The following is a 237026-nucleotide window of genomic DNA, read 5'->3' as shown; positions in this document are numbered from 1 at the left end:
AGATTCATACACAGGGCAACTTTTTTGGGCAATGTTGTCATCAATGGTGAGACACAAGGTCCACAACCGATCCTTGTGGACCATTTTCACTGGGAAAGTGTCCAAACAACATTGCTCAAAAAAGTTGCCCTGTGGAGTAATGGTATTAGACCGTGGCTTGCATACTCAAGTGTGTTTTTAAGTAAACTATGTTGTCTAATATTGCCTATCAAATGTAACAAATGATTTGCTCTTATCATCCAATCGTGGTTGTATCTCTCTTTTGTTGTTACGTGATCTTAGTGCTGCATTTGATACCATAGACCACAACAATCCTTTCTTTTAAAAGCCTCAAAAATAATATTGGCATAAGTCTCTCATCAAAGGGCTCATCGACACTACAGACATCAGCACTTAGCCTCAACAAATCATCCATCCTGTAGAGATGACTCTGAACTTAAACCAGATGGAACTCGATAATATTCTGATTGTTCCAAATCAGTCTGACTTCTGACCTATTTTCATCTGGAAACAAACTTTTTTGCATTATTTTCCTGTTATCTCTGTAAAGCTGATTTGAAACAATCTGTATTGTAAAAAGCATTATATCAATAAATGTGACTTGACTTGTACACCTTTGACTACAGCAGAAAAGTGATGCCACAGTCACAATAATTACCTCATGCATCCCATGTTCATTTGACAAAAATTGACAGAATACTCTGATCTAAAATGGTGAACACTGATATTTAAAACAGATTCTGTGTAATAAACACAAAAATCATACAACTTTACAGTATATTAGGCTACCTCAACTCAGGAACAAAAACAAATACCCCTCCACTGGTGCACATTCATTTCCTATCACATTATTTGAACTGCATTAAACCCCCACAATTACTCTTGCAAAACTCTTTGAAAATGAGTACAAGAAATGAAGATGCATTTTTCTAAACATTTTATTGATTACAAACAAGCATCATCTTCTAGGTAAGGATTATAAGACGATTTTCATTATGAATGTTTACTGAAATTGTAACCGTTTCTGTTCCTCTTTCTTAACTTGAAGCTATACTGTCAAAGTCCCTTGTTTTGAAAATCAATCGAAAGTAAATTTGAAATGTCTGATTATGCAAAGCTTACTTCTATACAAACAGTTTTAATATGAGCAGCACTTTCAAAACATGTACAATCACCACAGCACAAACTTACATAATACCAGGGCCACAATTTGTTTGCCAGAGCAAGAGCACAGATTACATATGACAAAACCAACAATGGAAAAACCATGTAAATCATATTTAAAAATGTGGATGCAATCCAGCAATATATGCAACAGGACATTAATCCTCCGTGAACATCATCCGAACGAGGTCAACTTTAAAACACTCTTCTTCAACCAGCTTCTGGGGCTAAAACAAAAAAGAAAAGCAAAACACATTATATATGGATACATTTATCAATTATTTATTTTATAACTAGATTTCACTATGGATTGTTATGTATATTAGGCTACATTAGCAAGAAGCATATAGCAGTCAAATACACTGGTCAAAAACCATTTACTGATATTTACCGTTCCATATCGCAGTAGTGTGGGTACTCCAGTCAGCTTTAGGGTCTTCTTAAAGTCATTATTTGGGTCCTTCCAGCTAGCAAGAACAACAGTGAATGTAGTGGGTGTAGGCAAAAAGCAAATCGAAGCACTATCTTTTATTGGATTCTGTCTATGCATTGTGCACTGCTGTCAAAGTTCATAGTCCAATAAACACAGACGTATGACAGCAATTATACATGGGCAGAATAATGCAATTTCTGAATAAATGCAACATGCAGCTACATACATGGCTGATTCCTGATTAAATTCTAATTGGCAAAATGTATACTTACTATGGTCTATCTCCTACTTGGCAGTAGATGAAGACGGATCCTTCGGGCAGATGAGACAGCTCTCCTCTGACCACTGGCTCTGCTGCAGTGGGGAGAAAAGACAGTTTTATATGTGAATTAAACAAAAAAAACAAAAAACAGCACAACTAACGTTACTGCACATTTTTAATGCACCTTTCACACAGTCGGGACACCAGCTCTTGCCCTGGCCATCTTTATCTCCAGAGAAATAAGCGAATATCTCTTTTCCTTTTCTTTCAGACACAGCTTTAGAAAATTCTTCGTATCCATGAACAGTAACCTCCTCGTATTTAGTCATGATTTATTTCCTGTTATTTAGTGTTTCAATGACGAAGTCCAACTCTGGTTGCAGAAAGCTGACCAATGTGTGCATAGATTGAGATGAGTGTGTAAAACTTCCGATAACATCGACCCTAGAGTGTGAAGTATGACGGAACGGGCTTTTGCTATAATAAGAGTCGAATATTTTAAAATAAAAGTATTTAAGGGGTAGGAGTATATAAGTTTTACTTCTTCCTACTCCTTTTCGCACATATAATAGAAGTAGCCTATGTCAACAGCAAAGAATTATACATATATATATTTTGCGGCTCATTTGTTTAGATTTTTCCGAAGTTTTTTTTAAACATTGTTTTATTTACTTTCTTTTTATGTACGAAATAAAGACTTCAAATTCAAAAAAAAAAAAATTCAAATTCAGAAAGTTTTCCTCCATTTAAGGTTAAATGTAAAACTTCTAATTGTTAAATGTAAGTAGCCTACGTATTAAGAGAAAACAGAACACAAACATACACACACACACACGCACAGATGTAGCCTACAGTAAACTGTTTTCCTCATCGGGACCAAAAAAATTAGCCATAGTATAGGGTTTACCTGGCCACACACACACACGCACACACACGCACACACACACACGCACACACACGGTCAAGAGTTTGGAAACATCACTATTTTAAATGTTTTTGAAAGAAGTCTCATATGCTCATCAATCCTGCATTTATTTGATCAAAAATGCAGTAAAAAAAAAAACTTATTTTTTTTAACAGGGCAACCACTCATAATAGCATTACCGGTACAATAATCTATAGCCCTGATGTCATGAACCAATTTTTCTGCATTTTTCATTGAGAGCATATGACACAATTTAGATATATTTATAAGATGAAAAAATTCAGTTTTACAGACACGTGACTTTCAAATAAAAGGTTGGTGTCAAAGAGCACACCCAGGTTCTTAACCAACGACAAAGACTTGACTGAGCAGCCATCAAGAGTTAAGACAGTATTCTGGATTATCACATGAAGAATTTTTTTGTCCAATAATTAGAATCTCTGTTTTTCAAAATTAAGTAGTAGGAAGTTGCTGGTCATCCATTTATTTATTTTTTATATCAGCTATGCATTCCATTAATTTTGTGAATTGGTAAGTTTCATTAGGGTGTGAAGAAATATAATAGAGTTGAGTATCATCAGCATAACAGTGAAAAAAACAAAACAAATGTCATGCTTCCTAATGATATCTTCCAAGGGTAGCATGTACAGAGTGAACAGTAACGGTCCTAGTACTTAGCCTTGTGGTACGCCATACAGAACTTGTGATCGATAAGACATTTCTTCATTTACTGCTACAAACTGATAGTAAGTATGATTTAAACCATGCTAATGCATTTCCACTTTCCATTTTCTTTCATTTTTTCCATTCAAAATAATCTTATGGTCGATGGTATCAAATGCAGCACTAAGATTAAGTAACACTAATAGAGAGATAATAGATAGAAATAATAGAGACTAATAGAGATAAAAGAGAAACCACAATCGGATGATAAGAGCAAAACATTTGTGGCTCTAATGAGAGCTGTCTCAATACGGTCTAAATCCTGATTAAAAATTCTCGGAGATACCATTTCTTTCTAAAAAGGATCATAGCTCAGTGTGATCCTTCAGAAATTATTCTTATATGCTGATTTGATACTCAGTTATAATCAATGTTGGAGACAGTTGTGCTGCTTTATTTTTTTGGAAACTGGATACTTTTTGGATAATTTATTCATGATTCGTTGTTGAATAAATAGTTAAAAAAAAAACAGAATTTATTCAAAATAGAAATCTTTTCTAACAAAATAAATATTTACTATCACTTTTCATCAATTTAACACATCCTTGCTGAATAAATGTATTAATTTCTTTCAAGAAAAAAAAAAAACTACTGACCCCAAACTTTTGAATAGTAGTCTATATTGTTACAAATATGAACTACAACAAATTTCTATTTTAAATAAATGATTTCGTTAAATCTGCTAAAGCGGCACAATTTTTCAAGGCAAGTTTAATAAGTCTAATGATGAACATGGGTTTTTGAATTTACATAATAAACAAGAAAATAAATGTAGGAGTGGATTATGAAGATGACATTTAAATTGCAAATATGACGTGATGCACGACAACGTGTCTCTAAGGATGCAGGGCGTGTGTGAGCAGCACATCATTTTCCAACAGCAGGAGCAAGAATGGTTCGGTGGAACATTCTGCATCCACTATATTTCTTTGATTATTCAACAGTCAAATATGTGACCACGCAGAATAAGAAAGTGGGACTCTTTTACAGAATCTTTCAACTCTCCGTCATTGGATATCTCATAGGGTAAGAGTTATAATTACTTAATGTAGTCTAACCCTAACAAAACCTTAGTTTTGCTTGGGGTAAAAACAAAAGCATTTGATGTGATGATGCCAGCAATAGAAAAAAAAAAAGACTTTCTCTATCTGTTTCTCTTATTTGAGTTTTTACTGGTATGAGAGGCTAATTTTAAACATGTTTTTGCTCCACAGGTGGGTACTTATTGAAAAGAAACAATACCAGGCAAAAGATGATACTGTCGAGAGTTCTGTGTTAACTAAAGTTAAAGGAGTTGCACGCGTCAACACAACAGCTTCTGAATTATGGGGACCAGAGGACTATGTTCACCCAAAACAGGTCAGTCAAAACACACTGTCTGAAAAAGTTCTTATTAGTTCTGTGTCCGTTATATGATTAATGTTTTGCTTCATTAATTTGATTTTGGCCTTTTAATATTTGTTTTTTCAGGGTGAGGATTTTCTGTTTATAACAACCAATTTCATCGAGACGCCAAACCAAAAATTTGTCAACTGTTCAGAGGTAAAACTAATTTTAACTGTCAGTTTGCCTCACAAAGTCTGTTCCCCGTTTCCCGGACTGTCTAACGTAAGGGGAAACATTACTAGGGCAACAGACTTCGACACATCTGTGCTTTCAACAACACTTTTAACACATCAGCTGTTCCCTAAAAGACATTCCGGTTTTGTTTTATTTTTTACAGTGACATATAGCTGTTAGTTATTCAGAGGTGGATGTACAATAGCTATTCAGTGCAATTATATGCTAATTACTAACATCAGTAGCTGATTACAAATGACAACCAAGCCCTCCTTGCTACCTCAGATTTACATTTTCCATTCAGGCCATTAACATGTAAAAGCACTTTGGTTATCTTTTATCAACGGATGTATGCCGATATGGCTAGTAAAACATTAAAGTGCTTTTTAGCTGCTTCTCTTAAACCACAATGTATTGATTTTATAGGCTTGATGGTTTGGCGGTAATAATTTCAATGTCACCATTTCTTATGTTATCAATCTAAGGTGACATTTACACATGCATTTTCAGCCCATTCTCACCCCCAAGGCGTCACTTACCTGACGCCTTGGGAAGCATTTGGACATGCTTCAATATCTGACGCTTAGGCGCCCTTTAGCGTCAGTAAGATGACGCCCTAGAATCGCGTGTACCCTACCCCCACCCCACACCTAAACCTAACCGCGTCCTAACTGACGCTTTCCTTTAGCGTCAGTTAGATGACGCCGTAGGATCGCGTCATGTAAGTGACGCTAAAGGGCGCCTAAAACGTCAAATATTGAAGCATGGTCAAAGGTGACGCCTTGGGGTGAGAATGCGTTGGCATTTTGGGTTAAAAGGAAATTTTATTTCCAGAATCCAGTTGAACCCTCTTTTCCATCGCAATTGTGTTGTTATTCTGAACCCACAAACTGACTGTAATTTCTATTTTTGACTTCTTAAGTAATTTTATTCAGCATCTGTGCCACAACAAGCTGCTTTTGATGCAAGAGTAAGAATTTTATTTAATTCGGTGCATTTATGCAGAGATAAAATGGTAATTTGGTCCTTGAATAACATAATGGGGAGTTTCATTTAAACACTTGATCCAGACTCACTCACAAAACCAGTCACTTGTTTATCGCCACATTGGCGTAAATGTAAAATCCACATAATGAGGCACCGAAAATCCCCAACACTTATAACCTTATACGTTTACACTGTCAGTCCAAATCTGATTATTTGTTTATTCGATTGTAATCTGATCTAAAATTATTGATGTCCACACTGTCACTGCATCCAAAATCAAATTCTTCCCTACTATATACAAAAAAACAGTACACCAACAGGAGTAGCACACATGGGTAGCACATCCAATGACGTGCGACCAATGAGACAACTCTACGTCATTATGCGTCAGAGCCCGCCAAGTCCACAAATTTTCCATTATAGCAGGTCTTCATTCATTGTCTGTCTGACATATATATTAGAAACTATGTGTCTGTCATGGATTTGCACTGAATTGATTCTCAAAAATACGGAACAAAGTGTGTTCCATATCAGTTCAATGTGGATTCTGTATTATACGGAATATTATAGATGTTTTACACAACAAGGATATATTCCCATTGGGTTTTTGGGTGTTGATGTTTTATGGGAACTTTAGACGTAATGATTTTATACTGTATACAAACTGTGTTATCCGTGACTCTATGTAACAGTTAAGTCATCTACGGACATCTAATGTTAAAGATATTGTTATGGTACAGTTCAGCCTATTATTGATATTTCCACTTCCCTTTTATCCAAAGACACTTAACTATTTGCACTATTTATCAATGGTAAATACACATGCTAAAATAATCTGTCATATACTGTGTCTCACATTAATGGGGTTGTTTGCAAGTCGCAGCAGCACGAATTACGTGACCAGCAACATATTTCTGCTTCAAATATTGTGCTTATAGTTAACAGTGAGTGTTGGTTTCAGACATTATTTTATTAAAGTGCATTTGTCAGTGCCGGACTAACTAAAGAAAAACTCACACTGAAGGCGGTGCGGTTTGACCAATCCGATTGAAAGGGGCATTTCAGCACCGCCCATGTGTACAAATGAACCGATTTGCAACCACAAACTAAAAAATTTAAATCAAGCCAAAATCTAATTTTTCTGTGGTTTTCAACAAGCTGGTTTTCATTTCTCGTTATTCTATTCCAAACAGGTAATTAAATGATCAAAAAGTACACAGATTGTTTAGGCCTACATTTCACATGGAGAGAAAGTCACATGAACCACTTGGAATCCAATCGGATCAGTCAGACTGAAACAGATTTACATAACTGCAATCACATTTGAATGTAGCTCGAAACGGATTTGTACAAATCACATTTCATGTGATTTTTGGACATTCTCTGATTTCAATTGGAAATGCACAAAAAAATTTAATTTGGACTGACAGTCTGAACGTAGCTTTAGACCTTTGGGAAAATAAGCTCCTCACAAAATAACTTCACATTTTCAGTATAGGTCTAAATCTATTTATTGCTAACAGGAGGCTTATCTTCTTTTAGAAATCATTACCCGATGCCATTTGCACTAAGGACGAAGACTGTATAGCGGAAGAGGCTGTTAGGGCTGGACATGGTACTGTATAACTTTAAACTGCTTGATACTAAAGCTACGCTGACAAATAAATATGTGCTCCCCGGTTTTTTAATGCCATACTAAAGTGCTTCATTCTCCCTAGGAATTAAGACTGGCGTTTGTTTGAAAACTGCTGAGCATTCTGATGGCATTTGTGAAATACGTGGCTGGTGTCCCCCTGAAAAAGCTCAGGAGCCGGAGTAAGAATATTTTCCTCACACTCTTTTAAAATCCCATAATATTTTGAACCCAGACAGTGCTATGAAGTCTTTTCTACTCAAAGTATCCTTTTATTTTTAACTTAAGGCCGCGGTCATTCGTCAATCGGCGCTTCCAGTGTCACCCTCTTCATCCTCTCCCAGTGTTATCCTTTTCCATTTATTTCTGTACAAAACAGCTTGTTATGCTGCTTTACATTGCAAAACTGGCATTTCTTACCATAGCCTGTTATTTTAATGTATTGTCGTAATTATTAACACAATTTGTAGCGCAAATAGTTTATGACTCCACTTATTCTCAGTGCCCTGCACATTCATAGAAAATAGCTTATACTTCCATGTTGCAAAAAAGTGTCAGTATATTTTTTCAATAGTCACACTGACACCCCAGTGTTTTTTTTTTTTAAAGCGAAGCCAATGTGGTGAGACAAGCTGAAAACTTTACCGTGTACATAAAGAACTTCATCAGATTTTCCAATTTCAACTTCTCAAAGTAAGACTCTCACTGATGCGTTCATTAATAATGAGTATCCTGTCTATTTTTATGTCAAAACTATTTACTGAATAAAACACTATATATTATTAACACTTAATTATTTCAAATGTTTTTTTTTCTTCTCAGATCAAATGTCAAACCAAACGAAAGTCGAGCATATTTCCAAAAATGCTTGTATGATGAAACTGCTCACCCGTACTGTCCTATATTTCGTCTGGGAGATATTATAAACAAAACTGGACATAGCTTTCAAGAAATCGCTGTGAAGGTGAGAACTAAAAGTGGGTTTAATGTGTGGCATTATGACATTAAGTGCTTATTATGCTGAATCTAACAATTTCATATAATGTCAGGGCGGTTCATTTGGGATTATAATTGAATGGTGCTGTGACCTTGATAAAGAAGACTACTATTGCAATCCTAAATACAGCTTTATTACTCTGGGCAGCAAGAAAACTGGATTTAACTTCAGGTACACAAGTCTTATCAAGTGCTCTTTTTTTCTGAGAGCCCTTATGTTTACTGTGAAAGTAAATGTTTGAAGAATAAATGAAAATGTATAAAAGTATTTGTTATGCTCAAGATCTCCAATAACTGTGTTCTCAGATTTGCTGATTATTCAAATGTTGGAGGAGAAAAGCAAAGAACACTTTACAAAGTGTTTGGATTTCATTTAAAAGTCATGGTGTTTGGAACGGTATGTGACTCAATGACAGCAATCCACAGGTGCTGTATTTATAATTGTGTATAAATCTTTGTGTGTGTTTTTTTTTATCTTTTCCAGGCAAGAAAGTTTTGTTTTATTAATACCCTCATCAGCATAGTATCAGTTCTAGCTTTAATGACTGCTGTAAGTAAATATTCAGATCACTATGATTTTTTTTTTTTTTTGTAATAACATTATTACTTGGTCGTTGGCTTTATCTACACAAGGCCATTGTAACATTATTTTAAATGAGCATTAATAACTTGCAAGACCAAAATTCCAAGTCATAATGTTGTTGTCATACATCATCCATTTTATACAAATTGCTGCTAACAAGATTGTTCTTTTTTCTCCAGGGTTCTTTCTTGTGTGACATCATACTATTGTGCATGATGAAGAAGAGCCCTTTTTATAGGGACTCAAAGTTTGAGAGAATAACAAAGTATGTAACAGAAGCGTGTTTGCTAGAAAGACCTGTGTTGTGTACTTTAATTTAAGAAAAACATCATTTGAGTAATGCATTATACTCTTATTCTTTCATAAAATGTCTTTAAATACATGCAATTGCATGCATTGATCATTTTTATTCTATGTCTCCTCAGGAAAGACAAAGAAAGTCCAGCAAAAAAGATGCCAGAGCGTCCGAAGAGAAAGTTCAGTTTATGAAATTTGCAATAACAGCAATGCATGCAGTGTGAAATATGAGGGAAGCAGGTTTATATTAGCTGAAGTCTAGAAAATGTTATTTAGATATAATGCATGGACTTCATTATGCTGTGTCTAATGGACAGCACCTGTAGAAACGTAATGCATTTTCATCAAGTTTTGCAATGTCTTGTTCTTCATTCACCTCTATTAACTCCTAATGTTATTTGCTCCATAAGATATAATTCTGCCATGTATTGTAAATGAGGGAATTGCTGGTCTTTCACCACTTATTTTCAACTAATACTTAGTCTATCAGCATCAAGCATAAATAATTAGCGTATGAGATGACTCAATACATTTATTCAGAAGGATAATTATAGTCCATTATATTTATGATGGCATTTTAATATGATTTTAGTCATTAACTCATTCAATGGATTAATCATGACTCATTTTTTCTTTTGTCATTTTATTATCATGGCCATTATACTATTAGATAAATAGAAAATGTATGAATTGTTTCTGTATGATTTACTCACTGTATGATAAATTAATCTAATTAACTAATAGTGTTGCACTAACTATTACTGCCACATTACATTTTAAAGTATACCAAAAAGAGTGTTGCTGCTCACAAAGTTACCAGAAGAGGTCACACAATCCTAAATTAGCTTTTTCCCCGCGTGTTTACATATTCATGATTAAACATGTCATTTCCTGATATCCTGATAAAACATGTCATTTCGTTCCTTCCAACCTCAATCCATCTATCCGCCCATCCATCTTATATTTACTACTATAGGCTTATGTATTTATTAAATGTGTCATTAAAATAAAATTGAAAAATAAGTAACAAATCACAGATTCCTGATTATATTGTATTTTACAAAAACCCAAATTTTCATGATTTAGGGTTTTACATTAGTATGTTAGTGTTCTTGTGGGCTCAATAATAATCTTGTCAAAAGGGTTTAGCAGTGTCTTCTACCATGTGCAGAAAACACTTTATTTTTACATGCATTACCACCCACAGAATCTTGACAGATCTGGCACTTGAGTCAGAGCTCAGTTAACCTCAGGGCATTTGTGTGACACAGCTCTAATTGGCTTTGTACAAAACTGTGCCATGAAGCCATTGCCATCTTCAAAGGATACAGAAGTTAACTAAGGATACTTTGGAGTCTTTTGCCAAACTCCGAGCAGCATGGATGGGCAGACTTGGTGGATTTAGGCCACTAAAGCTTTCTAACAGTTCTGATAGATTCTGATGGTATATAACATTATTAGGCTTCAATATATAGGCCTACATTCCACAGAGAACAAGGAACAAGGAGTAATTAATTTGAGATAGAGCTGAGGGGATCATTATGATATTCTTAACACATTTTTTTACACCAAAATTCATATGAAATATGATTCCTCCTTCCACCACCCCATACGTACACGTATACAGATCACTCCATATTATTATTAAATGTTAATTTAAATCAGACTTGTCAGACCAGCCCATTAATGGGTGACAGGCCAAACGTTCCTGGCTTTTACTGAATAACTTTTATGTTACACTAAAAAGTTATATTGCCAGCTACTTTATGTAGGCTAGCCTATATTGCTAACTAAAATAGCTTCAAACAAAACCAAACTAACCGTTACACATCTTAACACAAATTAAGTTTTGAACGAATCTTTTGGATTCCGAGAAAATTCAGTGGTTTGATAATTGCAACTTGTTGCCACTTACTTTGTGTCGACGTGACCTGGCTGCATAAAAATGGTCAATTCTATGACTGATACGGCACGAAATGACAAGTGGAGTGATACAGCCAAAGTCCCATTTGAACCAGTGTGTTTTTAACTAACGCCACTTGACCAATCAAATTCGACGACCGGAACTTACTGTTGTATACTTAATTATACAGTATTTATGAGAACATTAAGCAACTCACACAAGATTTAAGTAACTTAATATTTCTGGTCAGATTTCACAAGCAAGTTATGCTACCACAGGCTGTCTTGTGAGTTATAGGCTATAGTATAAAAATGTATTTCCTTAGTTTAAGTAGGTAGCTAGCAACACTAGCAAAACAAAATGGCTACTGCTTTCAATATTTGAAAAAAATAAATAAAAACTAAAACTTTTGATCAAAAATGTTGAGAATTCAATAGATGGCCCTGAAAGAGTCCCACTGAAGCCATATTTTACACATTTTGTACATGTACCGTACCGATTAAAAAGATGAGAGGAAACCATTTTAAGAAACATGAAATTTGAAAACATTCAAAATGAATACTTCGGAGCATAATTGCCACAGTACTCCAAAACAAATACTTGGCAAATAAAAGTTTTGTAAAGAGTTTTAATCCAGTACTCAAGAATCAGAGAAACAACACACTTTGCAAATGCAAGTCAAACTTTATTTTGGTTAGAGGGGAATGTTTGTGCAACACGTTCCTGAAAAAATGTGTATCTGGAATGACAGTTTTCGGTTACATAAAACAGGTGCGCACTGCTACCATTCAAGTGACATTTTGTTCTTTGGTGGAACAAGATGAGACACAGTCAACTCCTCCAAAAACACACACTCCTGTAGTCCAAAACTGCCATTGTGTTGTTTTGGGAAGGGGTGGGGTGGTGATGGGGGCAGGAGTGCATGTGCTCCATAAGACAAAGAACTTTCCAGACCTTTCCTTTGAATGTTTCAAGGACACTAGGGAGTTCAGCAGCGTAGCTCTCGCCACCTAAACTAGTGATTCAGCAGCAACTATTCACATCCGAACAGATCTCGCACCTGCAGCAGCACACAATGTTCATTTTCTTTTTCTGAACGATATCAGTAGTTTTTAAAGTAGCTCGCTCGGTCCCCCATTCGTGAGCAGTGCACTACGTCTATGGAATGTGCACTAGCGCCAGTCCATTTTTCCATCCCAATGGTCACAAACACTCAGTCCACATCAGCCCAGAGGAGGCACTTCACATAGAGATAGTAACTATTAAAAGAGTAACCTGACATTGTACTCTTGAGCTGTAACAAGGCATGAAATAAGGATCGAAAGAAATACAGGAAGTCTAAACACTCAAGCTTTACAAATGACGTTCGACAGGCAAACGGAATAACTTGTTTCTGCCGATACTCAACCTATTAATATTGCATTGCAAAAAAGGCATAACATAAATTAGACCTTAACTCTATCCTCACAACAATTATAAGAAATCATTTTTTTTGTGGTCAGAATAAAATAGCAGCTTCATGGGAAACGTATTCTGTCGTGAAAGCTTAAACTAGGCTTGCTGTTACTGAAAAACCTTAGCCAGGATGCAAAGCATTTAGTAGAGCTTGCATTTCCAACATATGTGTTCGCCCATGACAGGAAACAGATTTAGGACTTAAACAGGTTTTGCTGCAATGGTAAACAAAGGAAATAAAGATGCTAGTTCAGGAAACATAACATGACATGGTGTGAATGTGAACTGTTACAGCCCAATACTACACATACATTGCTAAATACAAAAAAAAAAAAAAAAAAAATCTTCCTTTCGGGAGTAGGCTCCCCCGATTTAAAGTTTCACAAAAAGATAACATTAATTTATATTCTACGCCATGCCTATTGTCAAGGACAGTTCAGGGATCAAATATTTAAGGCTTTTGAGGGGCAAACAGGGAGGTTATGATACTGGGTGTCACGGCTCCACCCATTCACTCATCTGCAGTTGCTCCACTCGTTACACCAAAGTCTGACAATACCCATGCTCCCCTGCCAGATGGCCTGTCCTGATAAAGGTGGAGAGACTTGTTGGACATAAAAGTCAAGGGAGAATATGAGAAGAGGCACAGGTAGACCTGAGAAAGAGAGAAACTCGCCATGGGAGTTAAACCGTGGAGCATCGGATGGATCAATTATCAGATTCACAACACAACTAAACGTAAAATGTGTATTTTACTTGGGTTGTTTCCCAGCAAATAGACCTAGACTGTCACCGGCGGTGCATTTCAGCTATTTCAGATAAGACCGACGTGACACATCAAGTGCCTAAGGTGGGTGGAAAATGCAGTGGCAGGCTTCAGCTGACACAACAGCGTGTGACGGAGAAGGAAATGATCCCGCCAGGGAAGAGCGGTATGGTGTTAATGATGGAGCAAAAGCAGGGAGCCAATCCGCCCCAATACACAGCATTCACACCGGCTAATCACACCTCTCAGTTACAGTAACACAGCAGTGAAGCCACAGGCTAGCCTGCGGTGCTCATTTATATTGCGCTTACATCAACACACTTCCGTTCCGTCATCCAATTACGGTCAAGGACGTCTTTCCTTTAATGATGAACTAACGCACAAGCGGGTGATGAAACTTCCCAAAGGAAGGATTGGGTCGGCTGCTAAAGTCGGTCTTGCTGTAAGACTTGTAGTGAGTCGAAGCCTGCTGTCACCGTGTCTTTCCAATGAAATTCAAGTAGTAACAATTAAGTTGAGACACAAAATAAACCCCTAAGCTATGCAATTAGGGCACAGCACAAGTCTCGAAGCAATTTCAGTCTACAGCAGTCTCCATTTAAACTGAAATCTAATAAGATACTCAGGAAAAAAAAATAGGATAAAAAGGATAGCGCATTAACTGACACTTCAAAAGAAGGATTAACGTTGTACACGATGTGGCTTTACTCAGCCCAGTGTAACATTTCCATCAAAGACTTTAACCTGATTCATGTTCAACAGTCTGAAAAAGAAACAGTCTTGTCATATGTGCATATCCCAGTATCAGTTTGCACTTTCATATCGATTTAGGATTAGTTACAAAAGCACAATATGTAAACATTGAGAGGAACAAAATAAAAATCAACCTCTATACATTGTACAAGCTGTTAGCTTCGATGGAACAGCCAAAGATTTCAGCATCATGGCACCCCTTAAATGTCTTCAGTGAGTTAGTACTTCAAATCTCAAGTAGGCCTAAACTACATACAAATGGAATTTGCTGAGAATTTCTTCTCAGCTTTTTAAATAATGGACATTTGCTAATCAAAAAAGAAAGAGCGAATAAATATATGCGAGTTATGTGGTACATTTTTCCAATTACATTACACAGACCAGATAGGACTTGGATAAAGCAAAAAAAAAAAAACAGTGCTGATGTCATAAACTGAAGCTGTTATGGCTGTTTTCTTTTAAAAATAGAATAAATAAAAGCCACCCTGCCCCCCCCCCCCCCCCCCAACGGCTAATTATTTAAGTAATCTATGCTAAATTAAAATAATAAAAGAAACCAAAGTGGCACATGGGTGTTAAGATTTGTGGTAGCCACGTAAATAATCACACAGGAAACATTCAGTAGATCACTTGCAAGATGGGGGAATTTTTTCCTTGCGCTCCGACTAACACTGACTAGCGTGAACTGGCCGCAGCTCATCTGTACCCTGGGTGGTGGATGTGGACATTTCTACTATCACCTGAATCTGTGGCCCTGCTGACTGAGGCTCTGTGCATCTTTGACATTGTGCCAGGATTCTGCGCTCGGAAGCAGGGCGCCTGGAAGTCGCCACCCATGTACTCCATGGTCTGCATCAGGTTGGTCTGGCTTGAAATGGACAGCCCCGTCCTGTACTGTGCTCCAGGGGTGCAGTCTATGGAGGCCCCTGAGAGGCCTCCGTGGAACGGCCCCACCAGGTCTTGAGACCCTGAGCTGTCACTGTTTGGCGTGGGCAGGATGCTGTTCCAGTGAGGCTGCATGTAGTGGCCGTTGCTGTAACTCATGGGCATCCCGTTGACCGGAGGAGATGGAGTTGGTTTATCAGTGGGGGGCTTCAAGTTGAAGGACTGGGCCATGCACACCTCCTGCGGGTAGCCCATGCCCTTGGTTAGGAACCCTGGTCCCACTAGGCCTTCTCTAGGGAGATTCTTGCCCTGGTGAGCCGCTCCCTCCGGAAGGTGCTGAAGGTGTGCCAACTGGTGCTGGCCCCAAGGGCCCTGCTGACGTTGTGGCTGGGACTGCTGCTGCTTCATGTCATTGTGGTAAAGGGGCATCCTGTTCATGGCCGCGATGTCGGGCAGATGCAGAGCAGGACCACCTTTGTCAGAGTTGCCAAGGACGCAAGAAGGCGGTGGACCCACAACGTGATGAGTGCACACCCGAGAGCTTGCGTTGATGAGCTGGTTGCGGCTGATGGGACTGGGGTTGGCAATCTGTCCTTCACACACGGAGGTAGAGCCCATGCCAGCCCGAGCCTGGCAGAACTGGTTGATCTGATTGACGATGCTGCTCAAGTCGCTGGGCCGGTTCTGGTGCAGGCTGGCAGCCATGGACAGCGGTATGGTTGAGGTAGACACAGTCACATTGGGAGGGGCATCGGCGTCAGGCAGTTTGCGTGCCATCTGTAAGCCTGCCAGGGGTGGCTGTAAGACCCCCGGGGCCGGCGGCCCAGTGCAAGAGGCCTGTGGCATGGGTTGGGATTGAGAGAAGCCCTGGGAGTGTTGCAGGTTCACCGACTGCGCGATATCAGGCAGATGCCGTAGTCCTTGTGGACCAGGCAATTGTGTCTGCTGCTGCTGCATGAGAGTCTGTTGGTGGTTTAGGGCGTGGTGTGGTACTGGCGGTTGGTGAGCCTGGCTCTGATGTAAAGCCTCCTGATGAGCCAGGCTCTGCTGTGGTTGTAAACTACTCTTCTGCTGCAGGGATTGTGAATGGGCCTGCAAGGCCTGAGAGTGGGCGAGGCTCTTCTGGCCTAAAGGAGTCTGAACGTGTGGAACAGTGTGAGGAACATTTAAAGTGCTGGAACTGGTGTAAAGCCCACTGTGCGGGTTCATGATGAGCTTGGGGAGAAAACGGGCTCGGCCGCCTTCAATGTCCTTGAGGATCCCTTTGACGGGAACTTTGACGATGGCCAAGAGGCCCGTCCGGGTGTTGACCTGAGGTGGGTAGGGGCTGTATCGCTGGCTGGAGGTGTCGAGACCGTTAACGGTGCGGCGAATATGCTTCCTCTGAGGTACTTTCACACTATTGGGGAAGATTTTTATAGTCAGTGGGTTATTGGCAACTTTCTTAGCATAGGCATCCAATTCCGCTGGGGTAGGATAGTGTGCTGATCTCATCCTCTGTGTAGTGTCCCCTGTGAGCAAGAGAAGGCCAAGCGTTAAGGTTAATGCAAGGAATCTGGCGCTCGTATGATGGCATATGACTGCTTAACAGGGCTTTGATGGAGCAGGGTCAAGAGGAAGAGCATCTGTTTCTCTAACAAAAGGATAATCTAGGTCAAACAAACATGCAGCCTAATCAGAACAAAGCTCGTTTCAGTTAATGGCAGCTTACATTTCTGAAGTCCAGTGTTCATCTGCGTGTACGAGAGAAGCTGGAAGGAGAGGTTTGATACCGGCAGACAGGCCAGCATGTCACAATGAGACTAATGCAACATTGGACTTTTACTCCTCATCACACTGTAAAGGAAACATTCATGTCACGAACAAAAACGGATTCACATCAATTGTCTCTTAAAATACATGGTGTAAAAAAAGAAACATTGGCTATTTTCTCCTCTGAGGGCGTCATTAAAGAAATCCAATTTCACGTGCAGACGTAGGTTTAATGGAACACACTCTGCAATGGGACTTAATGAGAGTAATAAATTATAACGGCGGAATTTCTATTTTAATTAGTGGTGGTTTGGCGCAACAGCAGAAGCAATAATCAAAAAGTCTTAGGTTAAAAGAGTCACAGAATGAAAATCACCTCACCGTGAATATCCCAACAAGCTAAGTAAGTAATATTGAGTAGAATGTCAACAAATGACATGATTTACAGCCAGCCGCAAAAAACGGCAATCACAGAAGTGTATAAAGGCCCTACCCTTGCTAATTCACCTGAACATCCATCAAACGCTGTAGCTATAGATCTCTGTAATTGCCTCATTGTAGCCATTTATTTAAATATCATGCATTCAAGCATGACCTTTTTAAATAGCTCCCTGAAACAGCTGGTGTCAGGGCCTACGGTGCACACCCTGCAGTTTGAGTGTCAGGAGTGCGATGCAAACGCATTTTCCCGTCTGCCTGGCAGGTGCCCAGGGGCACGGCAGGGGATGCGGCAACACGACCACAGGCCACATGCTTCCAGCTGATTCATCCAATCTGAGATGTGCAGGTGTCAAAAAGTGCAGTCAAGACCGAGCCTGACATGTTCTGAGCACCCAACCCCCAACTATTTTCATCAGGAAGCTGCTTTTAATTTTACAGTAAACAATGTGTTATCAGCTGAATCTGACACTCACAATGCCTTAAAACACTCTGGACCTATGAAGAATTACAGATGACCATGTACGTCCTGTGATATCATGCCCAAAACGGACCAATGGTAGGGGGGAGTTGTTTATTTAGGTGGTGCTCTTCAAAAAAACCTTTGAACGGAGTTCAATATCTAGACAAACCCACAGTTCAGAGCTCTTACAAGCAAATATCGTATAGCCAAGCAGTATTTTAGGACATTTTAAGCTGACACACATTTAAAGTCTTAATTAAAAAAACAAACAAGCTCTTGATAAGCTGAGCTTCATTGTGACTCCAAAACTCAGTTAGCCAAGCATACAAACAAAGCACTTGAATTCGAAAGTACAATTTGTGATTGCTATCATCCACCCTAAAATAAAACTTTGCTTAGCTACAAGCTACATGCATTAAAATTACCTGAGACCAACACAGACACACTTACACAATTTAGGGTCATTACAGCACACATCTGCCCTGTTGATAAGATATATCAGGATGATTGAAGGTTTGTCGTGGTCATCTCATGCCCAGCTAACTAGCAACCAATCTGAAGGGTGATTAGAGTGATCTCAGCCAGTGTTGGTACCTCTGCCTCTACACTTGCTACTGCCACTAGCATATAGCCTGTCTTCTTTGTGCGAGCCACTGCCCGGCTTTCATCTCACAGCTTCTTAAAACCACATTAAAATGACCAGATTGGATGTGTCGAAAGCAGAACTTACTCTCTGGCTCCGGGATGAGACGTGCGATTGTTTAAAAGAGCATTTTGCTGGGTTATTCGGCACCTGTGCTCTGCTTGTGTCGATAAAGCGCTTGTCTAGTCACTGCTGCTGCCCAGTGCCCACTGCAGCCTATATCCGCGCATGCGCATTAAGCTTTTCCCACGTGTCTTCCTCGCTGAGGTCGAGAAAACGCGACGGTAACTTGGGCTCAACGCGCCACCTACTGAATGGGAATTATACTAGATCCCATTATATTATATTATATTATATTATATTATATTATATTATATTATATTATATTATATTATATTATATTATATTATATTATATTATATTATTAATTTAGCCACTATTTCATTTTTTCTTCATTTAATATTTTCTTCATTTCAGTATGTCACAACGCAAATAATTCTTAGTAGTCTAAAAACATATTATTGTGGTACATGAATATGATAATCATTCAATATAATGGTAGGTCATATATCAAAGTATACCATGCTAAAACCACAGTACTTTTCTGTAAACGTCAATTGCCAAGACAAGTCTTTCTTTCTGTCGTAATTGTAAAATGCAGAAATGCATAAAGTCCCACAGTTTCTGTAAACGTCAATTGCCAAGTCTTTCTTTCTATCTTAATTGTAAAATGCAGAAATGCATAACGTCTATCCCTCAGATATCAGGACTATACAATTAAATAATGAAAAAAACATACATTAGATGGGAATTAGACATGAATACAGTCAGCATTTTAGTAATCATGACAACACGGAGTCTGTGTTTCAAAACCGAGCGAGCTGCCTACCTAGATAGCATTTTAGACATCATAGGCCCTTTCATACGTCTAGGTAGGGAGCTCGTTAGGTTTAGCACACACACACTGGATCACGTCCCGCTCTCCCTTCCTTCCTTCCAGTGGTGGGCAGGGTCGCTTGTGTTGACAAACATTCATTCTCTCACTAGGGTGGGGATCTATAGCCTACATTTTACGAGTCAAAAAGCTGCTAAATAAACGCTTTATTAAACATTGTTAGGAATATACACGAAAGGATTACTGATCGATATTAAATGCAAGTATGGGTTGCTGCCTGACTGTTGGACCAAATGAAGCGCTCGTTGTGTCAGGTAACGTTATCGTAATAATCTATGTTTACAATATCTTGCAACATTAAGACCTTTATATAATATTTCAAACAACTATTTCATTAATTATTTAGTGAAGTGTTTATTTCGTTTATTTATGAATTGTGGTAAATAAAATCATCCAGTCGTGTTAGCTAGCTAACGTTACAGCTAACGTTAGGTTAGCCCAGCCCAGCTCTTCCGCATTTAAACGAGTCATTCATTACTGTTTTAAACAATTTTCGGCATTTTTAATTTCGCCTATTTTCGAAACTTAGTATAAATCCAAACGTAAACGTAGTCTATTCATTTATGAAATTCAGTGTTTACAAATAATTTTCCTCCTTATTAATGCAAATCACTATGTTTGCTAGGTGCATCCCTTTCACTGATACATAACGTACTGACATTGTGTCATAATAATATCATTATAATATAATGATATTATTATGACACGGGGTCATAATAATATCAATAAAAGTGTAACGGGATGACTGATCTATATATTATATAGATCAGTGATCCCGTTACACTCTTTCAATTCAATTCAAATTTATTTGTATAGTGCTTTTACAGAAAGTGCATTTCAGAAATGTACATGGAAAAAAATCTCTCTTACCATGATTTAAGGTTACACTTTTTTGGTAACACTTTATTAAGTTGTCATTGTTACAGTGCAATTAAATATGTAAGTTCTGTGTAATATTATTTAACACCATGTACTTACTATAGGGTTAGGATTTGGTCGAGGGCAAACTTATATGCATCATTTACTGTTATTACTATGGTAAGTGCATGTAACATCTGTAAAAAGGACACTGTAAAATCAAGTGTTACCTGATTTAATATATAATAACTAGTAATTCATTCATACTAATTATACTATCGCTTTCAATTATAATAGAAAGGGCCACTTTAGAACATAGTGAAATGGTTACATTGTGATGATTTTGGCTTTTTTTTAAAAAGTCTGTTTAAAAGTGCCCTGTTTTTTTTTTTTTTTTTTTTACTACACTTAAAAGGTACTGCTATAATAATGATATTTACATGGTACTTCCAATCAGTCGGTTTTCAATCTCTTATATTCTGGTATGACATTCCCTCATTCTAAAATTTTAAACGCATCTATTAATTAATTAAGTTAATAGGCTAAGTATAAATATATGTTAAATTATTATTTAGAAAATATTTAGTTTCTGTTAGATGTAGCCTATTATTTATTTTATTTAAAAGTGATGCTTTACTGTATATTTATTTAAATTCTATTTTACGTTTATCTTATTCCAATTATTTATTGTGTTTAATTTTTTGTTAAATTTTTTCTTGAACCCCAGTTTGAAAAACTATATCCATAGTACATAAATATGGTAATATTCAGTCGGAATATAATGGCATGACTTTAAGTGTAGACATCTTAGCATCTTCTAGTTCACTTTATGTTTGAATCCCCATTGAACTCACTTCATTAGTTCATATCCTTGTAATGTTTGACTATGTCTGTTGAGATGATCATTGCCATCACATGTGTGTGTTCTTGTTCTCTCCAAGGTGCCTGTTGTGGGGCAGATACAAAGACGTATGTTGTGGGAGGCTGGGCGTGGGCATGGTGGCTTATATCAGACACCCAGAGGTAACAACAGTCAAATAAATGAGGATCACATTCCATGTGTGGTGCAGAAAATGCAGTCAAAGTTCACCTTAACCATAGTGAATCAATCTTTGGTTATAATTACAATGCTTAACCTTAGAAACTAAAAGCCGCACCTGGATAGGTGTGTTTGTCTCAAACCAGTTTGGCTTTGCAATGTACATGCTGTATAGAGGTCGCTTGATATATTTTAATCATATACATCTTCTGTCATTCAGATGTTATTCTATTTCCGTTCACATCTTAAATTTCCATGATCAGCTGAATTGGTTGATTTATGAGCTGATCTGATGCTTTTCTATTGAGCTCAGCATTTGCTTCATGCTGTCGCCTTGAACATCTCTCTGACTGCATACAGTTCTTCCTGTCAGCCACTGCTATTGTCCTTTGGCACTTTTGTCCCATTTTTTGAATTCTGCAATGCTAACAAGCCTTGGAATAACAGGTTTTTCTTGCCTTAGGCACTCTTTTTAAAGGTTACGTTTAACTTCTGGTTATTTTCCCCCCCCAGAATTACACTAGAGATTATGACACTACAGCCTAAGTGTGAAGACGTGGAGACAGCGGAGGGAGTTGCCATTACAGTTACAGGAGTTGCTCAAGTAAACGCTCTCTCATGGACCGCTCACAGATCATTTACTGTTGTTTTATTAAATGTATGATTAGATTTCTATCATTAGATGTGAACACAAATGTTGGGGTGATCCGTCCTATTCCTGGAGGATCTACTTTGCAGGATTGCAACCCTGCAGCTAAACACCGGAGGAAGATCTCTGGATCTTAAGGAACAGGATTAGACGCATATTATGTATATATACACTGTATATAGAATATAGTAATGGTATATTAATGATTGGTTCACTTTTGCAGCTTAGTATCAGATATTTGAATTCAATTAAATTATCTTTTTGTACTTGAAAGTTACAGTATATACTTGCATTCAAAAGTTTGGGGTCAGTAATATTTTTGTTTAAGAAATTCATATTTTTATTCAGCAAGGATTTACTAAAAGAAACGTAATAGTAAAGACATTTATAATTTTACAAATAAATACATTTTTCTTTTCAACATTGATAAGTAATTTTTCTTGAGCAGCAAATCAGAATGATTTCTGAAGGATCGTGTGACCGAAGACTGGGGTAATGATGCTGAAAACATCACAGGAGTGTATTATATTGTAAAATAGATTCAAATTGAAAACTTTGTTATAATATTTCACAATATGCCAGTTTGTATTGTTTTGACCAAATAAATACGCCTTTGTGAGCTGAAGAGAAAAACTTCTTTGAAAAACACTTAAAATGTTACTGACCCTCTAAACTTTTGAAAGGTATGTAGTTATTATTAACACTATGCATTCACTTTTATTTCAAAATATTTTTCAGAGTGCAAAAGAAAGCTTTTTGTAGTTTAATGAATTTTACTGTTGTCTTATGTTTTTGTTAGATCAAGGTTATGACTGACAAAGACTTGCTAGCTGTTGCCTGTGAGCAGTTTCTGGGAAAATCTGTCATCGAAATCAAGGCTGTGGTCCTGCAAACCCTGGAGGGACATTTGCGTTCAATCTTAGGTTAATATATTAACAACAGTTATAATAACCTCATTAAAAAACATTCAAATGTGATTCTATGAAGCTAATGTTTTGTTGCTGTTAAAACAATAGGCACTTTAACTGTGGAGCAGATCTACCAGGACAGAGATCAGTTTGCTCAGCTGGTAAGGGAGGTGGCTGCTCCTGACGTGGGCCGGATGGGCATTGAGATCCTCAGCTTTACCATAAAAGTAAGCTATGGGTGTTTCTTAATGCAAAGTCATACTCAGACAATTGGCCCACCTCCATTATAGACCTCAAGGACCAGTGCACATGTAAATCTAACTGTCAGACTAATTTTTTATATATATTAATCCTAAAATAAGTGTAATTTTAGTATTATTTTTATAAAGTTATATTTATTATATATTAATTAGTTTAGGCTGTCAAACGATTAATCGCGATTAATCACATCCAAAATAAAAGTTTGTGTTTACATAATATATGTGGATGCGCTGTGTATAATTATTTTGTATATATATATATATATATATATATATATATAAATAAAATATATATATATATATATATATATATATATATATAAAATTACACACGCTTGCATGTATATTTAAGAAAAAATATGATATTTATATATAATATAAATTATATATAAATCTATATACATTATATACATGAAAATATTTCTTAAATACAAGCATGTGTGTGTATTCATATATATATATACAGTATATATATAATAATTACACACAGTGCACCCACATATATTATGTAACCACAAACTTTTATTTTGGATGCGATTAATTGCGATTAATCGTTTGACAGCCCTAGTATAAATATAACAATGGCACAAGTAGTTTATTTTTAGTTTGTGGGCCTGATTACATGACACTGGTTTCAACTAAATCTTTTAATGTGTTTTGGCCTGTTATTAATCCGTTTAAACTACAAAAACGTAAATTTGTGAAAACGGTGACATCATGTGCATGTGTATTACTTGTTCAGTCTATAGGCACATAGTGTTTCTTTACAAAGTGGACCGCAAATTACTGAATAATAAAGCATTTTTAGTCATTTTCGAGAATCCGTGTGAATGCGGACCGTTTTGACAACGTTGTCGTCTGTACACCAAAAAAAGTACATGGTTTTCATGTATATTTACCTTAAGTTTTAGTAATTTTGATATGTGCTTTTGTCATTTTTTTTGTTAATTATAGTAAACTTTTTCAAGAAGGCAACATTACAATTTTTCATTTAAGTTTTTTAATTCAGATTTAAGTTTTTTTTTCAGCTTTGTCAGTTAATGCAAACTATAACTACTTTTAATAGTTTAAGCAAACAACACACACATATTATAATAAATTTTATAAACTATTCAATATACTTTCGGTAAGTCATAGTTAATTATTATAATCAAAATAATAATAATAATAAAAAACATTAAAACAAGTGATACAATTTAAAATATTACCACTTGTCTTTTTTTTAACAGGATGTCTATGATAAGATGGACTACTTGAGCTCTCTTGGAAAAACGCAGACAGCGGCTGTACAAAGGGACGCCGACATCGGAGTGGCCGAGGCAGAGAGGGATGCTGGGATTAGAGTAAGAGACTTCTGGCTTCACATTCTTTATCGCTAATGAATTATCCACTAGATTTGTGGCCATTCATTAGCTTCTGTTTTCTCCCACGTCCCTGATCAGGAAGCTGAGTGCAAGAAAGAAATGATGGATGTGAAGTTCTTGGCGGACACTAAAATGGCCGACTCCAAGCGAGAGCTGGAGCTGCAGAAAGCTGCTTTCAATCAAGAAGTGAACACCAAGGTTGGATTAAATTTCATTACAGTCCAGGGCCATCATCTTAAATCTTAGTCATCTTGTTAGCCGCCCGGATGTGGGCTCATACATTCATATTTATCAGTCTCATATGAGAGTGACAGTAATCGTGTGATGTGTGTCTCTCCTCCACACAGAAAGCCGAGTCTCAGCTGGCCTATGAACTGCAGGCAGCGAAAGAGCAGCAGAAGATCAGATTGGAGGAGATTGAAATCGAGGTGGTGCAGAGGAAAAAGCAGATCACCATTGAGGAGAAAGAGATTGAGAGGACAGAGAAGGAGCTAACCGCTATGGTCAAGCGTCCCGCTGAAGCCGAGGCTTACAAGATGAAGCAGCTGGCCGAAGGGCAGAAGTGAGTATATAAAAATATTGATGTATTTAGATGACATTGTAATAATGTTAGTTAATAATATATGAAGAAATCGAAATAAATGTTTCATTAGATGCGATTAATGTTAAAACGATTAATCTCATCTAACATAAAAGTATGTTTGTAAATATATCAATTACATATGTATTAGTGTGTCTGTGTATATATACATACGTATACACAAACACATTATAAATGTATAAATATATGTGTGTGTATATAAACAGTATACACACACCCAGACGTATATATATATATATATATATATATATACACACACACACACACACACACACACACACACATATATTATATAAACACACTTTTATGTTGGATGCGATTAATCGTGATTAAATGATTTTACAGCAAAATCACATCTTTACAGTAAAGAGATTAACAAACTACCGAAACACACTTAGTAGTGTAAATTACAAAAACTTGGGACATAATAATATGATCATAAAAATTTGGGTGGGGAATGGGATGTACTTAAATAAAAATTTCGTTTTTTTTTTTTTTTTTCGTTTGATTTTGGGGTGAAATTCAACCTAGTTGTTGTGTAACCGTGATTAAGTGGCTTGCTAGCTGGATCATCCTCTTTGATTTTGAGCCTGCAATCTTTTGGTGTTAGGCTTGGCTACGCCATCTGTGCATCTCTTACTTTTAGAAATTAAATGTTTCACAGATGTGGCACAGATGTTGCTTCGAAGCCAAACGGGATATATGATGTATCTGTTATGTATTTGATGAAATGAATTGTGCTATATTTGAACAGGTTGAAGAAAGTTCTGACTGCTCAGGCCGAGGCAGAGAAGATTCGGAAGATCGGAGAGGCGGAGGCCCTTTCTATCTCATGTGTGGGGAGGGCCGAGGCTGAGAGTATGAGGCTGAAGGCAGAAGCCTACCAGCAGTACGGAGACGCCGCCAAGACCGCACTCGTCCTAGAGGCGCTGCCCAGGGTGAGGGAACTTATTTGGATTACCTTCATAGAGATCCCCAGTTCAGTTGTACAAGATCACTATGGGTACTGAAGGCCTTGATTTCATATTTAGATTTTCTAACTTTGATTTTCAGATCGCTGAAAAGGTATCTGCTCCTCTGGCCAAGACCAATGAGATTGTTATTCTGAGTGGGGACGGCAGTCGTGTGACCGGGGAGGTGAACCGTCTCCTCGCAGAGCTGCCCGTGTCTGTAAATGCACTCACGGGTGTGGATCTGTCCAAGGTGAGAGTGTGTTTTAATCAAATGCTGATTACATGATTTGATTTAAAGGGATACTCCACTTTTTTTGGAAATAGGCTCATTTTACAACTCCCCCAGAGTTAAACAGTTGAGGTTTTCCATTTTTGAATCCATTCAGACGATTTTCTGATATTCAGAAGAATATCAATAACCAGACAGTTTCTGGTCCCATTGACTTCCATACAGGAAAAAAATATACTATGGAAGTCAATGGGACCAGAAACTGTCTGGTTATTGATATTCTTCTGAATATCAGAAAATCGTCTAAATGGATTCGAAAATGGTAAAAATGTTTAACTCTTTGAGGGAGTTTTAAAATGAGCCTATTTCCAAAAAAAAAAAGATGTGGAGTATCTCTTTAAAGGAGTAGTTCACTTTTAAAAAAAACGTTTGCTGATAATTTACTCACCCCCATGTCATCCAAGATGTCCACGTCTTTCTTTCTTCAGTCGAAAAGAAATTAAGGTTTTTGATGAAAACATTCCAGGATTTTCTCCATATAATGAACTTCATTGGGAACCAAACAGTTCAAGGTCCAAATGAGAGTTTCAGTTCAGCTTCAAATGGCTTTAAACGACACCAGACGATGAATAATTGGGTCTTATCAAGGACCCTTCGAGTCATGACTCGAAAAAAGATTTGTTCATTTTGATGAACGAGTTTGAACAGGAGAGTCACGAACGCGCATCACAGAACAGAGCAAGGCAAGCATGTGTGCTTATAAAACTTAAACTTTTTTATATATTTTTTAAATGATTGATGGTTTCGCTAGATAAGACCCTTATTCATCGTCTGGTGTCGTTTAAAGCCCTTTGAAGCTGAACTGAAACTCTCATTTGGACCTTGAACCGTTTGGTTCCCATTGAATTCCATTATATGGAGAAAATCCTGGAATGTTTTCATCAAAAACCTTAATTTCTTTTCGACTGAACACTGAAGAAAGAATGCCATGGACATCTTGGATGACATGGGGGTGAGAATGTACACAGTAAAACTTTAGAGTACACAGTAAAATATAATTAATTAATCGATCAATAATCTCCTGTGTCCTAATGTCCTAAATTGGAAAATAAACCACAAAAGTTGCATTCATATAAATAATAATATTTGTCACCCATTGAACACCCATTATCAGCTGAAATATTTTCAAAATAAATCAATACCGATACAAATTTTTAAAATTGAAATATGAATAAACCGAAAAAAAAATCTCGAATGTAATCGATAACCAATATGATCGAGTACCAATTTATTTTTTTATTCCTACAAACCATGTTAAAAAAAAATGCAGTTGCATTCTTACAGCCGCCATATTTTTATGTCTTATTAAATCCTTCTCTACTTCTACAGATCCCTCTGTTGCAGAAGATGACAGGTGCTCAAGCATGAAGTAAATCAGTTCCGTCTCCTCCATGATATGTTGTATGCACTCACAAAAACTGCCTTTGGAAGACTTGGGAAATCTTTTTTTTTTTTATAAAAAAACAAAACAAAAACAAACAAGTAGATATTTGATACCTCTGGTGCCTTAATGTTTCATAGGACCAGAATATCTGCATGCACTGCTGCTCACACATTCCACAATTCACTCGATTCTCAAATCACTTGCCTTTGTGCTGCATCCGCTGGATTCAATGTAATGTCAGACACCATTAGAACAATCAGTTTTGTTTTGTTACATTCTTTTTTTACTCTGTAGTGACATTACACAGAATTTTATCCTATCACACATTTTATTTACAATTTTATACACTTCATTTTCATCTTTACACTACACAGACACTTTAACACTTAACGGTGAGTCAGCTTTAGATTACTTATTTGTATCCATCCAAAGTCTACCACTACTTTTTCATTCATTTTAGGTCATATTTCTACCTGAAAAGAGGCGTTGTTGCCATGATTTATAACATTCAGGAAGATTGCCATTGATGTGGAGTAGCAAGTAGCATTTAGTGTACTGAGCTCTTGGGCAATAGCATTGCCTTACGGGTAAATATCTGTCATCATAGATAGAAACAAGCCAAGTGCTTCTCTTAATATTAAATGTTGCAGACACATAAATAGACACATGGCATTTATAATCCGATCCATCGACTGAATTATCATTTACTGTAGGTTACCTGAGCTCATCAATAGTTCAGATCACTCTTTGGGACTCTTTTTTTTGCCTGTACATTTTTATGATGTTTGATTGTATGTGTGCTTTTTGTTTAGTTAATTTGTATTTTAGACTCTTATTGGACAACATCTGTTTTTCTTCAGTTATGGAGAGATTTATTATTTGTTGTTGGCGAGCTCTGGAAATCCATCCACTGTAATGCTATGGATGTCGTTTCATGAGAACAGAGTCGAGCCATTTTTAAAATAATTCTGTATAGTTGTATGACAGCCATGCCTAACAAAATCTTTCGAAATATTAACCCTATTTACACTAGATACTGTAATATCTGTCCTGAAATTTATTGAAATAACCTATTATGGACAAAAATGTTCTGTTCTGTAGTAGTTTATCTAGTTTGTGTTCTCCTTTGTCACTGTGAAAGTTGCATTACCTCGTTTTCCTCATTTAGTTCAGAGCGAGTGGCGTGGAGTGGTTTTGAAATGTTTGTACCTTTATTCTGCTGTGTTCAGTGAGTGCAGTGAAGGGACAACAAGTCACTTTTCTTTGTCATTCTAATGAAATCCAAAGAGATTGCACTCCTCTTTGTGATAAAAATTATACATTTATAGATGGCAATGGTTATTATTTGCTTATCGTCCTTTTTTATTTAATCTTTATAAAACTGATTTATTGCTTTATCATTAACACTTTTGTATTCTCATAGAAACAGATTCAATCAGTCTTTTATGCGTGTATTTGAAACACTCAGATTATTATTTTAAAGACGAATTCCGAACTATTAAAGCCATGTCAGGTTTAGCCATTTAGCATTATAGCATCGTAGACTGTTTATGTGCTTTGTACGGCATTGGTAATGAAATGTATGGTGTATTGGATAAATATTATAAGAATCGTAGAACTGTATGCCAGGATGAAGCCTAGGTGTACTTTTGCTTTATTTGGTGAACTGACACACAAACTAACTCCAAATATGCCATTGACAATATGGGGAGGATTTGGTAGTTTTATAAATACTATTTCCACCGATTTAACTCAGCATGTTTATGGTGCATGTATTCCAAATGTAATAAATGTAATGTGAACCTGTCTCTGTCCATGTTCTTTCATTCCATTAAAGTTCTCGTGTAAAACTGTGTGAACTTTATGTAATATAATAATTAGTCGCATCTTTTGCTTTGGCAAAAATGCATCAGTCTACACGCCATCTTTTGTTACGAAACACTGACACCGTGTGGCTAAGATATGCAATGCAGGATTACTCTTACAAAAAACTGTAGTGGTTATGTTTTTTCGTTTACCCCCCAGTGAATCTAATCATCATTTGTAATTAAATTATATTACATTTTAAAGTTACTTTTAATTGAATACATGATTACATAATATATAATTCTTTCTACATTTTACCTTAATGCCGGATGTCATTGTCTGTGGTTTAAGAGCACTTTGGGTGTTAGAAGACCAGCTTTAACAGCAAAGACCAGGTTTAATTTGGTTTTATCGTTCTTTTTTTCTGACATCATATTTGAGGGTGTGACATCATAACCAATAGATGCGACAGGGTGTTCTCAAATATTATATCTTAATGTCTGATTTATTTATTACAAGGCACACCAAAATTGAGTGACACTACACGTATGTACTAAAGTATGTTTTTTTTTTTATTTTTTTTATCTATAAAATCTACTGTACATTTACCAACGCTCTATTGTTTGAGCTACAGGAAAGCTGTAACCCAAATTTGTGTATCGTATTAATCGAGTAATATTAATTTACATGTACTTATAGGGTTAGGATTAGGGTTTGAATGCATAATTTACAGTTATAATGTAACAATGACACTGTAAAAATGTTACCAGAAAATTATCTAAATTATCCACATGATGAAAACCTGTTATATACAATCTAATACATTTCTTCTAGTGTGTGATAATATTTTGTTTATCAAGTAAAAGGCCCAAATTTCACTTTTTCACTCAGTTTGGGCCTCTGAAATCTGAGTGGGTGAAAAACAGATCATATTAAACTCATTTTGAGGCACATGGGACCGCTGTCCATTTGGTGCTGAGCATCAGGTGCCTCATAATAACATCAAGCTTCACATCATATGAGTATGCAACAGAACGAATTAAGTGCAAAACATGTTATCATCATGAGCAGAATATTAGGAGTGTTTCAACAATCTAGTCTTTACTGGTGAAGCCATTCAATGCACATGAAATATTCTGCGTAATTAAGCCTAAATGCTTAGATGTCAGCTCTTTCTTCTAATCCTCTCAATATTTAATCTGCCAGCAAGTGTGAGGAAGACTCCACAGCCCACCAGCAGGAGCCTGTTTCATCACTTTAATCCAGAATTTTTAACTCCTTGAACACACATCCTCAAGGCATGACATTAAAATAACCTCACAGCACTTGAGAGAGGAGGAGAACTCCATGTGTCTTTGTTCAGTGCTGTAAAAAAACACTGCTCTGTCTCTTTGCTGGCTGTGTGGAAGTGTCACAGACAGCGTCTTGACTCATGTTGAAGGGTGAGTGAGAAGTCCTGAGGATAAAGACTCACTGTAATTACTGTCTCAGCTCAAAGCTCTCCTAACACTCCTAGTTAGTGTGCTATAGGGTGACAATTATCAAGTGCAACTGCAATCACCATCTCATGCTAAGAGTCCTAAGGGCATGCAGAATTAATGATTGTTTTATTGGCTTTTTATTTTTTATTATTAAAAAATAATATATAAAATATATTATACATGTGCCATTTTTATTATTCATATTTAATTTGAATATGTATCATTTATTTAAATATTAAAGCTACACTTGTAACTCTTTTAGTTTATTCTTAGCTAAAAACACTTAGTTCTTTCAAAAATATATGTGCTCAATTTACTTCGTTCAAGTAATAAAGTATTCTCGTGAGTGTATAATATGGGTTGTAATGTCGGTCACCAAGTTGCCCCTCCATCTTGAAAGTACATTAGCCAAAGAGGGACATACCTGTTAATTCAAGATTCGCCTTTCACGTTTACGTTTGAGTTAACACTCATGGACGAGGTCGAACTGGAAGCCATGTTAATCTTGGACTACATTGGCCACCGTAGGAGTTAAAACGAAATCGGAATTGAGAGGAAACTAATATTCCCTGGATGGTCATATACCTTTTCACCACTAGATGGGGTAAAGATCACATAGTGTAGCTTTAAATAAAAAAAATTAACAATTATACAATTTTAATATTTGATATTTTAAAATTATTTAAATAAATGATTATTTTGTATATGGTTAACTGTAATCATATTTAATAATGACCCCATTATTAGTTTTATTTGTATTATGTTGTTTATTTCTGTATTTTTCCGGGGCTTTTGTGTCGGTAAACGTTTGTCTTTTAGTTTGGGCACAAAAAATACATATATATTGAAATAATATAAAAATATTAAAATAAATACGATTGGTAAAAAAAAAACCTTATACAATCAAAGATTTTACCAAGTGCAAAACCATGAATAAGTGTTTCTACATCAGTGTTATTCACCTGTCATTTCCCTCTGATGTTAGCGATTCGTTATGGGTAGGGTTAGGGGTTGTTAGGACAACATTTTCAGACAGGATCAATAAAATATGGCATCTTGGCAAAGAGTAACAACAACAACAGAGTAATGATACTAAAAACAGTAATACAACTAAAAATAACGAGATTTAAAAAAAGGAAAATAAATGATGCTCAAAGACAATAAGCAGATTTAAAAATAAAAGTCTTCAGAGAATTCTAATTACCAAAGGAAGAGCATTCCATAACCGTGGAGCTGAAACAGCGAATGCTCGACCCCCCGCAGACTTTTATTTAAATGAGGGCTGCTGAAGAGTACAAGAACCAGAAGAGCAAAGAGACTGAGTTGGATATGGAGAAACTAGGTTACAGAGATAGGGCTCTTGTTAAAATATGGCAAAATTAGAATTGATACGTGCATGTATGGGAAGCCATGCAGTGTAATTGATGGGGAAATATGCTGGCGAACAGTTATGAGTCAGTGAGTCAGTACCCAGACGGCTGAATTCTGAATATATTGCAGTTTCTTAATGGATTTATCAGGAAGACCAGAGTAAAGTGGATTGAAATAATCAAGCCTTGACGTATAAAGGCATGAACTCGCTTTTCTGCATCGGGCAAGGAGAGAGATATCTCTCTAGCAAAGTCTAGCAATATTTACAAGGTAGAAAAAAGCAGTTCTCAAGACCATTTTAATGTGGGCATCGAATGTCAACTGCATATAAAAAATAATGGGATGATTGAGCATGAAAAGATGAAGATGCTGAATTGGAATCAGTCAGTTAATCAGAATCAGGATTCAACACGTACCAGATGTTTGCCGGATCTGGGCCAAAAATATGTTGCTGTCAGAAAATAGATTTTCTCGTTTTTGACACACTGAGTTTAAGGGTGTGTTCACACTTGGCAGGTTTGGTTTGATTAAAACAAATCCTGGTGCTATTGCTCTGTTACACTGTAAAAAAATATTGTTGGTTTAACTTAAAAAATTAAGTAACCTGGTTGCCTTAAAATGTAAGTTCATTGAAATGGAAAAATTGAGTTAATACAATGAAGGAGATTGGTTTAATCATCAGAAACTCAAAATATTATGTTATCTGAACTACATAAATTATTTAAGTTGATTTGACAAAAGAAAAAAATGTTGTGATTACAAATCATGAATATATATATATATATATATATATATATATATACACACACACACATATATATGTATATTTATTTTTTTTTTTTTACAGTGTAGAGCGGTTCATTTGAATAAGTGTGAACGCTGATATCCAAACTTTGGTTTGGACCAAACAAGCGGGTTTACTTAATGTCTTGGCTACAAAAAATAAAATGAAAATATTATTCTTTTATTTTATTTTATCTTTTATTCTTTTAAAATATTATGTCTTTGATAGAGTTCATCAAAGACATATTATGATAATGCAGGGGCATGTGGTCAAACTATATGGGCAAAGTTGTCACAATGGAACCTGCTGAAACATTTTAGCGAAATTTAAACAGTAAAAACAAAACATTAAAATGGTAACGGACAGTATTAACATAATAACACACATTTATAATTACACTGAACAAAATTATAAACGCAACGCTTGTTTTTGCCCCCATTTTTTTAGTGTGGCCAGCCTAAGGCACACCTGTGCATGTCTAATCAGCATCTTGATACAGTATGTCACACCTGTGAGGTGGATGGATTATCTCGGCAAAGGAGAAGTGCTCACCAACACAGATTTAGACAGATTTGTGAACAATATTTGAGAGAAATAGGCCTTTTGTGCACATAAAGTCTTAGAACGTTGAGTTCAGCTCATGAAAAATGGGGGCAAATACAAAAGTGTTGCGTTTATAATTTTGTTCAGTGTGTTTGATGCAATTCTATGCGTCAACCATTCCCATTATAAAAGAAATATGGCAAACCCATAAAAGTTTCTTTGTGGATAACCATGACTTTCCTCTATCACACAATGAGTCGTAAACCACAAGGGAATTGCAGTGCTGTTGCTCATTTTGACGTAAAGCCTTGGAGTGTAACATTAACTTGGTGACTGACTAAGTAACAGATCCAACCAGAGCCTTTATTAAATTTAAGTCTTGAGAGCCCTTCTAAAAAGGTAATTTAAGAGCTTTAACCACTTAGCTGCATCATGCTTTAAGAGGAAAAGAGAAATGATGAAATTATTGATCTATCACTAACTTCAGAGAAGTACATGAGTCACACAGAGCGCTGGGATTAGAAAGTAGCGCCGGCACAACATGACTGCTGCTGACAGCATGAGAACAATCAGCCGACAGCATGCTGCTAAATGGAGAGCCATGACATTTATATTTATACATCTTATGGATGGTGACAGACCTGACACACAGACCAAATGCGTTAAAGCTTCAAACAGAATTAATGCTGTGACCATTACAAGGAGGTCTGATCCTGACCCAGTGTCAAAAACCTCTTGCTCAACTCACAATAATACATCTTAGCATAATAGTGGAGGCTGTTTTCAGTCTCTGAAACAGCAGCTAGCACACTAGCTAGACACTGAAACTGGGTCAAAACACATCACCTGTGAATAATAAAAAAGATTATAACACATTCGACGACATTAAGATTTTACAAAGCAGCATAATAGACCAATACCAAAGTATTACGGAAAGCAAGCTAAATTTACTGGCAATTTAAGAAGTAAACTCAACAAATGGTTGAAGGAGATCCATGCTTGGCATACTAAAATTAGATTTTGAAGCTGTTCCCAGTAGGGCTGAACGATTAATTGCATTTGCGATAAAATCGCGATATGATGAAACGCGATTTTGTAATCACAAGAGCTGCGATTACACTGGGTCACGTGACACGCGAGAGAAAAGCAGTCTGCAAGATAAAGCGTCAACTTGCCACGCTACGCGGTCTGGCGTCCAGAAAAGAACAGTTTATTGTGTTATTTATTCTCTCCTCTCCTCAACAATCCTGGATCGATTCAGAGAATTTCAGAATCGAGTCTGAGCTTAGTTTTTAAACACAGATGCGTGATGACGCTGCGCGTGCTTTAGAAACGAACCGTGTTCTGAATCTGCTTGCTTCTATTTTCTCGCTCTCTCTCTTCCTCACTCACACACACGACACCGCTCGAACCTTCCAAAACATAGTAACGTTATTTCATAAAGTTCGGGAATAAACCGAATTCCCCGACAAATTCCCCTTTGGGGCAATAAAAGGTTTCATTCAATTACAAGGACATTCGCGGGCTTCATTGAACAGGTTTTGCCGCTTTGCTTGATGTTATAACGTTTACACTTGCAGTGCGCGTTCTCTCCCGCGGGAATTTTCTTAACAAATGCTTCACAGAGCCATTATTTATGTATTTTGGAATGCAGTTGGCTTATATTAAAACCATGAAAATCACTGAGAAGGCTGCTTTCATTTTAAAATGCTAACGCGTGCTTTGTGAAGAGCGCTCGTGCATGCGGCCGTGAGCGACTCATTGGTAAATGTACTTGCATGTCAAAATGCTTTTATGACGCGAAATTGATGTAAACACGGTCAGTTATATCTTAAACCAACAGGACAAACCACATTTACAATTTCAAAAGAGATATATGCATTAGTGTGAATGCAGCTTATCGTATCTAAACTGAGGGGAAAATCACTCCAGCTCTTGAATGAAAAACATTCAGACAGCCTACTTTTAAATACTTAGACCACTCTTTGTTTATTGCTTGTAATGTTTTTTTAGGGGTTCAAGCACGAAGTGCTGAAACCCTATTGTAATTGGTAGGATTTTTATTAGGGGTTCAAGCACGAAGTGCTGAAACCCTATTGTAATTGGTAGGATTTTTATTAGGGGTTCAAGCACGAAGTGCTGAAACCCTATTGTTTTTGTATTGATTTTTATTAGGGGTTCAAGCACGAAGTGCTGAAACCCTATTGTAATTGTATTGATTTTTATTATTATTATTATTATTATTCTCCCCTAAAACGCATCGTGCAGCCCAAACCGTAAGGGCTAGAGCTCTGAAACTTTGTCAGATGGTAGTACAAAAATCGAGGAGAGGTTATCAAATTATGAGCCCGATTGGCCCATAGGTGGCGCTATAGCGACCAATTGCGCGAAACGGCTCATAACTCCTAGACCGTAAGTCGTACACTCAAGTGTCTTATATCATTGGAAAGCTGGTCACCTGACGAAAAAAACGTATATCTCCGATTTCATTTTGGGTATGGAAATTTTTCCGCCATTTTGAATTTTGTCGAAAAACTACTTTTGCGAACTAGTCCCTGGTTTTTTGCCCGATCGGAACCAAACCAGTGCAGAAATGTTCTCTGGAGTCTGAAGATCAATAATTATCAAAAAAATGTTGAAATTTCTATTTCCGGTCGCTAGGGGAAGCAAAATAAACGTTGTGGGAGGAGCCTATTTTACTAAATTGGCTATAACTCGAGAAGTAAATGAGATATCTTCACCAAACTCGGTACACATGTGTACGAGTTCAATTTGAGGTCACAGTAAAAAAAATAGCGACGATTGAACACTAGGTGGCGCTATAATATGAAAAAAACATAAAAAGGGCTATGACCACATGACCGTTAGTCCGATTGACTTGAAAATTGGTATGCAGTGTCTTGGACCAAGGCCCCATGTATATCTATGAGGACATTGGCGTATCTAAAAAAACATGGCCGCCATCGGCCAATGAAGTTTGTGCATCTATGAAACAAGGTTAACGAAGCCCGATCGGAACGAAACTCGTTGGGCATGTTTGACTCATGGCCCTAGAGGTCTGTAAGAATTTTGAAAGAAATCGGCCACTAGTTGGCGCTAACGAGTTTTATGGCTCTGTTATCACGTGGTGTTGCACACACCCCCACAATATGTATATCAATTGATAGATCTCCTCACGCTGAACAACTTTGCCTCAAGAACCATTGCTGTCAATCAAATCGTTCGTTAAATATTCACGAATATGTTAAAAACGTACTTTTGCGAACTAGTCCCTGGTTTTTTGCCCGATCGGAACCAGACCAGTCTAGGACAATTCTTTGGACACTCTAGATCAATAATTATCAAAAAAAGTTGAACTGTGTCATTTGTTTTGCTATAACAGGGTCATTAATAAAAGGGGGCATGACAAAATGCACCCAAAAGCCTATAAATCCTAAAGGAAAAGTCAGAACTTCACAAAAATTGATGAGCACATGTGTCATAACTTATTCAACAAGCATGCAAAGTTTCATGGAGATCGGACTATAGGTGGCGCTATAACTGTTAAAAATGTTAAAAACAATGTATTCCCTATGGTAAATTGCCATTATTGAAACTTAAACCTTAATGTCTTTTGATGCTTTTGTGCTTAAAGGCCTTAAAGGCCTAAACTGCTTGAACCCCACTAAATGCTGCTTGCAGCTTTAATTATTATTATTATTCTCCCCTAAAACGCATCGTGCAGCCCAAACCGTAAGGGCTAGAGCTCTGAAACTTTGTCAGATGGTAGTACAAAAATCGAGGAGAGGTTATCAAATTATGAGCCCGATTGGCCCATAGGTGGCGCTATAGCGACCAATTGCGCGAAACGGCTCATAACTCCTAGACCGTAAGTCGTACACTCAAGTGTCTTATATCATTGGAAAGCTGGTCACCTGACGAAAAAAACGTATATCTCCGATTTCATTTCCGGTATGGAAATTTTTCCGCCATTTTGAATTTTGTCGAAAAACTACTTTTGCGAACTAGTCCCTGGTTTTTTGCCCGATCGGAACCAAACCAGTGCAGACATGTTCTCTGGAGTCTGAAGATCAATAATTATCAAAAAAATGTTGAAATTTCTATTTCCGGTCGCTAGGGGAAGCAAAATAAACGTTGTGGGAGGAGCCTATTTTACTAAATTGGCTATAACTCAAGAAGTAAATGAGATATCTTCACCAAACTCGGTACACATGTGTACGAGTTCAATTTGAGGTCACAGTAAAAAAATAGCGACGATTGAACACTAGGTGGCGCTATAACATGAAAAAAACATAAAAAGGGCTATGACCACATGACCGTTAGTCCGATTGACTTGAAAATTGGTATGCAGTGTCTTGGACCAAGGCCCCATGTATATCTATGAGGACATTGGCGTATGTAAAAAAACATGGCCGCCATCGGCCAATGAAGTTTGAGCACCTGTGAGACAAGGTTAACGGAGGCCCATCGGAACGAAACTCGATGGGCATGTTCGACTCATGGCCCTAGAGGTCTGTAAGAATTTTGAAAAAAATCGGCCACTAGTTGGCGCTAACGAGTTTTATGGCTCTGTAATCACGTGGTGTTGCGCATATCCCCACAAAATGCATATCTTTTGATAGATCTCCTCATGATGAACAACTTTGCCTCAAGAACCATTGCTGTCAATCAAATCGTTCATTAAATATTCACAAATATGTTAAAAACCTACTTTTGCAAACTAGTCCCTGGTTTTTTGCTCGATCGGAACCAGACCAGTCTAGGACAATTCTCTGGACTCTCTAGATCAATAATTATCAAAAAAAAGTTGAACTTTGACATTTGTTTTGCTATAACAGGGTCATTTACAAAAGGGGGCGTGACAAAATGCACCCAAAAGCCTATAAATCCTAAAGGAAAACTCAGAACATCCCAAAAATTGATGAGCATATGTGTCATCACATCATTAACAAGCATGCAAAGTTTCATGGAGATCGGACTATAGGTGGCGCTATAACTGTTAAAAATGTTAAAAACAATGTAATCCCTATGGTAAATTGCCATTATTGACTGTAAATGGTGTTTTCCATCTCTGATCATATCATAATGTTAAAACCAGTGCAGTACAATTCTTTGGACTCTCTAGATCAATAATTATAAGAAAAAGTTAAACTACGTCATGTGGATGACTATAATAGGATGGCTTCAACATTTAGTGTGTTGAAGCCATCTATTACTACACTTTCAGTGTCCCTGAAAGCATTGATCTCTTCAATAAACAAGTCAGAACATGTGACATTAAATAATCATGAACATTTACAGACAGATCTGACAAAATATGCCTAAATAACAGTTAAAAAAGTGAAATGATATCAAAATGATGGTCTATTAAGCCAATAAGTGGTGTTTTACTGCCCTCTGCTGTTCAAAATAGTAATTGTCTCACCACTTAACTATAATTAATTTTATGACTTTATTAATTATCTATTTTAACATTTGCAATCACATTTGGTCAAATATTGAACACAATCATTTTTTTGTCAAAGTTTATCACTTCAGTTGTTCTGAATCTTCACATAATTGCTATTAACGTGGTAAATAGCTATACTGTATTCCTAGAATCACATTAAAATCCAATCATCCAAGCCCCAATCACTGTAAATAATGATAAATCATGCTAGAACGTGGTAAATTAATGTACACTATGGTCAGAGGTGTAGTGGTAAAAAAAGAGGTGGGTAAACTATAAATTCTGGTGTATTATTTCGAATAATAAGACACTATGGGCTGTTACTCTAGGGGCTGATCAAATTAAATCATTTACACTGAAAAAACACAATTGCATAAAATAATGTTATGACATTTATTTAAATTTACATAAGAAACTGGGAAAGAATGATACTACTTTTAAACATTTAACACTAAACCGCCAGTAGGTGGTGGCAGGCGACCGTCTTAATGAGTGAGTCATTCAATTCATTCATTCAAACGATTCGTTCAAACGGCTGATCATTCAAGAATGAGACCGATGTTTTTGAATGTGTCTTTGAATCTTTGACTCAATCGATTCGTTCAAAATGCTGAATGATTCAGTAATGAAAACACGTCGAGTGTTCCTGTGACATGTGCCGTGGTTCTGCTGTGATTATTGTTTGGAACTATTTTCGCTGCTGAAACACAACAAAAACAGCCAATATAGCATCTAAAATGTAAGTGATTTAATTTTTTACTGTTTATTGAACTGTTGTAGGAAATCAATGTCACATTTTCAATCGTGATGGTGTTCAGGAAAAATAAGAGACCCCATTTACACCTGGTATTAAAATGCGATCTGTATCCAGACAAGTTATCTGGATAATAAGTACCGATTCCATTTACACCTGGCCACATACATGTGTTTTTGCAAAACGGATATAAATCCGATCTTAAACTCCTGCGTATGCAGATTTAATGGATTGAACGACACCAAAAGCAACAGATATGAGCTGCATTTCGTTGATCATCAGCTAATTTCCAAATCAAAGACATCAATAAAAGAGTGGCAACACCGCTGGTAAGATAATTTCGTTTCTTTACTTGAAGATGATTGTGTGTTAAGCGTCTGTGACTTACTTTCACTTTTATTTGCGATGTTTGCACGTTGGCTCGATGAATAGACGCTCATGAGCGGTGATGGGTGATCCGTGTCGCAGTAGCGCCGTCATATCTGACTATAACATGACATATTGCCTATATAACAAGCTTACTCGTTTATTTTTTTGCCTTTTTGGGAGGAGTAAAATATACATATGTGGTTTCAACAACCAGATTGCGTTTACACCTAGTAAAGATCCGGACACAATGCGAGCCAGACTACCTGCAGATGTGGTCAGGCAGATCCAATCGCGATCACAACGCATTTACACCTTGCATTAACATGCGTTTTTTTATTATCCGGATAACTTATCTGGATACAGATCGCATTTTAATACCAGGTGTAAATGGGGTCTGAGTGTGTTCTGCGCTCATTTGTGTAGATTTCTGCTCGAGAGGCTGCGCGAGGATCAACAGTACAACCTTACCGTCAGTAATAGTCAACAACACAGTAATGCAGCGCAATATAAGAGTTCGTCTTAGGTGCCTGTTGACTTTGGATCAATGCATTGTTTGTGTGTTGTTGCATAAGGAGATAAAGAAATAATACAATTGGTGACAGTGATCAATCAACACAAAAGGAACAATGATATAAATGAACAAAGATATGAGTACTAATCACAATAAAACAGGCTGTAAAAAAATCATTGAAACAAACAATCTTTCAACATGGCTCAGGGCACATGTCTGGCAAACAAATTAATCAATTAGCAGCGCACAGGCTGACAGTGACATTAAATCATAAAAAGGCATAAACAATGTAAACACAATCAAATTAATAGATGGACTCACGTAATTCATGAAGACACACACAGTTATGCATCAAAATGCCAGGAAAGAGTGCAAAGAATGAGCCAAAGGGTTCACAATCAATTTATAGGCAACGGGTGAGTCGTGCATGGTGAAGTGGCAGAGTCTCATTGAAAAAGCGAAATGGAGTTGAAAGAGATTAGAAAGGAAATCTTTTCAATTACTATTATGAATTATTTAATTATATCCATTATGCAATATTGGTTGGTGTTTTTCTATAAATCCAGCAATGAACATGTAACAAGAAAAGTCATTGAGAAGAAAATAACAGTCAGCCATTACCTCATGAACCATGGTTAAACCAACAACTAATAAAATACAATTGTGAACATTATGAACCCCAACACCACGGTGAAGGACGCTTAACAGACAGAATAAGTTAGGGATTACGCAAAGCCTGCGGGTTTATATTCGCTATAACAACCGCCTCGCTCTACATTACCCTGCTTATTACATTGCTACCTACCAAGTAAATCAATAATTTGACTCAAAATATAGATATAAACAGGAGTTTATTGATTTAAAAAACGATTGCCGATAAAAAAGAAAAAGTCCGTTCTGTCTCTACGTTTAGAATCCATGGCAACGCTCTGTTTTTCATGGCAACGGTGTGTTATACTTATAAGCAGCGGCCTGTTATAATAACAGACCGCACTCTACATTAGAATTCAACCAAGCCATATAAGAAACAAATAATTACCGTTACCAAGCTAACAGAGCTACGTAAACAGAGCGAACAGGAGAGCACTCGTCTGCAGACGTCAATAATGGAATATACTCCCGATCAAACTCCGCTTCCCGAAAGTTATAAACTGCCTCTGGAACCTAGTTAAGGTACAAACATCTATTCAACAAAAATAGTGATGCAGTTAAGTGTTTTTTCGCTCAGCCGAGCCCTCTCTGTTGCTGTGTGGAGCAGCCTGTGTCAGTCACCTCTTCCTGAACGTCGCTCACTCAACTCGCGCACTGCGGTCTCGTGAGGAACGCAGCTTTTTGACATACAGTATTTCTTGTTCCCGAACACAAATATTTTTTAAGTATTTGTTCGGAATAAGTATTCGTAAAAAACACATTATTTGTGCCTTTCCGAATACCGTATTCGGCTCCACCCCTAGTACACACTATATTTTGCATAGTTAATTTATTTAACAAATTTCTTTTTGTTAATGTTTTGCAGTCATACTATACATATACTGTACACACTATAAATGTGTGTGTGTGCGTGCGTTTGTGTGTAAGCATGCTTTATGAAGTTAACATGAAAAAAATGGTTTGCTTTAGTGCAGAATATTGGAGAAACAAAGTATTTCAAAATGGAAGTGTGCCAATAAGTGGTCTTCTACTGCCCTCTGCTGGCCACTTTTCTTATTAATAGTCTTTTCACTTGCTATATTGTGGTAAACCATCCTATAACATGGTATATCAAGGTAAATTATGGAAAATCATGTTAGATTCATGTTAAATCATACTAGAACATGGTAAATCATGAAAAATCACATTGAAATATGGTTTATCATGGTAAATAATGCTTGCTACATAAAACTTAATGTCTTTTGATGCTTTTGTGCTTAAAGGCCTTAAAGGCCTAAACTGCTTGAACCCCGCAAAATGCTGCTTGCAGCTTTAATTATTATTATTATTATTATTATTATTCTCCCCTAAAACGCATAGTGCAGCCCAAACCGTAAGGGCTAGAGCTCTGAAACTTTGTCAGATGGTAGTACAAAAATCGAGGAGAGGTTATCAAATTATGAGCCCGATTGGCCCATAGGTGGCGCTATAGCGACCAATTGCGCGAAACTGCTCATAACTCCTAGACCGTAAGTCGTACACTCAAGTGTCTTATATCGTTGGAAAGCTGGTCACCTGACGAAAAAAACGTATATCTCCGATTTCATTTCCGTCATGATAGATTTTCCGCCATTTTGAATTTTGTCGAAAAACTACTTTTACGAACTAGTCCCTGGATTTTTGCCCGATCGGAACCAAATCAGTGCAGAAATGTTCTCTGGAGTCTGAAGATCAATAATTATCAAAAAAATGTTGAAATTTCTTGTTCCGGTCGCTAGGGGACGCAAAATAAACGTTGTGGGAGGAGCCTATTTTACTAAAATGGCTATAGCTCGAGAAGTAAATGAGATATCTTCACCAAACTCGGTACACATGTGTAAGAGTTCAATTTGAGGTGACATTAAAAAAATCGCGACGATTGAACACTAGGTGGCGCTATAAAATGAAAAAAACAGATAAACACCTGACCGTCTGTCCGATTGACTTGAAAATTGGTATGCAGTGTCTTGGTCCAAGGCCTCATGTAAGTCTATAAGGACATTGGTGTATCTCAAAAAACATGGCCGCCATCGGCCAATGAAGTTTGAGCATCTATGAAACAAGGTTAACGAAGGCCGATCGGAACGAAACTCGTTGGGAATGTTCGACTCATGGCCCTAGAGGTCTGTAAGAATTTTGAAAGAAATCGGCCACTAGTTGGCGCTAACGAGTTTTATTGCTCTGTAATCACGTGGTGTTGCACACACCCCCACAAAATGTATATCAATTGATAGATCTCCTCATGATGAACAACTTTGCCTCAAGAACCATTGCTGTCATTTAAATCGTTCGTTAAATATTCACGAATATGTTAAAAACCTACTTTTGCAAACTAGTCCCTGGTTTTTTGCCCGATCGGAACCAGACCAGTCTAGGATAATTCTTTGGACTCTCTTGATCAATAATTATCAAAAAAAAGTTGAACTTTGACATTTGTTTTGCTATAACAGGGTCATTTACAAAAGGGGGCGTGACAAAATGCACCCAAAAGCCTATAAATCCTAAAGGAAAACTCAGAACATCCCAAAAATTGATGAGCATATGTGTCATCACATCATTAACAAGCATGCAAAGTTTCATGGAGATCGGACTATAGGTGGCGCTATAACTGTTAAAAATGTTAAAAACAATGTAATCCCTATGGTAAATTGCCATTATTGACTGTAAATGCTGTGTTCCATCTAAGGTCATCTAATTTTCACATCTTAACGTTCAAAACCAGTGCAGTACATTTATCTGGACTCTCTAGATCAATAATTATCAAAAAAAGTTGAACTTTTTCATTTGTTTTGCTATAACAGGGTCATTTACACAAGGGCGTGACAAAAAGCCCCCAAAAGCCTGTAAATCCTAAAGGAAAACTCAGAACTTTACAAAAATTGATGAGCATATGTGTCATAACATGCTGAAGAAGCATGCACAGTTTCATGGAGATCGGACCATAGGTGGCGCTATAACTGTTAAAAAGCTTTAAAACCATGTATTTCCAATGGTAATTTGCCAGTATTGGCTGTAAATGGTGTTTTCCATCTCTGATCATATCATAATGTTAAAACCAGTGCAGTACAATTCTCTGGACTCTCTAGATAAATAATTAAAAGAAAAAGTTGAACTACGTCATGTGGATGACTATAATAGGATGGCTTCAACATTTAGTGTGTTGAAGCCATCTATTACTACACTTTCAGTGTCCCTGAAAGCGTTGATCTCTTCAATAAACAAGTCAGAACATGTGACATTAAATAATCATGAACATTTTCAGACAGATCTGACAGAATATGCCTAAATAACAGTTAAAAAGGTGAAATGATATCAATATGATGGTCTATTAAGCCAATAAGTGGTGTTTTACTGCCCTCTGCTGTTCAAAATAGTAATTGTCTCACTACTCAACTATAATTAATATTATGACTTTATTAATTAACTATTTTAACATTTGCAATCACATTTAGTCAAATATTGAACACAATAATTTTTTTTGTCAAAATTTATCACTTCAGTTGTTCTGAATCTTCACATAATTGCTATTAACGTGGTAAATAGCTATACTATATTCCTAGAATCACATTAAAATCCAATCATCCAAGCCCCAATCACTGTAAATAATGATAAATCATGCTAGAACGTGGTAAATTAATGTACACTATGGTCAGAGGTGTAGTGGTAAAAAAAGAGGTGGGTAAACTATAAATTCTGGTGTATTATTTCGAATAATAAGACACTATGGGCTGTTACTCTAGGGTCTGATCAAATTAAATCATTTACACTGAAAAATCACAATTGCATAAAATAATGTTATGACATTTATTTAAATTTACATAAGAAACTGGGAAAGAATGATACTACTTTTAAACATTTAACACTAAACCGCCAGTAGGTGGTGGCAGGCGACCGTCTTAATGAGTGAGTCATTCAATTCATTCATTCAAACGATTCGTTTAAACGGCTGATCATTCAAGAATGAGACCGATGTTTTTGAATGTGTCTTTGAATCTTTGACTCAATCGATTCGTTCAAAATGCTGAATGATTCAGTAATGAAAACACGTCGAGTGTTCCTGTGACATGTGCCGTGGTTCTGCTGTGTTGTTTGGAACTATTTTCGCTGCTGAAACACAACAAAAACAGCCAATATAGCATCTAAAATGTAAGTGATTTAATTTTTTACTGTTTATTGAACTGTTGTAGGAAATCAATGTCACATTTTCAATCGTGATGGTGTTCAGGAAGAATAAGAGACCCCATTTACACCTGGTATTAAAATGCGATCTGTATCCAGACAAGTTATCCGGATAATAAGTACCGATTCCATTTACACCTGGCCACATACATGTGTTTTTGCAAAACGGATATAAATCCGATCTTAAACTCCCGCGTATGCAGATTTAATGGATTGAACGACACCAAAAGCAACAGATATGAGCTGCATTTCGTTGATCATCAGCTAATTTCCAAATCAAAGACATCAATAAAAGAGTGGCAACACCGCTGGTAAGATAATTTCGTTTCTTTACTTGAAGATGATTGTGTGTTAAGCGTCTGTGACTTACTTTCACTTTTATTTGCGATGTTTGCACGTTGGCTCGATGAATAGACGCTCATGAGCGGTGATGGGTGATCCGTGTCGCAGTAGCGCCGTCATATCTGACTATAACATGACTTATAGCCTATATAACAAGCTTACTCGTTTATTTTTTTGCCTTTTTGGGAGGAGTAAAATATACATATGTGGTTTCAACAACCAGATTGCGTTTACACCTAGTAAAGATCCGGACACAATGCGAGCCAGACTACCTGCAGATGTGGTCAGGCAGATCCAATCGCGATCCGATCACAACGCATTTACACCTTGCATTAACATGCGTTTTTTTATTATCCGGATAACTTATCTGGATACAGATCGCATTTTAATACCAGGTGTAAATGGGGTCTGAGTGTGTTCTGCGCTCATTTGTGTAGATTTCTGCTCGAGAGGCTGCGCGAGGGTCAACAGTACAACCTTACCGTCAGTAATAGTCAACAACACAGTAATGCAGCGCAATATAAGAGTTCGTCTTAGGTGCCTGTTGACTTTGGATCAATGCATTGTTTGTGTGTTGTTGCATAAGGAGATAAAGAAATAATACAATTGGTGACAGTGATCAATCAACACAAAAGGAACAATGATATAAATGAACAAAGATATGAGTACTAATCACAATAAAACAGGCTGTAAAAAAATCATTGAAACAAACAATCTTTCAACATGGCTCAGGGCACATGTCTGGCAAACAAATTAATCAATTAGCAGCGCACAGGCTGACAGTGACATTAAATCATAAAAAGGCATAAACAATGTAAACACAATCAAATTAATAGATGGACTCACGTAATTCATGAAGACACACACAGTTATGCATCAAAATGCCAGGAAAGAGTGCAAAGAATGAGCCAAAGGGTTCACAATCAATTTATAGGCAACAGGTGAGTCGTGCATGGTGAAGTGGCAGAGTCTCATTGAAAAAGCGAAATGGAGTTGAAAGAGATTAGAAAGGAAATCTTTTCAATTACTATTATGAATTATTTAATTATATCCATTATGCAATATTGGTTGGTGTTTTTCTATAAATCCAGCAATGAACATGTAACAAGAAAAGTCATTGAGAAGAAAATAACAGTCAGCCATTACCTCATGAACCATGGTTAAACCAACAACTAATAAAATACAATTGTGAACATTATGAACCCCAACACCACGGTGAAGGACGCTTAACAGACAGAATAAGTTAGGGATTACGCAAAGCCTGCGGGTTTATATTTGCTATAACAACCGCCTCGCTCTACATTACCCTGCTTATTACATTGCTACCTACCAAGTAAATCAATAATTTGACTCAAAATATAGATATAAACAGGAGTTTATTGATTTAAAAAACGATTGCCGATAAAAAAGAAAAATAGTCCGTTCTGTCTCTACGTTTAGAATCCATGGCAACGCTCTGTTTTTCATGGCAACGGTGTGTTATACTTATAAGCAGCGGCCTGTTATAATAACAGACCGCACTCTACATTAGAATTCAACCAAGCCATATAAGAAACAAATAATTACCGTTACCAAGCTAACAGAGCTACGTAAACAGAGCGAACAGGAGAGCACTCGTCTGCAGACGTCAATAATGGAATATACTCCCGATCAAACTCCGCTTCCCGAAAGTTATAAACTGCCTCTGGAACCTAGTTAAGGTACAAACATCTATTCAACAAAAATAGTGATGCAGTTAAGTGTTTTTTCGCTCAGCCGAGCCCTCTCTGTTGCTGTGTGGAGCAGCCTGTGTCAGTCACCTCTTCCTGAACGTCGCTCACTCAACTCGCGCACTGCGGTCTCGTGAGGAACGCAGCTTTTTGACATACAGTATTTCTTGTTCCCGAACACAAATATTTGTTAAGTATTTGTTCGGAATAAGTATTCGTAAAAAACACATTATTTGTGCCTTTCCGAATACCGTATTCGGCTCCACCCCTAGTACACACTATATTTTGCATAGTTAATTTATTTAACAAATTTCTTTTTGTTAATGTTTTGCAGTCAAACTATACATATACTGTACACACTATAAATGTGTGTGTGTTTGTGTGTGTGTGTGTGTGTGTGCGTGTGCGTGCGTTTGTGTGTAAGCATGCTTTATGAAGTTAACATGAAAAAAATGGTTTGCTTTAGTGCAGAATAGTGGAGAAACAAAGCATTTCAAAATGGAAGTGTGCCAATAAGTGGTCTTCTACTGCCCTCTGCTGGCCACTTTTCTTATTAATAGTCTTTTCACTTGCTATATTGTGGTAAACCATCCTATAACATGGTATATCAAGGTAAACTATGGAAAATCATGTTAGATTCATGGTAAATCATACTAGAACATGGTAAATCATGAAAAATAACATTGAAATATGGTTTATCATGGTAAATAATGCTTGCTACATAAAACTTAATGTCTTTTGATGCTTTTGTGCTTAAAGGCCTTAAAGGCCTAAACTGCTTGAACCCCGCAAAATGCTGCTTGCAGCTTTAATTATTATTATTATTCTGCCGTAAAACGCATCGTGCAGACCAAACCGTAAGTGCTGCAGCTCTGAAACTTTGTCAAATGGTAGTACAAAAATCGAGGAGAGGTTATCAAATTATGAGCCCGATTGGCCCATAGGTGGCGCTATAGCGACCAATTGCGCGTAACTGCTCATAACTCCTAGACCGTAAGTCGTACACTCAAGTGTCTTATATCGTTGGAAAGCTGGTCACCTGACGAAAAAAACGTATATCTCCGATTTCATTTCCGGTATGCAAATTTGTCCGCCATTTTGAATTTTGTCGAAAAACTACTTTTGCGAACTAGTCCCTGGTTTTTTACCCGATCGGAACCAAACCAGTGCATACATGTTCTATGGAGTCTGAATATCAATAATTATCGAAAACATGTTGAAATTTGTATTCAGGGTCGCTAGGGGGCGCAAATTGATCGTTGTGGGAGGAGCCTATTTTACAAAAATGGCTATAACTCGAGAAGTAAATGAGATATCTTCACCAAACTCAAAACACTTGTGTAGGAGGACATTTTAAGGTCACAGTAAAAAAACGGCGTTGATTGGCCACATGGTGGCGCTATAACATTAAAAAAACATAAAAAGGGCTATGACCACATGACCTTTACCCCAATTGACTTGAAAATTGTTATGCAGTGTCTTGGACCAAGGCCCCATGTATGTGTCTGAGGACATTGGCGTATCTCAAAAAACATGGCCGCCATCGGCCAATGAAGTTTGAGCACCTATGAGACAGGGTTAACGGAGGCCGATCGCAACGAAACTCGATGGGCATGTTCGACTCATGCCCCTAGAGGTCTGTAAGAATTTTGAAAAAAATCGGCCACTAGTTGGCGCTAACGAGTTTTATGGCTCTGTAATCACGTGTTGTTGCGCACATCCCCACGAAATGCATATCATTCGATAGATCTCTTTTTATGATGAACAACTTTGCCTCAAGAACCATTGCTGTCAATCAAATCGTTCATTAAATATTCACGAATATGTTAAAAACCTACTTTTGCGAACTAGTCCCTGGTTTTTTGCCCGATCGGAACCAGACCAGTCTAGGATAATTCTTTGGACTCTCTAGATGAATAATTATCAAAAAAAATTTGAACTTTTTAAATTTGCGCATGGTGTTAAATGGTCATTTAGAAAAAGGGCGTGAGAAAATGCACCCAAAAGCCTATAAATCCTAAATGAAAACTCAGAACTTCACAGAAATTGATGAGCATATGTGTCATAACATGCCGAAGAAGCATGCAAAGTTTCATTGAGATCGGACTATAGGTGGCGCTATAACTGTTAAAAAGCTTTAAAACCATATGTTTCCTATGGTAAATTGCCAGTATTGGCTGTAAAAAATTTGAGCACCTATGAAACAAGGTTATCGAAGGCCGATCGCAACGAAACTCGATGGGCATGTTCAACTCATGGCCCTAAAGGTCTGTAACAATTTTGAAAGAAATCGGCCATTAGTTGGCGCTAACGAGTTTTATGGCTCTGTAATCACGAGGTGTTGCGCACATCCCCACGAAATGCAATTTCATTTGATAGATCTCCTCATGATGAACAACTTTGCATCTAGAACCATTGCTGTCAATCAAATTGTTCGTTAAATATTCACAAATATGTTAAAACCTAATTTTGCGAACTAGTCCCTGGTTTTTTGCCCGATCGGAACCAGACCAGTCTAGGACAATTTTTTGGACTCTCTAGATCAATAATTATCAAAAAAATTTGAGATTTGTCATTTGTTTTGCTATAACAGGGTCATTTACAAAAGGGGGCATGACAAAATGCACCCAAAAGCCTATAAATCCTAAAGGAAAAGTCAGAACTTCACAAAAATTGGTACGCACTTGTGTCATAACTTATTCAGCAAGCATACAAAGTTTCATGGAGATCGGACAATAGGTGGCGCTATAATTGTTAAAAATGTTAACAACAATGTATACCCTATGGTAAATTGCCATTATTGAAACTTAAAACTTAATGTCTTTCGATGCTTTTGTGCTTAAAGGCCTTAAAGGCCTGAACTGCTTGAACCCCGCTAAATGCTGCTTGCAGCTTTAATTAGGGGTTCAAGCACGAAGTGCTGAAACCCTATTGTTATTGTACTGATTTTTATTAGGGGTTCAAGCACGAAGTGCTGAAACCCTATTGTAATTGTATTGATTTTTAGGGGTTCAAGCACGAAGTGCTGAAACCCTATTGTAATTGTATTGATTTTTATTATTATTATTATTATTATTCTCCCCTAAAACGCATCGTGCAGCCCAAACCGTAAGGGCTAGAGCTCTGAAACTTTGTCAGATGGTAGTACAAAAATCGAGGAGAGGTTATCAAATTATGAGCCCGATTGGCCCATAGGTGGCGCTATAGCGACCAATTGCGCGAAACGGCTCATAACTCCTAGACCGTAAGTCGTACACTCAAGTGTCTTATATCATTGGAAAGCTGGTCACCTGACGAAAAAAACGTATATCTCCGATTTCATTTCCGGTATGGAATTTTTTCCGCCATTTTGAATTTTGTCGAAAAACTACTTTTGCGAACTAGTCCCTGGTTTTTTGCCCGATCGGAACCAAACCAGTGCAGAAATGTTCTCTGGAGTCTGAAGATCAATAATTATCAAAAAAATGTTGAAAAAGTCTCTTTGCGGTCGCTAGGGGGCGCAAAATAAATGTTGTGGGAGGAGCCTATTTTACTAAAATGGCTATAACTCGAGAAGTAAATGAGATATCCTCAACAAACTCGGTACACATATGTATAAGTTCAATTTGAGGTCACAGTAAAAAAATCGCCGCGATGGAACACTAGGTGGCGCTATAAAACGAATAAAACTAAAAAAGAGCTCTGACCAGCTGACCGTTAGTCCGATTGACTTGAAAATTGGTATCCAGTGTCTTTGTCCAAGGCCCCATGTATGTGTATGAGGACATTGGTGTATCTCAAAAAACATGGCCGCCACCGGCCAATGAAGTTTGAGCACCTATAAAACAAGGTTAACGAAGGCCGATCGGAACGAAACTCGTTGGGCATGTTTGACTCATGTCCCTAGAGGTCTGTAAGAATTTTGAAAGAAATCGGCCACTAGTTGGCGCTAACGAGTTTTATGGCTCTGTTATCACGTGGTGTTGCACACACCCCCACAATATGTATATCAATTGATAGATCTCCTCATGCTGAACAACTTTGCCTCAAGAACCATTGCTGTCAATCAAATCGTTCGTTAAATATTCACGAATATGTTAAAAACCTACTTTTGCGAACTAGTCCCTGGTTTTTTGCCCGATCGGAACCAGACCAGTCTGGGACAATTCTTTGGACTCTCTAGATCAATAATTATCAAAAAAAGTTGAACTTTGTCATTTGTTTTGCTATTACAGGGTCATTTAAAAAAGGGGGCATGACAAAATGCACCCAAAAGCCTATAAATCCTAAAGGAAAAGTCAGAACTTCACAAAAATTGATGAGCACATGTGACATAACGTATTCAACAAGCATGCAAAGTTTCATGGAGATCGGACTATAGGTGGCGCTATAATTGTTAAAAATGTTAAAAACAATGTATACCCTATAGTAAATTGCCATTATTGAAACTTAAAACTTAATGTCTTTTGATGCTTTTGTGCTTAAAGGCCTTAAAGGCCTAAACTGCTTGAACCCCGCTAAATGCTGCTTGCAGCTTTAATTATTAGGTGTTCAAGCACGAAGTGCTGAAAACCTATTGTAATTGTCCTGATTTTTATTATTATTATTTTTCTGCCGTAAAACGCATCGTGCAGCCCAAACCGTAAGTGCTGGAACTCTGAAACTTTGTCATATGGTAGTACAAAAATCGAGGAGAGGTTATCAAATTATGAGCCCGATTGGCCAATAGGTGGCGCTATAGCAACCAATTGCGCGAAACTGCTCATAACTCCTAGACCGTAGGTCGTACACTCAAGTGTCTTATATCATTGGAAAGCTGGTCACCTGACGAACAAAACGTATATCTCCGATTTCATTTCCGGTATGCAAATTTTTCGGCTATTTTGAATTTTGTTGAAAAACTACTTTTGCGAACTAGTCCCTGGATTTTTGCCCGATCGGAACCAAACCAGTACAGAAATGTTCTCTGGAGACTGAATATCAATAATCATTGAAAAAAAGTGGAAATTTCGATTTCCGGTCGCTAGGGGACGCAAAATAAACGTTAAAGGAGGAGCCTATTTTACTAAAATGGCTATAACTCAAGAAGTAAATGAGATATCGTCACCAAACTCAGAACACATCTGTAGAAGGTCAACTTGAGGTCACAGTAAAAAAATCGCGACGATTGAAACCTAGGTGGCGCTATAAAACGAAAAAAACATAAAAAGGGCTCAGACCAGCTGACCGTTAGTCCGATTGACTTGAAAATTGGTATGCAGTGTCTTGGTCCAAGGTCCCATGTATGTGTATGAGGACATTGGCGTATCTCAAAAAACATGGCCGCCATCGGCCAATGAAGTTTGAGCACCTATGAAACAAGGTTAACGAAGGCCGATCGGAACGAAACTCGATGGGCATGTTTGACTCATGGCCCTAGAGGTCTGTAAGAATTTTGAAAGAAATCGGCCACTAGTTGGCGCTAACGAGTTTTATGGCTCTGTAATCACGTGGTGTTGCACACACCCCCACAATATGCATATCATTTGATAGATCTCCTCATGATGAACAACTTTGCCTCAAGAACCATTGCTGTCAATCAAATCGTTCATTAAATATTCATGAATATGTTGAAAACCTACTTTTGCGAACTAGTCCCTGGTTTTTTGTCCTATCAAAACCAGACCAGTCTAGGACAACTCTCTGGAGGCTCTAGATAAATAATTATTGAAAAAAAGTTAAACTTTTACATTTTTCGCACAGTATTAAAGGGATATTTTGAAAAGTGGTGTGGCAAAATGCACCAAAAAGCCTATAAATCCTAAAGGAAAACTCAGAACTTCACAAAAATTGATGAGCATATGTGTCATAACATGCTGAAGAAGCATGCACAGTTTCATAGAGATCGGACCATAGGTGGCGCTATAACTGTTAAAAAGTTTCAAAACCATGTATTTCCAATGGTAAATTGCCTTTATTGGCTGTAAATGTTTTTTTCCATCTATTATGTCAGTGGATAAATGTATGTTAAATAAAACTGAATGCCTTTTGATGCTTTTGTGCTTAAAGGCCTTAAAGGTCTGAACTGCTTGAACACCGATAAATGCTGCTTGCAGCTTTAATTATTATTATTATTATTATTCTCCCCTAAAACGCATCGTGCAGCCCAAACCGTAAGGGCTAGAGCTCTGAAACTTTGTCAGATGGTAGTACAAAAATCGAGGAGAGGTTATCAAATTATGAGCCCAATTGGCCCATAGGTGGCGCTATAGCGACCAATTGCGCGAAACGGCTCATAACTCCTAGACCGTAAGTCGTACACTCAAGTGTCTTAGATCATTGGAAAGCTGGTCACCTGACGAAAAAAACGTATATCTCCGATTTCATTTCGGGTATGGAAATTTTTCCGCCATTTTGAATTTTGTCGAAAAACTACTTTTGCGAACTAGTCCCTGGTTTTTTGCCCGATCGGAACCAAACCAGTGCAGAAATGTTCTCTGGAGTCTGAAGATCAATAATTATCAAAAAAATGTTGAAATTTCTATTTCCGGTCGCTAGGGGAAGCAAAATAAACGTTGTGGGAGGAGCCTATTTTACTAAATTGGCTATAACTCAAGAAGTAAATGAGATATCTTCACCAAACTCGGTACACATGTGTACGAGTTCAATTTGAGGTCACAGTAAAAAAATAGCGACGATTGAACACTAGGTGGCGCTATAATATGAAAAAAACATAAAAAGGGCTATGACCACATGACCGTTAGTCCGATTGACTTGAAAATTGGTATGCAGTGTCTTGGACCAAGGCCCCATGTATATCTATGAGGACATTGGCGTATCTAAAAAAACATGGCCGCCATCGGCCAATGAAGTTTGTGCATCTATGAAACAAGGTTAACGAAGGCCGATCAGAACGAAACTCGTTGGGCATGTTTGACTCATGGCCCTAGAGGTCTGTAAGAATTTTGAAAGAAATCGGCCACTAGTTGGCGCTAACGAGTTTTATGGCTCTGTTATCACGTGGTGTTGCACACACCCCCACAATATGTATATCAATTGATAGATCTCCTCACGCTGAACAACTTTGCCTCAAGAACAATTGCTGTCAATCAAATCGTTCGTTAAATATTCACGAATATGTTAAAAAGGTACTTTTGGGAACTAGTCCCTGGTTTTTTGCCGGATCGGAACCAGACCAGTCTAGGACAATTCTTTGGACACTCTAGATCAATAATTATCAAAAAAAAGTTGAACTGTGTCATTTGTTTTGCTATAACAGGGTCATTAATAAAAGGGGGCATGACAAAATGCACCCAAAAGCCTATAAATCCTAAAGGAAAAGTCAGAACTTCACAAAAATTGATGAGCACATGTGTCATAACTTATTCAACAAGCATGCAAAGTTTCATGGAGATCGGACTATAGGTGGCGCTATAACTGTTAAAAATGTTAAAAACAATGTATTCCCTATGGTAAATTGCCATTATTGAAACTTAAACCTTAATGTCTTTTGATGTTTTTGTGCTTAAAGGCCTTAAAGGCCTAAACTGCTTGAACCCCGCTAAATGCTGCTTGCAGCTTTAATTAGGGGTTCAAGCACGAAGTGCTGAAACCCTATTGTAATTGTATTGATTTTTATTATTATTATTATTATTATTCTCCCCTAAAACGCATCGTGCAGCCCAAACCGTAAGAGCTAGAGCTCTGAAACTTTGTCAGATGGTAGTACAAAAATCGAGGAGAGGTTATCAAATTATGAGCCCGATTGGCCCATAGGTGGCGCTATAGCGACCAATTGCGCGAAACGGCTCATAACTCCTAGACCGTAAGTCGTACACTCAAGTGTCTTATATCATTGGAAAGCTGGTCACCTGACGAAAAAAACGTATATCTCCGATTTCATTTCCAGTATGGAAATTTTTCCGCCATTTTGAATTTTGTCGAAAAACTACTTTTGCGAACTAGTCCCTGGGTTTTTGCCCGATCGGAACCAAACCAGTGCAGAAATGTTCTCTGAAGTCTGAAGATCAATAATTATCAAAAAAATGTTGAAATTTCTATTTCCGGTCGCTAGGGGAAGCAAAATAAACGTTGTGGGAGGAGCCTATTTTACTAAATTGGCTATAACTCAAGAAGTAAATGAGATATCTTCACCAAACTCGGTACACATGTGTACGAGTTCAATTTGAGGTCACAGTAAAAAAATAGCGACGATTGAACACTAAGTGGCGCTATAACATGAAAAAAACATAAAAAGGGCTATGACCACATGACCGTTAGTCCGATTGACTTGAAAATTGGTATGCAGTGTCTTGGACCAAGGCCCCATGTATATCTATGAGGACATTGGCGTATGTAAAAAAACATGGCCGCCATCGGCCAATGAAGTTTGAGCACCTGTGAGACAAGGTTAACGGAGGCCCATCGGAACGAAACTCGATGGGCATGTTCGACTCATGGCCCTAGAGGTCTGTAAGAATTTTGAAAAAAATCGGCCACTAGTTGGCGCTAACGAGTTTTATGGCTCTGTTATCACGTGGTGTTGCACACACCCCCACAATATGTATATCAATTGATAGATCTCCTCATGCTGAACAACTTTGCCTCAAGAACCATTGCTGTCAATCAAATCGTTCGTTAAATATTCACGAATATGTTAAAAACGTACTTTTGCGAACTAGTCCCTGGTTTTTTGCCCGATCGGAACCAGACCAGTCTGGGACAATTCTTTGGACTCTCTAGATCAATAATTATCAAAAAAAGTTGAACTTTGTCATTTGTTTTGCTATAACAGGGTCAATTAAAAAAGGGGGCATGACAAAATGCACCCAAAAGCCTATAAATCCTAAAGGAAAAGTCAGAACTTCACAAAAATTGATGAGCATATGTGTCATAACGTATTCAACAAGCCTGCAAAGTTTCATGGAGATCGGACTATAGGTGGCGCTATAATTGTTAAAAATATTAAAAACAATGTATACCCTATAGTAAATTGCCATTATTAAAACTTACAACTTAATGTCTTTTGATGCTTTTGTGCTTAAAGGCCTTAAAGGCCTAAACTGCTTGAACCCCGCTAAATGCTGCTTGCAGCTTTAATTATTATTAGGGGTTCAAGCACGAAGTGCTGAAACCCTATTGTAATTGTATTGATTTTTATTATTATTATTATTATTATTCTCCCCTAAAACGCATCGTGCAGCCCAAACCGTAAGGGCTAGAGCTCTGAAACTTTGTCAGATGGTAGTACAAAAATCGAGGAGAGGTTATCAAATTATGAGCCCGATTGGCCCATAGGTGGCGCTATAGCGACCAATTGCGCGAAACGGCTCATAACTCCTAGACCGTAAGTCGTACACTCAAGTGTCTTATATCATTGGAAAGCTGGTCACCTGACGAAAAAAACGTATATCTCCGATTTCATTTCCGGTATGGAATTTTTTCCGCCATTTTGAATTTTGTCGAAAAACTACTTTTGCGAACTAGTCCCTGGTTTTTTGCCCGATCGGAACCAAACCAGTGCAGAAATGTTCTCTGGAGTCTGAAGATCAATAATTATCAAAAAAATGTTGAAAAAGTCTCTTTGCGGTCGCTAGGGGGCGCAAAATAAATGTTGTGGGAGGAGCCTATTTTACTAAAATGGCTATAACTCGAGAAGTAAATGAGATATCCTCAACAAACTCGGTACACATATGTATAAGTTCAATTTGAGGTCACAGTAAAAAAATCGCCACGATGGAACACTAGGTGGCGCTATAAAACGAATAAAACTAAAAAAGAGCTCTGACCAGCTGACCGTTAGTCCGATTGACTTGAAAATTGGTATCCAGTGTCTTTGTCCAAGGCCCCATGTATGTGTATGAGGACATTGGTGTATCTCAAAAAACATGGCCGCCACCGGCCAATGAAGTTTGAGCACCTATAAAACAAGGTTAACGAAGGCCGATCGGAACGAAACTCGTTGGGCATGTTTGACTCATGGCCCTAGAGGTCTGTAAGAATTTTGAAAGAAATCGGCCACTAGTTGGCGCTAACGAGTTTTATGGCTCTGTTATCACGTGGTGTTGCACACACCCCCACAATATGTATATCAATTGATAGATCTCCTCATGCTGAACAACTTTGCCTCAAGAACCATTGCTGTCAATCAAATCGTTCGTTAAATATTCACGAATATGTTAAAAACCTACTTTTGCGAACTAGTCCCTGGTTTTTTGCCCGATCGGAACCAGACCAGTCTGGGACAATTCTTTGGACTCTCTAGATCAATAATTATCAAAAAAAGTTGAACTTTGTCATTTGTTTTGCTATTACAGGGTCATTTAAAAAAGGGGGCATGACAAAATGCACCCAAAAGCCTATAAATCCTAAAGGAAAAGTCAGAACTTCACAAAAATTGATGAGCACATGTGTCATAACGTATTCAACAAGCATGCAAAGTTTCATGGAGATCGGACTATAGGTGGCGCTATAATTGTTAAAAATGTTAAAAACAATGTATACCCTATAGTAAATTGCCATTATTGAAACTTAAAACTTAATGTCTTTTGATGCTTTTGTGCTTAAAGGCCTTAAAGGCCTAAACTGCTTGAACCCCGCTAAATGCTGCTTGCAGCTTTAATTATTATTATTATTCTCCCCTAAAACGCATCGTGCAGCCCAAACCGTAAGTGCTGGAGCTCTGAAACTTTGTCAGATGGTAGTACAAAAATCGAGGAGAGGTTATCAAATTATGACCCCGATTGGCCCATAGGTGGCGCTATAGCAACCAATTGCGCGAAACTGCTCATAACTCCTAGACCGTAAGTCGTACGCTCAAGTGTCTTATATCATTGGAAAGCTGGTCACCTGATGAAAAAAATGTATATCTCCGATTTCATTTCCGTCATGATAGATTTTCCGTCATTTTGAATTTTGTCGAAAAACTACTTTTGCGAACTAGTCCCTGGTTTTTTGCCCGATCGGAATCAAACCAGTGCAGGAATGTTCTCTGGAGTCTGAAGATCAATAATTATCAAAAAAATGTTGAAAAAGTCTCTTTGCGGTCGCTAGGGGGCGCAAAATAAATGTTGTGGGAGGAGCCTATTTTACTAAAATGGCTATAACTCGAGAAGTAAATGAGATATCCTCAACAAACTCGGTACACATATGTATAAGCTCAATTTGAGGTCACAGTAAAAAAATCGCCACGATGGAACACTAGGTGGCGCTATAAAACAAATAAAACTAAAAAAGAGCTCTGACCATCTGACCGTTAGTCCGATTGACTTGAAAATTGGTATGCAGTGTCTTTGTCCAAGGCCCCATGTATGTGTATGAGGACATTGGTGTATCTCAAAAAACATGGCCGCCATCGGCCAATGAAGTTTGAGCACCTATAAAACAAGGTTAACGAAGGCCGATCGGAACGAAACTCGTTGGGCATGTTTGAATCATGCCCCTAGAGGTCTGTAAGAATTTTGAAAGAAATCGGCCACTAGTTGGCGCTAACGAGTTTTATGGCTCTGTTATCACGTGGTGTTGCACACACCCCCACAATATGTATATCTATTGACAGATCTCCTCATGCTGAACAACTTTGCCTCAAGAACCATTGCTGTCAATCAAATCGTTCGTTAAATATTCACGAATATGTTAAAAACCTACTTTTGCGAACTAGTCCCTGGTTTTTTGCCCGATCGGAACCAGACCAGTCTGGGACAATTCTTTGGACTCTCTAGATCAATAATTATCAAAAAAAGTTGAACTTTGCTATTTGTTTTGCTATAACAGGGTCATTTAAAAAAGGGGGCATGACAAAATGCACCCAAAAGCCTATAAATCCTAAAGGAAAAGTCAGAACTTCACAAAAATTGATGAGCATATGTGTCATAACGTATTCAACAAGCATGCAAAGTTTCATGGAGATCGGACTATAGGTGGCGCTATAATTGTTAAAAATATTAAAAACAATGTATACCCTATAGCAAATTGCCATTATTGAAACTTAAAACTTAATGTCTTTTGATGCTTTTGTGCTTAAAAGCCTTAATGGCCTAAACTGCTTGAACCCCGCTAAATGCTGCTTGCAGCTTTAATTATTATTATTATTCTGCCGTAAAACGCATCGTGCAGACCAAACCGTAAGAGCCAGAGCTCTGAAACTTTGTCAGATGGTAGTACAAAAATCGAGGAGAGGTTATCAAATTATGAGCCCGATTGGCCCATAGGTGGCGCTATAGCGACCAATTGCGCGAAACTGCTCATAACTCCTAGACCGTAAGTCGTACACTCAAGTGTCTCATATCGTTGGAAAGCTGGTCACCTGACGAAAAAAACGTATATCTCCGATTTCATTTCCGGTATGCAAATTTTTCCGCCATTTTGAATTTTGTCAAAAAACTACTTTTACGAACTAGTCCCTGGTTTTTTACCCGATCGGAACCAAACCAGTGCATACATGTTCTATGGAGTCTGAATATCAATAATTATCAAAAAAATGTTGAAATTTCTTTTTCCGGTCGCTAGGGAAAGCAAAATAAACGTTGAGGGAGGAGCCTATTTTACAAAAATGGCTATAACTCGAGAAGTAAATGAGATATCTTCACCAAACTCAAAACACTTGTGTAGGAGGACATTTTAAGGTCACAGTAAAAAAGCGGCGTTGATTGGCCACATGGTGGCGCTATAACATTAAAAAAACATAAAAAGGGCTATGACCACATGACCTTTACCCCAATTGACTTGAAAATTGTTATGCAGTGTCTTGGACCAAGGCCCCATGTATGTGTCTGAGGACATTGGCGTATCTCAAAAAACATGGCCGCCATCGGTCAATGAAGTTTGAGCACCTATGAGACAGGGTTAACGGAGGCCGATCGGAACGAAACTCGATGGGCATGTTTGACTCATGGCCCTAGAGGTCTGTAAGAATTTTGAAAAAAATCGGCCACTAGTTGGCGCTAACGAGTTTTATGGCTCTGTAATCACGTGTTGTTGCGCACATCCCCACGAAATGCATATTATTCGATAGATCTCCTCATGATGAACAACTTTGCCTCTAGAACCATTGCTGTCAATCAAATCGTTTATTAAATATTCACGAATATGTTAAAAACCTACTTTTGCGAACTAGTCCCTGGTTTTTTGCCCGATCGGAACCAGACCAGTCTAGGATAATTCTTTGGACTCTCTAGATCAATAATTATCAAAAAAATGTTGAACTTTTTAAATTTGCGCATGGTGTTAAATGGTCATTTAGAAAAGGGGCGTGAGAAAATGCAACCAAAAGCCTATAAATCCTAAATGAAAACTCAGAACTTCACAGAAATTGATGAGCTTGTGTGTCATAACATGCCGAAGAAGCATGCAAAGTTTCATTGAGATCGGACTATAGGTGGCGCTATAACTGTTAAAAAGCTTTAAAACCATATGTTTCCTATGGTAAATTGCCAGTATTGGCTGTAAAAAATTTGAGCACCTATGAAACAAGGTTATCGAAGGCCGATCGCAACGAAACTCGATGGGCATGTTCAACTCATGGCCCTAAAGGTCTGTAACAATTTTGAAAGAAATCGGCCATTAGTTGGCGCTAACGAGTTTTATGGCTCTGTAATCACGAGGTCTTGCGCACATCCCCACGAAATGCAATTTCATTTGATAGATCTCCTCATGATGAACAACTTTGCCTCTAGAACCATTGCTGTCAATCAAATTGTTCGTTAAATATTCACAAATATGTTAAAACCTAATTTTGCGAACTAGTCCCTGGTTTTTTGCCCGATCGGAACCAGACCAGTCTAGGACAATTTTTTGGACTCTCTAGATCAATAATTATCAAAAAAAATTGAGATTTGTCATTTGTTTTGCTATTACAGGGTCATTTACAAAAGGGGGCATGACAAAATGCACCCAAAAGCCTATAAATCCTAAAGGAAAAGTCAGAACTTCACAAAAATTGGTACGCACTTGTGTCATAACTTATTCAGCAAGCATGCAAAGTTTCATGGAGATCGGACAATAGGTGGCGCTATAATTGTTAAAAATGTTAACAACAATGTATACCCTATGGTAAATTGCCATTATTGAAACTTAAAACTTAATGTCTTTCGATGCTTTTGTGCTTAAAGGCCTTAAAGGCCTGAACTGCTTGAACCCCGCTAAATGCTGCTTGCAGCTTTAATTTTTGTTTCTCTTTATTTACTAGCTTTTATATTTTGAAGCTATATTATTTTATATAGCCTATTTAAAATTCTTAACATGTAATTGGTTTAATTAAATGTTTTTTTTATATTTATTTTTTAAAGTATGTGTTTTTACACATGTAATTAAATACATATTTTAAGAGTTATTAAGATTAATTAATAAGAAAAAAAGTAGATTGGATCATGAGCTATCTAAAGATTCCCATCCCTACTGTACAATGATTTATTGCTTGTCTTTGTTGACTAATACAGATGGTAAATAACTTTTTTTTAAATCGCATATTAAATCGCAATCGCAATATTGGTTAAAAAAAATCGCAATTAGATTATTTTCCAAAATCGTTCAGCCCTAGTTCCCAGACAGACTCTGACAGCATATTATTGTACATACTATTTAGGCTGTTTTGACAGACAACCTGGCAAAGTCAGACAGACCGGAACAGACTTTAGACATAATAGCCTGGGATAGGTGTAAATGTGAGGCCGTGCAACATTATTTTGTATAACACATCATTTAACACAGAAATTATGAGTGGAAATTTCAAATAAGTTTCCTGCAGGTACAAAGGTTCAGTCTTGAACTCTCTTTACTGTATGTGTCTTCATCTTTTCTCTAATAATCAATCTGCTGCTTTCTGTTATCACTTACTTTGGGAAGTAGTAGCACTAGCAGCTATCAGCAACTTATTCTCACAAACCATTGCCCAATTTCACCCATTTGCTGCTGACCTCATTTGAGACAGTCCCCAGATGAGGAATAACTCACTATTTACAAATGAACACCTGCCCTCTCAGTCCAACCTTCCTTCCCTCTCCACCAAGAGCTCTATTTTGATGAAGCTATTTCATCATTCAGATCCACACAGCTGAGCACATGACAAATAGTCCACGAGTCTGTTCTACAGCAAGATACAGACAACCTGATCTCATGGGAACATAGATGTTACAAGGAGGGGGTTACGTTTGAATCCGTACAATGTGAATCGTACAAAACGTGATTGTTTGAAAAAAGTAAGCATGGATGTCAGAAGGTCGAAACATACCTGCCACTGGGCAGTCTGAAGACGTAGACATCACCATGGCCGTTTCTCAATACAAAGTACGCAAAATTCAGACTTCAGCCGACTGCCGAGTTCGATTCAGGAGAACGAACTCCCGAGGAGGACCGGTTATTCTGCAAATGGAGCGCGCGTTCTTGATCGCGTCACTCAGCACGCTATGGCTACTCCGGTTATCTATATTTTAGGCAACAATAAAACGAAATATGCTACAACTCTGCCTCTTTTCGTCAACAATGAAACGAATTATGTTATAAAACACCACTCTGCCTCCTTTCTTTAAATAAAATCTTAAACATAGCCTAATAGCCATGTGGTTCAGGCAACACATAGGCCTACTACATTGATTATCTTTACTGCATATATTTATAACAACATGAACATGATCTTTTTGTTATCATTTTAAAGATATGAAACATTATTGACATTTTTATTGACTTTTAACAAACAGGGGGGTTGTGTCATTTATTTTATTGTACATATAGTAATATATATATATATATATATATATATATATATATATATATTAAGTAGGCTACATAAAATAAAATTGCACAACGCTGTTTTGTTAAATGTCAATAATATCTAGCCTAAAATGTATAGAAGCTACAAAGCAAACAATTCAGTCAAACATAATTAAGCTCTCTAGGTTATAAAGTTAAAGTTAAATAGCCTAAATATATAAAGATATGAAATTTCACTTTTCTCTCAGCCAAAACGATTTATTATTTATTTTTTTCATTTTTTTGCCATGGAACAAACTATAGATATGATCGATGTATACATAAGACAAATTATAAGCCATGTATGTATGCGATTTCGGATTGAGCCTTTCTGTCCAAAGCAGGTATTTCCAGATGTATCAGGATATTGAATTAGTGTGGGACTTATAATGTCAATTAAAAAGAAACATAAAATAACCAACATGTTGGGGAAAGATCCAACAGAGCCACATTTGATTAATTTGCTCTCTTGTTAAACCATCCACACATACTATTGCCTCCTCGGTTTAGCTAAATTCATGTTGTTCTAATTCATTCGCCTCACTTTAATGTAGTTAAACCCCAATTTAATTACAATGATAAAAGAAATTAGAACAAGTGGCCAAAAATGAGAGAATGTATTTAATTCATGCCCATAATGTCATGTGCAGGGCTTCGTAGAAAGAAAGACAACTTTCTTTCTTTTTTTTCTTTCTTTTTTTTTGGAATAATGTGCACTGAGAAATTGTTGACAATAACACTAGAAATGAGTGCAAATGAAGTAAATACGACCAGTTATGATTTCCTTTTGACTCAAGCTGTATTTGGCTTGAATCTGGTTCAACGGAAGACACAATATCCTCATCAAAACATGTTGATCACAAACTGACCCAATCAAACTGGCCAGAGTCAGAGGATGATGTTGTTATGGGTGTGGCACCCTGAAGTATTTTTAGTGCACTTTCATCTATTGGGTTCCTCCCATCCTTACAGTTTCATCTTTGTACTCAGTATTCAACCTCATTATGCCACTTCCTGTTTATATCAAGTAATCAAGAACAAGAATGTCAGTTCTTTCAAAGAACCAAGGGTCATATAATGCAGTTTTGTGAAGACTCGCCATGCATGCAGAGAGGGAATTATGTGAGTGTGGCGAGATCTACCAAGTTATCGCTGTGTGCCCAGGCACATCAATTCCTTGGGCTATATGGGTGACCTATTTCCTCCTAAACTCGTGGAATTTAAAGGTGCAACAGAGAGGAAAACCACTGAACAAGCCATACAGCTATGTACATTGAAGTCGACAGCTTCAAAATAAACCTTCAAAATACATTTAGTTTAAGTGGTTACATGATGGATGGATTTTACATATGTGAGTGAGTGAGTGAGCTGATATTGAACTCCCCATTAAAACTTCAAAATCCCAGACCTAAGACCCACCTCCTCCTCGCTGAGTGTGAAAGAAACAATCCCCTATTGTGCTATAAATACGGCGGCGAATGTGATTTCACCAAGTTCCACATGTTCCTTGTTGATCCTGGATCAACTTTCCAATCAACCAATCAGATTTGAGGGACAAATTTTCGGTTTATTTTAAGTTTAGGCTTAGAACCAGGATGAAGTACTTACACATAAGTGTCATTCACCTTTCTGATTTTAGGGAAAAGTTATGGGTGGGGTTAGGTTTATGGGTAGGGATTGGGTGGACTACATGTCTTATTTGGATAAATCATGGTGACCCTGTAAATAAATACCGCATGCTTGCCTAAGCATGTTCGGAAAAAAAATTGTTCATCAAAAAATGTAATTCTGTTCATCAATGTTGCCAAGTCTTTCAAGAGAAATTAATTTTCAGGTCTGACAAAATAAGCCTAAAATGAGCAACTTTCTAATCAAATTAAGCACAAGCTTGCATACTGATCACCATTCTCATAGCTCTAAATTTCTCTCAATTCTCAGTTAGCAGGAAGTCCAAATGGCATAACACCTGTTCTGTTTTGTGCTTGCTTCAAAAAACACATTACACAAGGTTTGACGTTAATAACGGTTGTTCTCAAGACTAAAACATTTGATGCCTTTGTCATCAAGCTTGGATAATGCAGGGCACAAATGAGATCCGACATCTCGTATAATGGGTCTCATTCACTAATAATTGCGTGGATTATTTGTTTGTGTACACACAGGAGAGCTTCTCTCAAAAAAATGTAGCCAAGTTCACTACATGTGCTTATGCATGTAAAATGGTTCTTATTTCTTTCTCATGTGGAGTACTCTAAATGATTTGCACAAACAAGCAGAAGCAATTTCTGTATAAACGCACAACCTTTTTTACTGCCTTCCAGCACTCTGAAACACAAGGAGATCTCTAAAGATGCACTGTCGCCTGCAAGCATGCACATCAAGATCCTTCAGTAATGCCAAGTTTGCTCTGCTCAATGCAGTTCATATAAACACACACAACAAAACAGCTTTAAGCCCTTTAAAACTTAGCTGTACATACACATATCTGCTTTTAATGCAGAGAAACAATCACAGCTTGGGCTATAACACACCCTATCTTTCACTGATATGATGAAATAATTTCTATAAAATGTAATCTGTAAATATGAAAATATACTACTCGAGAAACCATTTGGCTGCACAAACCCTGTGAAGAAGCAAGAACCTTTTCAAAAAGAGGAGTTCTTTGTTAGGAACTTAAAAATGGAACCAATATGTTCATGCAAGAACTCCGAGTCCATGGACTGTGAATTTTTAAGTCCACAAAGGTAGCCCATCTTATTTTTTACAGTGCAGATGCATTCCTTTCAGCTCTATAAACTGACTTCACGTCACATTAAGTACTAGACTACAAACATATTATCAAGTCTGCAGGTAATTAAATCATAGGTGAACAGAGTTGAGTGGCGCGTGAGCAGCTCTGTATTTCCACAAAAGCTCCACATGCCTCATCCATTCCGTGTTTTCCATCAGTCTCATCCGAGGCGCTATCCAGCATTATGTGGACAAAACGATTTAAGGGCACATAATCTGCAGAAAACAGTGTGGATGGAACGAGATGCGGGCTGCTCCGGGATCATCGTTGCACGGAAGGACCAACGCATAACAGCGGGATATGAAATAGCGCTTATAATGAGCACTGCGCTTGATGTGGATGAATCCGGCTGGAGATGATGTTGCGTCTGCGGAGTCTCGTATCTGAGGTGAAGGGATTTTACATCTGTTTATCCAGGGCAAACACACAGGTTAAGCCTGACCTCTCGAAACATATTTTGACATTATTTCCAGCAAAGGAGAACAGCTGTGTTTGTCATTGAAGACTTCTTGAATCTGACTGACAGATGTCTTATGATGAATGACTGCAGTTAAGGACCTTTGCTGTGACTCTTTTAAACATACATTTCCCATGTGGATTTTATTCTTAAGAACCTGTGAATACGGATGAAAGCGCACAGGCGGACTCAACTATCAAGTGCAGGATGCATTTTACCAATCCGAAATGGTAAGTGGTTATGGAAATTTCTTCAATTAACTAACAGCCGAATAACAAGTAGCTATCGCACTAACAGTCTCGATGACTCAAGTTGTCAGTTTGCTCTTGGTCAGATAAAGCAGTTGGTAATGGATATTCAAATAATGTAGGCTATAAGTAATTTTCATGCCTGAACATAATTTTTGGGTGTTGTGAAAAGGTAGCCTACATTTACAGACGGCATACATTTAGACAGAATAAATGATTGGTTGGAAAATGTTAAATAATGTTAAGAAACAAAATATGAAATTATTTGGAACATAAGTAGTGGATATAAAAGTAAAAAAATGTTTATTATGGGTTGAGTCGGTCATTATCACCTTGAAATGGTTTGAAAAGACCAATTGGGTTAAATTATTTGATAACTTGTAGATAGTCCATGATATAGATCTGGCCAACAATCAATTTAGCAAGAAGAAGGAAATGGACTATTCAAATTTGTTTGTATATTAGGCCTACTTTATTAGCTATTAACATCCTCCCTCTTATCGATCTCTACCAGTTCGTGGATCTGGAGACCCTTAGTCCATTAAGTCATGTATCAAAAGTTTTTTTTCTTCCCCATAAAAGTATACTCATCTGAGGCATTTTAACATAAACAAAACCATTTTGAGTTGAAAGATGAAGTCAATTAATAATTCTAATTGGCACTTACATGACCATCGAGAGACGGCGGAGTGATGCGATGGACCCTTTTCACATTTCCTGGGTTTCTCAGAAGCGGAAGTCGTCATAGTTGGGTAAACTTATTTAGCGGTGAATAAGAAACTATATTAATTTTTTGTGTTCCCATTTGTTCAAATAGCAAAAGAAGAACTCAACAAACTTTTAAAAAGAGGAAAAAAATAGAGCGAGATTGATGAAGGCGGTCAGAAGAGAGAAAGATATACATTTTACCATCACTCTCACCCTACCGTCACTCTCATAGACGCTGTATTATAGAAACACCCTCACAGCTGGGTTAAATAGTTCTTTGTAATTTTATGCAAATGTAATATAATACAAAGTACAGTGTTATAAATGTACATTAGACTTTGCAGGATTTAAAATGCATCATCACAGTCTGTGAAAAGGGTCCACACACAAAAGTAGCACCGGCGTATATTATGTTTCGCAGTCGTTTTACAGCGTTACACTAGAGTGCAGCGGCCATTATTTTAAAATATTTAACCGCTGAATGACGCGATTGACCAATCAGAATAAAATATTCCACAGAATGTAATGAAATAATTAAATAAATACATACCATAAAAATAGAGTTTTAAAAAGTAAAAAAAAAACTCTTTAAATAAAAAAGTTAAATTTGTGTATTAAATGTCTTTCAAGATGCGATTCTCTGGATTCCGAACACCAACATTTTTCATGGCCTTTGTGATGAGAAGATGGAAAATCTTACTGGTGCTGAATGTGTTTACGGTGGCTGGCTTCATCACTTTTTGGGGCAAGTGCAATTTACGCACAACCAAAGCTGTTGGTCAACAGGCGGCTGCTGATGCGAGAGGACAGACGTATCTGAATGGATCTGCTCAGGAGACAAGCATCTCTCATGATGTGCTCTTGAAAAGACTGGGATCACTGGAAGATGTGGTGTACAGACAACTGAATGGTATATCCTTTCATTTCACAAACAGCTCCACAAAGTCGCTCGCTATACATACTGCATAATACGTACAGTCTGATCATAGTATTATTTACAAAAATGCCTTTGAATCATTTATGTTGAATAGGTTTGTCCAATTCTCTTGGACTCATCGAAGGTTTTGGAGGCCGAGGTAGAGGAGGTATACCAGCCACGCTTACACCGACAGAAGAAAAGGAGGCCAAATACCTGAGGGAGAAATATGGCTACAATGCATTTCTGAGTGACAAAATCTCTCTGGATAGATCAATTCCAGATTATCGGCCCAGCAAGTTAGTACAAGTGACCTTTTTCTTTTAGTATTTTTTTTTTTTACAGTTGCTCTTTGATGTAACTGACCAGCAAATATGAGACATAACCTTTTATAAATTTGTATATTTGTCATTTATTAACAAAAATATATTGTTACAATATATAATGTCTAGATGCATTTGCATATGAGATTTTCCATATACCAAGATTAAATGAGATTCTAAAAAAGCTATTTGAGCCAGGCTAGGCTATGTAATTGTTACAGTGAAAATGTACAAAGAAGCAAACGTGGCTTTCCTTCTGTTAGGAAATGAAAGGGTTCGCAAATTCTAGTGCACCAAAGCTTTAAGGAGGTGATTCGTTTCAAAGATATTGAGAAGATCTTCTGTAAATGTACTATCTGTGTTTTTATAGATGCAAAAAGGCCTTTTATCCCCGTGACCTGCCACAGATTTCCATCATCTTCATCTTTGTAAATGAGGCTTTGTCCGTCATCCTGCGCTCTGTTCATTCAGCTGTCAACCACACACCGGCTCATCTTTTAAAAGAGATCATCTTGGTGGATGACAACAGTGATGACGGTAAGATAATGTTGGCTTTAATCAACAAGGTACAAAAACATATTTAGTGGTTATATTCCAAAAGTTTTCTCTGGTGAACCATAAAATGGTTTGAAAAAACCAAGTCTGTATTTCTATTTACTAGTTGGAAAGTCGTAATTACGATGTCAGTGCGTTCAAATAACTTGGATTGGAGCAAAATGTCGATGTACCTTTTCTACAAAAAAATCAGAAAGGTTTTTTAACTTTACTCGTACAACAATGAATAATGAATGTGCATCAAGAGTGTGTGCATCTTTTTAAAATCCCATTTCTAAAGGAGAACACGCAATTGTGAGTTTATATTTCGCAATTCTGAGAAGTAAAGTCAGAACTGCAAGATGTAAACTTGCAATTGTGAGATAAAAAGTCACAATTATCGAATAAAATGTTTTATTCTGTGGCGAAAACAAGCTTCCATAGATACAATTCCACCCAGCTAACAAAAATATGTTCTTCGAACTTTTACAAAAGTTCCCTCCCATCTTAACTGTACAATAATATCAAATAGTAATTTCATACACATTTAACAAATTTACTGTCAACTACAGATTCTGCTACCATTGTATCTTCCAAGTATTCTCAATAACATGACCCTAATTCGGAAACTCTGGGATCAAAGAAAATCCAGAGTTTCCCACCCAAAATTATGGCCATGTGCATTTAACTGAACGTCCAAAGGGACTTGATCACACCATTAGATTGCTGGGTTCTTTTGGTTCCATCTTGCAACTGTATAGTAATGAACTAAAAACCCTTAAGAACACCATAGAATCCACATAGCAAGTAGAAAAATATCTAGTTTCTTAAACCATTCTAACATGTGCTCTATTTGAGCATGAGTGTCAACACTGAAAAACTGGAGAATTTAGCCAAAGCACCCTTTGCTCACATTGCGCATGGCTATGCTTGTCTATTGTATCAAAGTGTGTGCTCAGGTCTTCCTAGAGAGACAGTTCAATTTCCATCACATTGTTGGCATGAGCCGGTGGCGGAGGGCCAACCGTCCATCAGCGCAGTGGGGAAAAGCCTGCATTTGCTAAAATGAGGGGGCAGGCGAGAAACACACTCATTTCTGTCCTCATAATGTCAGTGATTCACAATTTGTCACTTGACAGTGTTTAACATGGGGAAAAGGGAACACTTTCCTAGAACGTGTTTTCGAGGGGGATGGTGTGGATCCCCGTAGCACAGATCAAAGGTAAGGAAGGGTTTTGGCGTAGGATACAATCCCTCTGGTGTGGTTTATACACAACGACAAGCACTCATGCACCATGAAACGAGATTTCTCCCTCTTTACCGTTTATGTGTGTGTGTTTATGCATGACAGTGCAACTGAAAGGGCCACTGGAGGAGTACGTCAACAAGCGCTACCCGGGTCTTATCAAAATAGTGCGCAATCAGAAGAGAGAGGGCCTCATCCGAGCTCGCATCGAGGGCTGGAAAGTGGCCACCGGGGAGGTGACTGGCTTCTTTGATGCCCATGTTGAGTTCACGCCGGCATGGTGAGAATCTAGCAATTGCTACGTGATGCTGGTGGTTTTATCGATGGTCTTACTCTCACTATGACTCCTCGGGCTTTGTTTACACCTGGTATTAACATCCATCTTGGGTGATCTAAACAAGTTTTCAGCTGATACAGATAGCTATTTACAATCAATAGTAACATGCATTTAAAATGTTTCTTGTTACTTCTGATTGGATATCAAGTGGGGCGTCTCTAAATATGTGACTTCATATACATTAATCGTTTTGTAAGTGGTAAAGTGCGTTTATGAAGTCAAAATAAGAAAGAAAAAGCATAGACTAAAGACTGCAGTCTCTAGTATCAGTCGCTAGGGAATAAACCTTAAAATGGTTTGCTGGTTTCTCAGGTGTGAAACAGGGCATTATTCAGGATACTCACAAGCATACACGCCCCCTCGCATATTGCCTTTCCAAACAAAAGGTGTCTTACAAAATTTAAACCAATGTATTGTTTTGTGTACATAATTAGACAGGATGATTTTCAGATCATTTTGAAGCAAAAACTCTAGGCGACAACATCCATTAGTCAAACGTCTTGTGGATAGATATTTAGTATGTGTTTTGTGGCCTTATTTCCGAAACTTTAAGTTTTAGTTTTTTCAATAACCATGCATAAACAATATTCTCTCGAAAATACTAACGTACATACATGTTGCTCATATATTATGGTAGCCCTGTTTGTGCTAAATAGAGTGTAATTACACCTTTGCCATTAATATGTTTATAAGCAACTGAAAAAATGACAAATGTCATGTCAAAACATCTCATGGACCCCAAGATAAGACAATAAGTTAAGATAGTCTTACATCCTGGTCCTTCAGAAGGTCTAGCTGAACTCCCAGTCTTGCAGAACCAGTGCTTGACTGGTTTAGGAACATCTGAAAGTTAGTAAAACTAACCTGAGAGCAACTAAGACCAGCATCTTAAGACCATACCATATTGGGCTGTTTTAAATGTTTTTCTTTCCCCCAGCATGTCGTCACATGCTTTTTTTGACAACCTATAAATGGGTTTTCTGTCATCAGATTATTAAGCGTTGTGGACCCTATATTTAGTGCTGTGCGCTTCTGTTCAGATGGAACAGATTTTAATAGTATGTGTAAACAGGGTTCATGTGCCCTCTGTTGGTCCATCTAATTGGCTGATGTGAGGTGAGAAACACACACTTACACATTCTCAAGCCAGGACTAGATTTAGCTCCACATCAGAGCGGAAGAAGTGTTGTTAGCACTGTGAAACACAGCTTTGCTTATATTGATTCTAACCTCTACATCCCCTTGTCAGGGCTGAACCTGTTCTGTCTAGAATCAAGGAGAACCACAAGAGAATCATCCTGCCGTCCATAGATAACATTAAAGACGAGACGTTTGAGCTGGAGCGTTATGAGAACTCAGGCCACGGCTATAACTGGGAGCTCTGGTGTATGTACATTAGCCCACCGAAACAGTGGTGGGATGAAGGGGACACTTCTGCACCTATCAGGTATGATCCTACTGGACTTTTCACATTCTGAACGCAATCCTAGGTTTCACATTGTTCATACTATGGGTTATTAATTAATATTGGGTAGCAAGGTGGCAAAAGTTCATATACATATGTGCAGGTTCATTTGCTTGTCCAGCTTTGGAAATGTCACTTCATGTGTCTCTGGTTGTCTTCATTTTTTGGGGGGAAAAAGATAGAAAATAATACAAAGAATATAAGGATAATTCATTGGAGCTTTTTTAAGTGTTTCACTCTAAGATTGATGGTGAACAGAGTGCATAGAAAGTAAATGGGGCTGTACAAAGCATATTAATATTTAATGAGGTAAGCATTGTTTAGTTTGTGATTGGTTTTTCGGTTGCTAATCAACTCACTACAATATTCTAGCACAGTATTTTTTCACATTGTGTATCTTTGGCACTGCAATTCTGCAATCACAGTTCAGACCAGAGATCACAAAAAACTAATGGACGGTTACAAGTGGTCTTAATACAGTGTAAAAGTGCTTACTATATTCTCTTAAATGCAAAAAGATCTCACAATAAAGAATTCCTTTGAAAAATTAACAAAGTCACAAAATCAGTTTGAAAAAAAAAATCAATTTAAAATAAAACAAATATGAAAAATAAATAAAATAAGAATATGTTAAAATATATATACAAAAAACATTTTATTTTTCACTGCTTGCAATTTCATATTATTTATAATTATCTGTAACTGACCTCATCATTTCTTCATTAATAAATCAGTATATCAAAGACAAAACAAAACTGAAAATACAAAGTGTAAAATCTGTATTTTTAGGACGCCCGCAATGATAGGCTGCTCTTTTGTGGTAAACCGGGAATACTTTGGCGAGTTGGGCCTTCTGGATGCTGGGATGGACGTGTATGGAGGCGAAAATATAGAGCTGGGAATCAGGGTTAGTATGCCACCCACATCCCTCCACTAAAGTAGAGCATTCATAACTTAGCCTTCTACGCTCAGTCCACAGAACCTTCATTTAAAATGATTTTTTACCTTTTTTCCCTTTAAAATTATGTCTGAACTAGGTGTGTGTATATTTTCAAATCCCAGGTTTGGCTGTGTGGGGGCAGCATGGAAGTTCTGCCCTGTTCCAGAGTGGCCCATATTGCTAGAACAAAAAAGCCCTACCACAGTAACATCGCCTTTCACACTAGACGCAATGCTCTTCGAGTGGCAGAAGTCTGGATGGACCAATACAAATCTAATGTCTATTTGGCATGGAACCTCCCAATGAAGGTAAACACATAAAATATTTTCACTATTATAATAGGTTGTAATAAAAAGTATAACATTTTGTAATTTTACTTTTTTGTCTCTACAGAACCATGGCATTGACTATGGAGACGTATCCCAGAGACTAGCGCTCAGGGAAAGACTCCAGTGCAAAAGCTTTGAGTGGTACCTCGACAATATCTATCCAGAGATGAGGAGATACAACAACACTCTCTTTTATGGAGAAGTAAGTGTCACTAATGACTAAAGATGGCTCAAATTTGCCAATGTTCTGCAAATATTCATGGGCAAAAGATTTCCCCCCATCAGGTTTCACAACAGTTCAATTTGGTCATGTTGATTCGCCATGTTGATCAACAGAAAGCTGCTTAGTTTGAAAGTGACTTCTGTGTGAACTGTGATTCATACATCGATACACTAATGACAATAGATAAAAAATGTTCACAAATTGACTGAACCTTTACACTTGGTATTGATTGGGTCTCACGGTTGCCAGCCACAGGTTTTATTGGAAGAACCTTCTTCACTTAGTTATTTTTAAATGGTTATTTCAACCAAAAATGATTTACTCACCCTCATGTCCTTCAAACCTGCATGATTTTTTCAATGAAACAAAACTTTTTGTTTTAAGAATGTCCTCAGCACACTTTTCCATACAATGAAAGTGAATGTAGACTGGGGCTGTCAAGTAGAGCCAGACCGATATATCGGCCAGCCGATATTAGGCATTTTCCAAAACATCGGTATCGGCAGTTATAATGGCCGATAAATGAATATTTAAAAAATAAAATAAAAACGGATGAAACACGCTTCAATTATCTCTCCTTGGCCTGTTATATTAAAAATGTATGTTTTACAATTTGCAGTATGATGTCATCTATTGCTAAATTATGGCTCATCATAGACTAGCTAACCACAAATCTAGCTAATGCCACTATCATCAGTGGAAGACCGTTAATGTTAACATTAATGAGCTTGGAAACCACAATGAACTTTTTCTGCCTAAATAAAGTAATGATTACTGTATTTATAACTAGCATATCTCTAGTTTCAGTCCCTGCATTGTAAAATGTAAGTTATCCTTGCGAGGAGTGAACATTTAGACATAGAGAAAAAGTATCAAACGTATCTTGTGCAGAAAAGAAATCCAACAATATTTTATAAAAAAAAAAATAAATAAAAAAATAATAATAATAAAAAAAAAAAAATAAATAAAAAATATATATATATCGGAATATCGGATTTTAAAACCCAAAAATACTTGTATCGGTATCGGCCTTCAAAATCCTTTATCGGTCGGGCTCTACTGTCAAGCTTAAAAAAGTGACAAAAATCACTATAAAAGTAAATAAAGTCCAAACGATTGCACAGTGTGAGGAGTAAACCAAATTTAACATAATTATTTAGCTTACAAATCACCTCAAATCACCACCGCTTACTTCACCTCTCAGGTTATATGTGTTTATTAAAAAATAGTCACAAAATTTAACTTAAGTGAGGTTTGTGACATCAAACTGCCAAAACTGACTGGAATTTCAGTCTGTTCCTCACACAAATGTTCACCATTCACTTCTGTAGTATAGAAAAAAACAAACAATTTGAACCTTCTTCCAATTATCTCCTTTGGGAGAAAGAAAGTGTTATGGTATCAAGGTGAGTAAAATATTTGATCAATTTAACATTGTTATTTAGCTCTTATAATAAAAAGGCTTAGCCAAACATGTTCCATAGTAAGAGAACAACTTATTAACAAACAAAAAGTGGGCCAAACAATCACCTGCTTAGTTTTTTTTTTAATGTTTTCTAGATTCGCAATACCAACGTGACTCATCTGTGTGTGGACCAGGGCATAAAGGAAAACCACACGGCAACTCTGCACCCATGCCATGGCTGGGGCCCTCAGGTAGAGTCACGCTCCTCACAGCTATACCTGACCTCCAATTAACCCCTACTCACCCTGCACACAGGAAATAGGTTACGCCTAGAGGGAGTTCATTGCAACTAAGCAATAAGAAAACATCTCTATTTTCTGTTTTGAATTCAATTGAATTCTATTCTTGACCAGTTTTCTTATCGGCTCTGGTCCCTGATCCTGCTAATAATTATAATAAATTAAATCTCAACATAACTGCCAAAAACTATCTGGCAAACATTATCAGCTTAGGATGCCAAAAAGCCCCTGAATGACTCAGTGACCTAGTTACCAAATCACTGAATTAAATAAATTCACACTATCCCCACTGTGGTCTATTTTGTAGCTGGGTCGCTACACTAAGGAGGGTTATCTTTTCCTGGGTCCTCTGGGAAGCACTGGCGAAGACACTCGGTGTGTGGTGGATGATAAAATCAGCAACTACCCACAGCTCCTGAACTGCGAGAAAGTCTCTAGCGTACGCCAGAAAACTTGGCACTTTGCACAGGTGAAAGGGTCACGTTTTATATAGAGCACTTTGTAAAAAATTGTCCTTTTGCCTTTGGTCAGTAAAATGATTCTTTTTACTTTTGTTCCCTGAAGAATGAATCAATCATCAACCGAGCTACAAGACGCTGTCTCGAGGTAGTGCCGGCTAATGTCTACTTCGGCTACGCTCTGATCCTGCGTTCGTGCACTGGCCAGAAGTGGAACATCAAGAATTTAATGAAACAGGACCAAGGGCAGTGAGTCAGTGCCCTTAGAAAGTTGGAAATCTCAATGGCCTTCAGCAAGTGTTTGGGAACTTGATTCAGTTTTGTGGAACTCTAGCCGAAGGGGTGCGAATCTTGTTCGCGTTTGTTTAGTTTTCGGTCTTGCTACATTCCACGTTACAAAATATTAAAAGATATTTGAGGCACCATTCAGGTTCTGGAAAAACTCTAAACATCCTTTCCAAAAGGACAGTTCTCTGAGGAACGTTGGATTCCATAAGTTCCTGGAAGAACATCAACATTTCCTAAAGTAACCTCAATGCAATGAAAATTTTGAGGCACTAGAACTATAAGTCCCTTTAGTTTGCAATTGGATATTTGAGGTTCAACCATGAGAACAAACATGTGACTCGAATTTTGTGTGCTGAAACCAAAAGACAACTAAATGATTGACTATTGTATTGCAAGTACTCTATACATTATTGTATGCATCATTTAAATCTACTCTTAAATTAAATACATGAACATTTAGTTTGTATCCTGAAACACAGGTTCATGAAGCCTTTATTTAGACTTGTACCATCTGTTTTTCTTCTTCCATTCTCTTGTTTTTAGGTTCCCACTATCAGCAGCTTTGGATCCCAGTCCAATTTCTGTTTTGCTCTTGAAAAAACTTTATTTATTGCATATTTTTTATACAGTAGCCCTTCATGAGAATAGCATTATGATATGTGCAGTTTAACAGTAACTATGGTAACTGAGCTCTATCTTCTGCTGAATGGATCCAGTAGTAGTCATACTGTTATTTTGAACCACACTAAAACAACAAGGCCAGTATGTAGGCGAAGGGAATATGGGAAAATGATCGTCAGGGATTGTCGACTAACTTACACAAGAACACGTTAAATGAGTCATAACCTATGCAACTACATTTTCTTCAGATGTAATTGCACACGTACGTCTTCCATTTTGAATAGGACTGATTTGAATAAAATGGTGAACTGCACAGTTGTAGAGCTCAGTGTCTAAAAGAGGAGTTTAACGCCCTATAGAAGTGCAACTTGCTGCTTTACCTGAGGAATTGTTGGCAACAACACAGCATATCTAAAGATCAAAAACATTTTAGGGTGTCATTTGAATTTGTGGCAAACACTACGATGTTCCAGTGAGGTTGTGTCAAAAAGCACCAGCTGAGCTTCCTCACGCAAAAACAATCCTTCCTTCAGCAATGGTAAGGCTGTTCTAACTTAAAAGAACATCAACTGTGCATACTAATCGACCCTCCGAGCGCCTCCCACCACTGGGCCAAACCTCTCCTGCTGTGATGCTTCTGGCTCTATCAGTGACTGACAACTCCCAGTCATGTGAGCCGTGCCACATGTTTGAGAGCTGTTAACCGCTGCTTATTATGCATTTCCAACTCAAATTAGGCAGTGTAGACAGTTTATGTTGTATGGTTTATGGATTTTCTTTGTAGAGACTTGTTTCATTTTATGATAAGCTGTGAAGCAGTGAGTAATTGTAGGTTCATAGCTCTCAAATACACATAATGACTTTGGACTTCACAGCACAAGCGTAAATCATTTTAAAATATGATACGCCTCCATAGTTCATCACTGTTAATATTGAGCATCATTCATTACTGGTCCATTAACTTTTTGATTCACCCTCAGAGCTGAGAGATATGGCTTATGTTTGTGAATAAGTGTGGTAATGAGTTTATATTTTGGCAACAACAACAACAAAAATCATCACTTACCATTTGTCTGTGCTCTCTCAGTCAATTTTGGCTCTGGTGTTCAAATTTGATTGGACGAGCGCGTATGTGCTCGCACACCCGACCTAGGGCAGATCACAGGTATTTTTATGTTTAAGGAAATTATTAAATTAACATAATGTGCTGTAGGGTATGTAGCCTACTGTACAATGTAATATCCTCATTGAACATTTTACTCATTTAAGAATCTCACCTTAAAATCAATCATCTTCCCCCACGCTGATTTCCGTATTTTGTCTTGTGATTCTGGGGTTCGTGGAATATAATTTAAGTTATTCACGACTTCTTCGTCAGTTTCGTTATCGCTACGCTACTCCACGGCACGATTGTTTTAGTAGGCTAGTGCAAAGTCCACCTTTTAACGTTACTTTTACTGTTTATGCCTTTTTCAGGTAAGAGTGGGCGCGGCCATTTGTAATCTGCCTGGCTTCCGTGCTCTGTGCTTCCGTGTAATTCGCTTCCAACTATAATAGGTGTAGCCTAAATGTAATCTTTTAATTACCATATAAATACGCTGGTTTGTAGTTCTTAACAAATTAGCAGTTTCCTGCACTTTGATTTTTCTCGTTATTTAGGCCTATAATACATCACAAATCACGCACATTCATAGAAAACACCTGTGAAAAATGACGTGGATAGGCCTATTCACAGCAGCGCCATCTTTTACCTGGAATGAAAACAAGTGATCTCTGAGTTGTAGTAGGACTATAGCCTACTCTACTGTTATATTGTTCTGCTAACAAAACACTGCAAACATATCTTTCCAATAAGGAACTTCAGTAGACATAAAACCCCTTACAATATGAGCTGTGGATATGTGATCTAAGAGTTTTTTTATTTACAGATTTGTAATCTGTCAGTGGATGCCATTGAAACAGGCTCACTGTCATTGCACTGCTCTGAATAAGGTCTATTGAAGTAACTCTAAAGTGTGTTGTGACCTGGTCCCTCCAGTAGGTGGAAGCACACGGCATCGTTATGCAATAGATGGAGAGAATTGACTGTCTTTATGAGTTAGTCACTGAATCATTCACTCAGTCGATTCTAAAACCCCACTGCTGTCTGTTGCTCAGAGACTCAGCGGTTGACTCTGCAGTGGCCTTCATTGTGACAGTGGGTGCACAATATCTATGTTTATGCCCATCTATTCAAATCATGCACTCATAATAAAGTGGACCATTTGTTTTTACAGCACTGCATTGATCATGATGATACAGAGTACAACAAAAACAGGGTTATTAATACAGCCTGATCAGTAACGTATTAACGGTGCAATATCATGTTTATTTTATTTTTTAGGAAACAGTAGGAAATCAGTGAAGATGCCACAAATATTACAAAAATGCTTTTTATTGCATAAACTCTATGCATTTGTCCTGTACATGTTTGAATAGGTATATTAAAATCATCTATGGGCAGCTAGTCTTAAACTACATAGATAAATATTCTGCATGCAAGGTGTACAGCTCTATCATTAAGTGAATATGGGTATATACATTTTTTTCTTACAATTAGGCTAATTAGGCTCACCCTTGTTTCCCAAACTCAAGTCTTCATTTGAAATACAACCCACTTTAAATACACAACTCTGTCTTTCTTATGTTCAGTCTAATTTCTTGGGATATTTCATTCACACCATTATTGCCCTAATTGTTAAAAAGGTCATTTCACAATATTGTCTCTAGCCTAAATATGATAATGTGACATAAACGGAAATAATTATTATTAACATTCCTACATTTCTGAAACCCCAACCCAATCCTCCAACTCCAAAATATAATTCATGTATCATTTTTTACATTCGCCACATAATTGTGGAGATCAAAATAATCTAAATATGCAAACACATAGTATATATATTATTTTATCAACCCATCCAGATCTTTAGTTGAATGCTACAAGCTAATGTTAAATTCTGGATCAGACAAGGACATTATGAGGACAAACACAATGAATTCATCAGTTCAAACCACCAGGTGTCGCTATTGTACCAAAATGAAATGCCCACTCGCTTCAACAGCACATGGATCAACATTTGAATGAGGAAAAAAGGGGTTGGACTAACATTATACCTTTATAATTTCAGTGTATTCAGCTTTATTCTCTTCAATACACCGGTGAAGACAAATATGGCTTTAGTCAGAAAGGAGAGCTGGCAGACATGTGTTGTTTTCAGCCGGTCCCTCAGTAGGCCTGACAAGATCTGTGCAGATACCGTTTTAAACTATCATGCACAAACAGAAAACACACATGTAAAGCTCTATTTACAGAGTTCTGCTAATTCACATGCATAATAAAGTAGAAGCAGACCTCAGGAAACGTGGTGGAGAACATACACCAGTGTGTTTTTTTCTACAGGTGTCTAAAGGAGACTGACATTCATGAAACACAAATAAAAGAACTGCATCAGGCACAGAGTTTTAGCCATCGCACCAATGGGAAAGATACAGTCATCTTCCATTATCATTCTTTTTCTTTATACAATCCTGTTTTTGAAGACTTGAAGCATCTTCATTACATTTCTGTGGCTGTACACATCTTTTAAAACATCAACAATGCAATGCTACCGTGGCTTTAATGCAGACACAGAGACTAAGATGCAATATGAACATGTATACACATAACTAAGATTTTTCTGATGGGTTTGGGTGTATGGTTGATACACCGGTAAAACACTGCCCCTATTAAAACAACCCAAGCTCATTACTAGAAAAATCCGAGAGCCATCCTAAACCTTTCAGGAATGCTGAAAAAGTGCATCTAAACAAGTATAACCCTGAAAAAGCAATAAGCCACATCAAACGCCTTGACGTACTGCAAACCCCAAGAAAGCACACATTTTGTTCTCCACACATTACTAGGTTAAGAGAGAACTTGGCAACATTTTCTGATCTAATATTTTATATCTAATGGATTTAAACAGACCTGAGTGTACCACAGTCATATTGGTATCCGAAAACGTAATCAAATTAGCTAAAATTGTTTTCGTTTATCAGTATCTTACTCTTGTTTCCCATTAAAAATATCAAAATACTCTTAAAACAAGATACTGTATAAGATAATATATCTACGCATACACAAACATAATATACATTACAAAACTGAAGCACGAATTAAGAATTTGTTCTCTTGTTTTATATTATTATATTGTGTGCACGATTTACTCAAAAGGATGGTACGAATTAGTAAAACGTGCTAATTACGTCATGTTAATTGATTTAAAATATAGTTTATGGCCACAATATTCATATTTTCCCTTCATGTCGAGTATTTTTTCATTAACACAAAATAAAAATTAAAAAATAAAACGTCTGTAATTTAATTTAACGTTTATAATATTTTATGAAATATATAATTGTTTACAGAATACATATTCTTAAAACTATATAAATCTCCATATTTTATGCAATTTTGCGAATAATGTTTTAAGAAAACTTTGATATTTTTACAAGTAAACAAAGCAAAATATTATTTATTTTAGCAATTCCATCAATGCATTTCTCTTTTATCAAAAGCAACCGACAATGCATTCGGGACTAGAGCTAGAATGATTTATCGGCAGGCCGATATTATCGGCCGATATTAAGCATTTTTCAAACTATCGGCATGGGCAGTTATAATGGTCGATAAATGAATATTTCAAAAATAAAATAAAAACGGACGAAACACGCTTCAACCATGTCAAGAGTGTTGGAGTTGTATAGTTTGTCCACCAGAGGGCACTCTACACCGTCCCTGTTGGCAACACTCGTGTATAACGCGCCACACATCCTGCTGATCCAGGTTGCAGGTAGCTTATAAGGCAATGTAGGGACTAATTAATATTTTATTTATCAGAACTTTAATATATTTCGATGTTCCTCTATTCTGTTGTGACAATAAAAGAAACAAGTTTCTTTTTAAAATGCTTTATCATATTATTTTAGTTAAAACTCATAAATAACTACAAATAACTAATGTTAGGGAAATCTGTTGATGTTTTGTTGCGCGTTTCTGGAAAATTAAAAAAATATCGGCCGATATATCGGAATATCGAATTTTAACCAACAAATATTTGTATCGCCCTACAAAATCCTTTATCGGTCTGTCTCTATTTTTATATATATATATAATTATGTGCATTCCCTGGGAATCGAACCTGTTTCTAGAGCCATGCTCCACCAGTACTGAACAAACATAGTGGGGATGGAATGAGTACTAAATGACGGTATTTCCAATTCTGTGGAAATCTGTGCAACTTTCTGTGGCGTTTCAATATTTCACGTGGGCGTGTTCATTACAAACCACTTCAGAAAAAGCATTAGACATGGTAAGATTGCACAATCAAATAGCAGAACCGATTCGAAATGATCAAAACTATGAGTCAGGCTCATGAATTTTTGAAGCTGACGACTATGAATTTAATTATGGTCTTCAACGAACTCTCCTTCCTCAGCCTCCCACCATCCCCCAAACCAGAGAAGAACTCTGGCAAGAGCAGACATAAATAGTCTCCAGAGTGGATGCTGTAACCCTCCCTCCACAAAGGTGTAATGAGTTGCCAATTACTTTTGCCTTCCAACATCGACATCAGACCCGAATCCAGCAGAATCCCGGCCGAAATATCTGGAGACACGGAGGAGACGGCGTTGCAGGAGAGGTGCTTATGAACTCCTGCGTGTTATTGCATTAGGGAACAGAGGTGGCACGAAACAAGCAGAAAGTCAGCCCTTTAAAGTCCTTGCCTGAGAGATGAGGCCCCGTGTAACATGCTGGCTTGGCTCGCCGCACACTTCCTGCGTCACTTAGTCCGCGTGGAAAAGTAACAGGAGGATACATATAAAAAAGAGAAAAGAATAAAAAGCTCCTCTTTTCAGTAGTGAGGTGTTTGGTTTTGTCTCTCGAGTGTTTATTTGTTAGTTTCAACATCTCCATCGACAGACATGCACATGCAGGCTCGGCCCCGCTCACAGTGGTGTCGCTACTCCATGCCGTTGCGCAGCATCTGATTGGCCGCGATGAGCATGACGCTGATGATGAAGGCCATGGCGAAAGCGCATATCAGGCTCTTGCGCACGCACGTCTGTCGATTCTTCTTTTTAGGATGAACTGCAATGACACAAAAACAGCAATTTAGTCCTGAGATCCTTAGGAAATGTGAATCTGAATGCATTTTCTACTTCTGTCTGAATGTGTAGGTGTCAATTTGCATTCTAGCCGACCGCCTTTCATCTGCCAATATGACTGGTCTAAATAAAGCAGCGTTTCTTGCGCAGCTGCGAGGTGGTGGATACAGTTCACCTGAGCACATGTGGCTGCTCGGCTCACAAGCGTGGGGTCTGGGTTGAGAATGGTGACAGTTTTTTGGAACACACACATGGAGACTTTTTGTGTGCCAGCCTCACTCTGTGATACCATTTTCCGTTCGAGTCCTCTTTCCGGCACAGTCCCGCCCCTCTCCCAATCACTAACCTGGTTACGGCAAAGTGGAGGCATGATAATGAGCAAACATAGGTACTCTTCTGCCTGAGTGTGTTTTGCTTTGAGAATTTGATTTTGCCCGACTCTTGCCTTTCCAAATGGCAGCAGATAGAAGTCGAGATAAAATGTCTCGCAGCATGCTCAGCATGTTTTGTAAGGGTACTGGAAAAGAAGTGCGCTTAATTGCACTGAATGAGCACTTGTGTACTTCAAATCTTAAAAGCATATTTAAAAAAAAAACATACTTGCAGATCATATAAAACTAATGAAATAAAAAGTGTATTAAGTGTACTTAAAGGCACACTATGTAATTTTTCGCCACTAGAGGTCGTTTATTCAAAACTAAGGCGTAGCTTTAATGATGCCTTGATTTCGCAGAATTCATAATTAAGAATAAATTCTTGTCAGTACATTCAGCAGTACTGTCTAACTAACCATATTTGTAAAAACAATAAAAGAAATTATGGAATTAATTGAGTCCTACTAAAGTGGGTCGCTCTAAAGTTCAGATATAACTGCATTTAATATAAATTTGACTCTTTAATATATTTGAAAATCTTTGCAATCAGCATGCAATTGTGTGTTCATACTTAGGTATATTCTTTTAAAGAATATTATTCCATAATAAGTAGGCCACCACATATTTCCAGAAGTACTGTATGCTAAAGTGTTTCATAAGAACAAAAACCCTCTCAACAAAAAGAAATCTTGTGATACTGCTGCTGTAAAGCTTAAAGGGTTAGTTCACCCAAAAATGAAAATTAAGTCATTAATTACTCACCCCCATGCTGTACCAACCCCGTAAGACCTTCGTTCATCTTCGGAACACAAATAAAGATATTTTTGATTGAATCTGAGGGCTGTATCACTCTTCCATAGACAGCCTGAGGGACTGCCTCTTGACGGCCCAGAAAGTCATTAAAAGAAAAGGTTTAAATATTCCATGTGCCTACAGCGGCTCAACTATAACTTTATCAAGCGTCGAGACTACTTTTTGTGCGAAAAAAAAACGTAAATAACGACTTTATTCGACTTTCCATTACTTCCTTATGGGCGCATGCGCGAGAACTGAGACGAGACCGTTCTTCTTCGACTACTTTTTGTTACCGGCTGCTCACCGCTTAGGAGTTTTACCGCCCCCTACCGTATAAGATGACGTACTGATATAGCCGGAGGCGCAAAACGTTCTGTTTACAAGCAGTACGTCATCTTATACGGTAGGGGGCGGTAAAACTCCTAAGCGGTGAGCAGCCGGTAACAAAAAGTAGTCGAAGAAGAACGGTCTCGTCTCAGTTCTCGCGCATGCGCCCATAAGGAAGTAATGGAAAGTCGAATAAAGTCGTTATTTACGTTTTTTTTTCGCACAAAAAGTAGTCTCGTCGCTTGATAAAGTTATAGTTGAGCCACTGTAGGCACATGGAATATTTAAACCTTTTCTTTTAATGACTTTCTGGGCCGTCAAGAGGCAGTCCCTCAGGCTGTCTATGGAAGAGTGATACAGCCCTCAGATTCAATCAAAAATATCTTTATTTGTGTTCCGAAGATGAACGAAGGTCTTACGGGGTTGGTACAGCATGGGGGTGAGTAATTAATGACTTAATTTTCATTTTTGGGTGAACTAACCCTTTAAGTATGCCATTTCTGTGTCACTAGCATCACCAAATAATACGCTAAATCTGTTGCTTGGATAATTCTAGACATCATATAGTTTGTGTTAAAGAATTTGTGTCTCTAGATACATAGTCTCAGTGTGTGGCCTTTTAACAACACATGAGGTCGGCCCAGGTGCCTCCATGAATGATTCATAAAAACACAGAGTGTGCGCATCATGAGCGTTGCTTTAGCGCTGTGGACATCTGTTACTGCTGGTAGGACAGAGACTCGAGGCTTTGGCACAAGGGATGTGCTTGACCCCTACAATGGTAACAATGTCCTAGCGTGTTCTATACGCCAACATATTGAACACTGGAATCATATTTAAAAGAAATTCATTAAAATAGTGCATTGCTTGCTAAAAAGTTTTTAGGATCTAATTGCAGTATAGTCACTTTTTATGGAAAGCAATGTGCCAGAATGGAAAAAAGGTGGTCAAAAAGGTTACTGACATTCTTCAAAATATTTCCTTTTGTGTTCAGCAGAGGAATAACTTAAGGGTGAGTAAATGATGACAGAATTTAGATTTTTGGATGAACAATCCCTTTAATCGGACAATGCAATGTGCTCAACTTGACCTTCCATTTACAGAGATGATAACTAGACACCACTTTCTAAAAAAAACACATGACACTAATGTTAATTGTTGCAACATTTTAACTAATTGAAGTACTATTTAAAATCATTAAAAACTGATAGGCTACTATAAAGACATATAAAGATGAACTATTATGGCAGAGAAGATTCTGCTAATTCTATTCAGCATTTTTTATTCTCTTGATCCCTTGTTCTAATAACTTTGCATTTTATAGTGACGCATGACAAACGAGGGAACGAATTAATAAGTTGTGGCCACGTTTTAAAAAAACAATAAATGAATAAGTCGTGGGAATTAATTCTAAATTTATAATTTGTGACAAAATATATATTTTTCCCCGCGTTATGTGCGGGGCTCTATACAAGATAGAGCTGGTCATATGGCCTTAATGGCCACTATATAAACACATATGTTCATGGTCCTATTCATTCACTAGGTTTAAAATCGTTTTCAGAGGAAAACATCGTTTCAAATGTTCTGAGGCACTCAAAGAGTTGCATAGGCTCAAAATAGTGTGTTTGCGTCATAATTTCAAAAATCATTTTCACAAGTTTCATAAGATGATTAGTTTGTTTCTGGAGATCTCATAATGTAGCGTAGCATATGCGACAGTGAGCTCTTGTGACCCTGTAGATGCAGTGACGACACCCACTCATGAATCTGGAAATGAGCTGCCTACTCAAAATCTAAACTAACATTTTCAATTCACTCCTCTGATTTAATAACCAAGAAATAAGCTTCTAAAAATTGCACCTCATGGCAATAGGCTGTGAATATCACATACTGTAAAAGACCATTAACCCTGTGTATTACTATGGGGAACATTGTGCTATTCATCACAGGATGAGATGAGGTGCAGTGAGATATGCATGAAACAGCAACATTAACATCAGCCCCTATTAGTTTGGAAATTGACTGAAGCAGACAACCCTATAATGAACTCAAGAGAAGCATCTACACATCATAACAAACACTGTTTTTAAAGTTAGATACATATATAGGAGTTTAAAGGAGACCAGGAAACTGGTATTTTGACTGGTGAATTTACTAATGGTCAATTCAGCTTGCATTGACAGAGGGTGCTTTGTTTTCACCGACTGAACATGCTCATCTGCATTTGTTGGTTCACCAGTTCACACTTACAATTAGAGTGGATAAGGTTTAATGTGTATGGTTTAAAGGTCAGCAAATTATCCATGTGACAAAATTTTCGTTATCAAGAGGGTCTGTGTGCAGCCCAAATCTTGTGACCAAGCAGAAGGTGTGTGTACAACAGCGAGCGCATGTATGAGTGACTTGAGCGTGCGCGAGATGGAGTGGAACACAAAATTAAGGACACATTCGGCATGTGCACACTATCTAGTGGTTTTCAAAGTGTTAAAGTAGTAAAAAAAAAAAAAAACGTTTGCTGATAATTTACTCACCCCCATGTCATCCAAGATATCCATGTCTTTCTTTCTTCAGTTGAAACGAAATTATGCTTTTTGATGGAAACATTCCAGCATTTTTCTCCATATAATGCACTTCAATGGGAACCAAACGATTCAAGGTCCAAAAGACAGTTTCAGTGCAAACTGCAAACTGTTCAAAGGGCTTTAAACGATTCCAGACGATGAATAAGGGTCTTATCAAGCGAAACGATCGCTCATTTTAAAAAAAAACAAAAAAAAAAAAACCTAAGTTTAAGTTTTATAAGCTCAATGGTCGACTTGCTCTGTTAGGGTTTGGGTGTGATGCGCGTTTGTGACTCCCCTATTCAAACTTGTTCATCAAAATGAACGAATCTTTTCCTGAGTCAACTCTTTCATTTAGTTCGTTGAATGAAAAAAATGACACGAAAAAAGATTCATTCATTTTGATAAACAAGTTCGAACAGGAGAGTCACGAACGCGCATCACAGAACAGAGCAAGGCGACCATTTGTGCTCATAAAACTTAAACTTTGTTATTTTTTTTTTAAATGAGCGATCGTTTCTCTTGATAAGACCCTTATTCGTCGTCTGGAATTGTTTAAAGCCCTTGGAACAGTTTGCAGTTTGCACTGAAACTGTCTTTTGCACCTTGAACCGTTTGGTTCCCATTGAAGACCATTGTACGGAGAAAAATCCTGGAATGTTTTCATCAAAACCCTTAATTTCTTTTCGACTGAAGAAAGAATGACATGGACATCTTGGATGACATGGGGGTGAGTAAATTATCAGCAAAAGTTTTTTTTAAAGTGAACTACTCCTTTAAGTGTGCGGACGTCCACGGACCCTCCTGATAACGAAAATTACATCACGGGGACGGTGCGTCCGAAATATACTTTCGGATTAATCTGGTGATTCTCCGCATTGTTCTGCGTCTGCCGGTGCAGTGTGAATTGGCCTTAAAATCCATTTCGGGACTACTGACACTCAATGTTTACACTCACCTCCCTCAAACTCTGTTTGACAATTCCCCGAGTTCTCGTTCAAGCTCTCCTCCTCATTGATGATGATGTTCTCGATGTCCTTCATCGTCAGGTGGTCCCGGAAGGCATGAAAAAGGATGTGTTTCAGCTCCTCCAGTGTTATCCGCTGCATGTCAAACTACAAAGACAAATAACACAGAAGCAGTTACTCAACCAAACTCTTTTCAAAAACAAGAATTTTGTGTCATTTTTTGCAAAAGGGACAGTTCACCCCAAAGTGAGTTTTAGATTTGAATTAAACTACAATTTTATTGTATAGTTTTATTTTAAAAATTTCAGGTGAGTACTTAGATGGATAAAACAGCACAGAAGAAAAAAAAAGCAATAGCCTTTGTAATCGAGGAGAAAAAACGCATTGATCAGTCTGAACCCTTTTTACATGGCACTCGATAAAGGGACAACGCAATTAACTGCAAGAAATTCAAAGGACATCTGAGAAAAACTGTCATGGGGAATGTAAGTTGATTTTTATTACTCCTATCCAGAGGGCGTTTATGAGCTCCATCCCTTTAATTACCCGGGCAACATTAGCCCAGCAGATCGATTTTTCAGGAGGATGTAAATGAAACTGTGGCACACTAGCTTAATGCCTTATTTGCAAAGCTGTCAGGTTAGAGAACAAACAGTCATTAGGAACACTGGGAGAACCGCTATACAGTCGGCTACATGTTAATACACCACTAAATCATTCTGCCTTCCCAACCAAAACAGAACAGGGGTAATCTGGTTGGCATATGATCATATAACCTATTCATGATAACAGTATGGTAAATGCCCCAAAAACATGCTATTATAAGAGTTTAAATCTAACTTCACTTTTTTACTTAAACATTCATAAGCACAGTGATACACTTCAGCATGGAAAGCTCCAAATTTGTGACCGGAAGCTCACAGTGCAGTTCTGTGGCTCTGGAGAAAGGCGCTTGACAGGCCATTGCAGCTCGTGAGGAGAGACAGCAGGATATTACAATAGCTGGCAAGCTAATAAATCTGACAAGCCATTAAGTATTCCAGCCTTACTATGCTCACCTCCACAGTAACTTGTCATTTCACTCCACTTTAGCAAGTCAGAAAGAATGAGTGCACATTTTTGTTTTGTAATACTGCATGCAAGCTGAGGTAAACACTGCAGAATAGGCCTACAAATCAGTTTATCTTTGTGTTTGTTTGTAAACCTTATTATCGTAATAGTATGCCCATGAATGTTGACCTGGTGGTCTAATATGTGGTCTGAGTGTATATGACATACATGTATCCACCTTATTTTGACTTCCGATTGATTAGCTACTGTATGGGTAAATAACTTGAAGAATGTGTGCTGCAAACCAGTGTGTTTACAGATTTTTTGTATCCAAATCCAAGGTTAGTTTTTCAAAACTCGTTTCAAAAGTGAGCACAAAATCATAAACTGAGGATCATTTATCACTGCTTTGGCTCAAAAAACATTCAATGACTAAATCTTTCAAATGACATAAAAACACAATACCTACAGGCCAATTTTCACGTTTACATACTCATTTCAAAATGGTTCGACTTAAGTGCTACATTTCTACAGTAGTATCATATTTAAATATATATTGCCAAATCTAAAAAAATGAACTACTATCAAAAGAAATTGATGTATAGCTGAACATCTAAACCGGTGTTTTTCTTTTAATATCATTAGCATAAAAGGCCAAGGGGAAAACATAGGAATCATTTTGCACTATAATGTAAACATGGACTATGTAACAAATACTGCAGTGAATTATAAAAAATTTTTTGCAAAAGAAAACATTGTATAATGCTGCCTGTTGTTAGGTTTAATGAGTTACATCGTGTCAAATCTTTGCCAGTGTTATGGAAGAATGACTTGATTTGAGAAATGTATGAATTAACTAAGCTGAATAAGGTAGGAGAACTGTGTGAGGAGCTTTGGAAAAGTGTCCTATGATAAGTATTGGGAAATGTGCAGAGTATTAGCAATATTTGCATTTTCTGAAGAAAGCCTCAATGGGCCTGTGAAAAATCTAAAATAAACTTTGCAGGGTAAGTTATATGCAATCATATATTGCTTTTTAAGAGCAATAATAATGCACATGCAAAGCTTGTATTCCTGATAATAAAAAAAAGGTTAAACCATCTGATTGTATGGGAAGTAATCCAGGGACATTGATGCAAACCACCAGCCTTTTAGCACCCAGACTAAAGCTGGGATGTTTCTGGGCTTACCGGAGAGAATGAGTGGGCACTAACTGCATTGATGTAACCTTCGGACAACCCACAGACACAGAGACTGAGTCGCCTGAGGGCATCAGATCCATCTGTTTTCATTGGAGGCCATAAGAGTGGGCAGCAGAGCAGCTCATTAAAAGCTCTTGTGATACATAACAAATTCCATTTTCTTTTCTTTTTTAAACACTCTTTCTTGACTGTGAGTATTTTTATACGAGCACTGGTGGCCTGAATGACCTTCAAGGTCATGACTGGCTGTGCTGAAGTCAGGGGTCATCTTTGTTGGGATGGTTGGTGTGTGTGTGTGATGATCTCCAAACAGGCTGATACTTACTGACCTATAGGTCACCTGAGATCTTTTTTAAAGAAAAGACAACCATCCACAGCTTGAAAAAAATGAGGGCCGGTATAGGCATGGGCAGGGGAGGGCTGAGCCCACCCAAATGTCTGCCTTGCCCACCCAATCATAATTTAGGAACAGATCTTAAAATCTGTTTGTATGATTTGTGCATAGGTGGGTTCTGTATTGAAATGTTTAATGAAGAACATTTCAGTAGAATTCCGTCACAAAAATAAGTGTATAAGTGTATTAACTTAAAGTAACGGCATGTTGCGTCACACGCTTCAGTCTGTAGTGAATAAGCAGAGGCTGACAATGACGCGAAAACGGGCAGAAATATTTGCGTGCTATCAAGCTGTGAATTACGAGGAGTTGCATCTTCATGAATATGTTTCTACATATTTACTTGTAGAGTAATACAAGAGTAAATAGAAAAAAAAAACCCACATTCTCTGTGGCATTTAATTGCCCCTTTCCAAACAAATCAAAGTTGCATTCATTGCTAGAGTAACATTTCCATCGTGCTTTCTTCCCAAATTATCAGAGAGTAGAAAAGTGAAAATTTTAGCATTATATTTAAAATGAAAATAAGACAAACATGGTCATGTCATGGAGAAGTGTGTTAGAAAATGTTATAAAAAATATAGATGGATGGATGGATGGATGGATGTTCACTGTAAAAAATAAACCGTAAATTTTACGGTAAAAAAACGGCAGCTGTGGTTGCCAGAACTTTACCGTTAAAAATACGGTAGGAACGTTAATGGTTTTACAGACTTAATTTAAAATTTACAGTAATAAACCCTATTTTATTTTCTGATAAAATGTTGATTTACCAACTTCTTGATATCTGTTTTAGAACATTGTAATACACTGACAATCATCAATCATCATCACAACAGTGATGAGAGTTACTTGAGCAATCACAGCTCATCATAAGTGATTACTTATTTAAGTAATACTTATATATAGAAGCTGCAAAGTGTCATTCACACAAACATTAAACACCATCATGGTAACACACAAGAAATTAAAAAATGCAATAAACATTAGTTTAACAACATTAAATGTAACATAAAACCCTAATGTACATAACTGATTTTAAAAAAAAACAATACAACTATGAGGAACTATAGTTATTTCAACAAAAATACATCAAATGTGAAGTGTCACACAGGGAATTGTGGGAATGTCAATTTACGGTTTTTCACTGTAAATTATACAACGTTTTGTTCTTTTTCACTTTCAAAAACTGTAAATTTAACGGTATTTTAATGTAAAATTATATTGCATGTATTTACCGTATAAAGTACGGAAACTTTCTCTTAACCAATTAACAGTTTTGCACTGTAGCATTTTTACAGTCTTTTACTGTTAAAATCACAGATATTTTTTACGATGGATGGATGGATGGGTAGATGGATAGATACACAAGCCGCTGTAAACTATCTAATGTATGATATGAATGTGTGTCCTGTGGTGGGACAGAGTGTCTGCCTATATCGAGTTGTCCCCAGAGCAGGAGTATCGACAGAGTCTGTTCACCCCACACATCAGGCCGATTTAGCAGCAATTAGTAACACATTAATGTAATCTCCCCTGCTGCTGCAGAAAACTGACAGCTGTGGTCATTGATCCTGTGCTCCAGCTCCACTAACACCACATACTGAAGCCTCTCTGTAAAGAAAGCCAACGAGGGTGTGTGAACCGTGCGAGAGGAGAAATGATTCATCTAGAGAGATTTAAGAAATCTGGATGAAAGACAATCCCATGGTGTGCTAATGTTTGACTTGTTTGATGGTTTAATAAGGAGTTACTGATTTTGATAACATTAAAGTAAAACATTAAAATCATTCTCGGTCACTGATTATCATTTTATTTCTCATATATATATTCTGTCATGACAGTTCAAAGAGAGACTGGCATGGAGATCTGATGGTAATGGATATGGCAATGTGTATGCATGCCATGTGATTGGCTGATTAGATATTTGCGTTAACGAGCAGTTCTACATTATAAAGTAACCAGTGAGAGTATGCACACACACACATATAGGCTATATAGATTAAACAAGTCTGTAAATTTTTCTGTGCTCTATTTTATAGCCGTACCAGAGCCATCTACATTTGGACTCAGCTCAGCACAGTGACCTTGTCTGACTGCTCAGCCATTTAATTTCCACACATCCTCAAGTCCCACTTCAGGGAATTCCAGTAAAATATTATGACGAACATGTTCTTAAGCTAGAGAGAATTTTTGATGATTTATCAAAGAGCGGTACACTTTATGTCCAGCCTATAACCTGGTTTCTATCTGCCCCACTGAGACTGTCAATGTTTCAGCTCTGGCATCGCACACACTTTTCCATGAAAGTCACATGATGGCTGTCTTCTTCTTCAAGACATGGTGACGGGAATAAAGAAAATTCAGCTTTACCATTCTTGGTATGGGCAAGGGGCGTTACTCAATGCATCAATGCACATGACTACATGGTTGACTTTTTTTGCATAATACATTTTTTTTGTCCTTTGAAAGTAAATGGGTTCCACAACAACATATGGATCCAATTGACTTTCATTATATGGACAAAAATTTTCTTTTGTGTTAAGCAGTAGGAAAACATTATACCATTATGGAAACTGCTGATTGGTTGAGTTCATGTAGCATTTTTTTTCAAGTAGAGGTAGACCGATTAATCGGCCGATTTTTGGCATTTTTAAACATAATCGGCATCGGCCAATTTCCAAGTATATCATTAATTTAACTTCTAACAATACGTTATTGTTAGAAGTTAAATTAAATAAAATATAATAAATCTTATATATAAAAATTAAATCATTTAAAGTTTTTTTCTCCTTTTTTGTGATAATTAGGTTATGTCCATTTGTCTTTGTCCATCAACAAACAAAACAAACCAAAAATACATGTTTCAGGACATTTTTTGAGAGGATAAAATGTTTTTGTTGAGAAAGTTTGTCTATGTCAAGTAATTATCATTTCTTTTACATTTTATCTTTCAAATAGAGGTTAAAAACCAAGCAAATATCAGCCAAATATCGGCCAAAATATTCTAATCGGCCGACCCGGATTTCAAAAGATCGGCATGAAAAAAAAACATATCGGTCGACCTCTAATTTCAAGACGTCAACGCCATTTCAAATTCCTACGTCACTGGACTAATTTGCCTAATCTTCACAGTACTTTAGACGCGATGGAAACGCAGACAGCAACAGGTCTGGGGGAGAAAAACAAGTTCCTGAGACAAATTGTAATTTCGGTGGAAGCGAAGCTTATATTTATAGCAGAGCGGCCGTTTAATCTGATGTAACAAGTCTTGAAAGCAGATACTTTCAAGCCATAGATACAAAAGCGTTAAAATCTGCCATGCAGTTCGAATTGACTCTCCCTTACTAGCATTGGGTGAAAGAGATCAGATCCTTGTTGTTGCAACAACTGCTTGGCAAACAGAATTGATCTCTCAGCAGTCAGACCATGAAAAAGGAGCGATCACTTTGGTTATTTAGTTTTCTATTAAGCACATCCTATTGACATACAAAAGCTAAAAGCCCTCGTATACTAAAAGACACACCATGTGCAAATAAAACTGAAGCGCCAATACTTTGAGCCTGTTTTCGACAGTTGGATGGTTACTGACCAAGCCCCAGGCAGGGTGACAGCAAAATGATGTGACCACATTCGATGTGTACACTTGGGGCGAGCAGGATGAGTTTGAGAACGCAATGCACCGGTCTCGTATCTCTCTTTCCACATTAGATAACTCTTTCCTCTGACTGACAGGTGTACGAGTCCTCAGTCCTCTCTCTCTCTCTCGTCTCGCACTCCACAGCGGCTTATATCCGGTCTCTCGATGCCAATTACTGCAACAAGACACAGGTGTTCGTCATTTGCACTTGACCTACCTCCGCTCGTCTCCTTTCTCTCTCTTCCGCTACAGACCTCGCGGAACCCTCACCACAATACTGTTCAGCCATTTGTCAAGACCTCTCCCAGAATCCCTACTTTAGCCAAAAGATGGATCTGCTGTTGCATACAGTGCGGAAATTGACTGGACATATGGTTTGTGTCAGTAATGACAAAAGGATGACAAAACCTTCACATTTAAAGTCTCAAGATGTAATAATCAATGTTTTAAGATTAGAATATCCTCTAGCTTTCTTCTTGGCCATCGGACCTTTTCCCAGTCAGATATCCAGTCTTCTGCAGCTACCCCATGAGTCTGTGCTGACCAGAATGCATATGATTGTGACCTTTCTATGGTTTTATTGTCTGAAATGGCGAGAAATACTGAAGGTGGGAAGTTTCTATAGTGTTCATATTAGTGCCTCCCACAAGAACCATACAATGAAGTGATTGAATCATTATCTTCTCATTCAGTTTCATTATGTCTGCTGTCAGTGAGACCATAATGAAGGAGAAAAGCTTTGTCACAAAAGCCACTTACAAGGCATATCATGGCTCGAAACTGCTGTTTCTTTGTGCTGTGCAACTATTCGAGTGGTTATGAGCCATAGAACGGCTTTTAAAATGGCAACCTACATAAAAGGAAAATCATAAATGAGATCTCTTTAACATCATAATTGCTTCTACTGGATAGCAATGAGATACAGAGCAAACTGAGGAGCTTATAGGGACACAAAAAAATGAACTGACAAAAATGATAACCAAACAGATGACGGTAGCCACTGACTTCCATGGTATGGAAAAAACCCTAAATGGAGTCCATGGCTGCCATCAACTGTTTGGTTATTTACATTCTTCAAAATGTATTCTTCTATGTTCAGCAAAAGAAAGAAATTCATACAGGTTTGGAACAACTTGAAGGTGAGTAGGCTAAATGACAGAATTTTCATTTATGGGTGAACTTTAAGACTCCAACACATATTTGTCTCTTATTGAGTTTCAAAAAAGATCTCAAACTGCTCAAAATACAAACTGCAATCAAAAATAAGGGTTATCATATAATGAGGTCCTCAGCATTTAAATAAACCAGGCAGAAAAGTCCACAAAGTGTCAAAGACACGAAACAAACACTGTAAGCAGATGAAAACAGCACGCAACTGTCACTTCTCTTGTTTTCCAACTGAATCTTTCAGTGGAGAATTACAAATGGATCCAGGTCTCAGCACGTCTCTCCAGCAGCAGAGAAGCATTTGTCAGAGTGCCAGGAATCGTCCCATTTCCATATCTGAAATTAAAACGGGCTCCACAGAAACACCGGTGTTCCTTTGACACACTGCTTTAATATGCACACACTGCTACATGCTGCCTGTGGCAATACATTTTACTAGTACAATGCTCAAATTTATATACACTCGCAGGCTGTCCACCTCTTGTGCACCCGAACAGCATAAACAGCTTTTCAAAAAGAATTAACTATGTGATAAACAAACTAAATAACCTGAACAGGGCTAGATTATGTATTGTTTATTCTTTGGTTCTGTCATGACATGAATGACATATTTCATCCACCAATGAAAATTCATCATTTACTCACCCTTATGTAATTTCAAATGCTTTCATGCTCACCAAGTGGCACTATTTGATCAACAATATCAACCATTTTACTTTATTTAAAATGTAAGTTATTCCTGTGTTCAGATATCATGCTGATATGCTGCTCAAGAAACATTTCTTATTATTTTCATGTATTTTATCATTAGCCAATATTATTATGTTGAAAACAGTTGTGCTGCATAAAATTTTGAAGAAACCATGATAGGTTTTTTCAGGATTCTTTGATGAATAGAAATTTTCAACAAACAGCATTAATTTGAAATCAATATTTTGTAACATTTATAATGTCTTTACAGTTACCATTTTAATGCAACTTTGTTTAATAGAATAACTAATTTGTTTTGTTTTTAAACTATTGAACGGTAGTACATTTTTGGCACTACATCCAGATTGGATTGATCTATTTCACCTATGTTGTGATCATTGTTCTCAAAGTCGAACCCCTCAACATCCCCGAAGCGTGTACAGTCTTATAGCTCGTCCTGGGTCGACATTTCATTCAGTTACATTAGGCAGTTTTGATTTATATGCAACTTAATGTTGATGATCGCGTTATTTTAAATATGCACATGCGTACATTTGCTAATTGCTATCACTTGTTTCTGCTTCTTCTTCGCCTGTGTTTTGACAAGGAGATCATGTACTCTTTCAGGAGACGTGAAATAGCGCCCCTACTGTTTAACAGTGAAAACACGGTAAAGCAGGAAATTTCCGTCAATGGTAGGGATGCGTTCTCATATAAATGCCGGAAATTTTCGCCAATAGGAGTGGAAAGAGTTAATGAATATCAAAAACTCTGGACCAGATTATCACAAATGTACTGGAACATCATTCATACATTGGTAATGAAATCACTCAATCTGATAAATTACGCTCCATGTTTACGAAAAATTCTCCTACTTCTCTGGCTCACTCTTCCCAGCACTCAACATGCCCAGGCTTTGTTAAGCTTGTAGAGAATACTGAAATGTTCAAATGAGAACATTCTCCAACTTAAGGAGATAATTGTATCTAAAAATAACCAATCAAAATTGTGATTATTTCCGCCATGCACTCTGTCCTGCTGGGGAAGGCAGTGTGTCGGTCTGTGTTTGTGCGTACCTGATTGTGTGTGTAAGAGGTGCAGTGCTGTAATTTTCTCTGTGTATGTGAGTGACAGCTGCCGCACTGGGGTTGTGGAAACAGGCAGAGGTAGGAGAGGTTTGCTGATTGCAGAAGGAAAAGCTCTCAGCCCATTCTCAACACTTGCCTCTATTTCAGAGAGCGAAGGAATGAAAAAGAAAATACTGAAGAGGTGACGTGGACGTATTTTAAATAAAAACAATTAGGCGAGCAAAAGTGCACCACAGAAACAAAGAAAGAGAGAGACTGTGAGTGAGGAAGATAATGAAGCAAGGAAAGCCTCTATTGATTTGGAGTTTGTTTTATTCGGATATTCAATATGACATTTAGCATCAGACCGTACGACTAATCAGACTTTTCTGAGGTGAATTAATGCATTAAAGAAAAAAAGAAAGAAAACTGCCTGGTACCATTTAACAGCCCTGAAATATGAACCTACTTGTCAGAAATTCTTGTCAGGTTTCTGTGCTGCTCTTTTCCATAGAGAAAATGAACGGGGACTGGGGATATTTTGATCCAAAAAAGATCCATAAAAGTAGTCAATAAGGCTTGTAACACTTTATTCCAATTTTTTAAATAGCTTTATGTAAAAATCAGACAGGAATTTTCAGTCTTAGTCACTAGTTTTGAATGTGCTCATTCATTTTCACTGAATAGAAAAAAGCAGCTTTATCAATTTTTGTGTTTCAGAAGTCATACAGGTTTGGAACATTGATTTGAATGAATGTTGACAAAATTAATATTTAGGTGAACTATCTCTTTAAAACAATGTAGCATGGATTATTCCTTATCTCTTCCTTCTTAGGCTTCCAGAGAAAGACAAATGAACAATGGCGGTTGTCAATTTTCCAACACACAAAGCACTATGACAAGCCCATCACACAATCCTCAATAAAGCATCATGGATTGAGCCAAACAAAACTGTTACATAGTAACATCATATATTTCCTGGGATGTTACTTTGTTCTTAAGGCCATTGCACACTGAGTCCGAAATTTTTGTATGCGTTTTTTCGTATTCGTGATTCGGTGGCTCTGAATTGTCAAAACACCATTCAAACACTATTCAAACTGCTTGCTACGGATGCGAAAAACGCAGAAAATCAAACCCAATATGATGTTTTTTATGACAAACGAAAGTTTCGGTGGCAGTATGCAAGCGTGAAAGTTCTTAAGGCCAATACACACTAAGTCCGAAATTTTCGTATGCGTTTTTTCCGTATTCGTGATACGTTGGTTCTGAATGATCAAAACACCTTGCAAACACCATTCAAACTGCTTGCTACGCATGCGAAAAATGCAGAAAATCGAACCCGATTGGATTTTTTTTATGACGGACGAAGGTTTCGGAGCCAGTGTGCAACCGTCATTGACATCACGTGAGGTCGAATGTATTTTTTAACGTGCGAAAATTTCGGACGTGAATTTCGGACTCGGTGTGCAAGATGCTGGCTTTGATTCCAGGTCACTTCTCCTCATCTGACACCATTGAGAAAGAAGAATAGAACCATTCACTCCACTTTCAATGCCCCTTTTTTCTATAATCAGCCCTTCCGAAATTATGCAAATGACAGTTTTTTTATATATTGCAGCATACATTACATCATCTCATGCAGAGCTGAAAGACTAAAAGCTTGTCACAGCTGACATTTTACATTCATATGTGCGTTAGACACAAGATTATTCCTAAGACCTTTCCATTTTACGTCTTGCCGCATGAGTCACTGGAGGCCATTGTCATGTTTCAAACTTGTATAACCTCAATTCTCTTACAGAGCAAACCTGCATTATTACTAAAGAAACAAGAAAGAATGGACCCTGTTTAAAATGTCATATTATTGAAATAAAACAGGTTCCAAACGTTGAATTGTTTTTATGATAAAATGAATACTTTTAATGCCAAGAACAACAACAATATAGTTTACTATGTAAGTGTCCATACTAGCATAAGATATATTCCTGTTTATTCTAAGTCCACGCTGTAGTTTTATCATCTGCCACTTTAAATGCTTGAGCTCTTCAAAGCAGTGGGTTCTGATTGGCTGTCAATGTTTTCATCATTCATCAGCTGAAAAGAATCATTCTGAAAACAATATCCATATTCCATTTTTATTATAGTTTTGGTGAGGACTGCTATTCTTTTATTCAAACGATTTTTAGGACTATATCTTTATCGTTATCATTATAGTAATTGTCCTCGGTATGAACAGGCTTTTATTCAGCAGGGACACATTAAATTGATCAAAAGAGACAGTAATGGTTTTTACATTGTTTAAATGAAATGCTATTCTGAGGGATCATGTGACACTGAAGACTGGAGTAACGATGATGAAAATTCAGCTTTTACATTACATTTAAAAATATATTCAAATAGTAAACAGCTCTTTTATATTATAATCGTACTGACCTCAAAAACTTTTGTATGGTTTACTAATATGTGCAAATATCATTTTAAATAAAAACATAATATAGTCACAAGAATATAGAGGAAGAGGCGCCATAAGTATCTTGATGTAGGTACACTGTCTTGCTTTACTGTCACCGCTTATGTTGTTCCTAAAGACTGTCACAACAAGAAGATGATGTTGAGCATCATGAAGGTATAAAAGCTCCATCTTTGAGTTTGCTGCCTTTGTTCATAGCGATTCACCGGTGGAACGGACCTTTTAAGGGTTTGTTTAGTTTGCCAAAAGCAAATATAGTACAAGAGGCAGTTATCTCTAAGTATTTTGTAGTGTATAATGCAGCACTCAGACTATGGTAATCTTTTTTTCTTTTCTTTAACTTGATGGCGGGGTCAAACTCAGTCTTTCTGTAAGCTACACTTAACTGTTATCAAAGTCAGCGCTTAACAGCCAAGTATGGGTCTGAATGAGGGCTGAGAGCTACAGCCATACAGAAACACAAAGAACTTTTCCATTTAAAGGCAAAATATGTACGATTTTTAGATTAAAATATCCAAAAACCACTAAAGCCACTTTTGTTGACTTGTGTGCTTACATTATACCAAATGTTTGCAACAATGTTTAAAACCAAAGAAATCAGCTGTTTTAACCAGTGTAACGGCACGCATGTGGCAAAGCATTGTTGATGTTTAACAAAATCCAACAACACACCTTCTCTGGTTCACCTTAAAGCTGCAGTCTTCAGTTTGTCCTCTTTGTCGCCATCTCTGTTCGAAATCTGCAATTGCAGTCATTCGCGGAATTATAAATTTGTTTTCTTAAATATGTATTTTGGATCATTTTTAACCCCAAAAAAGCTATGGACTGCAGCTATAAGATAACACATGAAACTACAGAAAGGTCATTTCTGGTAAGGAGTCCATTTTTAATCCCTTCTCATATGAATTTTATAAATAAGATAAATCACACTTTTGGAAATTGTTGGAAAAAGTTGGAAATGTCATTAGTTAGTTTTCTTATCACAATAACACAATTAAGTAAAAATAGGAAAACATAGCAATTTTGAATCATTTCAAAACTTTGGTTTAAGTGAATGTAATTTTTGCCGTGTGTCATGCACTGGCAATGACAAAATATATATTTTTAAATATTTTAAATATAGTATGTACATTTTCCTTTCTCTAAACAAGGGTTTCCCAGACTTTTGTGAACGAAAAGCTAATAATTAATTAAATCATAAAAATGCTAAATTAAAATAAATACTTTAATATTTAAACAATCCAAATAAAAACAGAAAAATATTTTATTTGTTTACCGGCATATCATCATGTGACCAATAACTGGCATCAGAGAAGATGAACATGCAAATACACTGATAAATTATTTAAATATAAGCCAAGAAATCTCAGGGGAAACTTCGAATAAATATTTTAGCTCAGAGAGAATGTCTATCAGAAAATGTTTTGGGAATCTCAGCTCTTATCAAATATTTCAAACTAAATACTCTCTTGGGAATATACTTTTTAATTTTAGTAATTCAAGGGTTTTTCCAGTGTCCTCAATAATACTTTGAATTGTGCCAGTCTTTTCTAAAATTCAGTTAACTAACAAAATCATCAATTTAATCATCCTCCAGGAAGTGATATCATTATGAAAGGTTAACAGTAGAAACAAATAATTAAATAAATAAATCTGTATTTGAATTCTGTTTAACTTCAAGTCGACAGCCTCTTGTAACCTAACTCTCACAATGACTATTAGGCACCTTATTAATTTTCATGACACAGGGTAAATCATTAAGCTTTAATGAAGAAGGTTTAAGTGGCTCAGATGGAGCATATTCCTTGAAAATCTGCTATATACCCCATTGAATACTTTACATTTACAATTACTGTCTTGAAACTAATTCATCATAATAAAGTTCTAACGAATACCTATTTCCTGTAGCCTGCAGTGAAAAGATTGGGCTTAAAACACCCAGAAGAATTCTCCAATCACTAAACAAATCAATGTGCTTTGTGCATTATTCATTTCCTTCCATTGGTCAAGGGAACAAATAACTAAAAACAAAAACTAAAACTAAAACAAAACCTGAAACTAAAACAAAGAGTTAACACACATTAGAAAAAAAATCACGAAAAATTAAAGGGTGTTCTTTTATGAAAAACATTTAAAGGGTCAGAAATCTCTGGAGTTATAATGAAGCAGCAGAACAGCAGGTCAATAGGACATTTTTATGAGCAGAGTGTTGCAGAAGTGTTGTGCTCGACTGCAACTGATGGCCTGAGACATTCATTTTACAAGAGGAGTATGAAACAATTACATTTGCAAATTAAAGTTCACACGCTTCCAACTCCAGTACAAAAAGATCAGCATTTTTAGATGGGACAAGAGAAGCAAAATGCACTAAATAGGAACAAGTACAGTAGCTGCCATCAAATTTAATATATTCATTTAAAAGATTTATGGAAATTGTCTTAATCATTACTGTATAGTATATTAGGCCCCAAATGTACATACTGTATATGGTATCATTTGCAGATGCCATTTAGTTCGATATTGTGCTATATAATACAATGGCATTCTGTACCTTGGGTCTTTAGTGACCCTGACGTCATTCACTCCTCATTAATTTCAACCCTTTTAGTATTCCTCAATCAATTAATTATATATATAATGTTTCATAAGTGCAATTAACCTTTATTCCAGGTGGCAATGTCTTAAACACAATGAATAAGTGACACACAAAGTTACCGCAGAAAACAAAAGAATAGGAAGTATCACCAGCAAACCTTCAAATGGCTCAGCTATTTACTACAGAGCAAGTACTGATCGCAAACAAATATTAGTGTCACTGTCACTTGATGGTGGATCTAGCGAAGAAGCTATCAAATCCAAATATTGATTTTTGAAGATGTTGAAAATTAAGAATGTGTTTGATATCGCAAACAGATGCTGAATGTACTGGGAAATGAACTCAGTGAAGGACAATGATGATGGTATAAAACATCTGCTCAAACTGAACCCTACCAAAAGGCTCCAAAAGGTAACAAATTATTTATTATATTCTTCTGTAATTGTTACCCAAATATCAGGAGACTTTTATATTATCGCAACAGGTGGAAATCCATTCGTATTCGTAATATGTAATAATGACTGGAGAAACATTTGTGAATTGGATTCAATAGTAGAAGTGCGAATAAATAATAAATAATTAATAATAAATAATACATTCTAGCCATTTCATTCTTAACATACAGTTGGAAAACGGAATAACACTTGAGCGTTTGAGCAACCGGACACACACATATTTCTCTGTGACGTGTCAACGCCGATCGCTTTGGCCAGATCGTATTTATAGGGGGCAGGGCACTTTAGATTCTAGAAAGCATTTGATTGGACAGAAGAGGTGATGAGATTTTGAAGTCAGTGGTGATGTCATAAAAATCCATGATCCATTTTAGCAGAAGTGAGAGACTAAGTTTTGAATGGTTATATCTCCTAAATGCAAATTTTGTCATTGTTTTGGAACACACCAGCGTATTCATAACCTTAAGGCTTACATTTTCATACTGAAAGCTAAAAAACTTAAATTTTGGTTTCAGGGAGCCTGTAAGGGTTAAAGACATCATGAAATCAAAATTTAAAAAAAAATGTTATGGAATATTGCTGTATGTATTATAAAGGACCTATCTGCGCATATTATTATTTTGTAAAAATTCAAATGCCTTTGTAATCTCTAATCAAAATAACTTACACTGACATCTCTTCTCTGATGATGCATTCAATGGCGCGAGGGCGGGAGAACCTGTCACTCATATAAGATCAACCAATGGCAAACCAGCCAACGATCCAATCATTTCCCAATGAAGAAAATCAAGTCCAGCCCTACATTATTTCTTGTTCGAGGAGCTATTTGTGTCACACGGATAGGGCCGAAAAGACAATCGCAACTTGTTTCATGCCAACTTTAAATGTGACATAAAACTCCAAAAGTGTCTACAAAAGGTTGCCTGAGTGAGAAATGTAACACTGATAGTGAAGAAATCCCACCTATCCTCCCAGATCGCACTTTTGAAAGCACCACAATGCATCTTCTGACGTCATGTCACATCAGTGAGGTGAAGAAACAGCCTTTAGAGCCGATAGTCATCTCAGCCTTACTCAAGCCTGGAAACTCTTATATTTATCACATTCCTTCAAGGACAACCTTTCCCACTCAACCGAAACCATGGTAACATGACAGACAGGTTTATAACATTCGCCAATAAACCAAGCGCACATGAAATGGCACTCATACGGCAGGACTCATTTGAGGATATTGATATCCAACATTTCGGCATTTCATAATCATTTGTGATAATAGCTGTCCGTAATAAACACAGGCACATTACACTAAGGCGAGCACATTCAGTCAATTAGTTGTGACTGAAAGGTAAGTGTGTCATAAGTCTCGAGTTAAAAATGGTGACTGTAATCGCCTACCACCTGCTGCATCTCCTCTCATACTTTATTCCACAGGTTTTCATAATTCATTCCACCTACACGACAATCTCATGTATAAGTTCATGCACTGAACAGCAAAAAATAAAGTGACAGTGAAGGCCAAGCATGGTATAATACTAACTATATGTCCTCTGCATTTAACCCATTCAAATTAGTGCACACATATTAGGAGCAGCGAGTATGTGAACACACACTGCAAACCGTGGAGACACACACACACACACACACAGGGAGTGAATGCTGATTAGGTGCATTGTTCAAGGGCACCTCAGTCTTGGGTATTGAGGATGGAAAAGAGCACTTTTTGTTATTGAGAATCGAACCCACAACCTTTGTTTCACAAGTCTGACGCTCTAACCATCCGGCCATGACTGCCCCAAATAATGTTACTGTTTGTTAAGGGAAAACCCATGTTACTTAAGTATGGAGCAGAAACAACGCAACCTCTGCATCTGTTTTCAGGCATTCAGTCTCTCTAGCTCTGCAAAGCTTTTCTAATATTAATGTGAATGCTATGATCATAACATTTCTTTTTCCAGTGATATTCCTTTGAGCTTTTCTCTTTTGTAATGTCTCTCAGCCATCTCTCTTTCTACAGTCTTTCTTCAAATCTCCCTCTTGGTCACTCTCTCTCTTCCCCCATCATGAGGACACGTCCCTTACTACTGATTGGCTATGTGTCCGATCCACTTTCAAAAGCTCTCAGAAATCGCCAAGGGGGTAATCCACCAGCCGGAAACTGAAGTCTCCCCGGGGCCGCCATTGGCTAACAAGCCTTCACCTGCTGTTAGCATTCCATTGACTCCCATTCATTTTGGCGTCACTTTGACAGCGAATAACTTCACATTCGATTCATTTAAAGACTCGATTTGTCCATCAAAATGAACAAATATTTTCCCGAGTCAATTTGTTCATTTCGCTCGTTGAATGAACCAAATGACACGAAAAAAGGAACGAGTTCGAACAGGAGAGTCACGAACATGCATCACAAAACAGAGCAAGGCGACCATTTGAGCTTATCCAACGTCATTTTTTTTTTTAAATGAGCGATCGTTTCGCTTGATAAGACCCTTATTCATCGTCTGGAATCGTTTAAAGCCCTTTGAACAGTTTGCCGTTTGCACTGAAACTCTCATTTGGACCTTGAACCGTTTGGTTCCCAATGAAGTCCATTATATGGAGAAAAATCCTGGAATGTTTTCATCAAAAACCTTAATGTCTTTTCGACTGAAGAAAGAATGCCATGGATATCTTGGATGACATGGGGCGGGGGTGAGTAATTTATCAGGAAAAGTTTTTTTTAAAAGTGAACTACTCCTTTAAGAGTCTCATAATGTGAAAGTAGATAACAATATAGAATGAAGATTTCAACAGTTTTTGCAACTTTGTGTCATTCATCACTGATTCCCTACTTGACTTTGAAAAGCTCTGAATGCCAGCAACCAACTGGTCCTGTCTAGACTGCTTTTCAAAGCTGTTGCCGAAATCTAACACACAAATATTGAGCAAGATAAATCTCCTTAATGTTTAATAGGATCAACAAATCTAAATCAAATGCATACTCTGCTTCTGACGAAAGACTGATGGAAAACAATGGCTCTATAATAAGCTATTTTTCTTATGTGAAATCCCTTTTTTCCTTTCATTTACAAATCATGTCGTCTACTAAATCAAATAGTCTGCGGTTACAGCTATAGATCATTTATTTTAATATTTCAGAATAGATTAGGGTTCAGAAAGCACCTCATGCATAAACAATACGATTATTTACATTTTCTGATTATTATAGCAATAATAAAACGGGCATAATTCAATGTGGACGCTTGGCCTAAAAAAAATTGTTTATGCTTCCCAAAAGCACTCAAAGACCTTTCATCCGCTCAGATTTCTGCATTTGCATTTAATTTGTGTTCTCTGCATTTGATAATAAAGCATTATATATTGTGAATAAATTTTGTCTCGCAGTTCAGGAAAAGAATAAATAAAATAAAATATCAAATACATTTAAAATATTCATATTAATAATAAAAGAAGAATACAAAAGAATATACAAATAATATTATTATATGATATAATCATATAAGTAGGGCTGTCAAGCACTTGTATATTTAAATCTAAATAATTCAGACATGACCAAATCACTGAATCGTCAAAAAAAAGTTAGAGTATAGTTTTAATTTATTTTAATTTTATTCAGCTTACAGTTAACAGCATTTTCGACAGCCCTAGATACAGTATAAGATGATCGACTTTGAAGATTGCAGTTGGAGTGCCGTCAACGGGAATTGAACGCCTCAGTCTTTGAGACGGGACATTAGTTGTGACACACTGAGCAATTGTGTATTTATGATTTGAACAGATTTTTTCATGCTTCTAATTTTCTCATCATTTCTCATTGAGTGCTCACGACGTCGATCCGTCATTATCCTTCGGCATATCTTAAACAAAATCCTCGTCTCATTAGCAAGACGCAGTGTGGTCTCCCGCCCCGAGGCAGATTAACAAATCTGACACACGGTGGTAATTAAAAGCCAGACATGGGCATTAATTCGCTAATCTGGGCTTGATTTGAACATTTTGGACTTTTATGTGTGCCGGTTTATAGGAGAACCCTGAGTGAATATCAGTTTCATCCTCTCAGATCTGTGGGGAATAATAACGGCTTTGAGTTTAGCCTCTCGTCCCGTTAGATGTCCTCAACTTCTGAGGCTTCAAGCTGTGTCACACAGCAGAGTCTGCATTCATGCTTCCAAAGCAAAAGTTTCTTATGCCGTCGAAAAGAGAGGTACAGAGAACATAAAAACAGAGGGGGTTTGGCTTTAAAGGTGAAGTAGCCCTACAGTATGTTAGATTTTTAAAGTTAAAAATAAAAATATATTTTATGAACGTTTCTTAACGTTAATTGTTCATTGGCTATTATTAGTATGCCATACATGGGTTTATCTCACTCTCAGCCAAAAGTGTAAACATTGAACAGAAGCTTTGCGGGTGAGTAAATGAACACAAAATCTCCATTTTTAGATGAACTATTCCTGTCAAATGCAAATTGCAACATTTGGATGGACACGTTGGACATTTGGATGAAGGGCAGCATGTAGGCGCTTACTACAAAAGTGTTTCTCTTTTACTCTCCAAATGTTTTTGCTACTCTCTCAATCAGTTTAATAATAGTCATATCGATTAATTCCATTTTCCCTTTTTAGATGCTTTTTGCTGTGGCCTGAAATGGCCATGAGGAAATTGTAAAAAGAGTCTTTTATTTTATTTTATTTTTTATTTAACCTTTATTTTACCAGGTAGGCCGATTGAGAACAAATTCTCATTTACAACGGCGACCTGATCTTCAGAATATCCTCACTGTGCAATAGAGAATGAAAAAGTTGTAACTTTCTGTGTGTGTATGTATGTATACTATAAAATGAAATCTATTGTGTACTGTATACACATATTTATATTTTTCATATATATGTTTTTAAGAACCTCTTTTCACAGACACACTGACATTTCATACCCTATAGAAAGGACATCAGAAAGTACATTACAAACATGAAAATCCATTCAATAAAATAAAGTACTTCAGGCACAAAAGCTACTGTAGGACCGATATTATTTTAAGCTGCTAAAAAAGAGACAAGTATAACCCAGGTTTGACTGGAAAGCCACTGAGTGCACGAGAACGCTGAAGTGATGTAGCATTGATGAAATAAGCCTGACGCAGCAGTGCGGCAGAAAATAAATACTTTAGAGCAGAGTCGTCTATGAAGTCTGGGGAATGATTCATAAAATATAATTAAAGCACTGACAGCAACAGAATGCTCCAAAATAACCGCAGGAAGAGCTCTGGATTCTCAGAACAGTATATTTAGATCATCCCTACAGAAGTGGATCTCAACCAGTGGGTCAAGGCCCCAAAATGCACTATAGCTCAGTTCTAAAAGGGTGAATAACAAATGGAAGTACAATGTGAAAAGCAAATAACAGGCAGGAGGCAGCTAATCATCATGAAAAGCTAAGATGGCTAAATAAAAAAAAACATTTATTTCATAATTGAGATCCCCGCCCCCCCACTTTGAATTCTTTTACTTCAATTTAAGGTTAGATTCATTTTTTTTAATGAAAGATTAAAAAGATAAACAATGCAGATTTTATACAGCCAGTTTTGATCATATTTACAAGGGGTACCATTAATTCTGAGCACGTCTGCAGCCTATGGACAATCTCTTTATGAATGTTTTGAAGCGCTGAAGTGGTGGTTGTGTAGCTGTAAATTGTGAGACAGAAAGCTCTCAGATTTCATCAAAAAGATCTTCATTTGTGTTTTGAAGGTGAACGAAAGTCTTACGGGTTTGAAATGACATGAGGGTAAGTAATGACAGATTTTTCATGTTTGGGTGAACTAACCCTTTAATATTTTTGTGGAAAGCATTTTTCAGGATTTGTTGATGAATAGAAAGTTCAAAAGAACAATACTTATTTAAAATATAAATCTTTTCTATTTTAAATATCTAGGTCCACTTTTGATCAATTTAAAACATCATTGTTGAATAAAAGTATTAAATCCTTTTTTTTTTATCTTACAGAACCCAAACTTTTGAACAGTAGTTTATCTAGAATATATATAAAAAAACACTTCCCATAGTTAGTCACTGCATGTCCAATGTAAAATGTTGGTCCTAAAGAAAAACCATTTGAGGAGCACTGCTGTGGGACAACTGTCCCGTCCTCTAGTGACATACACCAGGAATAGTGAAGTCACTCAGGATGTCACTCTCTTTCACCAGAATTGGCTATATAACAGGGAAAACGTCCTTCATAACAGGAAGGTTGATTCCTACTATTTCACACACACAGATGATGGATGGGGAGTCTCAATGATTCTTTCCCCTCACAGCGGGAATGAGCCACTCTTGGGACTAGATTAATTTAGACAGATAACACTGCAAGATCAAACCAAACAACAGAAGGACATTTATCACCTAAATCAGCAGTGAAAGGTTCCATCACACTGAGCATGTGTTAACAGGCCAATAGGGAATCATGCACTGTATATACAATAAGAAAATAGCTAGATTCCTTTTGATTTTACTTAATTACTTTTGGTATTTAAGTATTTTAAAAGAACTAAAATGTCAGTACAGAAATATTACATACACTGATCCCTATAATAACTGTATCCTTGATCCAACAAAGTGGCTATTTACAGTATCTCAGATTTATACTCTGAGGCTGTTGCATGCTTGATTCTGATCAGTTGACTAATGTTCTAAGATATGCAATTATATTTAAGTAAATACATAGCTAGCATAATAGTCATGCGACAATGAAGACTGAAGTTACGATGCTGAAAATCCAGCTTTGCATCGGGAATAGGAATAAATACATTTACATTTAAAAAGATTAAATTAAAATTAACTATACAAATAGTTATGATTAAATAAATGCAGCCTTGGTGAGCAAAAAATACTTCTTACAGAAAAAAAAAAAATCGTACAGATGCCAAACTTTTGAAGGGTGGTGTATACGATCATGCCAACTCACTAAATCAGAAGCATTTTTAATAGGTAATATCATATTATGTATAATGACAAACTTGTGACGCAATGGAAGTGCTATTTAATGTTTCTGAAAATATACCCAAAAGATGCCTGGCATCTTCACGCAGACATTTATAACAGCTTTTAAAAAGTCAGGGTTAGGGTTAATGCCTATTACAAAATGCCCTGATAATTCAAAGAGTGAGTGACTTGGCCTCTGTGAACATTCAGCTGTCAAACTCCTCAGAGATGCCAGCCAAGGTCACAAGCACTTGTCTTAACCAAGTGGAGCTGGCGTGGGCTCTGCTTCATCTTCATCTCACAGCACTCCTAAACCACTCCTATCAACTCAGCCAGATCATGGCCATGCCAAACACTGCTATCACTCACCTCTGAATGAGATTTTTACAAACCTGTATCCTGAATACAAACCTGAACACATAAATCTCACTAATGCAACATTATCCACACAATGCACCCCTACATAACCCACCATTCAGACACTCAGTGATGTCTCCCATTCTTGTTATTCAGCCTGACAGAATAACAAGTGTCATACAAATAAAACGTCTTATGTAATATTGCAATTTTCAGACTCTTTGAAGCTTAGTCCTGCACAACTACCGGTAAATTGTCCTCCACAGCTTCTTACCTGCCAGAATATGCTGTCTATTGTGTTTCCAAGGAAGCCTTCCCGTGTTTCTGAAGACAGGAGCTTAGGTCCGAGTATCGTCATGAACTCATCAAAGTCCACCTGTCCATCACCTGTAAAACACATTAAAGTCAGAATTCTGCACACAAATCCCTAACTATGAACTAAATGGTACTTTTAATGTTTTTACTTTTATTATACTATTGTAATTTTGTAAAAACTTATATGACTTTTATATGACTTTCTTATATTTAACTTTGTAAATAACAAATATGATACAAGCATAATTCTGTTTAAGAATTAACTATGACATGCTTGTAATTAATATATATATATTTAATTATACCTTATTGATTAATAACAAAGTCACAAAACATACCTAAAATGCTATTTTTTCACTTTAACTACATAATCAGGATAAAAATAAAAGATTATTACATGAATTAAAGTTTGATTGATTACATTAAGAATCACGAGAGCAGCTTTAGATTAGGCATACTATACTGGGGTCCTAAGCTGGGACTCATCACTTTGCAGGACTCAGCACTTCACCACGATGGAAGTAAAAAATTACCTCCATGACATTTATTTTTAATAGTATAAACCTTTAAAGACAGACCTACTGAGAGCTACGAGGTTGTTAATCCATTGTATTTGCTTCTGCTAAAGCTTCTTTTTAAAATAATCGTGCTAGACAGCAGAATTACTGATGAAAAACTACATTACCCATGATGCTCTACAGAAAATTACATTAAGCAGAGTCGAAATAAAGCGACACACGCAGCAAAAGATCTTGTTAGCTCCGCCCACTCCCATGAAGAACTGCGAATGCTGTAATTGTTTGTATATATTTGCATATTTTGCAGTAAAAAAAAAGAAAAAAATATATGTTTAGTTTCAACTCAAAGTTATTGTGTACTGTAGTGTTGTGATTCACCTCATACAGTAGCTGATTGTCTTGGTTCATGGCTTTTAACTCTAACATTCTATATTCAGGGTAATTATTATGACAGAGCAAATATATAACACACCAGATTTAAACCCATTAACAAACACATCATCTGTTATGATCAATCCGTCTATAAATGAACAAACATAATGTATTTTCAGTGAGTGAGCGTGGCCTATGCTTGCAAAACTACTTATTGGCTTCCTCGGACAATGTAGCACTCCTGAAGATGACTCAGTCTGACAAACCTCAGCTGAACTCTGAACATTAATGTGAATCATCAAGCGCTGCTGCTCATCTGATTATATCAGCTGGCAAAATCCATCTGCTGTCAGGCAGCTTGGCTCAGTGGCCAGGTGTCATGCTTGAATGTACAGATGTGTAAAATGACAGTCCATCACAGTATCTAATGAGCTTCAGAAGCAGCCTTTACAGTATGCATACTAAAGAAGATTAAAACCATAATAAACAATAATGGATAGTAAAATACTTTGACATCCGACAACAGTGTATCAATTAACACTGACAACAATTCCACTTCTTTTTGGCAAATCACCAATCACTCCATATATTACTGATGATACCATTACTACTTAGTCACATTATTTGATTGTAGGTAGGGTCGCATTTAAACAAAAATGTTATATTTTTAATGACTTTGAAAATAATTTCAAATAAAACATACATTTTGGTTTAATTTTCTACTATATATGGAATAAGCAATTTAGCTTAATTTAGCTTTCACTGAAATTGACTACTTTATGCAATTTTGGATTTTTTTTTGTCTTTGCATTTTCTGTTCAATCCTGTTATACTGTGACATACTCATAACCAAGAGCACATGCATTTTATTTTAATCAACAATCTTTCAAAAACCATATCTGTCACTGATGTTTAGCTCAGGTTTATTCTGTTTTAATATTACGATTCATGGTTCACAGTAGAAGAGTCTTGTTCTCGGAAGGTTTTGGGGGCGAAATAGCCTTATGTTTCTGATAAAGATGACTGGGCAAATACCCTGACTCACAGAAATTAAAATATAAAACTATAAAAATGATGAAAATTGTATTAAAACTGAATTTTTCTGACATAAAAAATATGTATGTAGGGTCCTTAATCTAAAGTGACCAGCCTGAAATCAAAGGAACTGTCCAGTTAAATTTTTTGCATGACCAAATGCTAATGAAGTAGGAAAATATTACTGCTTTATTCATTCATTTCCACTTAAACTCCTCAAGAGATACGCATAAGATGTCAGGCCAAAAAGCCTGTAAATTAGTTCTGCTGGCTTAGAGGAGATGAAACTGAAATTGCTTTGAGAATACAAACCCAGTAAAATAAGCACATTGACAACTAACAGATTCACAATTGATTGTAGAATATTGCTAAATCTGTATGACTATGAGTTACAATCAGAGCATCACATACACATGGATGCTCCAGTCCAACTCAATGTCATTATCAGATCTGAAAACACACACATATATATAAATATACTACCCCAAATCAGAAAAAGTTGGGACATTTTGTAAAATGTTATTTGTTAATATTTTTAAAATATTTTTTATATTTTATATATTTTCGTCTTTTTTTAACTGACAAAAGTACAAAGAAACGTTTTCCAATGTTTTCACTGACCAACATAATTGTATTTCGTAAATATGAACTAATTTTGATTTTGAACGCTGCAACACACCCCAAAAAAGTTGGGACAGAGACATGTTTACCACTATGTCACATCACATTTCCTTTTAATTAAACTTTTTAATCATTTGGGAGATGAGGAATATTTATAACAGTGGAATATTTGCCCAATCTTGTCTGATACAAGACATCCACTCAATAGTCTAACAGCCTAATTCTACTTTTCATGATGCATGATACATTTTACATAAGAGCCATATCTGGACTGCAGTAAAAAGGCAGGCACATCTCTTCTATAGTGCATGTGTCTAGAAACCACTCAGTTGTAGCACAGTAGGCCTGGAAATATGTCATCTTGATGGAAGTCTACAATCTTGATGTCTCTGTACAATCCAAATATATGCCTCCATGTCAATGGTGCCTTCACAATAATGCAAATTACCCATATCGCTTGCACTGATACACCTCAATACCAGGACAGATGTTTGCTTTTCGTCGCTGGTGAAAGTCTGGTTGGTCCCTTTTGTCTTTGGGACTATTCCATTTTCTCCCCAAAACAAGTTGAAACATGGATACATCTGACCATAGCAGACATTTTCACTTTCTTCTAGACCATCTGAGATGAGCTCAGGCCCAGAGAACTCGCCGGCATCTCCACATAGAACTGATGGAAAGCTTTCTCCTTGCGTAACAGAGATTCAAGTGTCATTTTTTGATGCAGAGCCAGACTGTGCTCAGTGAAAATGGTTTTCCAAATGACTCCTGAGCACATGTGGCTGTATTTGAGAGAGTAGCATGATGGTATCTTGTGGAATGCCATCTGAGGACTGCCTTACTCAACACAGACTGAGATTTCTCTGGATTCCCTGAATCTTGTGACAATATTTCGTATGGAAGCTGATGAAAGGCATAAATGCTTTGCAATCTTCCATTGAGAAATGTGATTTTCGGTTTCACTTTATTTTGATGGTCCCTTTAACACATTATGTTGTCTATAAGTAACATTGCACCTACAGGTCTACTAACTCTCAGAGTGATAGTAGAGAATTAGTATGAGAACTGGCCAGTGGTGGAATGTAACGAAGTACAAATACTTTGTTACTTTACTTAAGTACATTTTTCACATATCTTTACTTTACTTAAGTAGAATAAATAGTGCATACTTTTTACTTTTACTTCGTTACATTTTGCAGCAATTATTCTACTTTCTACTCCACTACATTTCTACAACTTCTGTTACATTTTCTGATGAGTTTTTCCCCTGCCAAAAACGTAATCTGACCGTCCGTTCGTTGCACGTTTGTCTCGCCAGTGACGTTTGGTTGCCATAGATATATCAACCCGGTCACACTAAATGCGTCTCACACGCAGTGCGTTTATCGTGCGAAATTTTATACGCGAAAATTTGTCTGTACGTACTAGGAAACGCACCGTGTGTAATATACGTTTGGTTAGGATTATGGCAAGCCAAGAGGTTCAGAATTACACCATAAATTAATCACGTTTTCTGCCAAACATATTTATTAACATATAGTAAGGATAAGCATGATGTGTATATTGCCTAATTTCAAGCTTGTTTCAGAAATGGTGACAATTTTTTTTTTTCCATCATTATTGAACATCATTATAGGAGTATTAGGTTGAATGAGTTAGAATTAAATGTTTTATTAATCATTAGAAAATAGACATTAAGAGAATAAATTGTTATGCATTTAAAATCAGGTACTTTTTACTTTTTACTTAAGTTCGGTTGTCATTGTGTTACTTCTACTTTTACTAAAGGAAATATTTATCTGGTTATTTGTACTTTTACTTTAAGTACTGAGATTCAGTACTTCCTCCACCACTGGAACTGGCTGTGGTTGAGGAAAAACTTGAAGATTGGTTTATTTGTATAGTTTGCATAGTAATTGCAGTTATTACATTCCTGAGAACCAATTCCATCAGACATCCCACCTATCAATCCACCAGAATACCAAATGGAGGTCTGTGCACCAAAGTGGAAAGAGGTAGAACAGGCTGTGAGAATCATCGTCTCCAGGGCCTAATGGAGTTCCCTACAGAGTGTACAAGAGTGCTTCAGGAGTACTACGAATTCTGTGGAAATTGATAAAAGTGGCATGGGAAAAACAGGTTGTACCTAGAGCACGGCACAGAGCAGGGTGAGTCCTTATTCCTAAAGAAAAAGATGCTACAAGCATCAGTCAGTTTCGTCCTATTTCACTATTAAACGTTGAAGGTAAGATTTTCTTAGTTTATGGTATTTTTACTTCCGATTTTTTCTTGTGTGTGGGAAAATAATCACAAATGTGACCATTTTTTTATGTTTGCAGATCTGATAATGTCAGTGAGTTGGACATGAGTATCCATGTGTATGTGACCTGCTATCAGTTCTCAATGGGAAAACAGCAAAATAAACATGCTAAAAATTGTCCTTGAGTTTTAAGGTTAGGGTATAGAAAAGATCATTTATGCAGTACAAAACCAATAGAAGTGTGTTGTTGAGTAAGGGGACTCACCATCCATGTCCAATCTCTGCATGATGATTGCCAGCTCCACTTCACTGGGCATGTACCCCAGTGAGCGCATGGCCATGCCAAGCTCCTGCTTGGAGATGAACCCGTTGCCATCCCGATCCAGGACCCTGAACGCCTCCCGGATCTCTGCCAAGATAAACAAGTGTGCGACTCAACACCTCGAGTGGTTTCTCATTGGTCGTCCTCCACTGAGGAATGATTGCAGTAATTTACCACCTTATCTACACCTGCTATTGCACCAGTGGTGACACACTGCTGCGCTGTTTGTCTCGTCAAAACGCTTGTCAGCTTCTTATTTTACTGTTAATTTGGAAAGCTAAAAAGAGCAGTGAATGTCTGAGTTTTAACCAGCCTCAGAAACATGACTTGAGGCCAGGCTTTTTCCTGGCTTTTTCTTTTGATATGTGCTCTACAGAGGAGGGCTCTGCCACTGAAAAGCATATCTATCTCGAATCACGGAGACGAGCTCCATCAAATGCATATTTTATAAGCATTCCTTCTGTGAGGAGAAAACTTGTGGCAGGAAAGGATTGGTGTTTTAAAATAGAGCTTGAGTGTCACAACTCTGAAGAACACTACAGTTGCACAGCATGTTCGAGCACACAGCAGCACATTGGGTAATTTTGTCTGCGTACTAACGGGAGTTGAAGTCAAGCAACCTGGGAATTAACACGGAGGAAACAAAAGATAACTGAGATTTGACGACATGCTGCACTATTCTCATCCATCTAAATCAAGACTTATGACTACACAGACTTACCAAACAAGTTCTGCAATTTTGTCATATATTCAGAAATTTGATAAGAGGAAAAAGCTATTTTAAAAATAATTTATGCTTTTCAAAAAACAATAATCGATTATTTGGTCTTTTCTTTTTTGACTTATCCTGTTCGACATAACATTATTTTATTTAAAAAAATAAAATTATTATTATTATTTTATTTAAAAAAAAATATTATTATTTTTGTTTAAAAAAAACAAATTTCAAATATTTGTAAAAATATAAAAAAAATATTTTAATTAAAATTTTTATTTAATTATTTATTTAAAAAAATATTTCTAATTTCCATTAAACGGGGAATTTATACAGTAATTTAGGGTTCCTAAAAAAATTTTTAAAATTAATTTCCATGATATTTTTCAGACCAAGGAATTAAACATCACTTTATAGAGATTTCTGGAGCAGATTTCCATTTGAATTTCAGGTATCAATTCTTTGTCAAGGTCATATTCAATTATTCCTTTGATAATCATTTTAAAAAACGTGCACTTTCAAAACGTGGTGTAAATGAATGGCCAAAACATAATGTGACTGTTCCTAAAAATTAAAAAAGAATTTCCAATATTTTGCCCATGATATTTCCAGTCGTTTTCTGACTATTTTATAGAGATTTTTGTGGAAGCGACCAACTCTTTATATTACTAGATTGAAATAACTTTCTAGAGTACACATGTCTCCAATAAGACAAAAAACTCCCTGAGATTGACTTGCTGTTCAATAGACAATTCAGTGCCTCCTTTGTCCTTAAAAAATAAAAAATAAATTCTCCCATGAAACCCAATTTACCAGTAATATCTGCTGCCACCCAATGAATCCCAGAAACAGTCATCCTCAACAGATCGATGTTATGGGTTATCAAATTTTACTCTACACAAGTCCTCATAAAGAGCAATATCTAGTGAGTTATTGAAATGTTTTAAAGCAGAGCATGACTAGAGAAAAACGATACAATTAAGAACATCTGTCCCAGGAATGGGAAGCTCGTAATTGTTATTCAACACAGACACAAACGTACAAAAAGATTGTGTTTGCACAGTAAAGGCATTAGATTTGTTTTTGTGCGTAGAGGCAAAATCATGAATATATGCATACAGAGTCTGTTGTGGATGAAAAGTCTGGTTAAACAACCTTCAGAAACATTTCGTCCTCTCAGTTCTGACTATTTGTCTGAACTGAGAGGACAAATATTTTAGAGATGAATCTGACAGCCATATCCAAACGATGTAATAATCATGCGTTAGGTCAGGTAAGATGCCTGAAGATGCAATTAGATTAAATGCTGCAATATTTAATAGAAATATCTATATTTCTACAAATGTGCTCGAATAGAGACTATTACAAATCCACAGATCCTTTGAAAAACATTTTGCTCATCCAGGAACATAAACTATCTCTGTGATTAAGATGCTACAGAATATTTGCTGACCCCTCCTGATACGATCAATATAACATCAGCAGGCTTCCAGCAGCTGTAATTCACAGTTTGGACTATTTTAGAGCAAAACCAACAAAGTCAATGACTTGTAGCAGGCCTGTACAATATATCTGCAGATGCCCCGCAGTGTTAATATGTCACTTAAACATTCATTTTCAGGCCTCAAGGGTTCAATGTATTACTCTTCAATCATGAGCTCCATTCTGCTGACATAGGCAGCCGTAATTGATTAAGCCTCAGTCTCAGTCTCTTCCCGAATCATGATGAAGAGTGTCAGGGGGACATGGGCTGCTTTGATCCTCGCTTTTATTCAAATTTGGATTTTTGAGTCATGATTTAATGACTGATTTACACATGAAAACCAAAAACACTTCAGGGTTCAGCTTTCATTAAAAAGTTATTAAAAAAATATATAGCCTAATGCTTAAGGGATCAGTAATTCATCCACATTCAAAAATGAATATTTTATAAACACGAGCATATAAATCAAAGATAGATGACGCTATTATCCATTAAACGAATAATATAACATAATAAAGTTGTTTTTTGTCTTTATTTGAGATTAAACTTTAGATATGCTGACTTTTCTGAAAAATTCATGGATGGATGGATGGATGGATGGGAGATACTTTATTGCCCAACAATTATTTGTTGATGATTAAACCATCAAAATATGAGAAAAATATTTTATATTTTGTAAACATAAGGGAAAAACACTAAACTTGGTTATGGTATTCATCTGACAAAATTATTTGGCAAAAACGGCAAACTACAGTAACAGGTTTTGTTTCACTATTCAAAAAGATTCATGGACAAATAAAAAGCATACACTAACTAACATTATCAGTTATTAGTATTTTGTTGGTTCTTTTATAATTTCTTTGTAGCCTACGACAGCCTGGCCAAAAATTATGTCCGCACAATTTAGCATGTTTCATTGCATTATCATAAGCAAAACTAAGAAACACTTACAAATGTTTGATAATATTTGAAAAAAGGGTGAATATATCAATTTTCCTATAGCCCTTCTGCATAAAAGTCTTCTGAAGTCATTTTTCAGTCTGTTCCTCACAAAATCTATCATTTAGCTTCAGAAGACATAGCACATGATGTGCAGACTCCTTTATATGAAGATGAAAACTAGTTCATTTAATCAAAATAATGATGAAGTACCACATGGTTAAAAGTTTGGCCTTCATTAGTGCAAAGCATTTGTGTTTTTGTCCGTAAGGTTAGTACTCACCATCTAGTTCCTCCACAGAGATGCTGGCGAGCTGTTCGCTATTGCTGTGTTCTGACAGTGAGCGACTCAAGAAGTTGCCCTTGTACAGCAATCCTGCCGTCACATGGTGGAACGGCATCTTCTCCCTGAGAGAGAGCACAAGAAAATGCTGAAACAACCAGACCAAAAGACGTGTCAATGATTTTCACATCATACATTCATACATGCTTAAGTTGAGCAGTAATGTCTCAGGAGATGTCTCCACGGTGGGCTCTCGTTGTCTCTTTGTTCAGTACAAAACCATTGGAATATTTCTAATGTTCTGCTTTTGTAAAAGGATATGAATGCCGTTTCAATGCATATGAAGCATATCACAATTATTTAGTAAAAAATATTACAGTCAGTAAAAATATCTATTTTAATATATTTTAAAATACAATTTGTTTCTGTGATGGCAAAGCTGAATTTTTAGCATTACTCCAGTCTTCAGTGTCACATGATCTTTAAGAAATCATTCTAATATGAAGATTTCTTTAAAATAATAATAATAATCTTCTCGACCCAAACTTTTGAACGGTAGGGCATTATAAAATGTAATATAGTAACAACAACAAAAAGTATAACGTTAAGATGTATTTTTCTTATGAACTAATTATTCATTAATTGCTTTTACAATATTAACAGAATAAAATAAACAGGAATAAGTAATTAATGAAAAATGACATATCCTCCTTATATTACATATTTTACCTGACACTAGGTGGAATGACCATTTCTGTTCATCAGATACAGTTACAAGGCGATAGGTTATGATATTTTTTATGATATCTAAATAATGGACAGTGAATTGATCATATCACTCATATAAACAGAACAATTCTGCATACCCAAAACAACAGTAATTGAACAAAACAAAAATATGTAGAGTTCACAAAGTTAACATAACAAAAAAAAACAAAAAAAAATCCGACTGGAATAGCTCTTTGTATTGAAATCTCTCAGATATTGTGCTTAACATGAGCAAAATTTCTCTATTAATTATTCAGCGCAGTCAAAGCCATGGGAATCTTTTGAATACAATGCTATCAGATAGAGATGAGAAACTGAGTTTCTCTGTAATTGGGCTTCATGTTGATTAGTATGAAGTGAGTGCCTTTTGAAACCGTGAGTTTGAAAAACAAGATTGAGTGTCAAAAGCCCACTCAAAATGCACAGCACTCAACATCCTGCAGACCGTTCCAGAGATCAAGATGGATTCTGTGCATACAAAGTACTCCCACAAACAAACCCACTGAACGTTTCACTGTAGTTTTTGGCCCATGGCCCATGTGACAGCTGCTAACCATCCACTAGCCATTATAATGCATCCAAAAATAAATATAAATCAAGCTTTCAACAATGTAAGATTGTCTAAATTAGCCAGTTATAGTTTAAAGCTGCAGTCCGTAGCTTTTTGGGGGTTAAAGATGAAATAAAGCCTTTTCCCGCAGCACTTGACATAATTAAACGTATTAATTTGATGGCGGATCACAGAAAGATTCAAACGACAATCACCAGTGACGCAACACAAAGACTTCGGAGTGCTGCAACCCGATCCATGCGAAAACAAGGATAAATACTGACTGACAGCCGCACACTCTCCGCAACCATTGGATTGATCCGCGCTATGCCATGTCGAGGCACAACTCACGTAAAGTTGATCATTCCGTGAATAACTGCAATTTCAAATTACAAACAGAGATGGCGACAAAGAGGAAAAACTGAAAACAGCAGCTTTAAAGAGTTAGTTCACCTAAAAAAATGAAAATTCTGTCAGTATTTACTCACCCTCATGTTGTTCCAAACCTCTATGTGTTTATTTGTTCTGCTGAACACAAAGGAAGACATTTGGAAGAATGTTTTAATCAGACTACCATAGTAGGAAAAAATACATACTATGGAAGTCAATGGGGAATGAAATCTGTTTGATTAAAACATTCTTCCAAATATCTTCCTTTGTGTATAGCAGAATAAATAAACACACAGAGGTTTGGAACAACATGAGGGTGAGAAAATACTGACAGAATTTTCACTTTTGGGTGAACTAACCCTTTAAGGTGAACCAGAGAAAACACTACTGAGCCCAGTTTACTTTACTGAAAGAGGTTGAGTGTTTCTCTATAAAACTTCACAGCACTGGTTGATCGATATGGGTTTTTCTACTGATATCTAGAGGGTGCCAGATTTAATTCTGATATACAGTATATGGACCGCAATGTTGAGGAAAGATACTTTTAAAAGTTCATGCATATTGCATTACTCGCTAAAAAAATTCCTAATTCGGTTGCTTAGTTACTTTTTATGGAAAGTAATGTTACATTACTGTATTTTTGGCAAATGTAAAAGCCCTTTCACACCAAAAGTGAAATGCAAATTCATGCCTTTACAGTAGAGGATGAAGCTCAAACCTTTCAACTGTGCAGACCAATAACAGAAGAAAGTTCAACACTCTGGCTGCATCCGAAATCACACACTCTCATAGGTGAAAACAGTAACAGTACAATTCACAATTACTCAAAGTAATTTAATGCGTTTCTTTAGTACTCCGATTATGTGACTCAAGTTACTTGTAATGCTTTAACCTCAACACTGATGGCCAGTATATGTGGACATTCCCTAATAACTCATATGTTTGGTAAAATCAGCAATATTGTGAAATACTACTGCAATCTACAACAACTCTTTTATATTTTATTATATTCTAAATTGTAATGTAGACTAGTGACTTTTCAGCATCATTACTCCAGCCTTCAGCGTCACATGATCGGTCAGAAATCAATCTAATACGTTGATTTGCCACACAAGAAACATTTCTTATTGTTACCAATGCTGAAAACAGTTGAAAACTGCTTTTTTTGTGTAAACGGTGCAACGTGATTCTTAAAATGAGTAAATGTCAGCCATAAGGGGACTTGTTTTCATTAGACAACTGTCATGACTGGAGTCTTCATGTGTTACTTGTGTTGGCATTAAAGAAGAAATCTTTCGTCTCTTTTCGGCTGATTTGCAGACAGACCTCTCTTCAGCAGAGCTAAAAGCCTTCCTTCAGAGTGTGGCGCTGCACTGCTGGTGTCCTGCACAGGAACTTAAAGCTCTCATGGGGACAATGTGGTCACCCAGCAGGTTAAATACCACAACACCATCAGCAGAGAGCAAGAGAGAGAAAAGCCACCTGAAGTAGCAGTCAGCATGAAGGGGCATGAGCTTCCAGATCACAGACTACGCTCTGGGATGTGAGCCCACAGTCACAGTATGTGCTGGGCTACAGCCAGTCACCAAAGCAGAGGAAAACACATACAGCTTGAGCTTGTACAGTAGTAGCAGTCTGCTGAAGGACATATCCCATGATGGATGGCAGACCCTTGTAAAATATGGATGGTACATTGGGACAATAGTTTACTCTAATGGGGCAGCTGATTGGGCTGTGCAAAAGCTTTAATGGTTTATGCAAAAGCTTTAATAGTAATCTGGTCTGGTTCAATTCCAGAATCTCTCTATCACAGCCCATTCTCACTCCCAAGGCGTCACCTAACTGACGCCTTGGGAACCATTTGGACATGCTTCAATATCTGACGCTTTAGGCGCCCTTTAGCGTCAGTTAGATGACGCCCTAGGATCGCGTGTACCCTACCCCCACCCCACACCTAAACCTAACCGCGTCCTCTAACTGACGCTTTCCTTTAGCGTCAGTTAGATGATGCCGTAGGATCGCGTCATGTAAGTGACGCTAAAGGGCGCCTAAAACGTCAAATATTGAAGCATGGTCAAAGGTGACGCCTTGGGGTGAGAATGCGTTGTTATTCAACAACAACAAAAAAAAACATTAAATCTTTTTAAAATTTGCACATACGCTTCAGTCTGGACGCTAAGGCTGCTCAATCGGATTTTAAATAGCCTTTTTTTTACTCTTAACGTGACAAACACACACAACGACAACAACAAAACAGCGAAGCCAGCTGAACTTTACAACTTTACTTAGACAGAGGAGGTCTGCACCGCAATTCAATGGGACGCTTATTTGGAGAGCGAAATGTCGCACCTCAATTTTTCCTGCATCCATTTTGAAAGCCTCATCACATACGTGGGTACGCTTACGTCATTACCAAAGCAACCCATGCAGACAGATTGGTTTTGTCTGGACACACGAATCTTATTTGCTCACTTGCAATTACTAATGCGAACAGTCTCCCTGAAAAGATCTGATTTTCGAAAATATCTGATTTGCAGGTAGACTGGACATCTTTTTTGTGGAAAAAAATAAATAAAAATCTGCATGAATTTTGCGGAAGAACATTGTTTTGTTTGTGCTTTGGCTTTGCGTGACTGCGGATGAATATGACCCTTTACAATAGATAATACTTTCAAATGAATGCTGTAAGAAAAAAAAAATATTTTAGAGAGCTACATATGGCAATTTATCCGTATAATAAAATACCGTACACACCTGTTCAGTAATAAAAACCTCCTTTTACAACATTTCAAATCCCTCAGTTCTTGCTATCTCCGAAAAGCCAGGCCAATGTTGTTTTTAGTTTCATTACAAGCTGTCACATTCTCTTTTTGCCAGTGTTTTTTTTTTTTAAGTTACATGAACTTTTGGCCAAATGATTAATAAAAAAAAAAATATAATTAGCCTTTGGTGGTTGTTTATGGTTGTTTCACAGCAATGAAATCCATTTCTCCATATTTACAGGGTACTGAATGGCTACAGCACATATGTCAACACTTTGCACAAGTAGAGCTAAATTGGCCAAATAAATCATTGTCCCCAAAAGGGAAAAGGCGCAGATGAACTGTTTATGGGGGAAATTTTAATTATGGTAATTATCACAATGCCTCCAGGTTCATTAGTATTCAAATCAAGTTCTTGTTTTATAATACATAACTCATAAATCATGGAAACCCAATACTACACATGCAATTCATTTTTATCACTGGCTAACAACACATCACAATCATAAATACACACTTTAAATGCTATAGAAAATGACTGCGCAAAATGAAGTTTCCTTTTGACTATCTACGTAGAACATTGGTGTGTAAAAACGAAAACAGCAAGTTCGTCTGCAAAAACATGTCTCCATGTCTCTATGCATTTTTTATATCCACACCCATGCAACTCCTTGGGGCAAAGCCTGACAGTCTGAGTGTGTCCAGGGGGAAAGTATGACTAATTTACCTGCTATCTCACTATTATACTGTTCACATGATGAATTTAAGTCTACATGACGCCAAAGGGACTGCAATGGCAAAAGTAAGTAGAAGTATTTTGCAGTTAATCTGACACACTTCGCAACTCTGTAGTCTGTCTAAGAGTAAAAGTAAATGTTTTAATTTTAATATATATATATATATATATATATGTATGTATATATAAATGCTGTCCTTTTGAACTTTCTATTCATCAAAGAATACTGAAAACAAATGTATCATGGTTTCCACAAAAATATTAAGCAGCACAACTGTTTTCAACATTGATAATAAATCTGAAATATTTCTTGAGCAGCAAATCAGCATATTACAATGATTTCTGACATTAAAAACGTTTAAAAGATATATTAAAATAAAAAAACACACGTTTTAAATTCTAATAATATACCAATATTACTGGTTTTACTGTATTTTTGATTACAGTAGTCTTGTATAAGAAACTTACAGAACCAAATTTTTTAACGAGTGTAAATATACTAATTTCATGCGGTTACCAATCAAAGCACATCTCTCACTCTTTTGTATTGGCATGATGGATGATGGTTAAAAGTTTACAATATAGTCGCTAAATTAACACAAGCCTGCATTTATAATAGACTATAGAATTAGAAATGTATCTAATAGTAGAAGTAATTGAACTTGTCACCTTGTGGGACACTGTTTGAAAAGTCATTTCGGTTACCCATTATGGAAATGGATGTTATGTTCAGGAGGGATAATAAAGTGTCTGGACACGAAGAGTGTAAGTGGAGGCAGCATCAATCACAATGTGTTCAACTGAGGGCAAAACTTTCCAGTCCAACAGTGCCATTCCCTAGAAAACAGCGGTCGAAATGTCAAAAATATCTTGCCATATATTGTTATTCACAAGATGACAAGAAAAAAAGCCAGCATTCTTTAATCAAATCACAAGGAGCTGTGCTTCACAAAGTCACTGGGAAAAAAAGTCAATATGTCATTCCACATCATGTCAAAATAACTCAATCTTCTACGCCCTAACCTAAAACAAAGGGAAGATTCGGAGGACAGACCCGAAGTTATTAAAATCAATACAAATACTTTCAAGCCAGTGCCAAAACAATACCAAAACAAAATCATCAAATCAGGGCATCTCCAACCAAACTACTCTCACTAAACACACGTTTAACATTAACATTCTGCATGTTTCCTCAATGCTACAAGAGTAAGATCCCGGGATGGCAGCTATCATCTCTGTTCCTTACCCGTACGGATCAAATTCTACAGGATACTGAAGCACAACAGGCTCTTTCCCAGGACTCCCTTCAGCCCTTCTCGGGACGCACGACCCCTCTCCTTCAGACCCCTCCGCCCGAGGGTCGGGATCCAGATCGGTGACCTCCATCTTACAGCACACTCCGGCGGGCAGGCTGTCCCACACGTCCACAGCCTGTCTACGTCCCACCGCTGGTACTCTCCCTGAGCAGCATAGAGTGCCCAGAAACCCCTAGTAAATATTTCAGCAGCCTGGAGCAGGTATTCACTCATTCATCCCTTCATCTGGTCAGGACTCTGGAGAGGGGTGCAGCGGTGTCACCGGTGGGCTCATATGGCTCTGTGACATAAGTAGTCCTGCCTCTGCAGCTCAGTTGAGAACACACACACACACTGCTGACCAGCCCCCCGGACTGCAGTGCCACTCCTGCTCTCTCACACTCTACATCGCTCCTCCAGGTTCATAATCATTAGCATGTCCATCACTTTTTCCCTGAAGGGGGTGTTTGTTGGTTGGTTGGGCAACACCTGACTTGTCAAATGATACTAAGGTGGATAATTTGCCCAGAAACCACCACCTGATTACCAGCAATGAATGATACATACTGTTCTTTGTGTTTTGCACAGGTTTAGGAATGCAGATACTATATATACATATGTATATATATGTGTGTGTGCGTATATATATATAAATAAACAAAAGCATTAATAATAATATTAAATTAAATAAAAATTAAAAGATAAGACATCCTTAAAATTAAAGAGTTATTGCAAATATAATTATAAAAAATATAATACAAAAATATAATTATAAATATTTAGTTGTTTTTTAACATCTATTGTTAAAATTATACAAAAATGTTAAAACATTATTATTATTATTATATTAAAAAATAAGAATGTTAAAAATCTTTAAAATGTAAGAACTTTATAAAATGATTATTATTATTAAATAATAATAATAAACTATTTTATACATATTTTACAGACAATAGATGTTTAAAGATCAGTTAACAAAAAAATGTAAGCAAGCCATTAACCAAGTCGACTGTAAATAAATCATACATTTTCCGTCTGATCGATCAGCCAGTAGCTATAAAGGCATTAAAACAACAGGTGCAAAAGTGTAGAAATAGGCTGCAGTTTCTGAAATCATGCTGCCTTTTAAATCCTTCATCATGTCACACAAATCCACTTCAGACATCAGGCACAGGCTCTCTTACCTTTAGTGGTGATGATGCGCGATTTTGAAAGTGATCCCTTAGATCTTGAAGGGTTGATGTTCCGAGCCGATGTCGCTACAGGATCCAGATTATCCCGCTGCTAAAATCTGGATCATAGATTCTCGCTGAATTATGAGGAAATTCTCCAGATCTCATTCGCGATTTTAGGCTACATAATTATTTTTAGCCATCGGGTGCGAAAGACAGTGGACAGTGGACCTTTTTCCTGATTGTTATCCGAAAAAAACAACACGTCCGACTTCCAGCCAAAAGCAATAAAACCCGTTGGACTTTTCCTCCAACTCCAATCAGCTCTAATGAGCCCCCGGATTTTTCAGTACTTCCATGATCTAAGCGAATTCCTGCTCATAGTTCCCGAGCTCAATTGATTCACATCGCAAAAAAAGCTGCTCATAGATTTTCGACTGCCATACACACACGAGCCTCATAAAAAGAATCAATAAACACCGCTCTCAAATCAGCAGTCCATCTGGATATTGTTGTCCAAGAGCTGTCGCTGGGCATTTACAGTCACAAAACAAGAAACGGCAGGTTCCAGAGAAAGAAGAAGATAGATTCCTCACAGAACATAAATTAACCCATTGAACACACTGACTGACTGAGAGCTCGAGTCAGCGGATCCAGTCTAACTAACTCATCTCATACTGTCATCCATCCGCAGCTGAGCACTGGATCAGGAGAAACTATAGGGAATATCACATCATCACTGGAGGGATGAGACCTATCTATCTATCTATCTATCTATCTATCTATCTATCTATCTATCTATCTATCTATCTATCTATCTATCTATCTATCTATCTATCTATCTATCTATCTATCTATCTATCTATATCTATCTGACACTGCATCCATGATTCATCCATCCATCCATCCATCCATCCACCCATCCAACCATCCATCCATCTACCAATGTGCATCTGCCAATAATCCATCCTTGAATGCATCCATCTATCAGCCCATCAGCCCATATCAGTCCATCCATGCATGCATTAATTCATCCATCCGTTCATCCACCCATCCATCCATGCATTCATTCATTTATAATCTGCACATCCATCCATCCATTAGCCCATAAGCCATCCATGTATTCATGCATGGTTCATCTATCATGTGCACATCCATACATCCATTCATCCATGCACCCATCCATTAGCCCATAACCCATCCATGCAATTATCCATCCATCCATCTGCACATCCATCAGCCCATAACCCATCCATCCATCCATCCATCCATCTATACATCAATGCATTCATCCATTAGCCCATAACCCATCCATCCATGCACATTCATCCATCCATTCATCCATCCATGCACGCATGCATTCATTCATCCATCCATCCATCCATCCATCCATCATGCAATCATCCATTAGCCCATAACCATGCATTCATCGATCCATGCATTTATTCATCCATCCATCTGCACATCCATCAGCCCACCCATCCATCCATCATTTGCACATCCAGCCATCCATCTACTCTTCCATTCATCCATGCATTCATCCATCTTCCCATCCAACCATCCATTACACCATAACCCATCCATCCATGCATCCATCCATGATCTGCACATCCAGCCATCGTTCAGCCCATAACCTGTCTGTCCTATCTATACCTACCTATTTATCCATCCATCTATCTGTCTGTCTATCTATCTGTCTGTCTATCTATCTATCTATCTATCTATCTATCTATCTATCTATCTATCTATCTATCTATCTATCTATCCATCCATGTGCCCATAATCAGCCATGCATGCATCGAACCATTCATCCATCCTTGTATGCATCCATCCATCAGCCCATAACCTACCATGCATCCATTCATGCATGCATTAATTCATCCATCCATTCATTCACCCATCTGCCCATTCATCCATCCATGCATTGATCCATGCATTGTTCCACACATCCATCATCCATCCATCCATGCATCCATCCATCAGCCCATAACCAATCCATGCAATTATTCATCCATCCATCTGCACACCCATAAGCCCATAATCCATCCATCCATGCATCCATTCATCCATCCATTCATCCATCCATGCATTCATCCATCCATTAGCTCATAACCCATCCATGCATCCATCCATCCATCCATCCATCATGCATTCATACATCCATGCATTCATCCATTAGCCCATAACCCATCCATGCATCCATCCATCCATCCACCATGCATTCATACATCCATGCATTCATCCATTAGCCCATAACTCATCCATGCATTCATCCATCCATGCATTTATCCATCCATGCATCTGCACATCCATCAGCCCACCCATCCATCCATCATCTGCACATCCAGCCATCCATCTACCCCTCCATACATCCATCTATCCATGCATTCATCCATCTTCCCATCCAACCATCCATTACCCCACAACCCATTAATCCATCTATCTATGATCTGCACATCCAGCCATCCTTCAGCCCATAACTCATCCATGCATCAATTTATTCATCCATCCATCAGCCCAAACAGATTTAGGTTTGGGAAGGACCCAATATAAAAGTTTTAGAAAGGGCCATTAAAAAATCCATGCTGATTGAGTCTGATGTGATCCATGCTGATCACACATGGACTTGTGGTATGCATTAACATTCCTGTTCATCTTAATGGGAATTAAACAGTTCTGCTTTTGAGTCAATCAATTGTGGTGTAAACATCATGTGGCCAATTACTCTGCAAACACATGAACATGAAGATGTCATGACAATGCTGATTGGTGAATGACAAAACAAGAACACACACAGTCTCAAGCCTTTCAAGGGAGTAGGGAGAATAAATTCTTCGTTTCAAGCTTATGTCTTAAGAGACATAATATTTCACTGGTAAAAAAAAAAAAAAAACTTAATATGACCATTAGCTGATATAAACTTCAGAAGTAAAATATTATAATCTATAATCGTATCATATTTGAAGACCAATTCAAATGAAGACCAAACAAATATGAAAAGGGCAGAAGCCCCATCCCTCGTTTTATACCAGTCCATTAAAAGACTTCAGATAGAGGCTTCAGAGTTTGTTTGTTTTTTTAGATAAGGCATGCCATATAAATAAAAGGTATATTATTTTTATTACTTAACCTGAAATGATATCAATACCTGTGGCTAAAGCAATTTAGTTAGCTGTGTCAGGACACAACGGTGTGTGTGTGTGTGTTTGTGTTTGTGTGTGTGTGTGTGTGTGTGTGTGTGTGTGTGTGCGTGTGCGTGTGCGCGTGTGTGTGTGTGTGTGCGCGTGTGTACGCAAGAGGAAAGCCAGCAAACACTTCACCTTGGAAACTTAAAGAGTGCTGATGAGAAAAAAAGAATAGGAAATGGGCAGAAAACACCACCACAAGTAAGAAAAAAAAATCAGTAAGCAGAAAGGCAATCAGCACAATATGAACCCACAGTCCTGTGAACACTGACAAAGAAGCGAGCCTACTCATTCATCAAAGCACACAGAGATCATGTGTACTGCCAGGAATCAAAAAGAGGGCTTTGTGATTCTGAGTCACGGACGTGATAAGATGAATGGTCAGTCTGAGACACAATGATTATGCTTTTTGCATTTTGGAAAATCACAATCGTAAGCATCTAGTAAGTACATCTATTTTACAAGTAATTGTGAAAGCACTGTGACAAATTGCTTCTCTTTCTCAGTTGTAAGTCACTTTGGATAAAACCATCTGCTACAGTATACATACATGCAATAGATAAAGCTTCATTTACATAGCATCTTTAAAATAATCTTTTAAAGTGAGGCAAAGACCTGAATAAACCCATCGGTTGCAGATCTAAATGTGAGATTGCAGTGGATTGTAAGAAAAAGTTGGGGTTTACGAGAATGAAATGATTGGAGATGTCTGGCATTCGTCTCCAGAGAGAAGTCTGCGATTTCAACTGAAGATCGAGTTGATTAAAAATTACAATAGAAAAAATAAAATAAAAAATGAAACACGCAGTTATGCATGGATTATTCACAATAAGATCAATAATATGAATTTAAACACGCTGACTGTTCCAAGATGGCGGACGCGCCATTGAATGTGACATCTAGATATACATACTGTATCTATGCTTAAAATTACCATCAGCTTATATTGTTAGCTGATTCAAAAGATTTCTAAGCCCCGCACGTTCCCTTTTCACAGTGAACATCTTGAACATGCTATGACCCATCACATTGGACTACATAACTAACACAACTGAAACCAATTCACTCAATCTCACACACACCGCACACACAGTCATATAATGATGTGATAATTAAAATCCCCCTCATTTCTCGGCCTGAGTGTCCTCTAAATTCTTCCACCAGCTGACTCACACACAGGGCCTGAATCGGTGACTCACACACACTTTGTGAAGCATGCTAGGATTTTTCTCCAGACATCAGTCACAAAGAGAAGCACAGGATAAGCTGACTTCAAAGTTAAGACCAAAATGAACCTGACAACCGGCTGATATTGATGACGACACTTTAAAAAAGCCCTTCCTCCGAAGCAAAGCTTAAACTTTAGCAATATAATAATCATAACTGGAGAGAACATTTTTAATACTGGATTACCTGTCATATTACGCTGCTGAATGGGGAAACAGCAGCTAAAGGTAGAACTTATTGGAGCTGAAAAATGACTCCCGTTAAGAAATAAGGAAATCGCAACGCTATTCCTGTCAGAGCGGCAGTGAAGATTTACGGAAGTGTAGCCGTTCCAAACACACAAGCTTTTTTTACCTGTCTCTGGAAATGTAGTAACTGCAGAGTGATGAGAAGCTTTTTATCCGGTTTAATGCTCGTCTCAATTTTGCTTCACAAATTCGGTGTCAGAATCTATGAATATGCTTTGAAAGAAATGAAAAAAGAGATTCATTCATTCTCATTAGCGAAGTAGGGCAACATGATACGCTCCAGCTAGCGCACTGACAAAAACGTAGCGTGCCTGTTGTTAAACGAAACTTGTTTAAAGCAGCAGTGAACAAACTTTTTTTTAAATTATATATAGGCCTACAACTTTATATTTAGAGGTATGCAATATTATAGTTAAGAGCACTATCCCACTAAACCAGAACTGACCGCCTACTGTTCATGCACAACAATCTAAAACTCAAGCATTTCCAACAATGGAAAACACGCAAAGCTAATACCTTGCAAAATTAAAGGCAACCAGCCGGAACATGCTGAGTTTTCACTGGGAAATTGTATTATAATGAAGGATTTGAGGGATAAAAATATTTGCGAGGGAAGTAAGTCTGAGCAAGGGATGGAATATGGCGTGTGTTGGGCTGAAGAGAAGATAAATGACACACAGGTGTGTCTCTGAGCTCTCCATTAAACACTGGTTAATAACTGGTGCTCTGCTCACTGAGGCTTTACCGGTCTCATGCTGTGTGTGTCAACACCTGTTAAAGATGCACTGTATCTTTGTTAAAACAATGCCATCTTGACAGCATGACACCAAAAATTTCCATCTTACACCAAGCATCAGGCAAATATCACTAATATAGTAGGCTAATTTTGATTTATTAATGAATATTTTTTTAAAGAATGGTTTGATTTGATTAGCTAGAAGCCATATCAACCTGTAGCCCCAATCTAGTTGTCCACTGAAGCTTACCTGGTCAGTTCTTGGGAAAACTAGGGCCCTGTCCCAAATGGCCCACTTCATATGCTCTTTCAACCCGGTCTCATCCCAAGACGTCATATAACTGACGTTTTGGGACGTCTTTTGACCATACGTCAATATTCGCCTTTTTAGGGCCCCCTTAAACGTCGGTAGATGAGGTTATGGGATCCTAACTCTACCCCATACCTAAACCTAACCCTAAACCTAACCCGTCACCTAATTGACGTTAAAGGTAAAGCGTCAGTTGTATGACGGCCCGGGATCGCCATCTACCGACGTTTAAGGGGGCCCTAAAAAGGCGGATGTTGACGTATGGTCAAAATACGCCCCAAGACGTCAGTTATATGACTTTTTGGGATGAGACTGTGTTAGCTCTTTCGCTCTTGTGGACTTCCAATGGCTGCCACATGCGCATGCCTGTTAAGTCCGTTACACCATAGGGTGTCCGATTTGTCATTTTAGGCACACAAGCGCCCCCTTTTGCAGTCGATATGCACCCTTGATGCGCACTTTTGCCGAGCCTACACTGATGTGAGCTCCACAGAAGACTGTTGACTCATAGGAAGACTGTGAGTTCTCATGGTGTCATTTGGGACAGGGCCTAAGTTGCTGGAAGAGGAGATTGAGGCCAGCAGGGGGCGCCCAGTATAGCGACTGGGACACCACGGTCAAAAGAGCACAGTCCTTCGGATGAGACGTTTAACCTGCCTGTCTGTGGTCATATTATAAATCCCAGGATGTCCTTCGAAAAAAGAGTAGGGGTTAAACGGCCAGATTTGCCCATTGGCCTCTATCCATCATCATGGCATTCTAATCATTCCCATGATAGACTTTATCACTTTGTCTCTTCTCCAAAAATAAGCTGGTGTGCAGTGGCCATTCTGGCACAATATGGATGCCATCACATCATTCCAGTGGATGCTGCACATTGGTGGTGGTTGAGGTTCAAAATGAATTACTAAAAAATACAAATAGGCTGAGACTGGTGCAAGAAGCGCAGGGTTTTATTGAGGACAGCCTGTGTGTGAGTCAGCTACAGGGACAGAGACCCTGCGGTGCATGAGGACACATTTAGGTGTGACACTGTGTCAGCTGGCATCGAGCGCCCAGCCCGCTGTCCCTCTTTACCTTAAGAGCAGCTTTTCCAAACGGTGGCATATTCAGACATTCATCTTTAAATTAAGAACTTTGTCTTTATTTACTCACTCTTTTGACACTAATCTTCTGTGGCACACAAATAGACCATATGTAGCCCGGCCCCTTTTCAGCACAGCACTCGTGTTGCTCTCTTGTCTTGTTTGTATTTCCAAAGCATGAAGGTAAGATCTTACGGATTTATAAATGAACTGCTCGTTTTAAAATCTTGTCCGTCTACTGACATTTGTTATGACTTCAAATATTATTCATTGACTCTACAGTAAGTAAATCCACTTCAACAGCTAATTACTCTTAGACAGCGATGCCATCGAAATATCCAAATGTACAAAAACAAAATTCTAAAGATGGTGGCGTGCTTGTTTCTCTGGTGCATAATGTCTTTAGAGGAACTCTGAAGTCTGGTCAGTCCATGAAATTACAATGGGTCTGTCATGTGGACTCATAATGGTGACGGCATGCCTGTTAAGTCCACAAAACCGAAGGGTGTCGAATTTGAGACTGAAGTTAAAGTTACTTACTGATAATCTCCTCCTCCAGTGAGCAGTTAACCTGAGAATCAGGTGAACTGTCCCTTTAAGGATTCCCAGGCGCTGTGAAAAGACAACAATCTCCTGGCGGGGTCCCTAACAGAAAATGTCACAATCTCTGTCCCAGTAACATTTTGAGAAAAGGGATGAAACCGTTAGCAAAACAAGTGCTACTTTAAAGATGGTAAATATCTAAAACAAACACACTGCTTTGCCATGGTATTTCAAAACAAGACAAAACAAACCAAATAAAAAAAACAAGAAAACAAAACTAGATAAACTAAAAAACAAACCAAACATAAAAAAGAATAGAACACAGATTAAAACAAAACGAAAGCTAAAAAGATAACGATAAAACAAAACAGATCAGAATAAAACAGAATAGAACAGAACAACAACAAAACAATACAAAAACAACAACAACAACAACAGAAGTACCATGACAGGAGTCCGATCAACGGTTGGAATAAAACAGCAGACAAATTGAACTGCATCAAGCTCTTCTTTTACCTGACAGACTTCAGTTTTTTAGACATAATATAATAATGCTGATATTTACACTTGCTTACTTTAAGAGAGAGAACATTATGTGAATAGATTACTTTGTAAGCGGCTCATCAACACGAATCCTTCAACGAGCCGCTGTGCATCTGTCACTTTAAGACAACCCGGAAGTTAGCGGCCCATGGGTTCCCTCGATCGAAAAGCTATGCATTTTCCCCATAGAGTTTTGGAAAAGAGTCTCTTTCAACAAAGAGTTGTGAACCTTACACGTTTTGTCTATCAAGATAATCTTTACAAGTTAATTCAAAATTTATACATTTTGAAGCCAATATAAAGTTTTAAAAAACCACAGGTTATAACTGGTGTGTTTTATGTCATAGATCAAAACATGGAAATATTTAGAGGCTTTGTTAACCAGACCTTATTTCAGGTGATTTAGCAAAAACTCATTCAAAAAACCCATAGATTTTAGGGGGAGGGAACCGGAAGTGCTAAAATGCTAACTCCCGCGTTTTGGCCTACAAAGTGACGTCATAACTTCGGCACTGCTTGTTTTCATATGACGTCACGGCACTGCGTTGCCATGGCGCGAAGTACAAATTGAGGGCAGGAAGTGATAATCTGTATTTAGAAAGCACTGTAACAAACTCAAAATGCCTGAGTCATTTCTGGCTACTTGAATCGATCAAACCACAAGGAGTTTTTATCGTGTACCAAAAGTTGTTGTTCATAAGGGGGGGAAATGCAAGAAATTGATCGAAAAACTCTGTAAAAACGGCTTGCAAACCTACGTCTGCGGTCGGGAGGAGGCGAATGGGAAAATGCGCATGTGTGTTTAACGTTAGCGATCACTTCGTCAAAGGTGAGTTAATACAATTTAAGTGACTGTTTGTGTAACGTGTAACGTTTCCGAACTTTGTAAAGTCAAAGTATGTCTGTAAGACAAGGTAGTTGCTGATATCTAGCCTCAATGGCAGGAAAATATTTCAATTCAGTTGAAAAATCGCTCCTCTTCATAACGTAAGGATCACGTCCAACATATGTTTGATTTTTTGTTTATTTCTTTCTCTTGTAATAGCGTGTAAAGTAGTACAGTACGGACTTTCCCCCATCTCGTCCATTGCGCTCTTCACTCCCTGCCATCTGAATTCCACGCATCATCATAATCACGTGACTGAAACCCAGCTATTGGATCAGAGGGTAAAAATCATATTACTTTACAAGCTATTTGCTATGTACTGCCTTAAGAACAAATGGTGCAACTGAATAAACTACAGAGTTAGTTACAAACTAGCTAGTAATTACTAAGCCTCTAGTGTGGACTTTACATTCCAGTTGAAGAAAGAACTTACGAACGTCTGGTGCCTACCCTGTTGTTTAAGCGGTTTCATGACTAAGCGCTGTAAGCTGGCCATTTTTACAGTGTGCACAGGCAGTAATGTTGTAGATATCCTTATTCCTTCATGTATTATTATCCCCATATCACCGGTCAGGACCCTGTGATGGCAGGAAGACCTGAGACTGCCACATAATTAACTGACAGCCAGTAATAGAGGCCATGCACCCATTCATTTATTCACTGGGCACTTGTTTATGGGCATTAAGATGGATTATGTGCAATATGTGGGATACATTTTGTGCGCTAAATATATTAAGTAGATTTTTAATTAAAATGCAAATCTTCCGGCAAAGAAACATCAGACAAAACTGCGTTCCTTGCAGCCGTGCGGTTAATTGACAGTTAATAAGGGTATTAGTAGAGATGATTCTCCTTTTACAGTCTCTGGATTGGTACCGATGTTGCACTTACAAACAATAAGAATGAAAAAATAAAAGCTGTTATGAATTTAGTATTCTTTAAGAAAGTAAACAGAAGCATATTCTATCAGGGTCTTCACTTGCATCCCTCTCTGGTAGGTGAGAGCTTTGAGATCTGTTGCTGTCATTTTAAGCAACTTCCTTTTTGGCAGCTGACATCTCAGTTTGGCTCCAGCTCCAGTGAAATCTGTCTGTTTGACAAGAAGCCCAGAGCTTTGGGTTTCTCAGCCACAAAACAGAGCTGCCATTGGCTCCTGACCACCTCAGTTGTTCAGGCAGTGGCTTAGTGTTGGATTGAGAGAAAAGGTAGAGAAACAGCAGTGATTGCTGGGATTCTGCCAAGTAGGACATGTTTCTGGATCAACAGCTTTTGTTGGCCCTGGAAAAAACATACCTGTCTTCTCCCTATAGACCTAAACACTACAACTAAAACTAGCGCACACTGTAAGACAACTTCATCTAGTCAACATAATTACTGAGGGTAATGGCTGTTAAGTGTTTTTTTTTTTTTTTTGGTAAGATAATCATAACAAGGTTTGAAGAGTTCAGATGCAAAAGCCTCTAAGTGCCATTTGAAATTTTCCTCTAGAATGATCATTTTTATCAAGCTTGCATATTTAAGTTCAGTGATTTCACTTAAATGGCAATGATGATTACCTATTAATTGTTATTTAAGTGAAATTACTGAACTTAAATATACAAGTTTGATAAAAATCATAATTAAAGAAGAAAATTTCAAATGGCATTTAGAGGCTTTTGCATCTGAACTCTTCGTTTGTTGATAAGAAAAGCAGAAAGCTGGAACCGGCAAACATTCAACGTAACTTTCTTTTAGTGGTTTCATTTTATTATTATTAAAGTAAAGCGACAGCCCCTCATGGACGACTACAAACTAAAATAAAACCCCAACACCCAGCTTGTTTCTTCCGTCACTGTCATCACTCTTCTTTTTATCTTTCCGGAGCTCCTCCGTGGGATTCAAGACCGGTGTTTGCGCACAGGTGATGCTCATTAACACTCACGCGACTGGCCTAACTCCATTTCCAAGGCTCTCAGCCCCACCCCACTTGCCACAATAAAAATACGATTATTTTAAATACCCAATCATAGTAGATAATTTAAGGAATGACTTGCATACACACAAAAAGTTTGCATGCATATGGCTGAACATGAACAAACTTGCCATTATGTGCGAACCATAATGTACGGTTAAATTTCCATAAAAACGCAGCTTAGGGACATAGAAAAACGAAAGGCTTCACAACATCATAGTGCAATAATTAGATAGTTGTATGAGGAGTAATTGTGTAACATTTTAGTCAGAGAAAAAACATTACTAAAATTGAATGTGAAAAAGAATGCGACAAATTTAATATTTTCTGCACAAGAAAAAGACTAAAGCTAAAACAACTAAATCTAAAAATTACCACTCATCATCACCCTTTTATCTTTTAAATATCAGACTATTCTGGTACAAAACAGTCCAGATTGTGACTCTCTTGCACTGCATGACTTGGTGGGAACATCTGTGAGACACAATCAAAGTTGTCACAGATCCTTTGAAACATTTTAAACTTAAAATCTAGCCGTCCCAGTCCCAAGCCAAAGTGTGATGAAATATATCAGTGTATTCTTTTTTATTTTTGGAGCCACAAAGACATTAAAGTAGTGTTTCAGATCTTCTGTGCCTTTCAGCTCTCAATTGAGTTCTCATCTTTTCATGACAACATTGTCAAGCTTAGGGTCATTTCTTTTGCTCTTGCTCATCAGAATTAACCTACTGTCAATATGTTTTTCCCCACTTAGCACAGGATGTTAGGTCCCTTTAGAACATTCAGTGGACAGTTGGACTTGAGTCTAAAAACAAGCTGAGACAGAGATATTGAGACTGGAGGCTCATGCTGTTCTAGTACAGCTCGTCTTCCCCCCCCCCTCTGTAAACAATTGAGGGTTTAGTTTACAGAGGGACTGAGGCACTGAGGTTTAGGGTGCCATAGCCGAGAGAACTTGTGATGGGGAAATTCATTAGTAACAGAGTGCATTTTTTGTTTTGTTTAAGCTCATAAAAAAACACGCACTTTGAAAATGACAAATTCCTCAATTCTGCACATACACACACAAAAGAAAGAATAGTGTGCCTTTAAACTAGATACGCCTGATACCTGATACTCTTGTTGTAAAAAGGTATACATTTCCACAGCATTACTATCAGTCAATCACTTGTGAAAGCATCCAAATCAAACAATTAAACTGCTGTATAAGTCAACACAACTTCCCAGATCCCAATTCCATTTAGAATAAAATGCCCTCGCGGACCAAAAAAAAAAAATCCCTTCGGCTTGCTAAAGTGACTGAAATGCATGAGGAAGACACTGTGTCACATTAGCCTAGATCAGCGCAGCACCTATTTCACAGAGGTGTGAAATAGCTTTTCTGTCACTCGTCACAGACCATTACACTCTCTGTTTCTGTTATGTTTAAACAACTAGGAGACAAGGCACTTTAAAGGCTGGGATAAGAAGTGTACTTAAAACATTCCAATAAATCCAATGAACTTCCAGAAGTATAAGCACTTTCCATAGCGAAATTGTCAGAATCCAGAGACGAGAGAAATCATCGTGAACTCAAAGGGATAGATCACTTTGAAATTAATTTTTTGTATGTTTTAGCTTACCTCAAGGGCATCCAAGATGTATGCGTCTTTGTTTCCGCAGTAGTTTCAATTTTGATATTTTTAGGTCAAACCGTCAGTCATATAATGGAGTTTTATGGGGTTCACCTCAAAGAGCATGCACAGAGAAGTCCAAATTAAACATGATTCAATAACTCGTAAATGTAAGTACACATTGATGGCCTAAGACACGAAACGAGCGGTTTGTGTGAGAAAACTAACAGTATTTATATGGTTTTTACCACTTGAAACCATGTCCAAGTGATCTGATGGCACGGGCGCTTCAGTTTTTTTTTTCCGCTTGCGGTTGATATATCGAAATCATCTTTCATTGCGATTTCCTGTATATCTAAATATGTTTAGATCTTCACAGTGAATGGTAACACTTCTGAAATCTCTGTGTTAACAATGAATGACGTACACACGCGAGAGAACCAGCGCTTGCACAGACCGAAGCGCCCGAGCCCTCAGATCACTTGGACGTGGCTGTGGTTACAAGAAGAAAAAACGATATAAATACTGTTCGTTTTCTCACACAAACCGCTCGTTTCGTGTCTTAGGCCATCAATGTGTACTTTCATTTACGAGTCATGAAATCCTGTTTAATTTGGACTTCTCTGTGCATGCTCTTTGAGGTGGTGACCATAGACCTGCATTATTTGACTGTACGGTTTGACCTAAAAATATCAAAATTGAACATACTGTGGAAACAAAGACACCTACATCTTGGATGCCCTTGAGGTAAGCTAAAACATACCAAAAATTAATTTCAAACTGAACTATCATTTAAAGAATAGGATTGCAGCTATTGTTTGACACTTTATTCCTTTTTTTTTTTTGCTAAGAAAACAATAGCATTGCAATTTCGTTCCTTAATATACACCCTGTCAGAGTTTAGAGCAATGGACACACTTATATTTCATAAATAAAAGCTATAAAGTAAGAACAACCCAATGACTGAATGAAAGCAGTATTACTTTGAACAGAGGGATATAAAGCAGGGACTTCTGTGTCTGGTCTTACTGTAATATTATGCCCCTTTTTCTTCACACAAGACCAAAGATTTCAGCTTCATTCAGTTGCAGACATGGCTGTGACCTAGTTCGCTCAGCATCAAGCACATTCCCTTCAGTTACAATACCATTCAAACTCCTTTAGAACAACAAAGACATTTCATAAAGGCATTTTTAATAATAAGACACCAGAAATCAAAAACAAAACTCTAAAAGCATCTGTATGTGCATGAAATGAATAACAAATGAAGTGTGTAGATACTTTTTGGGTGAATTTTAAATATGAATGAAACCCTATAAAGCATGAACAGCAGGCTCACAACCAGAATTACCAAGTTTGCTTTTGTTATATGTAGGGTTGGGTATCGAGAATCGAGTATCGATTGGAACCGAGACTAACTTTTCGTTTTTCCCATAATCGTTCAAAAGTTAAAATTTCAATTCCTAGTTTCGATATTCACAGTCCGCCGAGCGGAAGAAGAAACCGCTGAACAACACCAACGAAGAAGCGTCTACCGGAAGTGTTGGCATAACCACGCGAGTCGAACATGAGTACCTTACGTCGGCGATCCAAAGTGTGGCTTCACTTTTCTAAAAATAACGAAATCTCGGCAAAATGCAAAATTTGTGACAAAAGGAGTATTTTTACAGGAGGAGTATTTCCTTCAGAAAGGCCGTTGGTTTGCAAGGTTAGCTAAACTTTTTTGACCCTGCCTCTTAAAAGAATCGGAATCGTGAATCGCTAGGAACCGGAATCGAAACAAGGAATCGGAATCAGAATCGTTCAAATTCAAACGATACCCAACCCTAGTTATATGCGACTGGCCTGTTTTTTTCAAGAAGTCGCTTATTGATTTGGCAGTTTTTTGGGGGCTTACTTCCAGAATACCTACTTTGAGCATTTGGGCTTGTTAGTGGTTGGCACTCATAGGACAAAATATATGACCACTTTATCATTATTTAGTGTCTGATAACGGTTCTCTGTTTTAATGAGTGCTCTCCCTCTTTTCCCATGAAATGGTGCTGTTATTCATGCCAGTTGGCCGTTTTAAGTTATTACTGCTTATTTCTCTAGTGTAGTACACCTGCCTTTGTATTGTCGAGCGCTCCAGAAGAGCTTGATGAGCAGATTCAGGTGTGTTTGATTAGTGTTGGAACTAAACTCTGCAGGACAGTGGCCCTCCAGGAGCAGGATTGAAGACCTCTCCTCAAGTGAAACCTGTTATAATACAGTAAATAATGATAAAATACAAAATAATCTCTTTGACTTGATTGCAATCTGTTAAATTTGCGTAAAAACATCCAAGACAAAACGCAGAGGATAGCAAGAGACAATGCAGAAGTAAGAGTTGCAATTTCAAAGACTTCAATGTCGTTACAGAGATATTTATGGGGGAGTTCTGATTTAAAACAGCTTTCAGCCGAACCATTACATTCAAAGTCCCATCAGACTCAACCGCCCTCTAAATGTCCAAAAGAACGCACAAATCACAATTTGAGGTGACATGTTATTAACGTAGGTGACTACAGTAAATTTTTCTTTTGCAGTTCTTTCCTCTTGTGCTCTCTAAATTTAGGCCCTAAGGTGGTATGAGTAAATGAAGCCTTAAATTCAAGTTACTGGTTCTTCTGTTCTGTCCTTCGTTCTGTATTCTTACTAGAGTTATTAGGTCCCGAGCTGAACAGGAATTAAATTCTTTATTACCATGACCAAAACTAAAAACAAAAGCTAACATTGATTAAAACAGCGTGAAAAAAATAGTTATCAAGTACGTATATGGAAGGACAGCAAATGTGTACTTGAGAATTACATCCCTAAGGCAAGTCTTGGAACACAAATTGAGCCTTGGCTAAAATAACAAAACCAAAAGTTTTAATCTTGAGGACGGTTAATCAGGTGTTAATCATTTAAAATGCACATTCCTCTACAGACTTAAAGTAGGAAGGCAAGAGTAATATCAACACCCTGAGATATCTTTGGTCTTATTCTTTCTCTGGAAGCGTGTGTCCAAAGGATCAAATCCCCTCTCTCGGGCCCCAAATACGGCCCAGCTGGGGGTCTTGGCCATATAGTCCATTGCAGAGAAGCTTGCAGTGCCTCCGCTCTCATCGTATTCTTGAATGAGCTCCTGGAAGCGCTCATAGTCAATCCACGTCCACCACTCCCCATCGACTTTGAACTGCAGACACACAGGAAAGAAAAAAGGGAAGACAGACAGCAGGTCAGAGTACTGTGATGAATAACACAGAAACACACACACAGACACAGATTTGAGTGAGTCTCCCTGCCTGACAGGCGATCACTTAGACGAATCCAAACATATACACTGAAAACTGGGCAAAGCTCTGTTACTGAACACCAAGACAAGCAAATCAGAGGAAGAGGGCAAAAGAAGCTGCGTTCACAGAACACAGAGCCGGTGGTCTTTCATTCAAAACACTTTTGTAGCCTACACTCAGTTCTTCAAGTCCTCAGAGTCCACACTAAAACGCTGTACACTTCGGTACATTAGGAGTTCAGGCACTCTTCAGCACCCTTCAAAATCGCAAGATATCACCCAACAATACAGGGTGGGACACTCTACAATCTTCAGAACAATTCTGCATAATTGTCCTTATCAAGAGATTGCCATTCTGTGATGGGTTAGAAGTAGAATTCAGTTTAAATCGAGTTAAAATGCCGGATATGTGGTCTTCGGTCAGTCCTTAGGCAAAAAAAAAACTTGATTCAATCAGTCTCGACCATCTCGACTTTGGTTGGACGAGCTTTGAAGGTGTAGGCACAGCCTAGTTCTGCTAGTTTTCCCACCCTATACATTTAATCAGTGCCTCTAAATCGTTCTCCAACACACAGACATAAAGAGACCTAGTGGGGAGCTGCACTGATTACATGTCACACAGTACTGATGAGATGCTGTACTGTGATCCATGCTCAGCATGGTGATGCAATCAGCTGTAGGCACCAAACTCCTGTTCCTCCCATCTTTCGACATGCCCTTTCTTCCTAAGATCTCCTCATTGCCACAAAATCGATTTAGGTGTAGTGTATTTTGCTTTGAGGACAATTGTTGAGGTTGCTGATTGGTCTGCTGGAGGGTAGGGTCGAGGGAAAAGCAAAGTTTTGGAAGTGAATAGGACTATTTCAAGGGAAACATGCCATCTAGTCGAGACCAGAGCCAGAGCAGTAGAACAAGAAAAGGACATGGAATAAGCAGACTTGGCTGTTACAAAGTATTTTCTGCTTGCCTCATTGCACGTATCGAAGGAGAGAAACTGTCCTTTCGACTGCTGAAATGGAAGATGTCCAGTAGATAACAAAGCTGTCAAGAGTGGATCAGACCAGAGCAGGCTCTCTTGATGAGAACAGCTGTCCAAGTTGCTGAAAGCTATCTGCTGCCTCAAAGACAACCCGGGGCCTGTACGATGATATTGGTTGAACAAACTCAGGGTTGCAGGATTAGTTGAGTTGACAAAACCAAACCAAACCAATCCAACCAGGCTTCGTTAGGAACATGATGCTGATCATCAACTTACTCTGTCAATTCAGACTTTGATCCTGAGTTTAGGTATGACATCAGTAGAGAACAGCCCATCACATGCTGAGAAAGAGTGAAACTCATTCAAAACTCATTGAAATGTATTTCTCGTGAGAGAAGCAGCGCAATTGGCTTTATGCACAGCTGCACTACTTCCTGAACTTCAGCCAGCTCCTTGTTTCCTGCCTGCCATTATTGGACAAACTGATTAATTCAGGTGTGCCTGACCTCAGTAGTCACGGCAACAATAATCAGACACACCCGGATTAATCAGTTTGTCCAATAATGGTAGACAGGAAACAAGGAGCTAGCTGAAGTTCAGGAAGTAGTGCAGCTGTGCATAAGCCAATTCACGCTAGAGGACAACTAAAAGAAAAAGTCTCGCTACTGTATATCAGTGCAAGTAAAAGGTGTGAAATTAGTTTATAAAGTTGATAAAGGTAAAGAGAGAATTAAGCATTTAAGCTCACATGTAGTCATTTTATAACTTCATCTATTGATTCTAAAGTGTATTTATATTACCTTTATATATTTATTCATTTAAACTCTGTGTAATAATACTCAAACTAAAATTGTGGGTGTGATTGATTAAGGGTATAATAATAACATAAATATATAAATCATTCACATTTATTATTCTAAATAAGCATTACTAAAAGCCAGACAATTTTGTCTTTAAAAATCATTTGCTATGTAGTGACCTTTAATTTGGAGTAGAAACATGTGGAGTTACTTTATCGCATCAGGCATGTCACTTTGCTCACAGCTGATTGGTCCAAGTTAAGTTTGCAAACTCTTACCTGGAACATAACCTATCCCGGACCAGGGGTGCGTTTCCCGAAAGCATCGTTTGCCAAATATGGTCGCAAGTTCCGTCGTTATCAGCATAGTTCAACGAGTCGGTGTTTCCCGAAACCATCATTCCAACGAACATTCGCAAACAGCATCGCAAAGTTGTGTGGTTTGAACGACAGCTCTCAACCTGTGGTTAGAGGCATCGTTTCTACATTGCATGACTTTGAGGTAATAAATCCTCATCTTGAGCAAAATAAGCAAGCTGACATTCAGTACAACCGGTGTCTTTTATTTAAAATACATACAAATGGAATTTACGTCTTTTAGTTTGTCAAAAGATTGGAAGTAACGTGTGCGAACATGCTCTACTATGTAAGAACGAGACAAATATTGAGTCTGGTAATAAAGCAAAACAACTGAGAACAATTAGAAATATTCCTAAGATGACATGTCTGTAATTTATATAAAACAAATCTAGCGTTAATTGGATCTCAAACAGTTTCATTAAAAGTATTATTACTCCACCACGTGCGAAACCAACGTGGTTGAATGATACTTTGCAACAGTGGGTTTCGGGAAACAGTTGTGACTAGCTAGTTGATTTGTCTAACGATGCATCGTACTATGGTAGTGAATCAGAAAACTATGTCGTTGTATGGGAAACGCACCCCAGGTTAGCCGTGGAGTGTGAGATACTATCGCGATGAACACCTAAAAAACCAAGGGTTGGTACAAACTAAACTGAAACATACCTGTCTAGCCACCTAAACCGGCTTCATGGTATAGGCCCCTGGTCACGTGCAACACAACTGAGAAGCAAACATACCTTTCCACTACTGAAAATTTCAAGGCCACCATGTCCTCTCAATCCAATGCCAAGCATAGAAATATTGTCCTTGTGTCATATTATCTCTGTTTAGCTGCTTACCTGAAGCTTCCTAGAGGCAGCCTCAAAGGCTATCTCAGTCTACAGTAAGTCTGTAAAGCCTTAAGCAGTTTGCATTCTCTGGGGAACCTTCTTCCTCAGCTCCATGTTTTCATTACGGAGTAATTTGCTGAGGTGAATCCCTCCACAGCCTCCTTCACAGACACTCAGCACTCAGAAGATGAAGGCTCCCATGAGACACCACTCGTCTCTCCAAAAAGGCCACGGATACATACACCCATGTGGTGGTTCGGCTCACCATTCTCATATATTACTAACATTAGGAGACTACTTTTGGGAAGTAACTAAAAATAACATTTCTACTAGGTTATTTATACTTAGCAAGATGACTGGTCAGAATTAAAACCACTCTTCTCTCCAATCGCCATCTCTGGGACGTCCAGTTGACCAATATGATAAACGACAGCTATTGTATTTACCGATATATTATAAACAGGTGCTATAACCCTAATCAATATTCTCAGTGTTTGGGTCAGATACATATCCCAAAGGGCAGTAAAATATAATTATGGCTCAGCAAGCTATAGTTTCAAAGCATCTTCCTCAACATAGTCCAAGATGAAGATAGGCAGGAATACTGAACTTTAGATGCCATATAAGAGAGTGGAAATTAAAGTGGAAGACCTTTTATTTTCCAAGGGCAAGATTACTCACATCTGCCACACCACACCATTGAGAGAGTGCACGTGAAGTTCCAATCATTAGTAAAATTGCTTCTGTAGTAGCTAACAGGGAGCACTACGCATATGAAGCCATAACACAAATGTGGCTTTGGGATGCCACATCACCCAACACTGATTTCAGCTGCTCTTTCACTCCCTAAACACTATAAACATCCCAAATTATTGATGGTCTGTTCTGTAAGGTGTGCTAAGGGGTTTCTACAGTCTGATGTAGTTACTGTGAGACTTATGTCACAGTAACTAATGGGATTCTAAAGTTTAAATAAATAGGTAATCTTGTTTATGAATTAATGAATATTCAAAAGGCCAGCTAAGGCTTTTGAAAAATGCAATATGCTTCAAGGCTACACATCATATCATAGGTGCTTGCTAAGCAAATCAGAAAGATAAAAAAGGGGCAAAGACTTAAACTGAAAGAGGGGCATGAAACACATCTACTGACCTGAATATCACACCTGGGCCATAAACTAATCGCACAGAAATCACCAAAAACCACCCTAGAAATGACCTAAAGCCGCAGCATCTGTCTATTGTGTTAGCGTGTATTGCATAGGCCATCCACAATTAAGAAAATCAAGCTTCTTCAACTTGTAAAACTCTTTTAAGGATTTACATCCTTGTTTAACCCTGCATTGATTTCCTTCCTATAGAAAGATGAGCTCAAGGGAAATAGTTCAGAACAAGGTGAGAGAGGGTGGGCTTTATGAGAACACAGTGCACTGTGAGAATATAAGCTGTCACCTTCACACAGGGAAGAGCTGTAAATTTATTCAAACGGCCTTACCTCGTCAAGAACAACGTGGTTAAAGGGCGAATGTTTGCGACCCAGAAATAATAAAAAAAAAAAACGAATGCGGCAGCTAAACAAAGTCAATGCAATGAAATACTGTCGGTAGCCTTCCAAGGACTAATGTGAAAAATGACTTCATATTACAGGAACAATGGCCTTTTTAGCACCCTTGTGAGTAACGGTGGAGCCGAACAGAGGGCGAGAGAGAGTCCCTGTGCGGTCTGCGATGACAAGGGTCATATTCAATGCCTTTTCATTCAGATGTCTGTCACATGCATGTTAAAGAGCTCTATTTGCAGTGCTTAAGGCAGGGCAAAAAAAACCTTGCAGAGGAAGGCAAAGCAACTCAGTGCTAGAGACTGGCTTTATCAAGGTGTCATTTGAATTTCAGAAACGGGACACTGTGATAGTTTAAGATGGAAACAAAGTGATACGTATTTGGATCCAATGGGGGTTTGCTTTTAAAATTTACATCACATTACACCCTTACATTAAAGGGATACTCCACTTTTTTTGGAAATTTTTTTTTGGCTCATTTTACCACTCCCCCAGAGTTAAACAGTTGAGTTTTACCATTTTCAAATTCATTCAGCCGATTTTCTGATATTTAGAAGAAATCAGTAACCAGACAGTTTCTGGTCCCATTGACTTCCATAGTAGGAAAAAAATATACTATACTATGGAAGTCAATGAGACCAGAAACTGTCTCGTTACTAATACTCTTCTAAATATAAAAAAAAAATCAGCTGAATGGATTAGAAAACGGTAAAACTCAACTGTTTTACTCTGGGGGAGTGGTAAAATGAGCTTATTTCCAAAAAAAGTGGAGTATCCCTTTAAGTAGGATGAACATATCTGTAAAAAAATACTGGAGCATCTTCCCCAGTGAATCATTGTGCATGTTCTACCCATAATATAATTGGCTCATAAAAACCACAAGGAGGCTCAAATGCTGTCCCGTATGTGTATGGGACTGACGCTTTTATCCAAAGCGACTTACAATTGCTATATATGTCAGAGGTCGCACACCTCTGGAGCAACTAGAGGTTAAGTGTCTTGCTCAGGGACACATTGGTGTTTCGCAGTGGACTCGAACCCGGGTCTCTCACACCAGAGGCATGTGTCTTATCCACTGCGCCATCACCACACCCACAAACAACAAGCCTATGAAAAGGAAGTCCCTCATTAGTCTTGTGATGCTGTTATCACTGTATAGACACACTACTCTCATAAGTCTTGCATCCAGCCTCCTCGGCTGCCCACCAACAAACCTCTTCGGCTTGTATTCAAACTGCTGATGGCGAGGCAGTGGAGGACTGAGCACCTTCTCATGCCTGTGTGGGCTTGCGAGGAGGTTGCTCTGGGGACTCACACTAACTATGGCTCTCCGCTACTGCGGTACTCATTTATACAGTAGCTGTTATGGTTGTAGCTCTGCATCATAAATTGAATGGAGGGGTTTTAACAGATGTAAACTGGTGAACACATAAAGGGTGTAAACAGGTGTAATTATAGTCCCTTTTACACATAAGAGAGCCCATCATGCCTGGGGAGAGAAAGGAAGCTGAATTAACTAATGGGATATTTAGAAATCAAGATAATATACGAGGAACATGTTCAACAAAAGGAGGTAAACAGAATGGAAATGGAAACACAAGAGAAGTCTGTTGTAGAATAAGGCACTCATTACTTTAAGGAAAAAAAATTGGTTGTCCAAGATTAATAACGCAACCAATTAGAATTGTTGTATAAATGTTGGGTGCTTCAAAGCACAATATGGAGTTAGCTGGGTAAAATATGGAGCAAAAGATGCTTTTCAAGTCCAAATTAAAAAACAGAAAAAGAACAGAACATTTTAACATGGATAAAAAAATTCTGTCATTTATTTAGCATTTATTTTTTTAACACAAAAACGATATTTTGAATATTATTTTTTATAAACTAGTCTGATAAAATGCTTGACAGACAATGAGCTCTGAACATGATGTACTACATACTGTACGAGAGGGTTTTCTCTTGATATGATCAATGTGTGCAAGTCTTGAGTTTCCTATTCTACATTGTCTGTAAATGACTTGTTCTCACGGATCATTAAAAGAAAATGCACCCATATTTGATAAATTGTTTATGTACGTGTTGATGTTTGTGAATAAAGTAGATAAAGGCTTGAATATTGATCCGTTCATTCTAGGGATGGGGCCGATCTGATCCAGTATCGGAACCGATACCATAATTCACGTATCGGATTTTCCCGATCCAACCTGCGGGGATATCCGATATTCATCTCTACATAGATAGATGATATCATATATCATTTATCTATGATAAACTTTGCAGTGCTATTTTACTTTTAATTTGCTATTTTACTTTTGATTACTTTATTATAATTCTTTTTAGACCATACCTGAATAATGTTAGTAGACCTTCCTGAAATTAAAGCACTGCTTAGGCCTGTATAATGTGTATCTTTATTTAATTGTCTATCTTTTGTTTATCTATTGTTTAATATATATATATATATATATATATATATATATATATATATATATATATATAGTGACATACATGCATACATATGTACATATCATACTAGCCTGTAGAGAGGAGTTTATTTCAGCATCATAAAAAATCAACAATAATGATAATATTGAAGCAAACACAGATCTGGTATCGGAAAAGTATCGGTATCAGCCAATATCCAAAGTCAGGTATCGGATGGGAAGTGAAAAAATGTGGATCCCTAGTTCATTCATTATTCTAAGTGATCGTGTGTTGCTTCAGAAGTCAAGTTGCATAGATTAAATCCTTGTTTAACCCTGCTTTACATGCTATCCTGTCCTTCCTATAGTCATTTGTAGAGTTTAATGGATTTGGAACCCATTGACTTCCATAACTTGAACAAAAGCAGCTGAAACATTCTTCCACATCAGAACAAAAAAGGAATACAGATTAGGGACAGCATGAGGGTAAGTAAATGATGACAAAATTATATTTTTTGGACCCTTTCAACCAAACTTAGAGATGGTTTTCCAGTCTTAGCTGATAAAAGCTGGTCTCCCAGTAAGGCTAATCAGGTCTTCAGTTGACCAGCCGTTTTTTCACAACTTGCCCAACTCACAAGAGCCCCAAACCCCTCTAAAACCAGTAAACAAAGCATGACCAGGCTGGGAGGATCTAAAAAGACTGGTTTAAGATGTTTTTTTTTTTTTTTTTTTTTCACTGTGTGAGAACACAGAAATATTCACCATATAATCACATTCAGAAATGTATGTCATTTGATTTCAGAATACAAATAGCAAATCATAAAAGGATATTGAAGCACCATATAACACTTGCTCATAAATATATTTTTTGTTTGTGAGAGAAGAGCGCTGGTAAGGGTTCACTGCCCACGCAAACCATTAGAGAAGCTGTCACAAGAAACGAATGTAAAACAAGAGCCGCTGCAAGACTGACTAGTGCTGTGTCAGAAGACAGCAGAAAAACACAGGAAAGGAAAGTTTAACCCTTCACCTGAATGGCCGTTTAATGCAAGTGCCCATATCAACACTGTCTTTTCAATGACATTTACAGAAATGGCAGTATCATCATTATTTTTAACACCTTTAAGTGGTCGGAGAGAGAAATTACAGTAAGAGCACGGTTTCTGTGAAAGCAGAACAGCAGCTTTGCGCCAAGCTTGTCTGTGCAGGGTTACCTTGTGGTGTGCAAGTAACAGACAATTGGAGTGCTCGTGTTCGCAGGCAATTTCATAATTTGGTAGCAGGTTGGCCAGCTGCTGCACAAAGTAGATGACCTCCTCATGCCAGGGTACGTTGGCCATTGTCAGGCTACTGGCTGAGCTCTCGCCACAGTAAGTCACTCCCTGGATGAAGGGCAAAAAGACGAGAGGGACAAAGGTATTAAATGGCATGCAAAAGTTACAAACATTGCATGATAAAAATCGAGCAAAAGTATACAAATACTGTAAGACAAATTCACTTCTTATCAGGTAACCTATTTCCTTCTGTTGTAAAATATAAAAACTTAAAACAATCTCTTTAATTATAGAGATGCATATTTGTAATATTGGCTACTGATAATTATGTAGAATGTTAGATTTTTTTATGAACATTTATTTCAATAAGAACAAAAAAAACGAATATTTATTTAATTTAATAAGTGTATTATCAAAAAATATCAAATATCAGCCTGTAACCAATATGATACCTAAAAGTATTGTCCATCTTTTAACTCTCAAACCGTATTCACTTTATAGCCCTTAATCCTGTAATTGTGGACAAATGTGGGCACAGAGGACTCAGGTGTGATCCTAATTTTTATTTATTATAAATGTTATATCACTGTCTTCGATAAAGTTTTGTCTATCCATTTATGGTGTTTTTTTTTATTTTGGGGGTATTTTTGAATTTATTTACTCCGAAAAGTACCATATTTTCTATGTAAATCATGCTTATTTTTATGTTTTATTTTTACATTTTTTTTAACTACATTGAAATATCATTCCAATAAGTTCTTAGAGCTAAAGAGCCTAAAGATGAAGTGACTTTGCTGTCACCTGGTGTCTTATTTTGGCTTATTTTAGAATGCTCTAAATTACAGTTTTTCCCATTCATTTCTATGGGTGCCCATTTTTGACCCAAATACAAGATTAAGGAGTTGTTGTTTTTTCACCAACTTAACATTGTAGAATTGAGTCAAAAAAAAAAAAAAAAAAGTGCGCTCAGGAGGCAAACTTAGAAAAAGTAGTTAAAGGTATAGCGGAGGATTTTCTTTTTCCGGGTGGGTAGTCTATACTATTGGTCCACCTAAGTGTCAATCATTCTGGTGATATGTTTACGTAAGGCTGTCGTAGGCTACGTGCTCATCCCTATGTAGTTTTCACTTTCATGTGTATTATGTCGGAGTTACGGTTTCAGCCATTCCTTTGAAAATGGCTGAGGGTTGAAAGAGAAAAAATGTTTACTAAGTGTATGATAAGAAGAGAAAGGCCGCAGAATATAGAAACAAGACCAGAGAGATTTTGGGTGAATATCACACGCTGGCGTGCGCTAAAAGCACAGGTTGGGCTTCTCACTGATGCCGCAGTCGGGAAGATTCTACCAGACAGGTAAAGTTTGTCACGCTATTTGGAGAAATCCATTTAAAATCACTAGTAAAAGTTAATGCAAGCTACAATGCTAGCCCTGGCACGAGTCATGCACCGCATAGACACGGTAAACATCTCAATTTGTCTAAAGTAGCCTTTTGTTCAAAATGGTAAATGGTATCACGCTGAAATATTCTAAAATCTTGTGTGTTTATTATTACACAAATGCAACAAGCTACTTCTCCATATGCAACTATGTATAAAAATAACGTATTAACAATGAGAGATATTAGGTTAAGGACCAACGTAATAGCACTGCTTATATGTTGCTATGTAACGTAATTGCGATTTGCAAAATAGTTTCCTCAGAACGTATTTCGTGTGATACAGGGTTGCACATATCATGTCTTGAGTCCTCGGTCACTCAATCGATCAGTATAATAAGTAAATAAAACACGGAAGGGCATTTGACATGTTGTCTTTTTTATGAATGTTTTTTAGTTAGTTTAGAATTTGCAACATAATTGTGCAAGGCGTATAGACGTTCCCTAGCTCTCGGGAGCAAGAGTGTTGGGTTTGTGCATGTGCATTTTTTAAAAAAATTGGAGAGGGCGGGTCTTCTCTAAAATTCGGAAAGATCCTCCGCTATACCTTTAAGTCTTGTACCGCTCAGATCAAGGGAAGTATTTTTTAAAAATAAATCAAAACTATTTTGCCCACATTTGTCCAGAATACGATTTATTGATTTATTTTTATTTTATTTAGACTCAATATTTAAATATTAGCCATTTATCAGTTAGCAGCCATAACATGAACATATTCCATTTTTTATTGCATTGGTAATACAGACATTTAATAAAAGCAATAAGCTGTTTAAGGTCACACACTACATAGCAAAGGTTCTCTACTTTAGGTTGCACGCAAGACCACTCATCCATTGTAAAATGCAGCTAATATTGGCCTGACTCTGTTTTAGATTTAACTCTGCCTTCCTTTTCAAAAAAAGGGACACAAAAACCCTGTGAATCATATCAGCGCACACACAGCCCAAGGACACAGCGGCGCGTGGAGGCTGATTTGGTATTTCTATGGATGATTGAGACTGAGACGACCAGATCATCCCATTCAACACCTACCTACCAACACATACACACACACACACGACAGCATTTACGTCACACCTCATAGATGTTGCTGTGATCAGGACAAAAAGGCTATGAGGATCTGCATGTACCACATGCTGGGAATCAATGAAAATTCGGTTTAAATTAATAATACAATTTCTGTCATCATGAATTCTGGTGTCTGATTGGATACTGAAACAAACAGATGTCAAGTCAGGTCACGTACTCCATTTGAATCTTCACACACCATGAAAAGTAGCCATTAATAATCCTTTGCAACCAAACAAGTGACGACACACCGCTGGGTGAAAACGAACTCATTTGTAGCACGGCCAGCATCAGTTCATGGGTCTGCTTGTGTGTAGGAGTAGCTGTGCTGTTGAAAAGACATTACTTATTCTGTGATCGAGTGAAAACCCATTCTGTGAGGCTTTATCTCAGTCTTCAGTCTTCATCACTAGGAGCAGTTAGCACTCTATTACGCTGGACAATCGATAGATGAACATCTCCAAGGCGTGGAGATAATCGAAAATGAGACGCCATATGATAGAGATATCAGATACAGAGTTACTGTAAATAATGCATCAATGACTTAAATGGTTCAGAAATGAACACACCACAAGACAAAATAATGGAAATTAAAAGCATTCATTCTAAATAATGTGAATACCGAGTGCAATAATCCATAAAACATTATATCACAAGAGGCATTAAGTGAATGATTCATTCAGAATTTCCCAGTTTTACCTAAAGCTAATGGCTTATAATTGCGTATTAAGTGTAATTATGAAGATATTCATAATGAGAGATTATGTACAATACTGTTTGTTTTTCCATATCTGAAACAGATTATTGTGAGATGTCAAATAATTCATATTCAGAAGATATTCATTAATTCGAACTGAATATTCAGAACTTCAGAAAACCATTTTAATTAGTTTTATCTCTGCACTTTGAAAATAACTTAGTCATAAAATTTCACACATACACATTTTAAAAAAAAAACTATTCATTTATTTTTAACTTTTAAATTATTTAAATATATATATATATTTTAAATAAGTGTTACTTTACATGTGAATACTATTTTTGTGTTATTTTGAGATACATATATTGGTTAGCCTGATCAGTTTCTCTCTCATCACAATGCCATGCAAGCAACACATTACACTCCAAAAAATGCTGGGTTGTTTTGACCCGACATTGGGTCAAATGTGGACAGACCCAAACGTTGGGTTTAAAATGTAATAACAAAATTTAACCCAATGGCTGGGTTTGTCCATATTTGACCCAAAGTTGGATCAAAACAACCCAGCATTTTTAGAGTGTAGTGTACATATTTCCACAAATAAAAAAAGAAAACAGACTTAAAATACACTATAATACTCATAATCATGGTCACACATTTAAAAAGTGTAATGCAGTATTAAAAATTAAATTGCTTGTTTTTCATGTGTAATATGTATTAATGCATTATAGACTTTCCAGGTATAAATACGAGCAGATAAGTATTACAATGCATTTTGACTATTAGTATTCCGGTGCATTTCATTCCTCTCTGATGACAGTGGAGGACAGTGGAAACGAAAGGACAGATTTCTTGCTTTCCTCATTCCAGCCTTGGGCCGTGGCTGATGTTCAAAATTGATTTTGGGGTCTGGTACAGATTTAATGAGCGCAGCTCTTATCTGACAGCTCTGTAACCATAGAAAATAATTATTACCAACAAAGATGCCTTGATAAATCAATGGGGCGAGGAAAGTGAGGGCGTTTCTCCGGCCCGTCTACGCCAACAAACAACGCTAAAAGATTTCCTGTCCTGGTCTAACAATCTGACTCTGGTGAACTGATAAAAGTAAAATTAAAATCCTTTAACTATATTTGGGATTAGTGGTAGATAAATAATGCTGTAACAGCATTGTCCAAAAGTTTGATCTCAGTTTAGTGTCCTCAAATGTCCAACTTCTTGAATGATTAAGGTTGAGATCCTTTAGTAGGCCAGTGCAAACTCCTCTGAGATGCTCTAATTGTGCATTAATAATGGTTTGATCAATAACTGCCTAAAGAGAATGATTCCTCAGCGCTTGAGGAAGGAAAGGAACAGGACATATGTTAAACATGGAGTCCTTAATATTACAAATCCAAATTGTATTACATTTTATTAGGGATTTGCATAAAACATGCCTAAAACCATGTTCATAAGTGCTTTCTGCATCCACTTTCCTTTCATCACTCTCAGCAAACATGACGCTCTCTAAGACGCATTCTTGCCTTCGATCCTGGAATAATGCCAGCTGTGCCATCCTCAAAACAAGTTCAAACCCCTTTAATATAGACCTAGATTAGAGACCTCTGTTTGGGCAGATCTACATACACATATCTGCATCTTTATGAAGTGGAAACTTCCAGCTCAAGTTTACTCTTGTTTCTTACTCCTTTACTGTATATACACAGTAAATATCTCTCTCTCTCTCTCTCTCCAATTTAGAATCAAAAGTTATTGATGAGTCATGTTTTGTTAAAAACATTTTGTGTGCATATTTCAAGCATTAATTCAATAACACTGTTGAGTTATTTCGTAACACTGTTATTAAATGTAATGTTTATCAAATCTCAAAATGAATATCCATATTTCATACTGTACATTACAATGTTGTGATGCATAAATTCACATTTACCATTTAAAATGACTGATTTGGGTTTTATTTGTAATTTAGACATATGAACACTTTAGAATAGAATTAAGTAATGATGCCTGTTTCTAGCTTTACTGTGCAATATTTAATGTGTATTATTTCAAACAAATGTGAATATAAAATGTAATAACTTTAATCCAACAAAACTCAAGAAAACGGACAAAGAAAAACATCAGTCTGGCAGTTTGAGTAAATATTTCACTAGGAGTGTGTAGCAGGTCCAGCAGATCCTGCATTTAACAAAATAAAGAAAGAAGGGCACATAAAGGTGTTGGGAAATGTGAGCGGTAAGGACGAAGCAGCTGTTGGGCGCTGTAATTACTGCCGGGGCGAGGAGCTGCACTCGGGCCGAACAGCTGGAGGGGGCTGAACGCCTCCATAACTCACAAACATATCAAACTTGCTCGGCTACCACCAAACTTAATCAACCTCCTCATACATCACCACTCGGTTGCACGTCTATTAAAGGGATACTCCACTTTTTCTTTTTTTTTTTTTTTGGAAATAGGCTCATTTTACCACTCCCCCAGAGTTTTTTCGAATGTATTCAGCCAATTTTGTTGCATTTAGAAGAATATCGGTAACCAGACAGTTTCTGGTCTTAATGACTTCCATAGTATATTTTTTTCCTACTATGGAAGTCAATGAGCCCAGAAACTGTCTGTTTACTGACATTCTTCTAAATATCAGAAAATCAGCTGAATACATTAGAAAACGGTTAAACCCAACTGTTTAATGATGACTGTGAAAATCAAGTTTCATTTGACATTAGGACGTTAACCCAGAACTGACAAATGATTAAAAGGTGGTGAATGCAGGCTCCGAGATTCAGACAGCCTCCCTTCTCTTGGATAAACTCTGCAACATTTTCCTCACACTTTTATAGCCTTTATTTTATCCCAAAGGCGGCGGCGTAAATCCTCGCCTTCTGCGGTCTATGAAAGTGGGAGATTATTGTTGCTAGGTAACAGCATGTCATAGAAGTTGGCTTTACTTTGGAGTGGCTCTGCTTTGAATGTGAATGCACTGATGCAGGCTCCCTATGGGGCAGGTGCACACCGGTCACACGACTGGCTGTTGACTTGTAATGAGATTATGGGCAATTCTGTGGTTCTTTATGTAACAGCCCCCCCCCCCCCCACCCCCTCCATTAGAAAAAAAAACATGGTAATGTGAAGATATAAGTGCAGGAGAGAAGAAATACCTGAAAGAATTAATGCAAATTGCAGCTGAACAAGGAAAAGAGGAGAAACAAGGATGAATAAAACTGTAATTTAACAGACGTGAAAGATTGATTTTCCACCTGGAGGAACAGCAAGAACTATTTAGATATTCATAAAAACAATAGGTGTCCCTCATCTGGTGTTCTGGGATGCATGAGGTCACGAGTGAATCAGTTATTAATACAATTAAACAAGGACCGTGTTAATGCATCTGGAGTTTGCTGACCTGTGTAATGAGGCAAATAAAAACTGGCTGAGATGAGGATAGATTTAATCAATTTAGTCAAATGCATTAATCTTGAAGACAAGTTGATTAAGTAGAAGAAGGAGTTTATTTGCCGATTAAAAACTAACATTTCATTAAAAAGCCATTAGTCACTAGTTGACTATTTAAAAGCTACAATCTTGGCATTTCATAGAGGACTGACTCAGCCTTGATCTTCATGGATCATTAGATAAATGGGATGAAATGTAAACTGCATTCTGAACGTAATGACTTACGACTCTTCTTTTAATAAACTTAAAAAGGAAAAAAAGTTCACCTTTGATTTTAATCACAATTTTTTCCACGCTTATCTGTCTGTATCTGTATTGACGATATTTGCAGGCACTTTATTTTTTGCATAAATTGTGTGTGTCAGCATTGGTTATTTTATGCTTTTTTGAACTTTTCATACAGTATGTTGTGCAATTCGCAAATGCCTGTATGATTGATTTTGGTTTACCTGGTTCAGAATGTGCCATTGTTTTTCGGTGTTAACACACTAGACGGACTTTGCACACTCTGTCACTCAAGATCACGCATGCTTCCATCGAGATTTGATTATGATTTCCATTAATTGCACATCCTACCAAAAATTCTGTAATCACTGGTTAGACCTAATGTTGTTCCATACCTGTATGACTTCATTGTACTTTTTTTAGAACAAAAGTGATTTTGAAGAACGTGCCTTACAAACTTATGGAACTTAAGCCTTACAAAATGACAAAAACACCCTAAATGTATTATAAAAGTGGTCTATACAACATATGCAATATTTTTAAAGTCTTCTCAAGCTTTGTGTGAAGAACAGACTAAAATTTAAGTCATAATCAAGGCTTGACCTTTTTTTTAACTCACCAACGACTGTAGCTAGTAGATTTCTAAAGTTACGAGCCACTCAGCATTTTCATTGGCCACAATTTTGATATTGTTACCATGGGGAAAAACAGCCGTACAGATATTTTTAATATTATCGAATAATGTGACGGTAGATGTATTAGGCTGCAGTCACTTTAAGACCTGATGCATGGATCCATTAAATTGTTACACATGCATTCAAGCTGTTTAATACCAACAATATTCATCCTGAGCAAATGAAAATAGTGAGTGAGGAGAGGCGGATTTGTATGTGAGTATTGGAAGCGTTTCAGATATTTCAGTGCCGATATGTATCGGAAAATCCATATTCAACATTACACCAATTATCAACACTAAATTGCACTTAGTTAATTATTTCAGACGGCTTTTTAAAAGAGTACAATTGAAAAATGTATATATTACATATAAAATTAAACCCGCCAAAGTGGCTAGTAGAAGTGATTGCGTTATACGCCACTGCTGAAATACAATCACATTTGGTGGGTGTTAATGTCAAGCCCTGATCATATTACTGAAAATATTGATATCTGTCTTCCCCAACCTCGCCACGTTCATGAGATTTCATTACAGAAATTCATCATAGTGAATCATCATAGTAAATCATATTGATTTGATTCATAGGCGAATTTGTAAAACACAAAGTAGACCCAGTCTTCAAAGTCTAAATGGTTTGTTTGCTTACAAACTCACAACTAATCTGCTTCTTGAGTTCAGATCATTGATGTACTGTAGCGGTTGCAGCGGTTCACAGCTCACTCAAATTTTATATCAATAAATATGACTTAAATTTGAGTTTGTTCAAAGCCATCATATTTGAAAACTCCAGCAAAATAACCCAGTCATGGATCAAGTATGTGATGCTTTTGGGTGTTTTCTTTAAAGCTTCAGTGGCAGTTGTAATTATAGAAATAAGAGAGATGAGCATGAGCACATTTTGCAGAATTTCTCCTTTACACGGTTTTGGATTTGGAAACAACAATGTGAGTAAATGACAATAAAACATTAAAAAAAAAAAAAAACTTGACCTGATTTGACCTATTTTAACGAGAAGCAATCTTAACCCAAAAAAAAAAGCCATTCTAAATTGGGTGAAAATACATATTACGCAACGTAACAAATTTCATAACCAAATCCACTAAAACTGTGAAAGATACTTGTTATAGCAATTCCAAGAAGATATTTTTAAAGTTTAATATCCCTTAATAATTTATGTAGCACAGGATGTCAGTTACAACATTTCATTAAGTAGCTTCTGCTGAAAACATTTAATCTTATTTGAGATCAAAATCACTGCAATCTTGATTCATTGGCTTACGGTGAATGCATTAGGACAGAGAATGAATTTAACGAAATGGTCATTACCTTGTTTTCCTGCAAAAAAAGGATTAGGTGGAAATGCTTGGGATTCCAGCAATAGCTTAATAAAGATTTCCCTATTAAACCAAAGAGGGTTCAGAGACCCTCATTAGAAGTGGATGCCTGAATAGGCGGGTGAGAAGCATACCTTGACCTCGATGAAATCTGGCTGGCCAAGGGCGATGAGATCCGAGTAGGCCTTCAGCTCATCCACATTCCATGCCTTCACCAAGGTCAGTCTGTACACCGTTCGCTGTTGCTAGAGGCGGAAACACAAGCGGTCTTATTACTGCTTAATTACTCCAACACACCCGAGTTTGAGAATACCAAATACTTGCTGTATTTCTAAGTAAAACCAGATGATCAATGAAAAAAAAGACAAAAAAAGAGGTACTTTCATCCATCACAAAAATATTACAAAGACAAATTTTATCTTTTGGAATTGCATGCACTCATAAATCACTAAATAAGGAATGCGTTTAAAGAAAATACATTATTTTTAAAATAATTAACATGAGGATTTGATGGTAAAATATTCAAAAAGAAAATTAGTGGTCGACCATGGGCGCATTATCAGCAAAAACAGGAGTGGATCATAGAAAAAAATTTATTTTAGTTTTTTGTCTTTTGTTAAAGGGATACACCACCGTTTTTGTCATATTAAACTATGTTATTCACTTAACTAAGACGAGTTGATACATAGCTTTCTCGTCTCAGCGCGTGCACTAAATCGCTCTGTCTTGCGGCGAAACTTTGTTAGCAAGCTAAGACCAGTTCATTCATTAGGATCCAAGCAGAGAAGTGACCAAACATCTCCACATATTTCCTATTTAAATACATATGATGACACAAAATGATGACACAAAATAAAACGTGCCTTAGATATCCAAGTCCATAGATACAGAAGTCGAAGTGCTCCTGTCCCAAGCAATTGCTATGGTATTCCACCGTACATTATAGTTATCCCCAAAGATGCATTTAAGATAATTAGATAAGAATATGCAAACTGACGAACCTCTTTAAAATTACAAATGTAAGTAAAGAATTATTGCCAAATGTATTAGTATTGTAGAATTGACAATGTATTGTATAAAGTAACTAAAGTTGACTCAGAGAAATATTTAAAACTATAACTATTTTAATAAATATAATAAACTATTTAAATATATTACAAAATATATAATATTAAAAATACTAAATTTGTAATAATAATAATAATATCAATTCAATGCGAGGGCTTGGAGCCAGAGCGGCATAAGTGGCATTTTGGGCGAATAGGAGTTCTTTATATCAAAATAAAGGTCTCGATGAGCTCTATCCTATGGTGCCAAAATACCTATCTGAGATCAAATTTTATTGAATAAAGCAACAAAAAAGCGTATCTGACGTATTTGACTTATTTTTTTTAAATTTGAAAATGTTTGAGAAAATGTTCATTGTGTTAATATGCCATACATTTTTTACTTAAATATTCATTCAAGTAAGTATGCCTGTGGTTGCAATGTTTGTGGTTTAAGGTTAATAATACAAGTGATTGAAGTGTGGTCAAAAAGTTTGATTTGTCTCTCCTGTAAAGTTTGTTAAAAGCCATTTACGCCCCTCTGGCTCCAAGCCCTCGAATGTGAATTCAGGAGTTCTTAAGGTGTACAAGTAAACAAGTGGCAAGATAAGTGACAAATTAAACAATGAAAATGAATCACAATTGATTGATGGTGACAGCCCAAGCATACACCTTTAAAAAAGTAATTAATTTCTAGTAAAACTAGTATTTTCTAGTAAAATTTCTAGTTTTGATGTAATGAAGGTATGAAGATATACAGCACATCCCATGACTGAAGAATAATTCAGTACTGAAAGTGAAATGTTCTATTTCTAGCTATTGCATCAACGTAATCTTGCTGACGGTGCTAAATATTATCATTGAACATGACGAAAAGGAGCAAGATTTTTTAATAAGAGAGCTTCAGACTATGGTGTCTGGCCGTTCAGAGTGCTTCGGCCAACATCATTACTCACAGACCCTTGCACGCTGATGCCCTAAGGGGAAGAGGAAGACCACACAAAACAGCGAGTGATAGACACTCATGCCTCCCGTTCCTCTTATTACACCTTGTCAATCAAATAGTCCGACTGTCACAGTCTGACATTGCTCGGAATAACCACGTCCGTCCCTATAGACTGAATGCCTTTACATGGTTGGTTGGTTTCTGTCGAAGTACAGATGTCAGTGCATTCAACATTGTTCCTGGTCTATGCTACTGTAACTAGAGGATTTGCAAGGGAAGGAAGGATGGGGGATGGAAGCCAGCGAAAGCTAGGGAGAATCTGGCCTTCACGGCTGTGCTCATGTTCTCATGTGCTCTGTTTGTGTGCATGAACCAGAGGATGAGAGACGGATAATTGGATGTGATGTGGCAGCGGGGAGGGTATTTAGAGCAGCAACCAATTTTAAACCTGCCAAAAGATCTTCATCCATCCCACACCTGAGGCTCAATCGGGGCGGAGGTGAGCAGGGCTCCGTAAAAACAGACAGCTACATGCTAGACCATAACAGCAGCATGCCAACATAGAGCCAGCTGTATGTGTAGAGTCAAGAAGTGCTGACAAGGAGCTTTTCTGAATATCCACAATAAGGCTCACAATTATTACTGCACTTTGCAGAAATCAATTAAAGCCATCTCTTCCATTTAAATATTTATTGTCCTCAATCAAACAAAAAATCAGCAGGGTATTTTTGAGGTATTCCACTTCTATGATATCCTGTCCACATCATATAATAAATAGACAACTAGGCAGGTTTTTGTGGAGGGCTATTACTTTTACAAGCAATCAACCCTACAATTTATGTATGGGAGATGATAAAATGGGTGATTTTTTTTTTATTATTGTTTATTTATTATCCATTACACTTTTCGAAGACTTGTGAAATTGCTGTTCTGGACCCTACATATGGTTCGCTTGTGGTCCCTAGATATAGTTCGGGGTCATAGAGACGTTTGGCACTTGATCAAATTAATCAAAAGGAAAGTTTTGCCAGCTTTCAATCCACATATTTTAAATGTGAATTTTGCAATACTGGATAAAGTAAATTCAAGATGGAAATCACCCAAAAGTGTTAAATAAAATAAGAAAATGTGTGTGTGTGTGTGTGTGTGTGTATTTATGCATGTATGTATGCATGCATGTATTTATTAAATAAATAAAAAGAAAGAAATTTACCACATCAAGACATGCCAAACTAATTTCTAAATGCATTTAATCACTTAAATGAGACAAAAAAAAGCTTCAAAATGGTTTATATTCTGTATTAATATTTTAACACCTTAGCAACTAAAAAGCAATGCTGTGGCAACTGTCCAAAATACTCTGATACGTCATTCCAGCACATAGCTCTTCATCTGTTGTGCTGTTTTTGTACTATGTCCTTGGTAAACAAGAGGGCTGAGCATTGCATTTCAACATGAACAACACTAGCCTAATTAGCCTGGGACACAGATCCCAAGCACACACTTAGTATGGAGTGACGTGTTCTGTCTGTGTGCACTTAACTAAACTCTACATCACTCAACCATGCACACAAAAACCTCAGTCTTCGATCTGTGGAGACATGGAACACTTGAGATGAATTCCAATGGATTTTTTGTCCATTCTTAAACGCAATCTTCAATATTTAATGAAGAACTTGTTTGCGTTTCAGTAGTCAGATGAAGTTCATTATTCTGACGTAAAACTGATACAGAAATACAAACTTTACCTTTTTTTTTTTTTACTTTTCTGAGCTCAATGAAGCCAAGGTCAAACTTTGCCAACTGCAAAAGAAAGAGAACTGATCCAAAATGGCAGTTTTTGACATTTGTTTAAAGTCAATATGCATAATTTACTTCCTTAATACAGTAAATGTTCAAGTGTACACAATTCAATGGTGTACACTATTCCCAAGTAAAAAACCCAATCGATTCCCAAGGAATAAAAAAAACAAAACGACTTATTCCATTACATTTTTTTTTCTCATTGAAATAAATTTCACATTACAAATGACATTTCAAATATCAAGGCACGGAAATTTTGATCTGACACATCTGAAGACTAATGACCCCATAAAGCCAGTTTCATTGACTCCCATCATTCAGGGGTCCCATATTAAAACCACAGCTAGTCGATCAGTCACTATCTGAATCCCTGGCAAACACTGCTGCCATTTGTGAAAAGCTGAAACTATTTAAATGTGCAATAACAATTTCATGTCTTTCATCAGCAATTTCATTGTACTTAATAGTACATAATCTCAAATAAGACGCTTTAACAAGTGTACTACAGCAATGGTTTATTCAACAAACTTGGAAAAACATAAGGTTCTTGATCGTGGAAAAAACTATTATACACTATCTGCAGTTTATTTATGTAGTGGGGAAAATGCCATCTGTGATCTACATAATGTGTCCAAAAGACCATCACACACAATAAAAGGCACTCATAATGTGAAGAGAAAAACATTCAAATGAGTCATATTTCCCTGCTCTGCTGCAAAGCAGTACACTGAGATGAAACGGTGTGAAAGAAAAAAAAAAAACACAAGTGTCAGAGACCGGATGCATAGACGTCCATTCCAGCGTTTCCCAAAGGATTCTGCCTATTTCTTAATTATCCAGAGTCAAAGCCCTTCCACTGAAGTACAGCACACTGCTTTTTATCTCTTTCTGAGCAAGAATCCATAAGAATCACTTATGAAAAAGCTTATTTTATATATTTGTGGTTTATCACAAATTAGTTTTGTGTGTGTGTGTGACAATGTTGCTAATCGACATTAATAAAAACTCACAGATAAATAAGTGCAAATTTGCTTCAAAATAAGATTTCTATCAACACCAAACAATATATGGGCATTAGTTAGTTTCTATTTTGAACTATGGTCTATTGTTCTATTGCATCTACCAATTAATTTCAAGGTCTGCTAATTCTAATAATTAATATCTACAAATTCCTTTTCAAGGTCATTAAGTCACACAGGAGAACATGCATCTCTGGCAACCCACTTTAAAGATAGATTGAGTTCGTTTTTGAAATTTGCATAGTGTACCGAAATCATGAAAGAAAAATGTAAACAAGATTATAATATATACAGACTGTTGGGCCAATATCTGAGAACCAATTAAGCAGAATGCAAACTAACTAAAAATTAATGAGGACGTAATGTTGTAATTACAGAGAGAAGGAAAATAAACCGGAATATAACAGTTATGATGATGAATGTTGAGAATAAAACAGCCATTAATGATTTTTATTTTTATATTAGCGCCCTATTTGTAACTGACAAATAGAAGCCAGAAACAAATGGATTGTAATTAAATCTTGTAGATGTGAGTGACGAATAAGCCAAAGAAAAAGGAGAATGCATAATGGTAGACAAACTGCCTAAGGAAACGGTGTCAGTCTAGACAGGTGAAGCTCAAGTGATGGAGGCAAAGCAGGCGTCAGCCACATGAAATTCTCTCATCCCGCAGAGCAAGAATTTCACCATTTTATTAAAAAAATAGTTACCTTGGTTAATTGCTTCTTTTATTTGGAAGTCGATGTGGATAAAAGCACAATCCTGCTGTCTACAGTGCCATCAGTGTCGACTCTCTTCAGTCAGAAAGCGACACTGCAGGTGATCTCAACTCATTAGAAAACAGAAGACCACTTTCAGTTGTATCTTCCTTTTTATGACTCACATGCACATATGTACAGACACACACACATAGACAGAGCGGTCTGTTCAATGGCAAATGCAGAGAAGTCATTACAGAAGTTTAGCACACAGGCCCAGTGAATCATCTCTGAATGATGGCACTTAAAATCATTACGCAGTGATGCCACGGCCTCGTGTTACAAACTGCTTTTGTGATCACAGCTTGCTGAACCCCTAATAAGAGCCATTGACGGACAGCACCTACACATCCACTCCATCAGGCTAGCATTTTTAACATAACTTCACCTTAAAGGAGTAGTTCACTTTTAAAAAAAACTTTTGCTGATCATTTACTCACCCCCATGTCATCCATGATATCCGTGTCATTCTGTCTTCAGTCGTAAAGAATATAAGGTTTTTGATGAAAACATTTCAGGATTTTTCTCCATATAATGCACTTCACTGGGCACCAAACCAAATGCTCGCATTGCACTGACTCTCCTGTTCAAACTCGTTCATCAAAATGAACAAATCATTTTTAGAGTCATTTGGGTGATTCAACAAACGGAATGAACGAATTGCTTTGGAAAAAGATTAATTCATTTTGATGAAGGAGTTACGAACGCGCATCACAGAACAGAGCAAGGCGAGTATTTGAGCTTATAAAACTTAAACTTTGTTATTTATTTTTTAAATGACCGATGGTTTCGCTTGGTAAGACCCTTATTCATCGTCTGAAATCGTTTCAAGCCCTTTGAACAGTTTGCAGTTTGCACTGAAACTGTCTTTTGGACCTTGAACCGTTTGGTTACCAGTGAAGTCCATTATATAGAGAAAAATGCTGGAATGTTTATCAAAACTTTAATTTCTTTTCGACTGAAGAAAGAAAGACATGGATATCTTGGATGACATGGGGGTGAGTAAATTATCAGCAATTTTTTTTTTTTAAAGTGAACTACTCCTTTAAAGGGTTAGTTCACCCAAAAATGAAAATTCTGTCAGTATTTACTCACCCTCATGTTGTTCCAACCCCGTAAGACCTTCGTTCATCTTCGGAACACAAATTAAGATATTTAGGATATTAAAATCGCTCCTGCATACAGTCCATAGGCTTCTTGAGGGACTGGCTCTTGCTGTCCTCGAAAAGTAATTGAAGACATCGTTAAAATAGTCCAAGTGACTACAGGGGCTCAATCTTAAGTTTATCAAACGACGAGAACACTTTTGTGCGCAAAAAAACAACAAAAATAACGACTTTATTTCAACTATTCACTTCCTTCTCCATAAGCCTATAGTCCGTTAACGTAGTGTGATTGCGTAGATCTACGTCACACGTAGGCTCACTATTGGTCGACGCTGGTCATGTGTGTGTGATGCGTGTGACGTACAATAACAGAAGCTTACGCTATTAAACTAGTTAGCTGACTCGCGCAGAGGGAGAAATAAACGAATAGTTGAAATAAAGTCGTTATTTTTGTTGTTTTTTTGCGCACAAAAGTGTTCTCGTCGTTTGATAAACTTAAGATTGAGCCCCTGTAGTCACTTGGACTATTTTAACGATGTCTTTTATGACTTTTCGGGGACGGCAAGAGCCAGTCCCTCAAGAAGCCTATGGACTGTATGCAGGAGCGATTTTAATATCTTAAATATCTTAATTCGTTTTCCGAAGATGAACGAAGGTCTTACGGGGTTGGAACAACATGAGGGTGAGTAAATACTGACAGAATTTTCATTTTTGGGTGAACTAACCCTTTAATATCACAGTTAAAGCATTTAAAGGCATCCGGCAAGTTATTCAACACCCATTTCTGACGTAAAAAAATAAATAAAACATTGTTAGAGACGAAGAAGGTTTTGCTCTTATGGCTCAGATAAATCAGAGGATTTGGGTTAAGATGAAATCAATCCTGGAGCTTTGAGGTCATTATGTTTGGAATTAACATAATCGATAGCAGGGATTTCCAGAGTGTTTTGTGGAGGCCTGATATGAATTATAGGAAAAATAATGAATGAAGAGAAGTGAGAGGAAAACAGCTTTTGGCAATTAAACAATCCTTTTTAGGGCCAGCGACAACTGATTTTTACACGCAGTCATGCACAACAGAACTATTAATCTTGTTAAACGCTTAATAAATGTTGGAGAGTTGAATGATTTTGAATAAATACCAGTGTAATGAATGTGACGTACATAATTCACCTTTACTGTTAAGCGTAGTTCTATACACTGTTGGTTATAAACACAGCACTTTGTTTTTAGCGTGTTTATTCATGATTTCAGGGATCTCGGTCCCTTTATATGTTCTATAAGTGTGATGACGTGGGACGCTTGTCAGCGCCATTTTGTTTCAGTACTTTGCCTACAAAAAAAAATAAAAGACACGCATTTGTGTGCTCAACGTGAAAAGTTATACAAGAGTCTTCCTTCTGTCTCACAATGATTATTATTGTCAATACAAATCATCTAAGAGCAATAGTGCTGATGTGCTGATTCATTAAGATCTGTACACTACATAAATATGTTACCCTGGATCTTGTACTTTTGATAATTGCAGTTCTATATGGGGTTCTTGCCTATAAGCAAGGGTCAAAATGCGTGATTGTTAGAACTGAATAGCATTCCAAGAATTTCATGAACCAATTTTATAAAATCTGTTTTAATAAGTTCACATAACACATTACCTAAAAAACTGAGTCTGTAAAAAAAAAAAAAGTCAACAAACGGAAAAAATAAAACCACGGACTTGGCAACAATGCGTGTGAGCTTAGGGTGGGGGATGTGGACGATTCTGAATCGATTCACAAAGGCCAAATTTTTTTTTTCATTCTTTTTTTTTTCTAATAACAGAATATTGACGGTTCTTTGCAATATTGGGACATATGCTGGCAAATTTAACCTTAGTTGACTTGCCAAATCACTTCCATTTGTTTTTAATAATAAAAGGTATTGGAAGTAAATTGGGTCATTATAAATACTTTTCTTTAAAAGTACCTAGTAGTCACACACAAAAACAGATGCATCAATAATCATTTTAGCATCGAAGCCCTCTGAATCATAATCTAATTGTGAGGTGTCTAGATAATCCCATCCCTCGTGTGAGCCCCGTCTCTGGGCGTAACTGGTGTAAACTAGTGTTTTTCCCTTATGTCTCCTCACAGCCAATTATGCTGCATGCTCATTTGCTCAGTGATGTTTATGAGATAAACCCCTTAAGTATTGAAATTTAGTAACACATTCAAAACTCTATTGTTTTTCCATGGACTACCGCACAGTGGACCTACCTTTTCACCAAGCGCTCTGAGACTGTCCAAAAAACGCTGCCAGAAGTCTTTAAAGAGGGGACGGTCAATTTTCTTCAGACTGTCCTTGGTGCTGGCATCAACGCTGACATAAAGTTGTGTAACAGGCACAAGATTCCTATAAATAGAGAGAGTTGGAAGGAGAATAAACTTAATACTGAGCACAGAAAATCTGGCTTTTTAACATATTAACAAGACTGAAGAAAATTGGAGTGCCTAAGCGATCTAAACCGATTCTGGCCAGCCAGTGCAAGTGACTCTATATGTATTCTTTTCACTGTGTACAACACAATAAAGCAATCTGCAACTGAGTGATGTGATATGAAAACTGGAGTTAAGCCAGGACTAGGTAATGTGTACGTTCAGACAATGTACCATACCAACAACTGCCAGAGCTGTATTTGCCAAATAAAAAACCCAATCACTCAGTTCAGCTCTGGACTGTCAAAATAGATAACCCTAGCATCGTCTTAGAGAAGACATGGTATTCTTGAGGGGCTGTCAGTGTCCACAGTGTAAATGCCGCTCACTATGCATAGGAAGGGAAGGTATCCGAGTGATAACTTTTGTGGTTTCCCTATGGGCAAGGAAAATGAGTCAATAATATACGCCCACCTGTTTTTAGAATGGAAAAGCTGACCTTGTGTCTCCTTCAAACATGGGAGTCATCTTACAAAACAACTTGAAAAGAGTGGACTCGCATACATTCTGAAAAATCTCAATAGATGGACAATCTTAGTCTTAGCAAGGATTTTGACAGTCTGCCACAATATTTTCCACATATTAGCATTCATAATAGCATATCAATTGCTATTGATAAAGAAATCAAATCCAGCTCCAATTGCTCATGGTGTTCCCCAGGGCTCGGTTATAGGCCCTTTAATTTTTTTAGTTTATATGCTTTGGACAAATAATTTGGTGGCATGCACAAAGATTTCATTGCTATTTTCTCTCCCTATACCCTTGCAACCATGACGTCAAAGTGTGCATGGCCAACCCTGACAAAACTAATCTAATAAAACTTCTAATCAAAGATAAGAGTGATCATAAAGACTTAACCGGTTGTACCATTATAGGTGTGATTTTCAACTGTGTCCTCAATTCACATATTAAATTCTCATCAAACTACTTTCCACCAGTTTCATAAAAGTGGTCTAGCACCATAATATTAAGATTCCGATTCGGCTTCTCCCCTGCTCTGCCAATTTATTAATAGTCCCCAAATTCAGATTGCCCTCCATCTTCAAAAACTAATTAAAACTCTTTTGTTTACTCAGGATTATTGAAATGTTTATGCATTCTTACTCTCTAGTGACTGCAATCATTGTATCTTGTTCAGGCCTTTGCTTGTTTCTACAGCCTTTTTACTTTTGTCAATTGCATCTTTTCTGGTAACACTTTACAATAAGGTTCCATTGTTACCATTAATTACAGTTGTTAAGATTAACTAACAATTAAAAATACTTCGAAAGCATTTATTCATTTTAGTAATTAATTTCAATATCTACTAACACATTATTAAAATCAAAAGTGGTCTGTTCATATTTAATGGATGTGAGCTGAAATTAAATAAGGAACTGTTGTATTTTTATTAAAAATGTTGATAAATACTGTAACAAGTCTATTGCTCATTGTTCAGTAATGCTAGTTAATGCATTAACTAATGTTAACTAATGAGATCTTATCTTTTTTTTTACATGGTTTACCCCTTTTTTGGTCTTTTCTTTCAGTTATTCAGTGTCATCCATTGTGATACTTAACCATTTAAAGTCAAATACAAGCTCTTTAAATATATAAAATCAGCCAAGATAAGAAAAAGCTTTAAAATAAGTCTCAGTATAATTGGTTATTTTGAGTTGTTAAAGGCATGTGCGAACAACAAAAATAATGCATATTAATATAAGCAGCAGGTCTAGGATCTCATTATAATGCCATTTGAGAAATACTTTTTGAGAGGGAAGGCTCGTACCGAGTCCCCTCGGTGAATATATATTTTTTCTTCTGCTGGTTTGTTTATCACTCAAAAAACGCCTGCCTCAGCAGTGCAGCGTGGCAAAGCTTGCAGCTACGAGATAAACAACAACGATTGACAAGTGTTCCTAACTTCCTCAGCTCACTGCCAGCATGATATTCCAGCAGCTGAGCTGAGGTGACGTCCCCCTCACCCACAGATAACCTGCCTGATCTGTGAGCGGATTCAGTGTGCAGCAGTCAGAAGAATGAGGTGAGGACGTATTTTGCATTAACCTGGGGAGCAGAGAGAGAGAGATAGCTAAAAGCTTTTTGGCTGCTCGTGAAAACTCACAATCTAGTGAAATTGGAGGAGCTGGGAGTCAAAAGAAACTGTGATTTGCAATTCAGGGCCTGATTATGGCTTATCAGTCCTGTTACAGCCCGAGTGGGGAGTTCCCTTCAAAGACTGAGGGGAAAAACTTCAAGCTGGAGGATGTTCAGTAGTTACAACTACTGCAGATATACAGAGAACAAACGCATTCAAAAACAGGCTTTGACTGTAGTCACTGAATGATATATGACAAGATTTATAACAAAAGTTGACACCCACAATCAGGGTCATAACCATCATAGACATTAAGGGGAACGTGTCCCCACAATATTAGTATTAGTGGTTGACCGATATGGGTATTTCAGTAGCCGATTCTTCATTTAATCTCCAAGATCCTGAACATATGGTTACTAAATCCTACCTGATCTCCTCAGGAAACTGGGCATTGGTGACCAAGAAGCTGGATATGTTCTGTTGGTGAAGCAGTCGAAGAAAAGTGTTGATCTCAGGATACATGATGGGTTCGCCAACCAGAGACAGAGCACAGTGCTTGACTGTGAGGCCCTCTTCAAAACGCTCGGGACGCACACCTGGAACTCCTGTCAAGTGATAAAACACCACAAAGTTAAAGTTTAAAGTGGTCAGATCATTTATTAAAGCTAAAATGTTTAATTTCTTTGCAACTAGAGCCACAAACAGTATTGCAAATATAGTTTTTTTTTCACAAACTCCTCCATGACAGGCTGAGGTGAGTTTACCATACTGCTTAACTATCATTAGTATGATGCATCATGGGAGAAATTATCTCGTTAGACAACTTGATTGCACTATTGAGGCTCCAGTTGGGCATGAAATTTCTCACAAAATATATTATAAAGCACAGGTGACTATGGTGACTTCTGGATTAGGTGGTCTTTTGAGAACGTCTGTGTTTTCACTGGTTTCTCGAACCAGTATACCCAGAGTAAGCAAGGTTTAGGTAAATTAACAGAGTTTTTCTATGCTTTTCATGGTATATATGTGATGTTAAATTAGCATTGCTTGAATAAATAACATTGCTGGAATACATCCTTGGTCATACCATCAATATGCACAGGCTGAGAGACGTACCAACCATATAACTTTTGGAACTATGGTTTAATGAATTACAGAATCGTTTAAATATTGGCAACAGTGAATCTTAGTTGGCTAACAATGCTTGTGGGAACCAATTGGAAAAGTGAGTCACAGAAGTTTCCCTTTTGAGCAAAATCAACTATGTTAAAGTTTTCTCTGCGAATGAAAATGTGAGAAGAAATGGTTTAAATTTTGAAAAACATTATACTTAAGGGTCAACAAAAACCTCCCATTTAATTCTAAGACGAAAGAGGGGGAGGAAATAGGTCAAATTAAAACATTTTTACAAAAACATTTTACTAAAATAATAAAATAAATGGAACAAAACAAATGGACAAAAAAGGAAATTAGTAATTTTGCCAAAAAAAGACTATTAACTAACTGTATTCTAATAAGACTAGCAATAGGTTCTAGTAGCCAAACATTTTCTTCCCTCTTTCTTGATCACTGAAAATTTCTGGCTCCATTTTTGTGCTCTGTACCCTTGGCACAGCATGCTTCCTGGCCTTTCATCCACTCTCTCTGTTCACTTGTTCATGTGTTTGTTTACTCAGCCCTGGGTCATCATGGCTTACTTCTGCTACACAGAGCAGTGATGTCACTGCTAAATGTCAAATGTGCCACCATGGACGCTGAGACCAAGACGGCGATGCGGAGGTGGTGCAACACACACATCTGGCACCAACTCAGACACTGGAAAAAAAAAATTATGTACTGCTTTATCAAAAAATTCCCCGTCCATTTCTCGAAACTCTCTCGAAAAAAAAAGTTGCTTGATGGGAACATTATCAGATTTCTGAAAAATAATCCAACCAGAACAGTAGGCCATGGGCAATGTTCATTTCAGAAAAATATAAAAGTTTGACATCTGTACTCAAAGCAGATGATCAAAGACAGATGTCTTGAGTTTCGAAAAGCAGAAACCTTGATTTACGAATGATAAAATCGAATCAAACTAGCCTTTGGGACTGTGCTACTCCACCTAATAACATTCCCAGCAGATATCATCAGAAACCACCCTCTCTTAGTCACATATCTGTTAGTAGCCATCTACGCTAGACATCTCTGATTAATTTTTCAGACTACTGCAGATGAAGGTGGGGGGGGGGGGGGTGGGCATCAAACAGTCTCCAAATCACCCCATATTGTGGAGTATGAAGGCAGTTAGGTAAAACAAAACCATTGTTAAGGGAGTCCCTTCAAACGTTAAGAGAGAGAGCAAAAGGATTTAGTTCCCATTTTAAGGTTCTTGAAAACCCATCTGGTGTGCCCCCTCAATCCTAAAAAAGTCAGATCCAGATGTCCACCAAAGTACTGAGATGGAAGTTGAACTCTGGATCTGGCAGTGAAATCACAACTCATTACGAGTTGACGTCACCTGATTGTGGAGATGAGGAATGAGAGACAGGAATGTGTTTCGTCCCAAAGGGCACATTTTCAAGGGAAGAGGAAATTTGCTGGCATTAGAGAGTTTTATGACACAGTATTGGTATGCCATTGCAAAAAATAGTCCTAAGAGTGGACCTCAACTGAAGTTCATGAAATTCAAGGCTTATGATCTGGATGTGTGAATCACGAAACCCACTGAAATAAAGAGCAAGCATATCTGTGATTATATTCTAAAATTAGGCGTTTAATTAAGGGACGGATTTGCAAAAATGTTCTAAACTTATAATGAAGATGCATATTCTGGCAAATGAAGGAAATTCAATGATAGCAAATGCAAATTTAGCTCCAGCTATGGTATTTGATCAAGGTCAAAATAAAATAAGTTTTGTACCAACATGAAATACCACAAGTTGCAGACATTTCTATCCAGATAAGAATTTGATTTCTCAGAGGATGCCTGAGTTCAAATGAAAACACTAGATAATATGCTTCGTTGTTATATCAAGGTTGTTAGATCTAGATGTTACCAAAATCACATGCGAAACAAATTTTCCTTAGAGAAAATTAATTCCATACAGGCACTCTCAAAACAAAACAAAGTCCTTGTACCCTAAATACTTCTGCACGCTGTAGTATTGGGAATTATCTGCAAAAAACAAATAAAAACTCAGCTGTTGCCTCGGCCTGTCAAACTAATCCACCAACAAACCCAGTCTCCTTAATGCTGCTGAAAGCTGATGAATCCAGTACTGATCTGATGTAGCATATGGTGAAGAAAGTGACAGGGTGCAAATGAATAAATTAGACCCAGTCGAACTGCACTTAGAGCCTGTCCTTTCTGCAAACTGTAGTGACAGCTAAATATACCCCAGTGTCTGGTGGACAATCTCTGAAACCAGGAGGGTTTTCAAAGACGTCAATATAGTGTTATGTCACACAATGTTTGAATAGCTTCCAACTGGATTGGTGCCTCTGATGAAAAGGATTTAATCAAAACAAAAGTTATTTCTGTACAATTACAGTGTAAAGGGCTATTAACAGCAGGTGTGAATTTTCTTTTCAGGTTTTTTAGCACAACAAGATTTCTGGAGAATATATTCACCTGCACACCAAAAACAACACAGACCAGAAAATTCACAGAAAACCTTTGTCATTTATTCACATCAAACTTGGTAATGGTAATGAAAATAAGCCGTGGCCAATTAGTGTTTTTACAAATGCAGTGGCCTTTTAATCCTCTGTTGTTTGTCGAAAGGCAGCAGGAGAGGTTAGCTAAAGGCAACGGACAGTGGAGCTCCGGGGAGCCATTACCTCTGAATTGCCGAATCATGTTCCTGTGGTTCTCCATGGCCTCCTGAATGATCTTCTCGGCCGGGTCCATTTTCCAGCGCCACTCTGTTCCCACTGGGTTGGTATGGTGTCTGTTCAGAGAGAATGAGAGAGGACAGCTCCTGTCAGCACGGCGCAGTCACAGAATTACACGCCCTGGACCGCAGTCTCATTCCCCTGAGAACAACACCTGCACCCCCACCGCCTGCAAATTAGCATCCTGTGACCCTTTCAACAGCTCTCACATCACATAAAAGGGCAAAAATGCCAGGCAGTGTGGCTTTACTTCCTTCCCCTTCCATAAATAGCAACAGGAGATGCAAAAATGCTGGATGTGACGCCATATTCCTTACTTCACCAGGGGTAGAGCCAAATCCTATTATGAGGATGTGCCAAACTACATTTTTAAAATGGACAAGTCAGTGGGTTGTCTGAACAACTAGCCCACAAGCGGATTGTTTTTTTCCAGAATGTTTTTAGTTGCAAGCTTATAGAGTTTAAGTAAAGTACAACTAAATAAATAAATGCTATCATCTAAATACATAAATGCTAGTGTGTATATATATGCTATGCACTAACCTAAAAAATATTAGGAACACCTGTTAATTTCTCATTAATGCAATTATCTAATCAATCAATCACATGGCAGTTGCTTCAATGCATTTAGGGGTGTGGTCCTGGTCAAGACAATCTCCTGAACTCCAAACTGAATGTCAGAATGGGAAAGAAAGGTGATTTAAGTGATTTTGAGCGTGGCATGGTTGTTGGTGCCAGATGGGCCGGTCTGAGTATTTCACAGTCTGCTCAGTTACTGTGATTTTCACGCACAACCATTTCTAGGGTTTACAAAGAATGGTGTGAAAAGGGAAAAACATCCAGTATGCGACAGTCCTGTGGGCGGAAATGCCTTGTTGATGCTAGAGGTCAGAGGAGAATGGGCGGACTGATTCAAGCTGATGGAAGAGCAACTTTGACTGAAATAACCACTCGTTACAACCGTGGTATTCAGCAAAGCATTTGTGAAGCCACAACACACAATCTTGAGGCGGATGGGCTCCCCACCGGGTACCACTCATCTCCACTACAAATAGGAAAAGAGGCTACAATTTGCAAGAGCTCACCAAAATTGGACAGTTGAAGACTGGAAAAATGTTACGTGGTCTGATGAGTCTCGATTTCTGTTGAGACATTCAGATGGTAGAGTCAGAATTTGGTGTAAACAGAATGAGAACGTGGATGCATCATGCCTTGTTACCACTGTGCAGGCTGGTGGTGGTGGTGTAATGGTGTGGGGAATGTTTTCATGGCACACTTTAGGCCATTAATGCCAATTGGGCATAGTTTAAATGCCACGGCCTACCTGAGCATTGTTTCTGACCATGTCCATCCCTTTATGGCCACCACCAAAGCTTGAATGATTTCAAATTGGTTTCTTGAACATGCCAATGAGTTCACTGTACTAAAATGGCCCCACAGTCACCAGATCTCAACCCAATAGAGCATCTTTGAGATGTGGTGGAACAAGAGCTTCATGCCCTGGATGTACATCCCACAAATCTCCATCAACTGCAAGAAGCTATCCTATCAATATGGGCCAACATTTCTAAAGAATGCTTTCAGCACTTTGTTGAATCAATGCCACGTAGAATTAAGGCAGTTCTGAAGGTGAAATGGGGTCAAACCCAGTATTAGTATGGTGTACTTAATAAACCTTTAGGTGAGTGTATATAACAGTAAAATAATTGAATCAGCTAAATTATTTGAGCAGGTATTAACCATTTTTCCTAATGTGACACATAAGTCACATCAAAATTTCACCTACCTACTGTTTTAAGGTTAAAAGCCCAATGTGACACGTCACCACAACATTTTCAAAACTTGTTTTATATCAATTTGTACACAAAATTGAGGTATAATGCTTTAAAAAAAAAACTTTTCAGATGATCACCAGTGTTTGTGACACCCACGTCACATCGGGTTCTAATAAGAAACATCGGGTATTAATAAGAAACAAAAACAACTGATGTCCAAGACAAGTAAATACCTACAGCAATTCCTGGTCTTACCAATAGCCAACAACAGCCTTAATCTTTTTGCCCTCTTGCCTTTATCAAAATGGCCTTCTGGGCTGAAGAGCCAATGTTTGAGATGGGTTCAAGAGCTTTTCCTCTAATGCCTTTGCTCAGTTTCAGGCAATACCACCTAAATTATCCAGCCCATCCACATGAAGAGGCCTCTTCAGACTCACAATTTCAAGTGCCACTTTTAACCAAATTACTCACCTAATGCGAAGTTCAATATTTCCATCACATTCCATGAAAGCGGAGGACTAAACGACTTTAGCGTTTTGAAACTTCTTCAGCACATTTATTTGCATTATGTCATTAATAGTGTGGCATTTGAAGATTGGCACTGCATGTGGCAACGAAACGGATGGAAAATTTGATTAGCGCAACGCTCTGAGTCACAACAAAACAACCCACAATGCCAAAAACTGGATCCGATACACTGCTCATACACAAGGGCATAAAAAGGTTCACTGACAATCGCAAGACGTTGATCGTTGATTTTTCTTCACAATGCCCTATAATGCCTCAAAATCAGCTGATTCAATGAGAAAATAGGATGGGAAAAATTATTTACTCAACAGCAGGATCAAAGTCTTTCTGAGACGCCCTCAATCTGCTGTGTCATTCTGACAGCGCAGCTCAAACTACAGACACAGAAGTTGGTTTTTGTGCACTGGAGGCTGTCCCGGTATGTCCTGTCCCAGAGCTGTAGGACATGACATAATGTCCTGTTAGTTTATGGGTGGATGTTTACGTCAGGCTGACAGGCTCACAGTGACGACTTTAAATCAAGTCCATCATCTCTGTCAGCAAGCAGCTTTAAGCTGGGCTGTACCTTAAGGCAACTAAGGGTCACACACAGTGGAAATCATTCCAGATACAATCTTTAGAGCACTGATGCTCTTTGACAGCTCTTCCCCCCCACACCACCACATAAAACCTCACAGCCAATGACAGGAATATTGAATACTACCTTCTTTCCACAAGTGTCACTATGAATCAGCAGTGCTGCATCTACCGTTGCACTTTCAATTCATTCAGATGGACATCACAGTTGTTTGTTCAGGCATCTCTCACATAATACGGGCCGATATTTTAAATGGTTTAAAGGTTAAAAAAAAAAATCATACTTTTTAAATTGTCTTTTTTTTAGTAAAAAAAAGTACTTGTTAAGTACAATGTACTGGTGTTCATGTTGGATAAAAACACTTTGGCTGCTATTGAGGTGGTATATGGAAAATGTTAGGGGCCGGTTTGGTGGTATGGGGAAGTTTAAGGGTGAGTTAAGGCGTAAAGAAAGCGTCAACGGTGTAATTATAGATGCAATTACAAAAGTTACTTACAGCTGTAATTACATGCAAATGCAATGTGAAAACATGTATTTACACAATAAGTGCATTGTATTAAATGATTTATATATATATATTTTTTTTTTCAAATCTTCTACCTCCAGCAGAAAACACATTTGTTGGCACAGGCCAGGCTCGGCGTGGTCTCCATACATCGATGTGATTCAATCCCGTAGAAGGTGTGTTTATAGCAGCCTCCTCTCCCTCTCAGCATTGACTAACAAAAAAGGGGCAACATTGGTTTCATTTATACAAAGAAAAACTGTTCCTGCCTGGAAAGATTGTGCTACTTTAAAGAGAAATTTGCTAAAGAGTCTTGACAATAAATCAATAGAGGGAAACAACCTACCTTAGTCCAACGACACAGTTTCACCCCGGAGTGACTTCCTATTAGTTTATACCCTACAGACCACAAAAAATAAAGAACAGATGGAAACAAAGCATGCAGAGATTAGCAAGTTTTCTGAGTACCGATTGAGCTACATTTCCTCAAAAGACAAAAGCACCTTACACTGCCTTTAAGCATAGAAATCAAATCCAAAATACTTTGTATTTTAAATGCCAGCCGCTACTGGATTAGTCACCAACATCTTTGACTTTAGAGGTGGAAAAATTTCACTAACATTGTTGGCATGTTGTCAGGGAAACTTTATTATTGCTATCAATTATTGATCATTATACTATTTAAAGAATTCGTGTCATGGTCAAAAATATAATACTAGCATAAAATAAAGTAAATAGTTTATATACAAATGAATTTAGGCATCACAATATTATAATCCACAGTATAATAGATATAAGTTTTCAGTACATAGTGCTTGAATTAGAAAAAAGTGCTTTCTATTCGTCAAATATTAAGCAGCACAACTGTTTTCAACACTGATAATATTAGGAAATGTTTCTTGAACAGCAAATCAGCATACTATAATGATTTCTGAAGGATCATGTGACACTGAAAACTAGAGTAATGATGCTAAAAATTCAGCTTTGCCATCACAGAAATAAATTACATTTGAAAATACACTAAAATATAGAACAGACATTTTATATTGGAAAAATTTTACAGTATTTTTCATCAATAAAATGCAGCCTTGATGAGTTTAAAATGTTTGAAAATGTATGTTCTATAAAACAGTATTTTCAAAACACAAATGCGCATTAAAGTGGATTTTTTTTCTTGCATAATTTGTACTCTAATAATGTAAATATTAGAGCAATTTCTACAATGCCCAAACATTTTCAAAATCTAATCTGAAACCTTCACAAATCATCATTGTATTGACATCACAACCATAAGCACCGTTTTAACTATGACAAATCATCATGACAGCTTAAAACAGCAGTGTTTAACAGGTTGTATTTGAGATGGTATGCAATAGGGAGCCTAAAAAGAAAAGGTGCATTTATATGATGTACACTCAGTACTAGCACAAGGATTTCCATTTTACAGTTTGCACAGGATCTTAAACATCTCACAGAGAGAAATGCCAGAAATTTTCCAACAAAGCTCCTCAATACATCTCAGCAGGCTGAAAGGCCAAATGTGCTTAAGTCTGCCCGTTTCTAAAGTCCATAGCCTCATTCTCCCACAACTGCGCTGCGGCTCCTTGGGGAATCAGACTCGATTTAGACTTTAATCCACATGCAAGGGCCATCACTGGGGCAACCATCACTCCCTATAGCAGTTTTAAAGTCCCCCTGTGGTGAAAATTAAGTTTTTAAATGTTGTTTATGTCTATGTGGTGTTTTTAATGTGCTTTAAGACAAACCATGTACAAATTCATAAGTACACACCATTGCTGGGAATTTTGCCCTTAAAACTGCACTTAACTTAAAATCACTGGTGTTTCTTAAATAAACTACCTCATAACCAATCATGCCAACAGAGGGCTTTAGCATATCAACTATGCCATGAAGCAAAGGAGTTTACCTTCATCAAGAGAAGCCAGGTTACCCTGGTATTTTTTCCGTTGATGTGGAAAATCGGGTAGATTTAGCAATATAGCGGGTTTATGATGAACTATATGCCTTTCTCCAATGACGTTTGAGTTTTTCAAAGCGTTTCTAATGATGATTTTTAGAAGGTAGCGGTTTGAGATGGCGAACGGGAACATGGTTTGTGTAAAATTAGCAACACATTATTAGCTGTTTGATAACAGTCAAGCAAAAGGCTAATCATATTAATTACAGTTATATGTCCGACGTTGTCAAGAGCGATACCATTGTGCAGAGTTTACCTCAGTAAATTGGCCGAGCCAATCTCTGAGCTGATGCAGGACTAATTAGCATATTCATGAATACACATACTAAATGAAGCAAGGGTGTACAGTTGCATTCAAGCTATTTTAAGGCATGAAGAAACTTTTTACACAGACAAAACCTTTAAATATGCAATTTTGGTGATCAATGATGAGTGTTAAGGGATAAAATTATTGACTACAGGGGGACTTTAATAAAACAGCAGAATATGAAGACATCACTCTGTGCTGAAAGGGCTGTAAGAGTTCAAATCACAGCGAAACGAGACTTCCTGTTGGAAGAGAACCAAACCTCTCAAAAACCACTTGGCACTGCATTGATATTTCAACCAAAGGGTTTAATTGTCATCATTTGTGATGCATACAGACCTAAATAAATCATTATTCCCCAAACATTATGTTTGTCTCAAGACCAACAAGGACTAGTTTTTGTCCATTTTGGTATTAATAGGTAAATTACCATCCACTGTATACAAACAAAAAATGTTTTCGTTTGTGTTTGATGAAAGAAAGAAGAACATGTGGTTGGGGGTGAGTAAACAATGTCAATTTTCATTTTAGGGAGTTATTCCTCTCTTTTTCACAATTTCTCTCTATGTGCATGAAGGAAAGAAACTCCATACTAATGATCTCAATCTCTCTCTCCCATGTTCATTAGCTAAACTCCACATCAAACACATGTTCTTGTCTTTTATGTCTGCAAATAGCTCACTGGGGCTGAGGATGTAAGGGAGGTGTTCGCCCGTCTCTCTCTGAAGAACCGCATCTGTTTGGATAGAGCCGGGATCAGAGAGCAGGTTTGGTTTCAGCTGTGAAGGCTCAAAATTTGGGCAGCTGGAAGCAGAGATATGCTGAATCTTCACATCATGAGGATTCATGTGCCTTTTGATCGCAATCACGGAATTTGATACACAATCATGGTATTTGTAATGAATTCGCAATGGTTTAAAAGCATGCATTTCCTCATAATTTAGTCTCTCTCAGGACCATATGAAGCTTACAGGAGCAAAAAAAAAGTCCATCACACTGATGACGAAAATCACCAAAACAGAACTTCACAACATCAATGACGCACTGCTATGGTATGATCGAAGTTTCATTACCTCAGGTTTTAATTACAAGCTGTTATTGTTGGCGTGAGGTGAATGAAGAGGAATTTCAAGGCTTTAACTTTCACCAGCCGTCATCACTCAGTCTGACCAAACACATTTGCCCTCTATCTCTGCTCTAGCTGCTGTATTTCTTCTGCTGTGAAAGGAAGTGACTTAAAACAATTTCAGAGCTCTTTAGTTCTCTCCCTCATTCATCTTTAAATCATCGCTAATAATGCCGGAGGGAATAATTTCAGTTTATCATTAAAAGAGCAAAAATAACAGCGAGCGAGAGGAGGTTACCAGTCAGCCCCTCAGGAAATGAGTGTTATATAATCTCACATCAGAACCTTCTCTAGAATGCAGGCAAGATCAGCTAAATAACATACATTAGATTGTGCATTCACAGTTCAAAACTCAACTTACAAAAACAAACCACCATGAGGTGGCCACCACTTCATTTAGGGAGCCTCTAACGATGAAATGTCTAGATTATATTTTCCATTTCCTAAATAAAATAGAACAAAATGTGAATATTAAAAACATTCACAAAATTCTAATAGTCTTGGGGTGTGATATCTACATAAACACCCATTATGTGATTCGTAATACATAAATAATATGCAAATCCCTCTTCTCTCTTTATGTCTGTTTTAATCACTCTGTCAGGGTTTATTTTGTATGAATAACAAACAGACTGTGCATTTATTATCTTCTATCACAATATAATAAGCCAATCAGTATTTCCATGTTATGGTAGATAAATGGCTGATATGAAAATTATGAAATAAAAAATAACACTAAAAACTAATCAATTTTACTGTAAATGCTACAATGTGCAGTATGAAAGGTGGATATTCAGTTTGATATTTCATAACGATTATATTTAACTGTGTTTTGTAAGATGTACTTAGCATTTGCTGTCATCTAAATGTAAAAATACGGGAAATGAGAATGCACAAATATCTAAAAATCGACTGATCGATAAATAAATGTAAAAATAAAATCTCCAGTGTAAATGAAATGGTACCAATGTACGCAGGCATACCTAATTGAAATTATGTAGTTATGCGAGAGAAATTAAACTTGCAAAAATGTTACTGCAGAATGCTGAGATTAAACACTAAGAATTAAGTACTCCAAACACCTTAATTCCTTATAAAGGTGAAACTCAAAAAATTAGAATATTGTGCAGTTATTTAACTTAAAAAGTGAAACTAACATATTATATAGATTCATTAAATGCAAAGTGAAATATTCCAAGAATTTTGTATGTTGTAATTTTTAAAGATTATGGCTTCCAGCTATGAAAACCCCAAATTCAAAATTAGAACATTGTGAAAAGTTTTTCATAGCTGTAAGCCATAATCATCAAAATTATAACAAATAAAGGCCAGGAATATCTCACTTTGCATGAAATGAGTCTTTATAATACATCAGTTTCACCGTTTAAGTTGAATAACTGAAATAAATGAACTTTTGCACAATATTTTCACCTGTACATTTTGGGTTAGAAAATACCTGGACACATTCTTGAGAGGTTGGGTAAAATTCACCTTATAGCACTGCATTACCAATGAAACAGAATAATAATATTATCTCAATTTGTGTCTCATCCTGTGGAGATCTCTTGGTCTCTATTGATTGTGAGTTTGTGATATCAAGCATTTTAAACTCACAGCATGGTCAGAAGTGTTGCACATTGCCGCAAGCACAGTGGAAACTGATTGGTAGTACACACAACCTTGGTGGAAATGCGAGTGCCGGCCAGGCTCTGGTGTGCTGTGTGTGTGTGTGTGTGTGTGTGTGTGTGCGGCTGGAGGCAGGTTGATCTAATATAAGGTGTGAAGCTAAAGGCTCAAGGGAACTCCAGCACCAGGAGAGGGGTAATTGGGCTTTGCTGCATCATTAAGCTCTGTTAGGCACAGTCACACCATCAGAGGTTCAATCAGGAACCAGACGACGGGGGTGAAATTTGTAGAGCACAACAGGAGAAAACTTTTTAGCTCCCCAGCCAGTTTATTAATAACAAAAATGAGAGCGCTTATGGAAAGCAAAAACTGTCAAAAGTGTGAGAAACAACCATAAATGAAACTAGGTTTACAATAACGGTGACACTTTGTCAGCGGCAAGGACCTAATTATTATCATCGGGGCCCTGGCATCCAGTTTGTTTGTTGTTTTTTGATAGATGAAACAACCATCTCAGAAGGACTCAATTAAAGCAGCTAGGAAAGCAGGAAACAATTGTCCATCATCAGGGAAATGGGACACAACAGTAAACAGTGAAGAGCTTGTGTAGCTTGTGTGCTTAAGAAGCTACAGCTATCGAACTTGCAGAGCTAGTAAAATTTTAACAGCGAGTTTTCATTAGTGGTGGACCACTATTACTCATATTTTAGGTTAGAGATCTGAACAAACCCTAACCACAAGACTTGCAGACTCTGCAATATGTTCTATAGATATGACATCAAAACAGCCATTACTCCTGTTGTTTTGTTATAGGGGTGGTGATGGCGCAGTGGATAAGACACATGCCTTTGGTGTGAGAGACCCATGTTCGAACCCACTGTGAGACACCAATGTGTCCCTGAGCAAGATACTTAGTTGCTCCAGAGGCGTGCGACCTCTGACATATATAGCAATTGTAAGTCGCTTTGGATAAAAGCGTCAGCTAAAATGAATAAACGTAAAAATGTAAATGTACTCCAGTATTTAGTGTCTCGTGATTGTTTTGAAATCATTCTAATACCTTGATTTGCTGCTCAAGAAACATTTTAATGTTTAATATCTGTGTGGAAACCATTATACTTTCTTTGATGAATAGAATGTTGAAAACAACAGCATTTATTTGAAATAGAAATATTTTGTAACATTACAAATGTCTTAACTGTCACTTTTGATAAATTATGTTAATTTAAATTTCTTAATAAGAAATTGCTGATCCCAAACTTTAGTGCAACGTGATAAAATATCCCAAAAAATTATTAGGTTATAATAAAATTAATTAATTAGGTGGAAGTGAAATTTGAATCACACAGTGAAATTCTCAACAAACAGCAACAAAAAAATTTAATAGAACGCTAAACAGGATTTTGCAAGCTAAAAGCAACAAAAGGAAAAGAAACTAACGGCACATCTACCACCCACAATAACCTAACATTATAGTGGGTGAGTACTGCATGCAAATATTGCATGAATACCAACCACATTATTTCTGTAAAAAAAAAAATTAAATAACATGACATTTAAATAAGACATTCAAATTTTCATTAGAGAAACGGAGAGATTAAAATAAGTGTGCGCTTGCGCAGATATCCACTATACAACAGCTTATTTGTCACAGACATCTTTCTATGCATGAGTAAATAACACATGCAGGACAGGTTAAGGTCATGCTGTACCTTGTTTAGTCAGAGCATCTCTCAAGGCAGGAGTGATCATCTCTCTCCGCTCCTCCTCGGTCTCGCTCTTCCTCACTCCATTCTGCTTTAACAGCTTCACTCTCTGGGACTCCTCTTCATCTCCCTCCATCTTCTGCAGCACATACAAATCACAACGAAAAAGACAAAACCAGTCACATATTTGAAAAAAAAAATATCAACGTATGAAAAAAAAGTCTAAAAATGTAAAATGTCCATACCTAAAGAGATTAAATTAACTCGTTTCGTTTTATTACATTTTCTAACTAATTTGCAAAACTCGGAGATCTAATTTTTCAGTCTGGCAGCCCTTGTGAGTTTTAATCACTGAGGTCTACCTTGAGGTCAAATCATTCAGCAAACAACACTGAAAATACATCTTACCAAAACATTTCAGTGGGGAAAATAAAAACTTTGAAACAGACTACTTTGATGAAGATGAGAAAGTGGCTGTGAGGGATCCAAGTAAATATTATGCTTAACCTTACTACATCTTTCCTCTATTACGCCTGTTTCCCACTAAACGCATAAGCAGGGCAGAAGCTGTGTGTATGCTGAGCGAGAGCAGCACTCGCCCATTTTATTTTCACACTGGCTGCGTTTGTCGCACGTAGCTAAACCTTGTGTACGACAAATAGACGAATATCGCCCATTGTGCCACCTCTTTCAGTTGTTCTCCTTCAACCATTGTCTGTGCAGCATACTCTGCTGCGATGCGACCATGTTAACTAACTATTTTGACCTAAAACATTTTGGCTTAATTCAGTCAGTGCGAGCAGCAAAAACAGACTTGGTGGCAGAAGCCTGACTTTTGAGTCCTGACTTTTGGCCTTTTTTGCCTAAAATGTTACTATTCCATATTTCTTCCCTAAGTATATATATTATGTAGGTATTTGCAATTTTTTTTCCACACTAAAAGGTCAGAGACAGTCTGGTTTTCGGTTTCAGACATTGTGAGTCAAAGATGCAGTATGGTATGTGGCAGATGAAGGGAATAATCATTTTAAGTTGGACTCCATAGGTCATAGAAAATACTCTTACCCTGACAGCATGTCACAATACATTCAAAGGATCTATAATGTGCAGTACATAAATTGGTGTGGTTTTTAGTAATTAATTGTTTTGACAGCTTTGTGTTTTATCATTGTAAGGCTTTGTGCGCTTACCATACCTTAGATTAATATATATTCAAATATAAAAACAGACATAGAATCAATGTTAACTCCTTTAGCTTCAATAAAAATAAACAGAACAAATTTAAAAAAAAAAAAAATCTATCCTTTTCAGCCCATTCTAAACTATGTTCTTTCAAACTACAATGTTCATGTAAACGAATAGGCACTTAAGCCCCACAGGCACTTCCTTATGATATTAATTTTCCCAGAAGTGGCACATCTCTGCCCCATCATCTCTGCCTGCCTTGATTTGTGTTCTTGAGACAAAACTTTGAGGTCCCTCAACATCCGGTCTGAGAGACAGGTGCTAAACCTGCTGTGTTTCAGTGTGACTGACTGTTTGTTCCAGAGTACAAAACGTCCATTGAGCAAAATCCAACAGTAATAGCAGGTGGAAGGCACCAAGTGGGGTTGGGTTGAGAAGCGGACATTATGCTCTTTCACAGCAAGATCTGTCATGGAACTGCCATGCGCAGCGTAGAGTTGACTAGGCTGCAATCGTCGGCCCTCTGCACCCCTCCTTTTTCAGATTGGCAGAACTGAAGCAGCTCTCTTTAGCTGGAAACGCTCCATTTCCCACAAACCACCCATGCAAGTGTCAGCGGCGATGCAGCCAGTCGCCTTGCAGAATTCAGGACACATTCAGACTGACAGCCAGTCAGAAATGACACCCGTCCCACACGGGCTGATGTGGCCGCAGGACAATGCCCATTCATGAGCGGTTATCTCAATTCCCACCTTGCTAATACTACACAGTGAAAATACTGCCTCAATCCACACATGCATTAAGCCTATGCATGATATTGAAATGTGTGCTTTAATTTATATGTACTGTATATATTAATCTGCAAATACTCAGTGGACTACCAGAATAATGTCTCACATGAGCTTTAAAGGAACAGTTCAAATAAAAATAAAAATACTGTCATTTACTAACCCTCACGTCATCCCAAACCTGAATGTTATGCTCTGGAACACACACACACAGAAAGAGGATTTTTGGAGAATTGTCACATGTTTTACAGTTGCATGAAAAGATTTGTTTGACGAGTCTTCAAATTAAATTGATCAAATAATTTTGTTTCACAGAATAAAGAAATTTATAGGTTTGTAGCGAAATAAGAAGTTGTGTGAATTTTCATTTTTGGGTGAACTATTCCTTTAACATAATTAAGAGGCTCTTAGGCAGTGGCTGTTGATTTTAGGAGTGGGAGTGAGTCAATACTCCAGTTATTACCAAATTGGATAATGGAGTCAATAGTCACTTATTTGTTTTTTAAGGATAGGGACAATCTCAATTGTAGAGAGCATTTAACTAGAAATAAGGACAGTGAAGGATATATCACCTATGCTTTTGGCCCACTTGAGAGAAACTTGACTTCAAAAAAAAAAAAATGTATAATAATAATAATAATATACATTACTGACTGAACAGCAAAGTATGATTTAAATAAACTGATCATTAATTTGCATTTGCAATTTTGCAAATTGATCAAACATGACAGTACAGACATTTATAATGTTACAACATATCTATTTCAAATAAACACTGTTCTAATGTAAAATGTTTCTTTAGCAACAAATCAGAATATTAAAATGATTTCAGAAGTATCATTATTTTTAAAAGGTTTCTGCCACTGCTAGAACAAACCTTCTCAAAACTCATGCCAGTGTTTGAGCCAATTGCCAAATGTAACCTACATCGCGCCACTCCAACAAGCAATGCAGAAACTGCCACCGAGTCATACACACAAGCTTATGAATGGATTACATAAATAGAAATTCTTTTCTTTTATATATACATATATATATATATATATATATATATATATATATATATATATATATATATATATAAAATCACTACTAAAGCAGTGCAGATCATACAGGAATGCAAGGTCAGGAGTCTGCAATAGTAAAGCCAAGATACAATATGTGTCTGATGCCATCTGGAGCCAAAGCGGAGTAATTCTTCACCCGCAAGACCCATATCTACACAATCTAGACGCTCTTTATTTCAAAACAGTTGTCATTTTTCCAGTGTCATTAATACATAATTATTCACCACTAAGGATGTGAATTATGCATGCATCTAATTATGTCTTGGATATTTTCTAATATGAAATAATATGCTGAGAAAATTTACATTAATGTAAGAACACTTTCAAAATGTATGCACAATGACAAAAATTATAAACAACAGCAAAATCAAACAGAGAGCAGAGAAGATGACCAACTGACAGATGCATCAGGTCACCAGAGTATTACAGTAACGGTGTGTTTCTCTTCCGGGTTAAATGTGCAACTGTTTTGGGAGAGCGTGAAGATGAAACGAACTCAGAGATAAATATTAGAGTGTTGTGTTAAAATACATCTTATCACAGCTAAATATGCAGAAACAAGTGGCATAATGTGGCATTATCAAATTACGTTTTGAAGCATCCTGCACAGCAATACTGGTTCAACCAATGGTGCGAGTTTGAAGTGAGACTATCTGATTGGCAAAATTGATATTTGATTGATATTCAGCAAAATTTTGATTGACATTTTTTTTCCATTATCATTTGACTGGATCTCAGATGATTAACTATATTGCTGGTTACATTTTTTTTAGCCTGGCCATACAGACTTGGTTGAGAGGAAAAAGTCATTACAATCATTTCTTTGAAATAATGAGTAATTCACAATACAACCAGAATCCTCACTTTCTATAATTTCCAAGCAATTTGCTAAACATGAAAATAAACCTGACCAAGTCTTTAAATCTAACTATTAGGGCTCCCAATTATTGAATCCAAATAAACTACTCTACTTCAAATAATCAAATTAAGAGAAAAAAAAAAAGAGTCCCCAAATTAAAATATTACTCTAAGATAAGCACATTTCTGGATTGTTGCAGTACTGCATTTCCATGCATCAAATATACTTAAAGTAGTTCACTTTTCAAAAAACTTTTGCTGAAAATTTACTCACCCCCATGTCATCCAACACGTCTTTCTTTATTCAGTTGAAAAGAAATTAAGTTTTTTGATGAAAACATTCCAGGATTTTCTCCATATAATGGACTTCATTGGGAATCAAATGGTTCAAGGTCCAAATGTGAGTTTTAGTTCAGCTTCAAATGGCTTCAAATGACACCAGACGATGAATAAGGGTCTTATCTAGGACCCTTCGAGTCATGACTCGAAAAAAGATTTGTTCATTTTGAAGAACGAGTTCGAACAGGAGAGTCACGAACGCTTATCACAGAACAGAGCAGGCGAGCACTTGTGCTTATAAAACTTAAACTTTTATTTATTTTTGAAATGACCAATCGTTTCGCTAGATTAGACCCTTATTCATCGTCTGGTGTCGTTTAAAGACCTTTGAAGCTGCACTGAAACTCTCATTTGGTCCGAACAGTTTGATTCCCACTGAAGTCCATTATATGGAGAAAATCCTGGAATGTTTTCATCAAAAACTTTAATTTCTTTTCGACTGAAGAAAGTAAGACATGGACATCTTAGAAGACATAGGGGTGAGTAAATTATCAGCAAGTTATTTTTAAAATTGACTACTCCTTTAAGGATTTTTTTAAACACATGCAAATGAACCAATCCCAGTACAGTGAACCAGAAAGGGAACTAGCTGCAAGTTCAGTAAGCGATTTCTAAAAACGTTGTTGAAAGTGGATCGGACCGAGGACAACACACTTGTAGCCAATCAGCAGTAAGGGACATGTCCACTCATGATGGGGGAAGAGAGAGAGAGTGAGCAAGAGGGAGATTTGAAGAAAGACTATAGAAAGGGAGATGGCCGAGAGACATGATAAAAGAGAAAAGCTAAGAGGAATATCACTAGGCAAGAGCTTTAGCACCCGCGTTAATATTAGAAATGTTTTTAACACTGTAAAGACTAAAGCGGGAAGGCCTGAAAACAGATGCAGAGGTTGCTTTGTGTTTCTGCTCCATATGCGAGTAATACGCGAGTTTTGAGAATGTGCTGCTGGTGTATGACAAAGAACTCTTGCTTCTGTTGTGTACGTTGTGTTCATGTTTTGCTCTTCGTTGCCGTTCGATCATCATCGCTTTATTTTTTGCAAAGCTTTATTTTGCTTCACTTCGGTTATGATAAAGAGACATCCACGCTTGCATTGAATGTTCCTGCATTTTGGGGGTGGAGCAATGAAAGCAATGGGTTGATTTCAACCAATGAGTTTAATGATGATTCTCAAAAAAAAATCTCTTACTGCACCTTTAAAACGGGACTAAATGGAACCACAAAAGGACCCAAAGAAAAAATGTAAGCAAAAGTATGGTTCTTTGTGGGTCCTTTTAGGGGGTCTGAGGTCATTTGGGGTGTTTACATATTCATATTCTATCGGCCTGCGTAAGTAAATAAATGAATAATGCTAATAAATTCATCAGGATTTTTCACATCTGTATTTGCTCCCTCATGTAAATGTCTGCTAGTGCTAGCATAGACAAATTCATAGCTTTTGGGATTTCATTCAATCTATCGGGAACTGATTGCTTCCAAACACATCTTCTGAATCTGTTTAAACATGCTTCCAATCCTGAAGGCATCCATAAAGGGATCTTACTGGATTAAAAGGGGGTTGGGATCTTCTTGGCTCTTGCGCTCACAGCCTCTCTGTTGCGGATAAGATGCGAGAGTGTGCATATGCGCGTGTATGGGAAGATTTGTCTGCGCTTCGGTCTCTTGAATCACTCCTGCGCACAGGCCTGTAGAGTGGGCGTCAGTGATCACAGTTCACGGTTACGCAAGTCCTCCCAGCGCCTGCTGGAGCTGCTGTAGCAAACCATCTGCCACTCAGTCTCCTTCAATGGAGCCACTGACGATGACTCTTCAGCACTCTGTCCTTTTAAAGGAAGAGTTCACCTAACTCTGTCATTATTTACTCACCCTCACGTCAGACCAAAACTAAAAAAAAAAAAAAAAAGTCCAACCCAAGTATGAAGCATCTTTAAGCAGCTCTTGCCACGCAACGACAGCTCGTAGAGATTACGTCATGCTCCAAAATAGTACCTTCAAAGCGGTTCATACTAATTGTAGGCTATATTCCAAGTCCTCTGAAGCCAAACGATAGATTTGCATGAGGAAAAGATAGAAATTTAAAGGGATGGTTCACCCAAAAATGGAAATTCTGTCATTTACCACCCTCATGTCGTTTCAAACCCATAAGCCTTTTGTTCATTTTTGAAACTAAAATGAAGATATTTTAAAATTTAACACTAGAGATGTCTGCCCCTCCATTAAAAGTCTACTCACCCAAAAGAGATCGTAAAGAATTTCATATGAATCAAGTAGTTTAATACAAGTCTTCACAAAAAACAAGATCACTTTATAGGATTGAGTGACTTAACTTAGGCTTTTATTTAGATCCTTTTTTTTTAAAATGTCCATGAAATAAGGTAAAAAGAAGCTCAAACATACTTGCCAGAAGAGACTTCATTGGTTCTTGTGTGTCAAGCAAGTGCGGTTGAGCTTCTGTTGATCATTTTTGATGTTCTCCATGTATGTGCATTGATCAATGTTTGTATGGTAATGCAAGCCTAGGCTAAATTGAAACTGTTTGTCATATAAAGTGATCATGTACCTTCAGAAGACTTTTTTGAAGTGTCAAAGTTGTAGTTATTTGGACATTCGGTGGTTTAATTAAAAAAATCACCTATTATTTGTATGTATCTCATGGGTTTGGAACAACATTAGAGTGAGTAATTGACAGAATTTAAAGAGTGAACAAACCCTTTAAATGATTATGTATTAAGTCATTCAACCACAGAAGGATGTTAGCTTCTCAACAATATATCATGTAATGTTATTATTACATCATGATAAAAAGATCTGAGAACAGATTCTACTTATTTCACAGAACCAAAAATAGTAACATGTGGGTTTGAGGAGTGAGGGTGAATAAATATAGCCTGGTTCAACCAGACTCTAGTACATTTCATTTGTACATAGAGTCTGGCCTCTCTCCATTGAGAAACGTTTACTTCCTTGTAGGCGGGTTCACTATTAAAGTTCAAAACTATTGGATCTGTCCAGAGTCACACACAATCTGCCATAGCCAATCGCTACGTGTGGTCGTGAGTGACGCATGTCATGCGCCGAAACAACAAGTCCGAATGATCAGAGGATTATGTTTACAAGAGGATTTCAGTCAACGAGACCTACAGGTTTTGTTAATCTAGGAACAATTATTAATTCGAAATGTATATTTGACACGAAGGACAGTGATATATTCATTCAACGGTCGAAGCTGTAATACAAATAACCATTATAAAAAATTTTCTGATCTGCCGCAAATGCTGTACAGTGAATGATCAGTCTGTCTCTATCTGCAGATGTGTAATAAACAACAATTTTTCATATTAAGTCTTATTGTTTCTTAATTACCTTAATTATGGTCTTCAAAGTATGTGTTTGTACATTTTTATATGGCATTTAGTTTATTTTTTATTAAAACAAATTAACCATTGCCATCTAAAACTGAAAATCAAATATAGTCTTCAAAGTATGGGTTTTCACATTTTTTTTTAAGACAATTATTATTTTTTTAAATCACAACCAATTTGTATGATTTACAAATGTACAACTGACACACCAACCTCCTGCACAAGTACACAAAAGGGCTCAAAATGTTCTATGGCCTCTGATAGAGCACAAACTGTGAGTAAACAAAGTGGAGCTGGTTTTGTTTTTACCTTGGCTTTCTTCATACGATTCATCACATTCCCAAGGTCCTCCATGTCAATGACAGAGCCGTGAGACTTCTCTTCATCAGCAGAGGACTCTGCATCACTGCTGGACTCCATCAGTTCCTCCTGAAAAACAAACAAAAATGTTAAACTTCTCTAAAAAGCATATATTGCTGTCAAAAAAACAAACAAAAAACTTGTGCATACCCTTAGGCGAAATCCAGCAGGCACGCCTGAAGTCAACCACATCGTTTTAAAGTCAACATTTAATGCCAATAATTTGGGTGGGATTTTATCCGTCAGGATTTGGTTGGATCAAAAGTGGGATGTAATATTATTTGTTAAACCTTAAAGTCACTACTACAATACTAGGTTCTGGGTGTTGGTGTGATGTCAATAGAGAACTCTATGACCATGTTTACACCTGGTATTAAGATGTGTTTTAATACCAGGGTCTACAACGTTTTGAGCTTGTCCACTTTTGGCCACTTCCTGAGGTAGTCGAAAACGCATTCGACCGCATTGCTTTCGTAGTTTAAATGCTCATGTGCTCCAATGTGTTCAAACAGGCACAAAAGGTCATCTATTCTCCATCTATTGACTTAATGCGTAAACATTAACCTAACCCTTATTTTGTCTATTAGATTTAAAAATATCTAAAAAAAAAAAAAACATCCATTTACACAACCATAGACCCTCCACTTGAATAAATCAGGACAAAAGAGACACCAGGTGTAAAAGGATATGTCTCCCTCGTCTACTTGTGATCCAATTGACCAAAACACATCATGATACCAGGTGTAAACAGGGCCTATGATTTTCTGGTCTCTAGATATGACTCAACTCCCACATTCTATAGATGTCCCACTTTTAGAAATGTGGTTTTGGTCCAGATAAAATGTAGCTAATGATGGCATAGAGATGCTAAGTTGAATTATTCTGAATGTTAAAACATATTTATCTAATCTTGTATGACTCGTAGCTGTGTCTAAAATAAAATATTAACACATGCTTTGCTTGAATTGATAGCTATGAATTGTATTAGTTAGAATTTATTTCTGATGATTGCATAAAAACTAAACTGATTAATAAAGTGCATTTTAATAGACTTGTAAACAAACAGGGATGCACTCTTTTTTTTTTTTTTTTTGCAGACAAATTAGGTAGTAACAGTCCGTTGGCTCTCTAATCAGGGGAAACGCAGTCGAGTGTTCAAGCAACAGCCTTTTTGCCATGAAAAACATGACCGGAAACAGAACGGAAGGGAAAAACCTGATTAATTTCAGTGGGAAAGGGGAAAAACGGGAATTAAAGGAGCTTAACTTTATGAGAGCAAAGTTTCCAAAAGGTAAAATACATCAGTGGGACATCTAAAAGAATAAAAAAAAATCTCCTCAGAAGTCTGTAATGTCACCCCTGCTGTTCAGATCCCATTTACAAGAGTGCACCACAGACTGCAGGGGAACAATCTGCTCTCTGGGTGTGCAGCGAGAGAGCAGTTACCATGACTACATGTGTTCAAAGACATCAGAGAGGAGGGCTGGCTTGCCTCAGAGTTGTTCTTCTCAGCGAGCGAGCGACTGTCCTCTGCCTCCTCCTTATGTTTATTCTTATTCTTGCAGCTGCTCTTCTTGCACTTGCCAGAGCAGGCTTTCTTCTCCCCTTTGGCCAGGGCCTGCAGCCGGCTCAAGAACTTCGTTTTCCAGGCCTGAAAGTCGGCCTGCACGCTGCCATGTCGGCTCTTCACCACGTTGCAGTCGCCTTCTCCTCTGGTCATGATCCGTGCGGCACTCAGCATCCACAACCACTTATCAATGTTCTTACTGACCTGGAAACAGAAAATATATTTAATGCAACACAATCCAATCAAAAACAGATGCTAAAATGCAGGCGTGTCTCACAGTGTTGTAATGGCCCACATAAACGGAGTTCCCCAGCCCAAAGACGGCATATCTCATTCCCTTTAGGTAAGTTTTCCCATATCGGAAGTCAGTGGACGCTTCCTCAAGCCATTTACAGAACCATTCGGCGCTCTCGGTGGGCTGTCCGTCAGTGTATGTGGCCACCAGGAACACACAGATCATCTTGCTTGTACACTAGAGAAGAATGATATGGGAGCATGAGATGGACAAGAGTGATTACCAAGTATTAAATGGGTGAACTGGGTTTCATTTCCCAAAAATCAAAAGAAAAACATTTGTAATGCAATCCCTATAACTATATTTTATAAATATCATTTATAAAGGACCTTTTGAAATTTTAATGACAATTAAAATTTAAACAAACATTTTCATTATTTTTTGTGTGTGTGAAAAATGTATATTACAATAACTAAGATTCTCTGCAACAATTACTATTATTATTTTTTTTTTATGAAATTCAGTACAACAGATACTGCCATGTGTACTTTTTAAAGGCACATTATTTAAATTATGAAAATTTGAACGTTTTTCTCCCATGGCATTACAGTAGACTACATACAGTTGTTATAACATTTTATTGTAATGGTACTACAGTAAGCTTAGTTTAACTCATTGGCCACTCCCAACAACTGCGCGTGCAGACGGGAGTGTAAACTTGAAGTGACGTCTAGAACACATTCAAAAACTTCAGCTGAATAGCGTCATGTCGAGAAGACGCTGTGTTCTACATTGCAAAGACAGTTCAGCCACTTGTTTTCATTTCCCAGGGATGAGCATGTGAAGAATCAGTGGTTGGAGTTCATATTTGCAACGATACCACAACAGTACAGGCCGAACCTTGTGTTCTCATCATTTTAATGACGAATCATTCAAAAACATAAATGAATTCAAATGTGGATTCGCAAGCCGGTTGTTCCCGAAGGAGGGCTCAGTATCCAGTGTATATGGATCAGGTTCGTCCTCCGAATCACAATCTGTAAGTATTATTAATAATGTTTGCTGTTATGTTTTCTGTAGCATGCACAATATAGTTATATTGTGTTGTGTGTGTTCTGTACACTCAGCGCAGCTTCAAAGCGGGGTAAAGTTAGTTTTATTTTTGATATTCACCAGACATTCATTGAAAAATGGCAATTACCTCCTAAACGACTTAGCCAAATATGACTTCGCTCTATATAATAAGCACTGTCCCTCAAGAGCCCCCACAATGTGAGTTTCGCCGGGAAAGCTCGCTCTTGACGGAGACGCAAGTAAGGGGCCGTGTGGAAAGTGCACTTTTTCTGAAACTATATACAATTTTCAAAAATTGACAAGCTATAATCCTGGTTATGGGCGTTCCGTTGCCGACAGTCTCTGCCTACGGTTTACCAATAACAACTGACTGGGTCATTTGACCAATCACCGCAGATTCACGTCACTCAAAGGAGGTGTTTGGGAAAATGAATCGTCGAACGAATCATTTGGGAGTCGTTGAGCAAATCGGGTAAAAATAAATGCATATTATAAGACAAATAAAGTGTTTTTTATCCTTGCATGCACATTAAACTGTTTTTGGGAACTCCCAAAACAAAAACAGGAACATTTCAAATGCTATGATTGGGGCTCTTAAAAAGATATGAAGCTCCCAGTTATTCCTATTATATTCTTCATTCCTAAAGATATATTCTTATCATAAAGTCATGACAAATCCTCAAGTTTTAATAATCTATTTCCACTTCCTCAAAACTGAAAACGACCCACATTTCTGAAATACAGTATGGGACCAATGCAGCACATTTTGGGCTGTGAAATAACACTGAAAACAAGCTATGCTCACCTCCTCAGCCAGTCTGTCATCTGGGTCATAATCTTTCACATCTATAACCTCACACTGGATCCCCTGTGTGCTGACGTCTTCAGCAAGCTCTTTTGCAAACCCCTAGGCAAAGTTAAGAATATTAAATCACACACTGGCATGTGATTCTTAGAATTAGGCCATTTCACAAACATCATAATAATATTTTTTATACTGGTATATGTATTGTATTTGTATTTATTTATTTCTTCGGTCAGTCATTTAGAAATCATGTCATAAATCATGTAACACAAAAGAGAGAAAGAAAAAAAATAAAATAAAAATAAAAAATAACACATAAAAAAGTCTTCTATACCTTTGCTGTTCCTGTCTGTGATCCATAGAAGACTTTGACCCCAGAAACATGAATGACCTTTTCTGTTACAGGTGAATGTTCCTGTTTTTTTGCAGACTTATATGGCCATGGATTTACAGGGTTGACCGTTTTTGTCTATAAAAGAAAAAGACAATGTTAGTTGTGCGTTCATTATAAACTACAAAGCAAAACCTAACAAAGACTTTAAGTAGCAGAGAATCCTTAAGCGTTGACACACTTAATTACCTTTTTGAAAAGCGTGTTGACAATAAACCAGACTCCTATGAGAACAGCGGCAGTAGTGTACACATAAAACCTGCCCTGCCACACAGACAGCAGGTAACTCTCAGTGAAATCCCAAACGTCATTCAAAGCACCTGTGAATGCAAGAAAATACCATTTCTGCAAAATAATAGCACTTGACTTGTCGGGAATGATGCAAGCACAAAATAAGCAACATTATAGTTGTTGATAAGATAGACAATCGTTGTGGAACGACTGTGTCTCAAAAGCTAGTACGCTGTCTACCTAAACAGCATCGTTTACCTTATAGCCGAGTTAAAAAAACGCCGAGACTGGTGAGGAAGGTAGGAAGCACATTAGGTGTTGCCACACAGCCTAACCGTCCAAAAGTAAGTGCAAGTGCATTCTAGAGCATGGCTACACTGTTATATATGATTAGCCGTTTAATTTAACTCATATTCTATGGGTTAATATTAGCCATGCGTTTCAACCTACCTTGCAAATCAGCGCCGACTGTAGAATACACCAAACTCGAAAACACCGCTAAAAACAACATTTTCTGTTGTCTATCGAACAAGACAGTACTGTTTATAAATATATAACATTAGCCATACAAATATCTAACTTTAGTTGTCGCATATAAATATCTGGCTCACTTTACGGCTGCACGTCGAAGGCCGCCGCCATATTGTTATGACAAGAATGCTGGGAAATTGAGGTCATCTCAGGTCATTTAACTCCGCAAGTGAGGAGGATTCACTGCTTGATTTTTTTAATCATAATAATACGTATAATCATCCACGTGAGTCTTCATTGGTTGAATCAATTATGCATTAAATTTGTTTATATCATATAAATAAAAAATAAAATAAATAAATAAATAAAGCACTATTGTTATTGTGTTGTTGTAATTAACATTATTATTATTGAATTTTATTAGTTAATGTGTTGGTCTTAATTAATCGATAGTTTACATAAAACAAATAACACTCTTCATTCTTATCGTTTATTCAAGTCTGAAAATTTCACACAAACAACTTTATAATAGATTGTTCAACATCCAACATCCGTTCAAAACAAAATGCATCTGCACGGTCTCTGGAAGATAAACATTTTTGTGTAAGGTCCATTATTGACTTAAATTTCACGTCTTATATTTCAGCTTATTTTGCCCCCAAAAAAAATAAAAATAAAAAAATTATACGAAAGCTTTTAAAAATCACAGCCTCTTGGTATTTTGCTGGGTTTGGCGTTTGTGAAGAAAAGTTGCAAGTGTTGTGAAAAAATTTCCCGCAAACAGAACCAGAAAGCACAAGCCACACATGGAAACCTACAGTGAAAAGAGATGAACATATGAATGAAACATAAGATTATTGCAACTTCAAAATCACACTTTCAACAGATTTACTCATAGGCTATACTGAATGTGACATATTCTATCACTTCAGTGTCGTGATGTTGTGGAAAGATCTATAGAAATAACACTGACCTGCCATTCTTTACATTCAGGGAGCTGAACCATTCTGAACAGGGAAATACTGTTCCAAAGCTGCCAGAACTGCATGACACATAGACATAGACACAACATTCAGTGTTCAACAAGATATACACCAAAAATGATTACTGTTCATATAATGGCATTTCATTTGCGGTTCCATTTTCAAAGATTTATTAAAATCTGACTATAATGCTTTGACTATATTTATATTCTGAAATATTAAAAACAAATACTTACATGACCCAGGAAGAGAAAGGGAAAAAGAAATGTTAGTCTCCGCGACATCCACGACTGAAATCCCTCTGTTTAAACAAAAATTATGTTTATAGCTTTAAAGTGACATAAAGCTTTTCACTTTTTTCAAGTCAGAAATCCTTACCAACAGTTAAATCCAAGTTGTGTCCTTCCCCTTGTGCTTTTAGCCTGTTGAGACACGCACTTAGACACTGCACAAAGCCTAAAAGAGAAAGTGATACGTTTGCCTTCAAGATCTCTCAATATTACAGTGTTAGTATTTTTCATGCAGCAGATGTTTTACAGAGTGGTGTTAGCATGTAGGGCTTGTAACTTACTTTGATACAAAAAATAGGTCAGAAATTGTTTCCTGAAAGACTGGTATATTTCACCATCTGGCCTACATACACAACAGAATTTGTGTTTGAGGGCAAATACCAGCAATTTATTCATAATTCTCTATTAATAGGACTGACAGGAGGAACGAAAGACTCAACCGAACCCGAAGACGAGAGAGAGAGAGAGAGAGAGATGCTCATGGAAAATCCTCAACCTGAACAGACACCAGTGGAAGAACAGCCTCACTCCTCGACTGACCCAGCATCCCAGACCCACAGCGCTGCTGCACAGGACCCGAGGGAAACACACGCTCTTATCCTGACTGACTCCAATGGGAAATATATCAGTGAGAGAAACTTCTATTGCCAAACGTGAAAGCCGAGAAAATCTGGTGTCCAAACACAAGAAGTGCTTTTCAGATCCTGTCTGACAGAAACCCACATGAAAACTACAAGCACATAATTATCCACACAGGGACAAATGACTTAAGGGCCATGAAGGGCCATGTGGCTCCTGTGATGAGAGAGGTGGCGATCAGAGCCACACAGCGTTTCCCAGAGGCCAGGATAACTCTGTCCACACTGCTGCCACGCTCCGACGTGCCGTTCCACGTGATCCACGGGAATAATGTGGAACTCTCCAGAAGCTGCGCACTCATCCCTAATGTTCATCTCGCCCATCACAAGGACATACAGCCTCATCATATGTACGACCACGTACATCTCAATAAGCAAGGAGTGAAAGTCTTCGCCAGAGTGCTGAAAAGCACAGCCCTTGGAAACACAGCAAGAAACAACAAGAGAAGCTCTCAGCCACCGAGAAGCCCTCGTCCTACAGCAGAACACAGACCGGCCGCCGGACCTCCATCACAACACAACAGCTACACAACACAGAGAAGCCCCCGTCCTCCAGCAGACCGCAGATCGGCCGCGGGACCTCCATCACAACACAAGAGCTACGCTGCGGCCGTTCAACAACCCCAGAACCCTGCAGCGGCTGAACTCAACCAGATAAGACATCTGCTGAACATCATCTGCTCCAGACTGAGGACATAACCTACATAACACACACACACACACACACCCTACAGAAGAAATTAATGCTCCATGATCCATGAAATCTTTTAAAATCAGTTGTTGGAATGTACAAGGTCTGCACTCTTCTACTTTTGGTAATAAGACTGCAGACCAAGACTTACTCAGCAGTGTAAGAGATATGGACATCTGTATCTTTCATGAGACGTGGTGTCGTAGTAATGAGGCGTTACACTGTCCAATAGGATATAAGGAAATTATAGTTCCTTCAACAAAAAATTCTAAAATAAAATGCGTCCGAAACTCAGGTGGAATACTTATATGGCACAAAGACAATCTAAAAACATTCGATTAAAATTGCTAAAATTGGTAAATCATCTATTTGGCTTGAATTGAAATCCATCACACCACAGTCCAATCTTTACCTCTGTGCCATCTATATCCCACCGCACGACTCTCCTTATTATGAAGAGCAGAGCTTCCCAACACTACAGGCTGACATCTTACACTTCCAGTCAGAGGAAATGTCCTCATCTGTGGAGACCTCAATGCCAGAACAGGGCGAGAAATTGATTATGTAAATATTGTAGATAATGGCCACGTCCTCAATGACACCACGTTTCATTCCTCATTGAATATGACACAGAGAAATAGCTATGATATCTCAGTGAACATTAATGGAAAACAAATGTTAAAACTCTGTAAAGGTTTAGGACTCTACATCCTCAACGGCAGAACTCGTGGAGATACGTTAGGTAGATTCACTTACTGCTCCAGATTAGGGTCCAGTGTGGTAGATTACTCAATAACAGATATTGACCCAAGCTTTATTAATGCCTTCACAGTCAGACCTCAAGTCCCGATCTCTGATCACTGCCAAACTGTGCTTTATCTGAAACCCCCGTGTGAAATAACTCAAACTTCTCCACTCGAATCTGAAAAACTGTTTCCTCTGAAACCTAAACTTAAATGGAATCAATCCAACTCGGATCAATTCAAAGAAAACATGAACAGTCCTACAATATTAAACATGCTGGATGAATTTATGTCCACCGATTTCACTCTAGATATTAATGGAATAAATTTAGCAACTAAAAACTTAAATTGCATATTCAAAACATTGATAACTGTATCTAATATTAAACCGCAAAGCACACATAAAACAAATCAACAGAGAATGAGAAAGGATGTCTGGTTCGATGACGAATGTGCAGGTCTCAGGAAAGAGCTGAGGAGACTCTCTAACAGAAAGCACAGAGACCCGTCCAGCCAGACATTACGGCTCTCCTATTCAGACTGTCTGCAGAGTTACAAAAGACTTCTGTGGAACAAAAGAGAAAAATATTTTAAAGCCAAAATTGATGAAATTGATGATTCGCTAGATCAAAATACTTTCTGGAAACTATATAAAAAAACTAGAAAAACCCAAATTAGAGATGTCACTCCAGAACGGCACAATTTGGAAATCTTATTTTGAAAATTTATATCAAAAAATTACACCGGCTGACCTTAACCAACCTCAGCGTAACATACAGAACACACTAGAAGACTTAGAAAAAACTATTAAAAATGACCAAAATCCATTAGATACATTTATTTCAATATCTGAAATATTAGAACATATTAAAAATCTTAAACTAAAGAAAGCGTGTGGACAAGATAACATTAGTAATGAAATGCTTAAACTCAGCAGTCCCAGCATGATTCAAACTCTGGCCAAACTCTTTAATCTGGTGTTGTGGTCCGGAAGCGTTCCTGAGAGCTGGTCTGAGGGACTCATCACACCCGTTTGTAAGAAAGGCGATCGTCTCCACCCCAATAGTTACCGCGGTATCAGTGTGAGCAGTGCTTTAGGAAAACTGTTCTGCAGCATCATAAACACACGCATCGTCTCACACATCTCATCGCACAACATTTTAAATAAAGCACAGATTGGCTTTCTACCAAAACACCGCACGTCCGACCACATCTGTTCACTCCACACACTCATCAACAAAAACATTAACGACAAACAAAGGAAAATATTCGCATGTTTTGTAGACTTCAAAAAGGCATTCGATTCAATTTGGCATGATGGTCTACTGTATAAAATCCTAAAAATTGGCATTGGTGGAAAAACGTTTGACATTATAAAATCTCTGTACAGCAACAGCAAAAGTGCGGTGAAAATCAGGAAGCACAGAAGCGCGTTCTTCCAGCAGGGCCGTGGAGTGAGGCAGGGCTGCAGTCTGAGCCCGACTCTATTCAACATCTATATCAATGATCTGGCATCAGCGCTGGACAGCTCCACTGTGCCCACAGGCCAGGGGTCAGGGGTCAGAGGTCAGATGTCTGCTGTACGTGGATGATCTGGTCCTGCTGTCCCGCACGCCTGCTGGAACAGTACTGTCACGACTGGGCCCTGACAGTCAATCTGGACAAAACCAGAGTTATGGTGTTCCAGAAGAAGGCCAGATCTCAGGAACACAAACACCAGTTCCTGTATAAAGGCCAGGTCCTGCAGCACAGCACGAGCTATAGCTATCTAGGCATCGACATCAGCGCTTCGGGACGCTTCGGTCTGGCTGTCAAAACACTCAGTGAAAAGGCTCGGAGGGCTTTTTATGCAATAAAGTCACGATGCAGACACTTAAAATGACCCATTAAAACCTGGATAAAATTATATAATTCGATTATAAAACCAATCCTTCTATATGGATGTGAAATTTGGGGACCACTACTAAATTTAAAAAATTGGGATAAAACATTAGTAGAAAAATTACAATTGGAAATTGCCAAAAATATTTTAGGTGTTCACCGAAACACGCCCACTGCCGCCTGCAGGGCTGAGCTAGGCCTGTACCCGCTGAACATCGAGATCCAGAAGAGATGTGTTCAGTTCTGGCGTCATCTCCATCAGTCTGATCCAGAGTCAGTCCAGTATAAAGCCCTCCTCGCCAATGAAAGCTCAGCAGAAGCTCATCCTCTACACACACTCGCTCTTCAACTCGTCCATCAGACCCAACTCCCCACTGACCACAGCTACAGCCCCAAAACTATTATTAAAGAGATCCACACACACCTAAAAGACACTCATGATCAATCACTAAAAGCACATTTTGACCTCCAAAATAAACTCCAATGTTACTCGACCCTCAATAGAACCACTAAATTGGCCAGCTATCTATTTATTAAACATTTTAAAGAAAGACAAATCCTCTCCAAATACAGATTAAGCGACCATGATCTAGAGATCGAGAGAGGAAGACATAGACACACATGGACAGAGAGAGAGCAGAGGATCTGTAGACACTGTGATCTACAGCACATAGAGGATGAGGAACACTTTCTGCTCTTCTGTCCCAAATATATCAATATGGGCTCTATGCACGGCGTTATTTCCGGTGAAGGATTAAGGATGCTCGATAACTTCCGCCGATCATAGAGTCCAATGCAATACCGAGAATTTATATTGAATTTTATACTCCATGGTTATACTAATGAAACGTTAGTCACAAAAACAGATAAAACAGACACCCCTCGTTGTGTTTATGCTTCTTTTTAAAATTATAATAAATAAACATAACTATATATAAAATTACATCTAAACGTATGTACGTTTCGTTTCAAAGACGGGAGGACAGTAAATATTGAAGACTCTGCCATAATCCCGTTTTCTCCGGTTTTACTCCGCTTTAATCTACACAACCGGAAATGGACGAGCATCCTTACGTCACATGCGGAACTTATGCGTGCATATAGCCCATTAGAGAAACCTTTCTGCCCAAATTTGAATCCTTCATCCCATCATTCTCTGATCTGAGTGACACTGAGAAAATATTCTTCTTACTTGGAGAGGATAATACAGCTGCACTAGCGACTAAATATGTGTTAGCTATTCACAAGGCCAGAGACAGCTAATTGTATTCATTAATTTATTAATATATACTCTGTTTATTTATTTATCATGCTACTTATGACATGATCTATATGACATGATCTATACATATATATGTTCTGTGTGTTTGTTCTACTATATAATATGTTGATGCTTTGGCAACATTGTGTTACACAGTCATGCTAATAAAGCTATATTGAATTGAATTGAGAGAGAGAGAGAGAGAGAGAGAGAGAGAGAGAGAGAGAGAGAGAGAGAGAGAGAGAGAGAGAGAGAGAGAGAGAGAGAGAGAGAGAGAGAGAGAGATGAACTAATCAATCATTTCTGTTTCCTGGACAGATTCAGAACCCATATGTTGCGCAATGCTCATCCGCGGTCAACACAAAATGAACGAATCACTCTCTGAGACCACTCGGTATAGTCGCGAGTCATAAAGATTCGTTCAAAACACTCACTACTTCTGGAGGTGCAGCAAGAACACAAATAATTGGTACCGATTCTTTTCTTCAGGAGCAGCTTCGCAAATCCATGCAGCTTTATACTGAGTCTGACCCTCGTTTATAAAGCAGTCTGGTACTGAGAAAAGATTCGCGAATTGCGCAAACATGAAAGCAGTGACGTTACTGGTGGGGGTTATATTCCCATCGAAAACAAAACTCAGCCACTGTGTCTTCAGGGGTTCGGATTTAGGAACATCAAAATGACTGTGTTCGTTCTGTGTTGAAACGCTGCTGTCAATCAACAATCGTGGGAGGGGCGTCCGTTTTATTGACGTCGCAAAAATGAACGGCTCAATTTGAGGCAGGGGAAAACACATAAGAAGATTAAAACAAAAACACTGGATAAATTTTTATCATTATATGATGGTTGTGTACAGGCACTGCCACGACATTTCGGTACAATCAACTTGAAAAAGTGCATGTACCATTATATGACCCATTTAAAATTCATTAAAACATGAAAAAACAACCAATTGCAGATGTAACAAGGAAACTTTGGTCAGAATTATTTATGAAAATATATCATTTGTGCTGGAAAATCGAATAATCATGATGAATTGCATCGAACATAAAAATGTGTGTGTCTGTGTACACACATAGCCTACAGTAGCGATTATAGCGATTAATCAATTTGACGGCACTAGATATAATTCATTATAACTTACATTAAGAATAAATTATAATGCATAAAGGCTTCGGTCAGACATTAATAGTCGGAAATGACTCACCAGGTTAGCATGACCCCAAACAGAAAGATGGTAATGTAGTGGTGGAAAACCCACCAGCCTTTAATCCTATATAAATCAAAGCATATACAAGGTTTTAGAGACGGCACAAGCCAGAGTAGGTCCTTGAGAGATTATTAAATCCACCATTGATCAAACGTTTCACATGTGAATGCAGCAATGTCACATCTTCAAACCTGAAAAGACTCTTAAAGTTTCATCTGACAGTTTCTGACCTGGATCCATTGCTGATGAGAATACTGTCACGGATTGCCAGGGTGCAATAGTACCAAACCAACAGGAAGTAAAAAAGGGCATCGAAAAATCTACAGACACACACCAAAAGCAAGCATGAAATGTGAAGTGAGGGAAGACTTGTCAGACAAACCCGTGTGAACTCAGTCTTACCTGTAGCTGATGAAGAAGCGACATATGAAGGCCAGCAGGAACAGAATCACATTCACATACAGCTTGAACCTTTCATGCTCATCTTTGTATTCAGCTCTGCATTACAAAGTGTACACGCATATGATAAAATAAGTTTAAAATATAAGCTGAAAGTCAATAAACTGAGAAGCAAAGTTGTGTACATTTTTGTTGCACTGTAAAAATATTTTCAATTGGTTATATTAAAATGTATAATATAATAATATACATTTTGTATAAATATATATAAAGTATATACAAGCAAATATTTCTTACATGCATGTGTGTATATTTATATATTAAAAATAATTATACACGCTACACACACACACATATTATGTAAATACAAACTTTTATTTTGGATGCGATTAATCGCGATTAATCGTTTCACAACCCTAATATATATATATATATATATATATATATATATATATATAGAGAGAGAGAGAGAGAGAGAGTTTCTGTTGATTAAATCAATCTCATTAATTGCATTGACTGAAATGTAAGGCAATAAGTAAGTTAAATAACTGTTTACAGTGCATCTTCTAAAGTACTTGTATTCAAATCGAAAAATAAATGTATTGTATATTAATTATTCAAATAACTATAAAAAAGTTTTAACATTTACGCATTTATTTTTTAAAATTGGGTAACACACAAACATTATTTGTCAATGGTAAGCTTAAATGTAGATACATACTCTCAAAACAAGCCTCAAAAATTATGAAAAATAAATGTATATCTTGTTTGAAATATTTTCATTTTTTGTAGTGTGCATAAAACGATTGATATACATTTGATTTTATCTATCTTTTTTTGGTGCTTACTTTGCCTGTTTGCTTGGAAGGTTGACATTCACACTCCCAAGGACGAGACTGAGATAAAGCCTTGAAAAGACAAGCAAAAATAACATTCAACTTGTAACTACAAAGCTAACCTTCCGAAACAGACTCATTTAATAATCGTACCCATTTTTCTTTGGAATAAATTCTTCCATTTGAAAGATTAGGCTTGGCATATTTTGAATGTGACCTTTGACCTTCTTCACCTCATTCTTCTCCTCTTCAGTCAGTCCTTTATCAAATCTAATTCAGAAATGTATATTAAATTGTTACAATCCAACAGTATAACAGATCATAAAGAAAAAAAGACTAAATAAAAACACATGTTACTTTGACAAAGCCTCTAAATTGTCCTTTAAATTCTTTTTCTGTCGAGATATGGAGGCAGCAAAGCTTTTTTGAAGTTTGGAGACTTCCTCCAACTTCTGCAGGTAAAGCCGGTGGGTCTCCTGGACACAGAAATGTTTTATATCAGAAAAGTTCAGTTGTTTTGTAAGGTCTTCGGTTCTGAATCTGAATAGATTCAGAAAGATAATATCCTACCTGAAGCTGCTGTAATTCTTTCTCCTGAACCTTCCATTCTTGAAGGGCTGTTGCGAGTGATGTCGACATGTAAACTTTATCAGTACAACTACTCAGTTAAACTAACCAGATTTCTCTTTCTCGGATAACTAAATGCAGTGAAACAAACTGTGATGGATACAGCAATGTCTTCAATGCAGATTTCTATTTCTATGAGCTTCAGCGTAAACTTTATAGTGAACTTTGACAGACCAACTTGACTGACCTTTGACACACTTGGATGCTACATGTTCTAGGTTTCAGCACTGTGAATTCTGACATATGAAATAATGTGAAATTGTATTTAGCTATGACAACTTCATTGCACATATAAAAACATTATTACACTCAAGAATAGAGTCTAGTTATTTATGTTCTAAATTCTCATGCCTTAGTTGCATAATCCAATAATCCCTCATAAATCCCATTGATGTAAAAGAGCACTTAAAGTGAGAGAACAGCAGAAACAATGCAAACTTGAACTCTAATCGAGAGATAACAACATCTTTAAATAGGATATAGCCTACCTTAGCAGCATTCAGGTCAAACATAGGCCTAATTTTGTTTCAATATCTTAAACTACTGCCTGGTCATGTATGGAACTTTCATTGAATACAGTACACTTTGGTGTCCCATTATTTTTGTATTTAAAGCATTATAGGCATAAATTCCCCCTTTATTGTGTGAGTCCTGTGTGTGTGTATGTGTGTAGATACAGCTAAACTATATTAGTTTTTAGTGTTTTTACATTTATTTTATTACATTTATTTAATTTTGATGGGAACGCGTTGGGTTTTTTCATATTTGTTACAAGAAAATTGTAAAATCACGCAAATTAGTTTTATATTTAGACATGAATTAAAGTTGTAAAATTGTATTCGACTTCCTGATCAACAGTGGATCACATGAATTCTTCCGCTGAAAATGTTTAATAAAGCAAAATTATTTGTTTGTTTAACGTCTTTTCAGGTGAATGCACCTGATCCGCAAGACTTTAGCCGTTTCTCAATAGGCTACCAAGTACGCAAAGTTCGGAACTTGCGTCCTTGGTAGTTCAGACTTGCCAAGTACGACTCAGGGGAACGAACTCCCGAGCAAGTCCGGTTCTGGAACAGAGCGTACTTGATCGCGTCACTCAGCACGCTCTGGCTACTCCGGTTATCTAGCCTATTTATAATTTGGACCCAATTGTTATAAAAACAACGAAACGCCTAAGGGTGCAAAGTGCAAAGGGGGTGCAAAGTTTGCTTTAATGTGTAATTATGATGTGTATAAACTCCCTGTCAAGCTATCTAACTTTCACCAACAAGTTCTTTTAGCATGGACTCTCATTTACAAGCATAATTTTTCTCCTCATCGGTGTTACATATGGAACAATAGGAATATTTTATTTAAGAATAAGTCTTTGTTCTATAATCACTGGTTCTGTAATGGAATATTTCATGTTAGACAACTCTTTAATAACGAAGGTCTGCGCAAAGTTTCTTTCAGAATATAATATAGGCTACCGGTAACTCCCAAAGAGTTTGCCACAGTTATGGATGCTATTCCATCTGGCATACTCATGCTTTTCAAAAATAATACTGCCTCTTTGAGTTCATTATCTTTGCCTGAACCTGTCAATACTCCTAGATGAGATATGTTTCACTGAAAAAAAGGAAGAAAAATTATAAAGTAAGAGTTCTGTTCCTTGAGAACATTATTTCTGCCCCTGCTGCAGTGTCATATTGGAATGGCCTTTTTGATAATTTAAATTGGCAAAAAAATATTGTCCATACAACAAAGGTTTCTCCTCACAAACAAAATCAAAGAAATATCCTTTAGCCCTCTGGGCTTCTTCGTAAATGGCTACACTCATTAGCTTCCTCCCGGTCAAAAAGGGACGAAGCCTTAAAATTTAACTTTACTTTTCCCCAGGATAACCATTAAAATATATTTTTGTTCTATAATATTTTCTGATTATTATTTTGAATTTTCAGAGTTTTCTATGATACTTTGCATTAATTATATAATTTAAATAAGAGCTATTTTTTCCATTATAATTAATATATATATTTTTATTTTATATTTATTATTTTTTTTCAATAAATGCAACAATTCACATCAAAATAGAGTGCCAGCTTTATAAAAAAAAAAAATTTTCAAGTAGAAGAGCGCCACCTTGTGGCTTTAAAAAAATAGTTACATGTGTGCAATGTCCTGTACAGCCTGTAGGCTGCATAGCTTCCTATAGGCTTTTTGATTCCTGTTGTTGTTTTAGACATGATTTTATTCGTTTTTTTTTTATTTAGATATAGATTTAGATATTCTAAAAGACAACTAATTAATTTTTTTAACAATTTTTTTTAGATAAGTATCAGGTTTTGCATTATGTTTACAATCAAACAATAGCATTTGGTTAGACTGACAGACAACCACTGGCAGCTCCTGCCAGCCAGTTGAAGATTGAACCCCCACTTGGATTTTTTTCATTTCACAATATATATAATTTTTTTCATTTCTGGCCATATCGATATATATATATCACAATATAAATAAAATCACTATATTTGTCAAATTTAAATTGATATTCTACCTGCACCCTCTAGTGGGGCTGGCTGAATCCGGCCCTGATTCAATGTCAGTTTGAAGGACACAGGGCTGCCTGTCTCAAGTCCGCACCTCTCGATGCATCCTCGGTAAGGGGCGGATCAAGAACACTCTGGAAATTAGGTTAGGCCTATAAAAACGCATACTGAGAAACGAGCGGCCCTACATTGTGCGCCGTATTGTATTACCAAGTACAACCTAGAAACAAACGTCAGTTTTTGTTACTTTCTTTGACTCGGCTCAAAAGAACAATCAAGTAAAATTTGAAAGATGAATATATTGTTGGCATTGAAGACAAATGCACTGCCTGCTGTCATGACTCTCTTGGTTATAATATTGCTGTGGAAGATTCGAGGAAAGCAGAGCAGTTTTGGGCGTCTGCCTCCAGGACCCCCTCCGAATCCACTTCTGGGAAATTTATTTCAATTTAATCTTAAGGAAGCCTACAAATATTACCTAGAGGTGAGTAGAAAAATATGTTGTTGAATATATTGTTTAGAAGTAGCCTATTGTTTAAATATAAAAATGTATTCATTAACTTAATAAGTCAATCATATAATTGGCTGCTTGTATGGTTGTTGCTTACAAAGATTTTTTTAAATGCTTAATTGTAAACATCAAGTAGCCTAGCATGTACAGTGTCATTTCTGACTCAACAAACAAAATAATTAACATGCCTCAATAAGAAAAATAATTAAAATAAAATTAAAGGATGAGAGGCTACATCAGTTACAAATAGCCTACATATACAAAGGGTATTCTAATGCAATATACAGAAAATATAGGCTACTTTACATATCAGCACCATTCATTAGATTGTTACATGTGAAAGTGTTAAAGGATGAGCATTTTAATCACTTTAATTCGTACAAAGATGCGCTGACTGCCTTACTAGTTTTACTAAAGGAGTTTGCACACCGGATGAGAAACACAGCGCCCCGTCGTTCAGGGCCACATCTTTAAAGTCGAACATTATTCTCTACGAGTGTTGTGACTGGCGGCGCCCAGGCAGCAACGGCGCATGACCTTGTTCAAAAACCGGTTGCGCCAGAGTGCGCCATTTATATTCAATGTGGCCTATACATTCATTTGTTTCAAATCGTGGTAGTCCTCGTCGGCTTTGTTTCACCCGATTTGACATGTTGAATCGGCGTCGGGCCGTCGGGGAAAGAGAGAACTCTGATAGGATGTTCGATGTTCAGCTATGAAAGAGTCAGTGCAGAGAATTTAAGCAAAACAGCAAGCAAAGTTAAAACAGTAAAGATAGAAGACTGTTCTTGTTACGTCATCTTACATGAGTGTTCCTTGGCGAATGTTTCAATACTAAGATGAGCCAACACAGTCTCATGAAGATGCGTATCGAGTGTTATTTCTCGTGGCATTTATACGGCAAAAGTGTTTTTTTCGTGTCCTATATGGTACGCACTAAAAAACCCTGGGTTAGGTTTAGGGGGGAGGGGGGTGGGGAGTTCGTGTGTATTATACTCAAAAAAGTGCGTATCATATGTAGGCTACGCGAAAATCGCGTGCCAAATACACGCAAAAACTGTTTTTGGCGTATAAATTTGTGAATCGGTTTCTGTGCCGTTTCCAAAAGGTTACTGGAGTTTAATGCTTTTTTTATATTTCCATCGGGATTACACACAAATTATGATCAACCCCCATAATAAGCTGCACTTGAACATACCGAGAGAACAGGCTACTTCTTTATTCCACTCCGCTCATCTTAATATTGAAATATTCGCCAAGGAACACTCATGTAAGATGACGTAACTTAAGAACAGCCTTCTATCTTTACTGTTTTAACTTCTTTGCTTGCTGTTTTGCTTAAATTCTCTGCACTGACTCTTTCACTAGCTGAACATCCTATCAGAGTTCTCTCTTTCGCCGACGGCCCGACGCCGATTCAACATGTCAAATCGGGTGAAACAAAGCCGACGAGGACTATTTTCAGCCGACGGGGCCGACTGTGGAAATTGCAGTAAATTGCGACAGACAACTTCTCACTTTGAGCACACGAATGCGTGTGTCGTTTATTATTAGAAAGAAAACATAATAATAGCAAATGGCGCTGACATGCGTCCCACGTGAACACACGTTCAGAGCATTTAAAGGGAACGCGATCCCTTAACAGTCGTGAAGAACAGAGTGCTGTGTTTACAACCAACAGTGTATAGAACTACGCTTAACAAAGGTGAATTATGTATCTTGCATTCACCACACTACCACGATTTGAAACAAATGAATGTATAGGCCACATTGAATATAAAATTGTAGGCCTAAATGGCGCACTCTGGCGCAGCCGGTTTTTGAACAAGGTCATGCGCCGTTGCTGGGTGCCGCCAGTGTGTAACAACACTCGTAGAGAATAATGTTCGACTTTAAAGATGTGGCCCTGAACGACATTGTTTTAATCTATTTAAGATTTCACTCTCAGGCTCGTTTTGATGCATTGACCGCACAATGGTGCCTGTCATCAAAGCCGGTGGTATCTTATAGTTCAGGACATCTGGAATTGAGCTGATAACAATTTGCCAAATATCTTTTGGTTCAAGCTGAAATGCATGTTTTAGGCTAACAATGCGTCTCCACCATGGTTCGAATGGCCCTTTCAAAGGGAATGGTCCGATCTCTGCTTTAAACGAACTACATTCAGTTACCGTTAGAGGACGCCGAATGGTTGACTCTGTGCCGTTTGGGTGCCGTATCACCTTAAAGGCTGAAACAGACACTTCGTTCAAAACTTTATCGCATGCTTCATCCGTCTGAAAAGGTACAGGGTTATTAGAGCAGGCTGACTCGTTTAAGCGCACATTTTTAGTCCCATCGCTGTTGAGCGTTTTGGGAGAAATGGACTTTTCAACAATTAGTTTAGCCTTAAGATCTGCAATAGTGTGTTTGTGATTTTTACACTTTTCAGTCAGGGCTAACTGCTCAGTTAGTAGTTGATCTAACTGTGTTTGAAGATCTTGGATCTTTGCCTCAGACATTTTTGCCTCTGCATTTTTAGAATGCACTTCTTCACATTTAATATCCATAAGCGAGGATAGAAATGTTGTTGACTTATCTAGCCGTTTATAACTTATGAAGTTTAAAGCCTCAATTATTTTATCATGTTTTGATTTCTTCTGCTTGCTACCCACTGTTTCCCACCAAGTTAGAATTTCATTGTCAATAGCGTCCATGTTAAGACCTTTTTTACTGAGTTTATGCAATGTAGGCTCGACCTTTTCGGCCCATAGTGTAAACAGGACAGGATCTTTAAACATTTTCCAATTTATATTTGGGGAAATTTCTTTCCCTGAAGCTTTGAATATAAAAAGGTTTTTGTTTTAGGATTAATGATTTGCCCGTTCACAGTTTCTGCTCAAAATTTTCAAGAATTAATGAGCATTGTGAATCATATTATAACCACATTCAGCATAGACGCACACACGTGTTTAATTCAGTTCACAGGATACATATGGCCTTGAATACAACATCAACAGCCTTTACCTAAGTGTTCCAAAACACTTACAGTAAAGCAATCCTGTGTTTAAAGAATAAACTTACATTAGCCTATGTGCACGTAGAGTAGCACAAACAACTATACAGTGTGTTCTATGAGTGCGTTACATTGTGAAGCACAACTCCAAATTCGAAAATACAAACTATTGTATTATATTGCTTTTTAATCCCATCTGTTTTACAGCGGAAGCTTTCCAATGCAATATAAAGTTTGCTTTATCATAAACAGTGCATTGATCTGCCTTATTTATAAAATCACGTGTTTTCCGATCGTTTACAAACTTAGATTTGTATTTCTGTTGTTCGTCGATTCTCTTCACGTTAACGTTAGCTGGTTTGTTTCCACAAAGGCACTACAACAATGATGATAGACATGCAAGTTTGTTTTATAGCTCCTCGAGTAACGTTAAGGCTACCAGAAAATCATTTGGAAGATGTTATTCCAATTTTAGGTTTCATTTCTTTTTTCTTAAGCAAACAAGGATATCTTTAAAATCTATTAGACAAGGGTTTTACTCTTTATCTGCGCGCCGCGGCCACTATCATGTCCTCACGTTTTAGTTTTGGACTAAACAAAAGGGCTTTAACCCGTAACAATGCAAACAACATTTTCTCAACACTTTTCAAAAGGGAAGGAAATTGTGACTTACCACAGCGGCAGAAGAAAGGAAGATTTTCAAACCTCTTGTTGATTTTAAGATTCCTGTACTTTGTTGGAAAGGACGTTGTTCGCGAAATCCATCTGTTGCGATCACGTCGGGGTCACCACTGTAAAAAGGGCCACGAAATCGGTCCAAATGGCGGAGTTCGATTCGTGGTGAAGGTTTCAAGCGCGCTCCGTCTTTTCCAAGCAAAGTGAATTTTAATTAAATGCAATACATTTAATCTTATGTATTAACTCGTTTCATCTGACTCCATAAAATGAAAAGGGTTTATCAATGATATCTGTGCATCATTTAGTAGTTAATGCTTGACTATTCCTTTTAACTCTAATGAAAATAAAGTCAAAGTCCGTTAGAATAGCCAAATATAACAATTTATTACGTCAGGTAAATGTATTAGGATTCCACAAGATAATCAGAGCAAACCATTAGATGTTTCAAAGAACTTTACCCAACATATTACATGAATGCCGAGCCTCGAAGACCCAGCATCATGGGCTGATCTGATACAGAATAGCAGCCCTGAACTCTTGTGCATTTTCCTTAAATAGAGCCAAACCTTACCTGATCTAATCACCAAATTTACCTGATCCAATCACCAAACTACAATGGACTGAAACCCCCACCATGTTTACTGGGGGAAGGATAGTTTGCATTCAGACAAAAGGTAGAAATTGATTAACTCAAAGACACACCCTTTTGTGTGCAAGATATTTCTATATTCTTAAAAACCTTGTTACCTTTTCTTTAACTTCTTTGGAAATGAGACATTATTACCAGTCAACCTGAGACCAACAAAATGATTCTAAACAATCCGTAAAGATTATCAGATTCACATTAAAACCATATTCTTGTGTGAGTTTTCAGTATCATTGACTGAGAGAGTGAAAGAGAGCAGATAAGATGTTCAGAGATAGGGTGTAGGGGGTAGGGTGTCAAATGTTCATTTGCAAGCAATGCCATTTGTCTTTAGAGGCCACTGGTCAGATATTTTCTCTTTAACCAGTTTTTCCAGTCTTACAGAGTCAAAAATGATTTGCTCTTATCATTTAATCGTGTTTGTATCTCTATGTAGTGTGTTGTCAACTCGTGTAGTGAGTTACCTCCTGTTGTGGATCAATCACGTTGTGCTGTGTGGTGTGAACAGCTCAACAACTTGAACACTCCTGATTTCACTGAGAGAAAGTCATGTAGTGTGAACCGCACAGTTCAGCCCGACATTTTAAAATCATGTAGTGTGAACAAGGCATAAACCTTACCCTACCCCAGACCTAAACCTAACCGCGTCATGTAACTGACGCAAAAGGGTGCCTAAAGCGTCGAATATTGAAGCATGGTCAAAATTGTCAGTTAGGTGACGCCTTGGGGTGAGAATGCGTTGATCTTTTGATAAAATTTCTCCCAAATATGTCATTGAAACTTCCCAGTTGAGACAAAAACTCCTGGTAATGAAACCATGTGGCTTATAATTAAAAGTGAGAACCTGGGTTTTCTGTATGTTCACCTTATAGCCTGAAAATGAACCATATGTCGCAAGAAGTGACATCAATTCTGGAAAAGACTGGGTTGGCTGTTTTAAGTAAACTAAAATGTCATCTGCAAAGGCAGCTACCTTGTGCACTCTTGTCTAGGGATCGACCGATATGGATTTTTTAGTGCCGATACCGATACCGATTTTTTCCCCATCAGCCTTAGCCGATGACCGATACGGGCTGCCGATTTTCTTGAGCCGATATTTGGAGCCGATACATTTTGCTCCCTCAATGTACATCTTAAAAATAACATGATGTTAACAAATGTTACAGGTCTCAATTTAATAAAAGTAACATTTAACTAACTTCAAAAATTAATATTTAACAAATAGTAAAAACATGTGAGGTAGAACAAGAACAAGTAGATAAACAATTTAAAAAATATTAAAAACATGAAGTAGAACAAAAAAAGTTCAGTGCTGAAAATGAATATAAGCATAAATTAAATAATTACACTATTGCACAGAGTAGCAACCAGCATAATAAAGTGCACAGTGCACACTGTACTTCATTTTAAAAGAAACGAACTATGTACTGCATGGTTTCAATTTTCCTACATAAAATAAAATGAGCATGTCTAGTCTCTAATATTACTGCGATTGCGAGGGAGACAAACTCCACACGCCCCAAACCTTAGCCAGGTGAGCGCTGAATAAATCTCCCACAAAAAGCACAGAATAACGTTGGCATTCCTTAATCCTATGACCAGAGTTCGTTACCGTATGCATACTAGGGCTGTCAAAATTGCTCAAATGGCGTTTGCATATTCCCTCTAAAAAACATATTCGTTAAAAAGAGACACATTAATAAAAAGAAACATAACTACTAGTATTAGATGGTTTATTTGAGTTTAAACATATTTGACAACGTATTAAAAAGCAAGTAAATCAAATAATGGCCGAGACCGCAGAGCTCACTCTGTCTCGCCCTGGACTCGCTCAGGCACTCTCTCTCTCTCTCGCCCTCACGGTCTCTGCGCGTCGGTTAAATGAACAACAAACAAATGTTGAGTGCTAAACAAGAGTTTTGTGCAAGCAATTTAAGGTTGCGAGTCGCGACTCTTGTCCCAAATATAGCAGGCTTCAGTTCATTCAGTGATTGAAGTTTCACAGTATAGAACCGACAGTGAGCGCTCCGAGCGAGCTGTGCAGCTGTGGTAACGTTATTAGTCTGCAACCGCGGGCGTGTTTTTCCACATTCAAATATTAATTTTCACCTTCAAAATTAATAGATATTCGAATGTAGAATATTCATAGACAGTCCTAATGCATACTGAACGGATAACTTACACCTTAACTATTTGCAGCTTCTTAATACAATGGCAAGCAGTTAAGTTTTATAGACGAGGCATTCGCGTTTTCCATTTGGACCCACAAACTTGCTTAGTTGCAAGCACATAACAGTTATAGGGCGACGTGTTTCCATTTTCAAAGTGTTTGACAATATTTCAGGAGTCAAACATTTAAAAGATCCTTTGAAAGTTTAAGTTACCATTCTCGTGAAGAGCAGGTTGCACTCTGCTAGTGGAGGAGGGCGGGGCACGTGAACTGCAGCATCTCCAGCAGCACGGAGCTGCCCGTGGCCGCCTGTCTATAAATAACGGCGGGAAAAAAAAAACTATCGGCGAACGCGCAGCGGTGTATCGGCCGATTCCGATACACGTAAAAACCTCAAATATCGGCCCGATATATCGGTCGGCCGATATATCGGTCGATCACTACTCTTGTCCTCATTTCTATACCTATAATTTTGTCATTTTGCCTAATCCACTGGTTAAGGGGCTCTATGAATAGGACAAATAAAATAGGGCTAATTGGACAGCCCTGACGTGTTCCTCATTCTAGAGTAATCTGATTAGAAAGATCACCATTCACCTTGATTCTAGCTAGTGGTTTATCATTAATAGATTGGTGAAACCCAAATCGTTTCATAACCATAAAGAGGTACTTCCACCTGCAAGCCCTTTTAACATTTAACTCCATATCAATGCCAGATCATGCTTCAAATACTCAAGTGTAATGGCGTTCACAGAAACTTGGCTTCATAAGGGAATCCCCAGTTTGCTAATGGAGAGTGAAGGCTTCTCATTAATTCAAGCGGATTGAGGGGATTCCTTGGAAAAAGTCAGAGGTGGAGGAGTCTGTGTGTATGTGTAATGAATTGTGCACACAATATACTTCAAAGATATCATTACAGATATCTACAATTCAGCTGGAGACATGAATTATGCATATCTGCAACTGAATTGTAGATATCTGTAATTCCAGTTTGAGATATCTACAGTTTGATTCTGACTGAATTTAGGTCAATATATCTTTACCTCAATTCAAGATATCTACATGTTTCTGATGACACTGGCTCTGGCTCAGGAACAGATGACACTGGCTTCAGCTCAGGAACAGATGACACTGGCTCCGGCTCAGGAACAGACGACACTGGCTCCGGCTCAGGAACAGACGACACTGGCTCCGGCTTAGGAACAGACGACACTGGCTCCGGCTCAGGAACAGACGACACTGGCTCCGGCTCAGGAACAGACGACACTGGCTCCGGCTCAGGAACAGCAACAGGAACAGCAGACACTGGCTCCGGCTCTGGGACAGCAGACACTGGCTCCGGCTCTGGGACAGCAGACACCGGCTCTGGCTCTGGGACAGCAGACACTGGCTCCCGGCTCTGGAACAGCAGACACTGGCTCCGGCTTCTCCTGATCCGTCTCTGACTGGGCAGACGTGACGTGAACCATCTCCGGCTGGGCAGATGTGACATGAACAGTCCCTGGCTGGGCAGACATGACGTGAACCATCTATGTTGGCTCCCGGCTCTGGAACAGCAGACACTGGCTCCGGCTCTGGAACAGCAGACACTGGCTACCGGCTCTGGAACAGCAGACACTGGCTCCGGCTTCTCCTGATCCGTCTCTGACTGGGCAGACGTGACGTGAACCATCTCCGGCTGGGCAGATGTGACATGAACAGTCCCTGGCTGGGCAGACATGACGTGAACCATCTATGTTGGCTCCCGGCTCTGGAACAGCAGACACTGGTTCCAGCTCAGGGACAGACGACACTGGCTCCGGCTCAGGAACAGACGACACTGGCTCCGGCTCAGGAACAGACGACACTGGCTCCGGCTCAGGGACAGCAACAGGAACAGCAGACACTGGTTCCAGCTCTGGGACAGCAGACACTGGCTCCCGGCTCTGGAACAGCAGACACTGGTTCCAGCTCTGGGACAGCAGACACTGGCTCCGGCTCTGGGACAGCAGACACTGGCTCCCGGCTCTGGGACAGCAGACACTGGCTCCCGGCTCTGGGACAGCAGACACTGGTTCCGGCTCTGGGACAGCAGACACTGGCTCCGGCTCTGGGACAGCAGACACTGGCTCCCGGCTCTGGGACAGCAGACACTGGCTCCCGGCTCTGGAACAGCAGACACTGGCTCTGGCTCTGGGACAGCAGACACTGGCTCCCGGCTCTGGAACAGCAGACACTGGTTCTGGCTCTGGGACAGCAGATACTGGCTCCGGCTCTGGGACAGCAGACACTGGCTCCCGGCTCTGGGACAGCAGACACTGGCTCCCGGCTCTGGAACAGCAGACACTGGCTCCGGCTCTGGGACAGCAGACACTGGCTCCGGCTCTGGAACAGCAGACACTGGTTCTGGCTCTGGGACAGCAGATACTGGCTCCGGCTCTGGAACAGCAGACACTGGTTCTGGCTCTGGGACAGCAGACACTGGCTCCGGCTCTGGAACAGCAGACACTGGTTCTGGCTCTGGAACAGCAGACACTGGCTCCGGCTCTGGGACAGCAGATACTGGCTCCCGGCTCTGGAACAGCAGACACTGGTTCTGGCTCTGGGACAGCAGACACTGGCTCCCGGCTCTGGAACAGCAGACACTGGTTCTGGCTCTGGGACAGCAGATACTGGCTCCGGCTCTGGGACAGCAGACACTGGCTCCCGGCTCTGGAACAGCAGACACTGGCTCCGGCTCGGGGACAGCAGACACTGGCTCCCGCTCTGGGACAGCAGACACTGGCTCCCGGCTCTGGAACAGCAGACACTGGTTCTGGCTCTGGGACAGCAGACACTGGCTCCCGGCTCTGGAACAGCAGACACTGGTTCTGGCTCTGGGACAGCAGATACTGGCTCCGGCTCTGGGACAGCAGACACTGGCTCCCGGCTCTGGAACAGCAGACACTGGCTCCGGCTCGGGGACAGCAGACACTGGCTCCCGCTCTGGGACAGCAGACACTGGCTCCCGGCTCTGGAACAGCAGACACTGGCTCCGTCTTCTCCTGATCCGTCTCTGACTAGGCAGACGTGACGTGAACCATCTCCGGCTGGGCAGATGTGACATGAACAGTCCCTGGCTGGGCAGACGTGACGTGAACCATCTATGGCTGGGCAGACGGGACCTGAACACTCTCTGACTCGGCAGACGGGACGTGAACAGTCTCTTACTGGGCAGACGGGATGTGAACAGTCTTTGGCTCCGCAGACGTGACGTGAGCGGTCTCTGGATCGACAGACATGATGTGAACAGTCTTTGGCTCCGCAGACGTGACGTGAGCGGTCTCTGGATCGACAGACATGATGTGAGCAGTCTCTGGTACAGCCTCCGGAAAAACACCGTGCTGCTGGGGCATGGCCTCCGGGCTCTTTGGGAGGCTGGAGGTCTTCCTCCTCTTTCAAAGTTTCTGATGGTGATGTGCATGCTCTGGGCTGGATGGAAACAGCGGCGGATGGAGCTCTGGGCTGGATATCACCAGCCCAGGGTCGAAGAGGGGTCTGAGTGGAGAATAGTGTCGGGATTCCTCTCGACCACCTCCTCCACTGCGTCCTTCATGGGTCCCGCGAAACATGACCAACCGGGGCCCCTCAAAAAGTTCACTTCTCCTGAACCTTCTTTTACGGAACCACACGCAGGAGCAGAAGATCCAATCGCAGTATTTATTTAGAGGGTAATCCGTACTCACAACAATCCAGGCAAGGGTCAAAATCCATAGAGCAGTCCAAGACAGAAACAAATAAGAACAGGCATGACTTCAAAGTGGTGTGACGAATAACAAGGACTCCGTATGACAATTCCAACTATCCAAAATGTAATTACGACTGGTCAGAAAGACGTTGTTGATAATGTTAATAACGTTGTTTATTCCCTATTATCAAACTTATCTTTTAAATGTTAAAAGGGCTTGCCATACACATACATATATGGAGAGTAGTTCCGTATATGTAGCACTTCAGTGTATTCAAACTTGCTCTACAAACAAAATCATCATCCAATAGCAATGCACTAGTTTACATTGTTTTTGACCCCATCAAAGCAGAATTATGATCAATTTGAGGTTATTGGAGCTAATTTGTAGGGTTGCTTGAATTCACATATAAAATTGAATGTCCTATTTCAAACATCTTTCGAAAGAAAGGAAAATGTATGTTTTCTTCCCGTAGCTCAGTGAGAAGTATGGCTCTGTTGTCACCATATGGTTGGCAAACACTCCTGTAGTGATCATTTCTGGATATGAAGCCCTAAAGGATACTATGATTGGCCTTGGTGAAGAATTCAGTGGCAGGGACAACTACCCCCTAAACATGAAGGCCACACTTGGATATGGTGAGGTCGCTTGATGGCCAATGTTTTACGTGGTTTATTTTATCTGTTTATATGTAGTAGACCAGAAACATTTTCTCTAAATGCAGGTGTTCTGTCCAGTGGACATAGATGGAAGGAGATGCGCAGATTCTCTCTCATGACACTGAAGAACTTTGGAATGGGCCGCAGGAGCATCGAGGAACGAGTCATGGAGGAGGCTGAATATCTTGTGGAAAGGATAAAAAAATTTGAAGGTTAAATTGTTTTATATACAAGCTTATATTCAGATTATCAGAATAAACAAACTGCAGACATAAACTACAAACAAATCTGACAAGGGTGTGTTATATTGGAGAATGATCGTACAAGACACAGACAGACGCGAGTAGTAGCAAAACATTTCTTTTACTTTTTCTTCTTCCCCTTTCTTGCGTCCGTTTCTTACATGTAACATATCAGTGCCCCCTAGTGGACGTGAACATAATAGCAATGCAATAGAGAACACAACAGGGTGCGTCAATAAAACAAAAAAGGAATATAATGTGTCACATCTCATGTTACAGAGGTGGGAGTTTTTACAAAACATAATTGAAGAAACCTGATCTCTTCACTCTTCTTTTCTTCTTAAAGGCTCTGCAATCAGCCCTGCAGACATGCTGTCTAATGCCGTGACCAATGTGATCTGGAGCATTGTCTTTGGTCATAGGTTTGAATTAGACGATCCACAGTTTATGTTTCTCCTTCAGACAATTGATTCTTACTTCAGTATCCTCAGTAGCCCACTTGGACAGGTTTGCACTGTAAAGATTTATATTTTTTATATATATACTAGATATTATCTAGACTAGATATACTAGACTAGATAGTATATTAGATATTATCGTTCAGAAGTCTTTTATGCTCACAAAGGCAGCATTTATTTGATCAAAAATAGTGCAGTAATAGACCATTTTGCAAGATGTAAACAACACTGGTCCAGAAACACTTCCTGTTTCAGTTTGTAACTGTTTTCTTTATTTCACATGTAAAGAAAACATCTTAAAGATGTTGTTTAACTTTTTGATTCAGTTTTACATGTTCTGTTGGTTGTATTTTATCCCAGCTTTTATGTAGTGTTAAAAAAACTGAAACAGGAAGTTCTTCTGGACCAGTGTTGTTTACATCTTGCAAATATAATTTATTCCTGTGAGGCAAAACTGAATTTTCAGCATCATTACTCCAGTCTTCAGTGTCACATGATCTTTCAGAAATCATTCTGATAAGCTGATTTGCTCTTCAAGAAACATTTTTTATTATTTTCACAGTTGCTTAATGCTTTTTTTTGCAAATGTTTTTTTTTTTTTTTTTTTTTGTGGACACTATGATACATTGTTTTTCAGGATTATTTAATTAATATAAAGTTTAAAAGAACAGCATAATATAAGGTTTAAAAGAACAGCATTTATTGAAATGGAAATCTTTTGTAACTTATAACGTCTTTACTGTCACTTTTGATACATTTAATGCATTCTTGCTGAACACAAGAATAAATTTACTTAAAAAAAGAGAAAAATCTTACGGACCTAAAACAGGTGAAGGGTTGTGCACATACAATAATAATAATAATACTATTATCAACACATTTTTAACTGTAAAATAGTACAAAAATGTTTTTTTTTTTTTTTTTGCACAAATTATTTATTGTACTTGAGACTCACCTTGATGTTTCTTTATTTTCTCATCAGCTCTATAATATATTCCCTAAGTTAGTCAGTCTCTTCCCCGGTAAACACCATCAGCTGTTTAAATACCTAAAAGACGCCAGAGACTACTTCAGGCGTGAGGCACAAGCTCGGATGAATAATGTGGATCCCTCTTGCCCACAGGACTTCACTGACGCCTTTGTGTTAAAAATTAAAGAGGTAAATCATTGAAAGAAATGGTAATTTAAACCGATTTAGCCATGGTCCTGAATACATTTTCTTGCACCATCTGGTGGTGAGACCATAACATGATGTCAACACATTGTTAACATTTTATACCTGTTCTCTTTTGCAGGAGAAAGACAAGCCTGATACAGAATATAATATTGAAAACTTTGTCTCTTTAGCATGGAACTTGTTCACCGCTGGCACAGAAACCACTTCATCTACCCTCAGACAATCTTTACTTCTAATGATGAAGCACCCAGATGTTCAAGGTGAGGTCAAACTAATGCTTCTCCCTCCAAGCAATAAGTGTGATTTTACTTTCACTTGTTCTGTACAGAGCGTGTTCAGAGAGAAATCGATGAGATTGTAGGACAGGACCGTTGGCCCTCCATTGAAGACAGACAGAGGCTGCCATATACAGATGCTGTAATTCACGAGGTCCAGCGCAGCATGGATATCACCCCCATCGCTATCCCACACAAGACCATGTGCGACACTGAATACAATGGCTATGTCATTCCTAAGGTATTCTTCTCTCGTATACATCATTTTGATTCATTAAGTGCTTATTATTATTTAATTCTTTCTATTTATTTGTTAAACACTTTCTTTAAGGGAACAAAGGTTTTTCCACTATTATCCTCCGTGCTTATAGACCCCAAACTATGGAAGAACCCAAATTGTTTCGATCCAAAAAACTTCCTGGATGGAGATGGCCGATTCAAGAAGAGTGATGGATTTGTTGTATTTGGCATGGGTGAGCTTAGATCTTCATTTTGCATATTAGACCATAACATATTACTCTTTGATGAAAACTGAATTAAATACATGCTAAATAATTATGTTTCTCATTGTTTTAATCAATTTTGTGAATTCTCTCCTTTTAAGTGTTAAGTTGACTCTGTGTGACGTTTTCGCGTGAAATCATTCACATGTTCAGTGTTTATGTGTAAGATAAAGTTTTTGACAAAGTAAGTTTTCCTTTTCTGTATATTGTTAATAACACACTGTTACACTGTATCCCAACTGCGCTAAGTTAGACCATGTTTGTGATGTAGTTGATTTTTAGCGATTTTTCTAAGTGTAATTTGATCCTGTTTAATGAGTGGATTAGCCCGCTAACATCGCATCTCATATTGTCCAATGTTTAGTTAAGTGCATTTCTTTGTGGGATAATATCTTTCACTGGTTGTAAATCATTACTGTCTGTATTAATGAGACTGTTTCATTGAACTATGCAGTTTGCTATTGGAGACTCATACTAATATATTTCTACATTTATATTTCATCATGTAACCCATCTAACCCTAACCCTAACTGACATTTATGACACTTTACAGATATGTTTACATTTGGGTTTACAATCTCTTAAAGGAGAACTCTGGCGCAAAATGAACCTGTGTAATAAACATTGGTACATAGCAGTGTTGTAGTACTCGAGACTCGGACTCGTCTCGGACTCGGTCTCGAGACCATATTTTAATGGTCTTGGTCTTGTCATGGACTCGTGTCCATTGGGACTCGGAATTGACTCGTACTCGAACATTTTTTTTTTAGGACTCGGAATTATTCCCGAGTCCACTCGAGTTCAATTAAAATATTTTTCATGATTATTAATGTATGTTAATAAAATATTTCTTTAAATTGATTGACACGCCCAGTGATTGGTGCATTTCTAGTGCGCAACTGCGCATGACAAATTGTAATAAAATTACTTTTAACACCACATACTATGTGGCCTTTTTACCCTAAACTTATCATATTTTTTAAACTCTAAGTAAATTCAGTAAAAAAAAAAGGATTTCTCTAAGTAAATAAAAGTATTAGGTAATCAACCCTCACTGGTCTCGGTCTCGACTCGGACTCGACTCTCTCTGGTCTCGGTGTCGACTCGGACTCGAGTGAGGTGGTCTCGACTAGAACACTGGTACCTAGTCGACCGTTCTCTGAGATTTGTTCGAACATAATCGAACATAAAGAGCATAAAACTGTTTACCGTATAACGCTAATGGGGCATTTAATAAATAAAAATAAATTGCTAGTTAATACCACTAACAGGGCTCAAAATAGCCCCACACTAACACAGTAACATAATGAGGGTCCCTAAATACAAAACGAAGCATAGCGAACTTTGTAAGTGTACAGACCGTTTAATGAGAAGATATTTTATAAAGACAGTCCACTTCGTGTACCTCGACCAGTGGTGGAAAGAGTACTGAAAAAACATACTCAAGTAAAAGTACCATTACATTCCAAAAAATGTAGTGTGAGTAGAGTAAAAAGTACTTGTCCAAAAAACTACTTGAGTAAGAGTAAAAAAGTAGCTTATTTCAAAGTACTCAAGAGTAGTGAGGTGCGGTTTCTAACCCTTATAATAAACACTGTGCACTACAATTTATAAGTTTAAAAATGCACATACTGGAATTCACATTACACTTTGTTCTTTGTAAGAAAGATTGAAGAATATCTATCATCCATCTTTTTAAAATGCATCAAATCAGTACACTCATCACCATTTAAATCATATTATTTGGGGGAAAGAGCATTTAAAATTAGGTGAAAAGCCACTGGGCCTGAGCATGTTATTGTTGCACATAAAATATCAATATTCATAACTGTGCAAAGAATTCAAAAACCTTTAGAAACTCATATGATAGTTCAGCATCACACACCAAGAGATGGGTTAAATAAAATTAAAAAATACCCAATTTCTCTCCAAAACGTTACCAAAGTTAGTGTTTTGATAAATGAGAATCACTAATATTATCATATTACCTCAACTAATGCACTGAAAAAGGCTAAGATAGTGAGCTAACACTAATTACACACTTTTATTCCATGCTATTAAATATGTTACAATTTAAATGTAAATGCATTGTTCTAGAAGGGTGGCATCATCCCTTACATTTTACACGGCTACATTTACTCACATTGTAATGCTGATAATATAATTTGTAAGGAAAATTGTGCATTAAATAGGGAAGTTATATCCAGGAAACCTTTACAAAAGAAACAAACACACTTTGTCTCTGAAGTCTCGGCTAAGCTGTTTTATCAGCAGCATCCACAAAAAAAAGAAAGAAAAAAAGTTCAGCATGAAAAATGTTTTTGCGGAAGTGCACTTGCCAAATGAAGACGGATCATAGGCTATAATGGATCAATCAAAAAACGCTGTTTATTAACGAGCTGTGCTAATTTCTTATTAAGTAATGCAGTTCAAGTTAACGACATGCACTGATTCTGAATCTGGCGGCATGGCGAGCGCGAGACGCGGCAGTGCACAGATCGTGACGCGCGTCTCTCTATATAATGTGATTGTGAAGTAGGCTAAATGGGAGCGGGAATTCACCGCATTATGAACTCGTCTCGCAATTCCCCCAACCTCAGACCAAATAGGCCATGTAGACAGGCCAGCCTATATAAATATCATATTAAGCAGAAATGTGAAATGTACCTTAGCATATTAGAGGAAGACGCTGATATCTGGATTGAATTGATGCGTGATGAATGCACTTCCACAGCAGTCACGAGTAACAGCAGGAATAGGCGGTAAGTTTTCTATGCTTAATTTGAATTGATGACAGTCACGAGCAGTGTTGTGCAAGTTACTTCCAAACTGTAATACATACTTGTTACTGTTATTTAAAAGTAATTCATTACCTTACAATATTACTGTCTCAGAATGCGTTACATCACTCATGTATTACTTTTGAGTTACTTTCACCAAAATAACTAAGTAGAACAACTTTGGGGCTGTAACGATATGCAATATGAAACCGAAATCGCGATTCGCCACACGACTCAGATCCACGAACAGAATCGCGACACACCTCTTCCAACTCCCAGCGTTATTCTCCTTACCGTCCAGATCTAATGCTGCCTTATCTTTAAATTAGGCTATTAGTATTATTTGAAGTTAACCTTATAAAATACGTAGACCTACACCACAAAACTAGTTAAGGAGCATTATGGACATGACATTTGCAGTCAAAACTTGAAATAAAAATTCTCAGAAAATACATGTATTGAAACGTATAGGCTACTTCCTCAAAGGACTCCAGACATTAGACAAATATCAGTCTATGTTTTATTTTTAATATTAGGGAAAAGACACACATTCATGCGTGACAAAAAAATAAAAAATAGGAGGCAAAATATATTTTTTGTAATTCTGTTAATTACACTGCGCAAATCGGATGAGGAAGGGTTGGCTCTCCAGTCTCCATAGAACTTAAAATATTCATTTTATTTTAGTTTTCGTGTTCGCATTTATGAGGAAAAAACAATGTTACAGATGTGACCGCTCTGAACTGGCACTAAAAGACTGCTTTAAAACTTTCACATAGTCTGTTGCCTTTAAGAAGTAAAAGCAGACAATACACTGTAATACAACTGTAATACAAGCCTCACTGAACATGTAACAAGTAAAATATTACTGAAAATTGATTAGTAATGCCTTACACTACTGCGTTACAGCAAAAAGTAATATGTTACTGTAATGTATTACTTTTGTAATGCGTTACTCCCAACACTGGTCACGAGACCGATTACTCGATCCAATCACGTTGATGGATAAAAATAAAATTAAAACAAGCATGTAACGAGTAACGGCCACAAACAGAAAGAAAATAGCGGAGAAAAAGTACCGATACTTCACTTAAAATGTACTCAAGTAAAAGTAAAATTACACAATTTTAAACTTACTCAAAAAAGTAAAATTTCTGAAAAAAGCTACTTAATTACAGTAACGTGAGTATTTGTAATTCGTTACTTTACACCCCTGATCTCGACAAGTCGAACCACGAACAATGTGCCAAGTAAGCTAAACTGAAGTGCAGTGAACTTCTGAACTGTATGAACGGCGTTCGTGGTTCGACTTGTCGAGACTGTTTTCCAAATATGGCGTCGGCTGTAGTCAAATCATTGAAGAAAATACGTCGCGTCGTGGAAATCTCTTGAACTCTCGTCTCAGGCCCAACAGAAAGAAAAGGAATAGTCGAATTAAGTTGTTATTTCTGAGTGTTTGTTCCCCGACCTGTGTATGTGTGTTTATCTGATGCCATAAATAACACCTAATTTACAGAGCTTCCCAATTTGTGTCCAAATTCTGGCGAAAGTTTTGTAAGTTATTGGGGGCTACGGTCAGCCTGTCTTCGGGATAACATCCCCAGAGCAATGGGCAGTCCGAGCGAGCCAACCAGGATTTGGAGAAAATGTTACGATGTTTGGTAGCTAAGAATCCTTCATCCTGGAGCCAACAACTTTCTATGGTTGAGTACGATCATAACTCGTTACCAGTGTCATACACGGGCCTCTCTCCGTTTGAGTGTAGCTTAGGTTACCAGCCACCTATCTTTCCGAGTCTGGAATCCGAAGTTGCGGTCCCCTCCCCTCACGCATTTGTCCAGAGGTGCCACCGCACTTGGACCAGAGCCTGAGAGACTTTGCTCCAGGTGGGGTAGGCGCATGAAGGCCAAGGCCGATCGCCATCGGTCAAAGCCTCCCATTTACGTCGTTGGTCAAAAAGTGTGGCTTTCCACTAAGAACTTTCCGCTCTGGTCCATTTCTAACAAGCTTGCTCCTAACAAGCTTGCTCCTAAATTTATTGTCCCGTTCCTTGTCACCAAGATTATTAGTCCGGTGACAGTCTGACTAAAACTTCGTCCGGCATACAGGACAATTTGTTCTGCCTTTCATGTATCTAAAATGAAGCCCGTGTTTTATTCCCAAATTAATCCACCTGTCCCGGTTGCTTCATGTGCTTCCTGTGCTTCATGGCATGGCCCAAAGGCATGCTACCTCAGAGAGCCGGATCTACCTCCTGCCATCCTTTGCATCAGGCAGAGTCCTTTTGAAAGTTGTGCTTGTGCTGTTGCACCACAAACCAAAGACAATGGGCGGCAGTGGGTCATGTAGGTTGTCTACAAACTGAAAGGTTGGTGGTTCGATCCCCGGTTCCACCTGACTAAGTGTCGAGGTGTCCATGAGCAAGACACCTAACCCCAGCTGCTCCCGACGAGCTGGATGGCGCCATGTATGGCTGACACCGCCGTCAGTGTGTGAATGGGTGAATGTGAGGCAATATGTAAAGCGCTTTGGTGGCCATTTGGTCTATGAAAGCGCTATATAAATGCAGTCCATTTACCATTTACAATAGAGACTTATGCTATATTAAATGACAGAGCACAGCGCACCATGATCCTACCTACTGCTGTCCAGCAGCTCCAGCTTAAAGGTTAACCTGAGACTCTAGCACTTCGTACAGTCTGACCAGACACTGCTCACCTCAATGACTCAAAAAGTCACCTTTGATATCTCTCCAAGAGGTAAACCAGAGAAACGCTATCAGGTGTTTGGAGCATTCACAGCTTCTGGCATTGATCTGTTGTAACAGTCATACCCAGTTCAGACACTTCAGAGACGGAATGCACATCTAAGAGGAGTTTCATTACGGCCATTTCACAGGGTATGTCCATTGGTGCTCATAGGTTCAGACCAAGTTCACCTTATCACTGCTAAGGAGCCTATTGGTCAAGGAACTAAAGGGGGGCACATGGCTGTTTGTACAGCTCTCGGCTAGGCACTTCAAGGGGCTGAAATGAGGATGACAGGCCATGAACCAGTGCAGCAATGTTTCTTCATCTCCACTGATCACCCAGGCGATCTTCTCTACAGAAATGTGGAGAGGTTATGGCAACTGGATGTCCTTTCGTACCGAGAAACTGTTTGTCCGGTCTTGGCAAGACAAAGAGGCTATGCAGTCTCAAACGGAGTGAGTCAACGTTAAGGGAGTACAGTGTTATGCCACCCTTCTTCTGTGAAACCCAAGTGCTACAGAATTTAAGGGCAGAACTTAATGCAATCTGTCCTTGCAAATCTGAGGAGCACTGAAAAGAGACTCCAGAAGGACCCTGAAAAGGCTTTAATCTATTCAGGAGAGATTGCCAAACTCATCGAGGCAGGTTACGTAGTTAAGCTCAACCAAATGGAAATGACACAGAGGCATGGTACCTACCCCATCATCTCGTGACTCCGAACAATAAGCAGCTACTGGTGTTCGAGTGTTCTTTCAGATACCATGGCCTGTCCTTGAATGACCAGCTCCTCCCAAGTCCTACACTTTGACCATCGCTGTTAGGAGTACTCAAAAGATTCAGACGGCATCCTGTAGCAGTAAGCTCAGATATCAAGGGCATGTTCCATCAGGTCCGTCTATTGCCGAAGGACAGGCCCTTTCTTTCGTTTCATTTGGAGAGATCTGCAGATTGAAAACCTTCCAGATGTATACATGAGTGGCAGGTTCGCCAATTCGGCATAAACAAGCAGTCCATGCTGTGCCATCTTTGCTCTGCAACATCATACTTGCAATTCTGAAGCCAGATATCCAGAGCTACAACAACTAGTCCACCAAAGCTTCTGTGTGGATAACTGCCTGACAAGCTTCCCTATTGTCCCAACAGCCAAGCAAACTGTGGATCAGTTACGCAGCATGTTAGCAGAAGTGGGGTTCGACCTCAGACAGTGGGCTAGCAGTCATCCAGTGGTGGTAGTTTATCTTCCGACAGAGCAGTGGTTAGTGCAAAACTGCATTGATCTTATGGAGCCCATATTAGGCCTTAGGAGGAGTTGTGGAGCTGATACCCTTGGCTACTTGCCTGACTTCCTTCATACTTGTATTCTAGTCAAAATGTGAGTCTGATACTGCTCCATAGGGCTTTGATTATGAGGGGTGTCTTAACCGAACCAGGAAAAAAAAACTCTGCACTCAATTGGATAGACCTAGATCAGAGCAACGCAGTAGGTGACATAAATGTTGAGGTACGCATAGTTGTCACACAGAATTGCACTGCAGAGCGTTGCTGCTTTTACTTGGTCATTAATGAGTGTGACCAAAGTAGAAACCACAACGACCACACGGTTTTCATTGTGTCCCATCTTCTTAGTGACCATCGGATGAATTAAGTTAAACTTTTGCCGAATCCGGTAGGATGGAGAGCCAACACATCTTTCCGATCGCCAAATATGATTGGCCTTATCTTCAAATGTCTCACAACCAGGGCAAGTTCACATTGAGTTTCTTAATTTGATGGATGTCGATGCCTTCCTTCTAGCACTCTGCCGGCTCATAGCCAGAAGAGGTCAACCCCCTGAGATCCATTCAGATTGTGGCACTATCTTCCGCGGGGCAGAAAGAGAGCTACGGGAACCCTTCTTTATCATGGAGTCAGAACTTCAAATCCGTCTTGCAGACCACCGAATTGACTTCAAGTTCAACCCGCCCAGCGCTCCACATTTCGGCGGAATGGGAGCGTGAGGTCCGCTCTATAAAAAATGCTCTCCAGGTAGCCGTTGGGTACCAAGCAGTCACAGAGGTTGTTCTGTCCACAATCCTAGTGGAAGTGGAGGGGATTCTCAATTCGAAACCTCTGGGAGATGCCTCAACAGATGTCACTGACATCGATCCAATTACTCCTAACCTTCTCCTTATGGGGCGGCGGGATGCATCTCTCCTTCAGGTGGCATATGCTGCAAATGACATGGGGCGGAGGAGGTGGCGTCACTCTCAAAACATGGCGGACCGGACCTATTCTTGTTACAGTTTACCAGAAACTAGTTGCCTACGCAGACCAGGCAGAAGTGGCATAAAGCTTCAGAAAAACTGGAGGTTGACTCCGTTGTACTGATTGTGGATACTCAACTCACAAGAGCTCAGTGGACCATAGGCGGAGTTTGGAAGACATTGCCCTGCAGTGACGGATGTGTGCGAACTGTTGAAGTTGTCATTGATGGTAAAGCTTACATTAGACCAGTTGCTTACTTGATATAGTTGCCTACTCTAGAAGGTAACACTAAAGACAGTTAGAGAATTCTCTTGATAACCCATTTGCTACTTAATTGTGGGGGCGGCTGTTGTGAATTCTCTCCCTTTAAGTGTTAAGTTGAACAATAATCATGTTAAATAAATTATTCCTATAGTTGCCTTTATGTATCATCCATTTTTGTCTGTGATTTGTTCTTTGGAGAAAACTTTTAAACCAACTTCTGTGTGCTCTTTTGACAGGCAAGCGCGCATGTCTTGGTGAGGCTCTGGCTCGCACAGAACTCTTCCTCTTCTTCACTTCCCTCCTTCAGCACTTCACCTTCAAAGCCATGGTGCCACCAGAGGAGCTCGACACGACGCCTACAAATTGCAGTTTTGGCCGCATACCCCGCACATATGAATGCTGTGCCATTCCTAGGATCTAGAGAAACAGTCCACAAAATAACAAAGAAAGCATTCAACATATACTCTCATTTTATTTTGATGCTTTAATGGAAATAAATATGTCCAAAATGATATTATTGCACAAGTGTTTTGTTTTTTTTACACAGAAGCTTATGTCTGTGGAATGTTTGAGGCCATTTTTTTTACAGGTCACACAATAGTACTGGCACTTTTACAAATAATGCAGTTTAACATCTGAGTTGGCACATTTCTTTTTTTCTACACCTGGGGGCATTTAACATAGAACTTTTTTGTGTGTTCAAAGGCACACTTACTTTTAATTATATTCACTATGGTAAACCTATTAGGCTATACATGTTTATATTTTAGACCCAGCGAGATGTTTTTTGTTTTTTTGTTTTTTTGTTGGAAATTGCGTATGTCACTTGCCCATGCGTCTCATATTCGTTAATAGAAAAAATAGAGGGTGATCTAGATATAGCCTAACGATTTACAGTGGCTTCATCAGAACAAGACAAACTGTACCAGAGACTACAACAAAGATATCTTATATTTTGACAAATTCATGCCTGAACACAAACTCTTTGCACTAGGTTAATGTCATTCAGCACTGACAGGATGGTAAGAAATTTCCTCAGGGAACAAATGCAACTCTACAACACATCTGTGTAGCTCTCTCTACGTCCACTAGGTGGCTTTAGATGTCAATGGATCCGAGGAATAACCTCAATGTGAAAGCCACAGAACAACGCTTGATGCATGAAATAATAGATTTCCTAAATCACAGTGAAAGATCAGATAAATATTACTATTATATATAAACTCTTCCATTCATAGTAACACAAAGAATGTGTCCAGTAAAGACGAGTAATGTAATAGTAAGAATAGATGTAAGAATAGATCTTAATACAATGTGAGTGATAAAAAAAGAGGGAAAACACTGATTTAAAGGGTCAGTTCATCCAAAAATGAAAATTCTGTCAGTAATTGGCTTTATGCACAGCTGCACTACTTCCTGAACTTAAAGGATTAGTTCACTTTTGAAAAAACTTTTGCTGATAATTTACTCACCCCCATGTCATCCAAGATGTCCACGTCTTTCTTTCCTCAGTCGAAAAGAAATTTTAGGTTTTTGATGAAAACATTCCAGGATTTTTCTCCATATAATGGACTTCAATGGGAACCTGATGGTTCAAGGTCCAAAAGACAGTTAATAACTGTTTCAGATGCAGCTTCAAATGTCTTTAAACGATATCAGACGATGAATAAGGGTCTTATCATGCGAAACGATCGGTTATTTCAAAACTTATTCCAAAAATGTAACTTTTCTAAGGACAAATGCATAGCTGTCAACATTGAACATTGAAAATAAGGGAGTTTTCCCGGAATCCATCCCCAAAATAAGGGATTTTTTTTTTTTGCACGATTCTCACCCACAAACTTTAAAAATAAAGCACAATCCTTAAAAGTCTAAGGTGTTCATAACTAGCCTATGTGTGAGAGAGAAAGAGACAGTGTCATTTAAAGGGAAAAAAATCTACATTTGGATTAGCATGTGTTGCTCTAGCATTTGGACAACAATTTCAACATTTAGCCTATCACACATCTTCCAAAATCCGCAAAATAGGGAAGTGGGCTGTGTTTATTTTAATTACATTTACACATTTTGTGTAGCTTTAAAGAGCCTATTTAGCCTGATGGTGGACCATCACTCAGAAGACACACTATCTTTATATCCTCCTATAGGCCCAGAACGTTTTTTTTTTCAAGTTTTTTTTTCTTCTTCATGTAATCACATTGTTAAGAGCTTAAGAAACAAATGGAAAAAAAGAAAATATATTTTATTCATATATTTGAAAATCTATTTATAATAATTATTATTTGTTTAAATTACATTGATATCTGAATTTATGTAAAAACCTAGACTTTCAAACATCAAAATGTAATGTATTAATATGTATTCGAGTACAAAATTACATTCAGCTAGCCTAAACATCGTTTCCTATTTTTTATTTATTTTTTTGCCTGGAAACGCAAAGAAATTCCAGGCAAAGATACACGCCTGCCTGTCGCGTGAAAAATAGGCGTCAGTTCTATTTCTAGCATGCACGCGTTTTCTGGAGACGCGCGTGTCACGCAGGCAGCGTGCAATAAAAACGGACACGCCACGCAGCCAGTGTGTCTCCGGCCAGCGCGCGCGGCACCGCATCCGAGGATAAACGACTTCAAGCCGAATCTGCCCGAGCCCGTACGTCTCACACAATCAGAGAGTAAAAATACGGTATATTTTACGGGAAAATACTCAAACGGGAAGACAGCGGGAAAAGAGCTAAAATACGTGAGAAACCCGGAAAAAACGGGAGGGTTGACAGCTATGCAAATGCTAGCCTTGCTCTATTCTGTGAGGCGCGTTTGCAACGTCACGTATTACGTAATTACGTTCAAAAGGTCACGGGCGACGTTAACTTGATGTCCGATCGACTCTGGATGAATATGGAGAAAAACATAAAAACAACATAATAAGTCGTTAAAACGACAAGTCGTTAAAACGACATAATATGTCGTTATAACGAGATAAGTTTTCTTTTTTTTTTCTCACGTGTTTTATTTACTTATTATACTGATCGACTGAGTGACCGAGGACTCAAGACGTGATTTGTGCAACCCTGTATCACACGAAATACGTTCTGAGGAAACTATTTTGCAAATCGCAATTACGTTACATAGCAACATATAAGCAGTGCTATTACGTTGGTCCTCCTTAACCTAATATCTCTCATTGTTAATACGTTATTTTTATACATAGTTGCATATGGAGAAGTAGCTTGTTGCATTTGTGTAAACACACAAGATTTTAGAATATTTCAGCGTGATACCATTTTGGACAAAAGGCTACTTTAGACAAATTGAGATGTTTACCGTGTCTATGCGGTGCATGACTCGTGCCAGGGCTAGCATTGTAGCTTGCATTAACTTTTACTAGTGATTTTAAATGGATTTCTCCAAATAGCGTGACAAACTTTACCTGTCTGGTAGAATCTTCCCGACTGCGGCATCCTTGAGAAGCCCAACCTGTGCTTTTAGCGCACGCCAGCGTGTGATATTCACCCAAAATCTCTCTGGTCTTGTTTCTATATTCTGCGGCCTTTCTCTTCTTATCATACACTTAGTAAACATTTTTTCTCTTTCGACCCTCAGCCATTTTCAAAGGAATGGCTGAAACCGTAACTCCGACATAATACACATGAAAGTGAAAACTACATAGGGATGAGCACGTAGCCTACGACGGCCTTACGTAAACATATCACCAGAATGATTGACACTTAGGTGGACCAATAGTATAGACTACCCACCCGGAAAAAGAAAATCCTCCGCTATACCTTTAAGCGAGTATTTATTTCATAATGTGATTTTCCCCCCACTTTCAATTCTTTTACTTCAATGTAAGGTTAGAGTTTTGCGATGGATAAACAACTGTATACATGTACATTAGATGCTATACATGTCTCTTTACCTGTGCTATCTGCTGGCTGCCATCTGCATTGCATTGTGAGTGGTCTCTCCATGTGCGGCTGTGGATGACAGTGAGCCACTGGCCATCTGGACCACATTCCCGTGACACAAACCCATTACGCACTAAAGAGGACAGTAATGCATAACAGGTCTTCTTTTACTCCAAACATGTCTAGAATTGGAGAGTCTTCTATGAACCTTTTAATAACTGAGTGCATAGAAATGACAACCAACTGCATCATTTATGGTAGTCATTCATTCTTATGTTAGTATGTTATAAATCTGTCTCATCGTTTTTACCGGCATAAGATAAAATGAGTTTAAGATAAACATTTTCACATAAAAAAATGGTAAGCTTTTAGATCCTCTTTTAAAAATTAAAATGGTGAACTGAATGAAGCATACTTTTTTATTTTTCTATGCCAACAGGTACTATTATTGGCAGTGGTACCTTGATCATACCATGGCAGATACCAGGGGCACGGCACTTTCACCGTTGTGTTGGGAACTCCCTCTGTCCAACAAGCGTACATATCAAACATGCTTTTGCAAAACAAACCTACTGGAGAAAATAGAGTTAACGTGAATATAAAGGTGATCCAGAGAGGTTTAATAACTGCCAGAGCTTATTTCATACATAAAATTGTATATCTAATTGTTGCATTCCATGTTAGAAGTAAAACTAAAATTATCCTTATTGACACTCCTTAAGCAAGCAAGATTTACTGTATATGGCAAGAAAGATTCATGACAAACACTTGGGGTGGCTAGTGTATGTCTGTGTGTTTACTTCTCTTTATATACATAGTAAATCTCAACTAGCTGTTTTCCAGTGTTGATATAGAAACGCACATGCACACACACGGATGGGAAGAGCTAATGCCTACCCGAAGGTGTGGGTTGTGAGCTTATCTTCAAGATGCACTCGTTCCGATACCTGTTCCATTCCTGCACTGTGTCCTTCACCGTCTTCCCACTCACACTCTGAAATAACACGACACCATGAGGTTTCAACTCTCTTCAAACTAAATCAAAATTGGCCTTATTTACTGTCTTAATATACATTATCTTATTGTACACAATGCTGCATGCAAGAAATGCTGACAGTTACCATGTTTTTTGCCTTGCAATGAACAGAAAAATAATTTTAAAAAGGTTTAAAATGTACACAAAAGCACTATAAGGCCATGTGTCCACCAAAGAGTTTTCAACGAGAGCGCCAACACCATCAGCGTGACGAGGCGCTGAGCATCTATTTCATGCTGAGCGCGTGGCTTTTTTTTCCGTCTGGTTGTCGAGAGGTG

The 237026-nt window shown here is 37.7% G+C and overlaps 9 protein-coding genes and 1 long non-coding RNA gene across 14 annotated transcripts; 4 read left to right on the top strand and 6 right to left on the bottom strand.

Moving 5' to 3' along the window:
* Nucleotides 1-920: 920 nt before the first annotated feature.
* txndc17 (thioredoxin domain containing 17) lies at nt 921-2316 on the bottom strand. The gene is made up of 4 exons (XM_039670414.2): nt 2044-2316; nt 1870-1951; nt 1556-1631; nt 921-1391 (listed from the first exon to the last, which is right to left on the bottom strand). Exons 1-4 carry the CDS (start codon nt 2186-2188, stop codon nt 1323-1325), a joined length of 372 nt encoding a protein of 123 aa, XP_039526348.2. The 5' UTR covers nt 2189-2316; the 3' UTR covers nt 921-1322.
* Nucleotides 2317-4349: 2033 nt separating this feature from the next.
* Nucleotides 4350-10501, top strand: p2rx8 (purinergic receptor P2X, ligand-gated ion channel, 8). The gene is made up of 12 exons (XM_039670540.2): nt 4350-4533; nt 4722-4866; nt 4978-5049; nt 7597-7669; nt 7773-7869; nt 8297-8380; nt 8510-8651; nt 8737-8855; nt 8990-9080; nt 9168-9233; nt 9446-9531; nt 9692-10501. The coding sequence occupies exons 1-12, from the start codon at nt 4400-4402 to the stop codon at nt 9753-9755; spliced, it is 1173 nt and encodes a 390-aa protein (XP_039526474.2). The 5' UTR covers nt 4350-4399; the 3' UTR covers nt 9756-10501.
* Nucleotides 10502-12130: 1629 nt separating this feature from the next.
* Nucleotides 12131-78796, bottom strand: fam222bb (family with sequence similarity 222 member Bb). 2 transcript variants are annotated; one of them, XM_089121358.1, is made up of 4 exons: nt 78419-78796; nt 78208-78290; nt 17037-17161; nt 12131-16836 (listed from the first exon to the last, which is right to left on the bottom strand). In XM_089121358.1, exons 3-4 carry the CDS (start codon nt 17113-17115, stop codon nt 15137-15139), a joined length of 1779 nt encoding a protein of 592 aa, XP_088977484.1. In that variant the 5' UTR covers nt 17116-17161; nt 78208-78290; nt 78419-78796; the 3' UTR covers nt 12131-15136. The 2 variants fall into 2 exon arrangements, with proteins under 2 accessions (XP_088977484.1, XP_039526991.1); XM_039671057.2 differs by lacking the exons at nt 78208-78290; nt 78419-78796 and adding an exon at nt 18709-18855.
* Nucleotides 19633-27871, top strand: flot2b (flotillin 2b). Its single transcript, XM_039671035.2, has 11 exons — nt 19633-19830; nt 21376-21457; nt 21987-22077; nt 22922-23045; nt 23139-23257; nt 24520-24633; nt 24733-24852; nt 25002-25216; nt 26010-26193; nt 26309-26458; nt 27827-27871. Exons 1-11 carry the CDS (start codon nt 19782-19784, stop codon nt 27863-27865), a joined length of 1287 nt encoding a protein of 428 aa, XP_039526969.2. The 5' UTR covers nt 19633-19781; the 3' UTR covers nt 27866-27871.
* On the top strand, nt 66450-77015 carry galnt17 (polypeptide N-acetylgalactosaminyltransferase 17). The gene is made up of 13 exons (XM_039671094.2): nt 66450-66732; nt 66956-67031; nt 68388-68667; nt 68789-68972; nt 69367-69533; nt 70882-71056; nt 72363-72560; nt 73368-73485; nt 73641-73826; nt 73912-74049; nt 75631-75726; nt 76082-76243; nt 76339-77015. The coding sequence occupies exons 2-13, from the start codon at nt 67029-67031 to the stop codon at nt 76483-76485; spliced, it is 1854 nt and encodes a 617-aa protein (XP_039527028.2). The 5' UTR covers nt 66450-66732; nt 66956-67028; the 3' UTR covers nt 76486-77015.
* A 761-nt stretch (nt 78797-79557) lies between the features above and the next one.
* caln1 (calneuron 1) lies at nt 79558-127665 on the bottom strand. Of its 2 annotated transcripts, none has more exons than XM_039670399.2 (6): nt 126969-127665; nt 119284-119408; nt 115807-115950; nt 110695-110807; nt 88349-88505; nt 79558-83313 (listed from the first exon to the last, which is right to left on the bottom strand). In XM_039670399.2, exons 2-6 carry the CDS (start codon nt 119399-119401, stop codon nt 83186-83188), a joined length of 660 nt encoding a protein of 219 aa, XP_039526333.1. In that variant the 5' UTR covers nt 119402-119408; nt 126969-127665; the 3' UTR covers nt 79558-83185. The 2 variants fall into 2 exon arrangements, with proteins under 2 accessions (XP_039526333.1, XP_039526332.1); XM_039670398.2 differs by lacking the exon at nt 126969-127665 and adding an exon at nt 125736-126145.
* A 14322-nt stretch (nt 127666-141987) lies between these two features.
* tyw1 (tRNA-yW synthesizing protein 1 homolog (S. cerevisiae)) lies at nt 141988-198033 on the bottom strand. 2 transcript variants are annotated; one of them, XM_039670548.2, is made up of 16 exons: nt 197642-198033; nt 197150-197280; nt 196904-197038; nt 196570-196671; nt 194733-194927; nt 194381-194659; nt 192838-192957; nt 184935-185067; nt 178532-178584; nt 178281-178399; nt 174747-174856; nt 171352-171529; nt 168629-168764; nt 159830-159940; nt 150750-150917; nt 141988-142482 (listed from the first exon to the last, which is right to left on the bottom strand). In XM_039670548.2, the coding sequence occupies exons 1-16, from the start codon at nt 197700-197702 to the stop codon at nt 142261-142263; spliced, it is 2253 nt and encodes a 750-aa protein (XP_039526482.2). In that variant the 5' UTR covers nt 197703-198033; the 3' UTR covers nt 141988-142260. The 2 variants fall into 2 exon arrangements, with proteins under 2 accessions (XP_039526482.2, XP_039526483.2); XM_039670549.2 differs by lacking the exons at nt 194381-194659; nt 194733-194927.
* A 105-nt stretch (nt 198034-198138) lies between these two features.
* On the bottom strand, nt 198139-207335 carry LOC120478602 (transmembrane protein 120A-A-like). The gene is made up of 12 exons (XM_089121357.1): nt 207165-207335; nt 206952-207070; nt 206748-206864; nt 206607-206666; nt 205762-205857; nt 205590-205679; nt 205357-205422; nt 199217-199278; nt 199024-199101; nt 198882-198946; nt 198636-198704; nt 198139-198476 (listed from the first exon to the last, which is right to left on the bottom strand). The coding sequence occupies exons 1-12, from the start codon at nt 207231-207233 to the stop codon at nt 198366-198368; spliced, it is 1002 nt and encodes a 333-aa protein (XP_088977483.1). The 5' UTR covers nt 207234-207335; the 3' UTR covers nt 198139-198365.
* Nucleotides 207336-209925: 2590 nt separating this feature from the next.
* Nucleotides 209926-232320, top strand: LOC120478600 (cytochrome P450 2M1). Of its 2 annotated transcripts, XM_039670550.2 has the most exons (9): nt 209926-210233; nt 220932-221094; nt 221181-221327; nt 221704-221864; nt 222798-222974; nt 223111-223252; nt 223321-223508; nt 223599-223740; nt 232045-232320. In XM_039670550.2, exons 1-9 carry the CDS (start codon nt 210042-210044, stop codon nt 232227-232229), a joined length of 1497 nt encoding a protein of 498 aa, XP_039526484.2. In that variant the 5' UTR covers nt 209926-210041; the 3' UTR covers nt 232230-232320. The 2 variants fall into 2 exon arrangements, with proteins under 2 accessions (XP_039526484.2, XP_088977478.1); XM_089121352.1 differs by lacking the exons at nt 221181-221327; nt 221704-221864; nt 222798-222974; ... (2 more) ...; nt 223599-223740; nt 232045-232320 and having other exon boundaries at nt 210143-210233; nt 217804-221026.
* Nucleotides 232321-234999: 2679 nt separating this feature from the next.
* LOC148973365 (uncharacterized) lies at nt 235000-236784 on the bottom strand. The gene is made up of 3 exons (XR_016146895.1): nt 236610-236784; nt 236174-236284; nt 235000-235845 (listed from the first exon to the last, which is right to left on the bottom strand). It is a non-coding gene; the product is annotated as an uncharacterized LOC148973365 (long non-coding RNA).
* Nucleotides 236785-237026: the final 242 nt, after the last annotated feature.

The sequence above is a fragment of the Pimephales promelas genome, chromosome 16 (assembly GCF_988280905.1).
Source record: "Pimephales promelas chromosome 16, fPimPro1.hap1.1, whole genome shotgun sequence".
In the NCBI taxonomy this organism is placed as follows: domain Eukaryota; kingdom Metazoa; phylum Chordata; class Actinopteri; order Cypriniformes; family Leuciscidae; genus Pimephales; species Pimephales promelas.
Note: the sequence above shows the minus strand (reverse complement) of the source record. Positions and strands in the feature narration are given on the sequence as shown.

Coding starts and splice junctions, on each gene's coding strand:
- flot2b (XM_039671035.2), top strand. CDS start 19,782: ATGGGTTGCTGCCTGACTGTTGGACCAAATGAAGCGCTCGTTGTGTCA. Junction 22,078..22,921: donor CAGTTACAGGAGTTGCTCAA/GTAAACGCTCTC, acceptor TGTTTTTGTTAG/ATCAAGGTTATGACTGACAA. Junction 24,634..24,732: donor AGAGGGATGCTGGGATTAGA/GTAAGAGACTTC, acceptor GTCCCTGATCAG/GAAGCTGAGTGCAAGAAAGA.
- txndc17 (XM_039670414.2), bottom strand. CDS start 2,188: ATGACTAAATACGAGGAGGTTACTGTTCATGGATACGAAGAATTTTCT. Junction 1,952..2,043: donor GTGTCCCGACTGTGTGAAAG/GTGCATTAAAAA, acceptor TCCCCACTGCAG/CAGAGCCAGTGGTCAGAGGA. Junction 1,392..1,555: donor CACTACTGCGATATGGAACG/GTAAATATCAGT, acceptor TTTTTGTTTTAG/CCCCAGAAGCTGGTTGAAGA.
- galnt17 (XM_039671094.2), top strand. Junction 73,827..73,911: donor CATGGAACCTCCCAATGAAG/GTAAACACATAA, acceptor TTGTCTCTACAG/AACCATGGCATTGACTATGG. Junction 76,244..76,338: donor AAACTTGGCACTTTGCACAG/GTGAAAGGGTCA, acceptor TGTTCCCTGAAG/AATGAATCAATCATCAACCG.
- caln1 (XM_039670398.2), bottom strand. CDS start 125,875: ATGGAGGTCACCGATCTGGATCCCGACCCTCGGGCGGAGGGGTCTGAA. Junction 119,409..125,735: donor GTAGAATTTGATCCGTACGG/GTAAGGAACAGA, acceptor GCTCTCTCTCAG/GGAGAAGATGCCGTTCCACC. Junction 83,314..88,348: donor TCAAACAGAGTTTGAGGGAG/GTGAGTGTAAAC, acceptor GTGTCATTGCAG/TTCATCCTAAAAAGAAGAAT.
- LOC120478600 (XM_039670550.2), top strand. CDS start 210,042: ATGAATATATTGTTGGCATTGAAGACAAATGCACTGCCTGCTGTCATG. Junction 223,253..223,320: donor GAAGCACCCAGATGTTCAAG/GTGAGGTCAAAC, acceptor TGTTCTGTACAG/AGCGTGTTCAGAGAGAAATC. Junction 223,741..232,044: donor ATTTGTTGTATTTGGCATGG/GTGAGCTTAGAT, acceptor CTCTTTTGACAG/GCAAGCGCGCATGTCTTGGT.
- LOC120478602 (XM_089121357.1), bottom strand. CDS start 207,233: ATGTCGACATCACTCGCAACAGCCCTTCAAGAATGGAAGGTTCAGGAG. Junction 205,680..205,761: donor CGCTTCTTCATCAGCTACAG/GTAAGACTGAGT, acceptor GTGTGTCTGTAG/ATTTTTCGATGCCCTTTTTT. Junction 198,947..199,023: donor CAACTTGGATTTAACTGTTG/GTAAGGATTTCT, acceptor TTGTTTAAACAG/AGGGATTTCAGTCGTGGATG.
- p2rx8 (XM_039670540.2), top strand. CDS start 4,400: ATGGTTCGGTGGAACATTCTGCATCCACTATATTTCTTTGATTATTCA. Junction 8,381..8,509: donor TCCAATTTCAACTTCTCAAA/GTAAGACTCTCA, acceptor TTTTCTTCTCAG/ATCAAATGTCAAACCAAACG. Junction 9,081..9,167: donor AAGTCATGGTGTTTGGAACG/GTATGTGACTCA, acceptor TATCTTTTCCAG/GCAAGAAAGTTTTGTTTTAT.
- tyw1 (XM_039670548.2), bottom strand. CDS start 197,702: ATGTTGTTTTTAGCGGTGTTTTCGAGTTTGGTGTATTCTACAGTCGGC. Junction 197,039..197,149: donor TCAACACGCTTTTCAAAAAG/GTAATTAAGTGT, acceptor TTTCTTTTATAG/ACAAAAACGGTCAACCCTGT. Junction 178,585..184,934: donor AGATGCTCTGACTAAACAAG/GTACAGCATGAC, acceptor TGTGGTCTGTAG/GGTATAAACTAATAGGAAGT.
- fam222bb (XM_089121358.1), bottom strand. CDS start 17,115: ATGCTGGCCTGTCTGCCGGTATCAAACCTCTCCTTCCAGCTTCTCTCG. Junction 16,837..17,036: donor GAACACTGGACTTCAGAAAT/GTAAGCTGCCAT, acceptor TCTTGCTCACAG/GGGACACTACACAGAGGATG.